Source organism: Bos taurus, chromosome 1, assembly GCF_002263795.3.
Source record: "Bos taurus isolate L1 Dominette 01449 registration number 42190680 breed Hereford chromosome 1, ARS-UCD2.0, whole genome shotgun sequence".
NCBI classification, from domain to species: domain Eukaryota; kingdom Metazoa; phylum Chordata; class Mammalia; order Artiodactyla; family Bovidae; genus Bos; species Bos taurus.
In genome coordinates, this window is record NC_037328.1 from 77,066,534 (window position 1) to 77,310,326 (window position 243,793).

The 243,793-nt window shown below is 38.8% G+C and overlaps 1 protein-coding gene, 3 long non-coding RNA genes and 2 other non-coding genes across 7 annotated transcripts; 3 read left to right on the plus strand and 3 right to left on the minus strand.

Annotated features, from left to right (window-relative positions):
• The first annotated feature begins 63,661 nt into the window (after positions 1 to 63,661).
• On the plus strand, positions 63,662 to 243,043 carry P3H2 (prolyl 3-hydroxylase 2). Its single transcript, NM_001100345.2, is given in 15 exon segments — positions 63,662 to 64,297; positions 196,021 to 196,173; positions 198,369 to 198,558; positions 208,666 to 208,797; positions 210,602 to 210,744; positions 211,597 to 211,686; positions 213,524 to 213,564; positions 215,872 to 215,966; positions 222,482 to 222,609; positions 223,400 to 223,495; positions 224,059 to 224,209; positions 225,088 to 225,205; positions 226,382 to 226,457; positions 233,848 to 233,988; positions 241,962 to 243,043. Coding segments are annotated over 15 exon segments (2,121 nt in total). The 5' UTR covers positions 63,662 to 63,823; the 3' UTR covers positions 242,055 to 243,043.
• On the plus strand, positions 84,201 to 84,272 carry TRNAC-GCA (transfer RNA cysteine (anticodon GCA)). The gene has a single exon. It is a non-coding gene; the product is annotated as a tRNA-Cys (tRNA).
• On the minus strand, positions 111,887 to 115,313 carry LOC112447425 (uncharacterized). The gene is made up of 2 exons (XR_003035622.2): positions 115,096 to 115,313; positions 111,887 to 112,477 (listed from the first exon to the last, which is right to left on the minus strand). It is a non-coding gene; the product is annotated as an uncharacterized lncRNA (long non-coding RNA).
• On the plus strand, positions 115,333 to 121,463 carry LOC132345651 (uncharacterized). Its single transcript, XR_009495078.1, has 2 exons — positions 115,333 to 115,448; positions 115,595 to 121,463. It is a non-coding gene; the product is annotated as an uncharacterized lncRNA (long non-coding RNA).
• Positions 120,541 to 146,527, minus strand: LOC132345652 (uncharacterized). 2 transcript variants are annotated; one of them, XR_009495081.1, is made up of 2 exons: positions 146,356 to 146,527; positions 120,541 to 120,797 (listed from the first exon to the last, which is right to left on the minus strand). It is a non-coding gene; the product is annotated as an uncharacterized lncRNA (long non-coding RNA). The 2 variants fall into 2 exon arrangements; XR_009495082.1 differs by lacking the exon at positions 146,356 to 146,527 and adding an exon at positions 127,531 to 127,852.
• Positions 177,095 to 177,166, minus strand: TRNAC-GCA (transfer RNA cysteine (anticodon GCA)). The gene has a single exon. It is a non-coding gene; the product is annotated as a tRNA-Cys (tRNA).
• Positions 243,044 to 243,793: the final 750 nt, after the last annotated feature.

The window sequence follows — 243,793 nt, forward strand, 5'->3', positions numbered from 1 at the left end:
GATGGTTTTTCTGGTAGTCATGTACACATATGAGATTTGGACCTTAAAGAAAGCTGAGCGCCAAAGAATTGATGCTTTCAAATCGTGGGGCTGAAGAAGACTCTTGAGTGTCCCTTGGACAGCAAGGAGACCAAATCAGTCACTCCTAAAGGAAATCAACCCTGAATGTTCATTGGAAGGACTGATGCTGAAGCTGAAGCTCCAATACTTTGGCCACCTGATGCGAAGAGCAGACTCATTGGAAAAGGCCCTGCTGTTGGGACAGATTGAGGAAAAGTGAAGAAGTGGGCAACAGAGGACGAGATGGTTAGATGGCATCACCAACTCAATGGACATGAGTTTGAGTAAACTCCAGGAGGTAGTAAAGGACAGGGGAGCCTGGCATGCTGCAAGCAATGGGGTCACAAAGAGTCGAACATGACTTAGTGACTGAACAACAACAACAGCAGAACTTAATTTTACTCTTCTCTAAAGTGGGGAAAGTGTACTTACATTTTTGTCATCATATAGAATGGGAACTTTATGAAAGTGTATGGCAGATAGTAAGCATGCTGTGTATTGGTTTTCTCCTCTCTTTTATTGACTGAATAATAAAACTTATTTCTCCAGGTACCCTGGTTATTCTACTGTAAAGATTTTATTGTTTTGGTAAGGCTATTACTGTATAGGATAGATGGTAATTTAAAACTGAAATTTAGACTGTGACTATTATCGCTAGCTCTAGAAGAGATACAGGTTTCCTATTGCTTTGTTTTATAAATGAAGAAACTGAGGCACAGAAAGAGGGAGTATCTTTCTCAAATTCCTTCACCAAGTTCATTGCTGCAGTGAAACTACACTCCAGGTTTTTTAGCTTCCCAGCACAACACAAGATGTTTTGCTTTGCGTCCCTCGTCTCTCTCTCTCTTCTCTGCCTCCCTTTACAAGGCAGCTTTCCAAAATTACAGTCAAATGATCATTAGCCAAGAGGGACCCCCTGGAGAAGTCAGGCAGATGGCAGGCAAAGTTAAGACACTGCATCTGGTAATGTTTTATTCTCATGTTAAACATCAGCTAGAGACTCAGGACAAGCCCTCTGGGGTGGTCAGAGTTCTGCAGCTCACATGCAACACTTTGCATCCACTCTGGCTTCTGAGAAACTGGAGCACAGATGAACAGCTGAGGAAAATGTGAGAGTCAGCAGTTAATCAAAGGGCAAGTCTGCGATGTGGCTCAGGATCCGGCCCTCTCTTCTGAGCAACCAGAGTGTGGAGTCTAACTCTCCCACCTCTCTGTGTGTCACCGACACCTATGTTCAGTCAATGCTTAGCCTTCGGTACACTAATTATTTAGATATTCAATTAGCTGATTTTTTCCAAAATATTTCATATTTCCTTGCATCTTTCTCCATCAATTGAAATGTGTTCTTAAATTACATGTTAAAAGTATTTGACACTTAAAAAATAATGTTTACTAGTAAGTAAACTTCATTTCAAATTTCATTTTCTTATAATTGTATTGACCTTTTAACCGAAATGTTTTGCTTATTTAACCCACTCCCCTCTTCAGATTTTTGTAGAAAAATCTTGGCATCTGGTAAAAATGTGTTTGTAAAAGTAGAGTTCATTTCATCTTTAAATTTTAACTTTCAGTTTTTAAAAATAGATAGTTGCTCATAATTTTCATTGATTTTCAATGAGTAGATACAATCAGTATTATCTTTTTGAGAATGTTTAATTTCATTGAGAAGTGACGTTTGTTAGACCCAATGAAGTGGAATTAATTGTTTAAAATACTAGTCACTCATTCATTCAATTGATCATTTATTGAGCATTTCCTATTTTCTAAGACTTTGTTTGCAGATTTCTGTGTTACTCATTATAAAAAGCTTTATAGTAGGTATTATTAGCCCCACATTCCAGATGAATTAACTGATATTTAAAGAGGCTCATGTCACATAACAAATTAAAAAAACCAAGGCTCAGATTCAAATCCAGAGTATTTGGGCTTCTCTTGTTGTCCCATGAAATCTCAATAAACTAATAATGCTGCTTAATAATAATATTGCTTTTAAAATTAATAATAGTAATCATTATTAATAGATTTATTAAGTAAATAGTATTTAGCAGTGGCCACATGTTACACATTATTACAGATAGTGCTTGATATTTTCTTCACATTTTTTCTCATTCCTTTGGCTTCCCTGATGGCTCAGCAGGTAAAGAATCCACCTTCAGTGCTTTAGACTCAGGAGAAGTGGGTTTGATCCGTGAGTCAGGAAGATTCCTTGGAGGAGGGTATGCAACCACTCCAGTATTCTTGTTTGGAGAATCTCATGGACAAAGGAACCTGGCCAACTACAGTCCATAGGCTGCAAGGAGTCAGACACAACCAAGGTGACTGAGCAGACACATATATATATATATAGCATTTAAAGATCATAAGAAAAACAATGACAGGGAAAAGATTAAAATCCCTAATTTTACCCCAGACAGCTCCTGAGGAAGAGAGGCCTCCAGGAGACCTTCCTTCAAAGAGTTACTTGAGCTACATCTTCAAGAAGAATAGGAACTCAGCTTGTAACAACATTTCAGAGAATGAATGAGAATCCTTGTTGAATAACTTGTGCAAAGCACTACACTGTGAGAGACAAGGTGCATTTGAAGAATTCAAACCAGTTCAGAATGAGGGGAATACAAAGTGTATGTCAGGGAGTGTCAGAGGCTAAGGCATATAGCCAGTGAGACAGGGTCCTGAAGATCCCTCGAATACAATAAGGTGCTGAGTCCGCGGAAGAGGGTAAAAGTTTTGGCAAGGATCTATCCCCCATGAGAACGAGCAGCGTGTTTAACAAATAAATGATCAAGACTGATTTCCACATGCTTTCTTTATGTATTCCCTGAGTATAAGTGCTGCTTTACTTCAAACCCACCTTTAGTATCAGATCTTGATTTCTTAGAGGTGCAGTGGAGACAGCGGAGATTGACAAAACACCCCATAAAGTAGCAGGAGCCTCTTGGTGTGGGGTCCCGGGCTCTGAAGTTTTAACCAGATGTCTGGACACAGCCTCAGTTTGTTTTCCTTCTGAGTGTGGCTCTTACTTTATGCTGTTCACTCAGACCTACAGCTGGGAATAGAGACTGAAAATGAGAGGGCTTGCCTGAGATCTAGGAGACAGAGAAAGAGAGAGATGAAAGTGTTGACCCTTCCAATCTTGACTTCTGTTTCAGAGATTAGTGCAGATCTTTCTGCTCTGTTGGGAGAAGAGTATACAGCTTTACCTGGAAAAAAATGAATGATGTTTTCTAACGCTGTTGAGCAGCACTGGTGGGACTAAAGTTGGGATGGGCTTGTATACTAATAGGGGCCAGTGATAAAATTTATTACAATAACAGTCATTGGGCCCAGTCTGTGTGTCAAGCACTATACTAACCATTTTACAAACATTAGCTCATTTTTTCCTCACGCTAATCCCATGAGGTAGGGATTCCTTTTCCTCTTTTACCGATTAGAAAGCTGTGTTTCATGAGGTTAAGTAGTTTCTCAGACTTCACCCTACACTTCTCTTGTGCAAGAGCCAAGAGTTATACACAGGTCTGGCTGACTCCAAGCCCATGCTCTTTAGAGAGGCAGTTTTATGTGGTAGAAACCACACTTTTTAAGGAGTCAGTCTGGATTTGAATTCTCATTCTGCCCCTTAATTTGCTGCAAAATCTCAGTTAAGTCATCTATTCTCTATTTCTTGGCTTCCTTATAAGCAAATGGGATTGATCATAATTTTATTTACTGCAGATATTTTTTTGTGGAAACCAAATGAATTCATATATATATATATACTTTCTGATATTGTCAAAGTCTATTTCCAAGAATTTACATATTTTTATTTATTTCAAAGCCTCAATTGTTGTACCAAGAAATTTGCAAAAACAGTGGTCATGCATAATTCAGATGGACATTGGAAGAAACAACTGAGCTGATCTATGCGGAAGTACTTTATAAACTGTAAAGTACTGTACAAATGAGGTAATGTGCAAGCAATCACCTTATAATTCTAAAAGACTGTAAGGGATTATAGTGATTACTGTCAGTTCCTTGGAGACCAATAATAAGTATCACTAGTTAATATTCGTTCACTTTTATTAGGTTCCTTAGATTTCTGTGGCATATATTTTCCAAGAAACTTGGCATAGAACTTCGTCCTAGCCAGTTCTCCCGCTCCCAGACCCTTTGCCACTATAAAACAAGATGACGCCAGCATAAAAGTAGCTCCATGTTCTTTGAATGACCTGCCAAAGTCAGAGCCTCATGTATTACATATCCTAGGATCGGCACATGCATTAATACTATAAAAGAGGTTTTGTGAGAGAGACAAATACAAACACCATGAGGTCATTTCTTCCAGACTATAACAGGATGCAGACTCTTGGAAGGAAATAGTATAAATGTCCTTTTGGAAAATTTTGTCTCTGAGTACAGAACACATTATAAAATTTTCCAGAACCCTCCAACATACAGTACATCAACAGTGTGCCTTTTCTTTTCTTTCCTTTATCCATCTCTCTGTCTCTTTTTAAGTCATTCTATTTTCAGAGAAAGAAGGAAAAGCTGGGAGGAAATTTCAGTTACTAAGGATTTCCAACGTGAATTTCTGCTCTTCAGGCCCAGGTCTATTTGCAGAGAAAGCAGTATAATCAGTCCAGAACCAATGTCCCAATCTCACTTTTCCAGCTGGGTGAATAGTTCAATACTCAGCCTTCTTCATATGCCAAGGAAGGCAGTATGACATGAAGCTAAACAAATCAGATCAGATCAGATCAGTCGCTCAGTCGTGTCCGACTCTTTGCGACCCCATAATCGCAGCACACCAGGCCTCCCTGTCCATCACCAATTCCCGGAGTTCACTGAGACTCACGTCCATCAAGTCAGTGATGCCATCCAGCCATCTCATCCTCTGTCGTCCCCTTCTCCTCCTGCCCCCAATCCCTCCCAGCATCAGAGTCTTTTCCAATGAGTGAACTCTTCGCATGAGGTGGCCAAAGTACTGGGGTTTCAGCTTTAGCATCATTCCTTCCAAAGAAATCCAGGGCTGATCTCCTTCAGAATGGACTGGTTGGATCTCCTTTCAGTCCAAGGGACTCTCAAGAGTCTTCTCCAACACCACAGTTCAAAAGCATCAACTCTTCGGCGCTCAGCCTTCTTCACAGTCCAACTCTCATATCCATACATGACCACAGGAAAAACCATGGCCTTGACTAGAGGAACCTTTGTTGGCAAAGTAATGTCTCTGCTTTTGAATAGGTTGGTCATAACTTTCCTTCCAAGGAGTAAGCGTCTTTTAATTTCATGGCTGCAGTCACCATCTGCAGTGATTTTGGAGCCCAGAAAAATAAAGTCTGATACTGTTTCCACTGTTTCCCCATCTATTTCCCATGAAGTGATGGGACCAGATGCCATGATCTTTGTTTTCTGAATGTTGTGCTTTAAGCCAACTTTTTCACTCTCCACTTTCACTTTCATCAAGAGGCTTTTGAGTTCCTCTTCACTTTCTGCCATAAGGGTGGTGTCATCTGCATCTCTGAGGTTATTGATACTTCTCCCGGGATTCTTGATTCCAGCTTATGCTTCTTCCAGTCTAGCATTTCTCATGATGTACTCTGCATATAAGTTAAATAAGCAGGGTGACAATATACAGCCTTGATGTACTCCTTTTCCTATTTGGAACCAGTCTGTTGTTCCATGTCCAGTTTTAACTGTTGCTTCCTGACCTGCATACAAATTTCTCAAGAGGCAGATCAGGTGGTCTGGTATTCTCATCTCTTGAAGAATTTTCCACAGTTTATTGTGATCCACACAGTCAAAGGCTTTGGCATAGCCAATAAAGCAGAAATAGATGTTTTTCTGGAACTCTCTTGCTTTTTCCATGATCCAGCAGATGTTGGCAATTTGATCTCTGGTTTCTCTGCCTTTTCTAAAACCAGCTTGAACATCAGGAATTTCACGGTTCACATATTGCTGAAGCCTGGCTTAGAGAATTTTGAGCATTACTTTACTAGCGTGTGAGATGAGTGCAATTGTGCGGTAGTTTGAGCATTCTTTGGCATTGCCTTTCTTTAGGATTGGAATGAAAACTGACCTTTTCCAGTCCTGTGGCCACTGCTGAGTTTTCCAAATTTGCTGGCATATTGAGTGCAGTACTTTCATAGCATCATCTTTCAGAATTTGGAATAGCTCAACTAGAATTCCATCACCTCCACCAGCTTTGTTCATAGTGATGCTTTCCAAGGCCCACTTGACTTCACATAAGAGTGCCTGATGAACTATGGAATGAGGTTCGTAACATTGTACAGGAGATAGGGATCAAGACCATCCCCATGGAAAAGAAATGCAAAAATGCAAAATGGCTGTCTGGGGAGGCCTTACAAATAGCTGTGAAAAGAAGAGAAGCGAAAAGCAAAGGAGAAAAGGAAAGATATAAACATCTGAATGCAGAGTTCCAAAGAATAGCAAGAAGAGATAAGAAAGCCTTCTTCAGCAATCAATGCAAAGAAATAGAGGAAAACAACAGAATGGGAAAGACTAGAGATCTCTTCAAGAAAATCAGAGATACCAGAGGAATATTTCATACAAAGATGGGCTCAATAAAGGACAGAAATGGTATGGACCTAACAGAAGCAGAAGATATTAAGAAGAGATGGCAAGAAGAACTGTACAAAAAAGATCTTCACAACCCAGATAATCACGATGGTGTGATTACTGACCTAGAGCCAGACATCCTGGAATGTGAAGTCAAGTGGGCCTTGGAAAGCTAAACAAATACCGAAGCACAAATCAGGAGATTTTGGCTTTACTGTGTAATTACACAGATAATTAAAGTATGGCAACATAACTATTTTTAAGTATAGCTACTGTGTTTCTGGCACTACTTGACAGAAGCTCACTAAACAGTTGCAGAATTTAAAAACTCAGTAATAAGCAAAATTTTAATGAAGGCTTCACTGCACTTACCTGATCATTGTACTTCTAGACTTCTAGAGTGCTAGCCAGAGCATGTAACTTGTTCTTGGGACAAAGAAATGACTCCAGAGCTGGCATAAGAACTGTGAGTCAAACCCAGGCTTGTTGCCTCCACTATTGGAAGCTGCCCTTACAGTGAATGAAGGGCACCTCTCTGAGCCTCAGTTTCTTCATCTACAAATGAAACAATTAGACCAGATAATCCCTAAGACACCTTCCAGTTCTGTGGCTGCTGCTGCTGCTGCTAAGTCGCTTCAGTCGTGTCTGAGTCTGTGCGACCCCATAGACGGCAGCCCACCAGGCTCCCCCGTCCCTGGGATTCTCCAGGCAAGAACACTGGAGTGGGTTGCCATTTCCTTCTCCATCCAATTCTGTGGATCTGCTTCTAAATAACAATTTGTTTCACATAACAATTTAAGAACTCTAGATTTAGAAAGAACTTTCTGTAAACACTCAAAGCTAAGTTCCCACTCCAGAAAAAAATAACATCAGACACACAAGTTGTATGATCTCTTCTTCCAGACAGTAGTGCCACAATATTCATTTCATATTTTATTTTACAGTTACATATCCAAAAATACCAAGTGACTAATTGCCATCCTTTGCTCTCATCCCATACCCTAGGCAATTAATTTCCTTTCTTAAAAAAGCCTCAAACGTTTTAAACTGTTGCAACTATTAATCTTCAGCTTTTTCTTTAGACTAATGTTTTCCATTCATGATGGCACATTAATGTCATGTGTGCAGCTTTTAAAATGTAAGGATCTCTAGACCCCATGATCTGAGATTCTGATTTAATTGGTCTTTGATCAAGGTGGATGGAGTCCAAGCCTCTTTTTTAAAAGCTACGCAAGTCAGGGTCCACTAGACCAGTGTCTCTTAAATTTCAGTGTGCACATGAATGAGCCGGGGGGTACTTTTCCAATGCAGATTCTAACTTCATAGCTTCTAGGCAGGATCTGAGATTGCGCATTTCTAATAAACTCCCACGTTAATGCTCTCACCCTTGCCACTAGAAGTGTGTTTCATGGATCAGCAATGTTAGCATCTTCTGGGAAGATGTTAGAATACAGAATGTCAGGCCCCACCCCAGACCTAATATGTTAGGATTCTGCAGACAAACAGAGCCAATAGGAGATAAATACATATGGAGAAATTAATTATAAGGCATTGACTCATGTGATTATGTATGGTGACAAGTCCCAGGAAATGCACTGGGCAAGCTGGAGAGCTGGGAAAGCTGGTAGTTTAGTTCCAATCTGATTCTCAACGTGTGAGAACCAGGATTGAAGATGGCATGTACTAGTCTAAATGACAGCTGATGAAAGTCAAGGGGAGCCAGTGTTTCAGTCTGGATCAGAAGGTTGGGGAAAAACCGATGCTCTAGCTCAAGGGCAGTCAAAGCTGGAGGAATTTCCTCTTACTCTAGGCAGATCAGTCTTTTTGTCCTATTCAGGTCTTCAAGTGATTGGATAGGACCCATTTACATTAGGCAGGGCAATCTTCTTTACTTAGTCTACAGATGCAAGTGTTAATCACATCCAGAAACACCCTGACGTGCCCAAAATAATATTTTATCAAATATTTGGACACTACATGGCCTAGTCAAGTGGACACACAAAATTAACCATCATATGTACTGAATCAGTACATATGTGTTTTGTGTTTTAATATATTACATATAGTTAATACACAGCAATTAAGAAACACTGCACTACAATAACAATCCTCAAAATTTGTGGTTCTGTTGACCCCTTTTACATTCTTAAAAATTATTGAGCAGCCCAAAGTATTTCTGCTTGAATAAGTTATCATCTATCAGTATTTCCTGTGGTAGAAATGAAAACTGAAGGCTTTCAAAATATTTCCTTATTAATTAGTTTTCAGTTCAGTTCAGTTCATTCTCTCAGTTGTGTCCGACTCTTTGCCATCTCATGGACTGCAGCACACCAGGCTTCCCTGTCTATCACCAACTCCCAGAGCTTGTTCAAACTCATGTCCATTAAGTAGGTGATGCCATCCAACCATCTCATCCTCTGTCATCCCCTTCTCCTCCTGACTTCAATCTTTTCCAGCATTGGGGTCTTTTCAAATGAATCAGTTCTTTGCATCAGACGGCCAAAGTATTGGAGTTTCAGCTTCAACATCAGTCCTTCCAATGAATATTCAGGACTGATTTCCTTTAGGATGGACTTGTTGGATCTCCTTGCAGTCCAAGGGACTCTCAAGAGTCTTCTCTAACACTACAGTTCAAAAGCATCAATTCTTTGGCACTCAGTTTCCTTTATAGTACAATTCTCACATTCATATGTGACTACTGGAAAAAGCAAAGTTTGACTACACAGACCTTTATTGGCAAAGTAATGTCTCTGTTTTTAAACATGCTATCTAGGCTGGTCATAACTACTCTTCCAAGGAACAAGCATCTCGATTTCATGGCTGCAGTCACCATCTGCAGTGATTTTGGAGCCCCCCAAAATAAAGTCACTGTTTCCATTGTTTCCCCATCTATTTCCCATGAAGTGATGGGACCAGATGCCATGATCTTAGTTTTCTGAATGTTGAGTTTTAAGCCAACTTTTACACTCTCCTATTTCACTCTTTAGTTCCTCTTCACTTTCTGCCATAAGTGTGGTGTCATCTGCATATCTGAGGTCATTGATATTTCTCCCAACAATCTTGATTCCAGCTTGTGCTTTCGTCCAGTCCAGCATTTCCCATGATGTACTTTGCATATGAGTTAAATAAACAGGGTGACAATATACAGCCTTGACGTACTCCTTTTCCTATTTGGAACCAGTCTGTTGTTCTATGTCCAGTTCTAACTGTTGCTTCTTGATCTGCATACAGATTTCTTAGGAGACAGGTCAGGTGGTCTGGTATTCCCATCTCTTTCAGAATTTTCCACACTTTCTTATGATTCACACAATGACTATGCTTTGGCATAGTCAATAAAGCAGAAGTAGATGTTTTTTCTGAAACTCTCTTGCTTTTTTCGATGATCCAACAGATGATGGCAATTTGATCTCTGGTTCCTCTGCCTTTTCTAAAACCAGCTTGAGCATCTGGAAGTTCATGGTTCACCTACTGTTGAAGCCTGGCTTGGAGGATTTTGAGCATTACTTTGCTAGCATGTACAGTAGTTTGATCATTCTTTGGCATTGCCTTTCTTTAGGATCAAAATGAAAACTGACCTTTTCCAGTCCTATGGCCAATGCTGAGTTTTCCAAATTTGCTGGCATATTGCATACAGCACTTTCACAGCATCATCTTTTAGGATTTGAAACAGCTCAACTGGAATTCCATCACTTCCACTAGCTTTGTCTGTAGTGATGCTTCCTAAGGCCCACTTGACTTCACATTCCAGGATGTCTGGCTCTAGGTGAGTGATCACTCTATCATGGTTATCTGGTCATGAAGATCTTTTTTGTATAGTTCTTCTGTATATTCTTGCCACCTCTTCATTGTATCTTCTGCTTCTGTTAGGTCTATACCATTTCTGTCCTTTATTGTCCCCATCTTTGCATGAAATGTTCCCTTGGTATCTCTAATTTTCTTGAAGAGATCTCTAGTCTTTCCCATTCTATTGCTTTCCTGTATTTCTTTGCATTCATCACTGAGGATGGTTTTCTTATCTCTCCTTGCTATTCTTTGGAACTCTGTATTCAAATGTATCTTTCCTTTTCTCTTTTCACAGCCATTTGTAAGTCCTCCTCAGACAACCATTTTACCTTTTTGCATTTCTTTTTCTTGGGGATGGTCTTGATCACTGCCTCCTGTACAATGTCATGAACCTCTGCCCATAGTTCTTCAGGCACTGTGTCTATCAGATCTAATCCCATGAATCTATTTGTCACTTCTACTGTATAATCGGAATATTACTGTTTTAAGTAACAGTGAAGTAACTAATAAATCCATTATATATTAACATAACAACATTTTCATTAAAAATAACCATATATTTTAGAAAAAAATTGTGAGAATAGAGGTATTATACAATTTTCCAAGTGTCTTTAATGTTTGATTTGATGTAATACAGCTAGATATTCATACTTCTTCCTGAATTTAACACGTGGCAGTGTTGTCTATTTTCATAAGATAAAGGATGAAAGAGCAAATAACCCATATTAATATTATTTTAAACATAATTCTAATTTTGAATACTCCCTAAAAGAGTCTCAGGGGCTTCTAGAGGTCCCAAGATCACATTTTGAGACTGCTATTCTAGAGAAAATCTATAGAATCTATATTTCTCAACAGCCAATCTCAGGTCTCATCAGTTCTACTGAAATATGGGGTAATTACAGCACTATCTGGAGGAAGTCAGCCTTTCTTTGCCACCAGTAAATTATGCAGTACTGTCAGCAGTTTCAAAGACCAGTGATTACAATGCCAGTTTTGGAAGATTACTAACTCTTCACTCTACACCAAGTTTTCTCAACCTCAGCATTACTAATACTTTGAGTGGAATAATTCTTTGCTGTAGCAGGCTGTCTTGTGCCTTATCAGAGGTTTCAAAGCATCTTTGGCCTCTACCCACTGGATGCTGCCTACCACCTGTTCCCCAGTGTGACAACCAAAACCGTCTCCAGACATCCCAAGCGTCCCCGAGCTGAAAGCAGAGCTATAGACTAAGAATAAATGAGAGTGGTGAAGGCAGCATTCAAGGGTTCTGGCTCAGACTTTGTCTTTTGTGTGAATGGTGGTACCTTTAATGGGAATTGGAAATAAAGGGAGAGAAAAGTCTTGAGAGGAAGGCCAATGAATTCAAGTCTGAAGTGTTGATTTGAAATGTCCAAGGGCTCTCTGCATGATTAGAGCATGGGATGTTATTAGAGGAACTTCTACCAAAAGTATATAAATAGAAGCTCTTCACAGTCACACTATAAACTGAGAATGAGAGAATGCCATGCAATTAGACATCAGAAAGAAATTATTTTCATTTTTTATTATGTTCCTGGCACCTCATAAGACCTTTTATAAATAGCTGTTATTCTAGCTAATATGACCCTTTTACTGTTATTCTAACTAACATGATTATTTTACTGATGAGAAACTATACATTGAGAGAAGTTGAGTAACTGTTCAAAGTAAAAAACTTCTAAGTTTGGTTAGACTCTAGAATCTAAGGGCTTTTTATCACCCCTTTCTGTATCTGCCCTCCCACCCCAGTCTCTCTCTCTTTTCTTTCTTTCATTCATCAAATATAAGTGAGTACCATGTGCCAGCCGATGTATAAGGTGCTGGTATACATTAAAGAATAGTACAATCTTTGTCCCTTATGGAGCTTTCAATCTAACAGTAAAATAGAAAATGAAGCAAGGAATAGCAATGTGTGAATTGCTATGGTGGAGAAATCACAGGGCCATAGAATCCCCTGGAAAGGCTATTTATTCCAGTCCTGAAGTGAGAGGGGGTCAGAAAATGCTCCCTACAGGAAGTGATACTTAAGCTAAAATCACATTGATGAGTAAGAATTTTAAAAAGAGGAAGGGAAAGAATGTTCTACTCTGAGAGAATACTATGTGTGAAGGATCCTTCTATTTTTTGCTGTTTTAAAGTCTAAATTCTTTTATTTGTATTTATTCTATTATCACAATGACATTTATATCAGTTTGTCAGTATATAATTTCCTTAAACCCCATCATAAATATGCAGTTGTAGGTTTGAAAGTACCTTTCAATTGCATTGTACCTAGAAAGGCAGTATGGCATGATGAAGCTTTGAAGCCTAGATTTCAAGAGTAAGACATTCAGTAAGGCATTTTCCTCCTAAAGTTTAATTTTCTTCACTTGTAAAATGGCTGTTAAGACCATAAAATAAAATATATATGGAGATGCTTGTGAAAATGTAGACTTTCCTTAATAACTGGACTATTATTCTGCCGAGTCAAAGGGCATGCATCAGTTCAGTTCAGTTCAGTTGCTCAGTGAAGTCCGACTCTTTGTGACCCCATGAACTGCAATACTCCAGGCTTCCTTGTCCATCAACCAACTCCTGGAGATTGCTCAAACTCATGTCCATGGAGTTGGTGATGCCATCCAACCATCTCATCTTCTGTCATCACCTTCTCTTGCTTTCAGTCTTTCCCAGCATTAGGGTCTTTTCCAATGAGTCAGTTCTTCACATCAAGTGGCCAAAGTATTGGAGTTTCAGCTTCAGCATCAGTCTTTCCAATGAACATTCAGAACTGATTTCCTTTAGGATTGACTGATTTGAGTCCAAGGGACTCTCAAGAGACTTCTCCAACACCACAGTTCAAAAGCATCAATTCTTCAGTGCTCAGCTTTCTTTATAGTCCAACTCTTACATCCATATACTACTACTGGAAAATCCATAGCTTTGACTAGATAGACTTTTGTTGGCAAAACGTGGTCCACTGGAGAAAGGAATGGCAAATCACTTCAGTATTCTTGACTTGAGAACCCCATGAACAGTAGGAAAATGGTCAGAATAATAAAGTCATTAAGTGTGAACAAAAAGACATGTTCAAGAAAGCAAACAATCCATATTTAGCTGGGTCCTTGAGATTTGATTCAAGAAGAGACTGAAAAAATACATTTAAGCAATATGGTTATGGGCCTTAAACACTAGAGGTACGAGTTTACTGGATTTAACAGGCAATTCTTCCCATGTAGATTTTGATCTTTATTGTTGACACCAGAGCAAGAGCCAGTATTCTCTGGGGAACTCTATAGCATCTGGTAATATCCATAAAGCTTCTATAAATAACAACTGAATATATGTTATTGTTTTCACAACTAATTCAGAAGCAGTTCAAATATTTCTTCAGTTTCCAAGCATGCCTGATTTGAAGTTGGGCTCCAGAAATCTGTTTAACAGATGCAGTAAGATTTTTAAGGTACACCAAGAGAAATATAAATTTAGGCTAAATTTAGAAATATCCTAAGATTTTCCAGACTCTGATATGTAGCTATCCAGCCAAGTATCTTGTGTATGTGTGGGGTGGAAAAGTGAGATGGTCACAGCAACAAGAGGCTCGAGGACTGAGAACGTGGTGTTGGTGAAATTGCACTGATGTGACGTAGGACTCTGATGTGAACGCAGGTGATGATCTTGAGAAAGCACCTGTGCTATTGAATGTTCTGCTCTCAGACACAGTCACAAGATCCCACTGAGAAGACCTTTGGAAAATAATGTATTGTCCAGGAGGCAGACATTGCCAAAGATTCTGGTGCAGTTATGAGAGGTCTTCCTGAGGAGACCAGAAAGGCATCTAGTGTTATATGAAGAGCCTGAGTCCAGCTATAACTACCAGCTAAATCTTTTACAAGTTACTTCACCACTCTGAGACTCATTTTCATTATATGTCAAATGGAATAAAATTAGAGCTTATTCATAAGGTTGTTATGAGAAAGAAATGGTACTGAAGTTTAAAAGACTTTGGTGCAATTTAAGGTATTATATGAAATATAATACATAGAATATATGTCACAGACAAGATAACTCAAAAACATTATTTAAAATGGGAAATAATTAATTTTGTTTTAATTTTTTAACAGTATATAGGTATTTGTGGAATTTGAAGCACACTGATTTTCTAAGCTCTAAGCTACCCAAATTTTATGTTAAACATATATAACTCCTTACCAGTAAAATTAAAAGAAAATTCTCATTTGGAAAGCAAAATAAATCTCAAATTAAGACATACTTAATAATTAAGAAAAAAGAGAAGAGGAGCATGAATTTACAGCATCACACAAGAAACTGAACCGAACACAGCGTTAGAAATATCAAATGTATAGTTCTTGCACAAACTGAGACTTAGAGTTTAGAATTCCCTTCCTGATGAGAGAAGGGAAGAGCCTAAGTTCCGAAAGTACTTAGAATTAACATTAGAAGCCTTTGTATTCCAGGGATGTACATTCATTGCTATATCTTCTTCTCTGTGAAATGAGTTTCTGGGACAGTCAGAACACGGAGACATAAGGCTTTCCATCTAGAAGCTAAATGTCTGGAAGTAGATCTTCTGAGACAAATGGAGCAAGACATTTATTAAAGTTTTGCATACATAGTCCAACTGCTCACTAGTGAGCTTTTGACTAATTTTAGCTCTCATTAGCAATCCTAAAGAATGTCCATTTTCCCACTGCCTTGCCAACTTGGGATATTCAAAAACTTTCTTTAGAGTTTAAAAACCTACTGGAATATAAACTGTGACTTACTATTATAGTTCATATTTCTTTGAATATAGTATGAATTTTTAGTCCTAAGAATTTTGCTCCATGATCTAGATAAAACTCTTTTATCAGTAAACTTTCACATTCTTCATTTATAAGAAGAAAAATTCATTTCTCACCCCCTTGAAAATGATGTGAACATGTTTGTTTTCTTGCATCCTAAGTATATTTTCGAACCTTCACCTCAAATCTTACAAGAAGAAAAAAATTAGTTTTTCATTAACAGGTATTTAAATAAAATTTGGGTAAATCTTTCTAAAAGTTGGGGCTTCCCTAGTAGCTCAGATGGTAAAGAATCTGCCTGCAATGCAGGAGACCCGGGTTTGATCCCTGGGTCAGGAAGATCCCCTGGAGAAGGAAATGGGAACCCACTCCAGTACTCTTGTCTGGAGAATTCTATGGACGGAAGAGCCTGGTGGGCTACAGTCCATGGGATCACAAAGCGTTGGACACGACTGTGTGACTTTCACTTCACTTTCTAAAAGTTAACTTTCAATAAATAAAAAAGGAGAGACTTAGGCTATCTGCAGAATGAATTAATGTCTGGAGAAGATAGGGTGAAGGTAAAGATAGATGGTAAAGATAGATAGTTCAAGTGGGATTTAAAAGCCAGAACACTTTTTAAACCAAGATGCAGGTCTTATAATACAAGAAATGGAATCAATGAAATGCAAAAGCAGAAAAAATAAATAAAACTGATTACACACAAGTCATTCCATGTACCCCATGAGCAGTAAAAGAAAGTTACACTATTTCAGTACTAGATTCCAGGACCTTTATTCCTTTTGTGAGCTGGTGTCATGCCACTTTCCATCCTGCGTTTAACCTTTGATTTCATTTCCATCTTGTGGCCTACCTTCTGACCTTAAGACTTGGCATGTGTACTTGGATTCCTTGACTTTGAACTTCATTGAGTGCTGACGACTTTGAGTCATACTCCTTTCCAGTTCATTGTTCCTGGATCCCTTGGGTAATATCCTTTGGGCCATAATCTTTCCCTTATTTCTGACCACAAATTAGTGTGCAGTGCTTATATTTGGGTGCTGAGTAAAAGAGGTAATGACAGGCAAAGCTCTGGGCTTTGTAGGTGGAAAAGATTATCTGAGCCTTACCTTTCTTTTTCAGTAGTACTTGGGCATATAAATGACACTCAATATTAATAATTACCTCTCATGTTAGGGTCCCAAGCATGACCCTATGTCTTTATTATGTGCTATTTAGAATGCAGAGGACTTCATCCCCCCATTTACTCAATCAGATTCTTCAGGATAATAGCTTTGATGTTACCTTCTTTATCAAGTCTTCTTTGATTGGCTTAGGCTGTTAGTTTTGTTATTTTCCCTCCTATAGCTGTTTGAAGAAATGAACAGTAAGTTTCATGTTGTTTTGTAATGTTTCTGAATAAATATGCATCCCTACAGTCATTCTACGCATTTCCCCTCCTTCACCAAACTTAGCAAACTGCCCTATATATAGTAAGCCCTAAGTAAACTCTTTCCAAATAAAATTTTAGTGATGCCAGTGAGGAAAGCAAAATAAAAATGATCACCTTCATTCCACAGAACAGAAGTGATTGAAATATGAGACACAAAGAGGTCTGCCCTAGTTCACCAAGCTAGGCAATATCAAATCTAATAATGATATTTTTTTCCCTTCAAAATATCATCTTCTAATCAAAATGGAATAATAGAATCCTTAAACACAATAACAATAAAGAACCAGTGGTTCAAAATTTAAACAGCAGCAATACATGAACTGTTCTGGATTTCTAATCCCAGAGCAAAAATTTTTTTAATTGATTTATTTATTTTAATTAGAGTCTAATTACTTTGCAATATTGTGGTGGTTTTTGCCATACACTGACATGAATCAGCCATGGGTGTACATGTGCCCCCTATCCCGAATCCCCCTCCCACCTCCTTCCCCATCTCATCCCTCTGGGTTGTCCCAGTGCACCAGCTTTGAGTGGCCTCTTTCATGCATCTAACTCAGACTGGTCATCTATTTCACATATGGTAATATACATGTTTCAGTGCAAGATTTCACTTTCTTTTAATTACATCAGAGAAAATGTTATATTCTCCCTGATCTTATGGTAAGGGACACGGTAGTAAATACTTAGTTTAAAAAACTCAGGACTTGTGGCTTCAAAGAAGTTACAGATTGGTGAAAAGTTTCACAGATTAAGAAATTTTTTAAGTTTTGCAGGTCAGTTATAATGCATTTATTACCATATTCAAGTACATTTTAGTTGGAAATTCCTTTGGGCAGTGGTGCAAAGTAGGTTAATATAATATTTTTCCTTCTTCTCAAATAAAAACAGATAAGCACAGAGGTTATAAGTAACTGAGGAGCAGAGTCTTATGTCTTCAGCCCTCTCCTTGGTTCATTGAACTGAATAATGAGACAAAGAGCTGTTTTATGGCTACTTCTCCTCTTCAATCCAGTATCCTTGGCAGATCCTAGGTCTGTGAGATGGAACATATGTATTCAAAAACATCCAAGGAACGTTCAGAGCAGAACTGGTGGTCTCATCGTATTCCTTTGCAGAACAGACTTCCAACTTTCAAAAAAACTTCACTGTGAGATAAACACCTCCTCATTGCTCTCTCAACTACTGCTGTTTGCTCTCTGAATCCCTCATCTTAAGTTCCTTGTCTCAGTGAACTCATACCCACCCACTGTCCCAAGATCCAACTTAAGCACCATCTTTAGACTTGTTTCTCCATCCTACATCCAGTCAAGCCTGTTGCTTCTTGGCACTGAATCTCTTGCAGCCATCCTTCCTTCCATCCTTACTGTGACTTGGTTCGGGCTGCTATACTTCTCTTGGAGCTCCCTGCATCCAGTCTTGTCCCAATCCAATCAGTCATACGCAATCCAGCCAGGCTATCCTCCTAAAGCAGAAAGTAAACTGGTTATTTTGATGCTTGAAATGTTTTCAGGTCTTTTTTACTGACCTTTGTCTCCTCATTGCCTCACTCTAATTCCTTTCACCCCTTCTCAAGGATTAAGTGCAAACACCTTAATATGCCTTAGGAGGCATTCACAATTTGGTCCATGTCACACCACTCTGATCTCTCCTCACCTTTTTTAGTAGTCTATGTTCCACCCAGACTGAGCAACTTACAGTCACATGAAGGCACTTTGCTGCTTTTCTGCACAGTTGTATGGCCAAAGTAAATGCAATTTCCTCCGTTTGGAACATCCTTTTATCCTATTCTCCACTTTATTGTTTCTTCTTGCACATTCAGCCTGAATAGCTCCCACTTGTGCTTCTGACCTCAGTCAACACACTAGTACCTTCAGGAAGCTTCCCAAACCCTGGAAGTTGAGTTAAGGCTTATGTGCTGGGCTGGTTGACCACTGATGTTTACTCCTAATTAACACATATGGTATTGTTTTAAAACTGCATATTTGTTGAATATTTCCCCCATTATAGTTAGCAATTTGCATGCAAAGACAGTGCCTTTTAATTATTTGTGCAATTCCATAATAATTAGCATAATTACACATAGTAGACCTTCAGTAAATAAATAAATGTGTGCTAATTTGCTTCAGTCACGTCTGATTCTTTGCGACCCTTTGGTCTGTAGCCCACCAGACTCCTCTGTCCATGGGGATTCTCCAGGCAAGAATACTGGAGTGGGTTGACATGCCCTCCTCAGAGGATCTTCCTGACCCAGCAATTGAATGCTCATCTATTTTGGCTCCTGCATTGCAGGCAGATTCTTTACCACTGAGCCATGGGCTGCTGCTGCTAAGTCGCTTCAGTCGTGTCCAACTCTGTGCGACCCCATAGATGGCAGCCCACCAGGATCCTCTATCCCTGGGATTCTCCAGGAAAGAACACTGAAGTGGGTTGCCATTTTCTTCTCCAAGGCATCCATCCATGCATGCTAAGCCACTTCAGTCGTGTCCAACTCTGTGCGACCCCATAGATGGCAGCCCACCAGGCTCTGCTGTTCACAGGATTTGGCAAAACTAATACAATTTGTAAAGTTTAAAAATAAAATAAAATTTAAAAAAAATACAAAAAAAAAAAAAGAATACTGGAGTGGTTTGCCACTTCCTTCTCCATGAGCCATGGGGGGAAGCCTTAAATAAAAAAAAATAATAAACCTAATTAGTGAATAAATGACTGATAGCATGGAGGTCTCTGTAAATTCAACTTGTGATATCAAGGTGGTTTAACATATTAACACTTCCCTAGCCCTTGTCCAATACACACCTGTTTTGTAGTATAGGGGAGTTTGATCACATTATATAACCCTTGCAAGTGTTTATTTTTGCTATTGGGAATAGAGCTAAAGACTACAGTGGATCTTTGATAAGCAAAGTAGCTTAAAAAATCTTGATATTTGTCTCAAGCTTGCCAATTCTCAGGCTTTATTCTGGCTTTAACTTTAGATTTTAATCAACTAGTGGAATCCCTGGCCAAAATGTTCTGGCACTAGTTGAATAACTACAGTTTTATCAAATGAAAAATGAGTCAGAGTCTATAAATTAGCTTCTGGTAAAATCACTGCAGATGGTGACTGCAGCCATGAAATTAAAGATGCTTACTCCTTGGAAGAAATGTTATGACCAACCTAGATAGCATATTCAAAAGCAGAGACATTACTTTGCCAACAAAGGTCTGTCTAGTCAAGGCTATGGTTTTTCCAGTGGTCATGTATGGATGTGAGAGTTGGACTGTGAAGAAAGCTGAGCACTGAAGAATCGATGCCTTTGAACTGTGGTGTTGGAGAAGACTCCTGAGAGTCCCTTGGACTGCAAGGAGATCCAACCAGTCCATTTTGAAGGAGATCAGCCCTGGGATTTCTTTGGAAGGAATGATGCTAAAGCTGAAACTCCAGTACTTTGGCCACCTCATGCGAAGGGTTGACTCACTGGAAAAGACTCTGATGCTGGGAGGGATTGGGGGCAGGAGCAGAAGGGGACAACAGAAGATGAGATGGCTGGATGGCATCACTGACTCGATGGATGTGAGTCTGTGTGAACTCCAGGAGTTGGTGATGGGCAGGGAGGCCTGGCATGCTGCGGTTCATGGGGTCGCAAAGAGTCAGACACGACTGAGCGACTGAACTGAACTGAATGGTTTAGTGGGTTTGCTGCTCAAACTTTATTATGCATAAGAATTCTGGAGAGATCTGGTATTTGTGTTGTTGTTGTTGTTCAGTCACTAAGTTATGTTCGACCCTTGGTGACCCCATGTATGCAGCATACTCGGCTTCTCTGTTCTCCACTATCTCCAGGAATTTGCTCAAACTCATGTCCATTGAGTCGGTGATGCCATCTAATCATCTCATCCTCTGTCACCCGCTTCTCTTCGTGCCTTCAATCTTTCCTGGCATCAGAGTCTTTTCTAATGAGTTGTCTTTTAGCATCAGGTGGCCAAAGTATTGAACCTGAAACTTCAGCATCAGTCCTTTCAATAAATATTCAGGGTCGATTTCCTTTAGGATTGACTGTTTTTATCTCCTTGCTCTCTAAGGAGCTCTCAAGATTCTTCTCCAGCACCAAAATCTGAAAGCATCAATTCTGTAGCTCCCACCTTCAAAGCTGCTTTGGACATGTCTCAAGAATTTGCATTTCTTGTAGGTTCCCAGCGGAAGTTAATACTGGGACTCACTGATGCCTGGCACTAGTGGAGCATCAAACAAGTGTTATTCATTGAGAGCTTGCAATATGAAAGACACAATAGGTGGGGAAAGATCCACCAAAAGTGTATCCAATCAATTCCACAAATACTTACTGAGTACCTAATGCGCTACCAAGTGCTGGTTGACACCCTGGAATTCAGACATAAATATGATGCTATTTCTGCTCTCCAAGGGCTCCTAGTAGAGTGACAGAAAACTTACATTGTATTCTAAGTGAGATTGCAATACATACTATGGATTTACACATAAGTAGTTCATCTCCACTAGAACACAGACTAATACATGTGCTGGGCAAAAATAGGGAAGAAAGTTTCAAACCAGAGCATGAAGGGCTTTGAATCTCATCTTAAGGAATCTGCATGCTTTTGCTGGCTATAGAAAGACAAAATGTTTTAAAAAGGGAATGATATTAATCTTTTCTTGGAATACTGATAGCAACTTATGATAACAATTTATATGGTTGTGTGGAAGCACCAGCTTCCCTGGTGGCTCAGAAGGCAAAGAATCTGCCTGCAATGTGGGAAACCTGGGTTCGATCCCTGGGCCAAGAAGATCCCCTGGAGAAGGGAATGGCAACCCATTCTGTGCATTTTATTTTTTCAATCTTATTTTACAAATTCCTGTTCTATAAATAATAGGGTAGTAGATAGAGAAACTTAAGGCACTTTGCCATTTGGTAATTAAATGAAGGGCAGAAGATTTCAAAAAGTACAGGTACCCAAACCCACAACAAACTAAAACTATGAACTCGATGTCTAGTGTATCCAGTGGTCAGAGACTTTGTACTGCTGCCTGAATTTCCAAATAATTTTAATAAGTTTAGAAAAAAAATTTTCTGAAATGAGCGGCCAGGGCAGCAGCAGCACCACATGGGCCTGTGCTGGTGCTCTATTATTCTTGCCTGGAGAACCCCATAGACAGAGGAGACTGTCAGGCTACAGTTGATGGGGTCACACAGAGTCTGACACAACTGAGTGACTAACACTTTCACGTTCACAGAGGGACTGAGAATGGAGACAAAGACACTAGTGAGGAGGTGGTTACAATAACTCCAACAAAATTTAATGAGAGGATAAAGTGGGGAGTTGCAGTAAAATTTTAATACAAATATATAGCCCCCTTGAGGCACAGCAATAGAACTCCTGCAGCTTTCTAACTCCTTAAGAATATTAAGGCATCATAAAGGCCTTCTCGGAGAAGGCAAAGGCAACCCACTCCAGTACTCTTGCCTGGAAAATCCCATGGATGGAGGAGCCTGGTAGGCTGCAGTCCATGGGGTCGCTAGGAGTCGAACACAACTGAGCGGCTTCACTATCGCTTTTCACTTTCATGCATTGGAGAAGGAAATGGCAACCCGCTCCAGTGTTCTTGCCTGGAAAATCCCAGGGACAGTGGAGCCTGATGGGCTGCCCTCTATGGGGTCGCACAGAGTCGGACACGACTGAAGCGACTTAGCAGCAGTAAAGGCCTTCTACATCAATTTGTTGGCTCTTTCTCTTGTTGAAATAAAGAGAAACAACAAGTCTATTTTGCTTATTAATGTATTCCCAGAACATAATAAAGTTCCTGGCACATATCATTGCTAAATAAATATGTATTGATTGATTGCCAAGCTGGAAAAAGTCCTGTACATCATCTCAACTTGTCCCTTCATTATTTGTTCACAAATACTGATACCAAGCTTCCCTGGTGGCTCAAATGGTAAAGAATCTACCTGCAATGCAGGAAACCAGGATTCAATCCCTGGGTCCAGAAGATCCCCTGGAGAAGGAAATGGCAACCCACTCCAGTATTCTTGCCTGGAGAATCCCATGGACAGAGGAGCCTAGTGGGCCACACAGTCGATGGGGTCTCAAGGAGTCAGACACCAAGGTCAAAAAAGAGGAGTAGGCTAACATCTGGTTACCAGTCAAACTAGGATTAGAACCCACATGTCTTGACTTCCAATCCAGTTTTTCAACATCACATCAAGGCCCAACCAGGCTTCTATTAAAATCAATATTGTGTTAGGGGTAATGAGCTACTTCTATGACCTCACTCTTCTCTGTGTTTGTGCCACAGGCTGTGGCCTGGCAGACAGCAGCTATTTAAGTCATCTCCTTCCAGCCAATGGCTAAGATAATAAAATGTGTTTTTCTTCAACATATATCCCACTTCAAGGAGTTTGTTTTTCTCTATTTTGTATTTCACTGCAAGTTACCACCATTTAATTCCATAAGCCTTTCAAATGAAGAAAGTGCTATAGTATGCAATAACTGCTGAAAGGAATTAAATCCTCAAACCACATCTTCAGTTAAAAGATGTATCACATGGAAAATGCACCAGAGTCTCCTGACCAAACCTTGTAAAATGTCTCTATTGTGAATGTTCCTGGTCATGTCTCCAATAAAGCCCCAAATAAATGCATTGCATTGGTCTTAGAATGTGTATTCTGGAGAGTACTGGAATTCTGAAAGGGAAATTGGCCAGGTCTCTACTGGAGAAGGCAATGGCACCCCACTCCAGTACTCTTGCTTGGAAAATCCCATGGATGGAGGAGTCTGGTGGGCTGCAGTCCATGGGGTCGCTAAGAGTCCGGCACGACTGAGGGACTTCACTTTCACTTTTCACTTTTCTGCACTGGAGAAGGAAATGGCAACCCACTCCAGTGTTCTTGCCTGGAGAATCCCAGGGACGGGGGAGCCTGGTGGGCTGCCGTCTCTGGGGTCACACAGAGTCGGACACGACTGAAGTGACTTAGCAGCAGCTACTATTTATACTTCTCCGTCTATGCAATGCCTTCAGGTTATATATTTTTCAGTCACTTAGAGCTTCTTGTGTCTAAGGTAAGAAAAAGGCTATATCATAACTCCCAAATCATAAATGTTGATTGTTATTCAAGGGTATATAGCCTCAAATTCACTTTAACTCTCTGAGTTAATTTACTCATGTGTTAAAGGAAACTTACAAGCCAAGTCATTTTGACTGGATACCAGAGAGCATGAATTTTACATTATAGAGTACATTTTATGAGTTTAGTCATGTTCCCCCCAAAAGATGTGTTAAAGTCTAATCCTTAGTACTTTAGAATGTAACCTTTTACATGGAAAAAGTCTTTATAGAGGTAATCAAATTAAGGTGAGGCTATTAGGGTGGGCCTTAATACAATGTGACTAATGCCCTATGAATTTCTGTTGTTTTAAGCCACACAGTTTTTGTTACTTTGTATGGCAGCTGCTGCTGCTGCTAAGTCACTTCAGTCGTGTCCAACTCTGTGCGACCCCATAGACGGCAGCCCACCAGGCTCCCCTGTCCCTGGGATTCTCCAGGCAAGAACACTGGAGTGGGTTGCCATTTCCTTCTCCAATGCAGAAAAGTGAAAAGTGAAAGTGAAGTCGCTCAGTCATGTTCGACTCTTAGCGACCCCATGGACTGCAGCCTTCCAGGCTCCTCCATCCATGGGATTTTCCAGGCAAGAGTATGGAGTGGGGTGCCACTGCCTTCTCCTGTATGGCAGCTAGGAAAGGATATTTGTGCTGGATACTTTTGTATTCTTATTATGATCTTCCATCTTTGTTCTGGAATGATGTTAAATTACTTGGAAACAGTTTGACCCATTTGAATCTTCCTTTTAAGCTTTTCTAAGGTCCGTCTAGTCAAGGCTATGGTTTTTCCTGTGGTCATGTATGGATGTGAGAGTTGGACTGTGAAGAAGGCTGAGTGCCGAAGAATTGATGCTTTTGAACTGTGGTGTTGGAGAAGACTCTTGAGAGTCCTTTGGACTGCAAGGAGATCCAACCAGTCCATTCTGAAGAAGATCAGCCCTGGGATTTCCCTGGAAGGAATGATGCTAAAGCTGAAACTTCAATACTTTGGCCACCTCATGCGAAGAGTTGACTCACTGGAAAAGACTCTGATGCTGGGAGGGATTGGGGGCAGGAGGAGAAGGGGACAACAGAGGATGAGATGGCTGGATGGCATCACTGACTCGATGGACATGAGTCTGTGTGAACTCCAGGAGTTGGTGATGGGCAGGGAGGCCTGGCATGCTGCGGTTCATGGGGTCGCCAAGAGTCGGACACGACTGAGCGACTGAACTAACTAACTAAGATTGTAAAAAGTAGTATCATGGCATCCGGTCCCATCACCTCATGGCGAACAGATGGGGAAAAAGTGGAAATAATGACCGATTTTATTTTTTTGGACTCCAAAATCACTGCAGATGGTGCACGTAGACACAAAATTAAAGGACACTTGGTTCTTTGAGAAGAAGCTATTACAAACCTAAACAGTATTAGAAAGCAGAGCTATCACTTTACCAACAAAGGTACATATAGTCAAAGCTTTGGTTTTTCCAGTAGTCATGTGCAGATGTGAGAGTCAGAATATAAAGAAGGCTGAGTCCCGAAGAACTGACCCTTTTGAATTGCGGTATACAGTATTCCAGGGAAGCAAGAATAAACCTGACTCATCCTTGATTAAACCAGGGACTGCATCACTCTAACAGTCAATATCATTCCATTAAGGAAAAAATAAGTTACAAAAGTCCTATACTGAAATTACCATTCATATCATTAATATACCAGCCAATTGATAAATTAGAAACTGACTGAATATTTATACCAAATATAATTTTATGAACACATACTAAAATGTCTCTGATATTATTAACTTCTTAATTATTCTCATTGAACAATAAGTAACACAAAAATAAAGCTTAAGAACTAGGAGGTGTTTCTGGGTGTCTAAGAGGGACCACATTTTTAACATGCAAAATTTTATGTGGACTTTTTTTTATATATTTTATCTTCTTCCGTGACACTTATAGAAACAATCAAGGTCAGTTAGGTAGTCAATTACCCAGGGAGAATTTAATTAAGAAGGCAAAAATAATGGTCACCTGTTTGAATATCAGTGTGTATCCAGAAAAAATTAAAAAAAAAAAGAAATGCATAAATCACATGGACTTGTTATGCTTTAAACTTCTGGGTAAAGTCAAATGTTAAAATTGTTATATTCAATTTAATCACTTAACAAAAATAATACTCTTAAGCTTTAAAATAAAAATATAAAAGTTACATACAAGTTTTTTAGCCTTTCTTATCTGTGAAGGAAATGTTGAAGAACTCAACTCTTAATTGTTCTAGAATTTATATAAAAGTGAAACATTTTTTAAATCCATTTGAATTCTGGTGGTGACTTGCGCAAGTGTTTGAATTGCACAGACTTCTAAGATCTCCTTAAGTTCTGCATTAAGAGTTTACTAGTGAAGGTAGCACAAATTACCAAAGGCATTGGCTTACACATGGAAGGTCGTGGCAACAGATCCTGTCTCTGGCACCATCTGGCCCTATAATCTCATGTAAGTCAGTTCTCCCCCAAGAATCTCAGGGAAGTTATCTATAAAATGAAAGAGATAACTGTATTAGTGCAGGACCCTCAGACTAGTGCCAATTCTTAAAATGTTAGTTACTGCTCTGAGTACAGAAATTGAAAGCAAATATTTAAAGACATTCAATCACATTCTGACAGTCTTTTGAAACCTGATAAAACTGATCAGGTTTCTTTTGGAATGGTGATAAAATATAAGGCCCATATTTTGCTTATCATTTTTTCTACCAATTAATTTTGTTTTTCTAAAAGTATCGGTATTTGACAGATGGGTGGTGGAGTGAAAGAACCAAGCATCTGGTCCTTTTCACAGAAACAAAGAATCAAATGATCCCCAAAGTACCTTTTTGTTCTAGTAAACTCTACCACTGTATGATTCTAAGAAGGTAACATTAGGAAAACAGCAACAGTCTAACTTTCACTTCCCTCTAAACTAATCAACTTATAAAAGCACAAGAAAACATAGGTTTTGCCAAAGTTTACATGGCGTGTGCCAACCAATTGTGATTATGCAAGGGTGCCTGGGCTAGTTATGTAGTAGCTAATTTGGGCTTGTCGGGACAAAAGCAGAAAAGGAATTGTAAGGTTGGCTTTGGTACAAAGCAATGAATAGAACATGTACCATGTTTCCAGTTGTTTCAGGAGAAAACATTTTTTAATTCTAGTTCAGGAAGCAATGCAAAATTTCCAAAGGAATTTAACTAAAACTTGGTAGTGTTTAATATGCAAATAGTGGAAAAATGCTTTTAACTAAATGTGACACCAAGATGCTCACATGCTTTAGCATTTAAAATAAACATATAAATACTTATACATTTATGGTGTCTGCTCTGAAATCTATATAAAATAATCTTATGACTATAAACAGAGTTTTGACTTATAATTGGCATAGGTATTATTTAACAAGAAAAAAAATCACCAAACAGAAATTTGAAGACAAATTCTAGCTCCATTTCTTCCAATTATACTTTACCATTTACCTCTCCAGGACATAGGGAAAATACATGTTAAACAAGAAAATTAAACAGATAAATCTAAAATGCCTCCATTTCTAATGATCTGTCTTCAAAAAGATGTTATTTTCTGCCTCTAAAAGAGAACATTTTATCCTCATTTTTTATTAGGCATTAACAACAAATTGATCTATAAACCATTAGAAAACCAGAAACTACTTAATATAACAATAAAAGTCCAATTTTTATTACTATTTCTTTCTCAACTTTGAAACCTGAAATAAAAATATCCACAATTAGTCCATTTTTTGTTGTTAAGGATGAAAATAATAACCATTGCTCACAGATTGCACGCTCTTTCTAATAGTAGAAATGGGTTATTTCTACTATGCTTTCTCACCTCTCTCCTTTTTGGTATCAATAATTTTGTAGTGACTCAAACATGGAGTAAAAATGGAGCAAAACCATCTAAGCTCAAAAAGAGGATTTGTCCCTATCATGATCTGTTAAGCAAGATACTTAATACCACTGGATAAAAGTTCTGGATCTTGGTATAAGAGGTGTGTTTTTTCTAACATTATGATTAGTATTATTACTCTCTGAATGATGACATTCTCTTTAGGAAAGTCTGAACAGGACTAGTATCACAATCCTCAAATGTCAAAATTAGAAAGCAGTACCATTCCTTCATTTTATGTAGGATTGTCCTAAGACGCAGGAGATGCAGATTTGATCTTTGAGTTGGGAAGATCCCTGGAGGAGGAAATGATAACCCACTTCAGTATTTTTGGAATATTGGGAAATCCCATGGACAGAAGGACCTGGTGGGCACACACCATGGGGTCAGAAAGAGTCAGACACAATTGAGCAACAGATCATGCACAGCCATTATATTTTTATATTGAAATGAATTAAGAGGTCTTTCAATACATTTTTAAATTGGTCAATATCTGTGGACTGTCTACATTAGAATTTTTCTGTGAAATATTTAGATTCCTTATGATCTCCCTCCCTAATTTTCTAGACTGTTATTCAGTAGAATCAAGAAGTAGGGTCTAGGAATCTGTATTTTTGAGAAGTTACCCATACCACATTTTCTTTTTCCATTTAGTAATCTAAATGTCCACTGAAAGGTGAATGGAAGAAGAGATGTGGCATATACAATGGAATATTACTCAACTACTTGCAAAAAGAATGAAATGTTGCCATTTGCAGTGACATGGATGGACCAAGAGATTATCATTCTAAGTGAAATAAATCAGGAAGAGTGACACAAATATATGATATCACTTATATATGGAACCTAAAAAATGATACAAACAAACTTATTTGCAAAACAGAAATAGACTCACAGACACAGACAACATACTTTTGGTTACAAGGGGAAAGGGAGTGGGAAAAGAATAATTTGGGAATTTGGAATTAACAGATATACACTACTGTACATAAAGTAGAGAGCTTCCCTGGTGGCTCAGTCAGTAAAGAATCTGCCTGTAATGCAGGAGACCTGGGTTTGATGTCTGGGTTGGGAAGATCCCCTGGAGAAAGAAATGGCAACCCACTCCAGTATTCTTGTCTGGAAAATCTCATGGACAGAAGAGCCTGGAGGGCTACAGTCCATGGGGTCGCAAAGAGTCAAACATGACTGAGCATCTGAGCAATAGCATATAAAATAGATAAACAAGAAGAACCTACTGTAGTTTTCTATAGCATCAGAAACTATTTTCAGGGCTTCCCTTGTGGCTCAGCTGGTAAAGAATCCACCTACAATGCCGGAGACCTGGGTTCAGTCCCTGGGTTGGGAACATCCCCTGAAGAAGGGAACAGCTACCCACTCCAGTATTCTGGCCTGGAGAATTCAATGGACTGTATAGTCCATGGGGTCACAGAGAGTTGGACATGACTGAATGACTTACAGGACACTTTTCAGTGTCTTGTATAATGTATAATGAAAAATGGGCTTTCCTGGTGGCTCAGTGGTAAACAAATTGCCAGCCAAGAAGGAGACTTGGACTCAATCCCTGAATCCTGGGTCAGGAAGATTCCCTGGAGAAGGGAATGACAACCCACTCCAGTATTCTTGCCAGGGAAATCCCATGGACAGCCTGGAGCCTGGCAGGCTACAGTCCGTGGGATCATAAAAGAGTTGGACATGGCTTAGAAACTAAGCAAATAATGAAAAACAAAATGAAAAAAAAAAAGATATATATTTATAACTGAATCACTTTGCTATACCTCTGAAATACTGTAAATCAACTCTACTTCAACTTTAGGGAAAAAAAAAAAGTTTATCTAAATTATGCTGAGATCACTAGTTTGTGAAACTTCTAATCTAGTTCAACTGTTTATCTGAAGATTGAATTCCCTGTGTGACTCGTTCACCAATGGACACTTGGTATGAAGTCAGGTCTTTCAGTTCAGTTCAGTCACTCAGTTGTGTCCGACTCTTTGCGACCCCATGAATTGTGCATGCCAGGCCTCCCTGTCCATCACCATCTCCCGGAGTTCACTCAAACTCACGTCCATCGAGTCGGTGATGTCATCCAGCCATCTCATCCTCTGTCATCCCCTTCTCCTCCTGCCCCCAATCCCTCCCAGCATCAGGGTCTTTTCCAATGGGTCAACTCTTCGCATCAGGTGGCCAAAGTATTGGAGTTTCAGCTTTAGCATCAGTCCTTCCAAAGAACACCCAGGACTGATCTCTTTAGAATGGACTGGTTGGATCACCTTGCAGTCCAACAGACTCTCAAGAGTCTTCTCCAACACCACAGTTCAAAAGCATCAATTCTTCAGCGCTCAGCTTTCTTCACAGTCCAACTCTCACATCCATACATGACCACTGGAAAAACCATAGCCTTGACTAGATGGACCTTTGTTGACAAAGTAATGTCTCTGCTTTTGAATATGCTATCTAGGTTGGTCAGGTCTTTACCTCTGTTAAATACCTCCTCTGACAGAGAATGCTTTTCTAAATATCACTGGCCTATTACAGAATAGCTACTCAGCAAATGTGTGATAAATGATTGAATATACCAATAAGGAAAGAAGATTTGCTGGAATGGATTGAAACTATCTCAAACCAGACTACCATCTTTGGGTTTGGACTGTTCTTTGAGTGTTAGGGGATATTTTTTTGTTTGCTTGTTTTGTTCTCTTCATAATTTTCACCCATGATTCCTAACCCATGCTGTAAATACTTTAAAAATAAATGATGTAAAGTTGTTTTTTTTTTAATGTATGCTTTCATATTCATTATCTTGCTAAAACATCATAAACAAATATCCACATTTTACAGATCATAAAATGGAGACTGCTTCAATGGATTCAAATATACTACCCAATCATACATAATCAGAGATTAGTAGGTAATCACATCATTAGCACAGCTAAAACTAGAAGACTTCCGTTCTCTCCACTAATATTTCATTAGAACTAATGTAGATGTAGTGTTTACTACACTGAGCAGTTTTCTAAGGTTTTTACTTGCTAATACTCCATGAATCTTCACAATAACCCATGAAGCAGAGGCATCATTTTTATTTCTCTTTTACCTGTAAGGACACTAAGATAGAATGAAGTTTTAAATTAACTTTCCAAATATCACCCAACTAGTAAGTGACCAACCTTACATTATCAGTGTCTTAGCATACTATATTGTCTCCCAAAATGCATATCTGTGTAAAGATAAGGATGTGTTGAGAAGACAGCCAATTAAACTATGGATGTTAATAAAATAAAGAATTATATTAGCATGTGTTAAAATCTTTTTCTTAGCTGCTTTCAGGTCTCTTAGCACTATTTTGCCATTCTCCATGCCTTGATATTCTGGCCAAGGGCCATTAATGTATTAAGATTCTTTTGTCAAATTTTGACTACATGAGACATTGGACATGTAGTCCTAATTATTTAATAAAGATATAACTGCCACTTTGCTTTCTAGAAGTCAGGAATATATTGCATCAGTTATATCTGATGATTAAAAAACTACCCCCAATCACAGTGGCTTAAAACAATGATGATTTATTATTTTTCATGATTCTATAGATTGAATGGGTGCTTATTCTGTCCATCTCATCTGGTATCATTTATGAGGCTATGTGCAGCTGGCAGGATGGTTGGAGCGTAGACTTAGCAGTGATATTGACAAAGCTTGGCCTCTTTCTCCACATGGTCATTCCTCTTGGATTTCTTCATAGCATAGTAAAGGATTTTAAGACATGAACCCCAGTGCATGAGCCCTTTTCAAAATCTCTCCATTGTTGTAGCTGGTGTTCTCTCACTGATCGAAGAGAGGAACATGGAGCCCAAAATAAATATGGAAGAGTGCAACACAAGAATACACATACCCGGAGGCAATGTTCTTGGGAACCTATTATTGTAATCAGTTCAGTTCAGTTTCTCAACGTGTCCGACTCTTTGTGACCCCATGGACTGCAGCACGCCAGGCCTCCCTGTCCATCACCAACTCCCAGAGTTTACTCAAACTCATGTCCATTGAATCAGTGATGCCATCCAACCATCTCATCCTCTGTCATCCCCTTCTCTTCCTGCCCTCAATCTTTCCCAGCATCAGGGTCTTTTCAAATGAGTCAGCTCTTCGCATCAGGTGGCCAAAGTACTGGAGTTTCAGTTTCAGCATCCGCCCTTTCAATGAATATTCAGGACTGATTTCCTTTAGGATGGACTGGTTGGATCACCTTGCAGTCCAAGGGACTCTCAAAAGTCTTCTGAAACACCACAGTTTAAAAGCATCAATTCTTCAGTGCTCAGCCTTCTTTACAGTCCAACTCTCACATCCATACATGACCACTGGAAAAACCACAGCTTTGACTAGATGGACCTTTGTTGGCAAAGTAATGTCTTTGCTTTTTAATATGCTGTCTAGGTTGGTCATAATTTTTCTTCCAAGGAGCAAATGTCTTAATTTCATGGCTGCAGTCACCACCTGCAGTGATTTTGGAGCCCAAAATATAGTCTGTCACTGTTTCCATTGTTACCCCATCTATTTGCCATGAAGTGATGGGACCAGATGCCATGATCTTAGTTTTCTGAATGTTGAGTTTTAAGCCAGCTTTTTCACTCTCCTCTTTTATTTTCATCAAGAGGCTCATTAGTTCTTCACTTTCCGTCATCAGGGTGGTGTCATCTGCATATCTGAGGTTCTTGATATTTCTTCTAGCAATTTTGATTCCAGCTTTATGCTTCATCCAGTCCAGCATTCCCAGTAAAATATCTGTCCCTCTCACATGCAGATTACACTCAACCATACCAAGATCCTCAAATATCATCCAATCGTATTAGACTCAAAGTGCTGAATCTTGTGAATTGCATTATTTTCGGATATAGATGAAGCTTAACTGTAGTGGAAAAAGCTCCAGTCTAGGGAGTTATTTTTTAAAAAGGAAGTTATCCAACAATAAAATTACAAAACCAAAACAATTATAGACACTCTACCAAAATGAGGATAAGCAGGGAGTGACAGAGTAATTCAGGTGTGTGTGTGTGTGTGTGTGTGTGTGTGTGTGTGTGTGTCCTTAGTCATGTCTGAGACCCTCTGGACTAGAGCCCACCAGGCTCCTCTGTCCATGGGATTCTCCAGACAAGAATACTGGAGTGGGCTGCCATTTCCTCTTCCAGGGGATCTTCCTGACTCAGGGATTCCACCTGTATCTCCTGTTTCTCCTGCATTGCAGGCAAATTCTTTACCTGCTGAGCCATTATTGCCTCTAAGCAATTCTGAAATATAGCTAGCAAACAATCTCTGAACTCCCTACTCTAAGAGCAGGGAATATTTTTGAACTAAATTCCTTAACCTTTAATTCAACATTTCTAGCCCAATTAGAGTTCTTCTTTAATCCAATGTTTTTCAGATTTTTTAAAATTAAAATGTAGTTGATTTACAATGTGTGTTAGTTTCTGGTGTACAACAAAGTGATATATATATATATATATACACACACACATCACAGAATATACTATATATGTGTTATGTATGCATATATATATATAGAAAGAGAGAGAAAGAGTACATACATATATATGCTTTTTCATATGCAATCCAGTGTTTTTGTCTTTCTCATTTCTGCCTCTAAGATGTCTTTCCTTTTCATAAAAAAATGGCCTGTGTTTGTAGCTGACAATTTTTCTCAACCTACTGCCTTCCCATAGATATTTAGGAGTCCAAAGGTATATTTTTTTTAACCTTTTGGACTCTCTTAGTCTCCTTTAATCAAAGTTGGTGGTGTTTTACTTAGCACATCTCTTTTAAACTTTATCAATTGAACTTTATCCCTTGAAATTGATTAGATGTCACTGACTACCCCAAAAGTCACATCCACAATTTTTTTTAGAAAAGTCTCTCTGTTTTTATATACTTGCAAAGCTACTATGGGTTTAGTACCCTTCATAAACTTAGAATATCTTTGTCTAATTGAGAAGATATTGAAAACCAAAAGTAGAAGTATTTTAAAAAGGAACATTAATGCTGGTAACGCTGTTCTTAAAGTAAATAATGTAAAGACAGGACTGATCATTGAATTTGGTTAATGGGCCTGTTGGTGGCCTTGACAAGTAGTTTCAGTGCAGCAGAGGAATGGGTTCTTGATGAGAGCGTGTTGAGGAGCAGATGAGAGGAGGCTAGGGCAGCAGGTACAGGTTAATTTCCGAGGAGCAAAAAACATGGGATCTATAAAGATCTGTTCTCTTAAGATAAAACATATTAAAGCAGGTTTATGTTGATAGGAATATTTTGGCAGAAAGTGTAAAATTTACAATGTATGAGTAACATCCTTGAGAAGTTAAGAAGAAATAGGGTTTGGCATGCAAGAAAATGCCTATTTTAACATGATGAACAGGGATAGTTCATCATTTTAACAGAAAGGATGGCACAAAATACAGATTCTACTGCAGTTCAGCTTTAGTTTGCTGAAGGGAGAATGCCACATCTCTATTTTGAGGGATTTTTTGTTTTTCAGGTGAATATGATAAAGTTACATGCATCAATAAGGAGGTAAGACAGAGAAGGTGTAAACTGTCTAAAGAGAGAATGGCATATTGACTCACACAGTATAGTTGGATTGCTCAGCAGCCCTGAGGTCACACCTGAGGTTTGTGCTGTAAATAAATCTAAAGGGAGCTATAAGTTACCGCATATGTACCTGCTTTTCTCCAGCTACTTTTGACTACTCAGGTGCCAACACAGAGTAATCAAAAAGTTGGCTTCTACCGAGAAAGACCAAAGCAAAGAGAGGTATAAAGAAGTCCCAGTTCAGTTCAGTTCAGTCACTCAGTCATGTCTGACTCACTGCGACTCCATGGACTACAGCATGCCAGGCTTCCCTGTCCATCACCAACCCCTGGAGCTTGCTCAAACTCATGTCCACCAAATCAGTGACACCATCTAACCATCTCATCCTCTGTCATGCCTTTCTCCTTCTGCCTTCAAACTTTCTCAGCATTATGATCTTTTCAAATGAGTCAGTTCTTCGCATCAGGTGGCCAAAGTATTGGAGCTTCAGTTTCAGCATCAGTCTTTCCAATGAATATTCAGGACTGATTTCCTTTAGGATTGACTGGTTGGATCTTCTTGCAGTCCAAGGGACTCTCAAGAGTCTTCTCCAACACCACAGTTCAAAAGCATCAATTCTTCGGTGCTCAGCTTTCTTTATAGTCCAACTCTCACATCCATACATGACCACAGGAAAAACCATAGCTTTGACTAGATGGACTTTTGTTGGCAAAGTAATGTCTCTGCTTTTTAACATGCTGTCTAGGTTGGTCATAGCTTTTCTTCCAAGGAGCTAGTGTCTTTTAATTTCATGGCTACAATCACCATCTGCAGTGATTTTGGAGTCCAAGAAAAGAAAGTCTGTCACTGTTTCCATTGTTTCCCCATTTATTTGCCATGGAGTAATGGGACCAGATGCCATATTCTTCTTTTTTTGAATGTTGGGTTTTAAGCCATCTTTTCCACTCTCCTCTTTCACTTTCATCAAGAGGTTCTTTAGTTCCTCGTCACTTTCTGCCATAACAGGGGTGTCATCTGCATACCTGAGTTTATTGATATTTCTCCTGGCAATCTTGATTGCAGCCTGTGCTTCATCCAGCCCAGCATTTTCCATGGTGCACTCTGAATATAATTTAAATAAGCAGGGTGACAATATACAGGGTGACAATATGCTCCTTTCCCAGTTTGGAACCAGTCCATTGTTCCATGTCCACTTCTACCTATTGCTTCTTGTCTTGCAAACAAATTTCTCAGGAGGTGGGTAAGGTGGTCTGGTATTCCCATCTCTTGAAGAATTTTCCACAGTCTGTTGTGATCCACACAGTCAAAGGCTTTGGCATAGTCAATAAAACAGAAGTAGATGTTTTTCCAAAACTCTCTTGCTTTTTCTACGATCCAACAGATGCTGGCAAGTTGGTATCTGGTTCCTCTGCTTTTTCTAAATCCAGCTTGAACATCTGTAAGTTCTCAGTTCACGTATTATTGAAACCTTGCTTGGAAAATTTTCAGCATGACTTTGCTAGCGTGTGAGATGAGTGCAGTTGTGCAGAAGTTTGAGCATTCTTTGACATTGCCTTCCTTTGGGATTGTAATAAAAACTGACCTTTTCCAGCCCTGTGGCCACTGCTGAGTTTTCCAAATTTGCTGGCACATTGAATGCACCACTTTAACAGCATCATCTTTTAGGTCCCAGAGAAATACAATACGTTGCTTGTGAGGTCTGAGAACAATAGACAGTGCTGAAGCCAGTTGAGATGATCAGAATATGAATAAGTAAAATTGCCATCCCATCTCCCATATTTTTCACAATCTTGTTAAGGCAGCTTAATGTGCCCTGATGCACAGTGAGGTCAAGCAAACCGAAACATTGAAGTTTAGAGCAGGGAACGTTTCATTGCAGGGCCAAGCAAGGAAATTCTGGCCTTAAAAACCCCAAGCTCTCTGAAGGGTTTCAGCAAAGCATTGTAACAAAACAAAACCTTTTTATTTTGTATTGCGATATAGCCAATTAACAATGTTATGATAGTTTTGGGTGAACAGTGAAGAGACTCAGCCATACAGATACATGTACCCATGGAGGCCTGGGGCTATGTGCTCACAGTCATCAAGTAGTTAACAGTTAACATCTTCCATTTGATGGTGGGGGTTCACATCTGTAAAACAACTCAGGAAGTATGCATCAGATGCTGTTATGTGGGTACTTGAGGGAGAAACTAAAGCAGAGGACATGGTGGAAGCCCTTTTCCCCACCCCCTAATGTCCCATGACATCCTCTTTGGTTACATTCTCATTGCTATAAGCTATTTATAATAAGGTTATTTTAATCTTAAAATGAAACTGAAAGAAAATGACCTACAAAAAAGCAATTTTAAAATTCAAGATTGCTACTACAAAGCAATAGCATTTTTTTTTTTTTTTTTTTAGTTACACTCAGTAGAGTAGTAACTTGAACTAATCCGTGCTGAACACCTTCTTGGCTCCAAGATTTCTTAAGTGAATCTTCTCCTCCAAAGGACCATTGTAACAAATTTTCTATGCGGTCACTGTGTTTCTGATTTTAATTAAAAATAAATTGGAGATCCTGGGAGGTAAATCATTTCCCTAAAGTTTAACAGTTAATGAAAGAACTTTATCAAAGCTTTTTCTACACTGCCTTCCATGCCCTAAGTCCAGCACTGAATCTTGATGAGACTAAGAAGATTGTTTTTGAAATGATTTTTAGATCACCTGTTTCAAATTCCTTCTTTATATGGCATACTTTGAATTCACTAATAAAACTCTGAGGTGTAAGGTAGGTAAGGACTTCAACCTCATCATAAGAGAAAGACTCTGCTTGGATCAGATATAAGAAATAAAACCATAAAAACAGTCTGATGTGGAGCCAAGCAGGTAACTCATCCTCAAAGGAGTTCTTCAGGAAGCCTGAAAAGGTCAGAGTATACACCCACACACTCATGGGAGAGTCATCTGGTGCTGAGTTCTGAGATCCTTTGGGATCAGCTGAATTACACCCATCTTCATCTGGTTGGGCCCTGAACTACTCACTGCTCTATGCCAAACCCTCTATGGATCAGGAACCACATTTGGATCATCATTTCCCTCAAAGGCTAGAAGGCACCAGGAATGTTTTTGAGACATGTCAGAAACATTCCATTCCCTTCACTTTTATTAGTGGAAGGGATTTGAAGAAAGACACTGAACGAGCGAGTCAAGCCAAGCTTCTGAGTAATACGTTATCGTATTCCCAGACCAAGACACAATTAGTTCAGAGAAATAAAATTTCCTTTCAGATGAGGGGGTCTGGAACCCAGAGAGGTGAAGCAATCTTATAAATAACTCACAGGATGAAAGGGTTTCACTAAGGGAAAAAAGGCCTCTGACATACAGAACTGTATACTTTTGAAGGTGTGTGGAGAGCAGGGTGGGGGCTAAAGAAAAAACTCTGTCTCAGCCAGAATGTCACTTCAATAACAACCACCAATATCACTCAAACAAGTGCTCTCAGGGTCATTAATGGTTTATTGCAAATTCTCAGTTTTCCTGTGAAGGAGCCAATCTGTGTTACTATTCCAGCCAAGGGGACCCACCTTTTGGCAGGTTGACTGGAATTTTAAGAGTGCAGTTACAAAGGGCTCCTGTTTACAGTGGAACCATTCAAGAAAGCTGGTTTTGCCTCGAAAAACATATTTATTTTTTCTTTATAATGAGAAATAGTCAACAGAACGCTTTCTCCACTGGGTGAAGAGCAACTTTGTGCTCTACTTTTCTAGTTATTTTGAGCCTCAATATTGGCTTCTCTCTTGGGTGCCATGAGTAGGCTAATCCTTCCAGCTCTGACCCTTAGTTCACCTCTGATGACCCAAGGCTAAATTTGTAGTGACTGACATGGAAGAGACTCCATCTAAACATGGTCCAACATCTAGTAATACTTGATGGATAATATTCTTATATTCTTCCCTCTAGATTAACATCAATTCAACTTATTTTCTATATCACCAGCAGCATTATTTTGCCGAAATGCTCCCTTGGACCCCTGACTTCTTAATACGGCATTCTAGGCTCTTTACCGTGTTTGTCACTCAGTTGTGTCTGACTCTTTGTGACCACATAGACCATAGCCTGCCAGGCTCCTCTGTCCATGTAATTCTCCAGGTAAGAATACTGGAGTGGATAGCCATTCCCTTCTCCAGGGGATCTTCCTGACTCAGGCATTGAACCGGAATCTCCTGAATCGCAAGCAGATTCTTTACAGTCTGAGCTACCAGGGGAGCCCAGGCTCTTTACTAACTAGCTCCAATTTCTAGGTCCATTTTCTTCCATTTCCCTCTACAATCTATATGACCCAATCACACAATATTAAGTATTGTTACTAAAAATATCTTAGTGTTGTATCTCTTTGCGTGTTTATTTATGCTCTTTTTTATGAACACCATTTCTTTCTGTGCCTGCCGTAAAAAATTACTTTTCGTAGGCACCAATCTAAAATATTCTATCCACATTGTAGTTTTTTTTTTTTTTACTTCTGTTCTTTAACAAAAGTTAATATCTTCTTTATATGTCTTTCCATAAATGTTTATACTTACCTTTATAATTATGTGTGTGTGCTTTCTTTGTACCTGTCTTTAGATATTGTTAAGTGTCTTGGAAGCATGGACTGAATCTCATTCTCCTTACATCCTCAGTTCCCTATGTGGTATGACATAGTTGTGCTTCCATAATCTTGTCAAACTAGTTGCCTTATTAATATCATTATTTAATAGTATGGCTACTTTCCTTCCCTTCCAATTTTCCTGGTTTATGAGTAATTGACTCATAGATCTGATGCCATCGGATTCCTCCCTGAGAACAATGACTCTCTGAGGTTTTCTTTACTCACCTGTCTTTTGTCTCACTGAGGAAAACACTGAAAGGTTGTCTCTTCCAACTTTCTGCTATGAACCTACTATACCGTGCTAACTGTGGCTGGCATCATATATAGTCTTTACAATTTTACCTTTGTCAAGTAGTCTGAGATCAAAATAGCTCCAGCAACCATCCCCTACTGAATCCTTTTTCTTCTCTGCTGCTGCATGACTGGATTCTTTCTGCTGCTCTCCCTAGTGCCTCATTTCCATCCTGCTTTGTTTATGCTTCTCCAGCAAGAGTACCATGGAACACTGGTTTAAACCCATTCTCTGTCCTAACAGACCCCAGCCTTTCTCCCACTTGTCCATTTTCCTTTAATGTTTCCCACTGCCTTTTTCTGACCATAATCTAGCACTACCACAGTGATTAGCTGATTCATCATCTTTTCAACATCTGTTCTTTGGTGCCTCTGGGCCACACTCCAGGAACAAAACAAGATTCCCTCTGCTGCCTCCACCCATTTCTAGTCATCAACAGCAACCATGGCACCTGGGGTATCCAGCCTACACAGGCTCTTTACACACTCATGTCCTGGCAGTTCAAACCCCTATGACTTCCAGGGGTGTTGGTCTTTTAACACCTGGATAAAAAATGTAAGTGGCGTGTACAAACCATGGTTCAACTCAGATCAGACACTCCCTAGAAATGATAAATACCTCTTAGCAGACAAGTTTCCAGTTACCTGCCACACCCAGTGCCCGTAGAAGGATCAGTCTCATATTTTACATGTCCTGGCATCCTCCTCCCCTCTTCCCTCACCACCACTGATGGACAGCTGAACAAACCAACAAAACCACTGGGTGACCAGATATATCTGACTTATGTGGCCTGGCTTCAAAAGATGTTCTGGGTCATTGGTTTACTATACACCTGAATGTTAGAGTTATTTGGGAAATTTTTTTTTTTTAAATTACCAATGTCCAAGAATCTCTCCTGAAGATAAACATTTAAATATCCCAATGTGGAATGATTTGTGTGTTTTAATTCCCTCCCTTCTCCAAGTGATTATAATAACAGCCAGCATTGAGAATTGAGAACAGAAAACTATTGAAAATACACAGGTTACTGTCTAAATTAACATGAGTTCAGGAAACTCTGGTCCAAAAGGATGAAGTTCCAAGTGACTTTCATGTTTGTTTCAATAACTACCTTCCAAGTCCATTTATCCCAACAACTAACTGCTCAACTACTCTGACTCTATCTTAGAACAATAGGTAACTTCTGTAGATTCATCAGAAGACTATTCAGCACCCTTAGAAACTCTTACTTCTTTGTGTCCATCAACCCTAAACTGTATGTCACAAACTTTTCAATCTACCTTAAACTACACCTTCAAATCCTCATCTGTATCCTGAGATTGAAGGCAAAAGAAGAAGGGGGCGGCAGAGGATAAAATGGTTGGATGGAATCACCAATCCACAGACTCTGGGAGACAGTGAAAAACAGGGATTCCTGGCATGCTGCAGTCCATGGGGCTGCAAAGAATCAAACACAACTTAGTGACTGAACAACAACAACAAACTCTACTTTCCTTTATCAAGATGCTACTTTGGTGGTCATTGGGTTATCTTGCTGGTATTTTCAGAGAGTTGAGACTGATCTGGGATAATAACTGTCTCTCTAATCTGAGACACAGAGATTGTTGCAAACAGTGGATAGGTGATAGACCTAAGTAGTCATAATGTATAGCCAAGAATAATGATCATACTGAACTATGTGCAAGATGAATATATCAAGGGAGCTGGATAATAAATGAGGAAAAGGAGCAAACATTTTTAGAGAGAAAAAGCAGTGAGAAAAATGGTGTGGCCGCTGAGAGATAGTCTCCCTATTACTTGGCATTCTACTGTCTGAGAGGTCTAAGTTTAGTACTTTATTTCTTCACTTGAACATCTGGGAAGCTACCTATGTTTGGATTTTTATGTATTTACTTATTTTGCTGCCTTATCAGGAATCCACAGTTGTCACCTCTTGATGTATCAAGAAGGAAATGAATCACTCTTTTGCCCTCACAGATGGCAAAGAGTAGCAGTTGTGTTTCTAATGATTTGACCCCATGCATTCAATGAGGGTATAAAATGTATTTTGTATTGCTAGGTCTTAAGGCTCCATCTGACTGGCCATTAAACTTTTTCTGATTAGTATTAAGCCCATGCAGGACAAGAAACTGAAGGAGAACTTCTCAAAGAGAAAGTCCAAAGAGGAAGGATTATGAAAACAGAAAGGGGATGAAGATGCTTCATGGGCTCCATCCTTTGGAGTAGTCTATAGGTGGTCTGTGGCTTCTACATCAGCAGGACCTGAGGACCATCTACGTGCTCAGAGCTGTTTTCCATAGAAGTAACTCTGTACCTTGGCCAGCTAACGATTTCTTAGGAAGAGCTGCTCTAGTGTAAAGAGAAATATCATCCTTTCTGTACTTCTGATTTAAACATCTAGTCAACACTGTGAGTTCATTAAATGTCTTCCCTGAGCTTCAAGTTTTCATATACCAAGTAAGTGTGCTTAAACCTGCTCAGTTATGGGGTAAGTCTCTCTGAGCTGGACTGAATATATTAATATATCCCAAGTTGGGAACAGAGGAAAGTTGAACCCACTTCACTCTGGCCCTCCCTGCAGAGTACTGCCCACTCATCCCTCCTCTATTTGAACCAGTTTCTGTTCCTTGGAATCAAAATCTATTTTTAAGGCAATAATTTTATTGTTATAGGGTATGTGGGTATTTCCAGAGCACTTGAATAAAGATTGACCTTAATCTTTAAAATAACTCTGGGATATAAACGTATTCATCTCCAATTTACCAATAATAAACAAATGCCCACTTTATAACTAAAGCTGAGCTTGAATAACTTGTCCAAAATCAAATAGCAAAGCAAAGGCAGAATGATTCTAATTCATTTCCCATATCTCATATTACTATCCAGGCCTTTAAAGGGAATTACCAGGACTTACTAGGACTGAAGTAGGCAGGATAACAATTCCATAAGAAGACATATTTAAAGTTTCAACATAGCTTACAAAGTAGTTATCCGTGCTACAGAGAGGAATTCATGGAGAATTACAAGTTAATATAACTTTATTTTTTATGGCTGAAAACATTCCCAAGTTTCAGATCTGATGGAACCAAATAGGAACATTTTGGCTTGAAGAGGAAAAACACATAAAAAAGCAAAACTCTTCTTCACTATTATTTTCTCTTAATGATTGCTAATGTTTTTAGCAGCTGCCTTGTACCATTGAAGAAAGTATCCATTTGAAAAATATTGAAAAAATAAATTCTTTTAGAATATCAAAGAAATCAATTTTATTTGTTTGAGTGACTTTCAGTCCCAAATAACCTTATAACATTTTAAGGAATTAATTTAATACTAAAATTTGTTTATGAATCAAAATAAAAAAGATGTAATTGTACTAGATTTAACTCTATTTATTGTAGTCTCATCTTTAGTCATTCCAAGTATAAAGCAATTATAATTATTATTTATAATTTTATCATAACTTTATCATAACTTTCAGTGTTAATACTCAATAGTTTCATCATCTAGCTTCTTTGATCTATTTGAGTATACATGTTGTTTTTTTGAAGTTTAAAGAATACTGACTAGCTGGAATTATCCAAAAGCAATAGGGATCAATGGCTATCTCCATTTCTTAGACTGATATTTCTTTCAACAAATTATCGCGTAGGATGATTATCAACTTTGTGCTTTCCTTCCTGAACACAACCTTGTATCATTAAACATTCAGTAAGATCCAATGCTTCCTTAGTCTGTTTTTGTTATAAATTCTTAGGGCTTTAATAGGAAAATATTGGCACTGTCATGTGTAAACTGTGCATATTTCTGTGCTTTTTTAGAGCTTTCAGAGACTTGTTTGCTATTCAGGTTTTATTCGTTCATCTACCTCAGCAAAGCTGATGATCTACTGACAATATTAAGCAAATGCATCTATTTACTTTTGAGTGTCTAGCCATCTTATATGTCATGTTCACTTGTGCATCCATCAGACATGCTTGGGAAACAAAAATAAATCAAAATCCCTGGCTTAAAAGAGTAAAGAGCAAAACATATATATAAACACCTATTTATAGGAATGTGGTACATGAATTTGAAAACAGAAAGAGACAGATGCACCTAAGTTGTTCTGGGAACACCGAAGAAGGCACGTAACACTGACAATAAATCAGGAAAAACTTGTTAGGAAAATGGCAACTGAGTTAAATTCTTCTGCTTTGTCTTTTTTATTTTTTGAGGTACAATTGATATATAACATTATATTAGTTTCAGGCATACAACACCGTTCAATATCTGTGTATGTTTTGAAACGATCACCATTCATTAGATCTAGTTAATATCCACCATGATATACAATTTCTTCCTGTTATGAGAACTTTTAAGATCTACTCTCTTAGTAACTTTAAATATGCAAAAGATTATTATTGATTATAGTTACCATGCTGTATTTTGCATCCTTATGACATTCAATTTATAACTGAAAGTTTCAAAGTTAAATAATAGCATTACAAAGTTCTTATGACAAGCCAGACATGTTTTAAAACCTTACATGTATTAACTCATTTAATAATCACAACAATCCTATGAATTAAATACTACTACTATCTCATACGTCATTTACACTTCATTTTAAATGAGGCGGAAATTGCAGAGTGATTCAATGATTAGCCTGTGTCCCTTGTTCAGATGATGCAGGAAATTAGAATGAGATTTTCCCTCTTCATTTTGACTAAGGGGCCAATAATATAAATATTGGTTACCAAAGTATAAAGCAAACCCCTTCTTATCAACACGTTTTTTACCTGAAATGATACTGGAGCCATGAAATCGCTCAGACAGATCAAGAATAAAAAAATTTAAAAAGACTGGAAGAGAAAGTGTGATGAGGGGATTTGCAGAGACTTTTCTTTGGAAACATCCTGTTATGTTCTAAATCTTCACCCCACCCATTTGGGGGGAGGGACACGGTTAACATTTTACCCCAAGCTTTAGGAGGTTATACCTGAAAGAACTTTGAAATGTGTCCTCAAAAACTGGGCAGTACAAAACACTGTGCCTGCCTCTTTCCTGAGAAAACTTTATCAAGCTGCTAACAAGGAATTCTAAAGGACAAAGTAGTTCAGGTTTGGTGGGGAGAGTCCCCAAAGGGCTTCTGCATTGGGATCCATTACTAAGGGCTTTGGGATGCTTGAATATTTCAAAGGTTCAAGTAAAGATCATATGAGAGAATGCCAGTAAAGGGTCTTCTTGGTCCTCTCCAAAAGGGTTGCCTGGAATGGCAAGAAGACCTCAAGGAAGAGACTGAACGTGTAACCTAGATAACCAGGTGCTGAAGAAAGAATTGCGAATACTAGCCACCTGGATTAGAGTTATCCAGAAAAAAGTAAATGAGAGATCTAGCAAAGGACGTCCACAGAACTCATGAAAAGTTAACCAGGAAAAGATTTGGCTCTTATCATTCACCCTATGAATGACAGAAACCCCAGTAAGAAAAGTGCTATCCTTGCTCTTCCCTTCTTTTCCTGCTGACATTCTGGTAGAAGGAAATCTGTAAATAGCTGGTGACAAAAAAGGAAGCAGGAAGGGAAGAGAAAGCAGAAGGAACTTACCATGCTCAGCCCAGCCCTTTTCCCACTGAAGGTCTTCAGCCTGAAATAGATCTAGACTTGGCCAGGGATCAACCAGCTGCTTTGTCAAGAAACAGAAATTTTGTTCAGAAATTTGTCCAGTATCTTGGATAGAACATTATAATATCTAAATTCAGACTCTCTTTATGCCCTGGTGGCTCAGTGGTCAAGAATCAGCCTGCCAATGCGAGACACCGTTTTCATCCCTGAGAAGACTGGGAAGTTGGGAATATTCCCTAGAGAAGGAAATGGCTTCCACTCTAGTATTCTTGCCTGCTGCTGCTAAGTTAATTCAGTCATGTCCGACTCTGTGTGACCCCATAGACGGCAGCCCACCAGGCTCCGCCATCCCTGGGATTCTCCAGGCAAGAACACTGGAGTGGGTGCCATTTCCTTCTCCAATGCATGCAAGTGAAAAGTGAAAGTGAAGTCGCTCAGTCGTGTCTGACCCTCAGCGACCCCATGGACTGCAGCCTACCAGGCTACTTCGTCCATGGGATTTTCCAGGCAAGAGTACTGGAGTGGGGTGCCGTTGCCTTGCCTGGGAAATCCCATAAACAGAGGAGCCTGGCAGGCTACAGTCCATGGGGTAGAAAAAGAGTTGGACACGACTTAGTGACTTAAGAACAACAAAGACCAGAACTGAAATCATGAGACTTGTGGATCTGTTATGCAGGGCCTGGGAAGACTTACTTCCATTGATTAAAATGTAAATGACAGTGAAAAAAATACATGCAGCAACATATTTATGTCATGAATTCAATATATGACTTATACTAATAAAAGTTGAAGTCATTGTTTCCTGCTTTTAGTCCCTGAAAAAGAGACAAATCTCCAGATATTCTCTAGGGCAACATGACTTGTAACTAGTAGTAAGTTTCTATGTTTATGTAAATCTGGCTTTTCTATCTAAAGTTGCTTTTTGTTGGAGAAGAAATTCTGAACACTGGACTAAGGTTAGAACAATTCCAGTAAAGCCTCTTGTCATACATCTTGGTAACTCAGTAAATATCTGTAAAGTGTGATGAAAACTTTTGTCTTGTATAACTTATAAGATTATTTTGAAGAGCAAATGACAATAAAATTTGTTTAGTTTACACAAATGGCATGTGTGTGTGTGTGTGTGTAATAAGGATAGAACTTATAATACTGAAATAAGAATAAGGGGCAAAACAATACGTTCAGTATAAAATTGTATAAAATTTAAAATAACCCTGAAACACAACACAAAGATTATATATTGTTCATGGAGCGATGTATATATGTACATATGTGTACATACATTCAGAAACATTTTGTCTAGAGAATTTTTATTCTTATTTATAAAAATGGCAAATGTTAATAGTTATTAACACCAGATTGTGAAAACTCAGAAATTTATGTTATTTTTTCTGCTTTTTTGCATTTATGAAGTCTTTTTATAAACTCCAGAATCACAGAAATGCACATAAAGAGCACATTAGAAAACATACATGAAAATGCTTGACAAACTCTAAGAAGCTATAGAAACAGAAGGTGATGTTGTAAACATTATAACATTTAATCTTGAGGTTTTAACCATGTCTGAGGCTTTTTGACATTCCATTACAATAAATGACAAATAATACCAAATACTTTGAAATATATGCTTGAGTCAATAATTGCTGAATGAAAAGTATTTTCTTTTAGTTTCAAAGGCTAATATATGGCCTGTGATTTAATCAAGTCAGGAAGTCAGCCATGAAAATATTACTGAAGACATCTAAGGTGCGACTCTATTTTTAAAATTCTGAGATTAAGTAATTGAAAGACTCTAAAAATTTAAAATTAAATGACAATCACTTATTTCTGCTTGCAGTTGTCATATGTTATTCGTGGAGGATTTATAAAATATAAGTGTGAAGTTTTAAAAACATTGAAACAACCCATAATTCTACTTTTTTAGAGTTAATAATTTCCTTCAAATATGTTTTTTAAATAAATATACAGTTGGTACTATTATTTCATGCAAACTTTTGTGTCTTGTTCTTACATCAACTCTTATACCTGTCATCCAATTTGCTTGAATGTATGTTTTTAGTATGGTATTCAGCATATGTTGGCACCACTGTTTATCTCACATTCTCCTATTAATGAACTTAAAGGTTATTTTCAATTTTTTAATATTAGATATAACACTAATGGATATCCTTACTTATAAATATTTTTGCATATTATTGAACTAGTTTTATTTAGAATAAATTCCTAAGTGTATTAAGACATTAGCCAAACTGCTGAAAAATGGTTCCTCTTCCCAAAATTAACACAACTCCTTATCCTTAGAGTCATATATGCTCTGGAATTCAGAAATCTTAGGATTTTAGGAAGATAGTAAGATTAGGTTTCATCCTTCTTTGTGTGTATATGTGTGCTCTGTGTTTGCTCAGATGCTCAGTCATGTCCAACTCTTTGCTGCCTCATGGACTATAGCCCGTGAGGCTCCTCTGTCCTTGGAATTTTCCAGGCAAAAATACTGGAGGGGGTTGCCATTTCCTACTCCAAGGGATCTTCCCAACCCAGGGATCGTACCCACGTCTCTTGTGTCTCCTGCATTGGCAGGCAGATTCCTTACCACTGGGCCACCTCAGAAGCCCAACATTCTTCTTCAGGTATAGAGAAACTTCAATGCAATACACTAATATTCCTTAAACAAAATGTGTTAATACTCTCGCTAAGTAGAATAAATTAAAATTTTCAGAAACCTTCTATCAGCTCAAGTCTGGTTTTGCCAAATAAACAAGAGATGAAAACCCTTTGAATTTTGGAAGTTCACAGATCCAGAAGAATTTATAATCCTTCCCAGAGTGAATGAGAAGAATAATTCATAGAATTTTCAGTCACTATTATTTAAACATGTCACCAATTTGATGACTGAAAATGGAGTATTTCAAAAAGTTTAACATTTTTTCAAATGCTATTTATTTGTTTTTTCTTTCTTTTGGTTTCTTAGGATGTCTTTTGCTCTTTAACATTTGAAATATTCAGCTTATTATTTATAATAATTCTTTATATTTAAGACAAAAATCCTCTGTGTATAATTTATTTTGAAAAATTTCAGAATAAATCATTTATAATTTTCATATTAAAATGTTATTAAATCTATTAATCTTTTACTTTGTAACTTACTAGTTTTCATGTTTCAGAAATTCCTCCCTCACAGATCAAACATTGACTTTTATTTTTTTCCTATTTCCTTATGACTACAGATTTTATATTTAACTTTGATTCTGCTGGAATTTTATTTGCTATATGTTGAATAAAAGAGAGGAATTTTGTTTTCCTGTTTTTTCCATTAAAAACAGAGCCTTTTCAGAGGATTTTTGGAATTTAATCTTGGATTGTTACTGTGTATGTAAAACATAGACCTTGGGTGCTTTGATTTTTAATCAGTTTTCTGGAAAAAGAATGTTTAATAACAAAATTTAGATACACAGATGTAAAATATTTGCAGATGTAAAGTTCTCACAATTTGATATCCTTTACAAATATTTGCTTATTTTATCAGTTCAAATTATACATTATGTTTTACATGGATGTAATTCAACTCATAATACAAAATCCAACTTCATCCAAAATTTCAAAGTCAATGTTTGTTGACTATTTGTTCCTTCCAACCCTTACCATCAGTTCAGTTCAGTTCAGTCGCTTAGTCCTGTCCGACTCTTTGCGACCCCATGAACCACAGCATGCCAGGCCTCCCTGTCCATCACCAACTCCCAGAGTCCACCCAAATCCATGTCCATTGAGACGGTGATGCCATTCAACCATCTCATCCTCTGTCATCCCCTTCTCCTCCTGCCCCCAGTCCCTCCCAGCATCAGGGTCTTTTCCAATGAGTCAGCTCTTCGCATCAGGTGGCCAAAGTATTGGAGTTTCAGTTTCAACATTAGTCCTGCCAATGAATACCCAGGACCCATCTCCTTTAAGATGGACTGGTTGGATCTCCTTGCAGTCCAAGGGACTCTCAAGAGTCTTCTCCAACACAGTTGGAGTTCAAAAGCATCAATTCTTTAGCACTCAGCTTTCTTTATAGTCCAACTCTCACATCCATACATGACCACTGGAAAAACCTAGCCTTGACTAGATGGAACTTTGTTGGCAAAGCAATGTCTCTGCTTTTTAATATGCTGCCTAGATTGGTCATAACTTTTCTTCCAAGGAGTAAGCGTCTTTTTATTTCATGGCTGCAGTCACCATCTGCAGTGAATTTGAAGCCCAAAATAACTGAAGGATGGGGAGAATTCTAAAACAGAGCAAGTAACATGTTGAAACAATATGAGGTGTGAAATATTGGAGTACATTTAAGAAAATGAAAGGTGTCCAGTATAGATAGAGTAGAAATTAGGAAGAAATTTGCAAGAAATAAGACTGAATTTGGCATTGGCTAGATCATGTATTACCTTGCAGAAAAATTAAAGATTTTGCATTTTACCTCAACTACAATGGGAAAACATTGAAGAATATTAAAATGGGGAATGACAAAATTACATTTACATGAATTTAATAGATCATTTTATTGTTGTATGGAGAATAAATTGAAGAACAGTTAGAAAACTGGGATACCAGAAGATAAGGGCTGTTTCCATTCACCAAGTGACAGTTTATGGTGATTAATCTAGAGTGGTGGCCTGGATTGGAGACAAAGGGAATGAATTAGAGATGTATTTTAAAATTTTAATGAATAAATATATTTTTTAATTTAAGTGATTAGCTATTGAGTATGAGGAAAAATAAATCTCAAGAATAATTTTTAGAATTTTTGGTTTGAATAACTAGATGGATATTGGTAAATTTAATGATATGAAGACCAGAAAAGAACAAATGAAATTGAGAGGAAAAGCTTGATAAAGGCATACTTTCTCTTACATAGTCTTCCCAGAGAAAATAGGCTGGATTTACTTAGTGGCTTTGTCTTTGTTTTTGCGAGTTTATCTGACTTGCCTTTTGGATGTAAAATTATTTTTTAGAGTCCATCCCTGATGCTTTGTTGAACTTTCATTGTGTCTCAATCAATCTTCAGACAATAGATACGCTGGATTCAGATTCAGAGCTGCTGACTTCAGGGTGCTTTGTTTGTTTTCTTGGGCATCTTGACTTGTAGCCTAGAAGCAAATAATATTCTCTTCCACAGAAATATGAGCATATCACAAATGCAATGGAAAATAAAAGCAAAAACAATTTATTTCCAATTTATGAAGTCTCGTGCAAATGAACAATGTTGATGTTTTCAACTTTGGACCCTTGAGAAGTTATGTATATGTTTTCTTTGTCCTCAGGAATGTCTTCTTGTCAGATCCTGCCTGGTCTTTTATGAGGTTATGTTGCTTGAAAATGTGGTATCTTTGAAATAAGAGTTTTTCAAACCACAGTATCTTTTTTTCTAATGCATTATATGCAAATATAATCTAAGAACTCTGGCTGAAGTGGGAGCAGAGGTTTCAAAAGGTTTCAGGCACTCTAAGTACCTCTATGCATCCCATAGATTGCAGTCTAACAATCTAAGCAAATTAGCAACTGGATGGATTACTCAGTCATGTCAGACTCTTTGTGGTCCTGTGGACTGTAGCTGACCAGGCTCCTCTGCCCATGGAATTTACCAGGTAAGAATACTGGAATGGGATGCCTACTCCAGGGGATCTCCCTGACCAAGGGATCAAACCAGTCTCTTGTGTCTCCTGCATTGGCAGGTGGATTCTTTACCACTAACACACCTGAGAAACCCAAGCAAATTAGAAAGAAAGAGTTCAAACCTCAATCCTGACTAGGTCTCTCTCCCAAGCAAAGGCTTTATCTTCAAAAGTGTATTTCCATGCTAGATTAGCCATCAGCGATTATATGCTTGTGTGTTAACTTTCCAATCTAGGCCTGGCAGCCTTCAGTTGAATCTGGGATCTTAAAAGCACTAACTAATCTCAAAAGCTGCTCTCATTCCAGAACATAGTGTGAGTTCTAACTATGCCAGATTGTCTCTGTGAAGACTGATGCTCATGATAACCTCTTCAATTTTCTGCTTTGAATGGTAGGTCAGTGTGTGGTCGTGGCAGGAAGGGAAGGTAGTGGGAGTTTTGGACAAGCTTGCTGGAGGAGTCTGGTGATTTGGCTCACCACCATCAGATAGCTAGTTACCCAGCTTCATTTGCTGACTTAGTTCCAGACTCACTGTGGGATTGAAAATGATGGAAATCCTCAGGTCCTGATCTGCTCAGTATCAGGAACATTTGAAAAATTTTGATTTATACTCATGGAAAAAGAATCAAGATTATAAATAAATATATAATTTGGCTTCATTGATCTGTTCTTAAAATGTCAGATGAGAGACCCTCTTAAGATTAATGCCACTTGTGGAAAAATTAATAAATGAAAAAAAATTTTATCTCTGATTTTTAATGTCTCTAAGTCTTTTCAGAAAGCCTTCAACAATTATGTCATAATCTTCCAAGGAAAGGGTTGTAAGTTTTGCTGATTAAAATGGGATGCTGAGGATAAGCTGCTGTTTTCATCTGTTCTTTTCTGCTCTTGTGAAATAACACAGAAGCAGATCTCTAGAGAATTTCCAATTTTGTCTGATAGAATCTGAGGTCTGGCAGTCTTTCAGATGTTCAGTGTGGAAGTCAGTCTTGTTTTCTTGTGGGTATATCAGGAATGATGTGGGGGAAAAAATAGAGGAATAGGACATTCAACAGTAACTCTTTCATATATCCCAACATTTGAGACTCATTTTGGTTAAGTTTAACTCTCAACATGCAACAATACCTTCAGAAAGTTAAGTATATTACTTTAATAAAATTATTTATCTCCTGGCTAAAGTTTCTAATGAGAGATGGAATGAAGTTTGGAAGAAGAGGAGGGATGGATTGCTTTGGAGTATTCAGTCTCTGGATATGGGCGAGTATATTGCCTCTGGTTTGCCAGAAGTAATCTTAGCAGCTGAGTGAGATTTTGAATTTCCCTTGCTTTGCAATATGACCCAAAACCTTTGAATAGGAAATGCCCAGGAGACCAGACCAGGTGACGAGACAGAATCTATCATTTTACGTGTAGAGAAGGATTTTGAAAATGCTCAAGTATGACAAAAATTAAGATGATGCTATTTTTTAAAAACTAATATTATTATACATGAAATAATTATTCATGAGTCAAAAGGGAAGTCTCTGACCCATTGGAAGGTTGGCTTCAGTCAGTGCAATATTTTTAATGAGAGTATTCTTTCAAAGTACTCTTGACTCCATAAAACATCCAAGTGTCACTTGAAGTTGGTTCTGGAAAGTAAGTTAAGGAAGACCCTTTTTTTTGTAAAGATTCAGTTTTGAGTATAAAATAATATGCAAAATTTCTCTACAAATCCTTCCCAGAACATTGGTATCATAAATGGAATCAGCATATGATACAACATCTGGAGTGTCTATGTTGAAGGCTATCGACACATTTGTTTAATGAATAAAAATATGATTATACTTAGCATGGTAGAATCCAAGGTCTAGCAGTCTTTGAGATGCAGAATGTCAAGTTAGGGTCCCCTATTTTCCTGTAGGTACTTAGTACTGAAGTGGGGAAAAATGGAGATTTTACTTAATCTACATTATTTATTTATTTCTTAAATGTACTTTATTTAATTTACAACATTGAAACAAAGAGGAAAAAGTTATCTAAAAAGTTTTTAAGCATACGCACACACACACACACATATATATCATATGTATAAATATCTATATTTCACAGTGTCTGAAAATTTATGATAAAAAATTTGAAAGTTGTTTGGAGATAATTATGTTAAAGTGATAATTAAGATAAATTTAAGTTAAATTGTAAACACAAGCTGTCCCTTCCTCCAAAAGCAAATTGACTCAAGTAAAAATACTACTTACATTCTGACCTCTTCCAAGGGTAAGGTGACAAGAGGATTGGACTCAGTAGGAGAGGAGTTAAGATATTGGTTTGGTCAATTATTTATCAAGTTTTTTTTTTCAATTGAGTCACTTTATACTAAATTTGGGTCTTAATCTTCTCCATTTTTCAACTGAGATGGGAGAATAGGGTAGCTGTACCTCTACTCATTATTTTCTCTAATCCTGGATTATCTTCATGATTCTTTCTTGGGGTTAGAAGCAGGAAGACAGCCAAGAATACATATGCTGGATAGACTGAAGCTGGAGATTCCCCAGGGAGTGGGGACATATGGATCAGTTCTTCAGTGCCTGGAATTGTTACTCTGCTATGGGCTTCCCTAGTGACTCAGAAGGTAAAGAATCTGCCTGCACTGAGGAAGACCAGGATTTGATCTTTGGGTCAGGAAGATCATCTTCCTCGATGATGACAACCCACTCCAGTATTCTTTCTGGGAATCCCATGGACAGAGGAACCTGGAGGGCTACAGTCCATAGGTCACAAAGAGTTGGACATGACTAAGCAACTAACACTTACTTACTTATGCGTTGCCTCAAAACAATAACTCCAGTTTCCTGCCCTACTGGCTAAGGCTGGCTGATATTTCAAGGCAAAACCAAAAATCTCTGAGTAAGATGAGACTTTTAATGATCCCAGAGGGAGGTTGGAAATTTGCTTGGGAATCAGAGTTTAGCTTTATCCCAGAGATAAATGTAGGAAGAAAGGAAGCAATTCTTTGAAAAACCACTAAGAATGTGATAATATTACACTTTTAAAATGAAAGAATCAGAAATTACTTAGAGCTGGAATGCAACTCAGAAGTCCGGTTCCACAAATTCTTTTAGTGACTGGAGGTAAAGGAGATCCAGGAAGGAATGTCTTGCCTACAGTATCACAGCTGAGCCAGAGTCAGATCCAGGGCATTCAGACTTTCTGTCCAGGGTTATACTATGCACGTGTTTCTTTGGAAACACATTCATTTAATTCACTCCTTCAAATAATATTTTCTAGAACACAGTGTTAAGATCTTATAAATCTCTTTCTTCCCCAAAGGATAAGAGGATGATGTTCATTAGGGATTTCTAAAATAAATTTCCATTTGGATAATCTACACAAGGTCAGGTCCTGCTAATGAAAGGCAATTTGGAATAGAATCAGTAGGAGTGTACTGGTTAACCAGGGCAGCATGGTTAAAGAAACCACAGGCAGGCACTCAGCCAGGCTGCAGAGGAGGCACAGGTGGCCAGGTAATCGAGAAGCTGGAGTCTATTTTCAGGGGAGCCAAAATGAGTCTTAAAGTCAGAATCTAAAGTATTCCAATACAGTGAGTGACAAGTTCTCCAGCAGAGCCACATTGGTGAGTTTTATGGCAAGTTCTGCCAATGTTTTTGTTCGAATATATTCTTTAAAATCAATGTGATATGCAAAATAATCTATTTTAAAAAAGCTTATATTTTGGTATTTTAGCTTTGCTAATTTTATTTTGATAACTAAGTTTTACTGAACAGTTTGAAAAATTCTGCAGAGGATACCTTTCTTTATTCAATAGAAAAACAAACTTTTTTCTTTTTCCTACCAGGTTATATACTATATGTTGCCTCTTCTCTAAATTTTCCTTTTATTCTATAGTTGGTATTAAATCATATAAATTGTCGATCTTTGTGTCTGCAAATCAAATTCTGGTAAAATATGGGGCACTGATATTTTATATATATATATTTAAAATAAAAAATTATATGTTACATTATTTTATTACCTTCAAAGCAATTTATCTTAGTTTTGCCACAGACAAAGCTGTTAATGAGATACTAAACTTTCTGGCTAGGATGGGGAAGGATGATACATCTCCTTGAGACTTGGAGAGACCTCATCCTGCAGCCCACTCCAGTATTCTTTCCCGGAAAATCCCATAGACAGAGGAGCCTGGTAGGCTACAGTCCATGGGGTCGCAAAGAGTCAGACACGACTGAGCAACTTCACTTCATCCTGCAGCAGTTTGGGAGGCCTGCTAGTACCTATCAGACACTGGAGAACAGAACAGGGGAGAAGGCTCAGCAGACCTGACAGAGGCTCATCTAGATGTTATCTGGAGAAACAGGGATGCCATCATGCAGAGTAAAAGAGGCTGGATGATTTGTGATGTGGACATTGTTGGAGATGGTCCAAAAAGAGGAAAATGGTGATATGTGTGGGCAAAGCAGACAGTGTGAGAGAGACAAGCATCCACTCTGGAATTCAGGAGATCTTAGTAGCTGAGAATTTGAGTGAAAGTGGCAGTGTTGTTTCCAACTCTTTGTGAACCATGGACTGTTGCCCAGCAAGTTTCTCTGTCATGGGATTTCCAAGGCAAGAATACCCGAGTGGGTTGTGATTGCCTTCTCAATGGGCTCTTCCTGAGCAGGGATTGATCCAGGGTTTCCTGCATTGGCAGGCAGATTCTTTACCATCTGAGCCACCAGGGAAGGCAACTGAGGTTTTATTGACAAATATTTGACTTTTTAATTTCCCTGTTATCCTACCAGAAGCTAGTTTGGAGGTTACCGGAAAGGCTAAAGAAGTTATCTAGAACAAAACCTCTATCACCAGGTACTTAAAAAAAAAAAAAAAATCCTCTAGAGACCCTAACAGGAGAAGGAAAAGAGCTTCAGGAAAGTGGGCTCTGGACTCATTCAAGTTGGGACTCCCTAACTTATTTGGTCTGTGAACTTTTCACTTTTTCTACCAAAATTTCTATATTTGCAAAGTTTATATAATCATGTTGTTTAGTTACTCAGTCATGTCTAACTGTTTAGGACCCCGTGGATTGTGCACGCCAGGCTTCGCTGTTCTTCACCATCTCCCAGAGCTTGCTCAAACTCATGCCAACCAAATTAGTGATGCCATACACCCATCTCGTTCTCTGTCATCCCCTTCTCCTCCTGCCTCCAACCTTTCACAGCCTCAGGGTCTTTTCTAATGAGTCAGCTCTTCTTATCAGGTGGCCAAAGTATTGGAGCTTCAGATTCAGCATCAGTCCTTCCAATGACTATTCAGGACTGATTTCCTTTAGGATTAACTGGTTTGATCTCCTTGCAGTCCAAAGGACTCTCAAGAGTCTTCTCCAGTACCTCAGGTCAAAAGCATCAATTCTTTGGTGCTCAGCTTTCTTTATAGTCCAACTTTCACATCCATACATGACTACTGGAAAAACCATAGCTTTGACTAGACAGACCTTTGTTGGCAAAATAATGTCTCTGCTTTTTAATATGCTGTCTAGGTTGGTCATAGCTTTTCTTCCAAGGAGCAAGTGTCTTCATTTCATGGCTGCAGTCACCATCTTCAGTGATTTTGGAGACCAAGAAAATAAAATCTGTCATTGTTTCTATTGTTTCTTCATTTATTTGCCATGAAATGATGAAACTGGATGCCATGATCTTAGTTTTTTTAATGTTGAGCTTTAAGCCAACTTTTTCACTCTCCTCTTTCACCTGCATCAAGAGGATCTTTAGATCCTCTTTGCTTTCTTCTATAAGGGTAGTGTCATCTGCATATCCGAAGTTATTGATATTTCTCCTGAAAATCTTGATTCCAGCTTGTAATTCATCCAGCCTGGCATTTCACATAATGTACTCTGCATATAAGTTAAGTAAGCAGGGTGGCAATATACAGCCTTGACAAACTCCTTTCCCAATTTGGAACCAGTCCATTGTTTTATGTCCAGTTCCAACTGTTATGTAATTATATATCCTTAATTTTCCCCTAAATCCCAACTCCAAAGAACAAATAAAATCACAAAATGTCTCCAGCTAATTAAATGTCTTCAATTAGCATTAGCTGAACCTGAACAAAGATGAAAGTTTAATGCTTTGAGGGAATTTAATGTAAATTCCCTACCAAAGAAGTGATAGCTTTATGTCAATATTTCTTCCTGTGTTTTCTACATTTAGCTTTCCATCTAGATCCTGAGGCAAAATGTGGAAACTTCAACAGGATGTTTTTGCTGGAAAGGAATATGTTTCATTTTGAAGTGGTCTTCTCTATCCTTTCCCCATGAAGCTGAGACCAAAGAGATGAGAATATCTGCAACTCTGCTGTAGCCAGGACAGGTTCCGGTGTTAGCTTGGAAACCAGTCACAAATAGAGTAAATCGGACATGGATGGAAGGTTGGACAATAGATCAGAAACACTTTGGTGGACCAGGCTTAGCAATAACAGAATCAGCAAGCAGCAGGGTGAAAGTCAACCAGTTGGCCCAAAGTAAAGCAGTGAACTTCAGGAGTGGCTATAAGAAGAGACAGAGGGAGCCACAGCAGACAGATAAAGCTCACTTCTAAGGACACTGTCAGCAAGAACTAGGCATTGGTCCAAGCAGCTTAATGGCATTGGTTGGTTTAGTCACTAAGTCGTGTGTGTCTGACTCTTGTGACCCCATGGACTGTAGCCCATCAGACTCCTCTGCCCATGCGATTCTCCAGGCAAGAATGCTGGAGAGGGTTGCTATTTCTTTCTCCAGGGTTAATGGCATTGGTGATGTCCAAAAGCTGGGAATAGGGGGATTGTTTTAAAAAACAGTCTCACAGCAAGCAGGGATCCATTTCAGAGGAAGTAGGGTGATAATTATTCTATTTAAATAAGTAAAGTGTTGGAAGGGATTCCCTATTCTCTTTGTCTTGAGAAAATCTCTAGAAGAATGTTTCAGAAGTTGCCCACCTTGGCCTGAGCATAGGCAGGTAAGTGATTTGAGGGCTTTAAGTGGCAGAAGGAATAGAAAGGCCATTTACATGTGTTCTCAATCATGTCTGACACTTTGCAACCCCATGGACTGTAGCCCTTCAAGCTCTTATGTCCATGAGATTTTTCATGTAAGAATGGGTCTTGGGTTGGGTTGGAGTGGGTTGCCATTTCCTCCTTCAGGAGATCTTCCAGACTCAGGGATCAAACCTGCATCTCCTGTATCTCCTGCATTGGCAAGTGGATTCTTTACCACAGAGCCACCCGGAAAGTACAGAAAGGCCATTTACTCATATTAAAACTCATGTTCTCCAAACTGCTTTTCAGTAACAAAGGTAATATTGGGGAATTTATGTTTCCATTTCTGAATCTACTCAAATGGTTTAGAAATTGTAGTTGGAAAAAAAAAAGAGAAGTTATTAGTTATCAACCCAAATATCTTGTAACAGAAGAAGACAAGGATATTAGTTTCTAAACCAGATTTCAAGGGCAGAGTAGACCGGTAGAAGAACTGTGAAACTGTCTTTGCCAGGGGAGAAAACCTCCTCTAATTATTGCAGCAGAGCTGAGCCTGAAATATGGGATCTCACATGGAGAATTCAAGAATGGAGAAGGGAAAGGGATCTCAAAGATGGCATGAGAGTGATTTCAGAATAGGTCTTCCCTGCTAGCTCAGACAGTAAAGAATCTGCCTGCAATGCAGAAGACCTGGGTTCAGTCCCTGGGTCAGGAAGATCCCTGAAACAGGGAATGGCTACTCACTCCAGTATTATTGCCTAGAGAATTCCATGGGCAGGTGAGCCTGGTGGGCTACAGTCCACAGGGTCATAAAGTATCAGACATGACTAAGCGACACACACACACATACAATCTCAGAATGATAGACCACTCATATGCAGAGTCATCTCTCCCAGAATTTCCTGTTGGTAAGGTTTTTCTTTGCATCTATGCACAGTTATCTGATATCTCTAATCTAAGAATAGATTAAACCTGTTTATTCTCATCATTATGACTGTGTTGACTTCAGTAATATTCAGCTTCTGTCCAATACATATGGTTTTACACACATATACACACCTTGTCCACACTTGTTCTTCAGAAAAATTTTATGAGTCTGTGAGTCTAGCTGAGTGAGGAACATAAAACAAAGTTGGTAACTTAATAAAAAATGTGGTATATATAAATTTAACCAAAGCAGAATTTTGAGAGGAGCTATGAAAATATTTTAGGTAGGCCTAGAAAGAGGTAGTGTAGTGTGGTGGGAGAAACACTAAATAAGCTTTGGTCCTTGCCCTGTAACTTGCAAACTAACCTTTGGTAAGTCATGCTTCTTTTATAAGCCTCAACTTTCTCATTGGTGAAACTGCAATATGAATTAATGCCTTACTCAAAGAGACCCTGGCAAGTTAAGTGACTAAATGTTTGTGAAAAGAACTGGCATGATGCCCAGCCCACTGGATTAGGGAAGGCCCACCAATTCTCAATTTCAATCTATATTGTGTTTTTAGCTCAAGATTTATGGGGAATAATTATTATTATTTATTTCACTATTTTTTCTTGTTCAACTAAAATGTGAGTCTCCTGAGAAATGAAGTTGGAATGCCTCCATGACAAGAGTGTGGAAACAGACTATTCGCAAGTGCTATATTTGATTTGGAATTTTAGATCTCAATCAGGAATTAAGGTAATCACAGGGACAGAGCTATTAAGGAAATTGGAAAGAACAGACAATCCTGGAATGTGGCTGCTCCTGTTTGATTTTAAATGTAAGTTAAATATTAATTTTTCAAAAAAAAAATCCCTCTTCCTGCAGGGAAGCCTTATTTTCTCTTTCTCTCTTATGTTGACAGATTATTGGTGGCTTGCCTTTCACACTAATTTATTTGGAGGAAAAAAAATTTCAGATGATGCTATTTGAATAAGAGGGGGAAAAAAATCTTCCAAACAGTTCCCTTGTGGCCAGGATCAACAGCAGCTGAACAGGCCCAGGTTGTTGCATAGTGAGAATTATCCCTTTCATTTCAAGAGAATCAAAGATGTTTGGGGTAAGCAAGATCTCTGGTTACACATGATCAAAATAACTGAGTATTAGATTTGCTTTTGTGCCTATTGAGTCTACTGCTAAAGTCTGAGCATACTTTTTATTGCTTCACAAAGATTTTGTGTCTATTGAGTCTACTGCTCAATTGCTATTGTCTATTGTCTAGTGTCTATTGCTCCATAAAGATTTTGTGTCTATTGAGTCAAGTGTCTATTGAGTCTACTGCTAAAGTCTGAGCATACTTTTTATTGCTCCATAAAGATTTTGTAGGAAAGTGAAAAATTAGCTTTGGAAAAAAAGAAAGTACCTGATTTGGGGAAATTAAGAAGCATTTGAAGACCTTCCCTTTGCTGAATTCTTCCTGCTGGAGGTTCCCAAATGCAAGGGGTGCGATGATGCCGTTGACTTATAAATAGAAGTCAAAAGGAAATTCAATCTTCTGTCAAGACTTATTCCAAAGATAATAAAAAAAGACAATGATTGAATCCCTCTTAGAACTTTTGGATGGATTCTCTTGTGCTTTGATTGTTCTCTGAGTTTGTAAGGAATAGGGAACAAAAGCAAACTTGCAGGCTCTCAGTTCATACCCACCTTAGCAGCAGTTTCAACATCTATATTTCCAATGGCTCCTTTTCTCAAGTCATTTGTTTTCTTTCTCTTAAAACAAAGCTACTATCAAACAGTGCTCCATGATATTCTGCATACTAGTTTTATGCTTTGGTATATCAAATTAAGCACGCTAGTCTGACACTGCCTATCTATGTAACCTGTGGGCCTAAGTTTCCTCATTTGTAAAGTAAGGGAATTGAATAATACTTGCAGTGCTCAAACCGTGTTCTATCCAAGGGTTTCTCAACTTGTACACTATGAATACGTTACACTGGATAATTCTTTCATGTGGGAGGCTATCTTGTTCAGCAAAGCATAGTTAACATCACCCCTGGCCTCTACCCATTAGATGCCTGTAGTACAACTGTACTCTCCCCTGGTTGTGAAAACCAACAGTACCTCTAGACATTGTCAAATGGGGTGAAAAAGTCATTAATTAAAGGAGTGGTTCTCAAACTTTGGTGGGTATCAGAACCTCTGGGAAATTTGGTAAAAACATAATGGCCCAGACTTGATTATATTACAAAGATAGGGCCTCTGTATTTTGTTTTTTAATTAGCTTTTACACATACAGCAAAGTTTGAGTACCACTGTTCATGAGGAATTGTATTGATGAAGTGATTCTCAAAGTATGATTCTTGCACCAAAAGTCTCAGCATCACCAAGCAACTTGTTAGAAATGCACATTCAAGATTTGATGAAACAGGAGCTCTGAGATGGTACCCAGTTGTCTAAGAAGTTGCCTAGGTAAAGAAGAAGTGCATTCTTGGCATACTCAGAAAGACATTAAGGAATGTTAGAGACCCAGGGAGGACTTTTTTTTCTCAGCACAAAGTTGATACCATTAGGCAAAGCATTGGCTGGAATCAAATTCTTCACCTTGAATGAATTTTATTACCATATGTTTACGCACTTCTGTTCTGACTGAGTCTTAAAAGTTAGATCAGATTTCCTTCATGGAGAGGGGAGATCTGAGTGATGGCTCATCTTAGATTCATGAATCCTCTATGGCACCTGGTGCCCTGATCCACAGACTTACACTTTGGGTTATGACTTTGACTCCAGACCAGTGGTCTGGTTTCATATTAGAATCACTGAGAGAACTTTTAAAATATCTTAATGATCAAGCCATACCCCAGGCCAATTAAATCAGAAGCTCTCAGAATCAGACTCAGATATTGGTATTTTTGCCTTCTCAGATGATTCCATGTATAGGAAAAATTGAGATGTCTAACACTTTCTATAAAATCGGATAGGGTTTGTACCAAGGAAGATAAGATAATAGTTTTACTGACTTAAAACTCCCTCTGTTTGCCACACAACTAGCCAATAAATCAGAGATCAGGTGTTGAGGCATGGAATAATGACTTTATTCAGAAAGTTAGTAGACTGAGAAGATGGCAGACTAATGTCTGAAAATAACCATCTTATTGTGGTCTAGATGCTAGGTTCTTTTGTAGAACAGAGGTGGGGTAGGGGAGGTGAGGAAGAAAAGCAAAAACGCCATTAATGTTGCAAATATTTCCTGGAATGGCCAGCCTCAGGGAGAGTATGTTTTAATTTCTTCCTTCCTGTAGCCATCCACAGGTGGACAGGGTCTTGAACAAAGGCATTCTGATTTACCGTTTAAGCAGGGGGCAGGGTTCTCCAAGGCAAGCCATTATGTATGGACAGTATCATTTTAGTGGACAAAAACAATAGGGAAAGAAAGGTTAAAGTAAAAGAAACACATACAACATGGAGTCAGATTTTGTTTTTCCTTATAACAATAAAACATGAAGAAGGTTTGATAGCACACGTCACTTTGGGGATCAATAGAAAGTTTAGTAAGGCTACAACCAATAAGCTTTCAATCTTTGCAGGCTCTGTGTTTCTATAGCGCTTTGAATCTAGTCTAACATGTACCATCTAGTCTAGCATTCTACCTTATATTATAACCCTTCCCCCAAAATACCTACTTTGAGAGTATTTATACAAAGATGTAAATTTAAATGGCATGTATTAAATGATGTGTACATGTTACAGAATGTAGAGATAATCTATAGTAAAGCATCCTGGTGCTTTGCCTTCAGTCCCATAGCAGGATTTCCTAGCCATTGTGCTTCAAAACCTTCCACAAGTTGGTTAATAACTCTGGACTCCAAAGATTTTATCTGAAAAGAGAGACAATCCTTAGAGCAAACGTCTGGGCGTATGACCCAAGTTCAAATTCTGGAATACTGAACATCCGAAGTATTCAGTACATACTCAGTTCCAAAGTGGAGATTCTCCATCAGTGGAATAAGCCTCACACCAGTGACGTTTGGGGGAGGAAACTAGTAAGAGCAATTCTTTGGGGTCCCTTGGAATTACAGAGCCAAGACTGTTTATGGCCAAAGTGGTCAAACCCAACAAAATGAGTGAAGGAATTAGCATGAAACTCTGGCAGCCTTCAGGGCGTGGTGGTGATCCCACATAAAAGCCTTCTTTGGGGACTTCATATCAACTATGTGATAAGTGTTCTTTCCTGTTGCCCTTCTCTCTCATTCACCATCCCAGTGCCCAGGGAGACTCCAGTGAAACTGCTACAAGTACTAGGAGACCACAGGAATGCTTCCAGGAGGCAGACTGGAGTCAAGGGTCCAGTGCATAAGCTCTCAGGAATCCTTGTAAGAGTGTGAAGCCAAAGAACAGGAATGAAGGGAACACCTTGGCTCAGGAGGTATTTTTAAGGGAAGAGAAACAGAGGAACAGGAAAGCCTCCAGCTAGTCCTTTGGAGTTTGGCAGCCATTCTGACAGCTCTCCCATTCCTAGGCTGATGCTCACCGCTTAAGTCCTAGGGGTACTGGATTTATTAAATTGCCTCTTTGTTCAGCTCTTGCAAAAATAATTTATATCTTAAAACCATTGGACATATTGGGATATTTGTCTGTCCTAGAAGAAGAGGAAACTAGACTCGAGTGCACAAGTTTACAGGGTTGGTAACCTGACGGAGGCAGGATGTAAGTATAAGCATTCCAACATTTCTCTGGGTCCTGTAATGCCCTCCTCTACACAGAGAAGTGGGCTGTTCATTGTCCTTTTGTCCCTATTCCCGGCCCTAATGCATGGACGCACATCCATACAAAGTGGGTTGAGAAGCAAGGGTGGGACCTTCCCTAAGAGAATGAGCAGTAAGCTTTGATTCCAAAGGCCCAGGGTTGACTCCTTCCTTTGCCTTTCACAGTTCTGTGAACGTGGACTAAGCACTTTCCTCCTCAAGCCTCCCAAAGGGGCCAAGTGGCCCTCCAGGGCTTTCCTACAGTCTGAGCTGGAGCTTCAGTACTTCACACGAAGGTGGAGGACAAACAGCGAAATCACAAATTACAAACAATGAGAGCTCTAAGGTCACTAATCTGGCTTTTCTTCCTCTCTAAGAAAAGGGAGTCATCATGTCCATTCTGCAACCTCGAAGGTAACCCATACATCAGGCTCGCCTCCCCGGCCCCTCCTTGGCTGGCCCCCAGTGGCGCTGGCTCTCTGGCTGACACCAGGGTGTCTGCCTCTGGCCTCCAGGAGGCTGCGGCCCGAGCCTGCTGGGCGCGCGCTGAGCGCCGGCGAGCGGCTTGCGGAGGCTCGGGCAGCAGGAGGAGCGTGTGAGCTGTGGGCGTCCCTTTAAGAGCGGCCGTCCGAGCCGGCCTCCGCCTCTCAGTCCGCCGAGCGCCGCCGGTCACCTGAGGCTCGCAGGGCAGCCGGCTGGCGGCGGGGCCGGCCATCGCGCTAGAGGAGCCGGGAGACGCGACCCGGACGCCAGGTGCCAGGAGCCGATTGCGAGCGTGGCCGGCTGGCGCCCGTCCGCCACGGAGGATGCGGGAGCGCATCTGGGCGCCGCTGCCGCTGCTGCTACCCTGGCTACTGCTGCCGCCGCCGCTGTGGTGCGGCCCCCCGGACAGCCGGCACCCAGAGCGGGAGCCCGAGCCCGGGCCTTTGCAGCCCTTCGACCTGCTCTACGCCAGCGGCGTGGCCGCCTACTACAGCGGGGACTACGAGCTGGCTGTGCGCGACCTGGAAGCAGCTCTGCGCAGCCACCGGCGCCTGCGAGAGATCCGCGCGCGCTGCGCCCGCCACTGCGCCGCCCGCCGCCCGCTCGCGCCCCCCGGCGCTGGCCCGGGAGCCGAGCTGCCCTTCTTCCGCGCGCTGCTCGAGCGGGCGCGCTGCTACCGCAGCTGCCAGAGCCAGCGCCTAGGGGGTCCCGCGTCCCGCCACCGCGCCAGCGAGGATGTGCGCAGCGACTTCCAGCGCAGAGTGCCCTACAACTACCTGCAGCGGGCCTACATCAAGGTACCCAGAGCGCACACCTCACGCCCTCCCGCGCCTCCGAGATGTCTCGAGCCCTCCCGCGGCTCCAGTCTTCCTGGCCGTCGCGCGGCTCCTTAGCGGGTCAGACTGGGTCTCCTTGAACGGTTCTGTCTGTATGTGAATCTAGATATCTGGTGGCCCGAGCTGAGCTCTGTAACCAAGACTAGATGAATCTGGGCAAGCCATTAGCTCTTAAGGCATCCTCTTCTCTCTCAAAAAGAGGACTGCACTGATAAAATGTACCCATTCAGCACTAAAGTCTGAACGATGGCAGAACCGGATCTAGTGTAAGATCTCCTCTCGCTTCGCTCCTCTTCAGCTCGTTCCATCTCAGCTCCCTCATCCCTCATACAGGCTACTGTGCACCTTTTCTTTGACATTTAACACGGAGTGTTCCCAGAACAGCTGAGTTAAAGGTAGACTTGCTCTGAATCCCATTCCTTTTTCTCCCTGCACCTACACAAAAAGGGAAGATCAAAGGTTAAAGAGGAGTTATGCGTGTAAGGGGTGGCTCTGTGCGAGGTAGTCTCACTTAAAATACCCAAAGTGCTGACTCTTTGTCCTTTGATAGACCACTTCTATTTCTGGAAGTTAGCATTGCACTGAGTTGTTCACCATCAGATGCCCCTTCCTTCTGGTTTTATTTATGTGTATTCAACTTGCCTGAAGTTAGTGACGGGAGGTAAACAGTGTACTGACATTTTCCCCACAGTCACGATTTTGAAGATCCATGTGGATGCTTCAGCAGAGACAATTTAGCCTGTGTTTCTCCCACTCTCTCTTACCTATGTTTCTCTGAACTTATACTTTCTCCCCCTTTTTGTCTTTCTTTGTCCCTTTGTCAACGTCTCTTCTCCAGCTGTTGAAGTGGCAGCTTTGGGGGTTGGTTGGTCATGCCAGCCACTGGACTGGGCTGCATTTCTGGGATGGTGACAGTACACACAAGGTGCAGATATGATGTCTTTTGCAGCTCATCCCACAAGGTCTTTGCAGATTTGCAGTTGTTGGTGGAGATCAGGAAATTATAACTGTAACTCACTCTTAACTCACAGTGCCCTGGCTAAAGTGTTGGATTTAGTATTTTGGGCAAGCAATAAGGAGAAAGCCGGAATTCTTTTCAGCATATGTCTTCCACTGGCTTGTGCATCCTTAAGGATTTGCTGAGACATGTATTAATTATAAATCTGCTTTCTCTTAAATGATTATCACAGTTTTGGGTAGTCTTAGAGAAATCAGTCAGTAGTAGGCAGATAGGGGCCTGTGAGTACCCAACAGCTGAAGGTACACTCGGCTGGTTCCCAGAGCAGAATGTGGGTGGTCCAGATTGGTCCCTGTAACTGTCTTCCCAGGAGTCTCAGATGTGAGGTTGGCAGTCCCTCTGATTGTTCTGTCACACATCTTGGGTACATTTTCCTTTTTCAGGTCTGGGAAAGGAATGTGTATTTATTTTCACTCCTATAAAAATAAATAACCGTGAGGTAATTCTCAGAATGTGAGTGTCTTTGGTTCTGTAATTACCCTTGCTTCACTGCTAATGTTAACATTTATTATGCTCCTGCTTCCATCTCCTGTTGAAAGTCAAAGAAGATGAAGCCATAGGTTTAACATGCCTCAGTTTTTTGCAGTACATTGATTACAGGAGTTAGTTGCTCATGGGTAGTTCTGTGGGTAAACTACCTGGTGTGGTTTGATGAAGCAGTGAAGTTAAAGTCCCTTAAAAAATATGTGAGTTCATGTGCTAATTTCTGTTTTACCACCAATGTTTCTGAGAGCAGAACACATCTTGCATCTTCCTGTTCATTTCTACTCCAATAGGCACAGTTTCTTGGGTCTACAGAATCGATGATCTCTTAAGGAGGTCTTCTGACCCCTTTGGAAATTCACTTTTGGTGAATTGGAGTCATCAAGACTATGAACATCAAATAAGGTGTTCCCTCCACACAAGAAATCCACACTTTTAGCCTTTGCTTGGCTTCTTGGAAATTTGACTCATAAACACATACACACACAATCTTCTGAGCACAAACCAAAATTCTGAAAATAACAGAGTACCGTTGGGCTCTGACAGGTTTGAATTCTAAAGTGTTCATTCCCTGATGGCAGATGGGTTCCCTGAATATGCCTGCATATGATCACGGTACCTTGTGTTGCTGACTTACTTTGGACATCAGTGATGCGCTCTGTACTTGAAAAGGATAATCCTGGGCCAGATGGAATTCAGTGAGGACTTTGTAACTAAGATTTGAGATCGTGAATCCTGTGATATAGTTAGAGCTAGTAGACTTTCTAGAGATAAGGAAATGTATTTGTTCTCAGCTAGGGGTTTGCAAACTCTGGGAGCTCTCCAGAGATGCTGTTGCTCCCCCAAATTCCAGTTAGTGAGCAACTAATGGAAGCGGATTCTCTATGCTAGAGTATTGGAAGGGAGAGATTGAGAATTGTGAAATCTAAGGCCTGTTGATATCAATTTCTCTCATCATAATGAGGAAAGGAGAATCCAGATAGGAAAAGGGGCTTACCCAGTGTCACGTGTGATTTGCCTTGATGAATTGAGTATAGGACTGGGAGTCAGAGGTCTGGGCTTTGCCAACAACTGATCATGCCTGTGCACACCCACTGCCCCCTGGGATAACCTCGGATCCCACAGAATGCTGAGTCCCCGGGCTATCCATTTGCCAGATTTGGACAGCTCCAGGAATGAGTCAGTCCTTGTGCTGTGGGGTAACAGACTTTCGTTGTATTTATCTTCAGGGCTGTTCTATAGAATCTTCCTTAAGTCTTGGCATGCTGGTAATTCCTCTGAGGTGAGGTGGTAGTTCTACTTAGATACCAAGCACGCTTTTTTGTTTAAAGGCAGGGCAAGACTCTTTAGACTTTCAAATTCTATTATTTCAGATTGTATCATGTAACTCATAAATCACAGCCTAAAATCTAAGATAAAGCTTTGATCAGAATAGTCTCTGCTTGGAATCCTCCACAGGTTTCCCTTTGCTACTGTATAGAGCCCACAGTGTTTACTGCAGCCTATCTGACCTTTAATTTTACCGGTTCAGTTTCTCCCCCACTCTGCCATCCTTCAGCCAGAGGGAGCAATGGATGCTTAATCTTTTGTGTCTGACACTTTTGCACATCTGGGTTTGTTTATTCTTTTTTGACAGGCGTAGAGGCTCTGGAATGGGATCAATCTGAGACTGAACTTTAGCTCTTCAATCTCCAGCTCTGTGACTGAAAAATTCACATAAACTTTCTAAGCTTTAGTTTCCCCATCTTGTAGATAATAGAAATAATAGAACCTAACTGGTTGGTTTAGGTTTAAGAGAGGATTTATATAAGGCACCCAGAACAGGGCCTATGTCTATTTCCAGAAACACTGGAAATGTGTCTCTTATTATTAGTTATAATAATAGTATGTTTAATTATAATAGTAGCAGACTTAGTTGTAGTGGTGGTAGATTAGTTATAATAAGAGTAGTAGATTTTCCCACCTCCTTCTCTGTGTGTTCAAATGGTAACTATATAAGCATGAGCATACGTGCTAAGTTGTTTCTGCTGCTGCTGCTACTGCTGCTAAGTCACTTCAGTCGTGTCCGACTCTTCGAGACCCCATAGACAGCAGCCCACCAGGCTCCCCCATCCCTGGGATTCTCCAGGCAAGAACACTGGAGTGGGTTGCCATTTCCTTCTCCAATGCATGCAAGTGAAAAGTGAAAGTGAAGTCGCTCAGTCATGTCCGACTCTTAGCGACCCCGTGGACTGCAGCCCACAAGGCTCCTCCATCCATGGGATTTTCCAGGCAAGAGTACTGGAGTGGGGTGCCATTGCCTTCTCTGTAAGTTGCTTCAGTTGTGTCCAACTCTTTGTGACTCTATGGACTATAGTCCTGAAGGCTCCTCTGTCCATGGGATTCTCCAAGCAAGAATACTAGAGTGGGTTGCCATGCCCTCCTCCAGGGGATCTTCCTGACCCAGGAATCGAATCTGCATCTCTTAGATCTCCTGAATTGGCAGGTGGGTTCTTTACCACTAGTAACATGTGGGAAGCACAAATGTACCTATTTCTGTGACATCCTCTTTTCTTCAATCGGCAGCCGCCAACAGTCCATTATTTCTCCCTCCTCTGAATATCTGCAGTAAAGAATATGATCCTCTCATATCATGTTTCATTTTTAACATTATTTTGGAGAAATTCATGTATTTGTTATCACTTATGTGAGCTCCTGGAGATCACAGAATGGTCATAGTCACTTTTGTACCTCCTAACAAAGGAGTTTCCAGATCTGGAAGATCAGTAGATAGATAATTATTGTGAATCACCTGGGCATTAAAAATATAATTTAAAATTGGAGATTTAGGTTCATTAGGTCTGAGTTACGGAGAAGGCAATGGCATCCCACTCCAGTACTCTTGCCTGGAAAATCCCATGGACAGAGGAGCCTGGTGGGCTGAAGTCCTTGGAGTTGCTAGAGTCGGACGTGACTGAGTGACTTCCCTTTCACTTTTCACTTTCATACATTGGAGAAGGAAATGGCAACCCACTCCAATGTTCTTGCCTGGAGAACTCCAGGGACGGGGGAGCCGGGTGTCGCACAGAGTCAGACACGACTGAAGCAACTTAGCAGCAGCAGCAGCAGCAGGTCTGAGTTCAGTCTTAGCATCTATATCCCCCCTACCCCAACCAAATACCTAAAACAGGGGGTGGTAGCAGTAAATGCTCAGCTTATGTTTTTGAATGAATGATAGCTTGGTTGCTTGTGTACAAAATATTGTTGAGAAAGATTGTTGCATGGTGATAGGAAGTCTTCTCGTATTAGTTATCAGATTTCATGGCTGGTCAGTTGGGGAAGAAAGTTACAGAACTGTAGACTGCTTGACTTTTCACTCTTTTCCATTTGCAAGTTCTGGCTAATGTTGCAAACTTCCTTTCCCTCCCTCTCCATCTTTTCTCTAATTTAATCCTTATTTTCTAAAACTATGCTTCGGAAAATTCTTGACACGCTGTGCCTGCTTTATGTACATTTGTGGAATTTAAATAAACGTAAGAGAGATCCTTCTCTTTTTGCCTTATCTGTGTACTTTACAATCAGGAATACTTTGACAGTATCTGTTTTTCTTTCAGTGTTCCCAGCCATTTAGTAAAAGGGGAAAAAAAAAAAGATATCCAGTGCTGTTTATTTTTATTTTTTTATTTTTACTTAAAACAAGCTTGTCCTTCCATGTTTTGTTTCTAAACTGGAACTGTGTGCCATTTGACATTTGTTTTTCTTCTTAAGATTAGAGGCGGGGGTGGGGGGGAAATGCAATTAAGTTAGGCAATTCTATCTCCCTCCTACAGTCATCTCCCCCAAATTCCTTTTTCTTGACCATAATTTATTTTATTAGTGTTTTCTAAAAAAGAAAAAAAAAGCAAGCTCAAAGATTTTCCTCACTCTTTTTCTGCTTTATCCATTTCTTTCTCCTTCTAGATGAATGCCTTAAGAAAAATGAGTTTGAAACTTAGATCACATGATATGTGCTGGATATATATTATTTTAGTTCAGAATAAAAGCTTTTCCCAAGTCTCATATTAAAATCTCTTTTTAACCCATCTGTAGACTACATACATTTTGTCCACAAATTATTTCAAATAGGGAGTTGAATTTATGTCTTCTGGAAATAGTTGTTTTGAAATTTCCTAGTGGTTATTTCCTCAAGGGATGTGGCTTTTTTTCTTTCTTCTTATTACAGTTTTTTTTTCCAGGCTTGATTTATCAAAATCCACTAGTCATCATCTTTCTGTCCCACTAGTTAGGAAAGAAACCTGGGAACTTTTTGGTTTAGCCAGCTCTTAGGTCCTCCTTAGCTAAGGAGATGGAATATCAATTGTTTCCTGCTCCGAGGCTGACTTTATGAAGGCCCAGTCAGCTCTTTATCAATCACTCATTGTGACTGGCAAATAGTAGCTTAAAATTCAGTTAAATGAAGGGAGCAATTGCTAACAGGTTTTCTCCTATTTTAGTCTGGTAAAAACTTTTCCCAAATCTCAAACCTATAAAGGGATTTCTTTATAGGTTTGAATAAAAGGAAGTAATAAACGACTTGTCTCTCTTCACAGATTCCATCTCTGAGACTCAAATGTATTCTGTCATGAATATCATTTGCTCAGTGATAAACTCCAAAGGGATAGGTGTGTGAAATTCTTTTGGGAATGTTTGATAAAATGTCAGCTTGCTTTGTGAATGGAATTTAAAAATTTTTGAAAGGTGGATGGATTCATCTAAAATGAAAATTCTTTTGATTTGGTGTAATAATGATTCTTTTGTACTACTAAGGACTTGAGTAAAGATCTTAGAGAGCTAGAAGGGACTCCAAGGGAATATCTTGTTCAACTCTCTATCTCTTCAAGTTAAATAGTTGGTTTGGGACAGTGAAGTAGGGGTGAGAGAGGGAAGAATACATATTTTGCCTAAGAAATGTGGTCTTGTAAGAATGAGGAGTGATAATTATTAAAAGCATTAAAATACTACAGCCGGAAGGACCCTCAGAAATCATAAAGTCTGTCCTTGTTACTTGGTAGCTGATGGCCTCAAAGGTTCCGTAATGAATCTAGGAGGATCAGCAAGTGGAGCTGGCTCAGATGTCCACTGCTGTTCTGGGCTTCCCAGGTGACGCTAGTGGTAAAGAACCTGCCTGCCAATGCAGGAGATGTAAGAGACGCTGGTTTGATTCCTGGGTCAGGAAGATCCTCTGGAGAAGGAAATGACAACCCATTCCATGGACAGAGGAGAATGGTGGGCAAAGAATTGGACAAGACTGGAATGACTTAGGATGCATGCACAGTGCTCGGAAGGGGCATGGTTACCTCCAGAGGGGCAGTCTGGTAAGTCAGTGGTGCCACTGAGACCTGCAGTGGACCTGGTGCCTCCAGAGATGGAGCAGACACAAGGCCCAGCTTCCTGGACTGCCCCGCCCACCCTGCATTTTCATTTACATAAGAGGTAGGCCACTTAGCCAAGAGTCACAGTCGTCTGGTGGAAAATTTTGCATTTCTCATTAGGAAAAAGATAATTTCTCCTGTCTTTTTTTCCATTCAGCTTTTCTCCTATAATTCTTTTTCTGTTCTTTTATTCATCCTTCCTTTCCTGCTGACTGACTTCCTAGCTATGTAATTTCCATGAGGGCTGGCCTTCATTTGCCAAGTGTCCTAAACACATTTAAAAAAAAAGAGCTGGAGTCAGCCTTCTGTGTGATATGTTTCAGTGCTGTGTGTATGATTTGGGGGGTTTAGTACTGAGGAGAGCTGCCGGCTATGATCAGAAGCCGATTTCACTTAACTACACCCCTCTCTGCTTTACTTTCTTTCTACATCTCTCTCTCTCTTCTTTCCCATTCCTTGTCCTGTTGATCTCCATAGTGAAATTACATCTGCCAAGGAGCAGGTTGAGGAAATCAATCAAGGGAAGAGAGAAGCAAGTAGCAGTCCAGGTAATGTCAGGGTTCTGGTTCTAATAAAATGAAGCCCAGAGAGCCTCTTATTTAATTTGATACATAGACATAGGCATCTACTTCTATGAAATTCTTTTTATGTCCTTTTCACCCATACGATCTGTGCAAGAGTTGGGTATATGTTGGGAAAGATATTCATTTCCCTCTCCTTTTGGGTCCGCATCTTTCTGCAACTGCTTCCTGCCACATTCATAGAACATATGTGCTCCCACTCTTTCATTTTAGAGAAGAGAAAATAAACTCTGGAAAAGAATCAAGTTGTCCACAGGTATCCAGAAATTTAATGGAAGAACCAGGATTAGAATCTAAGAACCCTGATTCCTACCTCTGTGACATTGCTGATGACCACTATTTATGAGACACACACTGAATACCTGAACTTGCCAAGGTTAATATCATGTGCATAGCATGCCACTTACATTATTTCCCAAATGAGATATACCTTGAAAATAAAATCTACCTATGAATGTTATTCCTTGCACTACTGTTCTGCCCACTTCTGGGAAAAGCTCAGAAACAGGATCCTGGATTAATACTGTTCTCCAATAAACCTAATGAAAATGAATGAGCAAAGAATCTTCTTTGGAAGGGAAATTAAGATATAAGAGCCAGAAAGAGGGAGATCCAAGATGTCAGATTTTCCAGAAGTTCAGGGCTATCAAAATGATTCTGCTGGAATTCATTATCTACAAATAATAGATTCAGCTTTTCTGCAAGCAATGAGACACTGCTGAAGATTACAGTGTAATTATATTGGAACTCTGGAAAAGGAATGGAGAAAAGCAAAAGACATGATAAAATAAATAAATCTGAAACAAAACAGAGGAACTGTTAACAAACCCTGAATCACAGTAAAGCTAATTGAGCCAGTTTTGATTTATTCTTTCTGCTTGAATGCTAAATTTCTAGTTTTCACTTTGCCAAGATCAATAGGCTTGCATGAAGAAATCAACACATAATTAGGACACCAGACACAGTGGATTACCTTAAAGCCAGATTTGGCTGGTTTCAAAAATGATCTCAAATTATAGTATCAAAAACTAATCCAGAAAGCCATAAAAATTATTTCCCCACTGAAGTAAAAATTATTTCTTAGTAATATTTTTCAGGCTGAATCCAGGATCAACAATCACCATTTGATTGTAGCCCAAGGCATTTAGAAATGCTACTAGGGAAGGAGATTTTCACAGTCATTGTTTTTATAGGATGACCAAGGTCTCAGTCACACAATGAAGTCTGCAGGTTTTTGGATCAGTAGGTATTTAAGTTTGAGTTCCTCAGCCTTGGCTTACTGATATTTGGGATGATTGATTTTTGTCGTGATGGGTTGTCCTTTGCATTTTAGGATGACATTATCCCTGACTTTTACCTACCAGACAGCAGTCGCAACACACTTTATATTGCTTCTAAGCTGTGACAACCAAAAATGTCTCTGTACATTGCAACATGTCTCTCAGAGTCAAAATCACCCTATTTTGAGAACCACTGACTTAAACCTGTAGCCATATTTAGGATATCTGGACGTTAAGATTAGACAAGTACAAATCAAGTGTTTGACAACATATGCTAGATGGCACTGGGCCCACTGATGAATCATATTTATGAAAAAGTTTGGCTTTAGCTTGATACCTTTTATGAGGGGAATTCCAATCGAAATAGAATCTCTTTCTCCAAGATGCAAATCACTTGGCTTATATTCCTTAGCTGGTCTTCCCTCATGGCTAGGCTAGTTCAAGTTGCAGGAAAGACCAGAGTGACTAACTTCTCTCTACTTATTATTGAAATATGACAGCATAGGTTACTTTAGCAATACAAACTAACACCTTTCAATCGTGAACTCCAAACTCCAGAATTAATGTATTTTTTATTCAACTTGGAAATTACCCAAACTCAGTCATTTAAAAGTAATCCACTGCAACTCTGAGTTTTCTTGGGGTTAGTTTTTTATCACATATGCTCTTAGAAAACAGCTTGACTCAAACCCAAAATGCCACCTTATAGGATACTTGAAAGTGGGAGAAATGAGAGGGGATCAGAAGAAAAAGGAATGATTGTGAGATTGAGAGAGAGAGAGAAGCTCAGAGGGCATCTCAGTCCTTTTGAGCTGGTATAACAGAAGACCATATGCTGGTGATTTATAAACAAGTTATTAATTATCTATTAATTCTTAGAGTTCTGGAAACTGGGAGTACATGGTACCTGCATGTACTAGATAATACATTATCTATTAATTCTTAGAGTTCTGGAAACTGGGAGTACATGGTACCTGCATGTACTAGATAATACATTATCTATTAATTCTTAGAGTTCTGGAAACTGGGAAACATGGTACCTGCAGTTTCAGTGTCTGGTGAGAGTAATACTCTGCTATAACCTCTCACCTTGCAGGGTAATTTCTGGACGTCTTTTATGAAGGCATGAATTCATTTCTTCATGACCTAATCAGCTCCAAATGCTCACCTTGTAATACCTTGGGAACTAGGTTTCAACATAGGAATGTTGGGGAACACAAACATTCATACCATAGAGAGGGAAATGCAGAAATAGATGGAGAAAGATGGAGTGATGATAGCAAAAATTAATAAAGGAAGGCAAGAACAGTAAGTTAAAGTCTGAGAGGGCCCCGTATGTGAAAGGAGTTTACATGAAACAAACATGCATGTTGCATTCTCTGAAATCCATGTCTCTGTAGTAAAACCAGTCATTCAGAAGCAGATCTTGGTCGTTCTTCACCCAGAGGCCCCATACTAGGTTGAGACATTTCTGTCATGATAAGGCCCAGGGTAACAGGGCCACTCAGTTTCTGTGTGGAACAGAACAGGGAGCGATGTCTTTGGGGAGATTTTGCATGACCTGTACTCAATGTTTACCAAATGTTAAGGGAAAATGCCATTTTTCCATTTCAGGTTTCTTTGAAATCCTAGATGGAGCTAAATGTTCTCCTTTTCGTAATAGGATCACTGATTAAATGGCTAAATGGTATATCTAAGATCCCCCAGCTGGTAAGTAAAGAGTCAGAATCTGAATCCAAGTTTTTCTGTGACAAAACTCGAGTTCTCATTCACTTCTCACAACTTTGGTTTTGACGTGAAACAGGCCTATATTCATTGGACGGACTGATGCTGATGCTGAAACTCCAATACTTTGGCCACTTGATGAGAATAACTGACTCATTTGAAAAGACTCTGATGCTGGGGAAGATTGAAGGCGGGAGGAGAAGGGGATGACAGAGGATGAGATAGTTGGATGGCATCACCGACTCAATGGACATGAGTTTGAGTAAACTCCGGGAGTTAGTGATGGACAGGGAAACCTGGCGTGCTCCAGTCCATGGGGTCGCAAAGAGTCAAACAAGACTGAGTGACTGAAATGAACTGAACTGAGGCTTGTATTGAAAAGAGTCCTCCCTTTTATTATATGACACTGGAAAAGTTCACATGTGTACATATGAGTTCCTTATTTGGAAAATGGGGATACCTACTTCCCTGGCATCTTGTGAGAAGTTAATTTAAAAAAGAAAAAAATATTTTGAGTTCATTTAGGTCAGCATTGACACAGAAGTACAACTGATCCTTGAACAGCACGGTTTGAACTATGAGGATACTATGGCATTACATGATCCCCAGTTGTTGATTCTGCAGATTCAGAACCATGGATAAAGAGGACCAACTGTAAATTATATGCAGATTTTTAAAAAAATTATTGGAATGTAGTTGCTTTAAAATGTTGTATTAGTTTCTACTGTCCAGAAAAGTGAATCAACTATAGGTGTACATATATCCCCTCTATTTTGGATTTCCTTTCCACTTAGGTCACCACAGAACATTGAGTGGAGCTCTGTAAAGTAGGTTTTCATTAGTTTATAAGCAGGTTTAGACCACACAGAGGTTGGAGCCTCTATCCCTCCATATTTTTCAAGGGTCAACTTATTTCCTTGCCTCATAGCTGCTGTGCAGAGAGGAAATTTGTAAGGAAATATGAAAGGTGAAAGAAAACTTAGGCATTATGATAAATGCATTATGATAAATTAAAATAATAAGTACAGTACAGTACTTAGAGTAGGTAGAGAAAACTTGATTACACACAAAACAAAAATTTGACCTGCTCAGTTAGAGCTCCTAACTTCAAGTTCAATGCCCTAGACATTTGAGTGTAAGCTTACTGGCCTCCTTTCAGCATCAGACTAAAACAAAAGTTCTTCTTATTGATATCTTGAGATTGTTTTTTGCTGCTTTGAGAAAAGCCCTTTTACTCTCTCCCCATTTCCTTCTCCATCCCCCAGATTTCACAATTTCCACAAGATTGTGGTCCCTTCTTTGTATTTGTCAAAAATGAACTCTGTTCAAACACATTCCAAACCTTTGCTGTTTTCTATTAACAGATAAAATCTCTTCCCACAGACCAACACACCCTGGGAATTTTAAACTGCTTTAAGCCTTTTCACCACCCTGATCTAGAGTACTCCTGGGAGATGGCCTAGGTTTGGGAATCAACAAACATCTCTTCATCATAGACACCAGAAATAAGACTGCTTCTTGTATGACAGGCAAATGGGAGAGTAGCTCAGATAAAATAGAGGGAAGTATGAGTTCAGAAATCAGGTGGTTTAGGCTGTGTCCCCAGGGCTGTCACTAATGCCTTTAGGTCTCTATTTGGACAAGGGCAGAATTGGACCAGATGGCTTATAAGAACTCTTCTACCTCTCTCAGCCTGAAAGTGAAAGTTGCTCAGTCGTGTCTGACTCTTTGCAACCGCATGGACCATACGGTCCATGGAATTCTCCAGGCCAGATTGCTGGAGTGGGTAGCCTTTCCCTTCTCCAGGGGATCTTCCCAACCCAGGGATCAAACCATTGTTGAATACTTTTATGGACTGCTGCAGTGAGCCAAACAATCTATCTATGGATAAGAAAAATGATGAGATAGTGTAATGGAATACAAAGTGGTAGAATGGAAGTTTGAAAGATCAAAAGACAGGAGATACTTTCAGTGTGCCTGATGCTAGTCCTCATCTTTGGACAATCATTTTAAAATAAAATTTGAAGAAGGACTTGCTAATATTTAATTTGGTGGAATTTTAAGAAGTAAAGACAAACTAGGGCATGAACAGGAAGGACTAAAAGATATAAATAAAAGACTCAGAACTGTTTTATGAGAAACAGTTGGAATAGGGATGAGTAGACTAAACAAAAAAAGAGGCTTTGAAAAGATCATTATCTGAGACAACTGTTCTGGATCTTTATGGCACTTAGGAATTGAGCAAATTGAGCAAGTAGGACCAAGTAACAAAAGTTATGAAAAACGGGATCTCAGCTCAAATATATAGGGAGGTTGCATTTAAGGTTCATACATTAAAATGATGTTGAAATAAGATTTTTTTTCAACACACACCATTTAATTGTATTTCTATTTTTAAAATAGTTTACACATTTATAAATGTTACTTTCATTTATGGTTATTGGAAAATATTGACTATATTCCTTGTACAATACATCCTTGAGCCTATAGGATAGATAAGATTTAGTATATTTTCCAATCCAGAGTTAATAAGACTCTATGATCTTATTAATGAAAATTTGTCTTATATCCACAGATGGTGTATCATTAAAGTTTTTTTTCATTGGAAAAACTGTGCAGCTTTCTATCCTGCTTCTTAATTCTGGCTAATGTACTCTTAGACCTGGGTCACCAGCACACTCCCTGTAAATAACTTAGGATAAAGGGAAAGAGGAAAAAAACCAAAAAACAGTGCCATGGCCTCAAAACACACTTGGAAACACACACATGGAATATTTAGCGGTAACTGCATCCATATGTATGATCTGCATCAGTCGTCTGATTTCTGGCTCAAGTATTGCTGTGATAACATCTGAAAAGGATTTAGTTGCACCTCCATAGGACCAATGACAGTTTTAGGGTGACAACTGATCAGAGCATCCATGCTTAGAAATTGAAAGTGGGTGCACCTCTCTTAGCAAGTACAATATACTCCGAAAACCCAGTTTCATTCACAGAGCCTTGGAGCTGCTACTCTAATTTGCTTTGTTTGTGTGCTATCCAGAGGCTAAACTGAAAAGCTGGCCATAGTTCACACTGTAGTTCAGTTATCAAACCTTTTGCCAATGTCAATTCTGTTCAGTTTCACATATGAGTTGCTAGGGGGTCTGCCCAGAATATTATGTTTCAGAATATTTAAAGAATATTAAATGTTCCTAAATAATATTTAAGAAATTCCTTTATCTGGCTCCCTCTCCTCTGAAATTACTTTCTTACTTTTTAATTGGGGGACGGGCGGCAGCAGTGCCTGATACTCTTGGGGAGGAGGGGAGTGAAAGTCCAGGTTCCCTACACTAGGAGCTGACCAAGGTCAGGGGTCTGCAAGATTTTTTCCCCTGGTATTTGGCTGGAGTTCCGAGGGTATCATCACAGATGTTCCTCTTCCATTGTCGTAAATATTCTGTTCCTTTAACTGAAAGGAACATGCTTTGGGGGGGACTTTTTGTGTCTGCTCCCATTGGTATGTCAAAGTTACAAGTTTCTGCAGTCCAATCTAGGATGCATCAGTTCAGTTCAGTTCAGTTGCTCAATCGTGTCTGACTCTTTGCAACCCATGGACTGCAGCACACCAGCTTCTCTGTCCATCACCTACTCCTGGAGTTTTCTCAAACTCATGTCCATTGAGGTGGTGATGCCATCCAACCATCTCATCCTCTGTCATCCCCTTCTCCTCCTGCCCTCGACCTTTCCCAGCATCAGAGTCTTTTCAAATGAGTCAGTTCTTTGCATCAGGTGGCCAAGTATAGGAGTTTCAACTTCAGCTTCAGTCCTTCCAATGAATATTCAGGACTGATTTTCATAAGGATTGACTGGTTTGCTCTCCGTGCAGTCCATGGTACTCTCAACAGTCTTCTCCAACACCACAATTCAAAAGCATCAATTCTTTGGTGCTCAGCTTTCTTTATAGTTTAACTCTCACCTCAAACATGGCTACTGGAAAAACCATAGCTTTGACTAGACGGACCTTTGTTGGCAAAGTAATGTCTCTGCTTTTTAATATGCTGTCTAGGTTGGTTATAGCTTTTCTTCCAAGGGGTACGTAGGAGACAAAAGGAAAAACCAGGAAATTTATCACTATGTTCAAAGGCCAGGTCCTTAGCCTGCACACCTCTTCAGGCCATCTTTCAGAGTCTTCCTGTGTTTTTGGTCTAGAGGTTTTTGGTGTGCTCAAGAGAAAGTCTAGGGAGAAATGAGTTTATTTCACTTTGTTCAGATTTATAAGTCTTCATGAAGATTCTTTTAAGTCATCTTTAAATTATAGTGATGATGATAAATACAATTTAAGTGGGCTTGATTTCAAAAAACTCAAAGTAATCTATGTTATCAATGCTTTACCACAAGAAAACTACAGAAAAGTCTTTCTAACAAAACTCTAGTCAGATTCACCACCACTTCCACCACAACTGGATTTATGTTAATGAGGTGAAGTTTGGAAAGCACCTAAGGAGGGGAGGGGAGCTGGTTGCAGGGTAATAAACCTTGATTGAATGGTTGGAACTATCATTCCTGCCCACTGATTGCCAGAGAGGAGAGGGGGACGAGAGGTCGAGTCACTTACCAATGGTCAATGAGGTAATCAATCATGAGTATAATGAAACCTCCATAAAACCCCCAAAAAATGGGATCTGGAGGGCTCCTGGGTTGGTGAACAAGGAGAGATGCTGGGGGAGTAGGGCATTTGAAGAGGGTTTAGAAGTTCTGTGCTCCTTCTCCATACATTTCCCTCTGCCTCTTATCCACTTGGTTGTTCCTGAGTTATATCCTTTTATAGTAAACCAGTGATCTAGTGAGTAAAAACAAAAAATATCTCACCACCACTGAATCATTCCTAAGTAGATCGACTAGTCTGTGTTATGGTTCATGTCAAGTTGTTAAGAGTCTTTCCTGCTTCGGCTTTAAAGGTGTAAAATGTCCCAGCCCTTTGGCTAAGCTATCACCTGCCTGCCTTTTTACTTATTTGTAGATCTGTAGAGGAGACCCCTCTGGTATACTAGATTTGACACTTCATAAATAAATAAATATGCAATCAGTTCATTTTCCCAACAGGATATTCAATAAAAATTTATTTATCATGTTACATGTGGGAGACTAGTTTATTTAGGATTTAGAATAAGAAAAGAATGCTCCTAAGGAGCATTCTACAAGAGTAGATGAGATGGTTGAATGGCATCACGGACTCAATGAACATGAGTTTGGGCAGGCTCCGGGAGTTGGTAGTGGACAGGGAGGCGTGGCGTGCTGCATGCAGTTCATGGGGTTACAAAGAGTCGGACATGACTGAGCGGCTGAACTGAACTGAGGAAACAGTTCTCTCTCTCTTTTTTTCTCAGTGTTCCAAAATCCATATGACATTCCCATAATGTGGCTCAGTTGGTAAAGAATCTGTCTGCAATGTGGGAGATGTGGGTTCGATCCCTGGGTTGGGAAGATCCCCTGGAGGAGGGCATGGCAACCCACATCAGTATTTTTGCCTGGAGAATCCCGTGGACAGAAGAGCCTGGTGGGCTACAGTCCATGGGGTTGCAAACAGCTGGACACGACTGAGCGACTCAGCCCAGCACATGTTCTAGATTACTATGTGTAAGTCTTTGATCTCAACATTCAAACATGGCTAACAACACTGATTTTTTTTTGCACTTGGTGGGAACTTGACACTTGTGTGTTGAAATTGAACTGTCAACTCTCCTACAGCATGAATTTTTTGTTTAATACTCCTTGTGATTAGGCATTTGAAATTACCATTCTGTGCACTTGGTCATAATTTTTAAAGTTGGCTCTTTCATGGGGGTGCCAACTTTATAAGTCAATTTATGATTGTGAACATGAGTTTAGGTGGGTACACTGGAGACAGTGTTAGAATAAGGAGCTAGGAAACTGTGGCTCTAATTATAACTGTAGCACTAACTCTCTATTGTGATGATGAATTTTCCTTTCCTGGACTTCAGTTTCTCCACTTATAAATGAAATGTTTGGAATGTATAATCTTGAAAGTCTCTACTAACTTTAATATATTTTAATGTGTGGCTGAATATTTCCTCTGATAAAACAGGTCATTAAAAGTTAGTAAACTGTGAATTTCAGTGATTAAACTGTTTGCACCTCAGTTACTACTAGTATCTTATCCTCAGTTTTAAAAATTTTGATGTTATACACTAAAATGGTAACCTCAGGCAATATAAAATACTGACTCTTTTGGAGAGGAAAGCCAAATAGGCAAGCTTTTGCAATCAAAGAAATGTCTTTTTTTTAAAGAAGTATCAGTGTCCTGAAGAAATATTTTGATCTCATCACTCAATTCAATAACTATTTCTCTCTTCTCTGTATTCAGTGTTAAAAAAAGCATATTTTCTACACAGTTCTACAGACTTCCTTCTAAAAATTTATAAGCTAATAGTTAAGATTCAGTTTTATTCAACATTTTCATTATTTCCTGTAATGACAAAGACAATGACAATGTCAAGATGAGAATATAAAATGTTAGTACCAATTGTTCTTTATGAATAAAGCACTTTGAATATCAAAATTTAGGCAAGACCTCTTATTTGAAATGAACCTGTTTTTTGCTGCATAAAAAAATTGGTGCTCTGTCATCCATTTTGATTTCAACATGTCTTGTTCTAACCCACCCATGTTCTGATTCACAATATGAGTTAAACCAGAACATTGAAGTCTTTTCCATGATGCACAGGCTTTTAGTGATAACTAAACAAGCTACTCTCACTTTTGTCCTTGCGTATGTACCAGTTGACCAGATAAGATTCTTCTCTAATGGATTATCCAACTACACAACAAATTATAGTTACAGCAAAACATACAGTAATAATTGTCCTTCCATAGGGTATTATTGTATTGTTATGTGCCATTTTGCAGTCATTTGAAAATGAAATTTTGCAGAAGCTCATTCTTCTTTGTTTCTAGTCATAATATGTTTTATAAATTTTAGCCCTTTTTTGGGTATAAACTTCTTGGTAGTATTATTTAGAGTAATTATTTTTGCTACAAAGAGCATAGCTTTGCAACATGTATTTTTAATCAGTAATATTATTTTTAGTTCTGGTATTTATTACTGTTTTTATCTCTACTATCAGGCTTTAGTGAATCACTAAAGAACCATTATTTTATTTTTTTTTTGGTAAAATGGTTCTATATCAAAATATAGCAATGATAATAGAATGGCAAGTTGAATAATGATAAACAATCTATAAATGTTATAAAATAAGAAGGATTAAATGCACCTTGATAACTGAATAGTAGCTGATAGGAAACTCCCAGAATGGTGCAGCAAAGAGCTTGTATGACCTTAAGAATGTCATGATTATGAAAACCATAATGGTACCTGTGGCTTATTCATGTTGATGTGTGGCAGAAACCAACACAATACTGTAAAGCAATTATGCTCCAATTTTTTTTTAAAAAAGAGAGATTTCTGTGAAAATTGTAGTTAAACTTACATTTTCAGTTAGTTAAATATGCCTTAACAAAATCACTTTTAAGTCTGAAACTGTTGGTGGTCCATGTAATAAGCCATGGACAATGGATATATTTTAAGTAATACTGGCCTAGAAAGTAAATAAGATGATGTTTTGTGGCCTTCAGCAAGTTACTTAAAGCCTCTGTCTTTAAAACAAGGTTAAGTCCATAGAGATGTTGTGAAGATTTTTGAGAGGATACCCATCAGGCCCCTAAAACAGCACCTGGCTCATAGTGTAAGCATTTAGTACATAATAATTGTTGCTGATGTTATATTATTATCATTACTCTTTTTCTAATGGGTTGCCCATCATCTATTATTCTGTATCACATATTTCTTATATAACCTTAGAGTTGTGACAGTTCTAATTTTCAGACGTCATCCTCTTAATTTTTAATTTAGTAGTGTGAGGTTAACTCTATCCTTCCTGCCCACATGCTAAGTCACTTCAGTTTTGTCCAACTCTTTGCGACCCTATGAACTGTAGCCAGCCAGTCTCCTCTGTCCATGGGATTCACTGGCAAGAATACTGGAGTGGGTTGCCATGCCTTCTTCCAGAGGAATCTTCCCAACCCAAGAATTAAACCCACGTCTCCTGAATCTGCTGCACTGGCAGGCATATTCTTTATCATCAGAGCCACCTGGGAAGCCCTGACTCTACCCTAATGCTCTTTAAATCCTAAATGGTATACACTCTGATTACAAAACATAGACTGATTCCACAGATCCCTGAAAAGGTCTTTAATTTCTTTGAGGCCATTTCCCTTTCCCTGGAATGGGGGCTACTACTAATATTTACTCTATTTATGCAACAGGTTTACTGTAAGAATCAAGGAAGTGATTCTGAAAATTTTCAAGTGCTGTACAAATGTAGTGTAAAAGCAAGTAATTTATTCATTTAAGACATGAATTCTTTAGTAAATTGTTTTATGTCATAAAATTACTATTACTATAACAGTAAAACTTTCTCTTTTATTTTTTACCACACTAGGCTTCTCATTTTTCCTTGAACTGTGGCAACATCCATACTAGCCATGAAGTTTAATAATGTGACCTAAAAGTATTTTTCCAAATGCTTTTGAGCTTGCATAAATCAAATATGGGCTGTGTAGACTTAAGAGAGCATATGTAGAGGTTTCTTTTTGTTCTTGAAATTTTTAAGATCTCTGACTTTCTTTAATACATTCCAGACCCATGCATGCCTTTATCCCTGGGGGGTGGGGAATAAGGGAGTGGAAGTTGTTGCTTGAAACAACACTTGGAGCAGGAATTGTTTGATAAGGCCAATGGTTAGAATATTTGCAGCTTCTTGTTTTGAATTCCTATGATAACACCAGCTCCCAAAGATGATCTGGTGATTTGTGGGAAAACTAGAGGCAATCATAATTGGGCCTTCAAATGAGACTTTCTAGATGTGATACAGGGCTTCCCTGGTGGCCTAGGTGGTAAAGAATCTGCCTGCAATGAGGGAGACTCGGGTTCCTTGAGTTGGGAAGATCCCCTGGAGAAGGGCATGGCAATCCATTTCAGTATTCTTGGCTGGAGAATTCCATGAAAGGAGCCTGGTGGGCTACAGTCCATGGTGTCACAAAGAGTCAGACACGACTGAGTGACTGACATCGCACACAGATGTGATTCAGGAGGTAGAAGGAAGTGAAGGAATGTGACTGTGTGAGAGAGGTAGGAGTTGGCTCCATGGTGTAGTAACTGGGATCTCAATAGCTTTTAGTTTTCAATAACTGGAAAAATCATAGGGTTGAAGTTATATCAGTGTTATGCCTTCTTACGGTTTAAAAAAATTTTTTTAATAACTTGTTTGTTTTATCTGTCTCTTTATTGACTGCTTTATTGACTGGCTTTATAAGAAGCCAGTGGCTTCCCTGGTGGCTCAGTCGGTAAAGCGTCTGCCTGCAATGCAGGAGACCCAGGTTTGATTCCTGGGCCGGGAAGATCCCCTGGAGAAGGAAATGGCAATCCACTCCAGCACTCTTGCCTGGAAAATCCCATGGACGGAGGAGCCTGATAGCCTACAGTCCATGGGGTCGCAAAGAGTCAGACACGACTGAGCGACTTCACTTTCTTTCTTTCTTTTTCTTTCTTTATAAGAAGCCAACATCATTATTTCTGACATTCAAACACATGGGAAAAAATCAGTGTTGGAAAAATCAGAGCAATTTCTTCAAGTCATGCAGCGTATCAGTGACAGAGTCAGCATATGCAGAACATACCCCTGCATTCAGCTTCCTGAACTGGGCTCTCTTTGTTTTCACATGGTGAAAATGACAACAGAAATGAAGAAAATCAATCACCTCTCATCCTTGCATCATCCTCAAAAATTGATGAAGTTCATTCATACACACATCCTCACTTCATCATGCCAACCCTGTGAGAAGGAAAGCTGAGGTTCCCTGGTTTGTCCAGTCAGACACTGAGAGAATGTCCAGGTTTTCCAGCCCCAAGGCCAGTGTTCTTACCAACATGTCACAGCTGTTCTCTTTTCAGATTTGAAGAGTACTTTGTAACCACAGAGCTATCAATTCTAGTAAGTTTCCATTTCAAGGTCCTCATGATGCAGCTCATCTGTTTCTTTATCTTCTCTAATATGTGGTGTTTCCAAGCTAAAAAGATTCTTATTCGGTCATTTGGCCTTGTCTTTGATATATGGTAGCTTCTGGCCTTGTTGGGTGTCTGTGCTCACTGATCTATGACAACATGGGAGGGGCTGGGTGTGAGAATACTGTTTCCAGCCAACAGCTAGCACAGTGGCACAGCTGAATATGGGATCATCCCAAAGCTTTTCCCATCTGAGGTAGAATACACATCCCCCTCTTCCTTCCTTGAGCCATCTGGGTAATAGTCTCAATTGTCCATTTCACATAAAAGAAGTTAACAGTTGTATGGTCCTCGATTATGTTTGTCCGGTTCTTGGGGTATGTTTGGATTTCATTTGTAAACATACTACTTGTGCTCTGTGTAAACACTGATACACAATGTGGATTCCATTCTCTGATCAGCTAAAGGTCAACACGATTTTCAGAGTCTAAGATGGTACACTAAAAGAGATGGTTTACAATTATACTTGGTTTTGTTGTTTTCATTTTGATTTTGCCTTTCAGGATGCATTTACTTGTCTTTCCCTTGAGTTGTAATAAGTTAGATTTACAACTTGTTTTTGAGTTTTCATCTAAGTTGATGTATCTTCATGGATTTAGCTCTCTCTTTTTCTTACTTACTTTGTGGCCCAAGAGAAATTTCCACTTAAATCCCTGCTCTTAAAGTCTTGGATGGGATTAGTGGTTCTTTCTCACTGGGAATTATAAGCAAAATATTGAACACTGTATCATTCTGAGGAGTTTCTTTATGTTTCATAGACTTTGGACTTAAGGTTCAAGTCAGTTTTAAACCCCTGTGTGTGTGTAGCTTTGTAACTTTGGGCAAGTTACTTAATGTCTTTAAGAATAACTTTTATCATCTGGAAAATGAGCATGATAATAAGCCTCAGTTTTCCTGTCTGTAAGATGAACAGCTCCTAGAAGTATTATGACAATTAAGTGAGCCAATTCATATAAAATGCTTAGATATGCCTAACAAGTTATTGGAGAAGGCAATGGCACCCCACTCCAGTACTCTTGCCTGGAGAATCCCATGGATGGAGGAGCCTGGTAGGCTGCAGTCTATGGGGTCGCTGGGAGTCGGACACGACTGAGCAACTTCACTTTCACTTTTCACTTTCATGCATTGGAAAAGGAAATGGCAACCCACTCCAGTGTTCTTGCCTGGAGAATCCCAGGGACGGGGGAGCCTGGTGGACTGCCATCTATGGGGTCGGACAGAGTCGGACATGACTGAAGTGACTTAGCAGCAGTAGCAACAAGTTATTAGCATAAAACACATGCTAACTTTTCTGGTAGAATTAGTAGATCATACTTTGGGAAATACTAAGTCTATCCTTTTAGTAAGTTTTCAAATTTGTAGTATTGATTTAGTTTGGCTTGGCTATGGCAGAATTGTCTTGATTTACCAAATAATTGTAGATGATCAGTCAGGAAATTTGGATAATTGTCCTGGTCATTCCCTTTCTAGCTGCATGATTTTGGACAAATAATTTTATATCTTTAATCTGAGGTTTCTATTATGATAAAGAAAAGTGGCATACTTGTTCATCTTTGTAGAATTATTAGGGAGATATTTCTTTCTTGTATTAGCTGTATAAGAACTTTGTATATTTCAAAATACTATGCATATGTGTCTTCTTATTATCCCAGTTTTATCATTTCTGCTTTTGGGCTGGGCAGAGCGGAATGTCAAATGAATCTAGTGCCTTACTGTTGTTGCTATGTTGTACTCAAGCACAACCAAACTGTTATATCAGGTCTGTTGACCTTGAGTCAGCCTTTCCAAGGCCACCATTGTCCCAGTTTTTCTGGCACTGTGCCTGAGTTCCATGGAAATTGTGGGGAAAATGTGAATCAGTGGGCTGTTTTACTTGGCTGCTAAATTTGGTTCACTATTTCATACATTTGGACAGATCTGTATTGAATGGTTCTTGTTGCTACCAGCAACCAGGGTCATAGAATTGAAGGACATCAGACATGCAAGGGAAATGAAAAATAACTTCCCAAAGTAATGCTTTCTGCAAGAATCCCAAAGCTAGGACTGTAGTGCTGAAGAAAGCTAAATAGGAAACGTAGCTCATGGCTTGAGATTTCCTGCTTGTAACTCAAAACGGATGTGGATATAGATGTGAGGATGTGGTCCAAGGTTTTGTTTTCCTGGGTGGAAGAAATAGCATTAGATTGCTGTTTAGTGTTTATTGCAATGTATATAGCCTCACAGGTGCAGGCAATAGAATAGAGATTAATTTGCCAGATCAGCACATTCCCAAATCTGGTTAAACAGTATATCAGGTCATTAGTCATTGCTCTATATCAATGTTTGTGAAATTCTCAGAATTAAGTCACGTTACCTTGGTTTATGCTGCACAGTGCTATTTTTCTTCTTGGAAGCAGAGGTGATAATAGGGAAAGGATATGCATTTCTCATCATATGAAAGGAAACCCAAATAACTTTAGTGGAATCTTTCAGTGAACAATATAAACTTATAGTATTTAATCTTCAATTTTCGTGGAAGTTTTATTAAAGATTCATGTGGTAAGTTTTGCAAGATGTAAAAACAAGCCACTGACTTTTCAGTTATTTCTAATGTATCCACTGCTAATCTGGCAGCAATGATAATATTTAACCAAAATAAGACAAAGGAAACAAACAGTCCTTGTACAGTCACTTACTTGATCCCCACATCCTGTCACATTTTTACCAGTGCCATCTACTGGTCTCCCTCTTGCCATTCTGGTACCTTTCCTGATGGTTTCAGCTTCTTGTTTGTCAATTTATCACTGCCCTTACTTTCATCAACTACCAACCTTGGTGAATTCAACCATCACAAGGGCATTGCTTTGAGTGTTTTCCTTTAATCTTCTCAAATATCTTTAGTTGATTTTGCCCTTACCAGCTCTCTAGTATTTCAGAACTTACCTTCTTTATTTCTCTACTTACCTTTCTGTCCAAACCAACCCTATGGACAGCTACTCTAAGTATTTCCTTGGATAGGGGCCTATGGGCATTTGCAATGTAGTAAGATTGCAGTCACTCTTTTTCATAATTTTCCATCTTGTCAAGCTTTATAGGGCTCAGCTGCTATTCACTAGACTTCCCCAGTGGCTCAGCAGTAAAGAATCTGCCTGCAATGCTGGAGATGCTGGAAACAGGGGTTTGATCCCTGGGTCAGAAAGATCCCTTGGAGAAGGAAATGACAACCCATTCCAGTGTTCTTGCCTAGAGAATCCCATGAACAGAGAAGCCTGGCAGGCTACAGTCCATAGGGTCACAAAGAGTCAGACACAACTGAGCACGCACACATGCACCACTATTTGCTGAACGCTGAAGATACTTCACACGGCCACGCCTTTAAGGTCTACCACTTCCTGTCACTGTGTACGCACAGCTAGGGTTTTAATATTGTCTGCAGGTTTTCTGCTGGTGTTGTTCAATATTTTTTCTTAGAGTTGATGTCCAGAATTATTTATAGTCCCCAAATATGTAATCCTTTATTCTAGGAGTAACTTTGTCTCCCACGTTATAAAGGCAAGCCTTAATAATGGGCAGTATTTAAAGTGATGTGTTGGGGAAAAAAAGGGAGGGCATGTCTTAATGAGACATTAAGAAAATGAAATTAATAGGCATTTGTATTGCTTTTGTTGATAGGAAGGAAAAGGAAAAAGAGAGAGACCAGAACTGACCCAGAGATTTGGAGACTGGGGTTTGTGATTCCAGGAACATAAACAAATATATACGAAAGAAAGTACAATAGGGAGAGAGAATATGAATTTCCCTTGCCACTTCTGTTCCTCTTTGCTCTTGTAAAAAGTCTAATTATTTGTGCTTAATTACCTTTCATAAAATAGAATAATTTATTGCTTCAAATAAATGAGCTTCCAAAATAAAAGGGCACATACCAGAGACAAAAAAAGAGTTCAGGCCCTGGCTTCCAGAAAGAATAATCCTCTTAATAAATCAAGTTTAAGCTCTGTAATGTCAGATAACTAAAGCAGCATTCTGTCTTTGGAAACATGCCCTACGTCCTTTGCCCTTCCTCTTATTTTTAAAAATAGCCATGTTGGTGAGATGCAGCTCTTAATGGGAATATTTTCTAGACTTTTTATGTCTTTCTGAAGCACCAGCTATTTTGCTGAGCCAACTCTCTCCTCAGAGGGTTTTGCTTTTTAGCACGTTGAAGATTGACAGAGTTAGTGCCAAGTGACACATGGCACGGGGTTGTTTTTTAGTAGCAAGTTGTCCTGAATATCTATCTACATGGCCCTTGTGTATTATTTCAGCAGACACACATTTCCTCTTTGATAGAAATATAGTCTGACAATGACCTACTGGGAAATGTGGCTTCACATCCTTGATTACACATAAAGCTCAGATCAGCTTCTTTCTTCATTTTCTATAATGTTCTTTTTAAAATTCCAGCCTCTTTGTCTCCTGCCTTCCCTACTTCATAGAGAATGTCAAAACACAAGAAAAAAATACTGAGTTTCCAGCATCCTTTTCCTCTCATAATGTCAAGATGCCTTTTTACTCTGCCAGGTCTATGGATTCTTAAAAACTTCATCATACTTTTCAGTTATCCAAGTTGTCTATTTGTTCGAGGTTTGTCTTCTGCCCTATTTCCTTAAACTTTTATAGATGGCATTAAAAATTATCTATCATAAACATATGTAATAGTGCCAAATATTCATTTACAGACATCGAGGTATTTCTTTTCTTCACCTAAGTTGTCAGTGGTGCTGCATGCTTGTAACAACCCTCTCTTTCCTTGAACTGGGAAGCAGCCTGGGACAGCTTATGGTATGATTTCATTCATTGTGATTTAGGGAGAAGCATGAAATTGAGAGTTTATATTAATTAAATTTAGTAACCATTAAATCAGGGTAATGAATGTGTTCACTTTGTGTTTCCATGTGGCAAAAAATGTGACTCTTAGAAACTCTTCCATCAATCTGGATGCTTTACCTCAGACCAGAAGGCACTTAGCAAACTTAAGCTTGATGTTATCCCTTGACAAACATTACCTAGAAGGTAAAGTTGTGTCTTCAAGTGAGAGTTAATAAGAAAATCAACACACATAATTTTTGGATTACCTACTTTATGATTTATTTGTGGCTGATAGTCCTTCTCATTTGTACAATAAAAAATTAAATTAGTATTTAATTCATTTATAGAACAAACATCATAAACTAAATATAACAGAATGACTGTTTAAAAGACAGACTCTGTCTTAGAGGTTTTAGTTATAAAACTTTTAGAGGTTTATAGTTCTAGGAGGGGCACACAGACATATAAGTCACAATTAAAAATAGTATGTGAGAAGGACTCATCAGGGATGGAAAATTCTGGGTGGGTCGAGGAAAATTTCTCTGGGAAGTTGACATTGAAGTTATGCCTTTCAAATGAGTGAGACGTCCTCCTACAGAGGAAACAAGATCCAAATAAGAGGAGGATCCTGTATAAAGACTTGGAGATGTTTAAAGGCCCAATGAGGAATTCTACTGGGCATACAATACAGACCCTTTTCTAAAGTATTAGTTGGTAAAGATTTTTCAAGTCTATAATATGCTCAGTGAGAACTGCAAAATGAGATCTATACAAGTTTTGTTTGTTTACCATATTAATATTTTGTTTTCAGTAAACATTTAACTCAACATGGTTAGTGCCTATGATCTGGAAGACCCCACAAAGAAAAGCAAAAGGAAACAAGTGATGTCCTCTAAAGAAATGACCAATTATTTGAGGACATAGCCATGTTTATTTAGGTAAGAAGCATATGTGACCTGATGCATGATGAGAAATGAAAAGGTACTGTTGGGGCAGGAAGGAGGGAGCAGTTGTGAAGTCTTACCCACCAGGTCCTCCCTGGCGATCTACCTACAGAGAGTCATTGACTTCACATTCTTTCCACTTTATGGCACAGACACCAGACCACAAGTCCTTTACCTCATCAACCACTGAGACTGTGCCAGGCCCGGAACGCCTTCCCCACAAAGGCCCCCATTCATCATTTCTTCACCCTGTGACTGAAATGTGATGTGGAAGCAGGCAATTGTAGAGCTAAATACAGGATCGAAAACCAAAATTGCACTAGGGTGGTAGCTTTGTGGTTTCCAAGTCTCTTTTAACAGACCTCACAACTTGGACACCGTTCTAGACCTGCCCAGATTATGATGAGTCCATGGAGCTAGGAAGCCCCAGCATGACAACCAAGCGCTTGTCTCCCAGTTTCTGACATGTTTTCCTTTAAATGTCTCAAAGGCCTCCCTGGCTTATTCCTGTAAAAGGTAATTCATGCACTGACAAGATACAGAAAGAGGAGAGATACAGGATGGGATCTCAGGTAGGCATTTGTGACACCCGAGTCAGTAGAGAGTATCTTTCTGGTCCTGCTGCTGGCTAGGAGGACCAGGGTGGAGAGAGAAGGTCACAAGGAAGGAGAGATTAAGCAGTTCTTGATAATCTGTCTTCAGGACATGGGGTCCCATCCTATACTCCTTTTGTTTCAAAGGGCTACTTGGGCATTTTTAATTAAATTCAACACCTCATTCACTCAGTTGAAAGTTTCCCTGGTCATTATCTGTGGATGGTGGTGCCAGGGATCCTAGGAGATAAAGAACTAAGCTTGCGGTATGATTGTGGAGCCCCCAACATCTGCCTGGGGATACTAGGGGTTATGGGGAAGACTTCTAACAAAATTAGGTCTAGTTTTTCTTTTGCCTCTGGCTCTCATACACTCTGAATGCTCAGGACAGTGTATGTGCAGGGGAGCTGGAGGGTGGAAATAGGCGAGTCAAGTATTGCACATTCTGTGGGTGGAAGGAAGTTCATTACTGAATATCCCCAAGTATTACAGTGACTATTTTCTTGGCAGTCATATATATAAAAATGCTACTTAAGATTTTTCATTTTAATAAAAATCTCATTAATCAAAAAATACATGTAGCTTTTTTTTTAATTTAAATTTATTTATTTTAATTGGAGGCTAATTACAATATTGTATTGGTTTTACCATACATCACCATGAATCCACCATGGATGTACATGTGTTCCCCATCCTGAACCCCCCTCCCACTTCCTTCCCCATACCATCCCTCTGAGTCATCCCAGTGCACTAGCCCCAAGCATCCTGTATCCTGCATCAAACCTGGACTGGCGATTCATTTCTTATATGATATTATACATGTTTCAGTGCCATTCTCCCAAATCATCCCACCCTCTCCCTCTCCCACAGAGTCCAAAATACTGTTCTATACATCTATGTTTCTTTTGCTATCTCGCATACAGGGTTATCATTACCATCTTTCTAAATTCCATATATATGTGTTAGTATACTATATTGGTGTTTTTCTTTCTGGCTTACTTCACTCTGTATAATAGGCTCCAGTTTCATCCACCTCATTAGAACTGATTCAAATGTATTCTTTTTAATGGCTGAGTAATACTTCATTGTGTATATGTACCACAGCTTTTTTACCACAATGAGGTACCATTTCACGCCAGTCAGAATGGCTGCAATCTAAAAGTCTACAAGCAATAAATGCCGGAGAGGGTGTGGAGAAAAGGGAACCCTCTTACACTGTTGGTGGGAATGCAAACTAGTACAGCCACTATGGAGAACAGTGTGGAGATTCCTTAAAAAAACTGGAAATAGAACTGCCTTATGACCCAGCAATCGCACTGCTGGGCATACACACCGAGGAAACCAGAATTGAAAGAGATGCATGTAGTTTTTTATTTTTATTTTTTTAAAGTGAGAAGATATTCAAGAAGAGATCTTTCTTTAGATCAGTCCTTGGTATTCTTAAAAGTCCATAGCTGTTACTCAGGAGAGAAAAAACAATTTCCCTTTATCCTTCGTAGATCTGGCCTCATATGTTGTGTTAATGTTCACCCTGATATTGCAGTTGTCAAGTAAAGATAACTTCTCAAGAAGGGTATGATATTAGTCACACATTTTATCCTTCTATCCCCAAATCTGACTCATTTTGTTGACAGTCCAGCCATAGGACAGACCCACATGTTTTCTTTACCATCAGCAATGTAGAAAGAAGCACAGATTTAGTTTCCAGATGAACAAAGAAGTATGAAACTTTTGAGCTTAGTGAATATTCTGTCTTCTCTCCCTTCTACCCAAGACATCTCGGAAGTTTCTAATGTGGTCCAGTACAGTTACGTCACTCATTATTGCCAAGGGATTTTACCCCACAGCATGATTATCGAGATACAATACAAGGTATATTCATATTCTGAGAAAATAACATTTTTGTGATTCCAAAAACGTTTAAAGGAGATATTCGTTTTAAGGACCTAAGAAAGAACTCCTTTAAAAAGGCTTTAACGTGTATGCTTATCAACAACTGAGCCTTTAGATCTATTGAACTGAAGATTATTTCCATGTGTTCCAGATGGAATTTTATGCTTGGTCTCTGTTAAATTTACCTTGACTGAAGTCAAGTTGAAAATCTGGCCTGTAAGTTTTGATAAGAAAAACTTTAACAATGTATGTTGAGGAGTCAGAAGGCAATCACTTCAAGAATTTGTTAAAAACTTGGACCAATGCATTTATTTCTAAAATGTATTTGTTGGTGAAATATGATCAGGCATCTTTCAGATTTGTTGTCTGTGACACTATAGGATAGTCAACCTTCCCTTTAATTTATAGTAATCCAGATAGTTTTTGTCTTTCTCTTCTTTCTTCCACTTGCCTGGCTTTTCCTTCCCACTAATTTTCTATCCAAGAATCATCGTCAGAAACAAAACTTACAAAAACCCACAAGAATTGGGAGCATTATGGAATTTGATAGATAAGAGTTTGGAATTGCTCATCAATTCTTCATCAAATATTGAGATCCTGCAGTGTACCAAGATATTTAATTTATATTGTAGGAGAAGGAAATGGCAACCCACTCCAGTGTTTTTGCCTGGAGAATCCCAGGGACGGGGGAGCCTGGTGGGCTGCCATCTATGGGGTTACACAGAGTCGGACACGACTGAAGTGACTTAGCAGCAGCAGCAGCAGCAGCAGCAGCAGCAGAGCAGTGTGGATTGACAAGACATTGACCATTCCCTAAAGAGTCTTATGTTACAGCAGGTGATACAGACATTTAAAGAGCAGTGATAGAATTTGAAAATTATTTTCATAGAGAGGTACATGCAGAGTGTTGCAGAATATGCATAGAAAGGAATTTATCCTACCTGGTGATATTTTTAAGACTACAACCTCATAAGAAGAGGTGACCTTAACTGAGTCTGGATAGGTGGGTAAGAGTTTGCAGGGTTCAGATTAGAGTCAATAGCATGGATTATCTTATAGAGGATACAGATTTACTTACTATTCAGAAAGAAGTTAAAGCTTATATTCCATAACAAATCTAACCTTCCTCATAAACTTCTATCCTGCTGAGTAGTGGACCAGGGACTGGGTTATGGAGAAGAACTTAACTTGCCAGTTAATTTCATTCCCTTATGGTCTTGTCTGTTTTAAGTTATTCAGTCTTTCAGGGAAATACTCAGTCTTTCAGATTTTCCCTTTCTTCCCCATGCTCCTTTCCAACGTAATATAACTTTTTTTTCTGGGTATTTGAAAGGATGTAATGTGACTTCTTGGTAGGAGAGATTTGTCCAGAGCCTCATGGAGTCCTTTGGCTTTGGTCCCTGGACTGGTGTTCATTGAGGTACAGTTGGTCCCACTTGATATTTTGGGGAGAAGAGTCCAGATTTATGATCTCCTTAGTCCTAATCTTTTATGAAATTTTACACACTGTAACCTTATTGCATGACTTCAGGCTTCTGCACAACCAGCACTGTACCAATTCTGAAGTTTCTCATATGCAAGCTAAAGCACTAGAGCCCCTTCAGACTATGTGCAGGCTGAGAAAACCAGGAGGGCTGCTGCAGGGTGGGAGGTAGAAGGAAAAGCTGGGCATCTGGGCATCAGCAGTGTTCCTAGGGCATACCCAAGGAAGCCAATGCCTCTTGCTATGGTACTTACGTTCTTTCATAAAAATCTGGTTCTTTCTCTAGAAATTCCTCTCTGAGCTGCTGCTGCTAAATCACTTCAGTTGTGTCTGACTCTGTGCGACCCTGTAGATGGCAGCCCACCAGGCTCCACCGTACCTGGGATTCGCCAGGCAAGAACACTGGAGTGGGTTGCCATTTCCTTCTCCAATGCATGAAAGTGAAGAGTGAAAGTGAAGTCACTCAGTCGTGTCCGACTCTTCATGACCTCATGGACTGCAGCCTACCAGGCTCCTCTGTCCATGGGATTTTCCAGGCAAGGGTACTGGAGTGGGTTGGCGTTGCCTTCTATGCCTCTCTGAGCTATCCATCCTCATTTCTCATCCAGGGAGATACTATCCAGTGACACCAATTAGAGGACTCTGTGAAAAATAAGAGGAAACAGTGGGGCCAAGATATATTAGGAAGATTAAACAGATTTAGTTTGAATTTGGGAGATGAGTACCTGAAGAAGACAGCAGCATTTGTTGCTTGGGTGATGATGCAGCTAGTGATGCCATCAGTCAAATAAATAGTATAATGCATTTGGAAGTAAATTCAGTGAGGCTAATTTTGGTAATTGTCTTAGCAGTAATAGAGAACAGGCTTAAGTCTTTTCAATATGTTTTGCTGTACTCAATAGAATATGCTCATCTCTCTTTGCCTGTCCAAGGAGAACTTACAAATCAAAACCATTGCATGTTATTAATTTTGTAAAATTACTGGGAACATGTCAAAGTGTGGATTTTTCAATTTAAGGTGAGGAGGAAGTTTTCAACAAAGTAAAAATACACCACATTTTAATAATCCATGTTAATGAATGGGGTGGAACTTTAACAAATATACTAAATATGCCAATTCAAAAGTCAGTTCTATACATAACCAGTAGTATTTTCTCCCTCTGGATTTTCTAATCTATTTCAAATAAAAGTTTAAAAGTAGTTGTTCGAACAATTGACAGGAAAATACGTAGCTCCAATAAGAGTAACAATTCTGAAGAAGAGTCTTTCATTTACAAGAAGCATGTTTAACCTATTAGATTATGCAGAGCTGTACATGATTAGAAAATTTGTGCAGGCATTTGTGTAGCAATTGGGAAGTCAGTCACTCTCCTGTGGTGGCAACACATCTCCATTGAAAGGCTTATAAGGAGGATGTGGCAAAGTACTCCAGTATTCTTGCCTGGAGGATCCCATGGACAGAGGAGCCTGGTAGACTACAGTTTATGGGGTTTCAAAGAGTTGGACACAAATGAAGCGACTTAGCACGCACGCACACACACACATATCTAAGATCTGTAGTATCTCAAGGGGTTAGCTATATGTAAGTTATGTCTGCATCTACAAAGATAGGTATATCATCCTTTTGGCCCTCTTTGTTACACTTCAGTTCAGTTCAGACACTCAGTCATGTCCGACTCTTTGCGACCCCATGAATCGAAGCATGCCAGGCTTCCCTGTCCATCACCAACTCCTGGAGTTTACCCAAACTCATGTCCATCGAGTCGGTGATGCCTCCAAATATCTCATCCTCTGTCGTCCCCTTCTCCTCCTGCCCCCAATCCCTCCCAGCATCAGAGTCTTTTCCAATGAGTCAGCTCTTCCCATCAAGTGGCCAAAGTATTGGAGTTTCAGCTTCAGCATCAGTCCTTCCAGTGAACACCCAGGACTGATCTCCATTAGGATGGACTGGTTGGATCTCCTTGCAATCCAACAGACTCTCAAGAGTCTTCTCCAACACCACAGTTCAAAAGCATCAATTCTTCAGTGCTCAGCTTTCTTCACAGTTCAACTCTCACATCCATACATGACCACTGGAAAAACCATAGCCTTGACTAGACAGACCTTTGTTGACAAAATAATGTCTCTGCTTTTGAATATGCTATCTAGGTTGGTCATAACTTTCCTACCAAGGAGTAAGCGTCTTTTAATTTCATGGCTGTAATCACCATCTGCAGTGATTTTGGAGCTCCCCCCAAAAAAGTCTGACACTGTTTCCACTGTTTCCCCATCTATTTCCCATGAAGTGATGGGACCAGATGCCATGATCTTAGTTTTCTGAATTGGTTGCACTTAAAACCGCCAATAAAAACAGCAAACATCACAAATGGCTGCATCCTTAGACAATGCTGTACAGCAGAAGGATCACTGTGTTCTAGCATCTTCTCTTCCTCTTATTTCATGTGACTCTGAAAAAAATCTCAATTCTTTCCTGAACCTCAGTTTTTATTTCCATGAAATGACAGAGTTTCACCAGGAGCAAGCAAAAGAATAATTTTTTTTTCTAATTTTATTTTATTTTTAAACTTTACATAATTGTATTAGTTTTGCCAAATATCAAAATGAATCCGCCACAGGTATACATGTGTTCCCCATCCCGAACCCTCCTCCCTCCTCCCTCCCCATACCATCCCTCTGGGCCATCCCAGTGCACCAGCCCCAAGCATCCAGCATCGTGCATCGAACCTGGACTGGCAACTCGTTTCCTACATGATATTTTACATGTTTCATTGCCATTCTCCCAAATCTTCCCACCCTCTCCCTCTCCCACAGAGTCCATAAGACTGTTCTATACATCAGTGTCTCTTTTGCTGTCTCGTACACCGGGTTATTGTTACCATCTTTCTAAATTCCATATATATGCGTTAGTATACTGTATTTATGTTTTTCCTTCTGGCTTACTTCACTCTGTATAATAGGCTCCAGTTTCATCCACCTCATTAGAACTGATTCAAATGTATTCTTTTTAATGGCTGAGTAATACTCCATTGTGTATATGTACCACTGCTTTCTTATCCATTCATCTGCTGATGGACATCTAGGTTGCTTCCATGTCTTGGCTATTACAAACAGTGCTGCGATGAACATTGGGGTACACGTGTCTCTTTCCCTTCTGGTTTCCTCAGTGTGTATGCCCAGCAGTGGGGTTGCTGGATCATAAGGCAGTTCTATTTCCAGTTTTTTAAGGAATCTCTACACTGTTCTCCATAGTGGCTGTACTAGTTTGCATTCCCACCAACAGTGTAAGAGGGTTCCCTTTTCTCCACACCCTCTCCAGCATTTATTATTTGTAGACTTTTGGATCGCAGCCATTCTGACTGGTGTGAAATGGTACCTCATTGTGGTTTTGATTTGCATTTCTCTGATAATGAGTGATGTTGAGCATCTTTTCATGTGTTTGTTAGCCATCTGTATGTCTTCTTTGGAGAAATGTCTATTTAGGTCTTTGGCCCATTTTTTGATTGGGTCGTTTATTTTTCTGGAGTTGAGCTGTAGGAGTTGCTTGTATATTTTTGAGATTAGTTTTTTGTCAGTTGCTTCATTTGCTATTATTTTCTCCCATTCTGAAGGCTGTCTTTTCACCTTGCTAATAGTTTCCTTTGATGTGCAGAAGCTTTTAAGGTTAATTAGGTCCCATTTGTTTATTTTTACTTTTATTTCCAATATTCTGGGAGGTGGGTCATAGAGGATCCTGCTGTGATGTATGTCGGAGAGTGTTTTGCCTATGTTCTCCTCTAGGAGTTTTATAGTTTCTGGTCTTACATTTAGATCTTTAATCCATTTTGAGTTTATTTTTGTGTATGGTGTTAGAAAGTGGTCCTGTTTCATTCTTTTACAAGTGGTTGACCAGATTTCCCAGCACCACTTGTTAAAGAGATTGTCTTATATCCAAGTTCTTTAAGCCCCAAATAGAATTCTTTAAGCCAGGTGTACATGTGCTCTCTAATTCAACATTTGGGATTAACATAATTCTAATTTTTTTCTCCAAAGTCTGTATATCTGATTTAAAAAAAAATCTAAATAAAAATCTGTGAGATAGATATTAAGTCTCTTCTATGACTGTGGTTCAATCATGAACTCCTTATTACCAAATTCAGACTGAAATTGAAGAAAGTAGGGAAAACCACTAGACCATTCAGGTATGACCTCAATCAAATCCCCTACAATTATACAGTGGAAGTGAGAAATAGATTTAAGAGACTAGATCTAATAGAGTGCCTGATGAAATATGGATGGAGGTCTGTGACACTGTACAGGAGACAAGGATCAAGACTATCCCCAAGAAAAAGAAATGCAAAAAAGTAAAATGACTGTCTAAGGAAGCCTCACAAATAGCTGTGAAAAGAAGAGAAGCGAAAAGCAATGGAGAAATGGAAAGATATACCCATTTAAATGCTGAGTTCCAAAGAACAGCAAGGAGAGATAAGAAAGCCTTCCTCAGTGATCAATGAAAAGAAATAGAGGAAAACAATAAAATGGGAAAGACTAGGAATCTCTTCAAGAATATTAGAGATACCAAGGGAACATTTCATGCAAAGATGGCTCAATAAAGGACAGAAATGGTATGGACCTAACAGAAGCAGAAGATATTAAGAAGAGGTGGTAAGAATACACAGAAGAACTGTACAAAAAAGATCTTCATGACCCAGATAATCATGATGGTGTGATCAATCACCTAGAGCCAGACATCCTGGAATGTGAAGTCAAGTGGGCCTTAGAAAGCATCACTATGAACAAAGCTAGTGGAGGTGATGGAATTCCAGTTGAGCTATTTCAAATCCTAAAAGATGATGCTGTGAAAGTGCTGCACTCATTATGCCAGCAAATTTGGAAAACTCAGCAGTGGCCACAGGACTGAAAAAGGTGTTTTCATTCCAATCCCAAGGAAAGGCAATGCCAAAGAATGTTCAAACCACTGCACAATTGCACTCGTCTCACACGCTAGTAAAGTAATGCTCAAAATTCTCCAAGCCAGCCTTCAGCAATACGTGAACCGTGAACTTCCAGATGTTCAAGTTAGTTTTAGAAAAGTTAAAGGAACCAGAGATCAAATTGCCAACATCTGGTGGATCATCGAAAAAGCAAGAGAGTTCCGGAAAAACATCTATTTCTGCTTTATTGACTATGGCAAAGCTTTTGACTGTGTGGATCACAATAAACTGTGGAAAATTCTTCAAGAGATGGGAATAGCAGACCACCTGACCTGCCTCTTGAGAAACCTATATACAGGTCAGGAAGCAACAGTTAGAACTGGACATGGAACAATGGACTGGTTCCAAATCGGAAAAGGAGTACGTCAAGGCTGTATATTATCACCCTGCTTATTTAACTTATATGTAGAGTACATCATGAGAAATGCTGGGCTGGATTAAGCACAAGCTGGAATCAAGATTGCTAGGAGAAATATTAATAACCTCAGATATGCAGATGACACCACCCTTATGGCAGAAAGTGAAGAACAACTAAAGAGCCTCTTGATGAAAGTGAAGAAGGAAGAGTTGGCTGAAAGCTCAGCATTCAGAAAACTAAGATTATGGCATCTGGTCGCATCACTTCATGGCAAATAGATGGGGAAACAGTGGAAAAAGTGGCAGACTTCATTTTTCTGGACTCCAAAATCACTGCAGATAGTGATTGCATCCATGAAATTAAAAGATGCTTACTCCTTTGAAGAAAAGCTATGACTAACCTAGACAGCATATTAAAAGCAGAGACATTACTTTGCCAACAAAGGTCTGTCTCATCAAGGCTATGATTTTTCCAGTAGTCATGTCTGAATGTGAGAGTTGGACTATAAAGAAAGCTGAGTGCCGAATAATTGATGCTTTTGAATTGTGGTGTTGGAGAAGATTCTTGAGAGTCCCTTGGACTGCAAGGAGATCCAACCAGTCCATCCTCAAAGAGATCAGTCCTGGGTGTTCATTGGAAGCTGAAACTCCAATACTTTGGCCACCTGATGCGAAGAGCTGACTCATTTGAAAAGACCCTGATGCTGGGAAAGATTGAGGGCAAGAGGGAAAGCAGACGACAGAGGATGAGATGTTTGGATGGCATCACCGACTCGATGGATATGGGTTTGGGTGGATGGACAGGGAGGCCTGGCGTGCTGTGGTTCTTGGGGTCGCAAAGAGTCAGACACATTTCTTTTAAAAATTTAAAAAAAAAAAAAAAGAGTCAGACACGACTGAGCGACTGAACTGAACTGAACTGAGGACTGAGGAGACTATGGCTCAGAAAGTTCAAGGAAATTGCAACCCACTCCTGCCTTCTTGAATGAAAGCCCCAGGGACAGAGGACCCTGGCGGACTACAGTCTATGGGGTTGCAAGAATCAGACATATATTAAGGACTAAACCACAACCACAGTCAGGACTGAGGAGACTATGGCTCAAAAAGTTCAGTTAACAATAGATTGGAAATGGGTTATGTATGACCACAAAGCTTGTGCATTTTGTTTCATCAAAGGAAGAATAAAGGGGTGGGGGGAAAAGGCAATTTATAATATTGACATTTTTATGTATAAATTTTTTAACATTTAATGAAGTTTTACAACTGCAAAGCCATTGGTTAGAATAACATGTTTACTTTTAGCATTCACAATATTCCTTTATTCAACTGGTGTTTGGCTTTTATAGTCTTCACAGTTGAGTTTCTCACCCTTTCTAAAATGCTTTTAGAACTTGTATGTAAATAACATGACCTAACTAAAGGTGTGTCTTCTGGCCAAGCGATGGGGAAAATTAAGACAACTTTCTGATAGATACAAAATAATGCTATTTATGTTTTAGATGATGGGAAGATGTTGTTTTAAATCATGGCAGAGTTTGGTTAAAAAATCCTCAAATTAATTGTTACCCACATTCCCATTGTTGGTAGAGACCTCTTATTTATGAACTCTTTCCATTCTGAACTTCATTAGCTACAAACACATTGAGGAGGTTTTGCTGTAGAATAAAGGAGGTGACTGGTGAGAAATTATTCAGGAATTCTAACTATACATACACACAGCATGCGCAGAATACACAATCAGCTCATTTGAGTTCTGAGCTTTTCATGGGTTAACTCAAACCCTGACTCTGCCTTTTTACTACTGTTTGACACAAAGTAAATCACTGAGGGATCACACCACTCTTCAAATTATCTTCTCGCTAAGTACTCAAGTTGATTTGACAGATATCTTTTGCATAGGTAATATGTTTTCAGAATAATGAGCATGGAACACATTACAAGGCTTTTAATCTATCAGCTGTTACTATAATAAAGACATCCAAATTCCCATTTTTAAATTCCAAACACGTCTGTGGTTTTTGTTTATTTCTCAAGTTTAAATAAGCTAGTTACTTTGTTGGAACACAAATACAAGCCCAGTGGGAGCCACAAGGCATGATTGTCCTGTATGGACCCAGGGTTGATCTTGAATGCAGTTGGCAAAGTGGAAAACAATGTTTGCTGTTAATCTGAAATGTTCCTGAAAGGCTGCGTGTGATTTGAGGATGGATTTGGTCTCTATGGGTGCCTCGGGAATTTTTATACACAGTTGATTTTAGAAAGTACTTTTATTTAGAGCTGTTTTTATGCCAGTGATGGGGCAGACCACACCACAATTACACATTTTAGAAGGGAGGATCCTTTGATGACAGATGTAATTTCTACCCCCTCATTTTTCCCCAGTTGAAAGATTAACATTTAAAAACCCTTTGAAAATGGCTTGGTCCTTTTTTCACATGTGGATTTTTTTTTTTTTTTTTTTTGAGTCTTGAAAAAATTTATACAGGCTATAGTTTTTAGTGAAAAAGAACACATCAGAGAGTTGATTTCTTTTCCTTATCCAAAATAGAAAGGGTGTGGGTTTTCTCCCTTTGATGTGGATACATGAGGCACACCTCCTCCCCAGCACTTTTGATGACTTTAATATTTCCTACTGTTCAGACTTTGACAAGAGCCTCCCACCTTTTCTCCCTGTCTTTCCTTAAAATACATAAGAGGCTTTGCATTTCTTAGGCCAAATGTGATCTTGGATAAATGCTGAAGAAGGAAGACTGCAAATTATTTTCATAATTTGGTTTTCAAGACTTCAGAAAATCAATTTTATCATAAGATAAATAAGAGGAAATCCTAGACACCCTTATCATAAGAGGAAATCCTAGACACCCTTATTAGCTGCTCAGATTTGATGATCTTAGGCAGATGCAGGTAAGTTCCATGATTTTCTGCATTATGGGTTTCTAGTTATACATATATTTTCACCCACTTAAAATTGGCATATTGTGTTCTTTAACCAAAATATGATTGCAATAGAATTTCAATTTTCATCAAATAATGTATTTGTATTAGTTTCTTATGGAAAGTTATTCTCGATTTACCCTTATGATGAATGGTTTGTTGTTGTTGTTAGTCTCTTCTGTCTTCCACTATCTCCTGGGGGAGTTTGCTCCAATTCATGTGCACTGAGTCAGTGATGCTATCTAACCATCTCATCCTCTGTTTGTCCCCTTCTTCTTTTGCCTTCAATCTTTCCCAGCATCAGGGTCTTTTCAAATGAGTTGGCTCTTCGCATCAGGTGGCCAAAGTATTGGAGCTTCAGCTTCAGCATCAGTCCCTCCAATGAATACTCAAGGTTGATTTCCTTTAGGATTGACTGGTTTGATCTCCTTGCTGTCCAAGGGACTCTCAGGAGTCTTCTCTAGCACCACAGTTTGAAAGCGTTAGTTCTTTGGTGCTCAGCCTTCTTTATGGTCCAGCTCTCACATCCATATATGATTACTGGAAAAGTAATAGCTTTGACTATATGGACTTTTGTTGGGAGAGTGTTGTCTCCACTTTTTAATATGCTGTCTAGGTTTGTCATGGCTTTCCTTATGGATGGTAGTAGTGGTAATTAATCCTTCCTGAGCATTTACTCTATGCAAAGCACTCTGCTAAGCACGTCCCCTTCAGAAACTCACTCATTTCCCATAAGTCTAGAGGTAGGCATTCTTTTTTTTATAGCTGAGGAAACAGACTGCCTTCTGCACATTCATACAATTAGGAAAGACAAATTCAGGACTGGCATCTGAGGGTCCTCTCACAGCAAGGCCTGTGTTTTAGTCATGAATTTGTTTAGCCTCTTAAGCTGAGTGTCTTGAGTCTCATGCCTCAGAGTGCCATAGTAATTCAGAACATTTTTAACTCCATGAATTATAATTTTGTTAGACTGAATGGCTAGTTATTTTCACATTCTTCCTACTGGAACACTCTTATCATTGATTGTTTGAATCCCTTCAGTTTTTCTGCATTTCATATTATAACCTTGTTTTTGTTCTAAGATAGTATTGAGTTAAAGTAAATTGATCATTTTAAGATTTTGAGGAAAATGATACAATGCAACATGATAATATCTAGGGCAGACATAGAAACAGTGCTGACAGCTGTATCACTTTGCTTCTGTCCCAGACTAGAATGATGGGCTTAGAAACAATTTCTTGTTCTTATCAGCCTAAAAAGCAAAATATGGTTAAAATAGATGATAGTGTACTCTAGGAATCAGACTTGCTTTCCTGAAAAAATGTGAAGGGCCTTTCCCCTTTTCAAATCACTCTTTTTCTTTCTGCTTATTTTCAATTTCAGTTTTGTGAACATATAATATACTAATATACAACTCAATGTAGGAAGTCCTTCTATTATAATCATTTAATTTGGAGTCAATGGTAACATGAAACTATATTTTTATATATTATATACTAAAGTAAGAATAATAAATCAGGTAAGAAAACCTCAAAGACTTTATTTAAATGTATAATACCATATTCTGATAATTTCTATAATCCAGTGGAAAAGATATGTATGCTTTTCTTATTACACAGGAAACTCAGAAACTGAGGCATGGGAGTACCATCTTTCTGCTGGGTATCACTGTACGCGTTAGATTGTCTACCTGGGTATGAATGCCAGCTGTCCACATAAACATAGTAATCTAAACCTTGCACTTCTTTTGAAGTAAATTATTGTCTGTAAAAGAATGAAACAGAATGCTTCTTTTTTTTTTAAGAGGTTCTAGAAGGTGTCTGTGAATCCAGCAGGACATTATTCTGATTTTGTTCTCTCGTATTTCTTCATCACAGACACTGCCTGGATTAGTGGGTTTTTAAATGATTTTTCCCTCAAGTTTTATTCCCACCCATAGTGGGGGTTATAAAAAATATGCAAATTTAATTCTCTGACAGGTTTGTCATTAGGATAATCTGGAAACAATGGGATAAAGACTGAGACTTTTGAGTGTCATGATAATGACACCCAAGGTCCTTCACATAATCCCAGGAAACCAGGAAATATGGTGTCATGAATTGCGGGAATATATCTAAAGGAATGCTGCCGGATCATATCCTAACAAAAAACCAATTTAAATTAAAATTTACTTATTGCTCACTTGTGCTTACATGTATTAACTTTATTGTCACAATAATCTTTTATTGTAGGTGCTGTTATGTTCCCACTTTACAAAGTGGATGATTGAGGCACAGAGAAGTTACGTTGCTGTCCAGAGTCACACAGCTAGTGAATGACTGAGCTCAGACTGAGGCATGGTGGGCATCTGGGCTCCAGAGCCCACACCTCCAACCACTGTGCATATGGCCTTCATTCAAACAGTCCTCTTGCCCTCCTGCACCTTCTACTGAAGAGTCCAAGAGAGCTGTTTAACCATTCTTGCACAACTGAATTAAGAATATTCAGGCATATATGTTGCCTTCATTGCTGCTTCCCTGAAAGTGCAAAATCTTAGTTGCAGGAAGTAAGTGATAATCTTAGAAAGAATAAATAAAAAACAAATGACAAAAAAAAAAAAAAACAAATGACAAGTCTGTATGTACAATCAGACCTGAGAGAACTGAACCTGGGTTTCCTTCCCTATGAAATTAGGGGTGAAGACAGTTAATGGTTGACATTGCTCTCTATAGCCCTTCCCAGTCTGTGGACACGTATACCAATTGGTCTTAGTATAGACTGTCCTGTCTCATGGGGCTGTTATTGCTTGCCGGTTTCCTTTGCTAGATTATAAAGCTTCTAGTATATAATTTCCTGCAATCACTTGAGCAGGTAGTGAGGAGTGATGGTTGAATTAGATAGTAGTAGAAGTTGAAACAACAGCAGCTCTCATTTATTGGGATACTGTTGTTGTTCAGTGGCTAAGCCATATCTGACTCTAACTAGGATCTTATTAAATGCCAAATGATTGAACAGCAGTAATCATATTAGTTTGAATCAAATTCATTGTAAATGTAAGCAAAACTGCTAAAATGAGGAGTTTCGTAGCCCTGACTACTGAGTTCTTCCATCTCTCAGTTCAGTCACTCAGTCATGTCCGACTCTTTGCAACCCCATGAACTGCAGCATGCCAGGCCTCCCTGTCCATCACCAACTCCCTGAGTCCACCCAAACCCATGTCCATTGAGTCAGTGATGCCATCTAACCATCTCATCCTTTGTCGTCCCCTTCTCCTCCTGCCTTCAATCTTTCCCAGCATCAGGGTCTTTTCAAATAAGTCAGCTCTTCACATCAGGTGGCCAAAGTATTAGAGTTTCAGCTTCAACTTCAGTCCTTCCAATGAACACCCAGGACTGATATCCTTTAGGATGGACTGGTTGGATCTCCTTGCAGTCCAAGGGATTCTCAAGAGTATTCTCCAATGCCACAGTTCAAATGCATCAATTCTTCTGTGCTCAGCTTTCTTTATAGTCCAACTCTCACATCCATACATGACCACTGGAAAAACCATAGCCTTGAATAGATGGACCTTTGTTAGCAAAGTAACGTCTCTGCTTTTTAATATGCTGTCTAGGTTGGTCATAGCTTTTATTCCAAGAAGCAAGTATCTTTTAATTTCATGGCTGCAAACACCATCTACAGTGATTTTGGAGCCCAGAAAAATAAAGTCTGACATTGTTTCCACTGTTTCCCCATCTATTTCCTATAAAGTGATGGGACCAGATGCCATGATCTTAGTTTTCTGAATGTTGAGCTTTAAGCCAACTTTTTCACTCTCCTCCTTCATTTTCATCATGAGGCTCTTTAGTTCTTCTTTGCTTTCTGCCATAAGGGTGGTATCATCTGCATATCTGAGGTTATTGACGTTTCTCCCAGCAATCTTGATTCCAGCTTGTGCTTCTTCCAGCCCAGCGTTTCTCATGATGTACTCTGCATTCAAGTTAAGTAAGTAGGGTGATAATATACAGCCTTGACGTACTCCTTTCCAGATTTGGAACCAGTCTGTTGTTTCATGTCCAGTTCTAACTGTTGCTTCCTGACTTGCATACAGGTTTCTCAAGAGGCAGATCAGGTGGTCTGCTATTCCCATCTCTTGAAGAATTTTCCATAGTTTATTGTGATCCACACAGTCAAAGGCTTTGGCATAGTCAATAAAGCAGAAATAGATGTTTTCCATCTCTCAATGTTTATCAAAAGGTTACCAAATACTGGACTCTATTCTAAGCAATGAAGATGTAATGGTAATTCAAGAAAAAAGCAGACAAGCAAATCTTGATCCCTGGATTTATGAAGTTTACAGTCTAGGGACATTGAAGGATGACCATGTTCCTCTTCCCCTTAAGTATTCTCCCTCCCACCGCCCCTCACCTGTCTCTAAACTCCAGTTTTACTATCTTGTCTCTTGAGGAAGGGGATGGAGAGAGTTCAGAGTAGCTACTGTACCTCTATTTTCTCTTGAGCTATGTTGGATGCAATTGGAAGGGCCCTCTATTGATTCACCTTGGGTCCATTGGATTTTTGAACCATCTGAAAACTGCTACATTTAGCAACATTTTCCTTTTTCCTGGTCTCATATTCTCATCAGTTCCAGTCACTACTCTCTGGGAGGCTCTGATTAAATGTGGTATTTGGATAATGAAGAGACTGTAAATTCTGGTCATGTCATGATAGGAACTTTGATCCTAAGTGAATAATGACTAGTTTTCACAGCCTTGCTCCTTTGTTTCTCTTCCTAAATATGTATCTAAAGGATACTTCCTCTCCTTGTTGTTAAAATTAATTTGGTTAATGTAATAACCAAATTATTACAACTATAACCAAGGCTATACGATGTGCATATAGCCTTTATTATTTCAAAACCCTTTGTTGTTCATTGTAACTTTTGATTCTCACAAAAACTCCGTGAGATGGATATTTATCATCCTTGTTTTACATAATGAGGTAATTAAAGAGGTGAAGAGGATTCCTGAATTGACCACTAGTTAAGGAGCATCCTGGGCTTCCCAGGTGGCTCAGCAGTAAAGAATCCACCAGACAATGCAGGAGACGGGTTCCATTCCTAGGTTGGGAAAAAACAGCAACCCACTCCAGCATTCTTATCTGGGAAAATCCCATGGATGGGGTGGACTACAGTCCATGGGGTTCCAAAAGTCGGACACAACTTAGAAATTAAACAGCAACAGAGAGCATTCCGTGTTTTTGTACTAGACAATATTACCATTCAAGTAGGAAATGGCAACCCACTCCAGTATTCTTGCCTAGGAAATCCCATGGACAGAGGAGCCTGGCAGGCTATATTCCATGGGGTCACAAAGAGTCAAATATGACTGAGTGACTAACTAAGCACAATACTGCCATTACTCAGAATACATAGCAACAGCCACTCTCTTTGCTGGTGTGTGTGTGTGTGTGTGTATTTGAGTGAGAGAGAGAAAAAGAGATTAGAGAAAAGAGGAAAAGGAGATCTAGTTAGGGGAGAAAAAAAATTCAATTTCAACAGATGTTCCAGATCTGAATCCAGACCTCAGATCTTTTTAATGGCATAAAGGTTTTTGGTTTGTCTGGACAGAGAATGAGAATAAAACCTTGAAAAAGAGCCAATTGCTACAGATGACTAGGCAGAGAAAATGTCCAGTGTTGCTAGGAGACCAGTTCTGCCGTCAGGCTCAGGAATGAGAATACACTGGATGGAGGGCATTGGGCTGGAATTTGTGTTTGACATAAACTATTGAATCACGCATGCCAGTGAGGCTGAGTCAGAACCAACCAGAGCTAAAAGCGGTCAAGAAAGTTTTCCTACTTTCTTTTTTTATTTTTTCTCTTTTTTTAATAAAAAAAATATTTTTTTTAGGTATAAACCCCTAATTAAAGATTCAGTGGTAAATATGGGATACTTAGACATTTTTAGTACCACGCTGAGCCAGAGAGTTATAAACTGTTTTAAACCATAATTCAGAATGAGAAACACTTTCTCTGAAAATAGTAAGCTAAAAGGGACTTTTAACTTGCTTGTTTTCAGAGTTCCTTTGAGGTAGTTGAAGTTATTGGTCAAATGAATCATCATCACTGAGTTAAGGTCAAGATTCTTTGTACTGTTTGTAAGAGAAGACAGCATGATGTGTTCTTACCTGGACTCAAAAAACCTTTTTATTCATCTCTGTACTCATGTAAGTAGTCGTTACAGTCATGCATGCCATCTTTTCTCTGTGGGTTTCCTTTTACTCAGATCACTGAGGCCAGGTTTGTGGATTACAGTATCTTCTGAAATGTTTAGCTTTATTTCATTCCAGGACCACAGACAGATGTCACCAACCTGATCAATTACATTCATCCTATGTGGATCACAAGGTAAACTTGGAGATGATATGGGTCACTAAGCAAGTCCTGTCACTCTGCTGGAGCCATAATAATAGCTGCTTCATCTTTGCATGATTAAGTTAGCACTTCAATGTATTTAAGGACTGCTCAGCGTTTCATTTCCTAGAGCCAGGAACAGCTTCAGGGGATGTTCTGGCTTTTGCTGGTTTTTGGTAAAACACATTCTCTCACTTGTCAAGATTGCAGGAAGCAGGGAGCTCTTGGCTCTCAAAATCCAGAGTGTACGCCTGCCAAAGCATATAAGTCTCTCAAAATTAAGGATATTTCTCTTTAATTGTTTCAGTTTTAACAATATGTAATCTCACACCCTAAAATAGCTGGAAGCCGCCAATGCTGGCAGTGAAGGTTGAGCCCAGGAAGAAATGAACCCAAAGTTGTCCAAGAAATATGAACTGAATAGATGAAATAAAATCTGCTTAATCCCCTTTGAATATTTTGCAGAGCAACAGTTTATGTTACCATGAGCAGTATAAGACAGAGCTGTGTTTAAATTTCCCTAGAGGATTTTCTTTGAAAGGTTTCTGATACATCTTCAGAAGAAATACTTTCGTTTGGAGAAGTTTAAGGATGAACCATTCCAAAGTAGAGATTCATCATATTGCTGCTCTAATGTAAAATTTTCAGTGATTCCTATGGCGTGTATAGTATCTGAATTAGTCTGGAATTCAAGGCTTTTAGGATCTGAGCCATCTTATCTTTCAGGCTGATCTTCCACTAATCCTAAGTCTCCCAGGTACCAACCCAAACTCTTTCCTGCTCATCTTTTGCTTGGTACCTCTCTCTCTCATCTTACATGTGTGGATTCTATCGTCTTTTCAAGCCCCTTCTACAGTGCTCTATCTTTCAGGAAGCTTTCTCTGACCTGTGAAGTTTGGGAGAATGTTTTCCCATCTCAGAAATCTCACAAGGCTTTATCTCTGAGTGCATTTATTCTTTTCAACCTTATAGATCAGTTGTTTCATGGTCCAGTTTTCTCTTCATTACTAGGCTCTTAACTCCTGGAGAACAGAGTCCCTTTCTGTTTTACTTCCAGGTTGGTCAAAGTATGCTAATTATATGCTGATAGGTGATGGAGTAGATGAATGGATTATATGCTAATAAGTGATGGAGAGGATGAGTGAGATCTGGAGGAAGTGCTGTTTGTATGCTAATAAGTGATGCAGTGGATGAGTGAGATCTGGAGGAAGTGCTGTTTGTCACGTGACCTCATGCAGGGTGAAGGGAGAGCAGCAGTGTACAAAGTGAGAGGACAAATCCATTCTAACAAAAAGGAGAGGTTTCACAAGGAAGTGATTGTAGGCAGAGCTGTCTTAATTGTCCAAGGGTTTAATTCTTTGCAAATGTTCCTCTCTCTATTGTACTTTCAGATCTTTTCTTTCTTAATTATAGTTTTGTAATTTATCAAAGAACTGTGAAGAACTGACTCATTTGAAAAGACCCTGATGCTGGGAAAGATTGAAGGCAGAAGGAGAAGGGGATGACAGAGGGTGAGATGGTTTGATGGCATCCCCGACTTGATGGACATGAGTTTAAGTAAGCTCTGGGGGTTGGTGGTGGACAGGGAAGCTTGGTGTGCTGCAGTCCATGGGGTCACAAAGAGTCAGACGTGACTGAGCGACTGAACTGACCTGAATTTATCAAAGGGAACTAAGAGGATGCATGAGAAAGTGAAAGAAAAAGGCATGGAACAATAAAAAGTTACAGTAAGTCCCCTGCATATGAACCTTCGAGTTGAAAACTTTCAAAGATGTGACCATGCACTTGCATGTCCAGTCACGTAAGTTATTTCATATGTCTGGTGTATATTGTCACCTGTGTGCATCCTGTACAAGTAGTTATGCTTTTCTGTGCTTTACTATATAGTACTGTAGAGAGTACAGATATACAGTATCTTTACTTCAAGCCCAGGATTCTGGAAGCAAGCATAAAAACAGCAGTGATGTGGCTGGTACTACTGTACTTTTCAAGGTACTGTACTATAAGATTTAAAGTGTTTTCTTTATTTTTTCTGTTGATTTTTTATGTATTATTTGTGTGAGAAGGATTGTACATCTATTACAGTACAGTACTATATAGCTGATGGTGTTAGATACCTAGGCTAACTTTGTTGGACATAGGAACAATTGAACTTAACAAATGTGCCCTCCGAATAGAATTTATTCATATGTAGGGGATTCACTGATTGGCTACAGAGGCAATAGGTTGCCCTTTCCTTGTGGACACGCCCTCTCTGTCTTTATCTTTCCCCTTGTGACTGTAATGAGATGGGGTTGGTTCCATAATATTCATACACAATACAGCTTTTGTAAACATGGAAATTATGTTGTGTTTAAAAATCTTAGGAGATTGCTTTCTCTTTACAGAGATGTCTTTACTGTGGGATTATAAATTTAGAATTATAGTTTCTAGATTTACTTTCAGACTCACTGGAATAAACGTGATCTTAAATGGTTCAATGACACTTTACTAATGAATGAGTTGAAACTATACAAGAGTGAGTAATTTAGTTAGAGTTGTATAGCTTTTAAAATAAAGACTCAAGAGTAAAATCCAATCTTAAATCATAGGATAAATATCCTGTTTTTTGTTGGTCTGGGGATATTTTTTAATCTAATGATAAATTGTTGACTGAGTGATCTGAGTCAAAAAAACGAACTGCCCTCAAAGGATTCTTAGTAAGTCCTCTTTATCGTTTTAAAAATTCAGGCAAAGTCCTGATTCACCAAACAGTCTTATTTGTAGCTCATTTGAGGTATGGCCTTAGTTCCAAAAGAGCAAAAGTCTTTGGCTGCACTTGAACTGTCTGTTTCCATTATCTATTGCAAGCATCTCTTCCTTTAGTTCTTGATTATGGGACATCCATACCCCACTGCACCACTGGGTTTGGAAAAAGAAATTCAGCTTACCATCAGCCAAGCCATAGAAATTCTGGCCCTGCTGTTTGCACTTGTCCTGCTTTCTTTGACCACACTGTAATTTCTGGGCGCACAACTGTCATCATCCTTCAATCATGCCCACCAGAGCTGCTATGACAGCCACAGTCCCCAGGCCACGTGACAGGATGCATTCTAGGCTTTCGTGGTCGATGATCTTCTCAACTGTCTACACTCAAGCATGCCTGTAGCTGATTTTCTCAGACTATGCCTGAAAGTTGAAAGGAGGCAGATGGTTTGTGGTTCATTGTGAGGAGTAAGGTGTTATCGGGGCTGTTTAAACAGGGGAATGCTTCCCAAGCCATTGCAGCATTTCTTATCTGTAGCTCTGAGGAGGTGGGGTGAGGGGCTAGACTCAGTGACCTTTCAGGTTTCCTGCCAACTCGGCTGTGAGTCTTTAGGAGCAAGCCAGGGGTCAATGGCTGGATTCGCTTTTAATGTTTTTCACTGAAGTATGACATATATAAAATTGCACAGATTGTAAGTCACACACTGTACATCTGTTTAATGCAGACTATTTATCATCGTTTGCAATCTATTCAAAATTCCAAATTAGATATGTCTGTTTCATTATTGCCAAATTCTGACAATCAACATTTTTACAGGATTGATTATATGCTACTGTTTATATCATCTTTTTGTATAGCATTTGATTTTGTTTTTGTTATTTGCAGTGATATAAATGCAGTTTAAGTATAGTATAGGAAGGTAGTATCTATGATATGAAACTGTTAAAATAGCAGTTTAAAAATAATATTTATTCTTAAGTGATTTAAGAATAATGTTTATTTTTCTGGAATAATATATGTTCATTGTAGTTAATTTGAAAAGTATAAGTATAAAATAAAGTATAAGTATAAAATAAAATCCAAGTAATCAATACTTACTCAACTTTATCACCTAAGCCTAACCATTCATAACACTTAAATGTATACCATTTCAGATACACACACACCACATGTTCATGTATATTTAAACAAATTTGAATCATACTAGGCATATTATTATCTAACATTTATCAATTAAAAATACGAAATAAATCTCTTAAAATTTTAAATGGCTATAATGTAGCTATTATATGAATATACTATAATTTATTTAACAAATACTTGCTTAGTTATTTGAACTGTGTTCAGTTTTATACTCCCATACATATTACACGATGCTCATTATTTAATTTAAATTTTCATTTCTCATCATTTTTAAAAAAAATACATTCCTAGGAGTAGATTTGCTGGATCAAATAGTATACATGCCTTAAGACATTTGATATATATTGCCAATTGCCCTTGAGAAAGTTGGTATCACTTAATACTCTAAATATCAGAGGCTGAGTATTTGTTTCCTAAAACCACTGCCAATTTTCTAAATTACACTTAAATAAAGGAAACTATGACAATTTGATGGATAAAAAAAATTCATTTTGTCTTCATATGCATTGTTGATTATCAATATAAATCATCTGTAAAGTACATTTGTTAACCATTGCTTACGTCTTTTGTCCATTACACTTAGGCATCGTTTATTTCTCGTATCACTATACAGGATTTATGTTATGACTAAGGAGATAGTAATTTTACACATATTCTTCTGTTTGTCTTTGTTTCTTGAATTATCACTCAAACTCAGACTTGAGATCAGAACATTTACCAAGAGCTAATTTGAAATAAATCTTAAAGAATAGAAAAATAAATCCCCTTTAAATCAGCCTCAAAAGACTGTTTTACATTTGCAATTTTTTCTTTATGATTTCAACAAGTGTGCCTAGAAAGACCCATGAATAGTACAAGAAGATAGTGACTCTGATCTTTTCTGGAATGGAAAGTAGTGAAATAGTCCAACAGTACTTTTAAAATCCTCATTGGAATAATTTGAGTAGTAATTATCCTATTTTTAACCTTTCTAATAAAAATTGATAGTGGCTATCAACCAATATTTGCTCATTGATTATGCAATGCAGGATTATTTAGTAATAACAGAAGTTAGAATGGATTTATGTATCTTCAGAACTGTGAGCATATTGAGCTGATTTCCTGGGAAAAACTTAGTGAATATTTTATTTCCATGTTTTGTCTAGGCGACAGATTCCTTTTAGGAACTGGTATTGAAAAGACTTTTTACTGTAGTTTGTAATAGAAGATTTCAAAATTAGTGTAAGCCTTTTAAAGGAAATTTATTTCAGCATTTAGCTGGTCAACATTTGGTTACTGTATAAAACAAATCATGACAGCTAAAGCCAAGGTCTTGGAACGTTGCTTAGTTCATCAGTTTCAGTGCAAAGATGTTATCCAGGAATATGTTGAGATTTACTGAGGAAATTAGGTACTTAGATTTGATGTATCTCTTGGAGGCTAGTGGGGAAAAAAATGTTTCAGAACCTAGAATTAGAGCCAAGTTATTTTACTTTCTAAAATTTCTCTAATAAATTATTTTTCTTAATTTTATTTATTCTGCATTTAAATCATTGAAAAAAGATCTTGAGAAGTCTCTGTGTAATATGATTAAGCTTAAAGACTAACCTTTTGACTCAGTTAACAGAAGTGAATGAAGTGATGGCAACACATAACATGATACTTGAAACTGTAGAGAAGTCTGGTATTTGAAGCGGTTTTGAGGTAATGGAAATTACCACTTCAGGCAGACGATTTGTTTTTACTAAAGATAAGTTTTGAGAGGCCAGACTGTGAATATGACTTGTTAGAAATAAGAATGTTTAACGTGGGAGGGATAAATGGCTATATACATATATATATATATATATATATATATATATATGTAGTCAAGATTTATTTTCCTGTCAGCTCTTGCCTCCTTGCTATGAGTACTCACTCCTTTAATGGGGTGCTCTTGATTACAGCTCTTGATAAGCAGGAGAAGAAAAGGAGAGAGAGCAGGACTAAGCAAAGTTCCCAATACTCTTTCAGAGGATGCATCGATTTTTGTAACTAGAAACACACTGGACATTCCTCAATGTCCTTAATGTCCTTTGTCCCAGTGCCCTTAACATCCTTTGGGTGAATTCCTCAATTAACTTGAGTGCAAGACAAGATTGAATCAAGATTCTTTTTAGAACCCCTTCTACATCTACTGATGTATTATGACTTCAAGAGAATGAGATAGAGATCATGTGATGAGAACAGTTTCATCTTGTCAAAGTCAAGTCCATGGGTCCACCGGCTTCTGTAGGTAGATAGACACTTCTTCTTTCCTTCCTATCTCTTCTTTTTCTTTGAAGTTTTTTTTTTTTTTTGATGTGGACCATTTTTAAAGTCTTTATTAAGTTTGTTACAATATTGCTTCTGTTTTATGTTTTGGTTTTTATACGAAGCATGTGGGATCTTAGTTCCCCAACCAGGGACTGACGAACCTGTACCCCCTGCGCCAGAAGGCACAGTCTTAACCCCTGGACCAGCAATGAAGCCCCTCCCTCCAATCTCAGTGCTAATGCTAATGCTACCAACAACATGAAAGGGAATAAAATCAATCTCTATGCAAAATCACAAAATGCTATCGAGATTTTTGACTAGTACCCTAGACCTAGCCTATTTCCCCTAGCCTTCCAAAGGATTTCATGCGTTCAATTATTCTTTTTTCTCTCTTATATCTTCAGTTTCTCTATAACCATTGGATGACTGCCATCAGCTCACAAACCTACCTTAATTCACCCATCTTAAAACAAAGAAACCACCTTTGACCTCACTTTCCCTCCATTATCACAACTTTAAAAACTTATCTGGACTTTTCTGTCTCTACTTCCTCTCACCTATTTCAGTGCTGATGCTAGATTTCCATCTATGCCATGCACTGTAATGGCATTCATAAACATCCCCAGTGGTCTACACTTTCTTAAAACTGATGGTCAGTTATCCGAATTAACTTTCTTGACCTCTCAGCTATTATTTCACTCACATGACGTTGTATCTCTAGGGAAACTCTCCTTTCCCTAGCCTTCCTTTCCTTCACTCTTGCTAGATTTCCTTCTATTTAACTGTTTTATATCTCCTTTGCTGGATATTCTCTTTTACTTTACCTCTGAATTTTTGAGTGCTTGGACATTTCAGTCTTTGAAAAGAATGGCTATAATTTTAAAACATAGGAAGGACTGGGAAAGGAAGAAATATGACCATGCCATAAATTTTACAGGAAATTTTCTTTGGCTGGATCTTAGGGGAGGAGAAGGGGAGACTTATTTATAGAAAAGTTTAAAATGTCCCATAAAATATGTTTTATCTACTTTGAGACTAGGAAAAGATTTCTAGGGACTCTGAACCCTCAGAGTGTTTTAACCCTGAAATCAATGAAAAGTAAAGGATGCTCACCTGGTGAGGTCACCGAGCTAATTAAGCCCTGCACTGAAGGTAGCAATTTTGTTTTATTGGGAACCAAAGTCTTAGCAATGTTCCAGAAAAGAAACCAAAAGTGTTTCATAGACTTTCTTATTCTTCTTGGTGTACTATCTACAAAGGGTACAACTCTGTGGTCTGCGGCCAAACCACATGGAGGCCATTGTTCCTTAATTCCCTGAATAGTTACTGAGCTTCTACTTCACGGAAAGCACTGATGGGTGAGGCTGTCTTGGACAAATATGCCAGAGAATATAATTTTTGTTGAACTAATTAAATTGTCACCTATGAAAATATTGACCTCATTAATATGAAGCATTTTTTCCCCATGGTTTCTCAGGATACCACTGGGGATGGAATGGTATATGTAGCAGAACTTTAGAGAGTTATAATAGGAGATTATATCTGGTCTCTGGAAAAAAAAAACTGCAACTTCTTTTTAAAAAATAAAAGTCTTAAAATTATACTTATTTTGTTTTTGGATGTAAAAGAATCAACATATAGGGGAACTGAAAATTATTGCCAAAGAAAAAAACTGCATTATATAGATCAGCAAATGTCAGTCTTTCCACTGAGCCAAACAGGTGACCCTTCTTAGTGATAAGCCTTCTTACTCAGAAAGTTGCAACTTTGACTATTATAAAACTGGATCTCTGCTCCTGTTTCATCCTCCAGGAATATTGCACTGGTAGATTGATGAAAGGGTAGTTTTTCAAAGTAGACTAATCTACTATATAGTTTTACTTTATGTGTCTTTGCCAAGTTCTTAGAAATATTTTTTTAAAATAGGAAATTGTCCAGTTTTTATACCAGTTAGGGTTTAAAGTCCAGTTTACCAAATCTGGCATTTTTAATACCCAGTAACTAGGGAAGCCTGGCATGCTGCAGCCCATGGGTCACAGAGAGTCAGACATGACTGAGTGACTGAACTGAACTGAACTGAACTAGGTAATAACTTCCCACCCTATGTGTGTTCAGCAGGGTGAGTTTCCCTCGTGTGGCCAGACCAATGGGGGACTTTTAGTGACCAGTTAGGTTGAGGTATCTGGAGTCTTGACAGCATCAGAGGATGAAACAAGGTTAACTTGCTTACTTTCTTCCATCCTTGTTATTTAATGTTGCTTTTAGTTTTAATTGGCTATTGAAATTTAACAGGTTACTTTCCTTCTCAAGGTCCTTTAGAAATGTTTGCTGATGATAAATCTTTAAAGTTCTGAGAAAGGATGCTTTAAATATTTCTAAAATTATTTATGCTTTTGTAAATACTTAAAAAATAACTTTTTGTTGGACACTTATGGGTGAGAAGGATCATAAGTGTATGCTTAATAGGTAAATGGGTCAGCACCATAGGTAAATTAATATTAAATATCAGAGAGTAACCTCATGAGAGAACCACTAAGTATCAAAAGAAAAGCCCTAGAGAAATGGAGCTGACACCATATGGTGGAAAGGACACTGAAGATTTGTCACTGGGAGTTTTTGTCACTAATTATTTCCTTTTCTTTTGTGTGTGGGAGGGGAAAAAATAACTAAAAGGGATATGAGAAACACAGAAGGATTTGTCTCTTTGTTTCTGTGGAAGAAACATGGAAGTTAAGTTTCTAGACTGTGGAAAAAGACCTCACAGTTATTCATATTTCTCCTTCCTTCTTCTCTTCCTTCCCCTTTCTCCTCATTTACTATTTATTCAATAAATAGTTCTTGAAAGCCATTCATTCTACTAGTTAAAAAGATGGGTCAGATTCACTTTGTGTGTACAAAGACCTAAGAATCTGGTAATTATAGCCAAATGTCAAGATAAACCACTTGTGAACATTCTGGAGAGAATTATTGTTCAGCTAGTGACTTTCCGAGAAAGCTTTGCCCAGAGAATGACATTTGAACTGTATCTTGAAAGGTAGGAGGGGAAGGCATTCTAGGTGGGAGGATCAATGTGAGAAAAAGCCCGGATGAGTGGCTCTCTGGCATTTTTGTTTTTGTTTTCTATGAGTTCTGAATAGGCAAGGCTGGAGATGTAGGTTGGAGCCAGATTGCCCATGAGTTTGAATGACCCATTAAGAAATCTGTAATGTAGATGGTGAGTCTTCAATGATTTTAAGTAGAGGAATGTCACTCTCAGATTTGTTTCATTAAATTGTACAGACAATAGATTGTGAGAGGACAGACTTATATATGACTGAATTAAATACCAGTATTAAATACCAGCTCTTGCAGTAGCCCAGAAAGATTTTCTCATATCATGGTGACAAAGGCAGATATGATGACCAAATATTTCTGGGCTGTTATATATAAAATTAAGGAAATAGTAAAATATATCAAACAATATTTCTCCTTGAATGCTCTGTCAATGAAGGATTTGGCTAGAAAGAGAGAGGGAAAGAAAGAGAGAAACTTCAGTTAGACTTCCATAAGAGCAGGTACAGGGAAAAAAAACAAAAAACAAATAAACCTCTGCAATCTTTATGAATATAACCTCTGGCTTTTGTAAAAGATAAACTCATAAATCTCAAGACTTAAAATAATAAAAGTTTAGTTCTCATAAAATATCCAGCTAGTTGTAGGGGGTGGTAGGGAATACTATACCATCTTCAACTTCAAAATGGCTTCCAAGGTCATCTTGGATAATTGGCATTGGTCAGCCGGTTGATAGGCAAGGGAAGAGAGAGTGCAGGATTACCAGGATTACATGGAAGGTTTTGGGGGATCAAACCTGGAATGACATATCTCTTGCATACTTTCCCCACTGTCTAATTCAGTCTTGTGGCCACAATTAATGCAAAAGGGCTGGAAAATATGCTCTAGCTTTGTGCTGAAGATGAAAGGAAAGCAGATTTAGTTAGTGAAAAGCCAGACATTGAAATACTAGCAATGTCTGCCCTAATCCTGGGAGAGATTGGATTCTTCTGAAGAGATCATGCTTTCCTAGAGACCCTGGACATCTTGCTTTCTGTAGCAAGGAATCTTTAGGCAGGGAGTCCTCCAATCAGGGTGAGCCAGCCTACACCCCAACTCTATGCAAAAGCAGCTTTGACCTTGAAGATGAAATTAGCTGAACAGCCCCTGAAGTCTCCTGTTTGAATCTAATATGCTGCATTGCATTTTGAATTTGTTCATATCTTCCCTGGTGGCTCAGACAGTAAAGCATCTGCCTACAATGCTGGAGACCTTGGTTCAATCCCTGGGTCGGGAAGATCTCCTGGAGAAGGAAATGGCAACCCACTCCAGTAGTCTTGCCTGGAAAATCCCATGGACAGAGAAACCTGGTTAGGCTATAGTCCATGGGGTCGCAAAGAGTTGAACACGACTGAGCGACTTCATTCACTCACTCACTTCTGTATCCAAAGGCTTTGTGTGTACCTGAAGCTTGCCTGGCATAAAACAGGAAGGCTTACCTGTGCTCCTCCAATAGGTCTTCCTGTTATTTCCTCTGCCAGGAATATGCTCAAGACGCCATGTTCGTTTAGAGGAGATTTACAAAATTATACAGAATGGCTCGAATTTCATCTTTTTAAAATGTGAGCATCTCTGACTTTTAACATATACAAATTTAGACCATTGAATCATCTCAGTAAAACCCAGAGCTTTGCCGTTTTTCTCTGCATCTATTCCTGGTGCCTATCAGTGTGCTTTGCACATCCTGATTCTCAGTAAACTTAGGTTAAAACAATAAAAGCATACGTGAACACACAAAGACTGGACAGGTATATGAGATGTTGTTTGTATTTACATCAAGTTACAAAATGTGCCCCTGCTTGAATCTGTTAGTTCTACTCTCAGTATTCAGATCATTTGGCCATTCAGCATTGCCCTGTTTCCCCACTCACTCCACAGAGAGGATCAGAAACAAAATGACCTAATTTTGACCTGGAATTTTGTTGTTGGGAGTGTTTATGCTAAAATTATTTCAGTTTATTTTTTATTCAGCATTGAGTTAAATTTAACTGTTTATTTGGATACATAGCTAATTATAAACAACGTCATGACTAACTCATCACAAAAGAATGGAAGCTCCTCAATTTCTTTCCTTGCAGAAAATAGTTAAGAAATGAAATGTTTCCTTTAAGACCTCTGCGTCTCTCTTCCCACTTACTTCCCTGTAGATCCCGAGTGACAGCTTTAGTTCCAGAGGCAGCTTGGAGAGTCTCTGCTGGTCACCACAGGCTTCACTTACTCCAAGAATAATATTACCTACAATCAAAACAACCATGACAATGAGGAGGAGGAGACGTGGACACACTCACACATCACTGAACACCAGGGGTGGAAATTTTACCAAAGCACTATCATCTGAATTTCTGACAAAGCACATACCTGGTATTTAATAGAACATAAAACATTCAAACAGAGCCTTTCAAACCAAAAAATGCAAAACAGAAGTCTTGGAAGCAACTACAGACCCAACTTTTAAAAATAACTTTTTTTTCTTTTAACCAAACAATGTCTGGTGGAGTTGTCCTATTTTTAAAAAAACCTTTAGCACTGCAGTCTGTCCTTAGTGTAATATCCAAATGCATTGACCAGCATGAGAGTTTAGCAAAATATCTTTGTCCCAAGAATATTTTCTTTTGCCTTTGGCATCCTGGGAACTAGAATTCTGAGCTTGGGCTTGAAAATAATGAATTCTGAGTCTCTCCAGGGCAGAATGACTGTTTACCTTTCAATAACTCACAGCTCATGCTATCTGACTAACTAGAAGCAACCTGCCCTTTATCAGTAGCTGCATTCCACACATGGCACATTTTTCATAGATTATGAAGCAATTTGTAAAGGTAGAACTTTTAACTTTGAAGTAAAACATCTCGGAAGCCATTTATCAGAGAATGGTTTGGACCCAGTATACTGGCTTAATAGAAACATAGCTTGACATAACTTCTTTTAATACATGAAGATCTGTGGTAATGGAAGCTTTGAACTAAACACAAATAGAAGTGTCCCATAAGATTTGTACATGGCTCCCAGTTACTGCCTACCTCCCAATTACCACCTGCCTCCACACTCGTATCTTTTCTCCCAATGTTGGTATTATACCACTTTAGTATTCTGTATTCTCTTCTCACAAGTTCATTATATCAGGAACTTGCTCCCTACTGAAATCCCTGGGGATGGTTAGGGCAGAAAGTAGGGTTCGTGGATATAAGAGATATTTGTATTCTGAGGAAAAAGTTACTCACTTTGAAGCAAGATATTATTTTACAAATGATCAATCCAGGGCACAAAGAGCTTAAGAAACTTAAGATACTTGCCCAAGTTAGTAAATAGAAGAGCTAGGATTTCAACATAGGTATGGTAGCTTTGCTTTTAAGATGCAATGCTCACACATGAAAATAATGCCAGAATTATTATAATCAGTAAGTATTCACTGGACACCTATAAAGCCTATGATAAGTATAGTTTTTCAACATTCAGTGATGGAAAGGTGGATAATGGATAATGCATTGCCCATGGGGTTTCAGTTATCAGAGCTGTTCTTGAAAATAAGAAATAATTTTATTCACTTACTTAACTTGAATTTGTTAAATGGGGCTAGTCCTTGCAAAACACACTGAGATTAGAGAGTTAAATAGAACGATATGTGCATCCAACTTTCCAGTAGGAAGGAGCGTGATATACCATGTACCTCTCTCTACAGTACAGGACACAGGGTTGAAAAGTGCCAAAAGACAGTAAATGTAAATAGCTATGAAATTCACAAGGAAATATGAGATTGAAGGAAGTAGGAATGGGATGTACTCTCTTTGAGAACAAAGAGATTGTATTCTGTTGAATTTTGAAGGGTGGATAGCATTTGAACAGTTTTGATGTAGGGTGTGTAAGGAATGAAAGACCAGGAAGGTGGACAGGCATTTTACTTGCTTTTTCTTATGTAATTCTCATAACCACAGGTAGTTATTGTTTTCTCTATTTTACCAAGGGGAAAATCGAAGCCTAGACAGACTAAGGAACTTGCCCAAGGTCAGCAGGAAGTATACTGGGATTGGAATCCAAACTTGCATGGATCCTAACATATGTTTTTTTCATTCCATTATACTCTATTTCTTCTGAAGACAATGAGGAACCTTAAGATTTCTTAAGAGAGGAATACATGAGTATATTTACTCTTTAGGCATCAGTTTGCTTAATGAGTAGAAAGGAGGCAAGACTGAGAGATACTGGTAGCCTTAAGCAGGATATTGATAAAATAAAAGAAATAAGAAACAGCCTGTAGGACATTGTGGAGTTGAAATCTGCAAGGCTTGCAATGGTTTAGCTATAGTAGGAGGCAAGGTAAACACAGATTGAGTGACCTGTCTCTATCTCTGGGTTTTGTGGTTAAACTCCATTCCCATCATCCTGCTGCTAGTCTTTGTAATTCCCGATCTTTCCTTGAGCCTTTGGTCTCACTTCTACCTTATCACCTGAAAGATGATGCTGTGAAAGTGCTTCACTCAATATGCCAGCAAATTTGGAAAACTCAGCAGTGGCCACAGGACTGGAAAAGGTCAGTTTTCATTCCAATCCCAAAGAAAGGAAATGCCAAAGAATGTTCAAACCACTGCACAACTGCACTCATCTCACACGCTAGTAAAGTAATGCTCAAAATTCTCCAAGCCAGGCTTCAGCAATATGTGAACCGTGAACTTCCTGATGTTCAAGCTGGTTTTAGAAAAAGCAGAGGAAACAGAGATCAAATTGCCAACATCTGCTGAATCATGGAAAAAGCAAGAGAGTTCCAGAAAAACATCTATTTCTGCCTTATTGACTATGCCAAAGCCTTTGATTGTGTGGATCACAATAAACTGTGGAACATTCTGAAAGAGATGGGAATACCAGAACACCTGATCTGCCTCTTGAGAAATTTGTATGCAGGTCAGGAAGCAACAGTTAGAACTGGACATGGAACACAGACTGATTCCAAATAGGAAAAGGAGTACATCAAGGCTGTATATTGTCACCCTGCTTGTTTAACTTATATGCAGAGTACATCATGAGAAACGCTGGACTGGAAAAAACACAAGCTGGAATCAAGATTGCCAGGAGAAATATCAATAGCCGCAGATATGCAGATGACACCACTCTTATGGCAGAAAGTGAAGAGGAACTCAAAAGCCTCTTGATGAAAGTGAAAGTGGAGAGTGAAAAAGTTGGCTTAAAGCGAAACATTCAGAAAACAAAGATCATGGCATCTGGTCCCATCACTTCATGGGAAATAGATGAGGAAACAGTGGAAACAGTGTCAGACTTTATTTTTGGGGGCTCCAAGATCACTGCAGATGGTGACTGCAGCCATGAAATTAAAAGACGTTTACTCCTTGGAAGGAAAGTTATGACCAACCTAGATAGCATATTCAAAAGCAGAGACGTTACTTTGCCAACGAAGGTTTGTCTAGTCAAGGCTATGGTTTTCCCTGTGGTCATGTATGGATGTGAGAGTTGGACTGTGGAGAAGGCTGAGTGCAGAAGAATTGATGCTTTTGAACTGTGGTGTTGGAGAAGACTCCTGAGAGTCCCTTGGACTGAAAGGAGATCCAACTAGTCCATTCTGAGGGAGATCAGCCCTGGGATTTCTTTGGAAGGAATGATGCTAAAGCTGAAACTCCAATACTTTGGCCACCTCATGAAAAGAATTGACTCATTGGAAAAGACTCTGATGCTTGGAGGGAGTGGGGGCAGGAGGAGAAGGGGATGACAGAGGATGAGATGGCTGGATGGCATCACTGACTTGATGGATGTGAGTCTGAACTACCTTATCAACAGAGTTTTTAATAAAAAACATCCATACATCTAGCAGTAAGTAAAATCTACCCATAAACTGTTGACATCAACCTTTTAATGGAATCTGTGTTCTTATGGAACATCAGTTTTCCCTCAGTTGAGATTAGGACATGATGCATTCCCAAACACAGCGTACTTTGTGAATGCTGTCCTGAGGCTGAGGGAAAAATAAACTGGAGAAGGAATTATCAGGCAATTGTGTGGAAAGAAAAAAAGAAAGCAAGGAAGGAAGATGTTTTAGTTTTGTTTTTGATTCCAGCTCAATCTCACATATAAATGACCATAAATGCTCTATGGTCAGAAACAGCAGCACTGGCTGTGCTGAGAACCCCACCATCAGTAATGAATGTTACTAATGGCTCTTGGTGTTCAGTTCAGTTCAGTTCAGTCACTCAGTCGTGTCCAACTCTTTGCGACCCCATGAATCACAACACGCCAGGCCTCCCTGTCCATCACAAACTCCCGGAGTTCACTCAGACTCATGTCCATCGAGTCAGAGATGCCATCCAGGCATCTCATCCTCTGTCGTCCCCTTCTCCTCCTGCCCCCAATCCCTCCTAGCATCAGAGTCTTTTCCAACGAGTCAACTCTTTGCATGAGGTGGCCAAAGTACTGGAGTTTCAGCTTCAGCATCATTCCTTCCAAAGAAATCCCAGGGCTGATCTCCTTTAGGATGGACTGGTTGGATCTCCCTGAAGTCCAAGGGACTCTCAAGAGTCTTCTCCAACACCACAGTTCAAAAGCATCAATTCTTCGGCACTCAGCCTTCTTCACAGTCCAACTCTCATATCCATGCGTGACCACTGGAAAAACCATAGCTCTTGGTGTTATATAAGGGTAATCAGACTAGAGCAAACTGTGCAGTCATTCCTTCCATCCCACCCTCTTTCTACATTTCTAGCACGTTAATGTGTGGATTTTGGCTTACAATCCACTCTTATTTCTCTGAAGTTTTATAATCGGATTCACCAATTTATGAGATAGACGAGCAAAATATACTTTGATGTGAAATCTTTGCTTTGCCCTTTGAGGTATACTTCATCTTAGGAAGTAGAGATCATTGTCTAAATTAGGCTATTGAGACTAAGATGCAGTATATCATTTAGTTACTTAAAAACAGAGAAATGATGATGTGACCAAAAGCACAAACAATTACTAAAAAAAAAAAAGTTGGAATTAGAGCAAGTAAGAGGGAAATACTTCCATGAGTCAATGACTGTTTAAAATATACAGGAATTTTTTTCTTATTTGGCATTGACGTTCCCTCCAATTCCTACAAAATTAGTATGTGAGCTTGAATAGATTTTGTGTTCACTTGTAACTTTCAGAAACTTGGCAGCTTTGACTGTTGAATGAGTTACAATTTAGATATGAACTTCTTTAAAATCTTAAGCCTAATTTAAAAATAGATACCTAGATTAGGTTTTAGCCATATGCTTTATTAGTAGTGACAGATACTGTATTTTTCTAACTGCTACCACTTTCCCTTAACTTCCACCCATTTTAGGAACTTCTAAAGAAGTGAATTTCAGTAAATTTGGTGCTTCCTTCTAAAAGCTACTTGAATACAAACATTTCCAGCTATTTGTTACAAAACTAGGTATTTCTTAGGCATTTGATTATATTTAAGCAAAATGTTTTCATCAAAATATTTGAAATGCTCAAATTACATATAAAGCCTATGTAAAAAAAAAATCTTGATTTTGGCTAAAACCTTCATATCTCAGCAGTCCAAGATTATTTCTTTGAATTTCTTCATTAAATTGCAGTTGGTAAAAACTTATCTTTTCTCTCACAAATGGAACCATAACTCAGGGTTAAGTATGGTTTCTCATAGTTACGGTTTCTCAGTGTAGTTTAGAATCATGATGGTACTCCTTGGCCTTACAAAAACTCAGCTTATGAGAAGAAACCCTCACTTCCACAGTATGAAAAATAATATGTCAGTTAGACTTATGAACATATGTGTGCTGTGAAGAGAGCATGGTTAGGCTTCTTGCGGGATACAAAAGCAAGTTCAAGAATTTATTTGGCCTGGTCCGTTAGTTGACATCAGTTGTTGTTTTATTTTTTCCCCCACATCCTAAAAAGTTCCCAGAACCAGGAGGTCTGCTTTAGCGGGTGGTGTCCAGAGCTTTTGGAGGGTGTGGGTGGCAGATCCAGTGGAGGCAAATTGTCCTGGGAGTTAAGTAGAGCAGTGAAATGAGGGTATGATGGTGAAGAGGAAATTGTCATTTTTTTCCCCCAGTTCTGACAGTTCATAGCTTTCTCCTTCCTTTGGTCTTTGCTTCTTTCAAAATGCCATTATAGCTGGAGATGCAGGGAGGGAAGGACCTCAATGATGGAAACCAGTGACCTTTTCAATTTTTTATTCTCCAGTGTTGAATGACAATCATGCACTTTTGACATGGCCTCGTGCAGCTGGACTGAGAGTGCAACTGTCTACTGCAGCTGGACTTGGAGTCCCTTACTCATGGAGACAGTCTCTCTGTGATATATTTCCCAAACACATCCTGAGCATCTACAGTGTTGCTACAGTTTAGTCACTAAGTCATGTCTGACTCTTTGCAACCCTATGAACTGTAGCCCACCAGGCTTCTCTGTACCTGCAGTGTACACCAGCTTTATATAATGGAAAGTGCAAGATCTGCTCAAAGAACATACAAACACATGTGAAGACAAGTCATTATGTGGCACTGACTGACGGATAATAGAGGCATGCCAACAGGCCTCTGGAAGCACAGGGTAGGAAGTCACTGCAGCCTCACCGACGGCCATGAAGCAGATGCTTGTCTTCTCTGGTCTAGCTTTGTCCAAGGGAGGTCCTGGGTACCAGGAGGCAATCCCAGAAAATGGTTATTAAAGAGGAACTTCCATCACTGGATGTGTCTTGTTGATAGTTAATGATAATGTCCTCCTTCCGCAATCCATTAAACTATCAGCAGAGGAAAAAGGAAGCCACAGTGTGTCACTACAGAGACTCTCCAACAGAAGCCGATTGATGTCACCCTGCATGAAATCTGGCCTTTGTTTGGTTAGTTTCCATTCTGTGTGTGCCTTCTCTGATCTTTTCCCGACATCCTTTCATTATCTGGAATGGAATGCTGTGACCCTTTGCAACAGAGTTAAAATAACAGCAGTAGCTCAAATGAAGATTGAATTTGCTGACCTTTTCACATCGTCCCTGTAACTTGCTGTCTATCAGCAAAGCAGGAGGCCCCTTCTCCCTCCAGCTTCCAGCATGTGGTTGAACCTGTCAAGACAATACATCACTTTTAAGCTGATATAAACATGTCATCCTTTCCATTCCTGGTCATTCCCCTTCTTGCCCTCACTCGCACTCTGTTACCAAGTTTTTCCAGCATTCTTGGGATCATTTACTCCTCATTCCATCTTCAGAACTTTGACCCTGGTTGAAACTACAGGAGTCTGTCTCTTGCAGTTCATGTAGATCCCAGCAGATTTTGCCTTAGTTCAGGCATACTTTTACCTCCTGAAGGGTCATCAGGACCTATTATCTTAACTGTGAAATTAAAAAGAATTGACTCATAAGATATTTGATAAGTGCTGCTGAACTGTACACAGGAAAGTATAGCATATCTTCATATTATTGGAAAAGGACTAGGTCTTCAACAAGACAGTTAAAAGATATGGACTAAAATCTCTTATGTACAAGGCCCTGTGCTGGCCCCCCTAGGGTACATGTTAAGAATAAGCAGTCTCAAGTTATATTCAGTCAGGGGCTAATGATGTGATCTTGGGAATTTCCATGCTCTCCCTTGTACTCTTTTATTTGGGGGAGGGGTGCTCAGAGGATAGCTTTTCATCCCCTTTTTGATCTGCCCTACCCACTCCGGTATTCTTGCCTGGAGAATCCCAGGGACAGAAGAGCCTGGTGGGCTGCTGTCTATGGGGTCGTACAGAGTCGGACACGACTGAAGCGACTTAGCAGCAGCAGCAACTGTTTCTCTATCTCAATTATCCCCATTTTTCGCAGCCAGATCTCACATTGTTTTCTTATTTCTGACTATTGTAGGTTGAAGGTCAACTGTGCATTAGTGCTGGAAATTATGGAGAAAGAGAAGGGAAGAGGGGAGAGGATCTTGTAATGGTGATCCACCCCCCATTTTCCATATGCTTTGAAAATAGATTTGTTCCTATCCTTTCATCTTTCTTTCCACTCCCATGTTTTTATGGAAAGATGCTCTTGATAGCCAAAGGTTTTTGTTTTTCTGGAATGCAGATGAACTTGAAAGATAAAGTGTTAGTTGCCCAGTCACATCTGACTCTGCAACCTCATGGACTGTGTAGCCCACCAGGCTCCTCTGTCCATGGAATTCTCCAGGCAAGAATACAGGAGTGGATTGCCAGTCTCTTCTCCAGGGGATCTTCTTGACCTAGGTCTTCTGCACTGCAGACAGGGCCACCAGGAAAATCTATAGATGAATTTAGATTATACTTAAAACAAAGACCTCATCCCACACCATCTCTATTTGCCCCACCCTTTAGCAAGTTTGATTGACTTTTGTCTCCTACAGGAGGATCTGTGAGGTTTGGAAGCCTCTTTCTTCCTTTTTCACATCCACATCATTAACCTAGGTTGACACCTATGGGAAACCTTCAAAGGACCAAGTGCTTGCTTCAGGTGGGGGAGTGATGCAAGATTCTGTTCCCAGGGGACAAGAGAAGGGACTGCCCTGATGTAGAGAGGTCTCAGGAGAGGGTTGTGAGGGAGCAAAGAGTTCATCCGGGGCCTGACTGGGAACCAGAACTGGTAGGTTTCAACTTATTCCTAACCCTGAAAACCCGTGCTTCTTAAACCTTCATGTATGTACAAGTCACTTAGGCTATTTCATTAAAATGTGATTTATATTCAGTAGCGTTTCTGAAAAGTTCCCACGTGATATTTTTGCTTCTGCTCTGGGGATCACACCCGAGATGCAAGACTCTAAGTTACTCATCACTATGTAAAAGGCAGCTGGATAAGAAGATATTTAAAGTCAGACCTTTCAGGTGTCTCAGAATTGATTTATAAGTAGTTCTGAATTCCATCTCTTTCTGCTCTACATCACTGTCTGTTTCCCTCTATCCCTTCTCCCTTGTCTGAAGGTTGGCAGCAGCTTCGTGGGTTCTCTCCATTATAAATGAACTCAGGTCACCCTGGAATGAGGTCACATTTTCCAAAGATGTGTTTCTAGCCTGTGGTGAAGGCAGAGAGCCTGCCTGGGATGTTGAGGCCTGGGAAGGGTAGCCCGTGTAAGACAGAGTAGTGTCTGGGCAGAGCATAGATTTAAGGACATTCCCCAGGCAGAGGAAGTGGGGAGGCCTGAGCGGCTGCATGTGCTTTTCTAATCCAGCCTCCTGGACTCATGAAATAAGACCGTGCTGGCGTGTTTAAGGCATCCAGTAGCCTGCAGCTAGGAAAATGTCTCTGCCATTTCTGTTAGTGCCTAGAAACTTAATTATGGTCTAAGACTCTTAAAGAGGCAAGAATTAGCCCTGATTTTCACCCATACCCTCCAGAAATAATGTTTTCTATAGATATGGCCTTTCAGAGTATGATATTATGATTTGTAAGAAATATATATTTGGTCATTCAGATGACCAAAATAGTTGGTGCTTGTCCAGGGATCCTGCCTCACAGCTTCAAAAATGCTTGAAATTTCCCAGGGAAAGGGTGATGAAGATGCCTTGCTTTATGTTAATGGGTTGACTCTTGAAAGCTCTTAGGTCACCTAAGGATGGGAGGTGGCTGCTTGAAGAACCAATCAGGTGATTAGAGCATTGGAACTTTCAGGCCCAGCTTACACTCCTCCAGGATGGGGAGAGGGCCTGGAGACTGAGCTCAGCTGCCAATGGCCAATGACTAATTAATCATGCTTTTGTACCAAAACCTCCCTAAAAGTCCCAAAGGACAAACCCCCAAGATCTTTTGGGTGAACACAGGAAGATGCAGAGAGGGTGGCATAACTGAAGAGGGCAAGCCCTGTGCCTCTTCCCACATACCTTGCCCGGGACCTCTCTTTCATCAGCTACTCTTGAGTTATTTTCTTTTATAATTAACCAGTTATCTAGTGAGTAAAATGGTTTTCCTGAGTTCTGTGAGCTGCTCCAGCAAGTTAATCAAATCTAATGAGGGTATTATAAAAACCTCTGATTTATAGCCCAATCCAAGACACCAATTCTATGGCTCAGGGTCCCATCCTTATGACTTTATTCAACCTTATTACCTTATTAAAAGCCCTATCTCCAAATGTAGCCACACTGGGGTTAGGGCATCAGCATATGAACAGGGAAGGGAGAGAGGAACACAAGCATCCTTACAAAACCACTAAGTATACAAATAACACCTAATTGCAAAGTATGATACATGCCAAGAATACGAAAGATATAGGCTATTTTTAGAGTTGTATTACCTGGAATTACTTTATAAATATTACTTTTATCATTCATCAAAGATATCAGTAAAGCCAGAAGGATAAAATTGAGAATGATATTGTATTCTATATTCTCTTTTTGAAAACCAGAGTCTATTTTATTCATACTTGCTTCAATGCCCACACAATAATCTTTGACTTCCCTCAAGAGAATGTGATAGTTTTGTGAAATATAAATATTACCATTGCCCTTACTCTTGAAATGTAATTAGCAGATGCCTTACATATCTAAGTACTGGGCCTTTTGGTATTTGGTGAAACTAGAGAAAGAGAAAAGTAACACTTTGTATCTGGCAAGACTTTCTATCCAAGAATTTTGCTTACATTTTAACATCTAAAGGTACTTGTTATAAGAACTGAAAAACATTTTGTTACATATGGTTGTTATTCAAGTAAAGGAGAATAATTAAAAACATATTAATGTGAATTTCAATTTTGTAGAACTTAGATTTATAAAAAATTAAATGTAACATCACTGGCAGAAGAATCGACTTGAAACTGTCTAGTTTAATCCAAACTAAAACAAACTTGGATAAGTAAGAAGGAGACTACTAAACATGAGGCCATATATTATGCACACCTCGTTATTATTTCTAACTCAAAAATGCCCTATTAAAGCTTGTTTATAGGCACAGAGGTCAGTGTTCTTGTTACCATGTGATACCTGTGTTGAAGGATTGTGTTCAGTTGTGGGCTAATCATTTAAGAATATTATAAAAGGAGAGTTATTCAAAGTAGAGAACAAGATGGTAAGGGGCATGCAACTCTATAATGTGAAGAGGGAGGAATATTAAGATTAGTTTCCATAGTTCCCGCCCCCCGATAACAGTGAATGGGGTAGGGCGATTATGGCAGTAACCGATTGTGTCTTCATATGACTGATAGCCAGGCAGGTAAAATCCATGTGAGGCCACAAAACTTGGATTCATAGGTGAGAGTTTCAGGATCATAGAAGTTGCATAGAAAGCAACTTCTGTGCAAGATCATAGAACGAGGACTCTCCATAGATGATCAGGCTGCCCTGAGAAAGGGAGTGAGAGAGTTGACTTCTTTGTAGGAATCCAATCAAAGTTTGATAACTGAATAAAGGTATCAGCATGATAAAGATGTTGTCAAACAGCTGAACTGCCAGACTGGTTCTGAGATTCTATAATCTTCTCCCTGCATTCCCCCAACACCCTAAAGATAAGACAAAGCTGAATATCCTTTCTGAGATGAGCTCTCAGGTCAGACTAAGTAGCAAGTGATAACTTTACCAGCTCCTCAGAGACCAGGCCAGTCCACTGCAGATTATTCAAAATGCAGGTTCCTCGGACTATGATTTTCTTTTGAACACTATAATTATGTAAGCCAGATACTGTCATTGCCTAAATTGCTTCATTTATTTGTTGTTCAGTTGCTTAGTTGTATCTGACTTTTTGCGACATCATGGACTGTAGCATGCCAGGCCTAACTGTCCTTCACTATCTCCCAGAGTTTGTTCAAACTCATGTCCATTGAGTCAGTGCTGCCATCCAACCATCTCATCCTCTGCTGCCTCCTTCTCCTCATGTCTTCAATCTTTCCCAGTATCAGTGTCTTTTCTAATGAGTTGACTCTTTACATCTAGTGTCCAAAGTATTAGAGCTTCAGCATCAGTCTTTCCAATGAATATTCACGGTTGATTTCCTTTAGGATGGACTGCTTTGATCTCCTTGCTGTCCAAAGGACTCTCAAGAACTTCTCTAGCACCACAATTCAAAAGCATCAGTTCTTCGGCACTCAGCCTTCTTTCTGGTCCAACTCTCACATCCATACATGACTACTGGAAAAACCATAGCTTTGACTATACAGACCTTTGTCAGCAAAATGATGTCTCTGCTTTTTAATATGCTATCTAGGTTTGTCATAGCTTTTCTTCCAAGGAGCAAACATCTTTTAATTTAATTATACTTTTGGAAACTGAAGTGCGGAATGGGTGTCAGGGGCTCTGATTAGGCATTGTTTCAATGATTTCATTTTTTAGCTAATGACCTTTAATTGTAATTCTCTGTAGTGATTAAGAACATAGTATAATAAGAGTCTAGTTATAAGCCTCCACATAGTCAACTAAGGTACCATGGAAATTTGATGGAGAAAGAATAATGTTTTTCAGCAAAGGGTGATGGAAAAATGGATTGCCATATACAAAAAAAAAAAAAAAAGAACCTCAATCCTTATCTCACACTACATATAAAAATTAATTCTAATGGATTATAAACTTACATATAAGAATTAAAATATAAAACTTCTAAAGAAAGCATAGGAGAAGAATCCTGGTAACTTTGAATTCGGTTATTATTTCTTTAATTGGGAGTGGAATTCACACGCTGAAAGAAAAATAAAGAACTTGGACCCCACTTAAATTTTAAAGTATTGCTCTTCAGAAGACACTGTAATAAAAATGAAAAGACAGACATGGCCCAAGGAAAATTATTTGCAAAATATGTATCTGACAAAGGATATGTGTCTAGAATATGTAAAGAACCCTTTCAACTCAATAATAAGATAATCCAATTTAAAAATATTTGACCAGACACTTCAACAAAGATGATATAAAGATGGCAAATAAGTACTTGAAAAGATACTAAAAATCACTAGAGAAATTAAAAACCTGTACCTGAATGTTTTTAGCAGCTTTATTTGTATTGTTAGTAATTGGAAGAAGATGTCTACCAACAAGAATTTGACAAAATAAATTGTGGTATTGCCATCCAATGTAATACTGCTTAACAATAAAAAGGAATAGTTGATAATAATTTCACATACTGATATGTGCAACACCATACTTGAATCTCAAACTGCTGAATGAAAGAAACCAGTTAAAAAATTATATGTTGCATAAATCCTTTTACATAAAATTCTATTGGATAGAAAATTAGATAGAAATTTCTATTAGAAAGCATATCAGTAGTTGCCTTAGAATGTACAAAGGAAAAAAGATGAATTACAAACAGACACAAAGAAACTTGTAGGGGCAATGGATATACTTATTATCTTGATTAGGATGTGCCTTCATGGTGAATACATATGTTAAAATTTATCAAGCTGTGTTCTTTAATATTGCAATTTGTTGGTCACCAATTATACATCAGTAAAGATTATATATATGCATGTTTATGCACTCACACATATAAATACACACATATGCATACTCACATGCATAAACTTCCTTTACACTTGTGTACACACAACCACGTGTTCTTAGTCAAATTAATAAGCTCTCTGCTTTCAGTTTATATTTGTGTAACGTGGTGATATGATATCATCTCCCTCAAGGAGAACAACAATGCTAGGCACAGAGCAAGAACTCAATAAATGCTAAATAAAACTATTTCCCTGTAGTAATACTTCACCTCTTTTTTGAACCTTTCTGATTTATTTTGCCTTTTTTTTTTTTTTTTTTTTGAGAATGTCAGTTACCAGGAGCAAAACTGTGTTCCCTCAAGAACTATTTTCTACAGGATTTTTTGTTTGTTTTGGTTTGGTATTTTGTGTGTGTGTGTGTGTAAGATCTGACTTTTGTGGAAGCATGAATAGAACAAATAGTGAAGAAGCCTTGTAAGATGGCATTTCCAGGCTTGAGAGGGAAAACCTCGTGCTCAGAAGCGTTCCACCCTCCTCCACAGCTGAAATGCCTTCCTTGGCTGAATTGCCTCCCTCAGCATTTTTGTTTTGAACGCCCTTTCTTGAGGGATCCTAACCCAGCTGCAAGAATTCACTGTGGGCTGAAACCTGGCAGATTAAATCCTCGGGAGAAAAAGTAATTTGAAAGTAATGTTTGTTCTTAAAATGACAAACATGTATTGCAGATATTTATTATTTTAAATGTTGCAATTAAATCGTTGGGGATTTTAAAGATGAGAGACTTTGTAAGGACTGACAATTCAACAAGACTCTTGAATTTGCCAAATGACAGTTTTCCTTTGCTTATTTTAATTTTTCAAAAGAAAGTAGACCAAGCTATATAACTTTTCAAATTCATCTCTTCTTTAGGTAAAATCTTATTATTGTAGCTACTGAATATCCAGGATATATATCCCTTTGGGTGTTTGGTTTTTTAGCAGGACAGAAGACTGAGCAAATTATTTATCCCTTTCACATAAAAGTGCATTTTTTGAGCAAAGAGTGAAATGACATTATTTATTTTGATGCTCTAAAAGTCTGTGTCACCTCTTTTCCCATTCCCATTTTTTATAAAGAAAAAACAAAAATGAAAGCAAAAGCCTTTCTGTGTACTGGTTGCTCATCATCATGACTATGGTGATAGTTTTCTTCATTTGCTTCCCTCATTCTCCTGTCATTCAAAGTGACCTGTCATCTGTTGACAACACACTTTCTTCAAATCCTAACCTGGACTTACATCAACTACAATTAACATTGTCCTGTTCCATTCCATAACATTCACAATGTATCAAATTATGTGATGGTACTGTTAAAGATGCCATACATGGTGAATTAATAAGAATTGCATTATCTACAGCTATGAGACTGGCTACTTGGGTTTGCAGACCAGGAAATTGTTACAGATCAGTATCTTAATTTCAAAAGGCATTTTATCTCAAACAGTGCCTCTTATGATATTCTAATATTCATGACTATCTAGAGAAATGTTTTCTGATTGATATCATGTGGTTTTGTAATGGCTTGGAAGGATTTATATGGTGTCAGATAATGAAGAAGTATTAAACTGGAAAGAGGACTTTGGTAGAAAATACCAGGATCTGCCTGTCAATGAAGGAGATGCAGGAGATATGGGTTTTATCCCTGGGTCAGGAAGATCCCCTGGAGGAGGAATGGAAACCCACTCCAGTATTCTTGCCGGGAAAATCCCATGGACAGAGGAGCCTGATAGGCTACAGCCCATGGGGTTTCAAAGAGTCACACAACTGAGCACGCATGCACCAGGATACTACACCCCATTCTCATAAATGATAAAATGTGCATGAGACTGAGGTAAGATGACTGAGAAAAGAGAACCAATTTATTATACAGAAGAGTTTCTGTGATGAAGGGCAAATGAAATTTAGCAGACTTGTGTTCTCCCAACATTTCTCAAAAAATAAATACATACATTCACACACTGTCACGAAATTTATGAGGACTCAAAAACTTTGGTAAATTAATAGGAATCAGTAAGACATGTCCACCAGACAAAAACTAACGAGATCTGAGACTTCATCTATTGAAGCATATCTAAATTTGTGTTCATTTCTGGGTGCCTTCTCTTAAAGAAGACATTCAAATAGGATTAGAGCATGTAGTTTAACACATTTAAGAACTAGAGGTTGTTTTTTTTTTCCCCCTGCACAATGAAAGTCTGTGTGGGAATATAATTGTTGCCTAAGATATATCACTAGAAAAAGGGATTACATTATGCCTGCTTTTGGCTTTCAAAATACAAAAATAAGAGCCGTGGTGGAAGTTATAGGGAAGTAAATTATGGTTCAATGTTAGTGAGATTATGTTTGATTTAGATATTTTGTAGGACACAAGGGACTTTTTTGGAAAGTAGCAATTCACACAGGAAAAATTCAACCAGAGCCTGGACAGACACCTTAGGTTAACTGAGATTAGTATTTCTTACAACATGTCCTGAAGATCACTACCCTCACAGGATAATCCACAAAACTCTGGGTCAACTCTGTTTGAGAGAATATACAGGATATTGCTCTCTTGAATATTCACAGTGTGCATCAGCATAGTAGAAGCTCTGAAAGTCCCTCACTAAAGAAATCTCTGTAACTGTGTAACCTAGCATTTCTCAAACTTACTTAAATCCTAAAAACAAGGTTACATTTTGTGGAACAAGTGTGCTTCAGAATACGTATTGGGAAATGCATTATTATAGGAGCAGACCTAATGATTTTAATTCCATGAAAGGATTCTCTCCATATTTGTTAACATATTCACATGTTAACTAGCACTTGTATTTATGTGTGTATGTGTGTGCATTTCTTCTGCTTGTGTATCAGAGAGTGAGTTTTTTATAAAAATTTTTAGGCTTTGATTTATTCTTTTTTATTCAAAGATAGTTGCTATGTAATATTATATAAGTAACAGGTATACACTATAATGATTCACAGTTTTTAAATGTTACATTCAATTTATAGTTAAAAAATATTGGCTGTATTCCCTGTGTTGTACAATATACCTTTGTAACTTATTTTATGCATACTAGTTTTCACTTCCGAGTCCCCTACTCTTCTCCTGCATCCCAAGTAGTAACCACTAGTTTGTTCTCTATATCTGTGAGTTTCCTTCTTTTTTGTTATATTCTCTGGTGGTGGTGGTTTAGTGGCTAAATCGTGTCCGACTCTTGCAACCCTATGGACTATAAAGCCTGCCAGGCTCCTCTGTCCATGGGATTCTCCAGGCAAGAATACTGGAGTGGGTTGCCATTACACCGTTACATTCTCTAGTTTGTTGTATTTTCTAGATTCCACATATAAGTGATATCCTACAGTATTTGTCTTTCTCTGGCTTATTTTACTTGGCATAATGCCCTCAGAGAGGAGTTTTAAGTTATGCTTGTAACTGACAAAATTGAAACATAGTTGTCTCGATGGTTGATAAATTGATAGCATGATGAATAAATGATCCTTTTAGGATCCCAACTGCCTTGAGAAAACTACAATTCTCCACTTTCCCTTGGAGAAGTCATGAAAGCCAGTTATAGTAACCACACATCATCAACTACTCATCAAGAGAAAAGTAAGCCTGCAACCCCAGAACTATTTTTTTTTTAAATTCTATCCTTCCCTCCCTTGCCTGTTTAGGCAAAAAGCCAATTTCTGGAGCATGGTAGGGAAGGGCAGGAGTAGATGTGAGAGAATACAGGGTTGAACCACAACTTAAACATCTGGTTTTATTTATGTGCAAGCACCATGCACAGAGCTTAATTAATGTGACTGAAAATAACCACATGTCTGCAGAAATATTGGGTAGACCTTATGTATGTGTATTTCTCTTTTCTAAACACTGAGCCTGTGCTCTTTATGGCATTGTCAAGATTTAGTTATGAGCATGAGTTATCAACATGTAGAGCAGTTTCTTTGCCTTTTCTTTTTTCTGACTTTCTGGGTTTTCCCCCCTGTAGTTTTCTTCCTAGAAAACTACTACTTTGGCAAGGGTTGAACACTGAGTCACGGACGTGCCCTTACTCACGTCTTCTGTAATTTGAAGCCAAAATGTGAACCAAATTCTAATACTGCTGTTTAGTTCTTGAAATGCTATTTGGCACATATGCACACACCTGCAAAGCTATTTTTTTAAAAAATTATTATTTTGTTCCTCTGGAAGATTCTAGGACTTGGAGTAGATGTGGATAAGAAAGAGCAAGAAGAATCCCTTCCCTGTGTCTTACAGGACTTTTTTAAACTTGTGAATGATGTGATACTGATCAAGAAGAAACAGTGCTTCTAAAACATATTGCAGTTGATCTCCAGCTGTTGTCCCTATAGTGCAATCAGACATTAAGTCTTCAAATAGGATAAGCTGCTTCAGGAGAATATGTGTATGAATATTTTATATAAATATTACATAAAGTACAGTTAGCCAAAGAAATGGAAAATAATAGCTTTCAAATAGGTCAAAGGTATAATATCAAGCTTATGTTTTCTGTACTTTCTCTGTCTCTCACTCTCTCTTTTTAAAGTAGTTATTAATGTCAGAGTCCATCAGTAACCTAAGTCAAAAAGGTCTCTAAAAAACTGATGCAAAATCTGGAGCCATTATTTTCAAACCGCTTTTCTTAAAAGTAGTATGTCATTTTTCAAATGAAAATTCTTGAATGGTTTTTATTTTTTAAAAGAAGAAAAATCAACCTACCTGACTTCAGGCTCTACTACAAAGCCACAGTTATCAAGACAGTATGGTACTGGCACAAAGACAGAAATATTGATCAATGGAATAAAATAGAAAGCCCAGAGATAAATCCACGCACATATGGACACCTTATCTTTGACAAAGGAGGCAAGAATATACAATGGATTAAAGACAATCTCTTTAACAAGTGGTGCTGGGAAATCTGGTCAACCACTTGTAAAAGAATGAAACTGGACCACTTTCTAACACCATACACAAAAATAAACTCAAAATGGATTAAAGATCTAAACGTAAGACCAGAAACTATAAAACTCCTAGAGGAGAACATAGGCAAAACACTCTCCGACATACATCACAGCAGGATCCTCTATGACCCACCTCCCAGAATATTGGAAATAAAAGCAAAAATAAACAAATGGGACCTAATTAACCTTAAAAGCTTCTGCACAACAAAGGAAACTATTAGCAAGGTGAAAAGACAGCCTTCAGAATGGGAGAAAATAATAGCAAATGAAGCAACCGACAAACAACTAATCTCAAAAATATGCAAGCAACTCCTACAGCTCAACTCCAGAAAAATAAACGACCCAATCAAAAAATGGGCCAAAGAACTAAATAGACATTTCTCCAAAGAAGACATACAGATGGCTAACAAACACATGAAAAGATGCTCAACATCACTCATTATCAGAGAAATGCAAATCAAAACCACTATGAGGTACCATTTCACACCAGTCAGAATGGCTGTGATCCAAAAGTCTACAAATAATAAATGCTGGAGAGGGTGTGGAGAAAAGGGAACCCTCTTACACTGTTGGTGGGAATGCAAACTAGTACAGTCACTACGGAGAACAGTGTGGAGATTCCTTAAAAAACTGGAAATAGAACTGCCTTATGATCCAGCAACCCCACTGCTGGGCATACACACTGAGGAAACCAGAAGGGAAAGAGACACGTGTACCCCAATGTTCATTGCAGCACTGTTTATAATAGCCAAGACATGGAAGCAACCTAGATGTCCATCAGCAGATGAATGGATAAGAAAGCAGTGGTACATATACACAATGGAGTATTACTCAGCCATTAAAAAGAATACATTTGAATCAGTTCTAATGAGGTGGATGAAACTGGAGCCTATTATACAGAGTGAAGTAAGCCAGAAGGAAAAACATAAATACAGTATACTAACGCATATATATGGAATTTAGAAAGATGGTAACAATAACCCGGTGTACGAGACAGCAAAAGAGACACTGATGTATAGAACAGCCTTATGGACTCTGTGGGAGAGGGAGAGGGTGGGAAGATTTGGGAGAATGGCAATGAAACATGTAAAATATCATGTAGGAAACGAGTTGCCAGTCCAGGTTCGATGCACGATGCTGGATGCTTGGGGCTGGTGCACTGGGACGGCCCAGAGGGATGGTATGGGGAGGGAGGAGGGAGGAGGGTTCGGGATGGGGAACACATGTATACCTGTGGCGGATTCATTGTGATATTTGGCAAAACTAATACAATTATGTAAAGTTTAAAAATAAAATAAAATTAGAAAAAAATAAATAAATAAAAGTCTTTAAAAAAAAAAATGACGATCTGAACAATGAATGAAGAGAGTTTTAGTGGTAAAACTGTGTCTCTTCTGTGTCTTACAGTCCTTGAGATACCTCCAAGAACTTGGTGTGACCACCACTGTTCTAGAATAAGGGAAATCAGAAGTCTCATATGCATCAGTTCAGTTCAGTTCATTTGTTCAGTCCTGTCTGACTCTTTGCGACCCCATGAACTGCAGCACGCCATCAGGACAGATGAAATAAGCTCTCTGTGATTAAGTATAAGGCAAATCTAGATCGATAGCCAAAAAAATTACCTCTTTTTTTTTAAAGATAATATGGCTTAGCTTATATTTTGTTTTTCTTGGTATTACTGCATCCTGAACCAGGGGAACATAAAGACACATTCTTAGGTCAGATGTCCCAAGCCAGCTCTGTGTCTCAGGATCCATCTCAAGCTTTTTAAAACACAAGTTTGGGGCTCACAGACCTAGAAGGTCTGAATTGGTAGACATTTAATATTTTGCATCCAAAATATTAAAATAAATAAATTTAAAAAACCTACCTAGGTGAGTCTTTTGTGCCCCCCAGCTTTAGGAACTACTGCTGCTCTAGGTTCCTTTTTCTTCCTCCCCACAAAAGGATAGAATCATAGTGTCATTCGGTTTTCAGGCTAAAGCAGTTAGTGGTTTCAATTGCCAGCGTGATACTGATTGTTGTTGTTTAGTCGCTTAATTGTGTCTGACTGTTTTGCCACCCCATGGGCTGTAGCCCACTGGGCTCCTCTGTCCATGGGTTTTCCCAGGCAAGAATACTAGAGTGGGTTGCCATTTCCTTCTCCAGGGGATCTTCCTGACACAGAGATCAAACCTGTGTCTCCTGTAGTGGCAGGAGGATTCTTTACCACTGAGCCATCTGGGAAGTCCATGAGTTCATCTGTCCAGAACTAAGGAATTTTGAATTTGGCTCCATTATACAAGTTGACTGTTAACTGTTTTCTTCATCTTCCACATAGATAAATCCATTTTGTGTGGTCATACAAGTGAAGGAACTATGCTTATCCCTACCCCTTTGATATTTGGCATAGATTTTATTTTACTTCAAAGTAAGTGTGACATAGGATCAGTCAGGTTCAATAGAACAAGATATATTTTAAGAGATTTACTGCAAGGTAATGGCTTGCACAATTTGGGAGCTGGCAGGTAAGTATGAAATCTACAGGACAGGCCATCAGGAAGAGCAAATGTGAACTCTTGGTCATGAGCTGAAGCTGCTACTATAGAAGAGAGTTCTTTTTCTTTAGGGAAGAAGAAATTTTATTTTTTAAGGCCTTTCAACTGATTGAATCAGGCCCACTCAGAATATCAAGGATAATCTCCTTCACTTAAGTAAACTGATTATGGACATCAGTCACATCTACAAAACATCTTAACAGCAACATCTAGGTTAATGTTTGATCGGGGATGGTAGCCTATCTAATTTGACACATGAAACTGACCATCACACTTCTGTTGTTAGTTTTCATTCTATCTCTGTGTGTCCCTTTCTTTCTGCTGTAATTGGAACTAGGATTTATGAAAGAATCTGGGGGCAGGGGGATGGGCAAGAATAAAATCTAGTAAATAGGAAGGCAAGTTAACGGAAAAAAGAATATTTTTGTTTATTGTTTTTTTCAGATGCCTTTTCTTTCAATGACGGCCCTATTTTTCCTTGCTTAGGGAAAAACAAGTATAATGATCTTAGTTTTTAGGGAGCTCAGTCTAAGTATAACTTGCATTAATTTTCCTATCATTTAGCAATAAATCTGAGCTCCTTACTCTGGCCTGCAATGCCTTAGATGATCTGGACTTTGCTTTCTTATCCAGCCTGTGAGTTTCCAGACAAAGCAGCATTTTCTTTTTTCTTTTTTCTCAAAGAAACCAAAGGACTTCTTCTAAGACCCTTTGCACTCTTCTCTTTGCCTTGAATACCTTTCTCCACATCTTCTCTTTCCTGGTCTCGCTATTGTGGTCTCAGCTCAGATATTACCTCCTCAGAGAGGTCTTCCTGGCCAACTTAGTTTAAGGGGTTCCCTCATCCACTTTACCCCACTATTCAATTTTATTGTATATCTTTCCAGGTATCACTCCTTCTGTATAATTTTGATCCTTCCTTCTAACACTGTATTTTCCTCTTATATACATTTTTATGGTCAGCTGCCTTATAATAAATATTATTTTTGGAAGTTTTATGTGTATACACTCTGTTGATAAATGTGTACTTTTGCAGAATTAATCAAGTGTCCCTGGTGAGGTGTCTCATGCTCCAGTCCTGAGTGGAATATAATATATCAACCTATAGAATCCTCACTGGGACCACAGGGAGGCAGATGTCAGGAGGGTGTACTGTATGTGATGTGTTCTGGGAAGTATTGTGACAGCTGTAAGGGAACTGAGAGCCAAGGGAATGTGTCTTGGCTGAAATTTTCTGTATCATTCCACCATGCTGACTCCTTTGTACTGTAAAATTTCTCCCATTTGGCATCTGGTTCAGCCGAAACTAATATGTAATGTGTTGGGATTATGAAGTGTCGTGAGAAGATGGTGACTATCTAGGGAATAGCTTCTGCTTCTCACTTGTGCTGAACAATGGGCTGATGATTTTCAAACTATCTGGAAAATGAAGTTGGACACCTTTCATTCCCTTTTTGGGCTTTTATTTTGCTTTCATTTTAAAAACATTAGTTTGACCCTGGATATATTTTAACAGATGTGCAATATGCTAAAAGTAAAATAAAAAGTAAACAGCTTTCTTTTCTATTTTATACTTATTTGCAAAGTATTTATTCTTACCTGGGAAAGACTGTAAAGCAAGATATTTCTGTTGTTTTGATTTTTCCCTGGAATTCATCCAGATAATATTCCAAAAATTCTATTTTAGTAACAAAGACTTGATTTTAAGATAGATTTTCTGGATTTTTTTTTTTTTTACTCTATGTGTGTGTTCAAAAAAAACATCATCTTATGAGCAGATTATAAATGCACAATTTGAATATCATAGTCAGCACATATTTATGAAATATGTTGTACTTTATTTTCTCTACCACTTATATTGTTCACTGGTAGGAAGAACATGAATTTATATAGATTATCAGGATATCATAGGAGCAGTAATGATAATGGATGAGTGATTATGTCCACAGTAAGAAAACTAAAAACTAAACTAAAAACTAAGTTCATGGCATCTGGTCCCATCACTTCGTGGCAAATAGATGGGGAAACAATGGGAACAGTGAGAGACTTTATTTTAGGGGGCTCCAAATCGCTGCAGATGGTGACTGCAGCCGTGAAATTAAAAGATGCTTGCTCCTTGGAAGAAAAGCTATAACAGACCTAGACAGCATATTAAAAAGCAGAGACATTATTTTGCCAACAAAGGTCCATCTAGTCAAAACTATGATTTTTCTAGTAGTAATGTATGGATGTGAGAGTTGGACTATAAAGAAAGCTGAGCGCCAAAGAATTGATGCTTTTGAACTTTGGTGTTGGAGAAGACTCTTGAAAGTCCCTTGAACAGCAAGGAGATCCAACCAGGCAATCCTAAAGGAAATCAGTCTGAAATATTTATTGGAAGGACTGATGCTGAAGCTGAAACTCCAATACTTTGTCCACCTCATGCAAAGAACTGACTCATTGGAAGAGACCCTAATGCTGGGAAAGATTGAAGGAGGAAGGAGAAGGGGATGACAGAGGATGAAATGGTTGGATGGCATCATCAACTCAATGGACATGAATTTGAGCAAGCTCCAGGAGTTGGTGATGAGAGGGGAAGCCTGGTGTGCTGCAGTCCCTGGGGTCACAAAGAGTCGGACATGGCTGAGCAACTGAACTGAATTGAACTGAAGAATTTATGAATTGGAAATGGACTACATAGAATTTTACCAGCTCCTACTCGGGTGGTCATAAAAGGATATACAACAGGATAGAAAGTAGTTACTAAGCAAAATAGAACTCAAAAGAGAAAATTATATTTTTAATAATTATCAGAAAAGAATACTTGTGATTTATGATTGCTCTTCAGCAAATGTGAGTGTTTTAGTTTTAGAAGGAGTAAGTTTCCCCAAATGTCATTTGCTTTTATGAAGTCACAATTGCAAGAATGAAATTTTCTGTTTGTATCTCAATGCACTAAAGACCACCTACATTGCCAGTAGTGTTTGAATTATGAAATAACTAGATTGACTGAATTATTTCCTAGAAAATTTCACCAATATAGATAAAGGCAGGAGACTCATATTTATTTACATATGCTAACTATTTAAGAGGTTAACCTTGACCCATAGTCAGTAGCATTGCTAATATTTATAAATTACAAAAGGAATGTCTTCTCCAGCTATAAACCTAAAATGGTGAATGAGAGGAATGTTGCTTATGGAGGTCCAACTAGCAACATGTCATTTATACAAATTTTTGGACTACCTTTGGGCAGGATGAAAAACTGTCATCAAATGACTAACCATCTTGTAGTTAGATGGGCTTCTGAATTGGTTTCGTGTCATCAGTAGCGTGTTTTGTCCTACATTGTACATAAAACATGTTGTAATAGTTGCCAATGAAAATAAGACAGTATATTCATTTAGGTCTAAGAAATGGGAAAATCTAGGAGCTGTGTTCAATATTCAGTGTGAATATAAGGAAGAAATAAGATGGGACTTCTTAGCAATGGCTGGAGAAGTCAAATCAGAACAAATGGGAGGATTTTATAAAGTCATGGTTCAGCATGGTCCAATGTATTATAATTATATATTCTCTTATAATCTATTATAATAACCCAATTAGCTTCTCATCCCTGAAAGACCTCACACAGAGCCCGGACAGTCCAGTGATGTTGTGGATATAAACATACAGGCGGAAATTGATTAGAGTATTTATAAAGCTCCAAATTCATTTTAAAAAATCATGCCTCCCTCAGGCACTACCAATTACTAAGGATTTACTAAATGAAAAATATTGTCCTAGAAACTAGGAAGAGAAAATAAACACAAGTCATATCCTAGTTAAAGTTCAGACAAGCAAGTAAGAATCATAGAGGCTCAGTACTTTTACCAGTAGTTTATAAAACTGAGATTCAAATTCTTTTTGGATTCCAAGATTTAGTGTTTTAATTTTTTCCCCCTTTTCCATCAAAAATGAACTTGCTGACTTGGCAGTTAAATTCATTAGATTTCCTTATCTTCTCTTCCTGCAGTTGTAAAAAACTATAAAGGAGACTGTGAATACAGTAGACAGAATATTTTACTGAGGGTCTGAAAACCTGAAAGTTAGCTCTGATTCTGCTATTGACCCTTAAGACCTTGAACAAATCTTTCTTCCTCACCCTATTTGCTCCTGACCTGCAGTGTCCCCTAGAGAAAAATCAAAGAGGATGGCCTCTGTGCTTCCTTGCTGCCCTGACACTGTCACTCTGTGACATCAGCATCCTCCACCCAACCCTGGGAGACATTGCTGAGGATGTGTGGAGCTTTCAGTTGAGAATTGATTATCATTATTCTCATTATCATTTCTAATCATGATCTATACAGTCAATATCACGAACAGTATAAGGGCTTGATAGAGGTATACTATTTTCCCAATAAAGATCTTACAAGCTGCCTTTGTTGTTTCCACCAGTATAAGGTACTAGTTCAAGAATGAAAAGTTGCTGAAAGCTGTGAATTACCTGTAGCAAATCAGGACTGTTTCTACTGATCACCCTGTGGCCTCAGCATCTCCATTTGTCTGTGGAACCCCGCATGGCCTTCTGGATGTTAGAGACACTGGCTCCTTAATTTTGATTTGTTGCTCCAATTCTTAGCAGGTGAGAACTGCCTACATTTCCCTGAAGGCATATAATAAGCCTCAGATGAGATCTTATTAAGTTAACTAGAAATGTGGTAAATGTAAGACTCCATCTTCAGACACACACACATATTTCCATTTCTGTTCTTCTATAATAGTGCTATTGTAAAAGTGATTTTGGAATTCTGTTTCATTCATTTCCAAGCACTTTCTTATATTTACTCTCTCACAAGCCTTCACTAAAAGGCTATATATCTGGCTCTGTTCAGTTACTGGAGATTATTTTAGGTAAAAAATACAGTGACCATTTCTGATGATTCCATGTCAAATGAAAATCTCTACCTACCTTCATTTTCAATAGAGTCATCAGCTTCATTTCCTACTTGGGCTTTCTACCGAACTTTTTTTTTTTCTTTTTTTCTTAATTTCTGTGAAAAGCAAACATAAGATTTCATCAGTTTCCTCCAGAATGTGGAGCTCTGGGGACAAATTTTCACTGCCTCTTGTTACTAAGAACAGTCAGCATTCTGGAATCACACGTACCCTTAAAAGGTAACAATAACTATGCCAATGTAAAATAGGAAACATTCCTTTAAATCCAGGCCAAAAGTTTTAATGTAGGAACTGGGAATTATGTGAAATAGAAAATATGGTATTATAGTTTTGTTTATAAGTTTTTCTGAAGGAAGATGTTATATTAATTTTTAAAATCATTCCTTACAAATACAATAATCTCTTATATTACTATTTAGCTTTAGCATTTGTAACATTCTTTGATATACTTTGTTGTATCCCACAATACTCCTGTGAGATAGATGGACACACATACTCCTACACACACACACACACACACATTATGACATTTGTAGAGTGTCCTGACAAGAATTCAAAGTAAACAAGTGAAAAAAAAGTTTGCAACCATGTCATCTGTCTCCTGACACTGTACTCTTTTTGCTCTCTTTATTGCAATTTTATAGATACTTGCAACATACTTTATGGACTGGATTGGTTTTTTAAAAATCAGCAAATATCCAGTGAGCCCCAGTCCCCAACACAGTATAGAATCTGAGATTCCTATTCATTGTCTGCTAGGTCAGTTACACATCAGAGGACTCTACTCCAGACAGGTCTTCAACAAAATAAATATCTTTCTTCCTCCCACTCTCTGCACTGCTTCAACCACTGCATTGGGAAAATTGGGGCCAGTTTATGGTATTTAAAAGCAGTTAATTGCCAGATGACATTGAGGCAATTACAGACTTTAACATTAACATATTTCCCTTTGAGGAATGTGTTTTGTGTTATGTGATTCTAAACTGTAAAAAAAAAAAAACAAACCAAAAAACTAGGTAAGCAAAACAAAGTAATTACTTTCTTTTGTTGAGAAATTTCAAAAAGTTGAACTTCCTGTGATCATGAAGTCTAAAGTATTACTTTCCACTTAACAATTCAAAATTGTCCTTATGGCCAATAAAGGCAGATTGTCTCTCTCTGTCCTTGGGGACATATAAAGCCATATAAAAGCAATTGAGAGAAATTACTTCATTTAAGTTTTAAAATGTTAATAGAAGGTAAACAGTGACCAGACCAGATGCTGAGCTATTGACCCAGGTCTTTGGGACCTTTCAGGTTGCAGAGTAGCTATTACTTCCTTTAAGTATTTGCAAGTCAGGCATGGAAACTTTTAAGCAGGCTTTGACAAAAACACTGTTTTCATTCCGTAATTGCACTGAGTTGAAGCCAGCTGTGAGCTTCTCAGGACCCTTTATTGGACTGAGATTTTAAACATTTTGCTGAGTAGGCAGTAAAGTTTTCTTGTCTTTATTCCCACCCTCTTGGTGAAAATGCACTCTTAATAAGGTTAAAGGAAATAGGATATGAAAATAAAAAATGAAGAACTTGTGTAGAATGCAGATTTTAGTGCTTCCCTAAAGGTTACACGAGTCACCAAATGGAGCTTTTCAAATGTCTCTTACATAGGAGCTATGGAGTAGATGCTCAATAAGTATTTGTTGAATGGATTGCATGTTGGTTAACTCATTTTTTGCATATAGTATGATAGATATAATTTCAATCTATCTGCAAGGCCGGTAGCTTTTCAGACAATAATTCAGTTTGCTGTGAGTTGAGGCCACTTTGTATAAAACCAACAAACTAAAAGATGTGCATGTCTTAAAACCTTCACCACACTTCAAACATGCTACTTTGCATAATATCAAAATTATATGCGTTAAATTTTTGCAAACTGTCAAACACTATCCTGATGTACAGAAGCACTCATATTAAAATGGAATATGTGCTTTCACTTAACTGTCAGTTGCCGTTTAACTACAACCAGCAATAGTGTTTGAAGGGCTTGCAGGAGTCTTATTATTAGTGGAAAACTCAGCCATCATACGTCCCATAAAATTTTCCTTCCTTGTAGTGCTCAATTGTTAAAAAAATTAAAGAAAGATATAATGAAGCATACTGAGTCTAAAGTTTATTCTTCAAACTTTTAACCTCTGTCTTGTCCATAAAATATGAATTATTATGGCATATGGTTCTATTCAGGATATGATAATACTGTATGTACTTTAGGAAGGAAACTATAAGGTGTATTTCTGGCTTGCCTTGAGGAAGAAATAAATGGCTTATGCAGTCACTTCCATCTCTGGTTTTGATGATTAGTGCACCTTAGAGGAACAACTTTCTTTAGGCTACAATGCCAGTTGCTATCCTTATTTCATCCCTGGAATTTTAAATGGAAATTGAACTGAAAAATAGTTAGCTTTTATTTTAGATAGCTGTTTTCTTTGACTCTTGCTTGTGTCTTTTACATTTTTTTTCCCACTCTGGAGTGAGTTTTTCCTGTGTATATCTAGGTTTTAATCTAGAATATGGGAGATGATTGAGATAATACAGAGCTATGCCTGAAGTTTGGAGGTAAAGTGGATACTCAGGAGGCAGAGAGACCTCACAGGTCAAGTGCTGAAAGGGTCTCACCTTGTGTGTCTTCCCTTGTTACTCACTCATGGTCTCCCGGAGGCTTGGGACAATCAGGATTCCATGCCAGTGTCAGTCTTGACTTGCTGTGTCATTGGGTGCAGCAGATGAGGATTTTGTGAAACCATTTGAGCGTGTTTTGCATTTTTATGAGATGGTTAGTCGGGTACGGTTGCAAGAAGAGAAAAGAAAGAGGTTTAGGAAAACAAAACTTATCATATTCACAGCTTGGAGAGAGAGAGAGAGGCATTGCACACCATGAGGTAGTCATGTAGTGGGAACATTGAGGGACCAGTGCAACCAAGCAGCTGGGGGAACTAATTGAGAGAGAGGACCCACAGGTAACTGCTTTTATTGGGGTCGCAAAGAGTCAGACACGGCTGAGCGACTGAACTGAACTGAACTGAACTGAGGGTAGAATACATAAAAGGTACTAGAGGATTTTCTGAGTGTGTTGAATGTCACCAGATCATAGTCAGGAGAGGGAAGGAAAGGGTGCTTGTGGTAGAGGTCAGACTTATCACATTTGTGTACTTAGCTCCCTGGGTAGAAGCTCACAGCCTCTGTTTATTCACTGCAGTGGGAATAATCCATTGCTGCCCCCCCTTTTTTTAATTATTATTTCATTTAACAAACATTGAATGTCTGCTGCAATATATGACAGCCCAAGGAAAGAAAAAACAACCAAAAAAGAACTAGTCACAACCTCCGTAGTTAAATTGCTTATGATTTGATTTATGAAAATGTTTTTCCATAGAATCATCAACATTCATACTTCCAATGACTACTGTGTGTCAGTAATTTAAAATAACCTTGAAAAGCATGCTGATTAATAACTATAAGAGGAAAGCAGTGTCGTGCAAATGGAATGCATAGGTTTGAAAGACTGAGGGATTGAGACTGAGGGAAAAGGATTGATAGTAAAAAATAATCCATTCGCTAAAATCTCAAATCATAGTATTTTATTATTTTCTGCAGATTTTTTCCAGAGCAGAATAATATTTCCTCAGAGTCCATATTTTCATCGAGACTTAGGGGGTCTATGAGATCCACTTGTATTATATGCAAAATCCACATGTGTATATATGAGAAAAATTATGTAAATTTTTCTAAAGTTTACACTGATGGTGGTGATTTAGTTGCTAAGTCATGTCCCACTCTTGCAATTCCGTGGACTGTAGCCCAACAGGATCCTCTGTCCATGAGATTTCCAAGGCAAGAATACTGGAGGGGGTTGCCATTTCCCTCTCCGGGGGGGCTCTTCCTGACCCAGAGATCAAACCCTGATCTCCTGCATTGCAGATAGGTCTTTACTGACTGAGCTACACTAGATCCTAATTGCTTAGTTAGTATTACAATAATGTTAAGACTCACTAATGCATATTTGACTTATTGTTTCTCCTCTTAGGGAAGACAGTGTGCTTTGTGAAAGGATCCTAAAATTGGAGTGAAAAGGCATAAATTATAGTACTTAATGCTTTCCTTTCTATTTGTGTGACTTCAGACAAATTACTCTACTACAGTATCATTATTTTTAAGTGGGCAGATAATCCTTTCCCTTCTGAGAGTCAAATGAGATGGGTTATGTGACTGACCAGAATAAATAATAATAATAGATATGTGTTATAGAGATGGTTACTATTGTCTTAAGTTACTTGGGCTTCTGCATCTGCTAATCCATGATACATTTTTTTTTTTAGTTAAAAATTATATTGTGTTATCAAGTCAACATATCCTTCCTATCTTGCCATTTTGTCAACCTAGTTTTTCAAAGAATGATTCTCCAGTTTATAGGTTTTCCATGTTTTTGGAGGCCTTTGTTTTTAAATGAATCAACATAACTATCTAATATACCATGGCCACTGCTGGTCTGTATTATAGTTGGGGCAGGAGCAGGGGACCATGTGCTAGGGCAGAGCTGGGAATATCACTGGCCTGTGTCAGGTTCTACAAAGGGAAACTGGAAGAACTTACTTTGTTTTCTTTGAATAAAGGTTAATGGTAGGTTAAGTGAATGAGATTGAGGAAGAAGTGGAAAGAATGGAGATGCATGTGTTTTGAGATTAGATTAGGAGTGGAATTCCCTGCCTTGTCTCCTCCATGCAATCCTAAATTCTCATATTCTTTTTGAGACTCAATGTTACTATTTTAAAAATGGAGATAAAAAGAATGATCTCACAAGATTATAGTAAGCATGATGTAATTATAACTATAGATTGCAGCTTGTCAACTATAAAGTGATATACTACTTTAATTGTTGTTAATCATTAAGGAAATAATCATTTCAGCACATTTCGAAAATGAGAAATTACTGGATCACTCTCTTGGAGTTTGTTCTGATGGGATTTAACTAGTGTTTTATTTATTTAAATATATACATATATAGCAGAGAAGGCAATGGCACCCCACTCCAGTACTCTTGGCTGGAAAATCCCATGGACGGAGGAGCCTGGTGGGCTGCAGTCCATGGGGTCACAAAGAGTCGGACACGACTGAGTGACTTCACTTTCACTTTTCACTTTCATGCATTGGAGAAGGAAATGGCAACCCACTCCAGTGTTCTTGCCTGGAGAATCCCAGGGACGGGGGAGCCTGGTGGGCTGCTGTCTATGGGGTTGCACAGAGTCGGACACGACTGAAGTTACTTAGCAGCAGCATACATATATAGACACACTCATATATATATATATATATATATATATAGTTTGTGTATGCTCATTGTTTAGTATTTGATCGGGGACACATGAGATGAGTGGAATGCATCATTAGTAGAGAGCAAACTTCTCAAAATGAGACTAGCAGACAAAAGTGAGAAAGAATTTGAAAAAGGGAAAGTTACATGACAAAAAGAAACTGCCACTTCATATTAGAGAGGTAAGAAAGAGGTAGTAGGGATAGCTAGGACTTTCAGAAGTAAATTTTATTCTGAATATGGAAAAATGGGAAGCCAAATGATGCAAAAGCAAAACAATAGAGTCAGCGATTGTAATAGAATAAAATTATTAGTAGAAGATACTCATCTAACTGGTAGGTAGGTAGTTTCTAGGGACTCTTCCACTTCAGTGTACCATCTATGACTTAAACTTAGTTAACAATTGGGCACGTAGTCTGCTTATACCTCTTGTTACCAGCCCTAACTCCAAATCTCACTTATAATTAGTCATATATGTTAAGGGGAAAGAGCCCAACAAGACATTCCTACATGAGATCTGGGTTTGCTTCAAATCCCTCAATCCCCTCAAGCTCAAGAGATGGTTCTTGGTCATTTGCTTTTGTTTAAATGAGAATAACTTTTTTTTTTAATTTAATTTTATTTTTTAACTTTACAATATTGTGTTGGTTTTGCCAAAAAAAAAAAAAAAATTCACTGAGCTCTACACTTAAAAAAAAAAAAGAGAGAATAACTTTGAATTATCAATAGTACAACACCTCCACCTTTGGTACTTTTAGTGAAAATTAAGGCAAAGGTCCTGTAAGCAGTATCAGCAAAATAGCAGAAGTAAAAGGGAAACCCATAGGATCCTTGATGGGCGACAGGAAATTAATTTATAGATCGTAGCTGATGGACCAAAAGGAAATGTCAAAGAGGCTGTCTCCCAAAATGGAATCAAGAGTTCAAAATAGAGAATAAAATTGTAAGGAATTTAAGACCCTGTAATCTTCAGTGAATTAAAACTTTTTATATCTCTTTAGTGAGCTTTATAGTCATATAAAACGTGATAATGTTAGTAGTCTGTTACATCAGTAAATTCACACAGTTCCCAGACACAATGCTATGGGTGGGGTGTCGATTCTATTACTCACTTTCTTTATAATGTACCAGAGAAGTTAAAATGCGCTTTTAACATCGTGCAACAAGTAGCGGAAGAGTTAAAGTTCAAATGTTGGTCTTTTGGTGCCAAGTGCTTTTTTTGGCCAACTCTTTCTAATGGCAAAGGAAGCAAATTAGATACAAAAGGACCAGGAGAAGGAGGGGGATTAGAGGGCAAAGAGGAGGAGGAGAAGAAATAGAAGAAGGAGGAGGAGGAGAGAAGAAGAGGAAGAAGGAAAAGGTTGAGGAGGATGAGGAGAGGAAATATTCTGTAAAATATTTCAAATATATTTTTAATATTCATATAGTAAAATTTACTCCTGGTATGCAGTTCTATTAATTTTGATAATTGATAGATAATTTCATAGAGTCAAGTAACCACTGCCACCAAAATGAAGATACAGAGATTCCATCATCCCCCCAAATTTCTTCATGCTGCCCTTTTACAGTTGGTCCCTCTCTTGTCCCCAGTTCCTGACTACCATGTATCTCTTTGTTCCTCAAGTTTCAACAATTCTGTGCATGTGTGTGCTCAGTTGTGTCTGGCTCTTTGCAACCCTATGGACTGGAGCCTGTCACACTTCTCCTCTGTCAATGGAATTTTCCATGCAAGACTACTGGAGTGAGTTGCCATTCTATCCTCCAGGAGGTCTTCCCAACCCAGGGTTTGAACCCACGTTTCCTGTGACTCTGGCATTGGCAGGCTGATTCTTGACCACTGAGTCAGCTGGAAAGTCCTCTGCAATATCTATAAGTGAAATCAAAGCCTCATTTATAGACATTCTTGAAGTTTTGAGTCTACTTTTTTGTTTTCAAAAATATTTTGAATGATTGGAATTACCTGGAATATTTGTGAATATTTCCCTATATTTGTATTTGTATCAGAAACTCCCATCCTGTAGAAACTGCTGAATTCCCATGTTCATTGTGAAAGGTGATGTCCAATTTCTGAGGTAAATCATTGTTCAAATTATACCACTTAAAGGCTGGACCTAATATGTTTAGAGGTAAAATCACCATGGAGAATAGAAATCTGGCTGTCACTATTTTTGAGCATCTCCATCATTACTAAGTCAAACTTTTGATTGATATTCTGAGGAACAGTTATTGATATGTGATTAGGTATATCAGCCTCCTCTTTAATTAGCCCTCTGCACAACATTATTATATACTGCTGCTGCTGCTAAGTCGCTTCAGTTGTATCTGACTCTGTGCGACCCCATAGATGGCAGCCCACCAGGCTCCCCTGTCCCTGGGATTCTCCAGGCAAGAACACTGGAGTGGGTTGCCATTTCCTTCTCCAGTGCATGAAAGTGAAAGTGAAAGTGAAGTCGAGCAGTCGTGTCTGACTCTTGGCGACCCCATGGACTGCAGCCTACCAGGCTCCTCCATCCATGGGATTTTCCAGGCAAGAGTACTGGAGTGGGGTTCCATTGCCTTCTCGTTTTTGCATAATTCAGAGTCTTATGTTGCCATTTGATAGGAAACAACATTAAATCTTTTTAGAACATCATATTCAGTTTGAATACTACTTTAAAAAGTATTTCATAACATGAATATGAAATTGTAGGGAAAACTATGTTAGGAAATTAAATATATATCCAAAAGCAGAAAATATGAGCTTCCCTGGTTGCCAAGGGAACTGTTGTATGCAAATTTCTGTTTATTGAATGTTTTACTATGAAAATAACAAAACTGTTGAAAGGGGGAAATCTTCTTCTTTAGTGATAGGATGTGAATTTTACTCCCTTCTGCTTGGGAAAAGAAACATAAACATGGGATTTCAGGCTAGACAGGCTCCTGTACTCTTTTGTAAACTTCTTAAACCATAGGGTTTAATTCTTGTTTGTAATTCTTTGTTTCTTATGCAATTGAGCTATTTTTTCTCTGAGAAAAACTTTGTAGTTTATTTTTACTGGTAACACACAACACTTCTTATTTTGCTTTCTTCCTTCCCCTTTAGTCACACGATGATTTAATTTTTAACTTTGTGTTTTGAAATAATATATTAGAATTATAGAAAGTTTGCAAAAATAGGACAGACATCTTGCAAAAATGAGATGCCGTTTACCCGGTTGTTCTTATTAACTACTAAAACCCTGGTATATTCAGTGATCAAAACCAGGAAATTAACATGTGATGCCATACTATGAAGTAAACTACAGAACTTATTCCAGTTTCATCAATATTCACAGTACTGTCACTATTTTGCTCCATGACTCAGTCCAAGATCCCACATTGTATCAGTTGTATGTCTGCTTAGTCTCCACGTGTGTGTGATGGTGTCTCAGTCAATATTTGTCTTTCATGATCTTGGAACCTATAGTGAGTACTGATCAATTATTGAAGTTGAACTTTAAAAGTTTGTTATTGATCTTAACTGAAAATTTAAATGTTTGTTCAGTTGATTTCAGTTGTTCTGTCATATCTGACTATACGACCCCATGGACTGCAGCATGCCAGGCTTCCCTGTCCATCACCAACTCCCGGAGCTTGCTCAAACTCATGTCCATTGAGTTGGTGATATCATCCAACCATACCACCCTCTGTTGTCCCCTTCTCCTCTTGCCTTCACTCTTTCCCGGCATCAGGGTCTTTGCAAATGAGTCAGTTCTTCGCATCAGGTGGCCAAAGTACTGGAGTTTCAGCTTCAGCATCAGTCTTTCCAATGAATATTCAGGGTTGATTTCCTTTAGGATTGACTGGTTTGGTCTCCTTGCAATCCAAGTGACTTTCAAGAGTCTTTTCCAAATTCACAGTTCAAAAGCAACAATTCTTTGGCACTCTGCTTTCTGTATGGTCCACCTTTCACATCCATATGTACTACTGAAAAAACCATAGCTTTGACTAGATGGACTTTTGTAGGCAAAGTAATGTCTCTGCTTTTTAATATGCTGTCTAGGTTTGTCATAGCTTTTCTTCCAAGGAGCAACTGTCTTTTAACTTCATGGCTGCAGTCACCTTCTGTAGTGATTTTGGAGCCCCAAAATAAAATAAATAAATAAACATTGTTACCAGCCTGAATTTGTTTCTTTGTTAGTTGTGTGTATGTATTCAGTTGCTCAATTGTTTCCAACTCTTTGTGATCCTATGAATTGTGACCCGCCAGGCTCCTCTGTTGGAGAAGGCAATGGCACCCCACTCCAGTACTCTTGCCTGGAAAAATCCCATGGATGGAGGAGCCTGGTGGGCTGCAGTCCATGGGGTTGCTAAGAGTCGGACACAACTTCACTTTCACTTTCACTTTCATGCATTGGAGAAGGAAATGGCAACACAGTGTTCTTGCTTGGAGAATCCCAGGGATGGGGGAGTCTGGTGGGCTGCCATCCATGGGGTCACACAGAGTCGGACATGACTGAAGCGACTTAGCAGCAGCAGCAGCAGCAGGCTCTTCTGTCCATGGACCTTTTCAGGCAAGAATACTGTAGCAGGTTGGTATTTCTTTCTCCAGGGGATCTTCCTGACTCAGAGATCAAACCCAGATCTCCTGCATCTCCTGAATTGGCAAGCTCCTTCTTTACACTATACTACCTGTAAGCCCCTTTTTGAGTTCAGTTCAATTCACTTCAGTCGCTCAGTCACGTCCGACTCTTTGTGACCCCATGAACCACAGCATGCCAGGCCTCCCTATCCATCACCAACTGCCGGAGTCTACCCATGTCCATTGAATCAGTGATGCCATCCAGCCATCTCATCCTCTGTCGTCCCCTTCTCCTCCTGCCCTCAATCTTTCCCAGCATCAGGGTCTTTTCAAATGAGTCAGCTCTTCGCATCAGGGGGCCAAGGTATTGGAGTTTCAGCTTCAACATCAGTTCTTCCAATGAGTATTAAGGACTGATCACCTTTAGGATGGACTGGTCAGATCTCCTTGTAGTCCAAGGGACTCTCAAGAGTCTTCTCCAACACCACAGTTCAAAAGCGTCAATTCTTCGGTGCTCAGCTTTCTTTATAGTCCAACTCTCAAATCCAGACATGACTACTGAGAAAACCATAGGTTTGACCAGACAGACCTTTGTTGGCAAACTCTCTGCTTTTTAATATGCTATCTAGGTTGGTCATAACTTTCCTTCCAAGAGTAAGCATCTTTTAATTTCATGGCTGCAATCACCATCCACAGTGATTTTGGAGTCCAAAAAAACATAAAATTAGCCACTGTTTCCCCATCTATTTGCCATGAAGTGATGGGACCGGATGCCATGATAATCTTAGTTTTCTGAATGTTGAGCTTTAAGCCAACCTTTTCACTCTCCTCTTTCACTTTCATCAAGAGGCTCTTTAGTTCTTCTTCACTTTCTGCCATAAGGGTGGTGTCATCTGCCTATCTGAGGTTATTGATATTCCTCCTGGCAATCTTGATTCCAGACTGTGCTTCATCCAGCCCAGCGTTTCTCATGATGTACTCTTGATATAAGTTAAATAAGCAGGGTGACAATATACAGCCTTGATGTACTCCTTTTCCTATTTGGAACCAGTCTGTTGTTCCATGTCCAGTTCTAACTGTTGCTTCCTGACCTGCATACCGATTTCTTAAGAGGCAGGTCAGGTGGTCTGGTATTCCCATCTCATTCAGAATTTTCCACAGTTCATTGTGATCCACACTCAAAGGCTTTGGCATAGTCAGTATAGCAGAAATCGATGTTTTTCTGAAATTCTCTTGCTTTTTCGATGATCCACCAGATGTTGGCAATTTGATCTCTGGTTCCTCTGCCTTTCCTAACACCAGCTTGAACATCTGGAAGTTAAAGGTTCACGTATTGCTGAAGCCTGGCTTGGAGAATTTTGAACATTACTTTACTAGCTTGTGAGATGAGTGTAATTGTGTGGTAGTTTGAGCATTCTTTGGCATTCCCTTTGGGATTGGAATGAAAACTGACCTTTTCCAGTCCTGTGGCCAATGCTGAGTTTTCCAAATTTTTTGACATATTGAGTGCAGCACCTTCACAGCATCACCTTTTAGGATTTGAAATAGCTCAACTGGAATTCCATCACCTCCACTAGCTTTGTTCATAGTGATGCTTCCTAAGGCCCACTTGACTTCACATTCCAGGATGTCTGGTTCTAGGTGAATGATCACACCATTGTGATTATCTGGGTCATGAAGTTCTTTTTTGTACAGTTCTCCTGTGTATTCTTGCCACCTCTTCTTAATATCTTCTGCTTCTGTTAGGTCCCTCCCATTTCTGTGCTTTATTGAGCCCATCTTTGCATGAAATATTCCCTTGTTATCTCTAATTTTCTTGAAGAGATCTCTAGTCTTTCCCATTCTATTGTTTCCCTCTATTTCTTTGCATTGATTGCTGAGGAAGGCTTTCTTTATCTCTTCTTGCTATTCTTTGGAACTCTACATTCAAATGCATATATCTTTCCTTTTTTCCTTTGCTTTTTGCTTTTTGAGTTACCTGCTCATATTTATTAGTTTTAGTGATTTTTGGCTTAAATGTTACAACAACTCCATATATATATATTAAGATTTTAACATTTGTTTTAAAATATTTCTCCCAGAATAATTATTTTATTATATATACATTAGGGTTTATTTTGGTTTTATTTTATATACATTCACATTGAAACCTTTTTACTTGTGATATGTTTTATCATTTAGATAAGAAATTGTTATCTGAAAATCAGAAATAGCTACAAGTATTTTATTCTAGTTGTTTTATAGTTTGTTTTATGGTATTAATATTTAATTGACTTCAAGTTTACTGTGTATTCTATCACTTCTAAACATAATAAAATCATCCTTACATATGTATAAGAAATATTCACATGTATCTTTATTCTAAATTTTAAAAATATATAATTTGTAATGCATTGTAATGCCTGTAACTCTACTTCATCTGCAGTTTATTATTTAGTTTGATATCAGGCTAAGATCAAAATGATGTTTTCTAAATAACAACCAATTTTTCTAATATCATTAACTGAATTCATGTACTGTTCTCATTAATTGATATTGCCTCATTTTTACTGTAGTAACTTCCTTTATATTCTAAGATCCATTCTTGGACTATTTAATTTGTTCTATTGATTTCTGTCCAGTTGTCTCTCACTACTGGATTGTTTTCATAATTGTGAATCTTTCATAGCAAGTTTAGCCTCATTAGTTTGGATTTTCAAAATATTATCTCTTTGATATTTTCAGTTTTTTAAGTGAACATTAGAATCATTTGGTCAAGCTCTAAGCAAATCTTTGTTTTTCTAATTTTTAGATCTTTTGTACCTGTTAATAAAATTTTATAGTTTTCTTCATATAGCTGTAATATATAACTTATAAAGGTAATCATTTTAAAGGCTTGCATAGTCAATGTGTAGATGCTATAGTTTTACCTTTATATATTTAAATTGCTTACTAAATATAGGAAAATGAAATATATTTATATGATCAATTTTTATACAATTATTTCATTGAACTCATTAAATCTAACAGTTTAGCAGTTTCATTTTCCTCAAATAGTGATACATTTTGTCACTTTCATTTTTATAATTGTTGTCATATCTTGACTTATTGATCAAATTTCCATAACAGAGTTAATAGCACTGTGCTAACAATTCTCTAATATTTATCATTAAATATGATTTTGAGTCCAAAATTAGTTGAATGCAAGACACAGATCAGATACTTTAATTGAAAAAAAAAAAAGGAAAGTCATTAACTTCCTGTAGTCTATTGGCATTTCTAGAGGATTATCATTTGTGAGGGACTAACCACAATCTTGGAGAAGGAAATGGCAACCCACTCCAGTATTCTTGCCTGGATAATCCCATGGACAGGGGAGCCTGGTGGCCTACAGTTCATGGGGTCACAAAGAGTCGGATACGACTGAGCGACTACACTTAACCACAATCTGACATGCGAATATATAGCTCTCACCAAGTGAAGTTGTACACTTGGGGCTATTAAAGAATAATTATGGATAACAGTCTGTAGTTTTTTTTGTTTTTTGTTTTTTTTTAATTCCTGGATTTCTTTGAGTTCCTAAAATGTTCTTAACAATTATCAGCAGGAAATTAAATTAGAGGTCCACCTCTAATAGGGCTTCCCTAGTAGCTCAGCTGGTAAAGAATCTGCCTGCAATGCAGGAGACCCCAGTTCACTTCCTCAGTTGGTAAGATCCACTGGAGAAGGGATAGGCTACCCACTCCAGTATTCTTGGGCTTCCCTGGTGGCTCAGATGATAAAGAATCTGGCTGCAATGTGGGAAACCTGAGTTCGATCCCTAGACTGGGAAGATCCCTGGAGAAGGGAACAGCTACCCACTCCAGTATTCTGGCCTGGAGAATTCCATAGACTATACAGTCCATGGAATCACAGAGTCAGACACAACTGAACAACTTTCACTTTCTACTTCTAGTATTCTGGAGGAAAGCTTGCCAACCCACTCCAGTATTCTTGCCTGAAGACTCCACATGGACAGAGGAGTCTGGCAGGCTACAGTCCATAGGGTCACAAAGAGTGGGACAGGACTGAATCAACTTAGCCCACTTCATGGTGAATTGAATCAGTCTCAGCTGTTGGCATCACCAGCTTCTTCCATTCTGTTATTGAGAGCTCCATTAAATCAGATAGTATATGTGAGATGCCAGCAAGATGCTAAATTCTCCATAGACACTCAGTAAATATTATCTACCTTCACTCTAGTCCTTGCTGCTGCTGCTGCTAAGTTGCTTCAGTCGTGTCCAACTCTGTGCCACCCCATAGATGGCAGCCCACCAGGCTCCCCTGTCCCTGGGATTCTCCAGGCAAGAACATCAGAGTGGGTAGCCATTTCCTTCTCCAATGCATGAAAGTGAAAAGTGAAAGGGAAGTTGCTCAGTCGTGTCCGACTCTTCATGACCCCATGGACTGCAGCCTACCAGGCTCCTCCATCCATGGGATTTTCCAGGCAAGAGTACTGGAGTGGGGTGCCATTGCCTTCTCCGAGGCCAGCTTTCTAGGAGTTGGCAAAAGCCTAAAAAAAAATAAAAAAGACCTGTTAGTGACATTGTGAGTAGGTGGTAATTTCAGAATTTCTACCTCTATCTTGGCTTCTGGAGATTTCTCCCTTGTCTTCCTCACTCTCCTCTCCCTAGACTTGCTTAGCACAGGCACTGACACATCATTGTTTTCTTTTCTTATAATCTCAGAGATATGTTTGGATTTTTAAAAAATGGACTTTGTAGGAAACTAAGAGAAAATTATTCAGTTCAGTTCAGTTCAGTCGCTCAGTCGTGTCCAACTCTTTGTGACTCCATGAACTGCGGCACGCCAGGCCTCCCTGCCCATCACCAACTCCTACAGTTTACTCAAACTCATGTCCATCAGTGATGCCATCCAACCATCTCATCCTCTGTTGTCCCCTTCTCCTCCTGCCTTCAATCTTCCCCAGCATCAGAGTCTTTTCAAATGAGCCAGTTCATCTTTCCCAGAATCAGGTGGCCAAAGTATTGGAGTTTCAGCTTCAACATCAGTCCTTCCAATGAGTATTAAGGACTGATCTCCTTTAGGATGGACTGGTTGGATCTCCTTGCAGTCCAAGGGACTCTCAAGAGTCTTCTCCAACACCACAATTCAAAAGCATCAATTCTTGTCACTCAGCTTTCTTTATAGTCCAACTCTTACATCCATAAATGACTACTGGAAAAACCATTGCCTTGATTAAATAAAAGCAGAAATGATAATATCATAATAGAACACGGGGTCTCCATTCTAAGAATCATAGAGTTTCAATTAATTCTAGGAGCATTCACTGCATACCAAACCCAGTGTAGAGCACTACAAAGATTAAGCCAAGATATCTGTGGTCAAACAAACTCTTAGTCTGATCTGTGGCTAATGATCTGGATAAGAGCGTCTCAGCATGGAAACTTCTTGCAAAGAACATCCTGTTCAAGTGTGCCAACTGAAGAGATGGGGGATTTCTGGACTCCAGGGCTTGGCCAGCAAGCTCTTTAAACATGTATGTCTGTTCCTCCCAATCCTGACTTTAACCCCAGCTTTGTGCTCTGGGAAAGTAGGACTGAAAGGAATCATTTTTGGGTATCCTGCATGAGAATGGCTTTCCTAGTCTCTTACCAAATATGGCAGTTATTCCTTTCAGGAAAGGACTAACATTTATTATTTGTCTCTTATTAGGCATGAGTTTCAAATCATGAAAATTGTGGGGATGATCAGTCACTCTTCTGGAAATCAAGGGAACTTGTTGACATGAGTAGGAGAGTCACATCTAATGAAAAGCCAAGGAATGGAGTATAGAGGCCTCAGGCAGCAATATAGGCAAACAAGGTGGCAGAAACCTGGTCTTAAAGCTGTATTCTGTGATAATAGGGAGGAGGGTGGTTGCTCAGACCTGGGACAGAGGACCTCCTGTGAGTAAAACACATGTACCAGCATCCAGAGGACTTCCCAGACAGCACTGGTAGTAAAGAACCCACCTGCAGATTCAATCCCTGGGTCAGGATGATGCCCTCAGGGAGGAAATAGTAACCCACCCCAGTATTCATGCCTGGGGAATCCCCCGGACCTTGGAGCCTGTCAGGCTCAGAGTCGGACATGACTAAAGCAACTTAGCACACATGGATGCACTGGCATTTGGAGACAGGCAAGACAGCTACATGAAATCCTGAGCAGGGAATGACTGGAAATTAAGTGTATGAGCCCACTATTCATGTAAGAGTCAGTAATATTAACAATATCTTCTTTATTTAGAGAACTACTTAATTATTTCTTACAGAAAATACAACACATATTTACAATGCAGGTTAACTAATGACCTCCTTCTTTATAATCTGTTGTTTTATTATATGATCAAAATTTCTCACAGTGAATTCTTTTATTTTAGACTTTTCGGGTACCCAGATAGCCAGTCTCTTCCATTAGCTATTTTACGTAGGGCTTGAATTAGCTGGCTATGATATGCTTTCCTGACTGCTCTTATGGATAGAACACAGAGGTATAATACCACAAGGCAAATTTATATCATCTGTACCTCATAGCAAGATACTACCTATTTGGGCATTTCTCTCTCCGTAGCTAGGTGGCACATGGAATTAATTAAGCATCATAGTTTAAAACCACATGCCTCAGAGCCAAACTGCCTGGATTGGAAATATGTTCTCTGTTATTTCTAGCTCTGTTAGCTTGGGCAATTTCCTTTAACTTTCAGTGCCTCAGTTTCCCTGCATTTAAATGAGAATGACAGCAGTACCCACTTTATGATGTGGATTAAATGAGTTAATTTAATAACTTATATAATAACCTAAAAGGGCTTGGCTTTTAGAAAGTCTAATGTTTTAAATAAAATTTAGAGGTTCTCTCCTAGCCTAAATTTTTAATGTTATACTTTTATATACCCAATAAATTTTCATTGAGCTTATAATCAGAGCCATGAATTCCACTGATTGAAAAACCATATTGTGATGTTAGAAGTCATATCTATATGATAGGTTGTTTACAAAACTCGGCTCATTTCAGTTTAATTGTTATAACAATACTATGAGGAGCTATAAGAATTCTCAAGAATATAATTTTTAAGTAAATAAGCTAACAAAAAGGAAGTCAAGGAATAGATGGATGGATGAATGGATGGGTGGCTGGATGGCCAGTGGCTAGACAGGTGGATAAGTATTTGTCAGTATGAATATTACAAATTTGTACAATTTAAGATTTAAATATAGACTTCATTTTTTAAAACTGGCTGAGAAAGGGTTTACATGATCTAGGAATAAAATATTTGCAGAGAAAAGAAACCTACTTTTTAAAAAAAGGAAATTATGAACGAAAAAAATGTGTTTGTTTTGGACTTAGGTATTTTAACAGTGCTGACAATCTCAAAAAAGGAAGACTTTAAAAACAAAGTGATACAGGCCAATTGAATTTCACTTTTCCAGGCTCAAGAAATGCCAAAAAATAAACAGAGACAGAAGCAAATTATTATTGCTTTAGTAAGCCACAATGATGGCATAAGAAAAGGAACCACGTTTGTACTTTCTAATATGTTTACTTCAGCAGATTAAAACATTTATATAACTGGTGTGAAATTTCTGAAATAGCCCAAATGTTTTTTGTTGTTATATTGATTTTTCAATCCAAATTATTTATTATTTGGAAACATTTCATGTTGGGTTTTCTGTAAGCATGGGTTTCCAAATGTCTGTAGTATTTGGGCATTATTAAGACTAAACATCTGGAAGACTCAAGTAGTATAAGTATAATCAGTTAGGGTCTTGGGGATGGAGTTTTCCCAAGTGACTTTAGGAAAATAATTCCCATTTTCTGGGTCTCAGTTTCTTTTTATAAAATTGTGGGATTTGTACTGAAATATGCCTCAAAGTTTCTTGCAACTCCAGAACTAGCCAGTTTTCACTACAGCATTTTAACTGGGACTCTGTAGACATTGCTTCCTTTTGTTTTACATTTTTGACTGAGTCTACTCCTCCTTGGAAAAATGACTCCTTAGGAAGCCTTCTGAAAGGCCAGTTAGGCTTCAGGCATTTCAGTGGGCTTTAAATACTCAAAATGTGTCTATGGCAGCTGCCCAAGTAGGCCTTGCACAGGAAAAATCACCCCACCCCTGGATGGGCTTCACACTAGAGACCCACACTTAACTGTGACCCTATTTAACTTTGCTGTGTAGCTGGGACTGATCAGACATAGGAGGCTTTCATGAAAGGGGAAAGCTTTGACTTTTAAGATGAGACCTGGAGGTCAGGTCTGTTCAGCCATAAAAACGATGCTAATGAGGGAAAGTTCTTGAAGGACTCATTGTAGCTTCTTTGAAGTTACTGCTGATACTATGTTTGGGGATCCAGTAAGCTGCTTCAATTAAAAAAAAAAAAGAAGGAAAATATGATTGGATTAAGATGGAAAAGAAGCATCTTGGCTCTTGGGAAAATTCTTCTAGTGTTTCCCAAAGGGAATATTTTACTTGATTTTACTTTTTCCTAAATCTCTTTGACTTTTACTTCACTCATACAACCCACTTGTATGGCTGATGTTGTGTCCAGTACCATGGAGACATCTGATACAGGTTTCTTGAATCACTACCTTTGTTTGTACCAGAAACCTCCAGGCTTTCTGGAGGTAGTGGCCCCTACAGCTAATGGAAGAAACTTTGGAATCCCACTTTATTACAGAAGTAGACCAACTGTGAACCTTTCTAATAAAAGTGCTCAGGCTTGTGCTGCTTCCTGCTGCCAGTAATCATGACTACTAACAGAAGTGTGTCTATTGCACAAGTCGTTATAAATTTCATTCTCATCATTATCATTAACATCCACTGAATGCCTATTCAATAACAAGGAAATATGACAAGTTTTTGTTATCAGAATGAAGAGAAGACATACTTAAATAGAAATAATTGCAACAACATCAATTATGTTTGTTTGTATATACATTAATGTGTGGGATTTGGAGTAGAGTCACATAGATTTTCTATTTGTTCCTTACAGCAGCTCCTCAAAGTAGACCATCTAGAAATCATCATTGCTCTTTCATTAATGAGGTTATTGAAACTAAGGAGGGAAGTGTGGTGCCTTGGGTAAGGTTCTGTAAATGTAAGACAGACCCACCTCATCTGTCTGCTAACTATTGCAAAGTGTCGACCTAACAATAGCCTTGACCCTAGAACAACACATGTTGGAACCACATGGGTCCACTTATATCCACGTTGGTTTCAGTAGTTGAATCCAAGATGCTGACCTGGGGGTATGGGGGAACTGCTTGGAGGGCTGAATATAAACCTATATGGATTTTTTTACTTCATGGAGGATGGGGCCCGTGCATCATTCAAGGGATAGCTGAAGTGGGAATGACCGTGAGCATCCTTCCATCTATGGTAAAGGAATATTCTCATGTAAGACTAAATCAATAAATCACTGAACAAATACCACTGAGTGTTTTGACCATTCCTCAGTTCTGGAAACTAAGCTTAACCTCCCCAAGCATTCTGAATATGAAACTCTGATATTGTACTTCTGGATTAGAAAGAAATACCTTGTATTTTGGCATAAAAATAGATGTCTATTCTAGGGGGAAATGTGGTTAAAAGTAATATTGGTGTCATTAATCTCCATTGCCTCAGAGGAGTCTGTGTTCACAGACACTGGGAGGGCCAGTTCCCCATGGGGGTTTCCTCCTCTGTTTGTTTAACTAACCTTTCCTTAAATGTCAGGTCAAAGAAGTGAGTGTACTGAATCTTCCCAGTTATTGAATGAATGGCAGTTCTCTTGGCTTTTTCAAGGGAGCCCTTGGTCAAACTAAGTTTAAAGTTCCTTTGTGTTCTAAGTCTCCAGTGTATATTTTGGATAGGGATGGGTTGTACAGAATCTAATGATTTCTTCCTGCATTAGTCACAGTGGCATTATGAACTCTGCATCTATTTCCATAATAATCTCACCTATTACCATATAAAGAGCTTGCAGACATCTGTATTAGAGGGAAAGAGAAACATTTACTCTGCTCTAAATTATTGAACAACTTAAAGAGAGGAATGTAACAATCGAAGTATTAACATCTGAAAATATGTCCACAACCACTTACAATTCATTTTCTCCTTATGCTTATGGGCTTCCCAAGTGGCTCAGTGGTAAAGACCCGGCCTGCCAAGCAGGAGATACAGATTCAATTCCTGGGTTGAATCTGCAGGAAGATACCCCTGCAGAAGGAAATGGCAACCCGCTCCATATTGTTGCTGGGAAAATCCCATGGACAGAGGAGCCTGGAGGGCTACAGCTCATGGGATTGCAAAGAGCTGGACACAACTTAGCAACTACACAACAACAACAAACCTTATGCTTATAGTTTAAACACAAACTATCAGTGTGAAGTTGTGGAGTTAGAATGACCTGAAAATTTAAGTCTTGTTTTTCTCATCTGTAAAATGAGATTATTACCACCCACGTTATAGAGACTTATGGACTGTAGCCCACTCCGTCCATGGAATTTTCCAAGCAAGAATACTGGAGTGGGTTGCTATTTTCTTCTCCAGGGGATCTTCCCAATCCAGGGATCAAACTCAATTCTCCTGCACTGCAGGCAGACTCTTTACCCACTGAGCCACCAGGGAATCCCGACATAGTGATGTTAAGAAGACTAAATATGATAATATATTTTAAGTGTTCAGCACAACAGTATAACGCATGGTAACTATTACTATTGTTATTACTGTTACTATTATCATTGTTACTTTGCAGAAATATGCATCTGTGTACAAGTGAGACTGAACTGGTGAGAAATGTGAATAATTAGCAAAACAGACAGCAGTGGCTAAGAAAATAAATTAAATGTCCTCTTATTAGAAATGATCACAACTGAGTAGAATAACACTTCCTTATAAAGTTTCATATAATTCTTAAGCAGTTGATTGTAAAAGCAGACTAATAAGAGGATAATAAGAGAATAACTTCATAAAAAGACTATAAAATTGACCACTGTGTCTTCACTTATCTGACAATTCATGGGATAGATAAGCCAAACACATTCATTTTCACTGACTTGTTCAAATCACTTATACTTGAATTAATATGTATGTGTATATGGGTCTATGGCATCAGAGAGTTTTCTCTGGCATTAACTTTCTGCCCACTTGGATCAATTTTCGCCATTCCAGTATTCTGAAAAGTTTGGCTTTAATCACAAAGACAAGATCAAGTCGAAGATCAACCTTTCAGAAAATAGAGACTGTGGAGAGTTATAGTGTTCATCTGTTTGCTTGTGAATCCACAAACAAAGCTTGACTCCTGTTCCAAGACTAACAGGAGCTGTAGCATCAACAGCACTCAACATCTCATACCACGTGTATAATGTATTGTGGCTTAGGGGTGTGGCTTGATAGCAAACATAACTGTGTACTGCTGGCAGTGAATGTGCTAAGGAGAAATCCAGAGGAGAATTTCTTTTTAAATTCATTTGACATTAACCAAGCTGTCTTTGGGACTTGTTTTGGTTATTGTCAGGAATTAGACATATTTACCATGCTGTTAACTGGCTCCATAGAATCAACAAAACTTTCCCATCCCATGTGCGTGCTATTTGCCCTCTGGAAATAATATCTCCTTTTGAAATGTTTTTTGAGATGATTCCCAAACTTGGTAACTGGAGAACCAACAGTAATTTTTTTTCTTTCTTTCTTTCCTGAGACAGCAGCTGAGGTGGCTTAAATTTGTACTTGTAAGTAGAATTTCACTGCAGTGCTTAAGTCATGGCTGTCTGATTTATGAAGGAAAAATAAATGGCATTGCCATATGATATACTGCTTCCGTGAACAAAATTGTTTAGGATATGGGAGACTATTGACTGACAGGACAGCTGGAAAGGACTGAGGACCAAATGCAATGGAACACAGAAGGAAAAGATGGAGCAGGTCCCGTGATAAAGTGCTGCCACCTATCTGGCTTCAGATCTAAGATAGCATACTAGTAGCCACTGGTAGAATATTCTTAAGGGAACCACATTTTTTGCTGAAAAGACTCATTGATTTTGTACACACATTTGAAGGGCTACCTTAAGACCTATTTGAAATGACTGTGGCTAGTGGATTGAAGACCAGCTGGTAGAAATTTTAAGAGAGATACTGGTCAGCATAAGAGAGGACACTGGAATAGCCAGAGCTGTCCAAAGCTGAAATAGGCTGCTTTGGAAGGTTGTGAATTTCCTGTCACTGGGGGTATTCAAGTAGAAGTCATATGATCATTGATAGAACTTTGCAGAGGATTAAGCACCAGAAGAGAGGGTAGAGCTTTGGCCAAATGACTCTTAAGATCTTTTCAATTGCAATGAGATTGAATGGAAAAAAGCAGTGGGAGTATAGTAAATTTATATTAGATTTGTAACTTAGGAACTTGTCATTCTTTCCACAAATCACATTCCAGATTAAAAAATGAGGTAAACAGAATAAAAATTAAAAATTACTATTATTCTCATTAAACACACCAGACAATTAGATTATGATTCATCACATACCAAAATCAGCAAATGAAAAGGAAATCCCACCAGTGATCTCTGTTGTGAGTTTCTTCTCCTGCAGAGATAGAGTGAATGATGATTGAGCAAGAGGACTGGGAGACGGAATAGCAAACTAAAGAGAAATGCATTTATTAGAAACCCACCAGCATGCCTGAACTCCAAGGGGAAATACTCATTCAAGAAGCAGAATGCAAATACTCCTTCTCCTCCCACCACAAACATATACACACACTCCTCTATCCAGATTTTCCTAACTATTTACTTCCAGTGGACCATTCATCTCCAGTGCTATCCTTGGGGAAGAATCTAAGGCCAGGCAAGAATATAGCAATTATGATTTTTCCAAAGTGGTTCTTCAAAGGTGCTGAACCCTAGCTAGTTCTGGGAACACCCTTAAAAGGTTCAAGTAGTGAGGGCCCCAACTTGCCTTTTGTAGGGAGCCCAGGGTGAGTGCAATGATGCTGAACTAAACCAGATCCTAAATATGCCAGTTTGGAAAAGACCAGAAATGCTGAACCCATTCTCAAGTAGATATTTTAGCTTAAGGAAGTTCGAGGTTGGTCAAAAGGGGATGAGAATGGTAGACAAAGAGAATTCATGCCAGATTCCTAGATAAATTGTATTTCTAGTAGAATACAGTCTTATTGCCATGAAAGGAAGAGCCTGGGATGAGAATGAATTGTTCTTCAGGAATGTATGGATGTGAGAGTTGGACTATAAAGAAAGCTGAGTGCTGAAGAATTGACGCTTTTGAACTGTAGTGTTGAAGAAGAGTCTGCAACTCTTCTGCAACACTTGGACTGCAAGAAGATCCAGCCAGTCAATCCTAAAAGAAATCGGTCCTGAATATTCATTGAAAGGACTGGTGCTGAAGCTGAAACTGCAATACTTTGGCCACATGATACAAGAATTGACTCATTGGAAAAGACCCTGATGCTGGGAAAGATTGAAGGTGGGAGGAGAAGGGGGTGACAGAGGATGAGATGGTTGGATGACATCACCAACACAATAGGAATGAGTTTGACCAGGCTCTGGGAGTTGGTGATGGACAGGGAAGTCTGACATGCTGCAGTCCATGGGGTCACAAAGAACTGGACACGACTGAGTGACTGAAATGAACTGAACGGAGTGTAGGGAGGTAGGGTGAGCCAAAGGGTCTTTGGGTAAAGCTTGTATATACTGAAACACTCTTAAGTTTTTCACAGTTAATTCCTAAAATGGATTAAGTTGATTTTGCTATATATGCCTTTCATTCTTGAAATTTATATCATCTTTTTACTTAAAGGTAGCAAGCTAGAAGTCATCTTAAAGATCATCTGGCCCCATTAATTTTACAGGTGAAGTTGCAGATTTAGAGGTATTGATTGGCTTACTTAAGGTTACTCAACAAGTTGGCAGCAGAACCAGAACTAGAATTCAAGTCTCCTGTGTCCTGGTCTCACACTTTGTTCTGAGTCTCCTTCCTCTTTCCTCTGCAAAGAACTTTCTGCAGTTGAAGACATTAGCTTGAGAGCATGATGCTGGCTATTGGGAACAGTGATTTAGATCAGAATTATAAAGATGATTTCCATGCTAAGACCAAGGCATTGGAAAAGTCATAAGACCCCATGAATGGCATAGAAGACAGTGAACCCCTCATTTTGACCTAAGCCACAGAGGATGTTCTGAGCTCAGGGTTGATGTCTACATTTGTTCATTCATTCAAGTACATTCACAATGAAAATCTCCCCTTCAGCCTAATTTCTCACTCTGCCCATCATCAACCTCAGCTGCAGCCAATTAAGGACTTCTCTGTCAATACATAGCATGCTTTTTCAGTTATAGTTACTTCTCTTAGAACACATGTTTCTATCCATTTTCACCTGTCAAACCCTATCCATCTGTCAAGGTTGATCCCAAGCCTCCCTTCCTTCATATAGTCTTACTTCTCTTTCCCCAGTGATGTGCTTCCTCACATAACCATACCTTTTGATCCTCTGTCTAATTTTTTATCAGAAAGAATAAAAATTATTTTATTTCCTAAAATAATGCAACTGGAAAACAAAATTATATTAAAAACTAAAACTGGAAAATGTAATTTTGGTGACAAGAAAATTCAAGAAATTCTCCAATTTCATGTAGACCTGAAATAAGTATTCATTCATTCATTCATTTATTGTTTTGGTTTAACAAACCTTTGCTAAGTGCCTACATCTCAATCCAAATCACATCTTCTCCTCAAAGACCAGCACATATTATATTCTTCATGTTCAGTTCAGTTCAGTCACTCAGTCATGTCCGACTCTTTGCAACCCCATGGCCTGCAGCACGCCAGACTTCCCTGTCCATCACCAACTCCTGGAGCTTACTCAAACTCATGTTCATCGAGTCAGTGATGCCATCCAACCATCTCATCCTCTGTCGTCCTCTTCTCCTTCCACCTTCAATCTATCCCAGCATCAGGGTCTTTTCCAATGTGTCAGTTCTTTGCATCAGGTGGCCAAAGTATTGGAGTTTCAGCTTCAGCACAAGTCCTTCCAATGAATATTCAGGACTGATTTCTTTTAGGACTGACTGGTTGGATCTCTTTGCAGTCCAAGGGACTCTCAAGAGTCTTCTCCAACACCACAGTTCAAAAGCATCAATTCTTCAGCACTCAGCTTTCTTTGTAGTCCAAACTCTCACATCCGTACATGACGACTGGAAAAACCATAGCTTTGACTAGACGGGACCTTTGTTGGCAAAGTAATGTCTCTGCTTATTATGCTGTCTAGGTTGGTCATAACTTTCCTCCATGTATCTCTCCCTAATTCTTCACCTTTCAGTAATCAGTGTTCCTCATATATCAGCTATTTATTGTCTAAATTTTGCCACCAAAATCTTTTCTCCATTGTAGACAGTAAATTCCCAAAGAAGTATTTTTACTGAGGACAAATACAAAGAAAAAATAAATATTTTTTTCCTGTTAAAAAAATTGGATCAAATCCAATTTGCTGATACTTAAACCAAACCAAATTCCTGGTCTCAGTGTAATATTTCATATGCAAAAATGAGGAAATGATTATTTAATTGACTCTTAATTTTCTCTTCTCATCAAGGATTTTGAACCCATCACCATTTGGCAGTCAGGATCATTCCATTTACCCTCCAGTTCTGGAAAAAATATTTGAAAACCCAGCAGGCTGCAAAGGCAGGGTTGTTAAAGTAATCATTTCCCTAAAGGATGTCAGAAGTCCTAAGAGAAAGTATTTACAAGGAAAATCTGTTTTCTGTTGGAATTTGTAGGTTTTATTTGTCTATTTTTCTCTTCTCTTCTCACCCTTTCCCCAACCCATAGGGCAAGAAGACAGACCTGCTTGTCTTTTCAGCGATGAATTTGTCATTGGGTAGCTGACTGAAGTCTATGCCTATTTGAGTAAATGTCTTTCAGTTAGTTTGCTAACAGATCCTTATCATTACCATTAGCTGCTTTATTTATTTATTTTTTTTAATTGTTTAAGAATGACTTGCTAGTTCCCATTAAACCAAACTCCTTTCAGAAAATAGCTGTCAGGATAGTGCTATAATTTTTAATCAGCTTCCATAATTTGAAAAATTGATGATATAATAAATGCCACATATTTTAAGTGTTCTTTCTGCATTCCAACATCATTCTCTTCTGCACATGACTATCTGATTATTGTCTGTCTACTATTTTACCTCTGATGATGCTATCATCTCTCACTCTCTTGTTATTGATATATATTGAGAGATACACTCACACCTCATATGCCTGCCATGTGTAATTGCTGACTAGCCTACAGTGACACACTAAGCAAAACTCTTCACTGTATGATGAGTGGACAAATTCATGAACAGCCTTTCGTCCAGTTACTAAAAACCCAAGATGTGCCAAGGAGGTTAATCCCTAGCAATGTAATAGCCAATCAGAGCTACAGAGAGACACAGCTTTTTGTAAGTTGAGTATACCTTCAAATTAAAAGAGAGACTATTCTATTTTTTTTACAAAGCATTAATTTTTTTAACTTGCAAAATCTCATAATCTTCTTTTGTCTACTAGTAAACAACATCTTCAGAACTCTGCCCCTCAGAGAACCAATGGAGAACGCCCAGGCACATCAATGGATGATTGCAACACTTTGAGGGAAGCACTATGAGGGGAATTCAGGAGTCTGTCCAGGCATGTGAGATTTGGTTATTCATGCAGACACAGCAGAGGAAATGATGTTTAAGCAAACCATTAAAGATGAGTAAGAAAAAATTAGGACGCAAATTGGGAGAATTTTTTGAAAGAAAGGGACATAGAAACTCAGAGAGAAGAGTGTAAATGGAACTGAGACAAATTCAACAGGGCTGTAGTTGTGAAAGAGACAATAGTGAGAAGTGAATCTCGGCAGGTAGACCAGGGCCATTTAGGCAGGAGCTTGTGAAATACTTACGGAATATGAATTTATCCTTAGACCGGGGCGGGGTGGGGGATCCTCTGAAAATTTTGACCAGGAAGAGATAAGATCAGATTTGCATTTTAGAAACATCATTCTGGCTTCAATGCAGTAAATAGATTAAGGGTAACAGGAGTTTACAAGAAGTTCCCCACACTGTGAGCCTTTGTACGTTTAAATATGATGCCCTTTATGCATACACACACAGACAGATTCTTAGAATTTCATTTGTCTTACTAAAATTCTAGAAATCAAAATGGCCTGGCATATTGATTTCCTGATAAATTCATGATAAACCTTGACTTTTGCTTACTTTCCCACTTGACTTCCATCCTATTTCTTCCTAACACACCTATACCATAACACATAACATACTTATACCATATATTTGTGTTTGAAAATTAGAAAACAAGATAAACAATAGTGATTAATTATTAAGTCCTAAGTTCCCTGACTCCAGTTGAACACAGCTACTATTAGCATTTGATGTATGAAATTTTTTTATGAACTGATAAAAAAAATCCACTGATAACATCAGTGGATTCCTACTATACATAGCTTTATATAGTCTGCTTTTTTTCTTTCACATGTATCATGAGCATCTTTGCATGGCTCATTAGTCTCAGTGTAATATTCTATGAGATAATTATGCTATGATTTAGTCTATTCCTATTGTTATAAACTTCACTTTTAATTTAATCAGATCAGAGTTAGTGTGGAGTCTCAGAAATTCTGCTTAACAAAATTGGGATGATATTTCCCAGGCAGCTTTCTCTGTCTAGTTCCCTGGGATTATGCATTTTCAGCATTTTGCAGGAACTTTACCAGCTAGTTAAAATAATACCAGGGAAGTATCTTCCCTTTGGGAGCTTTTGCATTAGGAAAACTTTGTGCTTATAATAAAGTGAAAGGGATGCTTAGAGGAAGAGTTTTGATCAAATTTATTTTCAGAATAAAACAAACTGAGAGGTTTAAGTACCATAAATTAAAACAGCTGTGCAATTCCAGAATGCCTAGAAAAGAAGATTCATTTGCCTTGAATATTTTGGTCTTATCCTGAGAAATTATAAAGGAAACAGCTATTTTAATTTTCATTTGGAACTCTATTTTTTTTCTTAACTTTGTTTCCCATTCTCTTTTAAAGTCAAAACTGGCCTACCAACATAATTCATGATATTTTTATGGAAAGAACCCTGAATTAAAAGATATAATACCCTAATTTAGTTGCTAGCATTGTGATTGATCAGCTTATCACTTGGGAAGATACAACAGTGAGATGAAGGGCCAGAGTTCTGGTGTAAGACAGCACTGGGTTTAAAATCAGATTCAGCTACTTATGGTTTTTAGTTTTCTCAATTGTAAATAAAGTTATTGATTCCTCCCTCACTGTTATTTTCACTTTTAGAATGTAATATATTACTTTGCTAAGACTGACATAACAAAACACCACAGACTGGGTAGCTTAAACCGCAGACATTCATTTTCTTACAGTTCTGTAGTTTAGAAGTTGTCTGCAGGATTGGCTTCTTTGGAGGCCTCTCTGCTTGGCTTGCAGGTAGTCGCCTTTCCCTGTGTCCTCACATGGCCTTTCTTCTGTGCGCTGGTGCCCCTGATACCTCTCTCCGTGTCCTCATCTTCTTATAAAGGTATCAGTCAGATTGGATGAGGGCCTATCCTAAAGTCCTCATTTTAACTTACTGCTGCTGCTGCTGCTGCTAAGTCACTTCAGTCATGTCCAACTCTGTGAAACCCCATGGACTGCAGCCTACCAGGCTTCTCTGTCCCTGGGATTCTCCAGGCAAGAACACTGGAGTGGGTTGCCATTTCCTTCTCCAATGCATGAAAGTGAAAAGTGAAGGTGAAGCTTCTCAGTCGTGTCTGACTTTTAGCGACCCCATGGACTGCAGCCTACCAGGCTCCTCCATCCATGGGATTTTCCAGCCAAGAGTACTGGAGTGGGGTGCCATTAACTTAGTTACCTCTTTAAAGGCCTTGTCTCCAAATACAGTCACATTCTTAGGTCCTAGGGTGAGAAGTCACCTAAATTCACATATGAATGTGATAATATGTAAATACAAATATTCACATACAGATATGATGATATATATGACATTTATTTCATGTTTCTGGCGTATTATATGCTCAATAATAGTAGCAACTAAATATTTAACCTCTCTGAGATATTTTTGTCATTGTGGAAATCGGGACGTTCACATCTGCTCCGTCTACATATGATAATGACTTGAGATTAGTTATGTTAAATTTTTCATAAAATAAGTGGTAGGGCACTGTTGTTGATCTTAAGTATACACACACACATACTTACTTTCTTCCCTTTAAGGAAGTGAACATTTGCTCTGAGCTTCCTGGCTCAGAGGTTAAAGCATCTGCCTGCAATGTGGGAGACCCGGGTTTGATCCCTGGGTTGGGAAGATCCCCTGGAGAAGGAAATGGCAACCCACTCCAGTACTCTTGCCTGGAGAATCCCATGGATGGAGAAGCCTGGTAGGCTACAGTCCATGGGGTTGCAAAGAGTCAGATACAACTGAGTGACTTCACTCATTCACTCACTCTTTTCCACTAGAACTGGGAGTAGGAAGAGTAGGATTTAGGGATCCATTTTGCTCATAGGTCTCAGCATCCTCACTTCCTGAACAGGAAAGCACAAGGTTAATCATTGCAATTCATATACCCTTTCTTATAAGACTTCATCTGATCATGTGGGGATGAAGCAAAGATCGATGAAAATGTAACAGAATCTCTCTGCCTCACTGTCTCTAAGGAAAGGCAAGGGAGGATTCCTTTAGTGCCTTGTGGGAGTGTTTTCAAATGAAAAGAATGAACACTGCTTATTTTATTTTGGAGTAGGACCACATGTTCTTCTGAGTAGAAAGAGCAGAGATGGCAACTCCTAAATGAAAGGCTGTATTCATTTAAATAATTTGGCTTAGATTCCTTTCTGATTGAAAATTGGACTTGCCATGGAGTCTTTAAAAGGCTTTATGCTTTGAAAACCTTAAATTGGCTTTAGATTAACAGAAAGTTGGTCTTTCAGTAATGGGAAATGCAGCGATTTAGCACTCTATTGGCATGCTTGACCAGTTGTAACTTTCAGAGTGTGATTATGTGACCTGATTCCATAATAATCAGGATCCAAGGCCAAATCAAGACCTATTTGGAGGGGGAGGGGTGGCCTGGCACCTGGAGCTCAGTGGATTGATCTTAGCTGCTTATCTCACCACAGACTGTCGTAGTATACCCCAGTAACCTAGGCTCACTCCTTTCCAATGAGATGGAGATGTTTCGGGAAGTGAGTTTCAAAAGATTTCAGTCACTCTATTTGCTCTCAAAGTTTCAAGTGCTCCTCTGAGTATGACAAAATATGTGACTAACTTCAAACCCATACCATGCTGGCCTCAGCCTAATTTTTAAGTATTCTCATGTATTCTAAACCGCACTGTCAACACTTGTACTCCCAACGAACTAATCCTTATACATGGAGAATACTTTTTATTGGTGTCTCCCCAGTGATGAAATGTCCTTCCTGGTGCCTCTATTGAGATTCCATTCACCTTTCAGGGTCTGTTACAAATGCCATATTTGTAATAATATCTCCATGGAGAATTATAGTATATGTTTTGATTTCTCTTATAGTGCCGCACTCAACCCTGAGTTATAGGTGTTTGTCAGATTTCCTACTCTACCTGCCAGTGTGCATGTGTGCTAAATCACTTCAGCCATGTCCACCACTTTGTGACCCTATGGACTATAGCCCGCCAGGCTTCACTGTCCATCTTCTTCCCTTCACTCAGTCGTGTCCAACTCTTAGTGATCCCATGGACAGTAGCCTACCAGGCTCCGCCGTCCATGGGATTTTCCAGGCAAGAATACTGGAGTGGGCTGCCATTTCCTTCTCCAGGGGATCTTCCCAACCCAGGGATTGAACCTGGGTCTCCTGCATTGCAGACAGACGCTTTACCATCTGAGCTACCAGGGAAGCCCAATCACTGTCCATAGGATTCTCCAAACAAAAATACTGGAGTGGGTTGCCATGCCCTCCTCCAGGAGATCTTACTGATCCATGGATGGAACCTGCTTCTCTTAAGTCTCCTGCCTTGTCAGGTGGATTCTTTACCACTAGTGCCACTTGGGAAGCCCCCTACCCCCAGATTAGCTACTAAAAAAGCAGTAATTATCTCACTTTTCCTCTACCATCTGCACCCACCCAATACCCAGCTTAGGACCTCATTAAATGTTGGTCGGGTTTAACCAAACGACAAAGTAAAGTAGCCTGAACCTCAGTATCCTTAAAAGTGTATGCGTGTTCTCAGCCATTCAGTTGTCTCTGACTCTTTGCAACCCCATGGACTGTAGCCCACAAGGCGCCTCTGTCCATGGAATTTTCCCTGAAAGAATTCTGGAGTAGGTTGCCATGACCTCCTAAGGAGATCTTCCCAAGCCAGGGATCAAACCTGAGTCTGAATCTCTTGTATCTCCTGCACTGGCAAGTTCTTTACTACTAGTGCCACCTGGGAAGCCCTTCCCTAGAAGTACAAAGCTTATATTGTCCCATGCAAATGAAGTGGGAACATTGAACTCCATATGTGGAAGTTCATAATGGCAATTTTTTCTTAGTACAAAGGGAACATGCAGCTGCTAAACTCTGCCACAAAGTAACATTTTGAGGGGAAAGAAGCCAATGTAAACCCACAGTATGTACAAAATCAAAATCAGAAACCCTGAGTTTTTTTTTAACCACTGAGTATAATTTTATAGTTTATTTGATATGATTTTTCTAGGCTGTAGTTCAATTCAAACAAGTTCTTCATTTGAACCCAATCCTACAGTTCTCTACTATACTCATTAGCAGCCACTTGGCAGCTTTAGTTTGGCTTACTCTGGGTGGCATGGAGAAAAACATTCTTTTATGTCTTTTGGAGGGATACTTTTTAGGTGAACTTTTTTATATGTCCTTGTCTAAAATGGTACATTCTTTATCTTCCTGCTGAACATGGAGGATTGACCACTTAGTCTTACATGAAATGAAGTTTACTAGAAACACCATTAACTTTGGAATCAGAAGAGCATGTTGTAAGATCTAACACTTCTATTAGGATTCCTGTGACCCTGAAAACAATTTTTCACCAGATCTTTTAGTTATCTTAATCATGTAAGTATGATAGAGGAGGAAGTCTTACACCAAATGATGTCTAAGGATCATTTCAGTCTTTGCATTTGTGATTCTGGGCTCACTTACATTTAAGGCCATTCTTTCATCAAAAGTAATGGAGTTTACCCAAAACGTGGGTTGCTATATACATACCAACGAAGTAGAGTCTCAGAAAATTGATTGGTAGTCCGTTGAGTCACTGAAACAGGAAGGTGGCTTTCTGGCTAATATATAATATATATATATATATATTCCATTCATAGAAATGAACCATCACAGTAGCATATTAAAGATTCTAAAAGTCTTCCTCTATTTAAATGTTTACCCTTTAATACAGTTTATAAGGCAATTAACTACAAAAACTTTTTGTTTTAAATGTCTCATGACCATCCAGGAAAGTACACTTTTTAGCAAGATAAAGATTAACTACAAACTCAATGACATTTTTTCCCTGTGCTTGTGGATTGCTCTGAGTTACTTGTAATAATTGATCATGGCTTCATCCCAAAAAGTCTTTTCTTACTTTCTCTAACCATAGACTCCAAGTGCGCCTCAAGTGAAGGCCTTGCCCAGTCCTCCGCGGATCAGTTCTCCAGTCTAGATTTTTCACTGCTAAAGAGCTGTCTTCTTTTGCATGCCTCCCATTATACCAAACACAACCTAGTTTGAAATGAAATGATTATTTTCTTCAACCCACAGTAAAATTTTGGAATCGCCTAAAAGCTGATTTCTACTGCTGTTTCGATCATTTTCCAAAATTGACTGCCTTTGAAATTTTAAGGATGTTCTTAATTTTTACATTTCCTTTGACTAATGCAGTTGACAGAATTGGATTCCCGCAATATTAACATGTTAAATCTTTAATTACTAACCTGATGGCATTTGAAGATGAGGGCTTTAGGAGGTAATTAGGTTTAGATGAGGTCATGAGAGTGGGGCACTCAGGATAGGATTAATGCCTTTGTAAGAACAGACACCAGAAAGCTTGCTCAGTACTTGTGGGGACAAAAGGAGAAGGTGACCATCTGCAAACCAAGAAGAGAGTTTCCACCAAAACCTGGCCTTGCTTGCATTCTGATCTCAGAGATCCAGACTCCAGAAATATGAGAACATAAATATCTTTTGTTTAAGCCACCCATTCAATGTATTTCATTACGACAGCTCAAGCCAAGACAATCAACTTGCTTCTTCTTTTTATAAGAAAAATATTACGATGTTTCCCAGGAATTTTATCTTTTCTCCAGTTTCTCTTTACTCCTAGATTATCCTACAAAAACCAGGCTAACTTTTCTACAAGAGGAAGGCTATCAAGTTGGTGATATAGCACCAATCTTATACTCTTCTTCCTGATGAGAAATGAAATGTATTTCTGACTTCTGATTTCCAGGTCTGCATGTAAGGAGCTTGGATGTTGCCATATCATCCTAGCAACAAGTTAAGGCTAAACAGACAGTAAAATCAACAATTATACTAGGATCCATAAAAGAGGTTGAGACTACAGAGCAAACCAACTGCTTCCAAGATTGGAAAGATAAAGTGATGAATACAGGTTGGCTTGGCTTATGAAGCAGAGATCCGTGAGCAGAAACCTTTCAAGGAATCAGTGCAGAGGTAGGAAAACCTGAACTGTAGTCAACAAATTGCATTTGGCTCAGTGTGGACAATTCTGAGAGTTAAAAACTTCAGGTTGGTGGAGACAGCCATAGAGGGGCACACTCAATATTGTGAGATTTACCTCTAGGAACTCAACTGGGTTCTAACTAAGTATTAAAGAAAAATCTGCTCATGTTTCCTGCAGGGGACAAGAAACCATTCTGAAGTATACTAGAGAAACTTCGTTCTTCTTAACAAGGCTCATCCTCAGGAAAAACTAACCAGTGCCTAACTTGCTTTAGTGTTATCAGAGACTAAGTGACCTAGGGGAAGGGACCTGCAACTTTAGTGACTTTACTTATTAGTTCTAATTTTTTTTTCAGGAGGACTAGAGTCTTTGGGACTTCCTATATATAGTATCATGTCATCTTCAAATAGTGACAGTTTTACTTTTTCCTTTACAACTTGGATGCCATTTATTTCTTTTTATTTTTAATTGCTGTAGCAAGGACTTCCAATATTATCTTGAATAAAAGTGATGAGAGTAGCAATCCTTGTCTTTTTACTGATCTTAGAGGAAAAGTTTTCAGCTTTTCAGGGTTGAGTATGATGTTAGCTGTGAATTTGTCATAAATAGTCTTTATTATGTTGATATATGTTTCCTCTATGAGGGGTTTGTTGAGAATTCCTGTCATAAATGGATGCTGAATTTTGTCAAATACTCTTTCTGCATCTGTTGAGGTAATCATATGACTTTTATTCTTCCTTTTGTTAATGTGGTGCATCACAATGATTGATTTATGAATGTTAAATCATTCTTATATCGCTGGAATAAATCCCACTTGATTCATAGTAAATAATTCTTGTGCGTGCATGGGTGCATGCTCAGTTGTGCCCAGTTCTTTCCACCCCCATGGATTGTAGCTGACAAAGCTTCTCTTTCCATGGAATTTTCCAGAATACTGGAGCAGGTTGCCATTTCCTACTCCAAAAGATCTTCATGATCCAGGGATTGAACCTGAGTCTCTTGCATTGGCAGGCACATTCTTTACACTGTGCCACCTGGGAAGCCCCATATAATTCTTTTAAAATACACTGCTAAATTTTGTTTACTAATATTTTGTTGTGGATTTTTGCATCTATATCCCCCAGGGATAGTGGACGATAATTTTCTTCTTTTGTAATATCTTTGTCTGGTTTTGGTTTTAGGGTAATGCTGTCCTCATAAAATAAATTTGGAAATATTTCTTCCTCTTCATTTTTTTTTTTTTTTGAGAAGGATAAATATTAATTCCTCTTTAATTGTTTGGTAGAATTCACTTGTGAAGTCATCTGGACCTGGACTTTTATTTTGGGCGAGCTTTTAAAACTACTGTTTCTATTGCATTACTAGGAAATCAGTCTATTCAGATTTTTTTATTTATTCACAATTCAGTTTTGGATAGTTGTGTGACTCTACATACAGTGGAAGTTTCTTCTAAGTTATACAGTGTGTGGTGAAATGACTATCTGTAGTATTCTCTTATGATCCTTTGAATTTCTATGGCAATCAATGTAATTTCTCCTCTTTTATTTCTAACTTTATTTCTTTAAACTTTTTCTCTTTTTTTCTTTTCTTCTTGATGAGTCTCACTAAGGATTTGTCAATTATGCTTTATCTTTTCAAAGAAACAAATCTTAGTTTCTCTGATCTTTTTTGTTTTTTAGTCTATTTATTTCTGCTCTGATCTTTATAATATCATTTCTACTAAATTTGGGCTTTGCTTATTCTTCTTTTTTCTAATTCCTTTAAGTATATATTTAGATTGTTTATTTGAGATTTTTCTTCTTGAGTGAGGCCTGTATCACTGCAAACTTTCCTCACTGTACTGCTTTTGCTGCATCCTGTGGATTTTGGACAGTTGTGCTTCCATTGTCATTTGTCTCAAGGTATTTTTTTTTATTTCCTTTTTGATTTATCCATCAACTTATTTTGTGTTTAGTAGCATGCTGTTAAGTTTCCATGTGTTTATTTTTTTCAATTTTTTCTTGTCATTAATTTCTGATTTTATATATTTTCTATCAAAATATGAAGGACAATTTTACAAAACCAGAGCAAACTCTCCTAAAATTTGTATGGAATCACAGAAGACCCCAAAAAGCCAAGGAAATCTTGAAAAATGTATAAAACATAACACAGCCAAAGCTGGATGTATCACGTGCTCAAATTTGAAACTATGCTACAAAGCTATGGTAATCAAAACAGTATGGTACTGGCACAAAAACAGATATGTAGATCAATAGGACAGAGTAAAGAGCCCAGAAATAGACCCATATAAATATATCCACTGATCTTTGACAAAGGAGTGAAGGCAATACCATGCAGCAAAGGTAGTCTTTTAAAAAAATTATGTCCTTCCCAAAAATTAACTCAAAATTGATTATAGATCTAAATGTATAATGCACAAATATAAAACTTCTAGAAGATAATACAAATGACTTTGGATATGGAAGTAGCTTTTTGGATACAATACCAAAGGCACCATCCATGAAAGAAATAAGTGATAAGCTGGACTTCATTCAAATTTAAAACTTCTATTCTGCAAAAGACAGTGGGAAGATAATTAGAACACAAGCAACAGACTAGGAAAAATATTGGCAAACGGCACATTTGACATAAAAAATTCTTACCCAAAATATGCAAAGAACCCTTAAAGCTCAAAAATAAGAAAACCAACATCCCAATTTAAAAATGAATAAAGACCTTAATAGAACCTTACCAATAAAGATATACAAATAATAAATAAGCATATGAAAAAATTTTCTACAGCATATTTCATCAGGGAATTGCAAATCCAAGGAAAAAGAAAATGCTAATATGCTTTTATTAGACCAATAACCAGAACACTCACATCAAATGCTGGCAAGAAGGTGGAGCTTTCATTCATTGCTGATGGGAATACAAAATGGTGAGGTCACTCCAGAACATGGCTTGGTGGTTTCTTACAAACCTAAACTGCTCTTACTACACCATCCAGCAATCTCATTCCTTGGTATTTCTCCAAAGAAGTTGAAAATTTGTTTTTGCACAATAATCTGCACCCAGATGTTTGTAGCAGCTTTATTGGTAATTTGCAAAACTTAGAAGAAGCTGTGACATACTTTAGTAGGCTTAATAACTAAAGGAACTGTGGTACATCCAGATACTAATGCTAAAAATGCTAAAAAGAAATGAGCTATGAAGTCTTGAAAAGACAGAGAAACCTCAAATGCATATTACTAAATGAAAGAAGCCAATCTGAAAAGATACACTACTATGATTATAATTATATAACATTCTGGGAAAGGCAAAACTTTGGTGACAATAAAAAGATCAATGGTTGCCAGGGGTTAGGGTGGGGAGGGATGAATAGCTGGAAAACAGATTTTTAGGAAATAAAAATGCTCTCTATAATACCCTAATGTTATATACTTGTCTCTATTCATTTCTCTAAATCCATAGAATATACACGACCAAGAGTGATTGCTGCGGTCTTCAGGTGATTATGGTGTGTTGATATAGGTTCCTCAATTATAACAAATATACCACTATAGTTAGGGATGCTGATAATAGGAGAGGCTATGTTTGTTTGGTGGCATAGGGGATATTGGAAATCTCTGTTTTTGTTTTTTTTTTTTCTTCTATATCTTGCTCTGAACTTAAAAAAGCTCCAAAAACCAAAATCTTAAGAAAAAGTTTTTTGTAGTTACCTCAAATATTGTAATTGTTATTTTCCAAATTCTTTTTGAAATGAAGCAGGGAAGATTTTCATGACCACACTCACATACATGCACACATAGATACATCTGAGTCTCTTTTTCCAAGAATAAAAAATCAAAGCACTTTAGTGTTCAAAGAGCACCAAATTCCATCCTTGTTCAACCTTGTTTTCCATTACTCTGCAATCTAGACCTTTTGCATGAGCCAGTTCAGTCAAATTACTATTCTATAAGAATATTTGAGTCATCCCTATTTCTTTCAGCTCATCCTATTCTGCATCTGAAATATATACATGTTTCCTATTCTTCAAGACCAAGTCTCAATCCCACTTTCTCAATGATGTCTTTCCTGTACATTATAGGTTATTGTGGTTTCAAATTTCTTTCAATTCTATAGTACTGTGTTGAGTGTAACTTACTCTCCCCTCTAATCACATAGAGTCTTAATTCTTGAGATTAATAATCTGTGTGTCTCTTTGTCCTGTTGAGCTGTATTTAACAAATGATTGAGGACAATATTATAAACAATTTATATCCTCAGAGAACACCTATCATAGTTCTTTCTATAGAAGAGGTGATCAGCAAACACTTTTTACATGGGCCAGATATGCATGAACCCACCTCTACTTTGAAATTACGGGATTAAAATCCAAAGTATGTGTTTGTGAATGTTTTAAGAAAAGATACAGATTCTAACTATAGTTTTGCTCCTGATTTTCTTTGCAAATGTTTTATCCACACATTAAATGAAGCAATGGTACTATATGATTTAAAGGGCCTTTCTAGCCCTGGTTATCTATGGTTAATAGAAGTTAGTTCTCAGAAGACCAATGCAGCTGCCACCAAAGTAACAGAAAATGAATGCTACCTGATATGTTTAATAAGTAAGCAAATTCTCTACGAGCTTTAGCCTCCTCAGAAATTCAAATTGACTGGAACTTCTTTCCAGTATAGTCTATTGCCTGAGGTATGGAGGAAATGTCTGGGTTTATAGTTAACCTGTGCGTATGCAGGAATACTTAATTTACAGTAGAGCCTAAGGTTATTGCTGTGGCTGAATGTTTCACAAAGTGCAGGAATGATGCCAGAGGGGCTTATGAAACATTGAAAGAACTCTTATCATCAAAACCACCTCTTTAGTAAGACCCTGTGGGCTGTCAGGTTAAGAGTCCCCATTAGTCTGCCTTATGGGTTAAAACCCTGAAAGGACCTTAGAGTCTTTTAGAAGTCCCCTCCAAGAGTGGTCTTTGGAGTGACTCTCCGTTTGATTTGCAGCCATGGTGCTTTCTTCCATATGAGCTGAAACGAAGGCTTTGAAATACTTTTTGAAGTAAGTCTCTCCACCCTTAAAAGAGTAAGAAAAAGTTTGTATTTCATAGAGGAACATGGCATATTTATACCAAAAAGGTGCACGTGTGAAAGTGTTTGCTTTGCTTGTTTGCTTTTCTTACATTTCTCACAGTGGACTGGTTTGGGTAGGAAGTTAAATTTTGTTTCATAAACGCAAAATGGAAGGGAGACCAAAATGAAAAGATGTTAGAAACTGTCACAACATGGGACTTCCCTCGCGGCCCAATGATTAAGAGTTCACTTTCCAATGCAGAGGGTGCTGGTTCAGTCCCTGGCGGGGCAGCTAATAACCCACATGCCTCCCAGCCAAAAAACTGAAGCATAAAATAGAGGCGATATTGTAACAAATTCAACAAAAGACTAAAAATGATCCACCTCAATAAAGAAAGAGAAATTGCAATGACTGAATTTTTCTGTATACTCACTAAACTCTAAAGCCCCTCCCCAAGTCATCAGTTTTGGCAAGCTATCTCTTAGTGCTATCCTAGTACTGTTACAATTTTTATTGAGGCAAAGTCCAGTATGTTACTTCCTTTCCCTGGCACATACTCTTCCATCTGTGGTCCACTTAGGATACCTGAGTGCTTACAAGAGAAACAGAACATAAACGCAAACTCTGAGTCTCAGTCCTTGGTTGTCCCATTCCTTCTCACCTATGACAAGCATTTTATACCCGTCACTTTTTTATTTCACGAATCCATGCAACTAACATACATAAAAGTTTGGAAAAGCTTTTCTATTCTCAAGAAATAAAAAATCAGTGTCAAATCTATTTTAAGCTTTCACTGCTGATTTTTAAAGGATACCTTTGAAGCAGAAAGCCTGAATTTAGTTTATTTGCATTTGCAATCATTTGTCAGTCATTTGACAGATAAATTAAAAAGATTGCACCTTTGTACAGTTTGGAGTGAAAAAAAATGTGATCTGGCTGCTGATGACTACAGAGACATAACTCTGGTTGTAAGCAATTAGGCTGTTGGCTCGAGCAAAGTGATGGCTAGCTAGAACTTTCTTAATGGGTCACTAGGGATAGGCAGCATTCATCTCCATTTATCATAATGAAAACCAGGCAGAAGTTAAGCATGCGTGAACAGTTAGAACAACAAACTTTGTTTTTATACCATCGAGTTCATTAAGGGCCACTCAGTCTGTGCCAGCACTATTTCCCCGTGAAGCTATAGCTCATTGTTTTATTATAATGTGTTCTTGTAAATAATAGTCAACCACTTTTGTACTGGACCTAAGGTGAGGTAGGGGTGCATCTTCCACATTTTTCAAGAATTTCACAAGAGGAATTGATTATACACTTGATAAATGATCATTTTTATTATTTTAATTTTTATCAGTAGTATTGTAAATTGTGTTGCAAACTATACAATAGTATACAAGGTTAAATTCTTATTAACAATCTCACAAACAAAATGGTGCTCACATTATATGGGAGTCACAAAGGAGAGTACAGTTCTGAGCTCACAAAGAGAAATATTAGATTTTTATTTATTTATTTATTTTTCAAAATCAGACATGAGTAAGATTCTTTACATGGCAGTAATGACTACTACAATAGACATGTGACATTGGCAAAACTGGAGTTGAACATGAGTGACAGCCACCTTCCAAAGACATTTTCAAAGAGGATTAAAGCTGTGTCTCCAAAAACAGTAGCAGGAAGCAAATGTCAGAGAGGTCTTGGCCCAAACTTACTTTTCGGTAACCATTAGTCATTCTCTGACACCTCAAGGGAGACTTCTGGACAATACCACAGAGGTTGAGACGCTTTCTCAGTAGTGCAGTCTTACCCTGTCCTAATGTTTGAAACCAAAAATAACAGTGGCATACCAGTAAACCACACATCAATTTCATCTGATACGTGGTAAGTAGGGCTTGTCCACATTGCATCCCTGAGATAGTCCTCTCTCCTCACCCAGCAGCCAGCCAAGTCTTGGCTGCTGTCTTGTTAGGAACTTAGACAATACACAGACAGCTTGAGAGATTTGGTCCAAATTAAGCACACACATGTTTTTTGGCTAGTGCTTTGAGTTCCCTGTGTGTGTGTGTGTGTGTGTGTGTGTGTGTGTGTGTGTTTTCCTCAAAAAGTCAAGGACTTTTTGTTTTAAATAGTCTCTAATATGAAATAACATGTTTAAAAGTTTTGCTTCTTTACTTTAGTGTTTTCCTTACCCTAAAAGATGGTTTTTATTTAGATAAGAAATCTTCTAGCATGCTTAACTGATAGATTTGTTGTTCCACAGAGCTCGTTTGATGGTGGCGAGTTACTATCTGTGTTTAACATTAAATTGTAAACATAAGATTAAAACTGCACCAGAGTGTTTAGAAAAAACAGAAGTCTATTAATCAGGCTCAGGACAATAAATAAGGGTATAAGCTATTTGGCAAAAGAAAGTGCTTTAAAAAACGTATGTTTCCTTTCCAACTTACTCCTCAAGAGAAAACGTTACTCTTTAAATGTGTCATTTCTCATCTAATCCTTACCAAACAGCATTTTGAAAGCTACAAATATTTACTCATAACCATGACTACACTTTAGACTAACATTCCATAAATGCAAAGATAAGTTCCCTTTCTATATTAACATGAACACCTAATTTGTGAATTAATATATGTTCTTTAAAGCTAAAAAATTCTATATGTTCTACCTTGACAAGTAGGAAAGAATTTAATTACTAGAAATTTCCTTTGCTGTGGGGCATTATCTTTTGAGTAAATTATACCTTTTCTGTGTCCAAAAGAACTTGAAGTTACCTTGCTAAATCAATTATTTCTATAATGAGATTTTTGAAATGGGGAAAAAAAAACAAAAACAAACTTAAAGAAAATAATGAAAATATACTAGCTTCAGTTTGATATACTAGAACACAGCATAATACAGTTAATGCAAATGAGAATAAAATTTAGTTCTGAGCTTCCTAGTAATCAAGCCAACAAGGACAACACAGACTATCACGTAGTCCTCAATGTCTGCTAAAATTAATTTTATGAATTAGGAAAATCAAACAATTATCTAGCATAGCTGAATTATGAAAATAGCTCAATATATGGGGCTTTTTACAAGTTAAATTAGCAACATAAAGGACAGTAACCTCACCGGAAGTTGTGGAATAAGAATGTAAAGTTATTCTTCATATAGCTGTTTTGGACTCTGAAAATCTGACTCCATTATATGGAAATGTTGGGGAATTTCCTAAGTTTGAATTTTCATTGAAAAGCCAGGTCTTTACATTTGGAACACTGTAATTTGTAGGATTTAGTTTAATTCAGTGGTTTGAACAAACTGCTTTCAATTTTTTTTCAAAATTTGGTGGGTCTTTAATGGTCTTCTTTTAATATGTTCTTCAATTATGTAAAATTTACTTATTTACTGATGTGGTTTTTAAAGGAAAATTAACTTTGGGCTAGCAAAAATTTGAGGTAAATTTGGAGACATTAACAAGAGCTGAAACAGCTATGAAAAGATTGGGTGTCACTATTATTAAAAAAAAATCTTCCTGCTTCATAAAAGAAAGATAGAAGTTTTTAGCCCATAAATTTTTAGTGTTTTGCATGATATGCTGTAATCTGGTGACTTCCCTTCCTTCCAGCTAGTGTGATTATACTGCTAATCAAAGCTTAAAAATTCCACTATGGCTTAGAAATGGGATGTCTTCACTGTCTATTTACATATTTGGTAGTAGGTAAGAAACTTCACATGGGGTTAAAAATTCTCTTAAGTTACTATTGTGGAATTTTAAGCAAAGAGCCAAGATAAAAAGATATTTTAATAGCATTGCATCAAACTGTAATGCATGGTATCGGATGAATTCCCAGTTAGGGTGATAAAAATAGAGAAAGAATTCCCTTCTTTATTGAAAATGTTGCTTGAATACAAGAATTGAAATTACTTATTTCAGGCTTGATGTTTTACCCTGACTGTATAAAAAGGCTTCAGAAGATCCAACATTATCTTAAATACTCTGTTTCAAAAGTATACAGTGTTCTCAACATGTTTTAATGCGTTTTAGAATCAATCCCTTTCCTTTCTTGCTCATGTCTTACAAGCTGTTCTAAACTCATATTCAAAATGCTTGAGCTTCATATTTATGCTAATTCAGAAGCAAAGGAATTTGTGCATCTTCCCTAAAATAAGTTTGAAATTTTTAGAATTGTTTAATTTTGGGCTATGCATCTGCTTTCTGAATTGAGAAACATTGCTATGTCAAGAATGGGCAAAAATGGAAAGGAGGAGAAAGGAATGGAAGAGGGATAGGTGGAAAAGGAGGAGGGAGGTAGCAAACCTGTGCTGTCCTATTTTTATTTTGTTATGTAAAAGCATTACCTCTGCTCTGCATTACTGAAATGTTCTCCTGCCTGCTACCCAAGATCTTTCTCCATGTAGCAGTCTGAATTATCATTTGAAAATATGAATTAGGTATTACTTAAAATTCCTTAATGGTTTCCTCTTGCACTTAGTTTTGTTGTTGTTCAGTCACTCACTTGTGTCCAACTCCTTGTGACACCATGGACTGCAGCGCGCCAGGCTCCACATCCTTCACTGTCTCTAGCAATTTGCTCAAACTCATGTCCTTTGAGTTGATGATACCATTTTCAAACTCTTTACCATAGCCTACCAGATATCTGTTCTCTGACTTCTCAAGTCACTCTCCCTAGTCTCCACTCTGCTTTGGAAACATGTCAAGAATTTTTCCATTTCAGGGCTCTTGCCCTTGACTTTCTTTTGCCTAAATCACTCTTCTACCTCTTCTGCTCATGACTGGCTTTTCAGCATTTAAGTATCAGCTCAAAAATCCCATTGTAGAGTCCTTCCTTGACTAATTCATCTAATGGAGTCCTATCCCAACCCAATCAGCTTGTACTGGACTATCTGTTCATTCATTTCCTCATAGCACTTAATGCAATCTACACTTACTTTCGTTAATGATTTATTTATTTAAGGCTTGTCCCCTTGGATGAGACCATAAGCACCTGGAAATGGGGGTTTTGTCTATTTTGGCTGTGTAGTTAGTCTCATTGACTTTCACAGTGGCTGGCATAGATTTAGTGCAAATATTTGCTGAATAAGTGAATGAGTGAAATAAAGAACTTGGTATGGCTGGAGTTCTGGGTCTATCTGTGTTTTCTTGAATAAGAGGAAAGGAAATTATAAAATTTCTAGGAATTTTTCTAGAAATTTCCTGGGAAAAGTTGCATAGTGGTGAATAGGAATAGCAAGATAGAGCAGGGCCCAAATCCTGCAGTGTCTTTATAGCCATGGAACATAGTTTCTGAAATTACTTTGGTGGTCACTGGATAGCTATTGAAGGTTTTTAAGTAGTCAATGTATATTTTTGAAATACTACTTTATTATTTGTTGTGAAAAACCATTTTTGAGTCAGTAGAGTCTGATTCCAACACAATGGACATGAGTTTGAGCAAACTCTCAGAGATAGTGAAGAACAGGGAATCCTGGTGTGCTGCAGTCCACGAGGTCACAAGAATCAGACACAACTTAGTGACTGAACAACAGCAAGAGTCTGATTCACTCAGCAGTGGAAAGAGTAACTTCCGAACATCAGCAGGGTGTTGATTTAATTAGTTTTTTTCCATGCAGCATGGCTGGCAGGAGAAAATGTTTGCCTTAGCTCTGCATAGCCTGAGATGAAATGGCTCAGTGCTTCTCAAAGGCATTTCTTAACAGTATTTCTCATATCACGGTAGAGCAGCAAACTCCCTTAAACTTGTCATGCCATCTTGTTGAATCATCCTCCTTTCTCCAGCTATTCGTTATTTTACAGTTTATATTTCTAATGCATGGAGTTACCCTCACATTAGAGTTACTCTCTCCTGTGGGTATATTTCAATTTGTTCTTAAAGGAAATCCAATTTGAAGCCTTTAAAGGCAGTTAGCTTCTTATTTATTTCAGTGGAATAGTTGGTAGGATCTTCCTTAGCTGAAACCTAATACTTATAAGACCCTATAATAATCTCCATCTAACAGTTCAGCTGTATATGTAGCATACACATGTTCACCTGGACTTTTCGTACTGTGTTAGGTGTGTGTATCTAATTTCTAAAAAGGTGTACACAGATATCAGGCTTCCAGTTAAAATAATGGCTTGTTTTATAGTCTCTGGCAGACAATGCTAGTTTCCTGAACTGGTTCACAATAATTTAAAAGCCAGTTTTACGGATTAAACTTAAGTCATAGAATCTTCTTTATATTTATATTGGAGAACATGGGGTTGTGTTTAATAATGGGTTATAAATAGGGAAAGCACCAAATAAGCAAAAAAAACTAATGTGGTCAAATTTAAGAGAAGGAACCAATTTGTCAGTGTTGGCTGACCATTTTTAAGAGCTACTGAATCACATTCATCAGTGATAATCAGTATTGGAAGCTCTCAGTGTGAATAATAACTTCAGAGATTTTGCTATTAAGCTTCCATCTTTTTAGTCCATTATAGCTTGTGAAGCATACTCATATGTAATATACCTTTTGATGTGTGTGTAAATTTGCTTCTTAGAACTTGTTTTTATCTTTACTTGGACATATCATAGACATTATCTGTTTATAAAGTAGATGGAAAAAAAGATAAATAAGTCCTGTGGTCCCTATCCTCAGAGAGCTTTACTGGGAGTAACAAGTATAGGCAGCTAAGTGCCACGTACGGCAGAGTCTGATCAGTGTCAGTAGAGGAATAAGGGTAAGATGATAAGCAGTGCTTGACTATAGCTTTAGGGTTGAGAAAAAATCTCTTCGAGAAGCCAGGATTTAAACTTGCCTTTATAGGATATGTTAGATTTCAATAAGAAAAAAACAAAAACCAAAAGATCTCAAGCTCAGGGTACAGTCTGAGCAAAACATGAAGGTAGGAAGGTGAAAAATATATAGAACTTTATCTATGTTCATTCAATGTTAATGGCTGGTGTTATAAAACTAGAGTGTGTCAATGCTAACCTGTTATGTTCATAACTTATAGTCGACTCTTAACTAGAGGCCATTTTCACCGACCACCAGTACCTTATTATATCCTCATAAATTACATTCTTATGGCAGTTTCAGACTATGCATACTCAGCATTAATGAGGATATATTTACATCCTTGAAATTAATAGATCATATATAAATTGTATCCTGTTATTTATTTTTTCAAGGTTTTAGTGATTCCTGAAGCACTATCAATAAATCCTTCCAAAATCCTATGTAGTATCAATAAATTCTTCCAAAAGCCTATGTAGTAGGTGGTGTCATGGGGGTTTCTTAATGTAGAACCAAGACACAGATGTTTAAATGACTTTTTCCAGGTTCATTTGTTCAGTCAGTGTAAATATATACCCAATTTAGAACCTATTCCTCTTCCTCTGTATCTATATATTTGGCATTATGTAGAGTCCATATAATTCATATTTGTCTGTGTTAGTGTATGAGGAATTAAGGAAATTTTAATTAATGAAGAAATAAAAAATCCTAAATTAGTGATTTTTGACAGCAAAAATAATTTCTGAAACCCCTAAAGTGAGAACAAGAGTAAAGGTGGCAGGCAAAACTGGTATCAGGGAAGATTGAATGAAGGGAAGAGCAGTAGCTAAGAATATGCAAATTAAAAAGGGAAGGCTTTACTATTATTGGACAAAGATAAGGATGTCAGATCTTAAAATACAACAGTTTGTGTTTTCTATAGTGATGGATAAGATTTTTTATATACCATGAAATAGCTCAGGATTTCTTACAGATACTTGAGGGCCAGACTGTCAAAAGCCAACTCAGTTGAATATTTTATGCCTCCCATGATTCCACATTTACTTGTTCAGTAACAGTGAATTTCATTTCTCAAAACAACACAAGAGAAGACTCTACACATGGACATCACCAGATGGTCAACACCAAAATCAGATTGATTATATTCTTTGTAGCCAAAGATGGAGAAGCTCTATACAGTCAGCAAAAACAAGACCAGGAGCTGACTGTAGCTCAGATCATGAACTCCGTATTTCCAAATTCAGACTGAAATTGAAGAAAGTGGGGAAAACCACTAGACCATTCAGGTATGACCTAAATCAAATCCCTTATGACTATACAGTAGAAGTGAGAAATAGATTTAAGGGATTAGATCTGATAGACAAAGTGCCTATGAACTATGGATGGAAGTTCGTGACATTGTACAGGAGACAGGAATCAAGACCATCTCCAAGAAAAAGAAATGCAAAAAAGCAAAATGGCTGTCTGAGGAGGCCTTACAAATAGCTGAGAAAAGAAGAGAAGTGAAAAGCAAAGGAGAAAAGGAAAGATATAAACATCTGAATGCAGAGTTCCAAAGAATAGCAAGGAGAGATAAGAAAGCCTTCCTCAGTGATCAATGTGAAGAAATAAAGGAAAACAGCAGAATGGGAAAGACTAGAGATCTCTTCAAGAAAATTATAGATATGAAGGGAATATTTCATGCAAACATGGGCTCAATAAAGGACAGAAATGGGAGGGACCTAACAGAAGCAGAAGATGTTAAGAAGAGGTGGCAAGAATACACAGAACTGTACAAAAAAATCTTCATGACCCAGATAATCATGATGGTGTGATTACTCACCTAGAGCCAGACATCCTGGAATGTGAGGTCAAGTGGGCCTTAGGAAGCATCACTACGAACAAAGCTAGTAGAGGTGATGGAATTCCATTTGAGCTATTTCAAATCCTGAAAGATGATGCTGTGAAAATGCTGCACTCAGTATGTCAGCAAATTTGGAAAACTTAGCAGTAGCCACAGGACTGGAAAAGGTCAGTTTTCATTCCAATCCCAAAGAAAGGCAATGCCAAAGAATGCTCAAACTACTGCACAGTTGCACTCATCTCACACACTAGTAAAGTAATGCTCCAAATTCTCCAAGCCAGGCTTCAGCAATACATGAACCGTGAACTTCCAGATGTTCAAGCTGGTTTTAGAAAAGGCAGAGGAACCAGAGATAAAATTGCCAACATCTGCTGGATCATCGAACAATCAAGAGAGTTCCAGAAAACATCTATTTCTGCTTTATTGACTATTCCAAACCCTTTGACTGTGTGGACTACAACAAACTGTGGAAAATTCTGAAAGAGATGGGAATACCAGACCACCTAACCTGCCTCTTGAGAAACCTGTATGCAGGTCAGGAAGCAACAGTTAGAACTGGACATGTAACAACAGACTGGTTCCAAATCTGGAAAGGAGTACATCAAGGCTGTATATTGTCACCCTGCTTACTTAACTTATATTCAGAGTACATCATGAGAAACACTGGACTGGAAGAAACACAAGCTGAAATAAAGATTGCGAGGAGAAATATCAATAATCTCAGATATGCAGATGACACCACCCTTATGGCAGAAAGTGAAGAAAAACTAAAGAGTCTCTCAATGAAAGTGAAAGAGGAGGGTGAAAAAGTTGGCTTAAAGCTCAACATTGAGAAAATGAAGATCATGGCATCTGGTCACATCACTTCATTGCAAATAGATGGGGAAACAGTGGAAACAGTGGCTGACTTTATTTTTGGGGACTCCAAAATCACTGCAGATGGTGATTGCAGCCATGAAATTAAAAGAGGCTTACTCCTTGGAAGGAAAGTTGTGACCAAACTAGATAGCATATTCAAAGCAGAGACATTACTTTGCCAACAAAGGTCCATCTAGTCAAGGCTATGGGTTTTCCAGTGATAAAGTATGGATGTGAGAATTGGACTATAAAGAAAGCTAAGCACTTAAGAATTGATGCTTTTGAACTGTGGTGTTGGAATGGACTCTTGAGAGTCCCTTTTACTGCAAGGAAATCCAACCAGTCCATCCTAAAGGAGATCAGTGCTGGGTGTTCATTGGAAGGACTGATGTTGAAGCTGAAACTCCAATACTTTGGCCAACTGATACGAAGAGCTGACTCTTTTGAAAAGACCCTATGCTGGGAAAGATTGAGGGCAGGAGGAGAAGGGGACAACAGAGGATGAGGTGGTTGGATGGCATCACCAACTCAATGGACATGGGTTTGGGTGGCATCTGAGAGTTGGTGATAGACGGGGAGGCCTGATGTACTGAGGTTCATGGGGTCACACAGAGTCAGACATGACTGAGTGACTGAACTGAACTGACACTTCAAAATAGACCTAATGTAATTTATATTTCATTGTGAAAATGACTAGTGCTAGTGTGACTATTCACTTTTCTGAATTGAGGTCAGACTCTGTCTATAGATATTCTCCATGGAGAAAACAGGGCAAAATGTATTAAATCAAACAAATTTAATTTCATTTTGTTTAAAAAAGTACACCACTGCATGTTACATGGGGAACAGCATATTAAGTGGTTTAAGAGGAGATTTATAGTGTCTTTGTATTTTATTGAAAATCCTTCTTTTTGTACTGACGAGAATCCAAGTGTAAGTTTGGAATCAATTTCTTAATCAAAGAAATATAGTAGTACATTTTCTGTACTATATTTAGTATCTTGTATGGATTGGAAGAATTATTTTAAAATCTGTGTTCTTCATATTCTAAAGCCTTTATAGCAAACTTGGTGTAGTGGAATGTATCCCCAATATCATATTTCAGAAAGTCACGGTTTATTCCTCTATTGTAAGGATTAAAGCCAAAAGGAACACAAAGAAAATCAGATAAAAAAGACAAAAATATTGAAAATGTGAATCAGACATGGCACAGCATTGGCAGTTTTTAATTTTGATCAATCGAAAAGCAAACGGAAGCATGTCGATTCAATTTGCCAGGAAACACAGATGGCTTCGAAATGAGGGAGAAGAGAACAAACTTAGAACAAAGCACGTTTATCCGTTTTCACCATAGCCAAAATACCCATACCCACATATCATTTTAGGAGCGCTTGTTTATTAACCTCCTGCCCTTTAGTGTGGAGGCTGGCTGGAGGGAATGAACCCAGCCCTGGCACTTTCAGTCTGTGACCCTTGGACTGGTACTCAATGTGGTTTAGAAATATTTGCCTTCATTTGGTCCTTTTTTTCTCCCCCTCTTTATAGCTTAACCAGATGGAAAAGGCAGTGGCAGCAGCACACACATTTTTCATGGCCAACCCCGAGCACATGGAAATGCAGCAGAACATCGAGAATTACAGAACAATGGCGGGAGTTGAAGACCTCCAGCTGGTAGACCGGGAGGCCAAACCACACCTGGTAAGCTTTGGGGATCCTGCACTAACCATGAGAAGCTAAGTGCTACCAAGGTTCAATGGATTCAGAGCAAATTCCTATGAGTGGATATCTCACACTGATTCTCAATTTCCAATACAGTTTCATTTTTGTACTTTAAGATGAAACATTGTAGTGCAGGGCTAAAAATATTGAGAGAGAAATTAAAATTAACTTAGAAAAGCAGTATGATATGGTGAAAAGTAAGACATGACATAAACATTTGTAGCCCTTTGTGAGCCTCAGCCTTCCCCTGTACCCCCATGCCTCCCACCTTCAGCACTTTAATTTTACCCACTGGAGTTGAAACCCATGTGAATTGCTCAAAGTCACCCCATGATTTCCCAGCAACTAATTCAGTGGTTTTTCCAGGGTACTCATACATTTCAATTTTTTGTTTTTTTAAAGCTACATAAAGCTGAAGCTGAAGCAGGAAGCTGAAGCTCCAATACTTTTGTCATCTGATGCAAAGAGCCAACTCACTGGGAAAGATCCTGATGCTAGGAAAGATTGAGGTCAGGAAGAGAAGGGGATGACAGAGGATGAGGTGATTGGATGGCATCACTGACTCAGTGGACATGAGTTTGAGCAAACTCTGGGAGATAATGATCAGGGAAGTCTGGTGTGTTGCAGTCCAGGGACTACAAAGGGTCGGACACAACTTAAGGATGGAAAAACAACAACAACGTTACATAATTATTCCTTCCCAAGAGGCTCAGTGGCAGAGAATCTGCCTGTCAATGCAGGAGATGCAGGAGACATGGATTCAATTCCTGGGTTGGGAAGATCCCCCAAGGACATTTCTTGTCCCCCAAGAAATGACAACCCTCTCTAGTAGTCTTGCCTGGAAAATTCCATAGACAAGCTTGAAGGGCTACAGTCCATAGGGTCACAAGGAGTCTGACAGAACTGAGCGACTGAGCATCATTTCAGTTCAGTCACTCAGTCATGTCAAACTCTTTGCGACCACATGGACTGCAGCACGCCAAGCTTCCCTATCCACGACCAACTCCTGGAGCCTGCTCAAACTTATGTCCATCGAGTCAGTGATATGATCTAACCATCTCATCCTCTGTTGCCCCCTTCTCCTCTTGCCTTTAGTCTTTCACAGCATTAAGGTCTTTTCCAGTGAGTCAGTTCTTCGCATCAGCTGGCCAAAGTATTGGAGTTTTAGTTTCAGCATCAGTCCTTCCAATGAATATTCAGGACTGATTTTCTTGAGGATTGACTGGGTTGATCTCCCTGCAGTCCAAGAGACTCTGAAGACTCTTCTCCAACACCACATTTCAAAAGCATCAGTTCTTCAGCACTCAGCCTTCTTACATCCATTTATGACTACTGGAAAAATCATAGCTTTGACCATCTGAACCTTTGTTGGAAAAGTAATGTCTCTGCTTTTTAAAATGCTCTATAGATTTGTCATAGCTGCTTTTCCAAGGAGCAAGCATCTTTTAATTTCATGGCTGCAGTCACTATCTGCAATGATATTTGAACCCCAAGAAAACAAAGTCTGTCACCATTTCCATTGTTTCCCCATCCATTTGCCATGAAGTGATGGGACCAGATGCCATGATCTTCGTTTTTTGAATGTTGGGTTTTAAGCCAGCTTTTTCACTCTCCTCTTTCACTTTCATCAAGAGGCTCCTCAGCACCTCTTTGCTTTCTGCCATGCAAAGACAGAGCATGCATGCATACAATTATTCCTTTAAATAAAATCACTATTCTCAAAGTATGACCTTCAAGGGACTGAAGAAAAGGCTAAGAGAGGAAGATTTTAGATGGAAGTCTTTTTTCTTCTTTTTTAAAAAATTGAACCAGGCTTGGAAATGAGCATCTCATCCACCCACATAAGTCTTCCTGCACTTGGTTGCATAGCCCTACCTACATTCAAACAGGTTAGAAATCAAAGTCTTGAGTGATCTCAGGAAGGAAATGAAATTGATTGATGCTGCAGCATAGGCTTACTCAGTCAATCCCTTCTCATTTATGAGTTGAAGCCAGCGACTGAAGTGAACTGAACTGAAGCCAGGGCAGTTACCCTTTATCTCCCAGTGAGACCCTTTATCTTTCACAGTGAAAGAATCCCCTGCCCCACTTCCTAAGTGATCTAGAATCTTCCTGCATCTTGCTATTCAAGTTCTTCTTGGGTGGTCTTAAAAATTTTTTCTGTTTCTTTCTAGGAGAGTTACAGTGCAGGAGTCAAACACTATGAGGCCGATGACTTTGAACTAGCTATCAAGTACTTTGAACAAGCTTTAAGAGAATATTTCAATGAAGACATGGAGTGCAGAGCCCTGTGTGAGGGTCCTCAGAGATTTGAGGAATATGAATACTTAGGGTACAAAGCTGGTCTCTATGAAGCCATTGCAGGTAAAGATTATTTTTTCTTTGATTTTCTGATTGTAGAAAAAACTAGATGCCAAACTGTTCCAACAATGTAGAAGTATGTATTGTAAAAATTAAATAGTGTAAAAAGATTCTCATGTACATATCATATCGTGTCTCCCATGAATTATTTTCCCTAGTTTAAATTTTGTTGACTGTGCTCCCAAGATTTTTCATGTGCATACTTAAATATCTATGTGTTTATTATAATTATTATTTAATTTTTATTAAAATGAGTCAATATTATAGATACTGCTTTTAAGTATATGTCTTGTTTTTGTTTTACTTACGCTTAACAACATATTGTGGATTTCTTCTCATGTAAGTACATGTAGATCTACCTTACTGCATTATATGGGGAAAGCATAATTTATTTGACCAGTCTTTTACTGATGAATATTAAGAAAGTTGCAATTTTTCATTACGTTTACCCATGTAGTAGTGAATACCTTTGTATAGTTTTCTTCAATTACTTAAATGAATAACTTATTACATACAGGGATTTAATATATCACAAAGTGACATTAACTGAGGAGGTTAACTAGTTAACCTAACCTAACGTTATGGTGGGAAGTGAGTTCTCTGCTGCATATGAAAAAATACACAAAGACAAATTGTATTATACTAATACAATATTAGTTTATATTGTATTATATTAGTTTAGTATTAATTTAAATTGTATTATACTAATATAATAAAAAATAGAACTGTTAGAAGAAAATGTAAGAGAATATTAATATAACAAAAGGATAGTTCTCAGACAAAAGTTGAGAAGGTTGAAGAAAAAGAATTTAAAAGATTGATAAATACAAAAGATACTATAAATCAAGTTGACTTTTAATGGTAAGTCAAAAGTTGCAAAATGTTTATAGGTAAACAGTTACTATCACTAATATTTAAACAGTCTGTGAATTATTATTAGTAACAGTTTATTTTTGCTTATTGGTAGTAATAACAATAAGCAACATTTTTTTTTAGCAGTTGCAGTATACATTTTATATAGTTATATCACTTTTATATTTCTTTTAATCCTCTAAACAACTCCCTGTGGGTATTGTTATTCACCCTCTTCTCCCCTTTTAAATGAGCAGTTTAGACCTCAGAAAGATTAAGTAATGGGATTAAGGTGAAGTTGAGAATCAATCCTAGGATTTTCTCACTCTGAAGCCTATACTTTGAAGATCTACACAGCTGAAAAATTGACAAAGTTTATTTAGTCAATAATAAATCTTTAATGCATATTTGTTGAGTATATACTATGTTCCAAGTTATAAAAGCATGAAAAACAATGTTTACCCGCACACACACTCATAGAAATCCAAATTAATAAAGTCAATTTGCTTTCCCCAACTTCCAGTGTTTTCTGTCTTCATTGAAAACATCACTCATCTAGTAGCTCAAACCAAAGCCCTAGATATCTTTAACTCTACATTTCCTTCAAATCCTATTCATTCCCCTCCCACTTGTTACTAAACTTTGATGGAGGCTGCTTCCTAACAGCATTTAAGATTTTCTAATTCTTTCCACTCCTTTTGCTACTTTTCTGGCTCAAATCAGCAGTGTATTTTGACTAATCTGCTATGATAGCCTCCCTCCTGGTCCTCATGTTCTGATCAGGTTTTATTCTGTAGAGCAGACAGGACAGTTTTCAAAAAATGGGACTTCTGTTTATAGACATACTGACATCTCTAGACACCCCAGTGGCTTCCATTGCACTTGAAATCCAAAACCTTTAACAAAGACTTTCATCACTGCATAATAGTATATATTTTCTTCCTCTCTTTTTCTCTCTTTAATCCACTCCTGCTGTACTTCTTTTAATTCCTAGGGTATGCCATACTCATTTCCACTCATAGAAAATTGAAAATATTTTCTATCACTTGGCTATTGTCCAATCTTCTTAAGTACTTAATCCTCAGTGCCTACTTACAGTAGTGGTGGTATAGTTGCTAAGTCATGTCCGACTCTTGTGACCCCATGGTCTGTCACCCACCAAGCTCCTTTGTCCATGAGATTTCCCAGGAAAGAATACTAGAGTGGGTTGCCTTTTCCTTTTCCATTAGCCTACTTACAGTGACTGGCAAATAGCAGGTGTTCCGTGAATATTTGTTAAATTAATGGGTGGAAGGAAGAAAAGAAGAAAAGGATGAGGGAAAGAAGGGAGGAGACTATATATCCATTAATCATATCTTAGACATTAAAAGGGCTAATAATACTCTGTATCTGTGAAAATATAAGTCAAAATATTGAGGTTTTTTAGTGGGATAATTAGGAAATGTCTATCAAAATTTAGACTAGGAAGTAAACTGGAAATCAATTTGCATTTGTTTGGCCTTTTTTTTTTTTACATTTTAGAAATGTATATGCCTACACATTTCAAACTGATTGCCATAATAAATCTAGTTATAATATGTCATGATACAAAGATTATTGTTGTTCAGTCGCTAAGTTGTGACTCTTTGCAACCCAATGGACTATAGCATTCCAGGCTCCTCTGTCTTCCACTATCTTCCAGAGTTTGCACAAACTCATGTCCATTGAGTCAGTGATGCTATCTAACCACTAACCATCTCATGCTCTGCCACCCCCTTATCCTTTTACCTTCGATCTTTCCCAGCATCAGTGTCTTTTCCAATGAGTCAGTTCTTCACATCAGGTGGCCAAAGTTTTGGAGTCTCAGTTTCAGCATCAGTCCTTCCACTGAATATTCAGGACTGATTTCCTTTAGGATGGACTGGTTGGATCGCCTTGCAGTCCATGGAACTCTTAAGACTCTTCTCCAACACCAGAGTTCAAAAGCATCAGTTCTGGGCTCAGCTTTCTTTATAGTCCAACTCTCAAATCCATACATGACTACTGGAAAAACCATACCTTTTACTAGACAGAACTTTGTTGGCAAAGTCTCTGCTTTTTAATATGCTGTCTAGGTTGGTCATAGCTTTTCTTGCAAGGAGCAAGGGTATTTTAATTTCATGGCTGCAGTCACCATCTACAGTAATTTTGGAGCCCCCCAAAATAAAGTCTCACACTGTTTTCATTGTATCCCCGTCTGTTTGGCATGAAGTGATGAGACTGGATGCCATGATCTTAGTTTTCTGAATGTTGAGTTTTAAGCCAGCTTTTTTCACTCTCTTCTGTCACTTTTATCAAGAGGCTCTTTAGTTCTTCACTTTCTGCCATAAGGGTTGTGTCCTCTGTATATCTGAGATTACTGATATTTCTCCCAGCAACCTTGATTCCAGCTTGTGCTTCATCCAGCCCAGCATCTCACATGATGTACCCTGCATATAGGTTAAATAAGCAGGGTGACAATATACAGCCTTGATGTACTCCTTTCCTGATTTGGAACCAGTCTGTTGTTCCATGTCCAGTTCTAACTGTTGCTTCCTGATCTGCACACAGATTTCTCAGGAGGCAGATCAGGCGGTCTGGTATTCCCATCTTTTTCAGAATTTCCACAGTTTGTTGTGATCCACACAGTCAAAGGCTTTTGAATTGTCAATAAAGCAGAAGTAGATATTTTTCCTGGAACTGCCTTGCTTTTTTTATGATCCAATGGATGTTGGCAATTTGATCTCTGGTTCCTCTGCCTTTTCTAAATCCAGCTTGAACATCTGGAAGCCCACAGTTCACGTACTTTTGAAGCCTGGCTTGGAGAATTTTGAGCATTACTTTGCTGGCCTGTGAGTTGAGTGCAATTGTGTGGTAGTTCGAACATTCTTTGACATTGCCTTTCTTTGGGATTGGAATGAAAACTGACCTTTTCCAGCCCTGTGGCCACTGCTGAATTTTCCAAATTTGCTGGCATATTGAATTGCAGCAGTTTAGCAGCACCATCTTCTAGGATTTGAAATACCTTAACTGGAATTCCATCACCTCTACTAGCTTTGTTCATAATGACGCTTCCTAAGGCCCACTTGACTTTGCATTCCAGGATGTCTGGCTCTAAGTGAATGATCACACTATTGTGTATATCTGGGTCCTGAAGATCTTTTTGTATAGTTCTGTGTATTCTTGCCACCTCTTCTTAATATCTTCTGCTTCTATTAGGTCTGTTACTGTGCCCATCTTTGCATGAAGTGTTCCCTTGGTATCTCTAATTTCATGAAGAGATCTCTAGTCTTTCCCATTCTATTGTTTCCCTCTATTTCTTTGCATTGATCACTGAGGAAGGCTTTCTTATCTCTCCTTGCTGTTCTTTGGAACTCTTCATTCAAATGGGTATATATTTCCTTTTCTCCTTGCTTTAGCTTCTCTTCTTTTCTCAGGCAGTTGTAAGGTCTCCTCAGACAACCATTTTGCCTTTTTGCACTTCCTTTTCTTGGGGATGGTCTTGATCACTGCCTCCTGTACATTGTCCTGAACCTCTATCCATAGTTCTTCAGGCACTCTGTCTATCAGATACAATCTCTTGAATCTGTTTGTCACTTCCACTCTATAATCATAAGAGATTTGATTTAGGTCATACGTGAAGAGGAACTAAAAAGCCTCTTGATGAAAGTGAAAGTGGAGAGTGAAAAAGTTGGCTTAAAGCTCAACATTCAGAAAAATAAGATCATGGCATCCGGTCCCATCACTTCATGGGAAATAGATGGGGAAACAGTGGAAGCAGTGTCAGACTTTATTTTTTTGGGCTCCAAAATCACCGCAGATGGTGATTGCAGCCATGAAATTAAAAGACGCTTACTTCTTGGAAGGAAAGTTATGACCAACCTAGATAGCATATTCAAAAGCAGAGACATTACTTTGCCAACAAAGGTCTGTCTAGTCAAGGCTATGGTTTTTCCTGTGGTCATGTATGGATGTGAGAGTTGGGCTGTGAAGAAGGCTGAGCGCCAAAGAATTGATGCTTTTGAACTGTAGTGTTGGAGAAGACTCTTGTGAGTCCGTTGGACTGCAAGGAGATCCAACCAGTCCATTCTGAAGGAGATCAGCCCTGGGATTTCTTTGGAGGGAATGATGCTGAAGCCAAAACTCCAGTACTTTGGCCACCTCATGCAAAGAGTTGACTCATTGGAAAAGACTCTGATGATGGGAGGGATTGGGAGCAGGAGGAGAAGGGGATGACAGAGGATGAGATGGCTGGATGGCATCACTGACTCGATGGACCTGAGTCTGAGTGAACTCCGGGAGTTGGTGATAGACAGGGAGGCATGGCGTGCTGCGATTCATGGGGTCGCGAAGAGTCAGACATGACTGAGCGACTGAACTGAACTGAACTGAATGGTCTAGTGACTTTCCCTGCTTTCTTCAATTTAAGTCAGAATTTTGCAATAAGGAGTTCGTGATCTGAGCCACAGTCAGCTCTCAGTCTTGTTTTTGCTGACTGTATAGAGTTTCTCCATCTTTTGCTGCAAAGAATATGGTCAGTCTGATTTCGGTATTGACCATCTGGTGATGTACATGTGTAGAGTCTTCTCTTGTGTTGTTGGAAGAGGGTGTTTGCTATGACCAGTGTATTCTCTTGGCAAAACTCTGTTAGCCTTGACCTGCTTCATTTTGTACTCCAAGGCCAAATTTGCCTGTTACTCCAGGTATCTCTTTACTTCCTACTTTTGCATTATAGTCTCCTATAATGAAAACGACATCTTTTTTGGTTATTAGTTCTAGAAGGTCTTCGTAGAACCATTCAATTTCAGCTTCTTCAGCATTGCTGGTTGGGGCATAGACTTGGATTACTACGATTTTGAATGGTTTTCTGTGGAAATGAACAGAGATCATCTGTTATTTTTGTGACTGCATCCAAGAACTGCATTTCAGACTCTTTTGTTGACTATGAGGGCTACTCCATTTCTTCTAAGGGAGTCTTGCCCCCAGTAGAAGATATAATGGTCATCTGAGTTAAATTCACCCACTCTCGTCCATTTTAGTTCACCGATTACTTTTAATGGCACCCCACTCCAGTACTCTTGCCTGGAAAATCCCATGGACAGAGGAGCCTGGTGGGCTGCTGTCCATGGGGTCACTACAAGTCGGACATGACTGAGCGACTTCACTTTCACTTTTCACTTTTCACTTTCATGCATTGGAGGAGGAAATGGCAACCCACTCCAGATTTCTTGCCTGGAGAATCCCAGGGATGAGGGAGCCTGGTGGGCCGCTGTCTATAGGGTCGCACAGAGTCGGACACGACTGAAGCGATTTAGCAGTAGCAGCAGCATTATTTAGTTCACTGATTTCCTTTATTAAAGTTTACTATCTTCTGTTTTTAAGGATAGGTGCCCTGTTTTCATGCCCACATTTGTCTCTACACCTGCCTCTACCAATGGCCACGGAACAGTTCTGGCAAATGTCCTATATCTGGTTTAAGAGAATTGACTGACAAATTCTTACAGATTAACATTTTGTCATTTCTGAGGTCACCACAGCTGTTGGTTGCTGGAAAAGAATAGAAGTCTCCTAACTCAGGCTATTAATACTTTACACAGCTACCACCACTACTACTACCACCACTCCACTTCCAATAAAGAACAGCAATAAAAAAAAATCATAGTCCCTCAAGTTCAATCAAATATTATATGTTACAGAAATATCTTGTCTTCTTGGGAATTTGAAGCATATCCACTTTATTATGAGATAGAAATCTTTAAATGTATTTCCATACAAGAATCTTGAGTCTCAAACATATTAAAACATAATTGCACAATAAAATTTGATATAGAACGGAGGCAAGGAATCTAACTAATAAAAAGGATATCATTACTCCATGTAAATTCCTATCAGATTCAAAACTATTTTCAATTAGGAGTAAAATTGGCTTTTAAACTACAGAATGTATTTAGAAAGCCAGAATTTTTTAATTTTAGATTTAGAAGAATGTTGCAAATTGGAGAAAACTACAAATGACTTCTGAATAAAGTTATTTATTGCTAGCCATGTTCATTGAAAGCCCTAAAGGATATGATTTTATCAGTCTTATTTTGCTGCTTTTTATACCTTGCTTTGAAAAATACTTTCATTCAGATGGTGTTGTGTATATTTCCCACCTTTTCCTTTTGCTTGTCATTTGAAATTAGTAGTGTGTATTACAAGGTAAAGAGGAAAGCAAATGGCCAGCAAAACTAGGAGAAACATTTGAGAGTTGTTTGTTATTTTCTTAAGAAATAAAATATCTAGCTATTTATTTCCAACATACTAATCAAATAAACAGAACCCATTCTTCTCCTCACATCCTCCAAGTGGAATTAAGAACCAAAGGATAATAGTGATACTATTGTCTATCCTATATTGGATTGATTAGCTAGGTTTTAGAGAACTGGCACATTGTCCTACACACCAGAAAACATGTATTTCCTTTCTGTTTTGTTTTGGGTTCTGTCTTCAAGGTCATTCAGATATAAGCCAAACTCTGCCTAATAGAGAGCCTTTTGAAAAGAGGCAGTTGTGAATTAGAATGTACAGTAATAAAGTAGGGAAGTTTTATCATTATTCTCAAGAGAATTCACTCTGCACAAGCATGAATGGACTGTTTTCTTAATGGAAAAGACTGCCTCCTTCTTTATTGTAAAAATCAGAGTCAGGGCAAAGTATAAAAAGGGTTTTCTTTCTAAGACATTAGCCTCTTGTGTTTCCTTAGCTCCTGCTTGGATGAGATAGAACCCAGAGCTGTTAATAAAAGGAGCATGAAAACTGCTATGCTTCAGGATCCCCACCCGTTTGCAAGTGACAAGAATGGGGACAAAGAAAGGGAAACAAAGAAAAAGAGACAAAGTGCTCCTTCAGATTCTTTACTTTTCATCCTTCTCCTATAGTACTACCAGTGTCTATAGTATTAGGGGGCTTTCCAGGTGGCTCAGTAGTAAAGAACCCATCTGCGAAGCAGGAGACAAGGGTTCAATTCTTGGATTGGAACAATCCCTTGGAGGAAGAAATGGCAACCCACTCTAGTATTCTTGTCTGGGAAATCCCATGGGCAGAGGAGCCTGGAGGGCTACAGTCTATGGGGTCGCATAGAGTCAGACACAACTTAAGTTACTAAAACACCAACAATATTAGCAAATATGGAAAACTCAGCAGTGGCCACAGGACTGGAAAAGGTCAGTTTTCATCCCAATCCTAAAGAAAGGCAATGCCAAAGAATGCTCAAACTACCACACAAATGCACTCATCTCACATACTAGTAAAGTAATGCTTAAAATTCTCCAAGCCAGGCTTCAGCAATATGTGAACCGTGAATGTCCAGATGTTCAAGCTGGTTTTAGAAAAGGCAGAGTAACCAGAGATCAAATTGCCAACATCTGTTGGATCATCGAAAAGCTAAGAGAGTTCCAGAAAAACATCAATTTCTGCTTTATTGACTATGCCAAAGCCTTTGGCTGTGTGGATCACAACAAACTGTGGAAAATTCTGAAATAGATGGGAATACAAGACTGCCTGACCTGCCTCCTGAGAAATCTGTATGCAGGTTCAGGAAGCTACAGTTAGAACTGGACATGGAACAACAGACTGGTTCCAAATAGGAAAAGGAGTATGTCAAGGCTGTATATTGTCACCCTGCTTACTTAACTTATAGGCAGAGTACATCATGAGAAAACCTGGACTGGAAGAAACACAAGCTGGAATCAAGATTGCTGGGAGAAATATCAGTAATGTCAGATATGCAGATGACACCACCCTTATGGTAGAAAGTGAAGAAGAACTAAAGAGCCTCTTGATGAAAGTTAAAGAGGAGAGTAAAAAAGTTTGCTTAAAGCTCAGCATTCCGAAAAATAAGATCATGGCATCTGGTCCCATCACTTCATGGGAAATAGATGGGGAAACAGTGGAAACAGTGGCTGACTATTTTTCTAGGCTCCAAAATTACTGCAGATGGTGATTGCAGCTATGAAATTAAAAGACACTTACTCCTTGGAAGGAAAGTTATGACCAACCTAGATAGCATATTAAAAAGCAGAGACATTACTTTGCCAACAAAAGTCCATCTAGTCAAGGCTATGGTTTTTCCAGTGGTCATGTATAGATGTGAAAGTTGGACTGTGAAGAAAGCTGAGCACAGAAGAATTATGGTTTTGAACTGTGGTATTGGAGAAGACTCTTGAGAATCCCTTGGACTGCAAGGAAATCCAACCAGTCTATCCTAAAGGAGATTAGTCCTGGGTGTTCACTGGAAGGACTGATGCTGAAGCTGAAACTCCAATACTTTGGCCACTTCACGCGAAGAGTTGACTCATTGGAAAAGACCCTGATGCTTGGAGTGATTGGGAGCAGGAGGAGAAGGGGACAGCAGAGGATGAGTTGGCTAGATGGCATCACCGACTAGATGGACATAAGTTTGGGTGGCATCCGGGAGTTGGTGATGGACAGGGAGGCCTGGAGTGCTGCAATTCATGGGGTCGCAAAGGGTCGGACAAGACTGAGCGACTGAACTAAACTGAGCGAGAATAAGTTCCTGGTCAATAGATGTAAAGGAGTGTTGTTTCTATTTCTCCTTTAGTTAAAGTTGCTTGAAAATATTAACCAAGAAAAGGAGCACTGTGGCTTCACTTCTCTGTATGGTCTCCCCATGTACAGAGTAGTTCCTTTCTCTCATCTGGTCCTTAACATAACTGGGGTCTGAACTTCCCATCATGACTCCAGGACACCTCAGACCATCTAAGCCCAAACAGAGACCTGAAGTTGTTTAATAAGGAAGTCACTACTCAGCTGGGTGTGGGTGAGATGAGATAACCTGTGTCAATTTCAGGAGCCATGAAAAGGATCACAGAAAGAAAGAGAGATGTATGGAGGAGGGAGCCAGAAGATTTGGAGTCTGACAACCCACTCCAGTATTCTTGCCTGGAGAATTCCATGGATGGAGGAACCTCGTGGGCCACAGTCCATCGGGTCGCAAAGAGTCGGACACGACTGAGCGATTTCATTTCACTTTTCATTTCATTTCAGTAATTAGTCTAGTGATCATTGGTTAGGAAGCCTGGACAAGTCACTTGCTTTCTCTTCGCTGTGAAAACAACTTCTGGTCATAAGTGAAAATAATAATAATGATATTGCTCTCAGAGTGTGTGGTTAGAGCACCAGGTGTGACCATGGCACTCGCTTTGAAGTCTGGTCATTGAGCAGGGGAGAGGGACCCACACCCTGGCTCTTGTTTTCCAGATCACTATATGCAGGTGCTGGTTTGTCAGCATGAATGTGTGAGAGAACTTGCCACACGCCCCGGCCGCCTCTCGCCAATCGAGAACTTTCTTCCCCTGCACTATGACTACCTACAGTTTGCCTACTATCGAGGTAAAGCATGGATTATCTGTGAAGACCTTGAAGGGAGGGGTGTGGCTTACCATAGCAGACATTGAATTGTTGTGAGTTAGCCCTCTGCCTTCCTCAGTTGTAATCAAGAGATAGGAGTGGGTGCATTTTCTCTGTCACCTCATGTCGCTGCAGCTCAGAACAAGAGCAGAAGGTGAAATTGCAAGTGCACGAATGTTGTGACAATGCCCTGAAAGTTATACTGCATTGATATTTTATATGACTTTTAAATTTAATTTTAAAAATAATATACTCATAGGCTTAAAAGACTAAATATTTAAAAGCTTCTCTATTTCTTTTCCCCACAACCTAATTTCATGTCCTACAATGCACAGTTTCTTATTTACTCTTCCAAAATTTTATACAGAAACATCACACACACACATACACACAAGCCCAGTCTCTGACTTATGTTTTCCTCTTATAAATAGAAGATAATGCATTATTTATACTTGTCCTTACATTCCCTGGTGGCTCAGATAGTAAAGCGTCTACCCGCAATGTGGGAGACCTGGGTTCGATCCCTGGGTTGGGAAGCTCCCCTGGAGAAGGAAATGGCAACCCACTCCAGTACTCTTGCCTAGAAAATTCCATGGATGGAGGAGCCTGGTGGGCTACAGTCCATGGGGTCACAAAGAGTTGGACACGACTGAGCGACTTCACAACAACTCAACAACTACATTGTTTTCTTCACTTAACAATACATATCAGATATTTTTTGGTAGACTGGACTTATGAAATTCCCTTTTGCTTGATTAAAAACGGTCAAGTTTTGGCAGTTTTATTTGGTTCAATCTAGTTGTTTCAATACATAAAGAATTTCATTACTAATTTTTCATATTTATATCTGGTTATCATCATAGTATAATTTATTTCATGTGTCACCTTACTGATGAGCATTATTTTGTTTGTAATATTTTACTCTTACAATCAGTGATCAAATAAATATTGTATGTATGTCATTTACATTTGCACATAAACATGTATAGAATAAATTTCCAAAAGTACAGTTGCTGCATCAAACTGTTTATTCGTTTGTAACTTTGACAGATGTTGCTGATTTTTCCTCCACATGGAGTACCTTTTTCATTGCTCAGCAACAAAATATATTATCAAATTTTTAGATAGTCCCAAATCTTATATTAGGTGAAAACTGATATCTCCGTAAAGTTTTAATTTCCATTTATCCTATTGAGAAATAGAGAGAGAGTGAGTACATTATGTTTAAAAGCAATTACTAGAATTTGGATTGCTGAAGTTGGTCTTAGATATCATGTTTTCAAATTCAGTACAGAAATCAAAATTAACTCCAAAATTTCTGCTCATGATTAAATAATATAAATTGCCAACAAACATTTTTAGGTATAGGCATTTGATAATTTGTTGAAGACATCAAGCAGCATAGCAGACCAAAATTAGTACTTTTGGAATATCTGAAATCCCATCCTTCCTCTTATCTGAAGCTGTTTTTGCAACTTCACAGTATCTTCCCTCTTTTAAGTTTTATTGTATCTTGGAGTACAGTTGATTACAATGTTGTGTTAGTTTCAGGTGTACAGCAAAGTGTCTCAATTATGCGTATACACATATCTGTTCTTTTTCAGAGTGTTTTCCCATATAGGTTATTACAGAGTGTTGGGTAGAATTCCCTGTGCTGTGCAATAGGTAGCACCTTCCCTGTTTTGATCATTTAATGCTGACTTTCATAGACATGTTGACATGTCTCTTAAAAATTTTGTATAAAAGTCTAGGCTGACTCTAATGCCCCAACTCCTGGGTTTTTCAGTCGGCGAATATATAAAAGCCCTGGAGTGTGCCAAGGCCTATCTTCTACTGCATCCGGATGACGAGGATGTCCTCGACAATGTGGATTACTATGAGAGTCTACTGGGTGACAGCGCTGATCCAGCATCTATCGAGGCCAGAGAGGTGAGACCCATGTCTGAGAAGAAACTCTTTATCCTGCTGGGTGCTCTGGGAAGAGCTGGCAAAAATATAACACTTCTCTTAAAGATAGCTAACAACGGAGTAAAGGTTCTAGGATTCTATTCTTTCTAACTTTAAATATTAGTCATAAAAGCCTATATTTCACACACATGCTAGCTTGTCAAAATCTGTGGAAATAGAGATACTTTATGAAGCTTTGGTATTTTTTAACTCATTTTTTTACTGTCTAAAGAAAAATATTTCCACTTGAACATTCAGTCGCTCAGTCATATCCGACTCTTTGTGACCCCATGGACTGCCCCAGGCCTCCAGGACGCCAGGCCTCCCTGTCCATCACCAACTTCCGGAGTTTACTCAAACTCATGTCCATTGAGTCAGTGATGCCATCCAACCATCTCATCCTCTGTCATCCCCTTCTCCTCCCACCTTCAATCTTTCCCAGTACCAGGGTCTTTTCAAATGAGTCAGTTCTTCGCATCAGGTGGCCAAACTATTGGAGTTTCAGCTTCAACATCACTCCTTCCAATGAACATTCTGGACTGATTTCCTTTGGGATGGACTGGTTGGATTACCTTGCAGTCCAAGGGACTCTCAAGAGTCTTCTCCAACACCACAGTTCAAAAGCATCAATTCTTCAGTGCTCAGCTTTCTTTATAGTCCAACTCTCACACCCATACATGACTACTGGAAAAACCAAAGACTTGACTAGAGGGACCTTTGTTGACAAAGTAATGTCTCTGTTTTGAACATTAATCATACCTGAAGTGTTATTTAAACTTACATTTAACCTTTAACTGTTATTTGAATATATGTTTTCTTTCCTTTTTTCTATAGGATTTGGCAATGTTTGTGAAGCGACATAAACTGGAATCAGAACTAATAAAATCAGCTGCAGAGGGTCTGGGATTTTCATACACTGAACCAGTAAGAGCAAAGAGGAAAGAGGAACAGTTATTTAAAAGAACTATTCAGAGTACTTCTTACTTATAATTTTACTCCCCAGATGCATTTGTTGATGATTCTAACCCCCAACTTGGTGATAAAAAAAACTGGGAGCAGGGGGTGTTTACTCTGTATATGTGATGAACTTTTAACAAACTTTAATTAGATTTCCATGTCACTGAGCACTTAAGTCAAAGCAAATATATTTGCATGGGAAAGAAGTGTTTTATACATGATATGTTTGCCTCAGGATTGTTTTATTTCCTAACTTCTGTACATTTTGTATTTTCTCTTAAACATTTTAAAAATTAAAAAGACTTTGAAAGAACAAAATCAAACACAATTGTACTACCCATCATACTGGTCTTTCTCCAGTTGCCCATGTTGCATTTTAAATATTAGTCATAGGAATATATTCCTTTTGTAGAACTAATGCCACAGTATAGACAGACTTCTGTTCTGATCTTCAAATAGCATAAGCAATTTCTATATCATTACACCTTTCAAAATTATTTTTAGTTACATCTATTGTTGGTGTTGGGCTTTCCTAGTGGCTCTGTGGTAAAGAATCTACCTACGAAGGCAGGAGACACAAGTTTGATCCCTGGGTCAGGAAGATCATCCCTGGAGAAGGGAATGGCAGCCCACTCCAGTATTCTTGCCTGGAAATTCCATGGACAGAAGAGCCTGACGGGCTACGTCCATGAAGTTGCAAAGAGTCAGACACAACTTAGCAACTAAACAACAACAATTGATGTAAAATAAAGAAATTAATTATTTTCCTTTTGCTAAACAGTTGGTTTGCCTTTTTTCTTGTCAAAATGAGTGCATTAAGTATTTTTGTTCTATTGAACTATGTATCTATAGAATAAATTCCCAGAAGTGGGATAACTCTGCCAACAAAAGATATTAGAAGGTTTAAAGTTTTGAGATTGTTTTTCTAAGAGAGTTTTCTGCTACCTTTATTATTCTTAGAAATACATAAAGTTTTATAGTATAGTTTACCCTGAACATCTCAGCAATGAGAAATAACATCTTAAAATCGTTCACATTCCTAATATATTGTGTACAAAATAGTGCATCACTAGTTTTAATTTATGTTCCTTTGATGATCAGCAAAAATCAATTTTCACAAATTATTATTGATTATTTTCCCTTTTGTTTGAACTACCTGGACATGTATTTTTTTCAGTTATCTGTTGGTTATTATACAAGTAATTTATATATTTACATGTTAATACTTACTATTTAAAAAGCACTATTTGTAATATATCCTATATATAATACATTTTTTTATCTCTTTTTGTTTATATTTTTATTGGCACATTTTTAGAATTAAGATGATTTTAATGTACATTTCTAATATGTTTATCTCCAGTCTTACTTGCTATTTGTGAAAATTATGTTATCCCAAATGACCCTAGGAAAAACATCACCTACTTTATGATCCTATACAGATGATTAACCAAACTAAATTTTTTTGTTTCTTTTATTTATAAAAGGGGTAGGAGTTATACTTAATGATTTTATAAGTGTCTTCCTGCCACCAAATTCTAAATAATTTTCTTTGACAAAAAGGTGGATTCCTAGGCTAATTCCATGCTATTTATTTTTTAAATCCATTTGTCTTTGCCAAAATTGCATCAACCTTAGCCTTTCCTTTCATTAAACTTTTAAAATAAATAAGTATATTATAGCTTTATATAATATGCAAGTTTTCTAATATTTTAGGTCTTTTGAGTGTTTTACTTTATCTTATTTCTGTACATGGAATTTTAGTGACAAAACTACCAAGTTTTTTTTTTTTAATTTAAAACAGAATTATTGGATTCGTTATGGAGGAAGACAAGATGAGAATAGGTAAGTTCTCCATATAGAATGTTTATTTTTAAAGAGATGGAACACTTAGAATTATATTTATCGTAAAGAACTTTGGCTCTAGGGAATAGGCAACAGGTCATAATTGAGAGAGCTTTGAACTGGGAATTAGGAATTCTGCATTCTGGCCTCAGCTCTTCCTCTTATTTCTGAGGGACCTTAAATAATTTATCTTCCTCTCTGAGTCTCTGGGCTTTTCTGGTGCCTCAGTGGTAAATAATCTGCTTACTAATACAAGAGACTCAGGTTAGATCCCTGGGTCGGGAAGCTTCCCTGGAGAAGGGAATGGCTACCTACTCCAGTATTCTTGCCTGAGAAATCCCATGGACAGGGGAGTCTGATGGGCTACAGTCCATGCAGTTGCAAAAGAGTTAGATATGACTTGCGACTAAACAAACAAAAAACAAAATTGAGTCTCCTGTTTTTCCTTATGTGAATGGATTGAATCAGGTAATCTCTGATAGCTAAACATTCTATGACTCTAAATCAGAGAAAGTTGGATGCTATTTTTGATTTATTAATAGGAAAGAAAGCAACAAAATTAACTTTTTAATGAAGAATTTTCTCACTGCATTTATTTGAAAACATCACACTTAGAAAGTTTTCCTGCAAGCTAAAATATTGTCATGCACTCAATCAGAAATGAATAAATGCATTTTTAAAAAATGATAGATGTCAAAAATTTACATATTCCAAGAAGTTCAAGGACTCATAGAACATTGGACTGATAGCTACATGTTTGATTTTGTCAACTGAAAGAAAAAATGCAATCTGAAACCTGAAAGTTATGTTTTATTTAGCAAATTTTCTGAAGACTGCAAGCCCAGGATACAGACTTTAAGATTGTTCTGAGGGACTACTCCTAAGAGCTAAGGGAGGAACCAGGATGTATAGGAGTTTTGTTACAAAAACCAGGTAGTCAGAACATCAAAAAACTACTGTTAAAGAAAAACATCTCAAGTTAATTTAGCATTTTCCTTTGTATGGAAAGATGGACATGCCTGAGCTCATTGAAATCATTCCTTTGATATGCACTCAGCTATCTTAAGACTTCCCTGGTGACTCAGATGGTAAAGAATCTGCCTGCCAGTGCAGGAAACACAAGAGAAGCAGGTTCAACCCCTACGTCAGGAAGATCCCCTAGAATAGGAAATGGCAACCCACTCCAATATTCTTGCCTGGAAAATGGACAAAGGAGCCTGGTGGGCTATTTAGTCCATGGAGTCACAGAGAGTCAAGAGTCAGCATACACATTCTTAATCCACAAGATCATGAGGTCCAGACTATTATCAAAATCAAAAAACTGAGGCCCTGACAGGGCAAAGGACTCAGACTCAGTGTCTCAGCACAAAGGACTGACTGGCAGATCCAGATCTTCTTGTTCAAAATCTTATGGTCTTCCTCTAAGATTCAAGAGCTCAACCCTTGTTATTCAGTCGCCAAGCTGTGTCCAACTCTCTATGACCACGTGAACTACAACACGCCAGGCTCAACCCCCGGGTAGCCTCAAATTTTTTCAAGATATCCAAGAATGCGATATATGTATTTAGATTTGCTCAGTTTGTATATATTGAAAGGGCAACATGCTATCATGAGTGTGTTTACAAAGTTTGACACAGAATTGTGTCTTCTTTCTTGGAAAATTCAAGACCCACTACACTCAAACATGATTTATGTCAGTTTGATCATTGTTCATTGATCATCATTGTTCATGATCATTTCAGTTTGATCACATGCTATCATGAGTGTGTTTACAAAGTTTGACACAGAATTGAGTCTTCTTTCTTGGAAAAGTCAAGACCCACTACACTCAAACATGATTTATGTCAGTTTGATCATTGTTCTATGTTCAAGACAAAGAACACACACAGTGCTCCTAGCATTATAAACATGTACATGATCATTTTTTTCCTGCTGTGTTGGTTTTCAAAGTCTAATGTCAAGGAGTTATATTATGGATATAAGGAATATAAAGGTTGTGAAAAAGATTTAGAGAAGTAAAATAGAGCACATTCTTTGGGGAAATAGAGAAGAGCTTCATGGAAGCAATGACATCTAATTTGATCTTGAAAGATGGGGACTTATGTATGATCTAAATGTACAATATTAAGTTATAGACTATTTGGGTAAGGTATCCTTTGCCTTTGAACAATTTTATTCAATAGGATATTGCTATTTCAACTTTTTTAAATTTTAAATTTATTTTTTAATTACAAGATAAGTGCTTTACAGAATTGTGTTGATTTCTGCCAAATATCAACAACATTTTTTTTTTTTTTTAATGGGCAGGGTCCCTTCAGGAGTGAATGTGGAGGTGGCAGAAGTTCATGGATTGTCAATGGGGAAAAAGTCATTGCCCAAGATAGACCGAGACCTAAGAGAGGGTAAGTATTGTTGACTAGGCCGGTTCTTACCCAGAATAGGGCAGAATACATTTTCACTGAAAAATGAAGAATAGGACTAAACTGCTCCAGTTCATAAAATTCTGAAAGCAAATTGTAGCAAGAATGTCTCAGGTGTGTATATTATTACCTTTGATTTTCACCAAAAGGGCTTCCAAACTCACTCACAGGAGTCCTGTGAGTTAGGCAGGGACTGTATGATTGTACAGTCCTTAGTTGAGTACCCCAGGCTTGCAGAGGTTACCTGTCTTGCCTCTCTCACATGGCAGGTGAGTGCTAAACTCACAGAATAGACAGTGTATTGGAAGGAACTTGAAGAGACACGTCACAGAGATATTGGATTAGTTAACCTAAAATCCTCAAGGCATATATCTGATCAGGGCTTTGATAAATCAGTAGAATTTAGATTGGATTGACAGAAGTGTGGAGGGAGCCATTCAAGTGGATACAACAAATGCCACAAAGGCATTGAGAAGGAAAGAACAGGATATTAGATGTCTACCTGCATAATTTCAAAATGAATGGAGACATAGGTGGAGTGTTGCCAAAAGTAGTTTTTAAATAGAGCTAAACATTTTTGTTATCATAAATTATTGGCAAGTGTATTACAAACCACAGTAGCAATCCTTTACAATTTTTACTACCTCTATATGTTTCCCAATTTTCCCAGAAAATTTACATACAATTCATTTTAATACTGGTGGCATCTCCTGTGAGACAAGTGTCCCCCACTTCACAGGCAAGAAAACTGAGGGTCACAGAGACTTACTCACCCATTCAAAGCCCCAGAGCTTGTATTAGCATGAGGAGGATTTTGAATCCAAATCTCACTTTCTTCTCTTCATCTGATGATGGAACATAGAAATGTCTAGATATCCAAAATGTATCCCCCATTGATTAAATCACTGCAAGATAAGAAGTTTTCAAAAACCTGCATGGAGAAGAAGTACAGTCCTCCTTTCCCTAACAAATGAGCTGTCAGCACATTTCCTCTAGCTGACTTGAAAACATCTGGCTCTGTGCACCTCTCACATTTCCCAGCCCTTTTCCTTCCTCAGCTTCCAAGTCACTTTGAGGCAGTAAACAGGATAATATGCTCATCTAATCTGACCTGGACCTCAGTTTGTGGCCACCAAGCCCAGGCTGTTTTACAAGTGCCAGGGAGCTTCATGGTCAGCCAGAGTTCATGCTGCTTATTAAGCCGAGAAATCACCCAGGAAGTGCATGCCAGTAAGCTGGGCACTTTGCTGTAAAAGTCAGGGAAACTTTAGGACAGTCGTCAAATTTCATAGCATTTTCTCCCCCGCCCCTGTGCCTGGCTACCAGGGGATCTGATGTCCAGAAACTGACTAGGAAAGCTAGTGGGAAGAGTAGAACAGAAGACTACACAGGATGGAGCAAGGTCATGAATGACTGGGTTATCAAATTCTATCATTTCTGCAGTTGAATGAGCTAATCTTAGGATCTTAGAATGTTCTCTGGGAAGCTACTTGAAAGCCTTCTGTGCAGTCACTGGAGATCAAAATAAGGTCTAAATTAAGTACACTGGTAGACAGAGGTTAAGTTCCCAACCAGAAAACACTTTCAACATCAGTCTGGCTGAAAGCGTGTGTCAGGGAAGCACAAAAGAATACATGCTTCCAGAGTAGAATATATTTCACCTTTTCTCATCTTCCACAAAAATATTGTAATCTACTCTGGTTATCTAACAGTATTTAATAGTATTCATATTGGATGACTGCCAGGCATTTAGATGGGAGTGACTCAGGGCTACTGCATCCCAGAGTGACTCCAGTCCGTGGAATATGCATGTCATCTTATTAAAAACATCTGTCACTTATCCATTCTTTTTTCAACCACCGGTTTTCCAAAAACCCCACTTGATAATAATCCCTGAGTCAGTGGGGGTATAGTAGAAATAACTTTGACCTTGGAATCAGGAAGCTTATCTTAGTCTGATGTTCTCCAGAGTAACTGGTAACTGGAGACTCATTCTGTCTGAGCTTTGTGATCTTCACATGTAACAGAAAAATAGCAACTCTTTGGAGAGGATGAACATGAAAGTCTTTTGTAAACTGTGAGGGACTGTGCTCATATAGGAGCTTGGTAGCACACTCCTGTTGTTACTTGTATGACCTTGTTGTATTATGATAAAAGAGATCTTCTTGCTATGTCACGGGCAGTGAACACAAAGGAGCATTTTCTTAGATGATTCTTCTTTATTGCAATGAGAGAGCCAGAGCCAGGCACATACTTTATGAATGAGAGAAGAATTAAGTTGTTCAACTAACTTTCCTTGGGCTGTGGTTAAGAGTTGGCTGAACCCATCAAATCAGATCCCAGGAACCACAACTTATTGGACTACATTTTTATTTTTATTTTAATGTTTTTCTCTGTCTAGTGTGCTACTAGTCATTCATAGGCTGGTAGAATTTTTTCTACCATGTGCATTTTTGAATGGCAGGATTTATTTTTCCTTTTATATTTTTTTTCTTTTGAGCAGTAGGTAGGTTTTTGATTGTCTTTTGTCAAATGTATATGTGGGAAACCTCTGTAGGAAACTCTGCTTAGTGGTGATTGTGATAGCTACATGAAAGGCAGATTTCTAGTGTAGATTCTGCCTGAGCCTGTTGGAGCTTAGGTATTTTAGACTCCATGTTAAACTTTGTCCCTTAACTTGATCTTTGTTATGTTACTTATGGCATGGTTGGGGAAATTTTGCAATATCTCAGTAGCCCTCTTTTATTTTTTATTTTTAACTGACTTTTAAAAATTTATGTATTGGTGTACAGTTGGTGCTAAATGTTCCGTTAGTTTCTGCTGTGCAATGAAGTGAATCAGCTATATGTGTGTATACATATACATCTCCCCTTCCTCTTGGACCTCCCGCATGCCCCTCATCTCACTCGTCTAGGTCATCACAGAGCACCGAGCTGAGCTCCATGTGCTAAACAGCAACTTCCCACTTGCTATCTGTTTTACATATAGTAGTGTGTGTAATGTCAATTCCAGTCCTCCAGTTCATCCCTCCACTCCCCCACCATATCCACGCATCTATTCTCTACATCTGCCTCTCTATTCCCGCCCTGAAAAAAGCTTGAACTATAAGCCTACTTTTAAAAATACCCCAGTATGTCATGTGCTTATTTAGAGAGAGATCTCATTCAGAGCTTAACACAATATACCAGGCATATTTTACCAATTCAGTCATCATCATCATCATCATCACAGAAAATACTTATACAGAACATGGTAGGCATTTTTCTTAATGTCTTAGTTTTAGGTAACTTTTGAAGTCATGCTCTAAAATAAGCTAAATAAATTTAAAGTAATATACTCTCAATATTGAAAATGAGAAAAACAGCAAAGTACAAACCAACCTGTTCCACTAAACCCTTGGTCTGTCTTCCATTTCTATTTGAATTTTATACTAGAAAATTATTTCCAGTGAATCTACAAGTAGCTTGTCTTTTTTGTTAAAGGAACCTCTTTCTCTATATCTCTGAATGGAAATGGAATATATAGTTTGCTTTTTAATATTTGAGGAACTGCCTATAAACCTTAACTATATGGATTACAGCAACCTTTCTCAAGTGAACTGTGTTTTTTGTTAGGAAGTCCATTCCAATCTGTGAAAAAAAAAATTGCACAAAGTTATGTGTGTGCATGTTAAGTCACTTCAGTTGTGTCCAACTCTTTGGAACCCCATGGAGTATAGCCCTCCAGGCTCCTCTGTCCATGGGATTCTCCAGGCAAGAATCCTGGAGTGGGTTGCCATGCTCTTCTCCAAGCATTAAGGTAGCAGCTTTTAACAGCATACCTTTACTATCTCGGTCTCTGACAGCAGGACTCTGGGGTTAGCCTAGCTGGGTCCATTCTTCAGAATCTGTCACAAGGTTTCATCAAGTGTTGATCAGGACTGACATCTCTTCTAAAGCTGAAGAACTATCTTCTTCCAAGTTCAATAGCAGAATCCGGTTCCTAAAGACTATTGGACTGTGGTTCTCAGTTTCTGGCAGACTGTTGGCCGAAGGATGCCCTCAATTCCTTGCCATATGAGTCTGTCCAATACAGCAACTTATTTCATCAGAGTGTATGCTGAGAAGGTGACAGGTTAAGTCAACCAGAAGATAGGAGTTGCAATTTTATGTAACCAATCAAAGAAGTGACATCCCATCACATTTGCCATATTCTTAGTTAGAAGCAAACTCCAGGCCCCACCTACACTTGAGAGAAGCAAAGTATACAAACCTATGAGTACCAGTAGGCAGTGATAATTAGGGGCCAACCTAGAGTCTCTTTGCCATAGAAAGGAAGCGGGGACAGGAAGGAAGGGAAGGAGCAAGGGAGGTAGGGAGGAAAGAGGAAGACACAAAGGAGGAGAGGAAGAAAGGGTGGACATTACACTTATTTTACGGTGAGAACTGCTGCATATTATATTGATGCTTAGGATATTTATAATGGCTGTTCACATATTTAAAGTTCTAAGATATCCTCTTAAATGTTGTTTAACCCACTACTTCCCAAACATATTTGATCAAGAAACTCTTTTTTTCATTAAAAACTTCTCTGTAGTATAAAGTTTGAGAAATATTGAATTTGAAAAATTGACTTTGTATGTATATTTTCTATTTATCCAAAAGATTGTTACTAAAACTGGGAGCTTGTGGGTATATTGATATTTTCCTGGCTCCCAAGAAATTCTATATTTATAAATTTTGCTGGCCAGTTAGAAAAATGAAGAGGGGCAACTGGTGGATCATCTGAATAACCACTTCTAGCCAAGGATGCCATGAGATTTCATACCTCAGTGGGTATGGATGCAGTTACTGTCACATTGGCATCTGTTAATAACACTTCAGTGGTCAAAGACTAATAAGAAATGAAGTAGGACAAACTTATGAATAATGTATTAGGACCAGATGAAGGCCAAAATTCCTCATGGTCCAGTAAGATTCCATAGTAGTTTCAACAGAGAAAACTTGTAGTAGGATGAGTCATTACACACCAAAAGCACTCCGAGGAATGCCGGCTCAGAAGAACCTGGGCCAGACTGCTCAGTAGAATATTCATGTGGAACATCGCCTTTTAGTTTCCACAAAATAACATTAGCCATTTTATTAACACTGTTGATTTGAATTTAGCTGGTTTTATGGTCCTGCTTGTATCGAATCTTGTAAATTGGTTTGGATATGATAGTTATATGAGGCTGTAAAAATAAATACTGTACTCATATTTTTATGACTGCAAATCTGAAAGTAAAATCACAGTGCAAATAATTTGTCAGCAGAGATAACCATACATTACTGAAGACTGAGAAACACTGACTCATTATTTTAATATTCCATTAATCATGGGCTGTAGTGACTCTTTTATCCCAACTGGACTAGTAACATTCAGTGCTGTTCCCTAGTTTGACCAATCTAATTTAAAGTCAGAGGGTAGACATCAATTTCAATTGTCTCTTTCTTGTTTGAAACAACTGTGGGACCCCCACCCACCCCCCGTGTCCTCCATGGTAAGCTGCTGCTGTTGACAGACATCAGGTCTTTTAGGAGTATTATAAAGAAGAGAAAAACAAGTTCTGCTTTCCTGTTCGGTTTTCTGGTTCAAGATGGTTGTACTTTGCTACAGTGGAAGATTTCTTCACCATCAGAGGCTTTGTCCTTCAGTCTTATTCTCTGTAAGGAAAGGACCATGTCAGATCTAGATTTTGTAATTTCACCACATAAAATGTAGCCCCAAAGCACCACATTTTGAAGAGTCTTTGTGGGGCTAATTTTATAAACTCTGTGTGTGTGTGTGTGTGTGTGCATAAAAATAAGTATTCCAAAAGCCAGACCATCTGTAATCAATACGTGGTGGAAATAAGACTGAGAAGGAGTCAGGTGACTTGAGTGTGACTCTCCTGATGTGCATTTACTCCCTGACTTACCTGGTGAAGGCACTGCTCTAGATACTTGTGAAACTGACAGCACAAATATGTCATCAAGGAAATGCTTTTCTTTTTTCTCAAGTGTTTGGTTGTCCTGCTGTCTTTTTTAAAGGTCTTCACCTACCTTGAGGTTTTGTCATCCGATCATTGCACGAGATGTTGTAGCTGAAATAGGAACCGAGAAGCTGTGAAGAAGGGAAGGGCCATCTACTGAGAGAATTCTGGAAAAGTCTATGATTTTCTGAGCAGAATCCCATGAGATGCCCAGTCTGTTTTGCAGAATCTTCCCTGGAATCAAGTGAAAAAATAGAAACTCCTATACAAATATAATAATACGTATTAATTATGACATCGTGGAGAAACCTGCTAGCCAGACATCTCCCTTTTTCTTGAATCTATATTGACTTCTAGAGCTTCCCAGTGTGTGGTTCTGCCTTTGCATTCCTCAGTATTAGTGAGGAAGCCAACTCTCCTGAACTGCACGTTGAAAGCTGCTGGGTGTTCCAGCTTTCCCAGCTTAGGGACAGAGATAACAAGGACAGCCATGTGTTTGTCTCTGCAGGTGGCCCTCTGCTGTATGAGAACATCACGTTTGTCTACAACTCAGAGCAGCTGAACGGGACTCAGCGTGTCCTCCTGGATAACGTCCTGTCGGAGGAGCAATGCCGGGAGCTGCACAGCGTGGCCAGTGTGAGGACCGGAAGCCTGATGCTGAGCTGGCCTGGCCTCAGCCTAGGAGTGCTTTGATCCTGGGCTTACTTGAAGCCAGGGAACCAGGCCTGAAATACCACTTTCCAAGGACATTGATTGTGGAGGCACTTTCAGAGCCTTTGGGTTGGGTCATTGTAGTTTTGTCCAGATCTGGACGTGGCTGTTGGGTCTGGAAGAGCTAGAGGCTTAATTCCTAGGACTTCAGTATCCAGCATGTGTCCTGCTATGATATGAAGTCATTGGGGAAATGTCTTTATATTTGACAGAAATTAATCAATATATTGGGTTTCCCAAGTGGCATTAGTGGTAAAGAACCTGCATTTCAATGCAAGAGATGTAAGAGAGGATGTTTTGATCCCTGGGTCAGGACAATCCCCTGGAGGAGGGCATGGCAACCCACTTCAGTATTCTTGCCTGGAGAATCCCATGGACAGAGAAGTCTGGCAGGCTACAGTCCATAGGGTCTCGCAGAGCCAGACACAAATGAAACGACTTAGCACAGCACAGCACAGTCAATATATTAATTATTTATATTCTAGCTATTTCTACAGCATATGGTGGTGGCATCTGATAATACAAATGTGGGGTGAAAGTTAAGTAAATTTCCCTCTTTTGATCGGAAGAATTACTGATACCAGAATCCTGGAATAAAATGGGGATGGTTCTGACTATTGACTTGGGTTCTCAGTTTTCTGGCAATCAAGGCAGTAAGGGGGTTGTGATGAATCCATAATCATCATTAATAGAGCATCTTGTATTTTGCTTCCAGGGGATCATGCTCGTTGGTGATGGATACAGAGGAAAAACTTCACCCCATACACCCAATGAAAAGTTCGAAGGTGCAACTGTCCTGAAAGCACTCAAAGTAAAGACTTAAACTCTTTTGGATTTAAATTCCCAAGTGTTAATGCAAGATCTTCTAGAAATGCCAGATTCAGGGAAGGGAAGGGTTTAGGATACAGACCTATCAGGTTGTTGAAGGGAGCAAGTATGAAATGACACCTTCATTGTTTCTAATCATTCATTTATCAATCTATTCAGTTATCAACTTACCAAACTCTATAATTTCCTAAGTTTGCATCTGACAAATAATATACAATACCCTTGTCCTCAAGGAGCTCAAGGTACAATGGTGAAAACATACTCAAGTTATCATTCTGTACTGCTAGAAATGTTTTTAGAAAGGAGTGATGGAAGTGTTCTGAGAGAAAAGAGGGTGATTAGCTTTTAAATTCCCCTCTGTGATTAGGCTTCTTTCAAGGGCTCATTTTCCTAACCCAAACCCACAAGTCTGTCGTAGTATTCCCACAAGCCAACAGAGAGCTGAGCATCCTATATTGGCTTAATGATTTCCTCAATAATTGGCGTCTGATGTCCTCAAGCCCTCCAATCAACCCAGTGGTTTCTAACATTCTTCCTTTTCTTCAGTTTGGTTATGAAGGCCGAGTCCCCCTGAAGAGTGCCCGTCTGTTTTATGACATCAGCGAGAAGGCTCGAAAGATTGTAGAATCCTATTTCATGCTGAACTCAACCCTGTATTTTTCCTATACGCACATGGTCTGCCGCACAGCCCTGTCTGGTGAGATCTCAGAGTCTGAACTTGTTCCCGTTTACTCTCTGTGAAATGAGAAAGAAAACAATGTGGAACAAAGCTCTAGGAATGTGTCAGACTTGATACAGAAGAGTTCTACATTTTTAAAACAAAAAAAGCTTACTCATTCTGATTTTTCCCTTCCCTCTTTTTCTACTTTGCTCTTCCCTAAACTATTAGAAGGCCATCACTCTGCCTGTGTTCCTTTCCAAATCCATTGCTTCTGCTTGTTTCAATAGCATTTAAAAAAAAAAAAAAACTTTTCTGCTCTAGGTTTCCCTTTTCAGGGTTTCAGAACCTGGAAATTACAGTCCCCATTATGTCCACAAGCATTGAGGGGAAGTGCTTGGAAGACAAAGGAAACATTAAAAGAAATGTTCTTTAAAAAGACAGAGACCTCCTCACTCCCTGGCATCGCTATTTCTTCTCCACGTCTTCTCTTCAACACCCTCCTAAGGAGGAAGGGGCAAAGACTGTCACATAAGTAGACTTTCCACTTGTGAATTCTCAGCTGCATAAACTCTGTTCTTTTTAACATTGGCATGTTATCCTCAACCTTTTACTGCTGCACACAAAGCACAGCACGTGAAATGCATGGAATTTCCGCATGTATATTTATAGAGAGCTTTCATAGCTGAAGAAGACAGGTGCGACTTGCCTACAGTTTTTTACAACGAGTTCATATCAAATACAGGATCAGAATCACTTGACTGCGCTTGCCCAGTGCTCTTTAGTCTGCTCTGCCTTCTGACTCCTCAAATTTGCAAGGGACATCATCCATAGGAGAAGACAGATAGATTGTCAGCTTTGCTCTTGGAGGTTATGGCACTCCATCTTTCATGCATCCCTGTTCCCTTTTCTGGCAGGTCAACAGGATAGAAGAAATGACCTCAGTCATCCCATCCATGCTGACAACTGCCTGTTGGATCCAGAGGCCAATGAATGCTGGAAGGAGCCTCCTGCTTACACATTCCGGGACTATAGGTACCACCAGCCCCTGCTTCAAAATAAAACTTTTGCCCAATAATTATCAAAACTCCATGGAAATTAGAAAGCTGATCTGTTTTGCTGTCATCACACTCATCTCGATGAAGCAGAGATGCTCAGATAATTTTCTTAAGTAGCTGCCACACCAGAAGTGCCTTCAGCATGTCATATTTTTATGTTAAAAATCCCTGCTCATTTTGTTGCATCCTATTTCACAGAACACCCGTTTTGTTTTCATACCAAAAAGTGAAGTTTATGTTTTTTTTTTTTTTCTCACTTGGCTTTCAGTTAAATATATCCTTGTGGTATATGCATCTCATTTTGAGAACAGAGGAGATGCATTTCAACATGCAGAGGGATCTCATCACGTCATTTACCTATGTCTGCGTCTTGTAAATAAGAAACTGGAAACTCAGGAGAAAAAAATGTATTCTCTTATTGAATGATATTGTACTGTGTAAAGGAAAGCATCAGGAGTTGTAGTCACCATGCATATAATGTGTTCATAACTACACTGTGCTCTATACAAAAACGTTTATTGAGCGCCCCCTACCTGCAAGGCTAGGCTACACCCCTTGGAACTCTGCAGCTGCTTAAGGAAAAATTGCGTCCTTCAGAGTTACTAGCATAAAAGAAAAGAAGAGAGTTTTAGATTCTGTGGGCAACATCGAAGAGCTAGATTAAACCTAGTTAGGTTTTACTTTGGAAAGGGATAAAGGTTTGAAATAAGGTTTGAGGTTTGAGATAAGGTTTGAAATATAACTAAAATTTTAACGTAAGAATGAATAAATACTTCCTATATGGCCCTGGGCTTCCCTTGTGGCTCAGCTGATAAACAATCTACCTGCAAAACGGGAGACTTGGGTTGGATCGCTGGGTTGGAAAGATCCCCTGGAGAAGGGAAAGGCTATTACCCACTCCAGAATTCTGGCCTGGAGAATTCCATGGAGTGGGGTCGCAAAGAGTTGGACACGACTGAGCGACTTCCACTTTCACTTTATATGACCCTACATCTGATCTTACTTTTGAAGTTTAGGAAGGTCAATCATTTTCATCTCTAGTTCAGAGGAAACTTACTAATCAGGCCGGTTGGTTCATGTCCAGTGTCCAGTATTCTGCGGTGATGTCGTGCAGGCATGTGAGAGGACAAATGGTTTCCCTTTCTTCTTACAGTGCTCTCCTATATATGAATGATGACTTTGAAGGAGGAGAATTCATATTCACTGAAATGGACGCCAAGACTGTGACTGTAAGCAAGTCTATTCTTGCAAATTTATCTAGCATTTTTCAGTCTCACTTTTGCCATTTTCCAAGGGCTGCTGGATTTCAAATATTCCTGATCTTGAGAATTCAAGAGGTGAACAGAGATCCAGTAAATTTATACATCATAAAATGTTAGAAATGGAATCATCAATAAAAATCTTCTTGTTCATTTTACATATGGGCGATTTAAAGAATACTTTTTAAGGACCATATAGTTAGTGTTAGAACCAGAATGTAGCTCTTCAGATTCTTTTTCAAGTAATTTGATGGAGACATAAAAACACCTGATTTTAAATCACCCACTACTAGGATAAGTCACGTGTCTCTACAGATTGACTTTCATGTACCCTGGTGTCCTGTGTGCTTAGAGCGAGCATTGGTCATCATACCCATCATTATACAAATTACTATATGCATGTATATATATATATATATGTATATATATATATGTATCAGTTCAGTTCAGTCGCTCAGTCTTGTCCGACCCTTTGCGACCCCATGAATTGCAGCACTCCAGGCCTCCCTGTCCATCACCAACTCCCGGATGCCACCCAAACTTATGTCCATCTAGTCAGTGATGCCATCCAGCCATCTCATCCTCTGTTGTCCCCTTCTCCTCCTGCCCTCAATCCCTCCCAGCATCAGGGTCTTTTCCAATGAGTCAACTCTTCGCATGAGGTGGCCAAAGTACTGGAGTTTCAGCTTCAGCATCAGTCCTTCCAAGGAACACCCAGAACTGATCTCCTTAAGGATGGACTGGTTGGATCTCCTTGCAGTCTAAGGGACTCTCAAGAGTCTTCTCCAACACCACAGTTCAAAAGCATCAATTCTTTGGTGCTCAGCTTTCTTCATAGTCCAACTCTCACATCCATACATGACCACTGGAAAAACCATAGCCTTGACTAGATGGACCTTTGTTGGCAAAGTAATGTCTCTGCTTTTTAATATGCTATCTAGGTTGGTCATCAGAGAAGGCAATGGCAACCCACTCCAGTACTCTTGCCTAGCAAATCTCATGGATGGAGGAGTCTGGTAGGCTGCAGTCCATGGGGTAGCTAGGAATTGGACATGACTGAGCAACTTCACTTTCACTTTCACTAGGTTGGTCATAACTTTCCTTCTAATGAGTAAGCCTCTTTTAATTTCATGGCTGCAATCACCATCTGCAGTGATTTTGGAGCCTAGAAAAATAAAGTCTGACATTGTTTTCACTGTTTCCCCAACTATTTCCCATAAAGTGATGGGACTGGATGCCATGATCTTAATTTCTGAATGTTGAGCTTTAAGCCAACTTTTTACTCTCCTCTTTCACTTTCATCAAGAGGCTCTTTAGTTCTTCTTCACTTTCTGCCATAAGGGTGGTGTCATCTGCATATCTGAGGTTATTGATATTTCTCCTGGCGATCCTGATTCCAGCTTGTGCTTCTTCCAGCCCAGCATTTCTCATGATGTACTCTGCATATAAGTTAAATAAGTAGGGTGACAATATACAGCCTTGACGTACTCCTTTTCCTATTTGGAACCAGTCTGTTGTTCCATGTCCAGTTCTAACTGTTGCTTCCTGACCTGCATATAGGTTTCTCAAGAGGCAGGTCAGGTGGTCTGGTATTCCCATCTCTTTCAGAATTTTCAACAGTTTATTGTTATCCACACAGTTAAAGGCTTATATATATGTGTATGTATGTGTGTGTGTATATATATATATATATTCACATAATTATTGTGGTAAGTAAACCTATACTTGAAACTTGATATATATACATTCACACAGACACATATGTGTTACATGTTCACTCTTTGGATGAGATTCTAAACACATCATCATAGACTAAAAATCAAAAGTTAAAGTCAGCCATGATGTTCCTAAGTAAACTAATGCCTTTGGAAAACCAGCCTACTGAGCACTTATAAACCATATAGCCAGAATCTTTGGTTTTTAAGTCAAACAGCATGTAGAAAACATGCACGGTGAAAAAATAGAATTTCTGATTGAGAAGATAATTGAATTGTAAATAGATTATGACACATTTCTTTCCTCTCTGCAAAGCTAAAATTACTGAAACATGTATGTGATAAACTTCAAGGATTTTCCATTATATAGGCTATTTCCACAATCTTATGTGAGTTTTATGTATTTTCCTTCATATTTGTACTCTTTTCTCAGTATCATTCATGTCATACCAACTGGGGTTTAAGCAGATGATATAAAAAAAATGCATTATCAGATTTAAAGGGAAAACTTATGGGAATTCTGGCTAAAATTGTCCATAAATATTGATATAATTAAGAAAAATATTCCATGTAGTTTAATATACTGTAATTCAAAAGGTCATGGTGCCTCAAACTTTTTTTTTAATTTTGGTAAAAAGCTTAAATTTTAACATGTCAGCATTTTGGTATTTCATGATCTGGGAAATTAAATCAAGACTGGTGATCTGGACTCAGTTTAAATCCTGATACACGACTATCACCTTTTGAAAATCCTCTGTGCAGAACGTATTTGATTTCTGAGCTCTGTTAACAGGTTCAGAAATGCTTACATCTCACCCAATTGGAAAGGGAATCAAACAGGTGGTTGGAAGATTTCTTTGCTTCTACTCCATCTAGTGGCCAAATTTGGAAATGCCCAATGTTTGACAGTAAACCAGCCGGGAATACTAGGCATAAATCGTTAATTTCATGAATCACTAACATATGTGAATTCACCAGTTTCTGAATGCAAGCTCATTGTAATTTTGCGTTTTAAAGATGTGAAATCAGACACTACTCCTCTTTTAGATATTTATATTTTTAAGATAAAGTTGTAACTATACCAAAAGTACTAATTTAAACAATGTTTTGATGAAAAAGTTCCAAGTTGAGAGATATATTTGCCGAAATAAGTTCTACTTTAGATGAATGCATATGCTGGAGTTTAGGGGCGTTTTGTAGCTAATTAAAATTCTGAGGTAACGAGTGCCAATAACAAAGAGAAATGGGTAGTTTTCCTTTTTACCTCTCCCCTCTTTGATTCTGGAGGGAAAATTGATTTATTTCTGGAGCAGGGAAATAACCCAACTTTTGGCTCCATTAAGAAAATTGTTCTAAATTCTTTACTTTCAAAAAATCTGCAATTTCCTTGGCGGTTCAGTGGTTAGGACTCCCTGTCTGGAACTGGGATTTGATACAGAGGAGCCTGGTGGGCTGCAGTCCATGGGGTCGCTAAGAGTAGGACACGACTGAGCGACTTCACTTTCACTTTTCACTTTCATGCATTGGAGAAGGAAATGGCAACCCACTCCAGTGTTTTTGCCTTGAGAATCCCAGGGACCGGGGAGCCTGGCGGGCTGCGGTCTACGGGGTCGCACAGAGTCGGACATGACTGAAGCGACTTAGCAGCAGCAGCAGCAGCAGGGAATTAAGGGGCTTCCCAGGGAGCTAGTGGGAAAGCTACTGGGAGGTGGTAAAGCTCCCTGAGAAATGGGTAAAGCTCAGTTCAACAGTACATGAACCGAGAAGTTCCAGATGTTCAAGCTGTATTTAGAAAAGGCAGAGGAACCAGAGATCAACTTGCTAAATCCGTTGGATCATAGAAAAAGCAAGAGAGTTCCAGAAAAATATCTACTTCTGCTTTATTGACTACTCCAAAACCTTTGACTGTGTGGATCACGAAAAACTGGAAAATTCTGAAAGAGATGGGAATACCAGACCACCTGACGTGCCTCTTGAGAAATCTGTATGCAGGTCAGGAAACAATAGTTAGAACCAGACATGGAACAATGGACTGGTTCCGAATTGGGAAAGAAGTACGTCAAGGCTGTATATTGTAACCCTGGTTATTTAACTTAAATACAGGGTACATCATGCGAAATGCCAGGCTGGATGAAGCATGAGTTGGAATCAAGATTGCTGGGAGAAATATCAATAACCTCAAATATGCAGATGACACCACCCTTATAGCAGAGAGCAAAGCGGAACTAAAGAGCCTCTTGATGAAAGTAAAAGAGGAGAGGGAAAAAGCTGGCTTAAAACCCAACATTCAAAAAACAAAGATCATGGCATCCGGTCCCATCACTTCATGGGACATAGATGGGGAAACAGTGGAAATGTGACAGACTTTATTTTCTTGGGCTGTAGAATCACTGAAGATGGTGACTGCAGCCATGAAATAAAAAGACACTTGCTCCTTGAAAGAAAAGCTATGACCAACCTAGACAGCATATTAAAAAGCAGAGACATTTCTCTGCCAACAAAGGTCCATCTAGTCAAAGCTATGGTTTTTCCAGTAGTCACGTATGGATGTGAGAGTAGGACCATAAAGAAAGCTGAGCACCAAAGAAGTGATGCCTTCAAACTGTGGTGTTGGAGAAGACACTTGAGAGTCCCTTAGACAGTGAGGAAATCAAGCCAGTCATTCCTAAAGGAAATCAGTTGTGAATATTCATTGGAAGGACTGATGCTGAAGCCTAAGCTCCAATACCTTGGCCATCTGATGTGAAGAGACAACTCTTTAGGAAAGCCCCTGATGCTGGGAAAGATTGAAGGCAGGAGGAGAAGGGGACGACAGAGGATGAGATGGTTGGATGGCATCACCGACTCGATGGACATGAGTTTGACCAAGCTCCAGGAGTTGGTGATGAAAAGGGAAGCCTGGCATGCTGGAGTCCATGGGGTTGCAAAGAATTGAACACAACAGAGCAAGAGAACTGAACTAAGTGGTAAAGAACCCGCCTGCCAATTCAGAAGATGTAAGAGACACGGGTTTGACCCCTGGATAAGGAAGATCCCTTGGAGGAGGGCATGACAACCCACTCCAGTATTGTTGCCTGGAGAATCACATGAACATAGGAGCCTGGCAGGCTACAGTCCATAGGGTTGCAAATAAGCACAACTGAAGTGACTTAGCAGCATGCACGTACAAGTAACTAATCCTGCAAGCTGTGTGGTGTAGCCAAAAAACATTAGAAGAAAAATCTGGAAGTTGTGTAAATACTGGATGGTGGCTTAAGATTTACATTTATTCAAGACAAATACAGCACAGAGCCTTCTCTGACTTTAATCATCAGTTAGATATAAAGCAAAAGGAACTTTCTTTTATCATACTTGGAAAAAACATGGATTATTTTCAACAGCAGTATATTTGTGAAACACAATTATTTAGGAATTTTAGTTTCTCTGTGCAAGTTTGAAAAAGATAAAATCTAATGAGTTCCATTTGCTTCATGAAAAACTAAACTCAGTGAGGCTGTGTTCCAAAAGTGTGTTTATAATCATTTAGCTAAACTTCAGAATACATTTTCTCATAGAAGCCACATTATCAGTGGAACTTGTTTATTTCTTCACATACCTGATTTATGACAGGTCATTCTCTCCATGTGATGAGGTTAGTCCTTTGTCACCCCACGCACCTATAACCAATGCCAATGGCTTCAAGCAATTGACAGCTTCTTCTCCTAAGCTTTCCCGGAGTCCTTCATGTGTAAACATACTTTCAATTCTTCCATCAGAGACAAAGCATTAAGTTGTCCCCATGCCCTCTCTTTAGAACTGTAAGATGCTGATGCCAAGACTCTATAATCACACAGAAGCAATAGCAACCACATGTGGATAAGTGAGTCCTGACCAGCACCAGGGGATGAGCAGCTCAGAAAACTTAAAAGTAGATCCTAAAGTCATGTATATAGGAAGGCTTTCCTGTCCTGCCTCATTTGCTTCAAGTATCAGTGATTTTGCTGTATCTATGTAGGAATTCCTCCTCCAGAAACACAAAATCAGATTGATACTAAAGGCACCAGTAACTAGGAAACTCTAAATTTACATCAGAAAGTTACTTTGACTTTGATAAAGCTGATTAAGAAAAACGACTCTCTCTAGCAAAGACAAATCACTCCTCAATTATTGAGAATAGAGAAGTAACCAGAAAAGTGACTGTTTTTTCCTGCTCTTCCCTTTCACACACACACACACACACACACACACACACACACACACACACCTGGGTCTCAGGATTTTTCACTTCTCCACTTACTTTTGACCTTCCACTTGTTGGCACACAGTCTGGGAGTACTTAAGTTAGTTAACATTCAAGAATTTCAGGAAATTTTCCAAGTATTATTCCTGAAGCTGCCGGTGAGAAAACTTTGCCATTGAATTTTATGGTGAAGGGAACCAAAGGTTCTTCTATGGGCATCTATCAACTCAAGTCAATTCAGAAAATAGCTAATTAGAATGGGTCCATCTTATCAAATAGTCCAACAATTGGTACCACTTTCCTGCTTTTATTTCTAAGCTGTACTATGGAATAAGTCTGGTTTCTATGTTTCTCAAGAAAGAAAAATGAACTCTGCTTAGATCAGACACTTTAAACATGAAAGCAAGACCCCTAAAATCCCATTACTTTAGCTTATTTAGTTTAGGGAGCCTGTTTGCTTGATCTAAGCAGTGCTTCTTTCCCTTATACCTTGTTCTCCCTAATCAACTCCACCTGAGCCATGCACAAGCTTGGAAGGACTGTGCCAATCATTTCCGAGCCCTAGAGGCTATGGAATGGGTCACCCAAAGGAGTGATGTGTTCTCATCACTAGGGGTATAAAAGTATTGGCTGAGGACTCCAGGGCAGGAATATTGTAACAGGAATTAAAATAGCAACTAAGATTAGACTTGAATTTTTAAAACTTTTTATTTTGAAAAATCCACAAACATGAATGCACCATTAAGGAATTAGAAAGGGTGCATCACTACCTAGGCTTTCCAGCCGACACAGTGGTAAAGAATCTGCCTGCCAATGCAGGAGACACAGGAGATGCAGGTTCCATCCCTGGGTCCAGAAGATCCCCTGGAGGAAGAATGGCAACCTGTTCCAGTATTCTTATCTGGAAAAGTCTATGGACAGAGGAGCCTGGTGGGCTACAATCCCTGGGGTTGCAAAGAGTCAAACACAACTGAGCATACACACCACTACCTAGATCAATTGTAATAATTACCAGCACCCCAGATTTCCCCATGATTTGTTTTTGTCATTCCACAAATATTAAATGTATATTTACTTAGGCTGTGCTGGTACTAAAATTAGAGAGATGAATTAAAAGAGAAAGCCTTTGCTGTCAAGGCGTTTGCCAGCCACCAACACAGCACGTATTGAACAGTTACCACGTGCCATGGACTGTGATGACCATTTTACCTGATAACTTTATTTCCTGAATTAGGTATTATTTTGACTTTATCTTTGTCTTATAGATCAGGAAGTTGGAAACAGTCTATGTCTTCTTCAGCCCCAGGATTCCATTGTTCTTTGACAAAACTTGACTCAAGTAATTGAGTAGAAGGATAGAGAAGGGGGGTTGTAGGAATGTTCACAGTATTCAAATTGAGAGTCATATTTTCACTTTCTTTCTCAGGCCTCTATAAAACCAAAGTGTGGGCGCATGATCAGCTTCTCGTCTGGAGGAGAGAACCCACATGGGGTGAAGGCAGTCACCAAGGGCCAGAGGTGTGCTGTGGCTCTGTGGTTTACCTTGGACCCACTTTATAGAGAATTGGTGAGTTTCTGACCCCTCGCCCTCAGAAAGTCAATGAGACACCCTATAGAACTGCTTCACGAACTAATTGATCTGAAAATTCTTATGAGCTGATTCATAGCCCTTCAGCAATCTTAGAGATCATGGGGGAAAAAACTTTTACAGAATCCTTTCTGTCTGCTTTCCAGTACTGGCCCTGTTTTCCAAGCAAGAACAAATCAGATCCATGACTTAGCAATTACACATCTGATTTTTGCACTGTAAGTTTTAGGAAAAGGGGCTAAGAATGCAGCTCTTGATCAGATGGGTTTTTATAAGTGAATGTTTGCAGAAATAGACATCTCAGTGATATTCAGCACTCTCCTAAATTAGTCCGGAGCTTATTAACAAATTGTAGCATCCGGAAAGAGCAATCATTTTCCACTGGTCACCTGAAGACTGATTTGTTGTCTCAACAAATCCTTAAAAAGTTCACTGAATCATTCATGAAACACTTATCAAAGACAATGAGGGGACATGAACATTTATTATTTACTACTATTAAGTTAAATATTAAAATATTTTTATTGTCTTAGAAGTGACTGAGGACAATTAGTCTGGATAAGAGACTATGATCTCACCCTTCTGGATGTTCGGAGCAGAGGTTATAGTGTTTGTAAGTCTGCCCAGGTGACACTCGTGGTAAAGAACCCACCTGCCAATGCAGGAGACATAAGAGACCTGGATTTGATCCCTGGGTTGGGAGGATCCCCTGGTGGAGGGCATAGCAACCCACTCCAGTATTCTTGCCTGGAAAATCTCATGGACAGAAGAGCCTAGTGGGCTATAGGCCATAAGGTCGCAAAGAGTTGGACATGACTGAAATGACTTAGCAGGCACAGCACGTGAAGCTATAGAGGAATGAATTAAATCCTATAGATACAGCCCCTGGGAGGAATATCTAGGCTCAACATAAGGAATAACTTTCAAACCAACTCCACCATTTGGTAGAATTCTCTTCTTTGGAAGCACAGAGTTACTTGTCACTGGATGACTCTAATCATAGCCTCAGCAACTTCTTGGCATGGAAAGCTGAGCCTGAACCTGAATCTTCATGGCAGGGGCTAAACCAAGTGACTGCAAAGTCTCCTCCAGCCTTGAGTCTTAATGAAGCTATGAAATTCTAGTCTTTAAACCGGCATGCGAACCAGTTTTCCTCTTTAGATCCCTAAATTGGATCCAATTGCATCAGAAACAGTTTAAAATGAATTTCTCTTTCTTATATACTACTTTTGCCATCCAAACCTAACTCAGTTTTTAGGCCTCATTTCTAAACATTCTGTCACATGTTTCACAAATGTTTATAAAAGATCTACTGTGTGCTTGGAAAACTACACTAGGTGGGCATTGGGGGTACATGATTGAACAAGGCAGAGCTTTGACCACAAGGAGCTTGGAGAGGCCACAGGAAACTGATGGGGAGAAAACAGCATCTGCATTTGTAGGGAGATATCAAAGGAGACTTACTTACACAGAAAGTGTTGGTCGCTCAGTTGTGCCCAGCTCTTTGCAACCCCATGGATGGCAGCCCACCAGGCCTCTGTCCATGGGATTTTCCAGGCAAGGATGCTGCTGCTGCTGCTGCTGCTAAGTTGCTTCAGTCGTGTCCGACTCTGTGCGACCCCATAGACGGCAGCCCACCAGGCTCCCCCGTCCATGGGATTCTCCAGGCAAGAACACCGGAGTGGGTTGGGATACTGGAGTGCTATTTTCCTTTCCTTCTCCAGGATTGTTAGCATCGGGCAACCATAAAAGAGCAGAGGATGGCAGCTGGGCACAAAAGAGAGAAAGAACAGTCCTGACAGAGGGAGCAGGGCAGGGAGAAATCTGAAAACATCACAAGGGACTGAGTAGTCGCCTTTACATTTAATTCCTCTCTCCTCTTGCCTCCCCACGGCCAGAATCCCAGTGTTCCCCACATCACCCCTTCTTGACTAAAGAATCTAGGTACATGAGTACACAGTGGAGATAACAACATTGTTGGAGAATTGTCTCTTGTTTTTTTTTTTATATAAATTTATTTATTTTAATTGGAGGCTAATTACATTACAATATTGTATTGGTAGTGTTAAACATTTAATCAGTTTTATTATTCAGTATCTCAGCCTTTCCTTCAAGATATTTGTTTCTATCAAAATAAGCTCTCTCTCTGTCTCTCTCTCTCTCACTCACACACACACACACACACACACAAATAACACAAAGTTCTCTTTTTTCCTTCCTAACATGGAAAGTACTAGGGAAAATCCTCCAGTCTCTAGGCTGTGGCGACATCTAGTGGTCACAGAAGAAAATGACCAAAGCTTCTGTGACAGCTACCAGGAAAATCTTGCCTATGACATGATTCCCAGACTTTGCTCCACAATGTAGTCAATTGGGGATCTTTACAAACTATTGACATTTAGTTTATTGACACTATTGACATTAATGGCCCCAACATTTAAAAATCCTGGATTTACTAATTTAGGTGTAGGAAGTTTTAAAAGTTCCCCAGATGATTTCAATGTGTAACAAAGTTTGAAAGTCCCTGAGTTGTTGAGTCACTCAGTCGTGTCTGATACTTTGCGACCCCGTGGACTGCAGCATGCCAGACTTCCCTGTCCATTACCATCTCCTGGAGTTTGCTCAAACTCATGTCCATCAAGTTGGTGATGCCATCCAACCATCTCATCCTCTTGTCCCCTTCTCCTCCTACTTCAATCTTTCCCAGCATCAGGGTCTTTTCAAATGAGTTGTCTCTTCACATCAGGTGGTCAAAGTACTGGAGCTTCAGCTTCAGCATCAGTCCTTCCAATGAATATTCAGGGGTGATCTCCTTTAGAATTGATTGGTTTGATCTCCTTGCAGTCCAGGGGGCTCTCAAGAGACTTTTCCAGTACCACAGTGCGAAGGCATCAATTCTCTGGCACTCAGCCTTTTTCATTGTCCGGCTCTCACAGCCTTACATGACTACTGGAAAAATCATAACTTTGACCATATGGACCTTTGTCGGCAAAGTAATATCTCTGCTTTGTCATATACTGTCTAGGTTTGTCATTGCTTTTCTCCCAAGGAGCAAGAACCTTTTCATTTCATGGCAGCAGTCACCATCTGCAGTGATTTTGGAGCCCAAGAAAACAAAGTCTGTCTGTTTCTATTGTTTCCCCATCTATTTGCCATGAAGTGATGGGACCGGATGTCATCCTCTTCGTTTATTTGAATGTTGGGTTTTAAGCCAGCTTTTTCACTGTCCTCTTTCACCTTCTCAAGAGGCTCTTTAATTCCTCTTCACTTTCTGCCATAAGGGTGGTGTCACCTGCATCTCTGAAGTTCTTGATATTTCTCCCCAAAATCTTGATTCCAGCTTGTGCTTCATCCAGCCTGGCTTTTTGCATGATGTGTTCTGCATATAAGTTAAATAAGCAGGATGACAACATACAGCCTTGATGTACTCCTTTCCCAATTTTGAACCAGGAATTAAGCACCTCCTTTCAGGTTAAATCCCTGAGCAAAGAAAGCCTGCCTTTCAAGATGTCATCAGAGCTGGCAGATGTACATGCTCATTAGAGTTTACTTTAAAGGCATTACATTCTCAAGGAGTATTAAGCATCATAAATTCTTAAGGATGCCCAACATTAGAAGCTTTGATTCCTTGTTAGACAGTTCCATCTCTCTTTTAAACTTCTTTTCTTTCAAGAGAGACAAAATTGCAACAGTCTCTTGTGTGGTCAGATCGGAGCATTTTGTATCTACATCAATTTGCTAATCAACGAGGTGTTTTCCCTGCATTAATAAAGCAGTACTCATGTAGGGGCTTCGCTAGTGGCTCAGAAGTTAAGTATCTGCCTACAATGCAGGAGACACAGGAGATGCAGTTTCAATCCCTGGGTTGGGAAGACCCCATGGAGGAGGAAATGGCAACCCACTCCAGTATTCTTGCCTGGGAAATCCCATGGACAGAGAAGCCTGGCAGTCTATAGTCCATGGGGTCGCAAAGAGTCGGACACGACTGAGCATGCACACACACACTCACGTGTTTTATTTGGACATTATGACAACTGTTTAGTTTTCTGTTATTTAGTATATCTGGTCCTTGTCAACATTACGCTCAATTATAAACTCTTAAATAAAGGGGATTTTATTATCAAGGCATAAAATAATCAAGTTCTTTGTATAACTTACTATGCTGGGAACTGTGCTGGGGACTACCTATAGGAGATACAAATGGGCATAACTTTTATTTTCAGGGAACTTGAAGTCAAAGTGAAGAGACAATACAGGGACCTGAGTAATTAAAACACAAGGCAAAATTCAGCAAGAATTATTAGAGCCAAAAATGCATGGTGTTCATGGGACAGAAAGAGGGAGCCAGCAAAGGTTTCATGGAGGAGATGGCATTTAATAGGAGCCTTAAAGGATGAACACGATTTCTTAAGGGAGAGACATTTTGGCATGTTAGACATCTACCCATGTATTTATTCATCAACTGTTATACTGTGCTGTGCTGTGTTCAGTCACTCAGACATGTCTGACTCTTTGCGACCCTGTGGACTATAGCCCGCCAGGCTTTTGTGTCCATGGGGTTCTCCAGGCAAAAATACTGGAATGGGTTGACATGTCCTCCTCCAGGGGGTCTTCCCAAACCAGGGATAGGACCTGTGTCTCCTGTGTCTCCTGCATCGCAGGCCAATTCTTTACCACTGAGCCATCCTGCTAAATGTTAGTTGCTTTTCTGGGCACAGAAAATAGAGCAGTGCCCCCCAAATGACAAGATCCCCTGTTTTCATGGAGCTTAACTTCTAGTGGAAAAAGACAACACATAAATAAAGAATAAACAGTTGAAGGATTTTCAGGTAGTGAGAGGGTATGTATGGGAAAGAAAATAAGACAACTGATTTTAAAGTAAAAAGGAGGGGGTAGCAAAGTGTGAGAGGCCTCTCCAGCCAAAGAAAGGAAGAAGCCAACAGTGATAAAGGTCTTGGGAGGAGTGTTCCAGGGGAGAAGAGGTTGCAAAGGCCCAAAGATAAGAAGGAGCACAGAATGGTCAAGAAGCAAAGAGAGCCAAGGTGACCAGAACATGGTATGTGAGGTAGAGAATGGGCTGAAAGGAGAACACAGAACAGGCAGCAGTTAGACTTGATGAGTTGTTCAGGAAATATGAATTCTCTTCCAATGTATTCTTTAAAAAGGCATAGAAAAAAATCCGAACAAAATTTTTGACCTGCCCAATGGGAAAGAAGCCATGTCCCTTCCCCTTTCCCCTGCCTCCCCCTATCCTGAGAATTACAGGATAGGAAAGACTGCCGTAGCTAACATATCATAGACCAGCGTCATAGAAAAGAAGGTGAAAAGATGTGGGGGACTGGAGATGTCATTTGGAAGTAGGCCAGCTGGGTCAATGGTGGGGGAGCAGTAAGAGAAACACAGGACGTGATGGAAGCAGTGCTTAAATCCTAGGGACACTCAACCTAGACTAGGATGAGGAAGGCCTTCGCAAAGCGCGGTATCCAGAGATCTCAAGGTAAGTCAGGAAGGTGGAGTGTAAGGCAAGGTGAAAGGAGAAGACAAGGTGAACTGAAGAAGAAAGAGAAGTCCAAGTCCTTACAAGCACATCAAGAAAGGTGGACCCAGAGCGTCCAGCAATGGAACCCATGCAAGGGCTGTGAGCAGTGAGCTGGAAAGGCAAGTGGCCAGGATTCCAGTGCAGAGGGTCCAACAGGAGCGTGTGGGAGGGGATGTGACACAGATCAGTTTGAAAGCTACCACAGCAATTAAGTTAAGAGACAACAGGGTCCTCAAGCAGGAGCGATTTTTCCTGCCGCTGTGCAATTGGCAACATTTAGAGTTTTTTTTCTGGTTGTCACAACTTGGACTTGGTTGCCACTGGCTACCTGCAGTAGGCAGAGCCAGAGATGCTGCTAAATACCCTCAATGCACAGGACACCTCTCCACCCCCCACCAACAAAGAGTTATTATTTGCTCTAAAATGTCAGCAGGGCCACGCTTGAGAAACACTGGCCTAAACTAAGGTAACAGTTCAGTTCAGTTCAGTCGCTCAGTTGTGTCCAACTCTATGACCCCATGGACTGCAGCACACCAGGCCTCCCTGTCCATCACCAGCTCCCAGAGTCTATTCAAACTCATGTCCATCAAGTCAGTGATGCCATCCAGCCATCTCATCCTCTGTCGTCCCCTTCTCCTCCTGCCCTCAATCCCTCCCAGCATCAGGTTCTTTTCCAATGAGTCAGCTCTTCACATCAGGTGGCCAAAGTACTGGAGTTTTTAGCTTCAATATCAGTCCTTCCAATGAACACCCAGGACTGGTCTCCTTTAGGATGGACTGGTTGGATCTCCTTGCAGTCCAAAGGACTCTCAGGAGTCTTCTCCAACACCACAGTTCAAAAGCATCAATTCTTCGGCGCTCAGCTTTCTTCACACTCCAACTCTCACATCCATACATGACTACTGGAAAAACCATAGCCTTGACTAGACGGACCTTTGTTGGCAAAGAAATGTCTCTGCTTTTGAATATGCTATCTAGGTTGGTCATAACTTTCCTTCCAAGGAGTAAGTGTCTTTTAATTTCATGGCTGCAGTCACCATCTGCTGGCAATTTGATCTCTGGTCCCTCTAAGGCAACAGTACGTGCACTGAAAAGAAAGGGTCAGAAACAAGGGGCAGAACAGAGAGGACTCGGTGGTATATCAGATCCAAGAAACTATCATCAGGCTTTGGGGTGAATGTGGAAGTCATGATGGTCTTTACTGAGAGAGGAATTCTGTGAAGAGAACAGAGTAGCTCTGCAGGGGAGAAGCTGTAGAATTCAGCTTGACAACTGAGCTGGAGAACTGAGTTGGAGATGTCTGTGGGACCACAAGTTAGAAATGGAAGTTGCAGTGATTCTGGAGCCCAAAATATAAAGTCTGACAATGTTTCCACTGTTTCCCCATCTATTTCCCATGAAGTGATGGGACCAGATGCCATGATCTTCGTTTTCTGAATGTTGAGCTTTAAGCCAACTTTTTACTCTCCTCTTTCACTTTCATCAAGAGGCTTTTGAGTTTCTCTTCACTTTCTGCCATAAGGGTGGTGTCATCTGCGTATCTGAGGTTATTGATATTTCTCCCAGCAATCTTGATTCCAGCTTGTGCTTCTTCCAGCCCAGTGTTTCTCATGATGTACTCTGCATATACGTTAAATAAGCAGGGTGACAATATACAGCCTTGACGTACTCCTTTTCCTATTTGGAACCAGTCTGTTGTTCTATGTCCAGTTCTAACTGTTGTTTCCTGACCTGCATATAGGTTTCTCAAGAGGCAGGTCAGGTGGTCTGGTATTCCCATCTCTTTCAGATATTTCCACAGTTTATTGTGATCCACATAGTCAAAGGCTTTGGCATAGTCAATAAAGCAGAAATAGATGTTTTTTCTGGAACTCTCTTGCTTTTTCAATGATCCAGCGGATGCTGGCAATTTGATCTCTGGTCCCTCTAAGGCAACAGTACGTGCACTGAAAAGAAAGGGTCAGAAACAAGGGGCAGAACAGAGAGGACTCGGTGGTATATCAGATCCAAGAAACTATCATCAGGCTTTGGGGTGAATGTGGAAGTCGTGATGGTCTTTACTGAGAGAGGAATTCTGTGAAGAGAACAGAGTAGCTCTGCAGGGGAGAAGCTGTAGAATTCAGCTTGACAACTGAGCTGGAGAACTGAGTTGGAGATGTCTGTGGGACCACAAGTTAGAAATGGAAGTTGCAGTTGACTATATAAGATTTCTTGACAAGAGAGTAGTCTTGGAAGGTAATTGCTGAGTATACAGGGAAGTCAGGAGAAGGCACCTGGATAGGGATAGAATGAGGCTACATCTTTAGCTGGATTTAGCATCCATTCATGTACAGATGATACCTGGAAATGTTGGGGGAGCATCTGGCACTGGCATCACTTGTAACAGCAATGTTTATATTGTCTTTTTTTACAGGAGCGAATACAGGCGGATGAAGTGATCGCAATCCTGGATCAAGAACAGCAAGGGAAGCACGAACTGAATATCAATCCCAAAGATGAGCTATAAAAATGAGAAAAAGAGTCTCTATCAAATATTTATTTAAATTGTTAATCTTATGAGAACTTTTTTATTTTTGTACAGAGCCACGGTATAAATTAACAGGTTAATATGAATCAGCAAATCTCCCTTCTGTGCCTAAGGATGCTTTCTTTGCCTCAGTCTGTCTGTCTGTCTTGGTTTTCTCAGCAGATTGTCTTTCAAAGCCCAGTCACCCCTTCCCCACTGTGCGTGCGCATGTGCGCGCGCGCGCGCGCGCGCACACACACACACACACACACACACACACACACACACACACACAGACTTCATTTGCTGCAGATCCTAAAATTCAAGCAGAAAGAATAAGTCCATTCCTGGCGAAACAACAACTCCTATGCATGCCCAGATCTAAAGTTAGAATGTGATCGGACTCAGAAGGCCTTTCTGGCTCTGTGACTTTCAGCCACTGTCTTTCCCAGAGCTGATGGCTGTGACTCTGAAGGGTCCATGGTGAGGTCAGAACTGCTTCAAGTCACTGCCCTGAGGGCCCCCCAGGCTCTGCAAAGGGACAGCTCTGATGAAGACTGTGAGACGGAGGGGTCAGCCTTCCCAGGCCTGGGTGGAGTTTTTGACTCTGGTGTTTTTAGCATAGAGCACCCTTACACTGGAAGCTTTGATTCACCCTCCACTATGTGCTAGTCCAGAAAGGACTGCCCTAGGAGTGTTGTCTTTAAAAAGTGTTTTTCAAGGGTTGAAGTAGAATGGTTCTTCATCCCAGCGATTCTGGAAGAAAATCTTTAATCCCACCTGAATGTGGGCACCATGGCTACACTGCCCGAGAGAAGGATGTTTTGTTCTTCAGGGAGGAAAAATGGATTTCTGGTTGATTCCACTCTTCATCTGAGTGTATTTTGAGCCCCTCCTACCCCTTCCCCCACCTATGGTGCTCTCCAGCTCATGGATTTTAGTGTTTGTATCTGATTTGTTTAATAAAGGGAGGCTTGTTTTAATATCCAGCATTTGTTTTTCTTCTCCCAAATGTTTGGTTTATCTCCAGGTAATCCAAACAGGAGCTTTGGGGACCACCCAGGGATAATATTGGATCATGGTTCATTTTGTTGGCAGGGGCTTGGGGCTGCAAGGAAGGTATGAGCATTCCTTCTGAAGAAACAGGGATGGTTAGCAAAAAGATGTTAATCCAGAGAATATCTGGGGTCCTTGATGCTGGTTCTAAGGAAAATACTACCAAGACAGTGTTTTGCGGGGGTGGGGAATGGGGTTATTCTAGCCGAGAGAGTCTGCTCCACTAAGCCAGGGGAGATCACCTGACTCTTTGATGGGCAGTGGTAGAGGCTGTAGCCCTTAAGAGAACCAACAGATAAAAACATTTTCTAGGGACTTATCTGGTGGTTCGGGGCTAAGACTGCTCCCAATGCAGCAGACCCAAGTTCCATCCCTGGTCAGGGAGCTAGATCCCACATGTTGCAACTAAGATCCTGCACTAAGAGTTCTTCAAGAAAGTCTGCAACATACTGCAGTGAAAATCAAAGATCCCACCCGCTGTAATGAAGACCTGGCACAGCCAAATAAATACTTTTTAAAAATAGCAACAATATATTCAATCATTATTAAAAAATTGATAAAAATCACAGTAACTTTCTGCCATTTATGATCTTGGGTAGTGGTAAGAACATTCATCCTTTGAGACTGAAAAATTGAGTCATAATGATTTGTGTGCCATCTGTTTTTCACCCAACCCTCTGGTT